Source organism: Carassius auratus, unplaced genomic scaffold (assembly GCF_003368295.1).
Source record: "Carassius auratus strain Wakin unplaced genomic scaffold, ASM336829v1 scaf_tig00032189, whole genome shotgun sequence".
Taxonomy (NCBI): Eukaryota; Metazoa; Chordata; class Actinopteri; order Cypriniformes; family Cyprinidae; genus Carassius; species Carassius auratus.
This window is the reverse complement of record NW_020525983.1, coordinates 1-220,641: the sequence shown is the minus strand read 5'-3', so window position 1 is coordinate 220,641 and position 220,641 is coordinate 1. Positions and strand designations below refer to the sequence as shown.

Genomic DNA, 220,641 nt, shown 5'->3' with positions numbered 1-220,641 from the left:
TATCTCATTTCCAGATGCAGACAGGCTCTAGACATTGACCGTCCACAAGAAGAAAACAATGCCTTCCAAATCCGCAGAGAGAGCCCAGGACGGGAGCTCACCGAAAGGTAACTTCCTTTGAACTTTGCTGCATCTCCACTCAGGCAAACTTGAAAGGAATGAGGTTTAGATGCAGCTGGATGATTTTTGGTGTTCGACAAGATGTCAGAAACAAGTGACTGTGATGGCTATTACCCTCGTGACAGTGACTGACTTGTGGGTTACTGCTAGATTTGGCCCCTGCTGTCTGGTCTTTAAAAAGTGTAGATGTTGTTCTGTCCTTTTCTATTCTGTTTTATTTCCTTTTTCGGGGCTTTGATCACATCAGAACCGTCTTTTTGAATAAACTATAAGTTTGTCCTTTTCTTGGTTACTTTTATGGCTGTGTTCAGAATGAGGATATATATATATATATATACACACACACACACACACACACACACACACACAGAGAGACACACACAGGTGCTGCTCATATAATTAGATTATCATCAAAAAGTATATTTCACTAATTCCATTCAAAAAGTGAAACTTGTATATTATATTCATTCATTACACACATACTGATATATTTCAAATGTTTATTTATTTAAATTTTGATGATTATAACTGACAACTAAGGAAAATCCCAAATTCAGTATCTCAGAAAAATTAGAATATTGTGAAAAAGTTCAATATTGAAGAAACCTGGTGCCACACTCTAATCAGCTAATTAACTCAAAACACCTGCAAAGCCTTTAAATGTTCTCTCAGTCTAGTTCTGTAGGCTACACAATCATGGGGAAGACCACTGACTTGACAGTTGTCCAAATAGGACCACTGACACCTTGCACAAGGAGGGCAAGACACAAAAGTTTATTGCAAAAGAGGCTGGCTGTTCACAGAGCTCTGTCCAAGCACATTAATAGAGAGGCGAAGGGAAGGAGAAGGTGTGGTAGAAAAAAAAATGTACAAGCAATAGGGATAACAGCAGCCTGGAGGGGACTGTGAAACAAAACCCATTCAAAAATGTGGGGGAGATTTACAAAGAGTGGACTGCAGCCGGAGTCAGTGCTTCAAGAACCAGTACACGCACAGACGTATGCAAGACATAGGTTTCAGCTGTCGCATTCCTGATGTCAAGCCACTCTTGAACAACAGACAGCATCAGAAGTGTCTCGCTTCAAAAAGTACTGGACTGCTGCTGAGTGGTCCAAAGTTATGTTCTCTGAGGAAAGTAAATTTTGCATTTCCTTTGGATATCAGGGTCCCAGAGTATGGAGGAAGAGAGGAGAGGCACACAATCCACGTTGCTTGAGGTCCAGTGTAGAGTTTCCACAGTCAGTGATGGTTTGCGGTGTCATGTCATCTGCTGGTGTTGGTCCACTATGTTTCCTGAGGTCAAAGGTCAATGCAGTCATATACCGGGAAGTTTTAGAGCACTTCATGCTTCCTGCTGACCAACTTTATGGAGATGCAGATTTCATTTTCCAACAGGACTTGTCACCTGCACACAGTGCCAAAGCTTTCAGTATCTGATTTAAGGACCATGGTATCCCTGTTCTTAATTGGCCAGCAAACTCGCCTGACCTTAACCCAATTGAAAATCTGTCGATCTACTCCATGCCACGCCGCATTGCTGCAGTAATTCAGGCAAAAGGAGCCCCAACTAAGTATTGAGTGCTGTACATGCTCATACTTTTCATGTTCATACTTTTCAGTTGGGTGACATTTCTAAAAATCCTTTCTTTGTATTGGCCTTAAGTAATATTCTAATTTTCTGAGATACTGAATTTGGGATTTTCCTTAGTTCAGTTATATCATCAAAATTAAAAGAAATAAACATTTGAAAAATATCAGTCTGTGTGTAATGAATGATATAATATACAAGTTTTACTTTTGAACTGGAATTAGTGAAATCAACTTTTGGATGATATTCAAATTTTATGACCAGCACCTGTGCATGTATGTATGTATATCATGTATGTGAAACTGTAAGCAACAACAACGTTTTACCATATTTGTATGCTGCTTTTGTTGTCATTTGATCTTATTACTTTGCATGTTTAGGATAGCAATAAAGTACCTATAAAGCTAACTTCAACAAGCCCTTTATTTTTGAAAACTGGATTTGATACTCAATTGACCTGAAAGCGAAAATCTGGTGAAATGGACTGAAAATGCAACATATCACTTTCAGTTCATTCGGCATGCTAGAAATGGCAGTCAGGTCAGTAGCATTGCATTGTGGGAAGAATATTCTGAAATTGTTTGCTAAGCTCCACAAGCTCATCTGTTAATATTTAACATCCAAGCTTTGAAACAGGTAGTTAGCTATATATTGTAGCTTAAGTCAAACCAAACCAATACACTTAAATTGATCAAATAATCTTCAAAATATCTTCTTCTGTGTTCAACAACAGTCCACTAGGATTGTAGGTTATAGGTCTACGAACATTTAAATATTCCATCCATACGTTCTTTCAAAATAATTAGTATCAGCATGTCATTTTAAAGGACACCAATGATGGCTTTTGTATAGTTAAGCCATAAAAATGAAACCGACTGTAGCTTCCCAACCACTCCAGCAGCAATAGGTAGTCATTTGCTGAGATTCAGACTAAACAGGCATCCATTACAGCAGATGAAAACCTTGGTTGAACAGGGCTGGATGGAACGAGAATAAAATACATCACCTCGTGAGTCCACACAGCTTTTATCAGAACCTGACACGGGACGCAGGGGCACAGAGCTTTAATGAGTACAAATCCACATTAATCGTGTCTCTTCAGACCCAGTGGTTCAAATACCAATTCCATACTGTAATCCTCATTTGCATGTATGCCATGACAGGATTTTTCAAGTCATTTGTGTGAGGTGACAACACGTGCAGCTGAATTTCATGCTCTGTTTCATAACCTTTCCATCCGGCAATAGACTGCAGCAGAACAGACGCCATCTGAATGGAGAACGACAGAAAAGCGAGACACATTCTCAGCCAGCTTTAAAGAGTTCTGCGAGAAACGCCAGGAATGTGATCCTTAATGAGGCAGAAACTCATCAGAGGAGGTCTGGAGGAAATGCCTTGTGCTGTTTCGCGTGTAAATAACATCCATCCATTATTAATTGCAGCCTGTGCCAAGACCTGCAACTCGGACACATACAGCGACGCCAGAGGTCGGACGGCTTCATCACCTGCCCTGTGCGCCAAGGATTCATAAATACCTTTTCACCCCATTTTTCAAAATCTTTGTGCTTAGCAAGCTAAGCAACTACATGATTTTTATTTGTCCTCCTTACACTAAACTTTGATACTTAATGGAGATGATGGTTGCTAGGCGACACTGGGGTAAAAGTTGCTTCACAAGGTGTTCGTCATAAAGCCATGTCTGTGTGTGCATGAATGAGATCTCAAGCATCAAATGCAGCTGTTGGTGGGCAGGTAAACCTTTATCTGTTGTCGAGCTCTGGGAGAGAATACTAATAAAACATAAAGCCCCCGCTCATCCGAGACGGAGATGAACAACAGAGTGAAATGGGAGGATGGGAGGCCAAATTGTTGTTGGTCTGTCGTGAATGAGTTTTATGATGGAGCTGTGAACATTTGTGGAGTACATTTGGATATAATTCAGGGCTATTATGATACACTTGCATCTTAAAGAGATAGCTAAGCCAACAATTTGAAATGTGTCTTTGTTAACTCCTAAACCTTCACAATCTGTATGACTGACTTTCTTCTGTGAAACAGTAAAAAAGTAAGAAATGTTTTTGACAATGCAATGGAACTCATTTCAATGGAACTAGTTTTTGTCCATACAGTTGGAAGTTAAATTGACTCCAGTGTTGTTCGATTCCCAAAATTTATCAAAATATCTTCTGTGTTCTGCAGAAGAAACATGTCTATGCCTTAAGATAACCATTTTGTGTGTTTGGTGTGTATCTATCTATCTATCTATCTATCTATCTATCTATCTATCTATCTATCTATCTATCTATCTATCTATCTATCTATATATATATATATATATATATATATATATATACACACACACTAACCTAAAGGATTATTAGGAACACCATACTAATACTGTGTTTTACCCCCTTTCGCCTTCAGAACTGCCTGAATTCTACGTGGCACTGATACAACAAGGTGCTGAAAGCATTCTTTAGAAATGTTGGCCCGTATTGATAGAATAGCATCTTGCAGTTGATGGAGATTTGTGGGATGCACATCCAGGGCACAAAGCTCCCCGTTCCATCACATACCAAAGATGCTCTATTGGGTTGAGATCTGGTGACTTTGGGGCCATTTTAGTACAGTGAAATCATTATCATGTTCAAGAAACCAATTTGAAATGATTCAAACTTTGTTACATGGTGCATTATCCTGCTGGAAGTAGCCATTAGAGGATGGGTACATGGTGGTCATAAATGGATGGACATGGTCAGAAACAATGCTCAGGTAGGCCGTGGCATTTGAACGATGCCCAATTGGCACTAAGGGGCCTAAAGTGTGCTAAGAAGACATCCCCCACACCATTACACCACCACCACCAGCCCAAGGCATGATGGATCCATGTTCTCGTTCTGTTTACGCCAAATTCTGACTCTACCATCTGAATGTCTCAACAGAAATCAAGACTCATCAGACCAGGCAACATTTTTCCAGTCTTCAACTATACAATTTTGGTGAGCTTGTCCAAATTGTAGCCTCTTTTTCCTATTTGTAGTGGAGATGAGTGGGACCCCGGTGGGGTCTTCTTCTGTTGTAGCCAATCTGCCTAAAGGTTGTGTGTGTTGTGGCTTCACAAATGCTTTGCTGCATACCTCGGTTGTAACGAGTGGTTATTTCAGTCAAAGTTGCTCTTATATCAGCTTGAATCAATTGGCCCATTCTCCTCGGACCTCTAGCATCAACAAGGCATTTACGCTCACAGGGATTGCCGCATACTGGATGTTTTTCCCTTTTCACACCATTCTTTGTAAACCCTAGAAATGGTTGTGCATGAAAATCCCAGTAACTGAGCAGATTGTGAAATACTCAGACCGGCCCGTCTGGCACCAACAACCATGCCATGATCAAAATTGCTTAGATCTTGCTTAGGGGTGAATGGGAAGCTTTCTTTCACATTCACCCCTAAATGCATTGAAGCAACTGCCATGTGATTGGTTGATAAGATAATTGCATTAGTGAGAATATTAACAGGTGTTCCTAATAATCCTTAAGGTGAGTATATATATATATATATATATATATATATATATATATATATATATATATATATATATATATATATATATATATATATATATAGGGTTTCTAGGGTTGTTTTCATTTTGGGGTTGTTTTCCATTTTTAGTTAATTTTCTTTAAAATGCATATAAAACACCATTTTGGGCATGTCATGTAAAATTCAAGATCTTACTAAGAAGCTAAACTACCTGTACATTTTATTTACACCAGAGACTTAAACATCTGAGTATTTGAAAACAGTCTTCATTTCTGTTTGGTGCTGCTGGACTGGGGGAGAGCTGTAGTCTTGCATTCAGAATAAAATATCTCTGATTCATGTTTATTATGGAAGTCAAGTCATCTCCTCTCTTCCTCCTGTGTGAGCTCTGTCACATGTCGCTGTAATATAATTAGTCCAAGCAGTTAATCAATATAAAATACATTCTGCTTTCATTGTGGCTTGACCTTCTGGTTGACTTGGCGCTGTCAAATCCAATGAGTGTGTGTCATGGAAGGACGGAGTATTGCTGCTGCTATTGAAAGTGTGAATTTGTTAATAACAAAGATAAACTGCACATCATTGCTCGAGATGAGACATGTTGAAAAACAAGGGAAACAAGATTAGGTCTTTAATTAGTAGTGTTTGCTATGTCAAGCATTACTACTGTATTATTATTGCTTTGGGTAAGTGATTTGAACAAACCCCTGACTAGGTTTGCAAAAGGGTGGAACATTTCCAAAGAAATTTTGGAAACTTTACAGGAATTCTTGGAAACATGGAATATTTCGGGAGATTAACCTCAAAACAATTTTCACTATTGCTAGTAAGCATAACAAATAATTACAAAAACACATTGAATTAACAAAAATCTTGAAGTAAAATTGGATTATTCTGAAAGAAGAAAGTCACATACATCTAGGATGCTTCGAGGGTGAGTAGAAGATGGACGAATTTTCATTTCAACCCTTTAAGTATTATGTTCTTGTAAAACATACTCCAATAATCTTTCTTTACAGTCTTGCAGTGTCCTTACAAAACCTTAGGATTATGCCAGAGTTTTGTTTTAGCCAACTGCATCCACATATCAGCTTGATCTTGCACTGCATTTCACACCCTAAAAATGTCTAAAACATCTGATGTGTTCTTGCCACCAGACACTGAAGCCTGTTCATTTAATTCTGCTTTTAATGCATGCTTCCAGTTTGTGTCCTGTTCCAGATGAGTGCGTGCTGCTCGTCCTGATTTTGAAGGGTGAGAGCACTGTTGTTAAGTTCTTTGGCACTTCTGTGTCTCCGGCTTCCTGTTTGTTTCTCCTGGGATTTCTTAGATCTGCCGGTGATGCCATGTGCCAGTGAGTGTCTGCGCTGGAGAACAGACAACACCCAGATCTGCTCTTGACAGAGGAGAAGTATACACTTTACGCAGAATCGTTCTGTTCAGTCTTTCCCATGCAATTATAATGAATGGGGACTGAAGTGTTTTAGCATAAAGAAGACATAAGCGGTATTCAGATAAAAATAGCCCATATGGCTTGTTGTAGACCATATGTTTTATGGTGCTTTGTGATGTTGTTGTGTCCATTTTAAAGCTTGAAAAGTCTCTGTTACATTTCATTGTAATTGCATCTGGAACTAAATGAGGTTGAGCTTGGGTGAACTAGTTCTGTAAGCTCTGTTTTGAGAATTGATAGGTGCTTTTATTATTATTAATCTGAATAACCGGTTTTTCTGCAAAGTAATGTAGTTCATTAGCTGTAGACTGTTTGAGGTTGTCAAATAATATAGCAACTTGGGTTTTGGCATCTTCTGAAGATGTATCATATTTAAATGCCTTTTGCTGATTTGTTTGGCCTTGGGTTGTATTTGTCAGTCTGACAGTCTTCAAGAGTTGATGATGTTTAATATGAACACAAAAGTTAGAATTTCTGAAACTACCAGTATGAGGCAGGTTAACTTGTTTTTTTATTTATTTTTTTAGACCAGCTGACAGACAAAGGTGGAAAAAGAAACTCTTTTCGAAGCCAAGGCTTGCTTACTACTAAGAAGCAGAAAGATATTTTTTGATATTGCTGACAACATGTCCAAAACCTTGAAGAGTACTCTATTCAACCCTGTTCTTAACTTTCAGCCTCTTGAAGCTTTACTCATATGGGATGGTGTTGGTACAGAAGCGAGTCAGGACAGGTTCAGGTAAGGGTGATTTATGTCCAGCATCTCAGTGGTCTTGTGCAAAAGGCTGTATATCAACATGAAATTGAATTCATAATCTTTCATCAAAATAACTTTTTCAAAGTACTTTGGCTGATATGACTTATAGGATAAATGCAGATGAGTTTTTCTTAATCAGAACAGATTTGGAGAAATGTAGTATTAAATATCTTGCTTATCAATGGATCCAATGCAGTGAATGGGTGCCGTCAGAATCAGTATCCAAAAGCATCACAATAATCCACAAGTAATCCACACGACTCCAGTACATCATTTAACATCTTGTGAAGTGAAATGCTGTGTCTGAAAAGAATAAATAAATGAATTCATCATTAAGATGTTTTTTTAACTTCAAACTACCTTGCTTCTGGCTAAATCTATAATATTGCTTTTCCGTTGAAAAAGTTGTCTCGTCTAAACCAGAAGAGAAATATGCACCGATCAAACCGTTTACAAGAGAAAAAATCTCAAAACGGCACTAAACAAATATGTTGGTGGGTTTTGACACGAGAGGACAAACGGGAATGGACTTTTTCACTGGATGAAGCATTACTATGATTTTATGACAAGAACTGATGGTTTGAAGTTAAAATGCCTTTATGGATTTGCTTCTGAAAAACATGCAGCTTTTCACTTCACAATATGTTTTTTTTATTATTCTGGTCAGCTGTTTGGACTCTCATTCTGACGGCACCCATACACTGCAGATGATCCACTGGTGAGCAAGTGATGTAATGCTCAATTTCTGTTTCAATGAAGAAATAAACTCATCTACATCTTCGATGGCTTGAGGGTGAATACATTTTCAATTTTCATTCACCCAAAAAGGCAAATTCTATCATCATTCATTCCCCTTCATGCTCTTCCAAACCTGTATGACTTCTGTTCTTCTGTGGGACACAAAAGAAGATGTTTTGAAAAACATCTGAAAGCCTTTCTAAGATATTGGCAAAAACTACTAATGCAATTTCAACAACATACTGCAAATTCACAGTCAATCTGGCATCATTCTGGTCTGGAACAGCACCTTTTCACAAGCCAGTCAATTCCTCATGGATATTCTCAGAAATGCATCATTCTACAGTAGTGAAGTGTAAGAAACATACAAAAATACCCAAAGTCTATGTTTCCAAAGCAGCTGCTATAAGAGCAGTGTTTTTTTTTAGCATAAAATACATCAACATGCAGCGTCTAGGGAATTGCACCGGGAGAATTTTCAAGATGCATCTTAGTCTTGAGTGTCGCGTTTTGTCTCGGCATGAGGTGCAGACACGAGACGCAAGCGAGACCACCTCTCAACCAGAACAGCATTTAATTGCAGTGATTACCAGCATTACGGAGATAATTGTTAGATTCTATGGTTCAGATTGGAGCTTTTGGGGATAATTTGCGCTGTTTTAATGTGTATGTATTGGCTTGATAAACTGGTTTCTCCAGGGAATCGAGAAACAGCCCTTCTCTCTGCAGGGGGCTTGAGGGAATCAGCCAGTCCTGAAATTGCCCGTCCTAATTTCACTTCTCGACTTCACGTCACTCCTTTTGAACTTTTAGCTCAGACTATTTCTCTTTACATATTCAAAAAGATTTCTGTGACTAAGAAAAACTAGCTTTTGCTACAGCATTGTCTTTTCTGGTTGACTGCAGTCTTTTACCAGTGCCAGCTTTGCAATTTTAGCAGCTTCCGCAAACCAATTATCTGTAAAATCCAAACTTTTTTTATACTGTATGTGTTCTTTTTATTTGGAAAGTTCTGAGGAGACAAAACATTGGCTGATAGTAGTTGTCTGCTCCATATGATATAAAAGCATAACATGACTTCATCAGCCAGCAGAGCAGAATGTGTTCATGTGGATTTGGTGCAACATGCTCATTTGTGAGACAAAGAGTCAATTTTCCGTCTGTGCCTCTGTCTCTGGGGTGTGTGCAGATGAAAATCCGCTACCATCAAACACCTTTCAGCATCACTTGCTGCGACACACAAGGCACTCCCAAAAATAGGATGCATTTAGTTGCGCATGCGGGACACGTCTGCTCTAAAGAGCCCGTAAAAGATGAATCATCTGCACATCAGACACTTTTTAAAGGTGACGCAGAGACTCGCTGTAGATCCACCCAACCATTCAAAAAGGTCTTGCTCTGAAAAATACAGCCTTTGTGACTTTTGTCAGGTGCATTATAGATACAGCTGAACCACTTGAACACACTGTCTGCAGCAGGAGTCTGGGTCTCACTGCATTTGAATTAGTTTGATAAGGAATACAAAGTTTATATTACATATATACACACACACACACCATGGTGGCCTAAATTATTAGAACACTATTTTCACCAGCTAAAAAAATTGAGACGGGTAGTTATATCTTAAGCTGTAGTGTGTCAGTAGGAAATATCAGTTTTATCAGCATTCATTTTGCCATTAATTGTAATAATTCAGTAAGATTTTTGTTTGCACGAGGAGCCTGACAACAGCCAGTGCTGCACACAGAGATCTGATCTGATCATTTTCCAGTCTGTCTGGAAAGACATGAAGAAACTGAGACCGACTAAATCCAGAAGATCTGTGACAACGTCTCCAAGATGCTTCAAGAGACCTTCCTGCAAGGCCAGTGTTTCATACTTCCTGTATGGAGCACTGGCAGCTGTCAGACTCCTTGTGCAAACAAAAATCTCATTGGATTATTGTAAGTAATGGCAAAATGTGTGTTCGGAAATTCAAACCGATATTTTCTAACACACTACGGCAAAAGATAAATAAAAAATAACTGACTTGAAACCATTTTTATATCATTTAAATATAAATTTAAATCATAAGTATGCAACTGGATGGTTAACATGCTTTTAGCCATTTGGCATGTAGGCATACTGCAGTGTAATGTGCTTCTCAAATTGTTTCCACTATTATTTTATCATCTTTGTGCATGCAGCTTTAATGAGCTTACATTATTTAGAAGACTGAAGTGATTAGTGTACTAATTCCATTGTAAAATTTGACCTGTCACATGCATTTTAAAATTGTGATGTTGGTTCGTGCATTAACTACTCATTTACTTCTACAACATGGACCAAAAATTTTCATTTGACATTTTTCAATTTGAGGCAAATACTGAATTGAAATAAATTAATGAATAAATAAATAACAGGCTTTTAGGAATGTATATAAACTAACTTTTCCCACCAGGTTTGCTTGGTATATATATATATATATTTTTTTTTTGTTGACCAAATTGGCAGCCAAAGGGTGGAAACTTCTGACAAAACCATGGCTTACTGACGCAGACAAGCAGGAAGATATATATAATTATTCAGCCTGATATGAAAATGCTGCTTCATGATTTACATTTAGATTTATCTAAAGCGACTTTTATTGCAATTAAGGTTGATATATATATATATATATATATATATATATATATATATATATATATATATATATATATAGATTGAAATTGAAATGGATATTGAAATAGAAAAAAAAATCTGATTTTCAGTGATGTCTCAGAGTGTTGGACCCCGTTGTATATAGAGCTCCAATCATATACTTTTCTGTAGCGCCTGATGATTTCACGCTGTTATCCTTGTTATTTTTAATCTGAGAGGATCATTCAAAAGCGTGACATCACGAAGAACACTCCGAGAGCCTCTATGACACATTCAGTAGTTGGTAAGTGAGACCAGTAGGGGGTAGGATCGTTTTCCCCTGATCTCCAGCCTCCAGCAGCCCAAGTTCGGTCTCAGTGCTGCATGAACGCACGGCGAGAGGGGGAGGACACTTCCCCTCTCCAGCATCAAACGCGAGGGATGCGCTTCATCGCCTTAGGGGACTGGATGGATGGAGCGACAGGGTCATGAAGGTGACCGCAACCTCTGGGTTGGATTTAGGGGGCCGTTTCCGCAGAAGGAGCCTATCCATAATTAATAAGAACGAGTCGGAGATCCTAGAACCGAAGCGCAACCACCGGCGAGTCATGTCACCAACTGACAGCGCTTCCAGAGGAGCTGACGAGGAGGACAAAGGAGGATGAAGGAGGCAGAGGAGGATTATAATGAAGCTGAGTGGCAAAGGACTGTGCACCATCGTCTCCAGCAGTCTGCTCTTCGTGTGCGCCGTGAGCGCCGTGGTCGTGGGATTCAAATGCATCGCGTTGGGCTCCAGTGTGCAAGCGCACTTCCACCTGGCCACCGCGGCCGGCGCGTTTTACTCGGGCATCCTGGTGACTCTCGGGCAGGTCCTGATTGGGGTGGCGCTGGTCTTTTGCCGGGGCAATCCCAGGTGTGCGAATTTCTTTCTCTTTGGGATCTTAGTGTTTCTTTTGGGGGTCCTGACGGCGTTCTCCGGTGCGGTGGTGGATGGCGACACGGTGTCGCTGGTGGAGAGGAAGTACGCGCACTATTGCCAGAACTCTGTGGATGTAAACCCTGCGTGCGACCGGCTCAAAGTGTACCAGCGGGGTCTGGTGGTCTCCACTATTCTTAACACTCTGGAGTGCCTCCTGGGGCTGATGAACCTTGTTATCATCAAGCGTTACCAAACGGCGCAGTTTCACCGGAGACGCCGGACGCAGAGGCAGAGCGCGCGGATCGTGCTGAACGAGGAGCGCGACTTCGCGGTCACGGAGTTCCAGCCGGTGTCCTACATCAATTTAGCGGTGTTTAGCGCGTTGGAGGGTGCAGACGGGGAGGTGCACAGCCGGGGCCACCCGTCCATGGAGCTGCCGGGCTATTCGCCCGCCAATCCGGAGCTTAATCACACGTACCCGTTTTCTTACCCGCTTCACAACGAGTTGCCACCTGCCTACGAGGACATATTCCCTGGAGAAGCGAGCAGCGAATAGCAAAGAAGAGGAACCGAGTTGCAGTTTTGCAGTGACAATCACGCATTCGGCACGCTGAACTTGGAATCGACACGATTATTTCTATATCACGGTGACCAGCTGTTGCCTAAATGTACTTTTGAATTCAGTGGAGGTTACAGCCAGCGCTCTGAACAAACCCTACACTTGTTCATAAACTACGAACCCATGAGAAGGTAAACGTACTGAAAGGATTGAATATACATGCAATTTTTTTTTTCTTTTGACTGACCGATTGTATTCTCTGTTCATCCCTTGTCTAAACCCCAAAGGTTTGTGTCCAGGATTCCCATTGGACTCTTTGGAATTTAAAAGGATCCTGATTTTCGTACAGTATTCCAGCAGGGCACAAAACATAAAGAAGTAACCAATTGGGCAAAAAGAACAAACGAAACGGTGAACGTAGCTACTGGAAGTGTACATGACATTTTTTTTTCTTCTTCTCCTTTATTTTTTTAATTATTTTATTTTATTTAATTTTTTTATTTTTTTTTTGACCTTCTTGATTGATTGTATTCCCAAACAATCCTTAGTCAAAATCCTAAAGGCATGTGTACAGGACATTTAAGATTTTTTTTTTCTTCTTAAATTTGACAACTCAACCATAGAGGATGTGTTTTATAGGATTTCAACAGGAGGCAAAACAAAAACAAATTCAGGATAAAAAAAGAGCCTATGATAAAAAGGTAAACGGAAAGAATTTTTTTTTTCTGACTATATAACTAATCATTTACAACCAGAATCATAACTGTAATCATAAACCCCAGAAAATTCCCAATAGAGCCATCAGGATTTGCAACTGGATGAAATGTCCCTCTAGATCATCAAAAGTATTCTGAAATTCCAAATAGCACTCAAAGAATCAAATAAGAATTCCTGTAGGATTTTTAGAAGTTTCATTGGGAATCCTGTACACTGTATTTTTTTGACTAGGGATGCACATGTATTTTCTCGATGTGGCTCTCTTGTTTTCCCTCATATTGCTTATGTTTAGCTTCTGAATAAAAGGTGTATGTACTCTCTCCTGATGTTGCTGTTGAGTTCAGGTTAACTAATGCATTTGTGCATGCAGTGCTTCTCAGAGGGTGACTGCATGTCTGCCTGCAGCAGGTGTTGCCATGGTTCCTTGACCCTTTTTCTACCTGCGTGTAATTAGATATGTAACAACCCAGTCTTTGAAATGCAGATTTGCTTGGTTTGTCAAGTTTGATCTGGTGTACAAAGCAAAGCAGGTTGTTTAATGTAACAAACACATTCATACGTTTCAGTTTAGCATTTTAGAAAGATCTCTTTGAGTCTATCTGAATGGATTTCACTGAATGCCTCCGGGGCATTTTCAAAGAGCTGCGCTTTTCCTCTGAGGTATTATATGCATTACAAACACAATGAGAATTTGCCTGAGTCCGGTAATTATTCTGAGTGGATATTATATGCTTTGGCACATGACCAAAACCTCTGATGAGGCTTTTTTCGATTAAAGAGATAAGCTTTTGTCTGAGACGTTACTGGAGCTGGACGTAGATTGGGGTCAAAAAGTCTGAGACCATGAGTGAAAGTGCTGCTATTTTCATAATGTTGTTTGCTTTAATGAGAGCAGCTCTGAAAACCTGATGATCATGTTCTCCAGAATGATTTGAGATGGTCCAAAAAGCATTTTGAGATTTGTAGAATATGTGCAAATAATCGTAGTCAGAATATACAAACCCGTGTGAAATATTTACAATTTAAAATAACACCTCTCTACTTGAATATATTTTCAGATGTGAGTTTATCCTGTGATGCAAAGATGAATTTTCAGCATCATTACTGAAGTGCCACGTGACGATCCTTCAGAAATCATTCTAATATGCTGATTGCTGCTCATTAAACATTATCAAAAAAAAAAAAAAAAACCTGTGCTTTTTTATGAAAGATCAGCATTTATTTGAAATACTTCATAACATGAATTTCTTTACTGCCACTATTGCTCAACTGAATGCATCCTTGCTGAATAAACATATTAATTTATTTTAAAAAAAATCATACTGACCCCAAACTTTTGAAAAATAGTCACCTAACAGTCAAATTTATGTAATTTTCTCTGTTTTCTTTCATTTGAAAAGTTGGAACTGTTTTCCAGTTTTGAAATATTTGATTGTTAACTTGATATCTCATTTTTAAACCCTACCCTATCTTGTGGACATTATCTGCATTTATCAAAATGTGTTTAAGATTATTTTCTTTAACAACCACTTCAGCCTGTTGGTGTGCAGTACTAGTGTACAGAACGTGTGTATTTTCATGAAAGTACTAAAATGAGACATCATATTCTCAGCCTTCTGATTTGTTTTCCTCTTTCCTGAAAAGTCAGAAAGAAAGCCATTGCTGTTGGCGTCATTAAAATAACAGGCGTTACCATTCAGACAGACAATTTCTGCTTTGCAGTGTTGTGACTGTAGGATATTATTAATATTTCTGCATCATGTTGTTCCAGAGTAATAGGAGAACATGCCCCTGAATGTTTAGCTGAATCGCACAAAAAGCAATGCTTCTCTCTCAGCATATCCAACTTGTCAGTCGCTGAAGTTGTTTAAGATTCTTAATCATGCAGTTACCACTTCTGCCAGCAGGGGCAAATGGAGCCATGTTAAATTAATAGTTCACCAAAAATTGAAAATTTCATGAGACTCATCCTCAGGCCAATCATCAGGTTGATGAGATTGTTTCTCCATCAGAACAGATTTGAAGAAATTTAGCATTACTTGCTCAGCAATGGATCCTCTGCAGTGAATGGGTGCCGTCAGAATTAGAGTCTAAACAGCATGATAATCCACAAGTAATGCACATTACTCCAGTCCATCAATTAACATCTTGTGAAGCCAAAAGCTGCATTTTCATAAAAATAAAAAATAAAATTATTAAGGCATTTTAACTTTAAAGCTTCAAAATCCACCCACATGGATTGGCATAAATGATTGACTGGAGTCGTGTGGATTATTGTGATATTTTTATTAGCTATTTAGACTCTCATTCTGATGGCACCCATTCACTGTAGAGGAACCATCATCCGTGAGCAAGAGACATAATGCTAAATTTCTCTAAATCTGTTCCAATTAACAGTTAACAAACTACATCTAAATCTTGAATGGCCCTAAGGGTGAGTACATTTCCAGCCAATTTTCATATTTAAGTCAACGGTTTCTTTTAACTAGCAAACTTGAATGTGACGGATCAGATATGAATGAACGGTGACACTCAGGTGATTCACTGAAATCTGTCTGACGCATGCTTGCCCTTTTATCTAATAGCGACTGTTGCATTTTGCAGGAGACGTTGTAAATATTTTAAGCAAATCTTTCTGAATCTTATTTATGTTGTGCTTTTCTTCACAATGTCACCCTTCTCAAGTTTGATATGCTATTGAGATCCAACAGTTCACATTTAGAGTGCATATACTTCCCAATTTCCCCAAGAGAATTTGCTCATCAATAGAGCTAAAGGAGCTCTGAATATGTATTAATAGCCTAGAAGGGAAATGATGCCCCTTTGAAAATGGCAGTCGTGCAGAATAACAACTGCATGATGGGAAACCGAATACCGTCATTGTGTGTCTGAGGTGTAAGAAGCTTCCAGCTGTGAAAAGTGCCTTTTGAACGAATCTTTTAAAGATATATTTTGATAAAAATTTCAAAAGGGTGATGTAAGGTTAGGAAGAATGGTAGAAAGTACATCTAAATTTAGGTTACATCCACTGGAAATGTTGTTGAAGGTCAGAGAAAGTTTTGAAACTGGTTGTACGGTTGCCTTTCCATTCTTTGATGGCAGATCTTCAGAAATGGTTTAATTTAGCTAATGGGGGTGAGCGATGTGTAATGCAATTTACTTGTTGCCTCGTTCTCAGCTCATTTTCTGTTATCTATTATTCAAATGGCCAGGACAAGAAATCACAATGTTCTGCCCTTTTAAATTTGTTATTATGCCTTCTCTGCACATATCTGCCTGTGGCCTTTAATTTTGATAATGAAATATACAGTCTTGTAGTTAATGCAAAATGTATCGCTTATTTGTCCGAAGAAAAAAAATCTGTTTCTGGCCTTTCCCCTAGAGTGTTTGAGTACATGAGTCAATTGTCTGAGATGTCGAGATTATCGTAGTTGTTATTCTTCAGATTCATTCCTTTAAAGAGACCAAAGAGGCGGGGCCTAAACACAGCATTCTCTCTCAGTCTGATCTTTTCATGTAAGCAAAATTTGTCAACTTTACGTTCATACGGATTACAATTACATCTATTCTCATTCAATCAGGACTGTATTTGTAAACTTCAATGGCACAAATGACTTGTTAAAAACAAGTGTTTAACACTCTTATAGTAGTCTTATAGTAGAAAAAAAAGTGCATGGCAGGACTTGATTTGATCCTTTTGGGAATTTATTGAATTGTGAAAAGTGGCTGTTATTTATCTTGCACAGAGATGTCAGCGGGAAACAGGAAGTGGTCATATTTTATGAAATATAGCTTAAGGTATTTTGTTCTTTGGAATAACACTATGTAGATATAAAAGAAAGGAAAAACCTCGCCATATCTTTGGTTGTTGATGTCAAAAATCATCATTCAGTCGAACTCTATTAGATTTTGGATACATTATTGAAGTACCATGTCAACATGGACCAACCAGAAATAAAAATATGCAAAATAAAAGAAAATACAACCCAAGCAACATTAAATATGAGTTTAGTGAGGATACACTTTTTTTGTGTGCCATACCATAATGTGTTTTGTGTGTTGATTTATTGCTTGCTGAAAGCATGAAACCATGGACATTTAGATATTAGATACACTGGAACTCATACATTTTCCAGTTTTCCTATTCAGGCCATGTCTTCTTAATAATTTTGATATTTTGGGGCATCTGGATGGTAAATTTAATACATTTTAATATTTGGCATTTTTGTAGCTAAATAATTCTTGTACTATGTTGGTTCACTTTTTCAGTGATCATACTCTACCATACTTTGGTTAAACTCTACCATATTTTTCTTCACTTCACAGAAGTTTATCAAATAACCTGCCAACATGAACAAACCAAGAATAAATTTATGAAAAAAAGAAAAAGAAAATACAACCCAGGCAACATTAAATATGGATTTAGTGAGGATAAACATTTTCTGATGAACTGTAATGTCTTTTTGAGGTGAATTTTTGCAAGCTGAAAGCATTAAACCATAGAAATGTAGAGTAATTACAAACAAGAGCCTAGGTCTTGATCAAATTTTTGCAAATTGTTTGGCCTCTGGACGACAGATAAAACATTTCAGTGTTTAATTTTGAGGGCATTTTTTGAGGCTATAATTTTGGTACTGTGTGTTGTGTTGTCTTTTAAATTACTTAAATCTTCCATATTTTGCTCACTTGATAAAAGTGAGTAAAATTACATGTCAACCTGAACGAACCATGAATAAAAATAGGCAAAATAAAAGAAAACACAACCCAAGCAACATTAAATATGGGTATAGTGACGATAAACGTTTTATGCCAAACTTTAATGTTTTATGTGGTAAATTCTTGCTTGCTGAAAGCATTAAACCATTGAAATTAAGATATTATAAACAAAAGAACTAAAAGACATTCATTTTCCAATTTTCCTGTTCAGCCTGTGTCTTGATGATAATTTTGCATATTGTTTGGGCATTTGGGTGGAAGGTTTAACATGTTTTTTGTATGCCGTTTAAATGACTTAATTCTACCATATTTTGGTCTTTTAATAGAACTATATAAAGACATACATTTTCCAATTTTTCTGTTTAGTCTATGTCTTGTTCATTTTGCATATTTGTATGCTTCTGTATGGTATCTTCAAACCATTTTAAAGTAAACTTTTTAGGACATTTTTGCTTATTTATTTTAATGACTTAAATCTACCACATTTTGGTCACATTCTACAATATTCTGGTCAGTTGATAAGTCAGTCAAATTGCATGTAAAATGGACAAATCATGAACAAAAATATGAAAAAGAAAAGAAAATACAACCCAGGCAGCATTAAACGTGTGTAGTGTGGTTTGTGCATTGAGTTATTACCAACTGAAAGCATGAAACCATTGACATTTAGAAACATTAGAGACACTGGAACTATAAATTCCAGTTTTCAGTCAGCTAGTGTTTTGATAATAATTTTGCATAATGTTGGACCTGTGAATGATAGATTTAAAACGCAGTGTTTGACTTCAAGGGCATTTTTATTTTTGTACGCTGAACGATTCTGGTACTGTGTTGGGTTGCATTTGATGGATTTTAATTTGGATGAAACAAAACTAGCCACTGGAATAACATACGCTGATGAATGGTGCAGTAAACAGGGTCTGTACATCACACCGGCTCTAAGGCGTCTCTTTAAGGCAGAAGAAGTGTGAGAATGGTTGAGATTCATAGTTGTGTGCTGCTGATTGAGCTCCAGCTCTGCAGTGAAATCTGTCTCCGCACAGGTGAACCGTTTCCAGCAAGGCAGATGATGAAAGAAGCACCATCAGGGCTTCAGAGCAAACAGTGCTTGTTATGCACGATCTGCCTCATGGACTTTGATGCTTCTATTTTTAGGAGCGATATATTTGCCTGTTATGTTTCACATGTGGCTGTGGGAATAAAGCGCTGCTGGAGTGGTGGAAGTTTATCCACTCTTGAATTAAGCTTTTTGTTTTAGACGTTAAAGCTCTACCCTCCCATCAGTGTGACAAAAGTGTTTAAGATCTCGTGTGTATCTTAAATATTTAGGCTTATGCCTTATTAGATGAATCTCATGAAAACAGTGGGAAGAAATACGATTATATTTTTGCATTAAATATAAAGCCTATTTAAGGCACATTTTTTCCAAAAAAATCGATATGTCTATTGATTGGATATCTTTATTTTAAAGGAATCATTAAATAAATATTATATTTATATTATATATATGCAAGCATTATGCATAATGGTAGTATAAATATTATATAAATTTGTCTAGGATCTTTTCTTAATGTTTGTGGGTTTTTATTGCGTTTCAGTATTATTTTCAAGACAGCTGATCTTATGTTCACATTTGAGTGGTGTTATTGGAGTAACAGTGAAATACTATAATAAAGAATCTTTTTTTATTTCTCATTTTCATTTCAGTTACAATGTTTTAGTCATTTTTGTCATATCTTTGTCATGCCATGTCTTTTATTTTGTAATGTAATTACATTTTTTTTTTAAATCTTTATTTTAGTACATCAACATCAGCTAAATGATAAATGTAGCCTTGGCAACTAGCTAAATTAAGTTTTTGTTTATGTTTTTATTTTATGGTTTTAGTTTCAATTTTAAATAACTATAATAAATGATTCATTTTTTTTCTTTTATTTTAACTTTATTTTTTTTTTTTTTTGACTTTTTGACTTTTTGTAATCTTTCAGTGAGAACTGCTGAAAATGTGAAAATGAGTGTGTCATGACAATAGTGTCTCAATGTACAATAAATAAATATGAAAGAAAAAATCAGTACTATAATGTTTCTTTATATATAGGACAAAATATGTCCTATTTCTTTTGCCTATTTTTGGAGGTGAAATGTGGCTTTCTCAAGACGTTTTTGGCAGGTTCCTTGAGATTCACCCAATTGTCTTCCAGTGTTTTGAGGTCATTGAGTGTAATGATGAGCCAGCAGTTGGCATAGAAACTTTACAGTGCAGTATTTTTCATTAATCATGCTGTTAATCATGCATTTAATGAGATCATTCCGCGTGGACATGGATTTATAGTTGTTGGTACTGACCTGCGCGTTCTTGTAGCCTGGAGTGAATGTGTGTGTGTGTGTGTGTGTGTGTGTACGGCAGATCTGCGCTCCCACGACTGCGTCACACTGATAAAGCTGGACACTGGCCAAGGTCCCGTCTCTTCTCGTGCGCTCGAAGAGAAGAGAAGAGAAGAGAAGAGAAGAGAAGAGAAGAGAAGAGAAGAGAAGAGAAGAGAAGAGAAGTTACCCTGCTCACTCTCTTGCTGTGAAGTCTTTTGCAAGCTTCAACATGTTAATTCAACATGAATTACAAACTTAACTTATTCAAATGAATATTGAATTTTAGAAATATTTTCAAGGTATAAAAGGATGATTTCATGTCTGCATAACTAGTTTACAAATTATCATCTATTTATTTAGGCCTATTTATAAATCAAAGGTCACTGTTTCCACAAAAATATGAAGCAGCAACATTTTTAACAATAATTAATAATAATGCTTGTTTTCTGAGCAGCAAATCAGCATATTAGAATGATTTCTGAAGGATCATCATTTTCCTTAAAATTTCCATTTTTTTTTTTCACATGATATTTTATTCTCTACTGATTGGCTCAAACAAACTGCCACTGAGATAAATGTGACACATAAAAAAAGCCTGGAATATCAGAACATATAGATTTTTATTCATTCGGCACAGTTCAATTAATGATCACTTGAAGCAATATTACTCTGAAAAATGATTGAAAAGTTTCCCTCTTCACAGAATAACTCTGAAAGGCAGGAGATTTTCAACATGAAAGCAAAAGCGCGAATTTCAGCTCTCATCAAGCAGTGTATTACTGCCGCCGTTTGTGAAGCTAGTGGTGGCGATCAAATCTTCACATTTATTCCTCTTTCTTTAAGCTTGATCGGATTCCCAATGAGAATATGGCATGTAGTTTCCATCCAGGGAACGTCTGTTAGTTCCCATCAGAGGTTTAATGAAACCTGTTTTTTCAGTTTAGCTTTATGGTGTTGGTTTTTGGAGCCGTTTGCCTTTGGGCAGCCACTTTAAAGTTCCTTATGAAGACAGAATAGACGCCTCCTCCATCAAAGCAAGCATAAATAAGGTTTCCCGCGCTTCATTTAGCCGCATTAGTGTGGCACTAATACTGTTTGGGCTCCCGCCAGCAGCACCAGTCTCTGCAGAAGAGCACACAATCTCTCTGAGGCGAGCAGTCATTCGCTGTTTGTCTCTCTTGTTTAAATGTGGGTGAGATTGGATGAACTCTGTCCTGGTTCAAAGTAAACAACAGCTGTGCTGGAAAATACAGGTGTCGCAAAGGAATGTTTTGGGTTCGGTACACGTTAAAGCTGTAGTTCACCCAAAAATCATTTACTTCCAAACCTTTATGGCTGACTAGAACACAAAAGAAGAACTTTTAGACTTTTTTTTAATGGACACAAACATATAAAAGTGGGCCGTATGACTTGTGCATGTAAAGAACAGACCAAATTGAATGATAATCTACATTTAAAATCTGTTGTTTTTCGTATATATCCCAGTGATGTGTCTTGACTTCTATTGTTTTTATGATGTGAGTGACAAATCCTATTGACTGTGATAACTGACAGCATTTCATAGATGTTGCTGACGAACTTGTTTTGGACCCTATATATATATGTTCTACGATTAATAGCAATTTTGACTGATACATGACGTTTCAGAAGGTTAAATACTAGAAAAATCAAAACAACAGGAGGTACTTTATTAGTGACTCTGCCACAGAAATCTCTGCCGAAAATTGACCCATCTATACACTTTTAGGTGAGGTAACTTAATATTTTGTAATCTTGTAAGGTCTGATGGATATTAATGTTGTGGGAGTAATGTTGTGTATAATGGCGTGAAAGGTGCATTTCTGATTAATGTTTATCAGATAGAAATCAAGTAACTTCTTCCCTCTGCAGTTCCATTAGAAACTGCTAATAGACTCAGGTAGAGTAACTGGCTCAATTTTTTGTGGTTTCCAATTCATCTTGGAAGAAAATTCAATATCATCGCTTTGAGACAGAATGACTTTCACTTTTTACCACTGTGGAAGATGGTGATAAACTGAGAAGAACTCGAAGCAGGAAGAATGCTTTGTGAAATGAAATAGAGGTCCAAGAGTTTGCTGACTTTTTAAAAAGTAATAGTTCACACACACAAAAAAAAGAAAATTTGAAGAAAAAAATAGTTTTCCTCAATTGTTAGATTTGGAGAAATTTAGCATTACATCAATTGCTCACCAATGGATCCAGTGCAGTGAATGGGTGCCGTCAGAATTAGAGTCCAAACAGCTGATAAAAACATCATAATAATCCACAAACTATTCACTGGACTCCAGTCCATCAATTAACGTGTTGTGAAGTGAAAAGCTACAAATTTGTGAGAAAACAAATCCATCAAGAATTGTTTTTATTCAAACTGTCACTTCTGGCCAAAATATGAGTCAATAACCCATAATAATGCTTCCTCCAGTAAAAAAAATAATAAATAATAATAAATAAACAAAATAAAGTCCATCCCCTGTTGTCCTTTCACATCAACATCCACATACAGCTTTAGGCTCTTTTTACTTAAAAACAGTGCTTGATCTGTGCATATTTCTCTCCTGATTCAGACTAGATGAGTTTGGAGAAAGCAGCATTATGGACAAATATTTTATGCAACTTCACTTCACTTCACAAGATGTTAAATGATAGACTGTAGTCCTGTGGGTTACTTGTGGATTATGTTTTAATCAGATGCTTGGTCTCTCATTCTGACGGCACCCATCCACAGCAGAAGATCCATTGCTAAACAACTGATGTTTCTCTAAATCTGTTCTGATGAAAAACAAAATCATCTACAGTAAAGCTTGGATGGCCTCAGGGTGAGGAAATTTACAGTGAGTTAAAATTTTTGGCTGAACTATTCCTTAAAAGACAATAATCTAATTGGTAAGTAGCCTATACTGAAGTGCATCTTTTTTTAAGATTAATGTCAGCTTTGTCAGTTTCCCCAAACTTTGCTTCCAAAACCTTGCCCAGCCCAAAACAGCAGCACTGTCTCAACCAATGGCCTGAGTTTGAGATGGGACTTTCTATTGCTTGCCCAATGTCAGATAGGGGGGGAGTGTTCAGGAAACAGCAGCTCTCTTTGAGGAAATGACACACTTTATCTTTAGGGTTTTGGCAGCAGGTATATTGCACAGTAAAAATACATGTAAAAACTGTGGCTGTAAAAATAAGGTCTTATGTATAAAGTGTTTAATGTTTTTAATTATGTCTGGCACTGTCAGCTTTAACAAGGGCCTCAGATCAGTGGTCTCTGCTCCAGCTTGTGTGTACTCGCTGCCTGATAAAAATTTCACAAGGAGTCTTTACACAACAAAGTTGAGTTGATTTATGCTGATTCAACCCTATAAATGCAAAACCAATCTTTGTTTTTTCTCAGCAAGGATGACGACTGAAGTAATGATGCTTTGCATCACAAATAAATGTTAAAATAGAAAATATCTATTTTAAACTGTAATAATACGTATGTCACAGTGTTACAATTTTTTTATTCCTGATAAATGCAGCCTGGGTGAGCATAAGAGACATAAACATTTATTTAAACCTTTGCATTTTAGTGAATAAGTGACATTTCATACTGTGCGTATTCTATTTTATTCTTTTCTTTTGTAAAAAGTCTAATGTTTCAGTAAGATGACTTGGTCTCAGAGCATTTCATGCTCAGATTGTAAATTCAGTTTATGTTTCATCTCTCTGTTATTTGGGAGAGATATTCAGTTTGAAATATTTCACTATGTATCCGCTCGCTCTGGGTCCCTTATGTTGAGATGACAGGCCCCTGGGTGAAGCCGACTTTGTTATTCTTTGTCTCGGAGTGTGTGCAGACTTTTGAGTGTGCACTCAGTAGTGTATGTAGTGTGTGAGACCATGAGAGATGTGTACCATGACACACACACACACACACACACATTAAAGCATGTGGGAGGCAGTGTAAGCTCAAGGATATTTGGCACTCACAATGCTAAATGTCACTCAAATACAGGCTGATAAATTAACTTTATTGGCCCACTAAAAACCTCTCAAGAACTTTGAATGTTTCAGTAATTAACGACTGTAAAACTCCTGACAGTTCTTCATTATGGCGTATAAGTGGATGTGGGGACAGCTGCCATTCAGCCAGAGGCCATTCTTGCTGCCCCCTGCAGTAATGATATTATGACAATTACATCATCAGCGTGAGACCACTTGTACACTGAAAGACAAAAAGTGTTGCAGAAATTATTTTCACTCAGAATTTGCTAGTGAATTTTCACATTAATTATGAAGAAATGGCAACTAGCACATTACATTAAACATTACATTTTAAAGAAAGAATGAAATAGTATTTATCTTGTAAAATGTATACTCCAGTAATCTTTATTTACACATTTGAAAAACTTTTTTTACAGGGTCTAGGAGAGAGACAGAATTGTAATGTTTTAAAACTGTAAAGTCAAATTTCGATTAAAAACTTTGACGTGTCTTTGCAATGTCTTTATGCAATATCCCAAAAGCACATAAATAGATTTATTAAATCCATAAAATCTAATAGAAATTAAGCCATAAATATTAGTATTATACTTTTACTGTTGTTTTGCCAAATTCAATTTTTATTATCTTTATCGTTAAATTTTTTATTTTATTTTGGTCCCACTTTATATTAAGTGGTCTTAACTACTATGTACTTACATTGAATATAAACACAATGTACTTATTATGTTCATATTGCATTGCAAAACACTTTTGCTGCTATTGAGGTGGGATACGAGTAAGGTTTGGGACAGGTTTGGTGATTTGAGTAGGAATAAAGGTGGGTAATAAGGTGTAAGGGATTGGATAACTGTGTAATTCTAAATGTAATTACAGAAATTAATTATAGATGTAGTTACATGCAAGTATTTTAAAAATATAAGTACAATGTAAAAGCATGTATGTACACAATAAGTGCATTGTACCAAATTATTAATTACGATGTAAGTAAATGATAGTGAAGGCCACTTAATATAAAGTGGGACCTTTATTTTAAATGACTATAACATTATTATATATTTTGACAAGGCAAAAATATAAATCTACAGATTCAGATGATTTTATTTCCAGCAAAATTAATAACATCAATATTTGTATAAACAAACTTTAACATAAAGTTCAAGTCACTGTACTTTTACAGTTCTGTAAAATAAAATGTAGTATTAATATTATACCTTATGCAGTATAATGTGGTATACAATAATATATGTATACATATTAGAACATTTTGATCAAGAAACAATTTCCCTTTAAACAGTCAAAGTTTTCTGAAAAAAAAGAAAAGTGGCTCTGTTTGAGAATCACATCTATATGAATATGAATGATATCATTTCTGATTTAACTAAACACAGAAACAGTGAGAGCGCTTAAGGACGAGGCTGAGTGAAAGAAAGACGTGCACTAAGTCTGTTTGAAGGAAATAAATGTTTGAAAGTTTCAAAGGATTCAAAGAACTGGAGACTGGAGGAGAAAATTGCTGCAATGGCAAACAGCCAGAGCCGTGCTGGGAGTCTGTACAAATGACCATTAATGAGAGAGAAATCAATGACAAGTCAAGAACCAATGTAGAAAATGCATAACATTTGACTCGTTCAAGGTCCCGTCGATGTTCTTAAATACATCTGAATGAGTCCTGCTGGTTTTCATTTATATTCTACAGGCCATTTAGAAGCCAAAAAAGTGCTGTTCAAAATGCAGGCATGATGACGCTGAAATAAAGTCCTTCAATGCCACATACATCCTAATAAGATTTATAAAGCTATCTAAGCAGATATCCCACACATATTAATGAATTGAAACTGCGTAGTAAAATATTTAGTATCAGTTAAAAGTCTGGGGTTGGTAAGAATATGTCTTTGAAAGAAATGCTTAATAAGGCTGCATTTATTTGATTAAAAATACAGTAAAATCTGTAATATTGTAAAATAATGTTTTTTTTTTCCATTGGAATACATTTGAAGGGGTCATATGATGCGAATTTTTCCTTTTTCTTTGGAGTGTAACTAGCTCTGAAAAGTTGCATAGACTAAAGTCTTCGATCCAAAGAGATATTCTTTATAAAAGTTAAGACTCGTCCACACCCCATTAAAACGACTCGTTCGAACACGCCCCCACATCTCTACATCACTATGTGGGAAGATTTGCATAGCGCCGCCCAGATGTTCACGCGAAGAAAGAAGGTGTATCTTTTATTCTCATTTATATAATAGTATTGTTGTTGCTGTTGCAAAGCTGAACTTCCAGCATCATTCCTCTAGTCTTCGGTGTCACGTGATGCTTCAGAAATCATTCTAATATGCTAATTGAGGCAACTTTTTCTTCATAAAAACAAGTTATGAATCCATCTCTCACAGGCTTTCATATGCCATTCTTTCTGGGGAATAATAAATCAAAATCCTGGTCCTTCTGAATCTTTGTGAAATCTAGATTGCGGTTTAAAAAGTCTGTTGTATCTGCACTCGACTAACTAACTAACTAGCGTTGACGGGAAGGCTTTTATTTGTCTTAGTCGTCTGAAATGAACGGAGCTCTCTATCAGCCTTTCTCTCTCTGCGATTCTTGTTTAAAGAGAATGTGAAAGTGGTCTTGGCAGAGTCTGGTCTCTTGGTAATGGTGGACCTCTAACACGAACGTCTGCCGCTTTAAACTGCCACGTCCGGTGTGCTGATCCCAGCACAAAGCTGAATGGATGAACTCCTTTTAATTCATAGCCGTCTCTCTATTTTGCCTTGTTCAATAATTCCTGAGGACTGAAGGCTGTCTGAGGTCAGAGATAGAGAGATGCTACTTCATGACCAGGTGAGGGTGGCTTCTTTGAAAAATGCGAGATTTATTTTATTTTGGTTTTTGAGAGAGAGAGAGAGAGAGAGAGAGAGAGTTTTTGTGCTCTGCATCAAAGTTCTGATCATTCCAAAGCATTTTGTTTTACTCTGAAATCTATGTTTTATGTTATTCAGTGATTTTAGGACATTTTCATAAGAACACCAGATCAATCTCACTTGTCCGAACCTGCTGTCAATCATTCATTAGGGTTTTATGTGTTTAATTTTACACAATCATTCTTTCAAAACAAAAAGATTGTCACATTTCATGGAAACATTTGGGTTAATCAGCTAATACTACAAAAAAAAAAAAAAAAAAAAAATGTTCAGTTGATTAAAAAAAATACAGAAAAGGCAGTGATAATGTGAAATATTATTACAGTATAAAATAACTTTTTTCTACTTAAATATATTTAAATATGATTTATTCCTGTGATCAAACATACATTTTCAGCATCATTACTCCAATCTTCAGTGTCACGTGATCCTTCAGAAATCATTCTAATTCAAGAAACGTTTCTGATCATTATCAGTCTTGAAAGCAGTTGTGCCGCTTCATATTTTTCTGGAAACTTTTTAAAACAATTCTTTGCTGAATAGACAATTCAGGTGAACAGTATTTATTTGAAATAGAAAACCTTAAATTATAAAAGTCTTTCATTTTCAACTTAACGTGGACTTGCCGAATAAACATATTTTAAAAAGACCTAAAATGTCCAAAATGTGATTAGTAAAGACTTGAAGGTCTCCTGTAAATTATTCTGTATGCAGGTATTCATGTGTACACAATAGTGTTTTCACAGTATGACTGAACTGAAAGTTAATCTTTTTTAGATTGGTGTGACCTTTGACCTCTGTTCACATGCTGGACAATGATTGCGATGCGATATATTTGCATACTTTACAGGCTTATAATTTCATCTGTTATATGTACTGTAAAACATATTTCATTCATTGATTAAAACGTTGAATTCAATTATATTAAAATGTATGAAGATAAATGACAACAAATGAAAATAAGTTCTGTGTTGTATAATAAAGAAAAATGTTTCTATATGAAATGTCTACATGCCTGTTGTAAAAAAAATGTCTTAATGATTTTGTGTTTTCTAAATTAATGTACTTATTTGTTATCAGTTTAACATATGCTGAAATAGATATATTTTTTTTTTCAAAATAAATTAATTTCTCTTATATGTTGTGAGTTGACATTGAGTTGCTGATGAATTATACATAAACAGCCAACATAAACAAGGTGAAAATTAAATAGAAAAAACAGCATTGGGAAACAGAAATGTTTGGTCAAGAGACCTCAGAGAAGGACAAGAAGAAAGCAGGCAGCTACAATGTGAGCTGCAGGACAAAAAAACAAGCCATTTCTTGGTTACCAGAGTTCACAATCACCACGGAGACAATTAGCGATTGTGACAGGTGAGGATCTATTTCTGCCGCGGCTGATGTCACATTTCATTTCACAAATGATCAGAGATTTTGATTGAGCAGAACAGCGAGAAATCAGTATGAATAAAACATGCCGCGCTACTCAATTCTAGCAATATCACATAACACTGATTCCCCAATGAATGATGCACTGCAGACAAGGTTACGGTTTCAAGATTCGAGGCGATACCCACCAGACTAAGCTACTGTTCATGATTAATGTTATTCATAGCAAGTCCATGATTCTAGACAAATGGGACAAACAAAAAAATAAATTAGATTAATTTGTTAAAGTCGTGGTGCCTTTTGTTCATTGAAGTTGCACTAATCAAAAGTGACAGCAAAGGCATTAATGATTTTTCAAAACATTTATATTTCAAATAAAAGCTGTGCTTTTGAAATTTCTATTCATCAAAAATCATGTATCATGGTTTCAAAAAAAAAAAAAAAAAAAAAATTATATATATATATATATATATATATATATATATATATATATATATATATATATATATATATATATATATATATATGCACATATTAGCGTAGTAGAATGGTTTCTGAAGGATCATGTGACACCGATGACTGGAGTAATGATGCAGGAAATTAAGCTTTGCATAACAGGAATAAATATATATAAATAAAATATATTCTCATAAAAGCAGTTTTTTAAAATTGTATATGATTGACTAAGACTTTTAAAAAAACTACAAAACCCACTAAATCCGGTGTGACTCTAAATTGAACTCTTAGCAGGTGAAAGATGAAAAGAAGACCTTTGATACTGATATTATCTGATTTTTCGATCTGAAGGGAGGAATAAAGAAGACGTTTTGCTAAAGAGAAAATCAAATGAAACGGTACCTTTGTGTGAAGGACATTAGTGAGCATCTCGGATGTACTTCAATGTGCAAATGCGGCTGTTTTTGGAGACTAATGGCAGGTATGATTGTGGGACATGCAGAGCAGATGTCCTCAGCCGTCTGTCTCTTTCTCTGGGCACAGATTCATCCTCTCAAGGCTTAAAACGCAACAATAATGGAAGTGGAAAGCAAGAATTGATCTGTGTTAAAAGCCACTCGTGAGGCGAGGGTCCATTTGTCTGTGTAGAACAGAGTAGCAGGTAAAAACGCTTCTGGAAAAGCTCCAGTGGACATTAACAGTGGACAGCAAGTCTGACCGTGACAGAAAATACATCATTAGCTCGTAGTGTTTCTCCGAGCCATTAGAAACAGTCCAGCGTACAGCTCCTGCTGTAACACTGAACAAAAGCCACTCAAAATAAAAACTGTAATTTACTCACCCTCATGTTTTTACACATTTGTATGATTTTCTACATGAATAAGGCTGTTTAGATGAATGTCCTGGCTATACAGTGGCGATGAAGGGGGTCTGGAGGACAAAAAGCATAAGAAAAGTAATCATTACTTGTGTGAGCAACAGATGCTTCTTACCCTTTAAAGCCTGGGAATAAAAAAAAAAAAATATATATATATATATATATATATATATATATATTATATATATATATATATATATATATATATATATATATATATATATATATATGGTTCATATAGTCAGAATATTAAGCTTGACAAGCAGAAAAAAAAGAAAAAAAAAAAAACTTACATTTTATACCCAAACTGAACAGAAATACACAGTTTAGTGCAGATGCTGATTTTTAACCTTTAACTGCCCCACCAAGAAAAAAGCATTTGAAAAATTTTTTGTTTGCATTTCTTATCTCCTTATGTCATTAGTTACCACACTCAATGTATTTTCTTTCAACACGTCCCATAATTTTTAAAATATCCGCCTCTACCAAATGGTTGATATGTCACTTTATGGCAAAAGTACCGGAATTCATACACATACTATGGAAGTCAGAAAATATGAACTATATAATGAATGATCAGAAAGTTATATTTCTCAGCAAATAGTACATTCTGACAGCAGAAAGGATTATCTGAAAACATTAGCTTAGCTTTTCTACGTTTACCATAAAGTGACAAATCAACCTTTTGGTTGAGCAGGCAGTTAAAGGGTTAATGGCCGAAAAGTAAGACGAAATTCTGATGCTTGTACTGTAAGTCAATGAGATCTTCATAACAATAAAGATTTCAAAGCAAATAGACATGTAAAGCACAAGCTGAAGGTGGATGGTTGTGCAGTTATACTAAAGGGTTTTTTACTTGCTAAAAAAAAAGTCTAAAAATCAGACAGAAGACATAGAGTAGATTATGTACAATAGCGAAGTTTTAATCATGTTGATCATTTAGAAATGTGCATATAGAATAAATAGGATTAAGGTGCCATGTTTGAAATAAGAGCAGCATTAATGTCCTACAAGAAAGTAGGTCTGTTTTGGCAAAGGATTGCTCTGAACACACCTGTGAAATGCTCGTCCTGTTGTAATGGTCCACTAGAGCAGGTTTCTGGCTGCTCAGGTCAGCTCCACACAGTCAAGCACACCAAGTGAACTCTGACCTTACGCTTTCCCTGTGGTCTTGTTAGACCACCCGCCATTAACAGTGCGAAAAATGCAGGAGTCAACGAGCTGAATCCAGCGAATCCAGATATTTCACACAAACCTCCGAGGAATGAACCTCCGGATCCTGCAAGAGGTGGACAGAGCTCGGCCGACGCTGGGGAAATAGCCTACTGTAAGTTATTAGAAAAATCCAAAAAGGTCCAGCAATTGTATTTTATATTTTCTGTCATTTTAATATGGAAAAGAGGTAAATATTTCTACTGCTTTTTCATCATAAACTTCATTTCATTTAAAAAGATACACATTTTCACAGAAATACACATATATATGCAAAAGAGGGAGAAGTGATATGAAAAAGAAAAATCCTCCCTCGTTTTTCCAATTCATTTGAAATTAAAAAATCCTTAGTAGCATTTATATTAACTCCATTATTTAATATTTGGCCAGTATTTACATACAGTAAATAGCAGTTGCTGTTTCATGCAACATATGAACATTATACAAGAAGTCTCTTGCGATATTTTAATAGTTATCTTTTGGGAATGTTTTAGATTACAATAACCATGTTACATATCATAAATATCATAATTTTTTAAAACAACATTAACAATAATCAGGTGTATATAAGTACAAGGAGCTCCACAAAAGTTATTATTTTGTATTGCTCATGTAATCATTTTAAATGACTTAATCAATATGGCAATCAGTCTAAATTACACACTGAGGTAATTACTCTGTATCATGAATGTAAAGTGGATTAGAGATACATCTAATCATAAAAGAGACGTTTTGGAAATAACAACCCAATATCTTGTATATATCACCATCACATTTTTTGGCAGGGTGATTTTTTACCTTCATTTATGTCTTGGGCGATATGCCCGGAAAACTGCGGCAGTGCCGTCCTGCTGTGCTTCGCTCGGATCTGTTCAGACAGAGAGTCCAAGTGTTCAGCGTTAAATCTCTGATAACTGCTGCTGTAAATCCATACATGCTTTAATGATGGATATTTATATGAGGATCGAGGGCTCTTGTTAATTGAACGTCTTGCAAGCGAACATCTAAGCGTATTTTGTTCACAAAATAAAAGTGTTTTTGGGGCACTTCCTGGTTTCACATATCAACTTTGGTTGCTTACAAGAAAGACATTTTCATTAAAAGTTTTGAGAATGCTGTGCAGAAACTCGGAAATTTAAACAGCACTTTTCTTTTTATAACAGTTTCAAGGACGAAAAGTGGATTTTAAGCAACAAAATACAGTTTTATTACAGCTTAATTATTTTTTTCTGTACATTAGAATGTGTTCTTTTTATTTATTTATTTTTACAGATTGTTTGTACAACGTTTTCCCAATTTCCTTCCCCATATTGCCTTTTTTGCATAACAGAGATGTAATGATACATTTATCTATGTGAAATTTACAGTAAAAAACTAACATAATAAAAAAATAAAAAAAACTGTGGCTGTCAGTAAAAAAAAAAAAGAAAAAAAGAAAAAAAATTGGGGATTTGTGGGTTTGAACGGTCATTTACTGTGCACTGTTAAAAATAAGTGTAATTTTGAATGAAAATATATGAAAACATGACAGGGAATTTCACATAATTTTACAGTAAAATCGTGTTAATTATACAGTTTTAGAATAAAAAAAGAACAAACCAAATAATTTAGTCAAAAACTGTAAACTGATGTTACACTCCACATCAAGTTTTGTTGGAAAAAAAAAGATAATATTTCTTAATAGTTTTTATTATCATTTGTACCATAAAACCCAAATGTACAGGTGATGAGAAAAATAAAAAATTAAGAATAAAGTTACATAAAAAGTTAGCTGTCATGCAGATGATTATAGGAATGTCAATTAACATTATTTGACTGTAATTTATAGCATGACCTGTTCTTTATCACATACAGTATAAAAACTGCACATTTAAAATACTGTATCTTGTTTTGGCTTTTATTGCGGTTTTTCATTGAATATAGTAAGGGTTTGCTTAACTCGTCAACTAAAAAAAGTAATAGAGATTTAATATCGTTTTTGACTGACTGACAGTAAAACAGGAAAATATCCCACAGACTCTTTTGAGAGCAAACAATCACCTAGCAACCACACAGAACACCCTAGCAACTTTATAGCAAAATGTTTTACTGACTTTTTCATCAACGTTATTAAACATTATTCCTGAATGTTCTCTTGACTCTAATGTTTTAGAAACGCTTTTCTTAGTCATGAAACGTTAAGGGAACGTTCCATTTGATCATTTTGCAAACATTATGGGAATGTTACTTTTGAATAACGTTAGTTTCTAACTTTGAGAGAACATTGCCGGAACGTTAGCCAAGGTTCTGAGAACGTTCCCTGTTAGATGGGAATGTACTGCCAACTACCAGCAACAACCTCAATCTTTAAAATTTTTAATACATATAAACGCAACAAAGATTTGATGAACAGCAATCTGCCTCGATCTGTTGAGTCGTTTTTCCTGAGTGAGTCCTCACTTTAGTTGAACAGCCTGAATTATTCTCTACACCTTGGGCATTTTCTGTTGTGCTTTATTAATTTATAACCTGTTTCACAGCATCAGAGCAAAGCTTTATTCAAGAAACCAAAGTTCACTTGAAACATTTAAAACAAACCCTAGCAGAAGAAAACGCTGTTGTCATGGAACCACAATGGAGGAAACCGGTAAGCGCTCTCCAGCATTGATCTAATGTTCTTTTGGCTGTGAATGTCAATCGATCTGATCTTCTGGAAGAATCTGATAAATGGGAGAAGGCTCGAATTCTTGCCCTTGTTTGGATGGTCTCAGAGCGGCATAAACACAGGCAGGGATGATGAAATTTATGTCAAACCATATTATGAATAAAATACGTTACTTAACAGACTCCAGAAGGAGAATGCATTCAATATTAAGGGATAAAACGTGTTGCTTGGGTGTTCACAAATGCTTTTTGGAGAACATCTGCCGTGCAACTATATATGTGTAACTCTTGAAGAAGATTTTTACATTGCATTCCCGTTCCACAAGCCAATCGTGGCATGCTTTTGTGACCTCCACAAAATGGGTGGAGTTTTTATTAATTCGGTCGATGTCTGTAAATTTTCCCATCACTAATCAGCAGTCTAGATCTTTTTGGCGAAGCCGCTAGGCATGGGACCAAATCTGCTGATTGGTTTGGCAGAGGTTCTTCAGTTTCTAGTGAGCTCAGTGAGGAAGGTGTGATCACAGTCAGCTCAAAAGAAAATCACATCTGTGATGTCATTTCCTCCTGACTTCTTACAACAAATCAAAGGGGAACGAAAACAATCACAGCAACTGCAACAACAGAAGTAAAATTCACTTCACAGTATATAGAGAAAGTGCTTTTCAAAAACACAAAGCTAAAAATACAATATAGTAGCAATAACAAAATATAAAAATTTTATATGTAACTGGTATGTATAGTTCACAGAGTTCCTCAGAAATACTAAATGATGTATTCCTTTTTTATTGCAGTGAACAGATAACAGATGAACAGAAATAAACCTGAAGATTTAAATAAGAAAATAACTGATACTTATGCATAATCGTTATTTCCATAATAACCCTCCACTCTCTCATGTCAGTCTTTGTGTTGATCATTTGTGACATGTTTGTGTCATTTTTAGAAAATGTTTAGCACAGACTCAATCGCATTGATCAGGGTGAGCTAACGCAGTCAGACAGCCCCGTGTGTGTCTGCCGAAAGCACGCCGATGCCGACACGGTCGCGCTGTGCTCAACTTTCCAGGAAATTGTTTGGTAACACTGTTTGATGGAGCCATGTCAAATCTGAACTTGGCAGCTCGAGCGGCATATGTGCGAGCTCATGGCACGTATTAACGCCAACACAGCCAGAACTCAAATAGGTGTCGGAGATTACAAACAATGCTGCTGGATAATGTTGACAAATGATAGCAAACATTTAGGCTCTAATGGAATTCTGCACCAAAAAATTTAAATTCTGTCACCTCCTCACCCTCACGACATTCCAAAACTGTATTTTTCCTTTTTCTTCTTTGGAAAACAGAGAATGAGAGATTTCCATGCAAGCATTTTTCATGCATCTAGCCCCTACAGGGACAGAAACGCTCTGCATAATGCATAAAAGTATCCTAGCTCATATGATTGAAATAAAACTAGTTTTGCGAGTGAATCTAGTGCAAAGAAAAGAACAATCCATTTTCCGTGAATAATGACTTTAATTTTAGTCTATTTCTTATAACAAAACTACTGTATGGCATCAAAAGTCTCAAAATATAGTGCATTAGTCATACGTACTACTTTATTTATGCTTTTATGGTGATTTTGAATTTATTCTGAGCTTTCCAGCTAACAGAGAACACTCTCCGAACATTCTGGCAAGGTTCTGTTGGAAAACGATTTAAACATTTTGTAAATGGTTAGTTGAATGTTCTTCTTGTTTTAGAACATCCAGGAAAGAAATGATCCCATAATGCTTGCAAAATGATGAAACAGAATATTCCTTTTACATTCACATAACCAAGAGAAAATGAAGAGAAGAACATTCAGAAGTAACATTTTCATGTCCTATAGGGAGAGGTAACACATTTTTGCTCAGATCTTTGGCTTACATCCTGGCAAGGTTCCCTCATGTGAGTTATGATGAAGCATTTTTCCAGGCTTCCACTGTTCCAGGATGTCTGTCCAAAGTTTGTTCAAAGTACAAAAACTATTTATGAATCATTCCTGTTTTTTTAATGTTTTAGGTGTTTGTCTAACATTCATTTGTTCATTCATGTTTCTTCTGGCTTCAGATGGTTCAGAGAACATTCAAAAGTAATATTCCCATAATGTTTGCACATTGAAAAAATGTATAACTTAATAGGAATGTTGGCAAATCGTTTTTAAAACATAATTTAGTTTGCTTGATTTTAATCATCAGTACCCTGTTTATCTCTGTCCCGTGGCTCCCCGTTTGAGCATCTCTGCTTTAAATTTTCATGTTATGTGGCCATCAAAGCCCTTCATCTGTTCGCAAATACCTGAGGAACAGTTTTACTGTAAGTTTAGCCAAAGATCTGCCAGTCAGACATACTGCACGTTCGACTCTGACAAAGATGCTCATCTAGAAAAAAACGCTGTGACGTTCAGCGGTGAAACCAGCCGGAGAAGCATTTGCTGTTACAGGGGATTTGCTCATGATTGATTCTTTGAGATGAGTGTGAGCTGTACGGCAGCGTGGATGGCAATTTCGCCTCTGCCGTGGCACCTGCCCCGAGGATTACCATCATCCAATGTTGTCAAAGACACTGAAGGGCTCTCACACGCCTTAAAATAAGAGTCACAGAACAAACTAAAACACAAGAGCCTTCTGAGAGTGTGTGCTTACAGTTGATGGCCCCAGTTAACTCTCTTTTTGCTTTTAGTCCACGTCTTTTAGCTTTGAGGCCATCTATATGTTAATGCTCTCCTAAAAGTTGACTAAATTAAATTTAAGAAGCCAAACCCCACATTTATGGAGGCTAAAGGTTTGTTTGTTTGTTGGCGTATGTGTGTGTGTGTGTGTGTGTGTGTGTGTGTCCTTGAAAAGATGCATTGGCAGGCCAAGATTGGTGTATATCTCAGCACTGGATAAATTGGAAATGATCCAAAGGAAATTGAATTTGCAGGCAGAATGAGGGGGCAGGTGAGGGGAATGGCCGAGTTCCCATAATGCATCACTTCTACTGCAGTAGGGATCTATGCCATGGCTAATGCGAAACATTTAAAATGCTTATAGGAGTGAATCCAGGCGATGTACATCAACTACACTTTGCTTCACCGACTGATTTTACCGTGACATTAAAGTATGACGGTGTACTTGGGTGGGCCATTAGAGGCCCATTTGATCATTCCAGCCATGTGATTTGACAGCAAAGTTGGTTTTGATTTAGTTACTTATGGATTTGTTCTTTTTTGAAAGATACACATCAAGGTCAAGACTCTAATTTTGTCAGAGCGCTCAAAGCGTTTCATTAACATGGTAACTCAGTTATGGGTCGATATGATCCGTCTTCTCACTGTCGGCTTTGGCTTCTTGCTGTTGATGGACGTCAGACTTGTGACATAATCATCACTCAACGCCTGACGTATCGCTGGCGACGAGCACAAAGCTGCCGTTCATCACCGCAACAACCTCAGCGGCTTTTCCTCAGCTACAGGTACGGTTGTGTCCCGGGACAGATTTGTATCAACACTAACAGATTTGGACTTTTTAGTATTAAAAACTACTCCTGGAAAAAAACTTTTTTTTTCTTTCTTTTTTTTTTATAATGCAGTCATGATTTTTGCTACTTTTCAAATGAAGCAGGTGATTCATTCTCTCATTCTACATATGAAGAGTTAATTTGCAAAAACAGATAACTGAAAGTCCTGTTTTTTTCATTGTTTATTCCAATTATTCTTAAACTGCAGTTGGGTAGCATAATACAAATCTGTTTTTGCAAATAAATTCTTCATATTGAGCAGTTTATTAAAGCTCAATTTAATGGTTTTAATGGAGTTTATTACATAAATAATACTTTAAGGTTAATAATGACGCCATTAAAATTGAGCTGCAATAACCATTATTTTATGTAGTTTACATCCGTATCATAGTTTGCATAACAAGGTCAATAGATTAATTAGAAATTTTAAATAACCATAATCAGGGGCTGTAAAGTAATTGTACTTTATTTGAAGATAGTGTATACACAAAATAAAGTAATTAAATAGAAAAAAGAAATCCTAGATTTTTGGACCAGAAGGTTAATGTTACATAATCAATACAATGTTTAAACTCATTGTATAGATAAAAATAAAATTTCAGCAATTGATTCTCTTAGTTTTTTTTTTAATCAAGGTCTACCAGCAGAGCAGGTTATAACATTAAATTACACAAAATATGACTATATTTTAAAATAATATTATAACATTGAATTAAATAGAATATTTTTAAAAAAAAGATAAAAATATTAATGGGGATTCATTTCTTGACACCAACAGTAATAGTATTATATATACACAATTACTATATACACAATTACTATATATATATATATATATATATATATATATATATATATATATATATATATATATATATATATATATATATATATATATATATATATATATATATATATATATATATATATATATATATATATATATATATATATATATATATATATAAAAAAAACACACACAATTCAAAAATTATATATATATATATATATATATTATGATGTATGTGTATATATATTTTTGTAAATATGGAGGAGTATTTTAAAAAGGGAAAAGCCTGAAATAAATAACAAGCAAATAATAAATAACACTCTTAAAAAAAATAAAGGGGTCACAATAAAAATGTAAAGCTATTATAATCTATCCTTTAAAACCAGAATGATGGATATTGTTCTTTCAAATCAATCAACTTGAAGAATCATATATAAATATAAAAAGACATCTTGAGGTTGACTGATTGGACATTTGGGCAAATGACATTCATCATTCTGTATATGGCAGACAAATGTATAACTGCCAAAAACAGGAGAGCAACTTTAATGATAATAAAGAGAGAAAACTCATTTGAGGCATTACCGCATCCTGAAGGGAGTCTTTGGGATGAAGCCAGTTTAGACCCATTCAAACACCAAAGGCTTTAGACAAAAGGGATATTCAGCCAAGTTTTTACAATTTCATCAGCAGCGGCGGCTTCATTTTCTTAAACTCATATTCATAACCTGAAATGGTGCCAGTGTTAAAGAGAAATAAAATAACAAAAAAAAAAATAATAATTAATAAATAAACAAATAATAAAATAAATAACTAAAAATAATAAAATAAAATACCTCTTTCAGCTAATGATTCACTCAAACTTTTCTAATTAACTTATAGAAGTTGTTTTTACAATTTCATCAGCGGTGGTTGCTTTATTTTCTTAATCATATTTACATCTTGACATTGTGCCAGTGTAAAAGAAAACTAAATAAAATTGATATATACATAAAAAAAACATAATTCAATTCTGCAAGTTTTGGCTGGACAGCCAGGATTTTACAATTTCATCAGAATGATTATTTTCTTAATATCTGTTTACATTTTAACATGGAGCTAGTGTAAAGGATAAAATAAAATAAAAATATTACATTTTGTTAATAAATTTAAAAGAAATATAGTTATATATTGATCAGAATGGTCTTTCTAATTAATAAGCTTTTAAAAAAAAAACTTGACATATCGCATGAAGATATTGGAAATTTACTGCAATGTGTTTAACTGTCAAAAAAAAAATATTGTTACACTTAGATGATTTTATTTTTTGTACATGCCCTATATGGCAAAACAAAGTAAGGCATCTTCAGTGTGAAGTCAGAAACATCAAGCTTCATGATCTGTGAGAGAAACATCTGAATCGTATCGATCGGTTGTGTTCTCTAACAAACCAAAATCAATCGATTCCTTCATCTTCTGGAGTTTCACACTTTATCAACCACGGCCTCTGCGATTCAAGATGTCAGACATGTCTCTACGCACTATTTTAAATCTATCTGCAGCTCATGCATACCAACACAGCATCAAATAGCGTAAATCTGCCAATTCTAGAAACACAAATAAGCTGAAATGTAGGTTGGCCTCAGTCAAAAAAGCAGAAGGACCCTTGTGTATATGAGGTTGATGGATTCAGGCCTTTGAGATGAGAAGCAATTCCTGTAATGATGGACAGCTGTGAGGAGACAATGGGTTGCTAGGCAACAGCATGTCGAACAGACAGGTATGTCATGGTGGCCAGAACGAACAGAGAAAGTGGCATTACCCTGGAGACGGAGAAGAGAAACAGAAAGATTGAGCGTTTAGACACCGCAGTTGTTGCTAGTGGTGGATGAGGGACAGAAGTGTGTGACGATTCATCATCTTTGTGTCTCAGACGGCTTCACCGGAGCTGCTGACAGGTGTGTTTTACAGGTAACTGTCCGGCGATGTGAAAGGTTTCATTCACTTAAACATGTCAGTATATCACAAACACCATATTTACAATCAAACCATGAACAGAAGAGCCTGATCTCTTCAAATATAAGACTGGAGATGCTAGAAACAATATAAATATATATTGTCAGAGAGTCTCCATCACCAGTACCAATGCACAGCAGATCCCAATCACCAGACTACTGATTACCAGCACCTGTCACAGCTCATCAAGCATACTCATACTATATCACTGCACTCTCCACGCTGCCTCATTGTCTGGTCTACAGTTTGCTTTGTCTAACTAAACCTGACTACATACCTGCATACTTTCCTGTGTTTACTTTGACTGTGCCGGTCCTCCACTACCAGAACCCATGCAAGTGGTTTCAACCCGCCTCTCAAGCACAGAGCGTGCTCACCGTCTCGTGCCCGGACTCTACCTGTATTGTGGATCTGCCGGTCATTTCATCAAGACCTGTCCCGCTCAACCCCAGCTCTCTGCAGGGAGGTCCCTTCAGTTGGACCCTGACATTTCCTCCTTGTCACTGCTGCCAGTTCAACTTCTCCCACCGCATGATTCTGTTGCAGAGTCCGTCCTCGTTGACTCGGAAACTTCAAACTTAATTTCCCAAGAGCTCTTGAATCATCTGAACTTGCCCCGCAGAGCTCTAAGTTGAAAACCAGGGAAAACCACTAGGGCACGGGCGGGAAAAATCTTCTTCATTGGTAAAAAGGACGGAGGCTTGAGTCCCTGCATCGACTACCGGACCCTGAACTCGCTGGCGGTAAAATTGACATACCCACTTCCCCTGGTCTTGGCTGCTCTGGAGGAACTCCGTGGAGCTTGCATTTTTACTAAGCTGGACCTGCGGAGCACATACAACCTAGCTCGCATACAAGTTCACAAACATACTTGGCCAAACATCGCTGCCACGTGACACAGGTCCTCAGGTCCTCCATCTGTATCTGAAGCTCGAAAAATGTGAGTTCCACCAGACCACTGTTCAATTCCTCGACTCATCATTAGCTCTAAAGGTATCCAGGTAGAACAGGGAAAGGTGCACACCACCTGGGAGTGACCATAGTCCCAGTCTGTGAAAGAGCTGCAAAGATTCCTTGGGTTCTCCAATTTTTAAAGACGTTGCATTAATAACTTCAGCCTCCTCACAGCAGCCCTCATCTCTTTGCCCTGCGGAAAGCCCAAGTCTCTGTCCTGGAACTCCGCAGCCCACACATCATTTACACAACTCAAAGAAGCCTTCAGCACAGTCCCTGTCCTCCATCACCCAAACCCTCAATTTCCGTTTGTGGTGGTAATGGATGCATCCATACCCCGGAGTAGGGGCCATGCTGTCCCAACACTGTGGAGAGTCTCCGCACCTCATTCCTTGCGCTTTCTTCTCCCAGAAGCTTACTCCAGCGGATCAAAACTACTGAAACACTATGAAACAGAGAACTGCTCGCCATCAAGTTGGCTCCTAAACCTAAACTTGACTAGCTGTGTTAACTTAACTTACATGCTCCTGCGCTCCACCGGTCCTGCTCTCCTCCAATCATTCGCTCGTCTAGATCACCTGCAAGAGGCAAATTAACCCTTTCTATCCCCATATAACTCACCATTGGACTTTTGCCTTACTTCGTGCTGCCCAACCTGTGAATAAATCCTGCTGTCTGATTACTTACCTCTGTCTCTCTGGTTTGTTTTCTGACATACATATATATATATATGTGTGTGTGTGTATAAAACCAAAGATGTCATTTGAAAGCAAAATTGCAAAACTGCGAGTTAACCTTTTTCGGCCATGTTATGTTAACAGATTCACTAGAACATGCAATGACACTTGGCATAGCTAGCGGAAAATAGAAAAGAAGCCACCAAAAACACATTGGCTTGATATCATTAGAAGTGACACAGACTTAGGCATTGAACAGCTGAAAAAGAAAGTAGAAGGTTGAAAATCATGGCAAGAGTTGTCCCATTGGATCCCCAAGAGCTGGATACGACTGAATGTCTAATCATCATATATATGTATACATAAAGAATGAATAAAACAGTCTAATTTAAAATAAACAAATATTGAAATAAAATATATAAAATAAAATGTGAAGTACTGAAGGAATATTTTTATAGCAAAGACTTTTTTATATATATATATATATATATATTGATATATATACACATACACACACAGACACATATGTGATAGATAGATAGATAGATAGATAGATAGATAGATAGATAGATAGATAGATAGATAGATAAACTAATTCTAAAATAAACAGTAATTGAAATAGTGTAAATGATTTATAAATAATGATCATTAACAATTATATATAAAGAATAAATTAATCAATCATAATACAATTTATTTGATCATTTATTTATATTAATTGTATTCTGTGTCAGTTATTAAAAACCCTTAGGAAATCTTCTGTGCTGATCAATACTGATGCAAACAGCAGCACTAACACGAAAATACCAAACGGGGCACCTGTTCATCAGTAAATAAATCTTTGTAGCTAATTTATCTATAAATCAAAACCAGCTGAGATGTGTAGGGAAATCAAGTCATATCCACGGTTTGGTGTAATTTAATTATCACAGAAGCTCAGCAAATTAAACATTACCTATATGTAAAAACACACAGATGTGTTAAATGGGAACACCTGCAGAAGACTGCCCCCCCCCCACCCCCCTGCCAAAAAAGTGACTGACATACTTAAGTGGCCAATTACATCCCAACTGGTCCTGATACATACTATGCCAAAATCTCTCTATTCAAATGTCAGGCTGACATACAAGACAACCGAAATAACCTACAAATGCACCTCATTCACTCTGGCAAGTTCTGAAAACTGTAGGATTTAAAGTAAAATCATAGTTCATAACATTATAAAAAGGGTCTCTGAGCATGCCGTTGTTCAAAGGGGTCAAATAATCTGGCCAACAAACGAATATCACTGGGATACAGGAATGCGGGATACCCGTGTATGTCTGCTTTGTTACTGGGAGACTGGGAGTGATATAGCTAAACTCTTTTAAGCAAAATCGCTGCCTGCTGGGATCAGAACAAACACAACAGAGAAACTCAAGCTTCTGCCGGGAAATGAGACAATCCGAGATATTTAAAGCTGAATTTGTAGCCTAGAGGGACATGTTTCTGGAATAGCCGGATTCACGCTGGCAGCGAGACACAAGAAGATCCGGCAGTGCGTAGGAGGAACCTCCACGGTCTTCTGGTGTTAATGCCAGTCGGAGTGTATATGCTAATGTGCACCTTTTGTAATTTGTCTTTTCATAAGAGGTTTTGAGTTACGGAAGAGTTTAACAGAGGGCTGGAGATCTGAGGTATTTCTAAAAGTGCAGGTAACCTGAATGGTTTGAGCACGTATGATTTCATTCGCTGTGAAACCTTCATTTATTAGATGCTTTTATTTGAAGTGAGTCACCAAGGAACCTTGGGTTAAAGGGTTAATTCACCCAAATATTTCAAGTCTGTCATCTCACTCATCCTCAGGACATTTCAAACTTGTATGACTCTCAAAAACAGACGTCCAGCAAAACATCCCAAATGCTTTTTTATGAAATGAAAAGGTGAATGTGGTGGAAACGAAACAATCAAAACAACACTTAAAATGTATAAATAAATAGTCTATTAGACTGGATTAGATATTAGTTAAAGTTAATATTCACTAAACTGCACTCTATAGAAATGCTGTAATTTAATAGTAAAAGACTGTAAAAATACAATGGTAAAAACCTGTTAATTAGTTAACTGTAAATCCCCTTTATATATATATGGTGAAAAATTGCAACAAAATATTTAATTTCGTTTTACAGTAAAATACAGGTAAATGTCTAGTTTCTGTCATCTTATATTTTACACTAAAAAAAATTGACATGTATATATGACAGCTCATATTTTTAATTGAAATAACTTTAACGTTTTAAATTTTGTTAAATATTTCAATTTTGTTATTTGTAAAATGTATATATATACACAAACACAAACACACATATACATACACAGACATATAATAATTAAACAAAATAAGATCTTACATAAAACCTTCATGCAGATAACTGATAAGAACAGGTTCAGATGAAACTTATTTCAATTAAAAAAAATTACATCATGTATTAATCATCAATAAAATCTATATATTTTTTGTTTATTTTTATTGTACATTTAAACTGTATGTATTATATTAAAGGTGGCTGTTTTTTTTGTTTTTTTTTGCTATACATTTCAGATATTTATTTATTTAGTTAATCACTTTGTTAGACATTTTTTATTTAATTTTTTACAGATATTTGAAAATATTCAAAGTGTAAATTTTAACTAGTTAGTCATCTGAGGCTAGTGATGGATTACTTGAAATATACAGCAGAATTTATATTCACTATACTTTTAAACTTCTGTGAAGTTTTTTTTTTCCGTCTTTGTTCTTTCTTTTCGAGCTATACAATGTCTAAACTTCAGCATCACAAAAAAAGAAAAGAAACTCGTACAGAATTGGAATTTAACTTAAGGGGGAAATATATAATAATAAAATAAAATGATTTTTAGTTGAACTATCCCTATAAGAGCCTCGCTCCTTATGGGGACTGAAGAAAACAACCTTCCAGCCACACCATCTGCAAACAACAACTTCATTAAACATGCGATCCATAAAACCTGCAACAGAGAGACTATTACCTATCGGCCAACATATGCTTTGGAACAACATCAACATGTTTTCTTCTTTACACAGTCTGTCTCTTGAGTGTTTCATCGACGTACACAAGCTTGCTTCACTCTCACAGCTGAAGTAGCTCCGTTTCATCAAGTACTGATTGCTTTTTTCCTGCTGTTGTTTCGGAAATTCATATCAAGCGAGACGCTGGACGAGGCAGAGTTATATATTAGCCACGTCGGTTTTATTATAACAGTATGAAGACCATCATGATTTTGATAAGCTGAGCCGCCCGTGAGCACATAAAATGGATGAGGGTATTTTGTTGATTTATGAAAAGACACACAGTCTCTTTGTTGTCTTGTTTCCTCATCGACCGAAGTTCATTTTGTATATGGAAAATCCATCATTTCCGCTCAAGGTTATGGGAGAGTCGAGTGAGGAATAATTCTGGGATATGAAGATAGATAGAGAGAGGGAGAGAGAGAAGCCACATACACACTGCAGCAAAATTCGGTTGTCAGTTAACATTAGTGCTCCATCTCTTTTGTACACACACAGTTCAGTAATTTCACAAGAATGACGACAACAGCATTCTACAACCTGAACTGACTCCAGAAAAATTCAGGCGGTGAGAAACGCATTTACAGAAATCCTTCACAGAGACTGAACTGTTCAACTAGTTGTTAATGATGTAATTGAATTACATATCAGCTTTGTGGTGAAGGAAATCACAGAGAAGGAAGTACCTCGGAAGTATCTTGACTTGGTGTTGCCTAAATCCAAACACTTTTTTTTAAATACTGTAAGCCACAAACCAAAGTAGAATGGATCGCTTCATATGTCATCAACACCCAAAGATGCATAAGTATCACTTACAGCAAGTAGACATGGCAACCCCTTCAAAACATTGTTATGGTTACAATGGTGTCAATGATTGCAAATTCAAGATCGAGTTCAGTCATGAACATACACAAAATGATAATTCAGGGAATTCACTCCTGTATTTAAAGGTTGAGTATGTCAAATCAACAGCTAGCAGTTAAAGGAGTACTGCAATCCTAATTTCTCCTGACCACTCCTCCTCAGACTATGCGCTCACACAGGTTGCCAGATTAAGGGCAAGTAGCAGGAATGAACGCAATTGACCCTTCGCAAACACCTTGATTTGGCAGGTGATCTGACCAGTCTTAATGCTGAATCTGCCATTTTGTCCAAAAAAAATTAAAATAATGATAATAAAAAATTCAGACAGGGGAGTAGATTAACATCAATAGGCTTGAACATTGTTTGTGTTGATGTCTTTACATGGTTTAAATAAAATACGTTTTTCAATTTGAAAAGACGATTGGTTCACGTGCCACTTGAACTGATGCGCTACAGATTTTGTTTTCATATCAGAAGTAACCTGTTTGCTCAACGAGAAAAAAGTCTCCACTTTCAAATTTTGTCATTTTGTAAGAAATTCAAACAATAAATACCAATGTGTCCAATGTGCCAAACTGCTGTAGTGCCTCAGTTCATGCCTCAGGCACATAAACCAATCATCTTTTCATATTACCTCATTAAAGCATGTAATAAACACGAATGAACATCAGAAGGTATTTTATTTTAACCACAGAAAGACACAGTTTTCCAAGTTCAAGCCCACAACGTTAATCTACTCTCTTTTCTGGTTTGTTTGCCAGAACAATGGCAGATTCAGACTTTTGATTGGTCAGCCTGTCAGTCAAGCTCCATGCGAATTGACGATGGAAAAAAATAAGCCAATCCATGTATATTGATGAGTTAATTTATAAGCATTTTAAAAATCAATGGATGCCGGGGCTTTTTAGGTCAGGAAGAACCTGCGATCACTGACCCAGGCTTCCAGGACTGCAGTAGATAGTGCTATTGGGTAAATCCTATTGGGTAAACGGGCGGAATCACACAAACCAAAACAAAAACAGATATTCTGACACGTAACACACATTGAAAAGCAATATAACTTGGTGTAGCACTGTTTTCGGATAAATATTTATGTTAACTTAGCATGTTTCCTAAATATCTGTAAACATATTATGATATTTTTATGCTTTAATACAAAAAAAAAATTAATATATAATACCTTTAAATGTCGTAGTCAATTCTGAAACTTTATAGTGTGTATGTGGCTAAAAAGAGAGTGTAACACTGTTTTATTGAGTAGAAGGACGATTTATGCTGCTATCTGTGATGGCTGAATCATCACAAACAAGCTTGAGGTAAATGGCTGTTCCTGCTGACAACTTTACAGGCCGGCTCACACAGTCTGGTAAACACCACACACACACACACACACACACACACACACACCTGATTGTGCATTCAGCAGCCCTCGAGTAGCTGGATAGCTGGTGAATACGAAATATCAACAAAGGTTACAGCTTGACCAGAAGAGTGCCTTCGAAAACACACAAAGATAATAAAACAAACTGTGACTCATGATGACATGAACCTGAAGTGGGTGGTTTTGGTGTTTGGTTTGCTCTTTTCGTTTCACTTTTACTATTGCTCATACAACTTCTTTGGCATAAAACTTGGTCCTGGTTTGTGGTACACACAGGAATGGTTCCTCAAATCATGTGCTTTCTACTGTAGAGGTGTGATATTACATTTCTAAGCAATTTAGACTTGTGATTTTCAACCGCTGGACAATAAAATGGGCAAAAATTAACTCATGGATGGACATTGGCAAGATACCGGAGTCATTGGGTATGTTAACATGTTAAAAACCACTTTATCGTCCACACAGCAGCTTGCTAAAAATGAATCAGAACAATCAGAAACCACACAGCAACACTTTTTGCACAGACAAAAATACATTTTCTTCAGAGAAGGCAAATCTAGTTACCGAAAATATGTGGTAGTTCTGAGCATTTTGAGGTACTGTGATACTTTCCTGAATCATAAATCACAAAATGATTCACTTTGATCATGTAGTCTTTAAAACCTTAGCAAATGCCTCACTGTCATCATAGACAGAGAGATTGCAACACAGCCGATTATCTTACAGTATAAAGACACATGACGGGCGAAAAAAGAGCTCTTCTGTACACTTGCAAACTCAGAGACGCTAGAAGAACACCATCATTCACATCTGCCACGTTCGGTTTGTTGTTTTCACACTTAGACAGACAAGGAGAACAACAGAGAGCTGAAGAAACACTCTGGAAAACCACTGCCATCAAAAAACATGTGAGGGGAAAAATCTGGACATGCATATATATATATATATATATATATATATATATATATATATATATATATATATATATATATATATATATATATATATGCAGGAAAATATGGAGCGTTATAGATAATATGGCACGGTTTACTTTATTAAATGAACACAGTTATGTACAAATGAAAAATTTAATTATTTTAAATACTTTAAATAAAACAAAAAATTGTGTATTTCCAAGTAAAACAGTGGGACATATTCATTTCACTCTTAATTATTTAATTTAATTTTACCATTAATTGATAAATAATTGTGGATTTAAGAAATAATAAATATAATAATATAACATGAAATAATAAATAAACTTGGTTTAAAAAAATGTTTAAAATGTTATCATCTTAGACCGTGATATTACTCTTAAAGGGTTCGTTCACACAAAAATTAAATTCATGTCATGAATGACTCACCCTCATGTCGTTCCAAACCCGTGAGACCTCTGGGAAATATTTTTTTCACCCTTATTTATTAAAATAATTCTACACTTAACACTTACACTTAAACAAAATAATAAAAGTTTCAAAGACGGAGAAGGTTTCGTACTACATTTTGCTGAAAATATTTTAAAGGCAAAGAATAACAAGAATCTTGCACTGCAAGTCCATTTACTGAAAAACTGTCAGGAGCATTGGACCTGTTTTTATTGTTGTTCCTTGTTTTCTGTTTGGTCTTGTTCCTGTCCTCATTTAGTTTAATTATCCCATTCACCTGTGTCTACCCAATTATCCTGTGTATTTAGCCCTAGTCTGTGCAGTCTGTGTTTGTGGTTTCTAAATGTGGTTGTGCTACTGTATGTGTGTCCTCCTGTGGATTATTAAAGTCAGTCCTGTATGAAATCCCTCGCTCCTAAAAAGACCGGTGTGACAAACTAAGAGTCTGATTTTAGTTCATGCTTTCTTTAAAGAGAAGTTATCTTTAAAATAATCTCTCCATGAGAAAAATGTAAATGGATCTCTGTATACGTCTCTGTTTCCTCTCACCTCACAGAAAAACCAACTGAAAGTGCATGAGAGAACAAACAGCATGAGTGAAGCGCTCCGAGGTACTGTATCTCTGCAGGAGAGTTCATTCCAGCGGCCCGCTGGCAGTTTGAAGGTCTTACTTTGAGGGGCTTCACCCTTCTAGAGAGGACCAGGATCAGAACAACAAACACACAGTCGTCAGAATGACGCATTAGAGTTAAACCATCAGCCACACAGCAGTCCCGTAGCAGAAAATACATGACTTACAGAAATAAACACATACATTACATATGCAACCTGTTTGAATGAATCCAGCAGTTTTATTTTTCTATTATTTACATGCTATTATAGTATGTTTTAAATGTATTTATTTTTTATTTTAATATTATTTTTATCTTTAACTTTTATCTCATATGGCAATTCAGCTGTTTAGCCGATGATTATTTATTTATTTATTTGGTGTTGTATTTCTGTACAGTTGTCATTTATTTTTATTTAAGTCCTAGTAATTTAGTAGCTTAGTAGCTTATTCAGCTTATTTCAGTTAGTAAAATTTCTAAATTTGTTTAAAGAATTATTTTTGTTTATTTCAGGTTGGATTAATTTAATGAAAACAAAATGTGTGTCTGTGTGTATTTCTAATTAAAATATTTTTATTATGTTTTACATTTTAATTAAAAAAACATTTTTAATAGTTTTAGTTTACAAAAACACAGCTGAATTACATTTTAAATCCATATATTTTGGCATTTTCATTATATTTTGCATTTCAGTTGCAAACATTTTTTATTAATCATTTAAGTTAACCACCACAATATTATTATTGATATATTTATTTGCGCTTCAATTAATAAAAACTATTTTCAATATATTTTATCCATTTCAGTTAATATTTTTCAATATATTTTTGCATTTCAAAAAAACAAAAACTATTTTTAACAGTTATAGTTCACAACAGCAATTCATTAAACTCATTGTATTGCAAATCTAATCGTTTTTTAAAACAAAAAAAGATATGTTAAATGTTAAACCATTTTTTAAAAAAGGATGAAAGCCAGTGGGGTCCAAAAGAACAACAAAATGGCACATAAAAACAAAACCAAGTTTGACTGGTCACTTTACATGATGCCCTGGTCTCTCCCTGGATAAATTGGTTGCAAGGCTGGAAAGACTTTATGCTGATAGTCAAAAGTCTTATCAGACAATCTTTGGCCAACACGAGTGACCCTTAATCCTTGGCAATAAAGTCAGCCGGAGTCATAATGACAGAACGCTCTTTCTGTTGGTTGCATGTAATTTAGGGGTGATGATAGAGACCTCGCTTCAGTAGGACTACTCAACTAAATCAGGGTCCGCAGGGACAGAGAGAGGTTATCATGATCCTCTGTGAGAAAGAGGACTCATTCAATTACTGCTGCACAATTCACACACACACACACACACACACACACACACTGTAACAGCAATATCTCGTCCTTTACAGAACAGAGCCACCAGCGAGCCTTTCATTAACAGCTAAGCTCATTTGATCATGTCCATGTCCATCCACAGTTTTTACACTAAAAGAGAAACACGTCTAGCTAAGTGAAACATGCTTACTAAGCCAATTATCACAATTTTTATTGCTCATAGTTTGGTAATGGATTTGAACAAACACTAAGTATTCAATTTTAGTGTTAACCTGATATTGCATGGACTGTTGTGGAGAGGCTCAATGTAAAAAGCAGTAACGTGCATGTGAGCCATTTTTACCTGATTTAATATTTAGTATTTGTATAATCAATTTATTTAGGTTGATTCAGTGATGCTAAATAATATTTTTATTTGAATAAAACAAGTTAATTTAGATTACATTTATTTTATTTTATTTTTTTCCCAAATAAATTAACTAAATTATTGTTTAGCATTATGGCAGCAACTTCTGCATGTTAGAAAAATGCAATACTACAATTATTATAATTATTATTTAATTTTTTTTTTATTAATTATTCATCTTAAACATTTAATACGCCACTGTTCACAAGTCTGGGATTGGTATAATTAATAGAAAATGTTTTTTGGGAAAAAAGTTTTGTAATGCTCACACAAATACAGCATTCATTTGATCAGAAATACAGTAAAACAATAATAATGTTAAATAGTATTTACATTGAAACTACATGTTTTCTACTGTAACATATTTTAAAATATAAATAATTCATGTGATTCAAAGCAGAATTTTCAGCATCATTACTCCAGTCTTCAGTGTCAAATGATCTTTCAGAAATCCCACTAATATGCTCATTTGCAGCTCAAAAAATATGTTTTATGATTATCAGTGTTGTGCTGCTTCAGATTTTTGGGAAAACGTGATATATCCAATTTTTTCAGGATTCTTTGATTAAAAGAAAGGTCAAAAGAACAGCTTTTATTCATAACAGAATTTTTGGGCTAACATTTCACTGCCTATTTTTATTAATTTAATGCATCTTTACTGAATAAACAAATTCATTTATTCCACCTTGCTGTAAAGGAAGGCAGAACGGGTTGATAGACAGAAAGGCACAAACAGCAGAAGAAAGCGACTGCTGCTATCACTGTGTTGCCGTTTGCTGAAAGCTAATCCTAAATTTACCTCTGATATAAATCAGGATCAGCCCACACAGCTGTAGTCATGGAGACTGACCCGCGGCTCCACGGCGAAATAGAATATTCTCTCCAGATATAGAACTCTGTCACTCCAGAACAAACACACCTGAATAGAGGATGAACACACTTAGCATGAGCGATCAATCTGCAGGCAACAGACGAACACACAACACATGATTCATAATGTCTAATAGGTAATGAAAGTTACTAATAGCAAACAAATAGAGTTGCTGTCTGGCTTGGAATAACATGCACAATAAGACTAGGAATTTGTATTATTTTTATTAAAGTAAAAAGGGTTAAATTAAAGAGTGGCATGCCATATTTTCACACCTCTAGGCTCTTTGGTGGAATCTCTCTCAACGGATCAGATCAGTATATCAGATGATTTATGTGCTGTGGGTAACCCGTCATTTAAACTGCATTTTATCATCTGTCTGTAACTAAAGCATCTCATACATCTTCACCTCAGTGTTTTGTTCCGGCCCCCTGATTTAAATGATTGGTAGTCTAAGATACTATAGCTGTCAGTCACTTTTATTGGCACATCAGTATTGGTTAGCCTATTTCTTTGAGCATCTTGGTTACACAATATATTCAAAAAGCCTACAAACAGTGTACAGTTACTCCAGAATCTTTATTCATCTGGTGACTATGTTTGAGATTTCATAGCTTATTGTGAATTTGACTTTACTATAGTAAGGGTACGTGAACAGTCAAAGGCCAAATACTGTCAAATCTATAATAAGCTTGTACAAATGTCTCATCCAAAACATAGCTACCTTGCTGTACACATAAAGGCAGATACCATAGAAACATTTAGGAAGCCTGTGACTAAACACACATTAGTTTTTTCTGATCTTAGCACATAATAATGTGATACTCTAAACATATATAAAAGAGTATAAATCTAAAATATAGATAGGATAAAACATTATAGAAATATATATAGAAAATATTCAAAAATGTAAATATGTTTTGTTAGTTTTAATCAAGGAATCTGATGTGCTTACACACATATACCATACACACACACACTCTGTATTATTATTATTTTATTTATTTCTTTGCTTTTTGTCACACTTGAAAGATTCAGATCAAACTAATTTTAATATTACACAAAGATAACCCGAATAAATACAATATGCAGTTTTGAAATTATGATTTTATTTATTAAGGGAAAAAAGCTGTCCAAACCTGCCTGGCTATGTAAAAAAGTAATTGTCCACAAAATCTAATAATTGCTTGTGCCACACTTTGCAGCAACAGCAGCAAACAAGCATTTGCGATAACTATCAATGAGTCTTTTACGTCACTGTGGAGGAATTTTGGCCTCTTCTGCTCTTCTTTGCAGAAGTTTTAATTCAATCACACTGGAGGGTTTTCGAGAATGAATGGACTGTTTAAGGTCATGCCAGAGTATCTCAAGATGATTTAAGTCCCGACTTTGACTTGGCCACTTCAAAATCTTAATTTTATTTTTCTTAAACCATTCAGAGGTGGACTTGCTGGTGTGTTTGGGATCATTGTCCTGCTGCAGAACCCAAGTGCACTTGAGCTTGAGATCACAAGACCTTACCCATTCATTTGACCTTGTAAGTAGAGGAGACCTGTTCCAGCTGCTGAAGAAGGTTGGCTGCCCCGGCATCTTCTTCTCGCTGCTGCTGAACTTCGCCTTCAGGGACTCAAAAGAAGGTGTTCACCAGAAACGATGGGAAGCTGTTTAACCTGTCCCGCCTGAAGGCCAAAACCAAGGTCCGCACAGTGCTCATCAGGGAGATGCTGTTCACAGATGATGCCGCTCTGACCTCGCACACCGTAAAGGATCTTCAAAGGTTGATGGACCGGTTCGCTCATGCCTGCAGGGAGTTCAGTCGATTAGCATCAAAAAGACCAGCGTCATGGGCCAGGATGTCCCGCACCACCATCTGCAAAGACAACAAGAAGCTTGATATTACTGACCAGTTCACCTACCTGGGCTCAACAGTTCCCATCGACCTTTCACTCAATGCTGAGATCTCCAAATGGATTGCTAAAGCCGCCACTGTCATGGCAAAACTGTACAATAGAGTGTGGGGCAACAACCAGCTGATGGTGAACACTAAGCTCAAGGTGTACCAGGCATGTGTCCTCTGTACCTTACTGTACGACAGTGAGTCCTGGTCCACATACACCAGACAGGAGAACCACCTGGAGAGCTTCCCCCTTCGCTGTCTTCGTCGGATCCTCAGCATCACATGGCGGGACAAGGTCACCAACACTGAAGTGCTGGAAAGAGCAGGCTCCCTCAATATGCATCTTATGCTCTGTCTGTCACGACCGGTGATACAAGGAAGCATGGAAAGATCCAAGTGCAGCTATGATATTTATTAAAGGGCAAATCCAAAGGGGTAAACAGTCCAGGGAGGGTCAAAACCAGAGTATCCAAACAACATGAAAATGGACAAGAACACACTACAAGAGCAAGACTATGGATTAGCATTAACATAAGATAAGGACTCCATGACACATACTCAGACAGACCAGGTATAAATACACAGAAGGTAATGAGTGAACTGGAGACAGGTGGGGAATAATCAATTAACTCAAACAAGGAGGAAGGTGACCAAATAAGGGAACAGACAGTTAATAAAGTGACAGACACCGTGGGAAAGGAGGACACCTAGTGGAAACCCAGGGAACACAACCCAGACACTGTGACACTGTCAGCGTTGACTGCGATGGCTTGGGCACATGCACCATATGGATGATGGACGCATCTCTAAAGACCTCCTGTACGGTGAGTTGACCATGGGATACCGCCCAACGGGACACCCAATGCTGCGCTTCAAGGATGTCTGCAAACGTGACATGAAGCTGACTGACATTGACCCAAACAACAGCTGGGAACTGGTAGCCATCGACCGCGGACAAGACTGAACAAACCGTACAGGGTGCTACCATTGTCTCACGAGACAGGCAGATGCCTACTATAAATAAATCAGAAATATATATATATATATATATATATATATATATATATATATATATATATATATATATATATATATATATATATATATATATATATATATATATATGGAAAATCAAAAAATGCACTCTAAAAAGTTTCCTGTGAGGGGTTTATAAATATGGTTTGTTTGGTTTAAAAACAATTACGCCTATGGAGAGTCCCCATAAACCATAAAACCAACAAGTGTGTGTGTGTGTGTGTGTGTGTGTACAATTTAGCCAAAAGATGACATCTTAAAAGGCTGCTTAATTGTTACAAGTACTCCTGTGATCCTTTTAAATGCAGCCTACAGGTACAGAGAGCAGAAATAGCCTATAATTACTTCAAAATGTGATGTCCTTCACTGACGCCTTTAATCAGTGAGTTATGCAGGATAAAATTAAGATATTACAGAAAGATATGACATGTTGACATGACCTTCCTTTTCAAAAAATAAGAGCAATAATCACAGTCAAAATAAAATGATTTCTATAGAAAAACTCCCAGTCACCAAGTTCCCAGCTTCAGTACGATCAAAAAAGCATCTGTTCTCAAGAAAATCTCAAAGATGACAGCAGTGTTTATCAGTCCTGTGAAAAGTGGCCCCTCTCAAAAAGAAGGGGACATCTTTGACGTTGGGGCTTCTGGGAAACGGTCCGCACCTCAGTGTAATGAAGGACTCGCACTATGAATGCCTTGGTTTTGCATGTGAATGATCAACTGTCAGGTTGCAATTGGCAAAAAGGTTAGCACTGCCCGTGCTTGTCAAAAATCCTGAGACAGCCGTCTGACAGAATGAGCCGAGAACCGCTGCACTTTTCCGTTCCAATATCCGAACACACACCCGGACCCGACATGACTCTTGTCGTACAACAGACTGCTATCTACCGGTATTCACCATAGCTCTCTGTAAAGCTATTGTCTCTCAGAACCTCTGATATATCAGTGAATTACCGCTAACTCCTCTAAATATGCCTGCGCCCATGACTTATGCATGCCAACTGAAGGCTCTAATGCTCATAAATCTGAATGTTGTCAGGCTCGAGACGCGCCATGCATTTGATGTGCGCAATGGCGGTGGCGGCGAAGCTAATTTGTTTGGCACTGAAGGTCTGCGGATGTATTCTGAAAGTTCATTCGCATGGTGTCCATCCCAAAGTTTGCTTTGAGAGTGAATATCCGGTGACACAGCTAGAATATGAAGTTTCAAATGTCTTAATAGAGACTGCTTTTAAAAGAAACAGCGTTTAACATGCAAAGCGTCAAACTCAAATACCATCAGTGGAAAGGAAAAGTCAGACGTAGCCTTCAGCCCCTGCTAATCAGAGAGAGAGAGATGAAGACGGAGGAACAGAAGGGAGAGAGAGACATCTGTGTCTTTGTTGCATTAATTTAAAAGGCAAACCGCATGTCTTCCTGCGTCCTGGTGAATTGATAGCGTTTGCGCAGATGCAGCACTTTTAATAAACAGACAATAAATGAATGCAGAGAAAGTTCAGTCTTGTAGGGTGTTTTCACACACGGGACCTCATTCATTAAACACCAACAGAATTAGTGTGTAAATCATTTGTAAAGCAATGATTTGCATAAAGTAATTTATGTGCAATTGGACTGCTGCTTGAGCTTCATGAACGAGGCCCTTAGAAGGTTTGTTCGAGGGATCTCAGAGCAATTATCACGGATTCAGTAGTTATTATGAATCAAATAAGCCATCTTGTGATACAGTACAGAGCGATTTTTGTTTGTAACATGCATTGTGAATGTAAAGCTTAAACGTTTTTGCTTTATCATCACTGCAGAAAGTGATGTTATGGACAGAATACTCATAATTTAGCCTGAAGCAGCAGTTTGAGCTTAAAAAATATGTAGATGATGGATTTGTTTCTTACATGCAGCTTTTGACTTAACTGATGGAGTGGAGTGGTGTGGGTTCAACCCGTTATTGTGATGTTTTTATCAGCGGTTTGGCTCTCATTCTGACGGCACCCATTCACTGCAGAGGATGCATTGTTGAGCAAATGATTAAATGCTAAATTTATCTAAATAAATCAGTTCAAATGAGGAAACATCTTGGATGTAAATTTTCAGCAAATTTTTAGAGGAAGTACTCCATAAAACACTCTGGAAGTTAATAATTTGTTTACCTCCATGTCATGTGACCACAAGATAAGAGAACTGTGATCATGCAAATGTATTAGTATTGTGTGAAGCAGCACTTACTTGTGCTTACTTGATCTAATTATTATTTTTTATTTTTATGTAGATTAAAGTAACAAATGAGAATCACAAAAACAATATTGAATATATATTTTTTATATAGACAAAGATCTTAATGATTTTCAGTTTTGTTTAAGATAATTAAAACAACAGTTTTTAAATAAAATAAATAAAAGAACATATACAAATATGGTATTTTGGGGTAAAAAAAAATAACATCCCTGCTGTTGGGGCTAAATGCACAAAAATGAACTTGATAATTAATAACTTTTCCATTTGTTGACATGACATGGTCAGATTCAGTGTCCATCTTATAGATAATCACCATGTTTAGAATAAAACCGTTATATTAAAAACATGATATAAATCATATAACAAAACATAATGTAATATACTGTAAATCTATATTAAGCTATTATGGATCTCCTTCAGTGCTCAGGGCCCACTTACCGCCTCATACATTTCTAAGATTTTTAAACAAACTAAACAACTTGTATGATTTATTTTCACACAAAGTCTGTTGCTCCATAAATGTTCAGTACAAACATATATATGTTTTATGCAATCATACACTTTTTGAACTTTTTTTAAGGTTTACCTTTATACCCATTGTACCCTGACTTTTCTCTAACACAGAATTGTGAGGGGGAAAAATTTACCTTTATTATATTTTATGTATTTTACCTGCAGGAGAACCATTCTTCCATATTTAGCTACAGCCATACACATCATAGGATAGTAGCATGCTAATCTAATGTAACCTGAGCCAATCACTTCCACAAACTAAATAAAAATGTAACTTAGATTTGGACTCATTTATGATTGAAAACCAGTGTATACAACTTTTACAACACAACCAACTGTCAACTTCAAAAGCACAATTATTTAGCTAATATCAAACATGGTCCAACAGCAGCAGCTCATAGCGTCTGTCTTGCAGCATTTAATTTTAAGTAACTCTTAGCAAAGAGTGATCGCTCAAACTTCACCGATCCAGTTTCTTTTTAGATTCCTCTGTCTATATAAGGTTCTGTAGTTCTTTGCTGGTGTGACATAAAGTGATTCGCCCTTTTCGTGGAATTTTACTGCTCACATATAGAAACAGAAACCATTCTTCTCATTATAAATCAGTGTACCATCAGATTGATCTGAAACTGATCTTACCAGGTTTAAAAAAAACTGAAAACATCAACTCAGGGGTACTTCAAACAGTGTTATGTCTACAATTTCTCAACATTAACCATGTTTTCCATCTTTCAGTAGGAAAAAAAAATGGACCAAAACACCTGCTAGCAACTAACAATACCTGTCAGCTTCTAGCAATTCAATCACAGTAAGTGATGAAGTCAGTGTGGACGTCCCTTTAGAGGAGGATTTTCAATCAAACCCTTTATTTCTGGAGCTCTGAATGAAATGAGTAATCTTTTTCACATTTCCATTTGTCCCATTTGGAAAGTTATCAAGGTTTTAATCCCTATAACGGGAGCTCTGTCCAGCCTCCTATCGACAGCGAACAGAAGAGCTGGATTCTCATAACGAATCAACACTTCACCATTGACTTGCTCTCATAAGTGACTGCTTCTAACTACCAGAGCGGTTTTCCACGGTAAGCTGAAAATTACATCAGCATCTGCTGAAAATCTCATTGTATCAGTTCACACTCACCAATAACTTTCATTGTTATTAACCCGTCTGGACAACGAATCTAAACCAGGTCGACACATTCTCACCCCTGCGGTCTCGGCCCCGGCAGCTGAGCGATTCCCTCACATCTCGCTCCAGCGGCGAGGTGCTTTGACAGGTAATCAACTGTAATTTCATGCACTGCATTATTGCAGCCAGGATATAACAACTGTGGCCACTTCCTGTTGAGTGCGAGCGAGCGGCGAGCCGAGGATTAGCCCACTGCCGATGGAGAGAGAGAGAGATGTGGAAGGGCGAACAAAGGCATGTGAATTAGGAAAAGGAAACATGAGGTGAAATGGAAGGAGAAGCAGCACTAGAGATGGTGTCAGACTAATCTCAGCCTCAGATGGCATGTCCGTGGACCATTCATAGACCTCCTGACATGTGCTGCTCTCAAAAATGCCAAGAGCTGACTAAAATGACCTGTTCCAATCAGGCCGGAAATATCCAAGATACTGGGTTTTGCAGGAATATCGAGCCTGTGCCTATTCAGAAATTGCATTCTGAATATGATATAACCTACTGAGCTGTGCCATTAGCCGAGAAAAATAGCACCGAGCAGATACTTGCATGCCACAATAAATAGTAGTGTACAGAAGAAAATTATAAATATTCAGGGGAAATTTCATTATTTCAGTGTTCTTAGTTGAACTGCTTTACCTGTTTTGCAGTGTGACGGGGGTATTGACCTGCATGAAAATTTTGGGCTGACTGGGAGATGATTCCAGGGAAAGTACTGCATGTTGCTGAATGAGGTTCTGATAAACATTTGCATCCATCCTACCATGAAGCTGTATATTCCTGCAGCAGAAAACATCCATCAAAATCCATGACACGTCCTCCTCCACACTTCTTTATGCACTTTGGGCTCAGTCTTTTCCCAGTCTGATGCTGAATGAAATGTTTCCCATCAGACCCAAATCAATGAAACTTGCTATCATCACTGAAATGAACTTTGGAAAAGTGCTCCTCTGTCTACACACCATACTTCTCAGCAAAGGTTTGTCTAGCCTTCTGATTATATCTGCTGATGAGAGGTTTGGTCAGTGCAGAGTGGGTTTTTAGTCCTAATTCTCTTAAACATCGAGACACTGTATGCTGAGACAGATCCTTACCCTGTTCAGCACTGAACTGGGGAGCAATTCCGGCTGCAGTGTTGAACCGATTCCCCATTGAGAGTCTTCACATTATACTGTCCTCTCATGAGTTTGTCTTTCGTAGATGACCAACCTTTTTGGGGTGACTTGAAAATAGTGACATTGTAAAGATGCAATATTCAAGAAATCACAGACTTGAATAGATTTACTTCTCTTGCTAGGACTGCTATTGGCCTTCACCTGGACAACCTGCTGTCGGAGGGTTTCAGTCACTTTAGAACTCACCATTTTGCAAAGTCAGTGAAAACTGGAAAGCTAGGCTCCCAGTTAAATAGTGTTTGTCAACTAATTAAGGAAATTAGTAAGAGGTTCCAGATTAACACCAATTACTGGAAGGTAACTGAAAATGTTCTCAAATTTTGTTCAGTGAACTCATCTCATTTAAGTTTTTACTGTGCTTAAGAATGTATTTAACTTCTGAACTGCGCTTATAAATAGGACTTAGCAGTGACCTCAACATTTAGGAAATTGTAGGTTGCTCTAAAAATTCGATCTGCACTATGTGAGTGTGTGTGTTTTGTTTGACAAAAAAAAGAAAACAAAAAAAAAAGAAAAAAAAAATGCTTTGGTAAATCATTAGTATTATTAGGACGTTTTATCACATAATTTTAACATTTAATGTCATAATTATGAGTTTTCCACAACATAAGAAAAAAAATCATGGTTTGCTAAATTTTATGACCTACAGTAAAAGTCAAAATTTAAATGTTTTAGATTATAATTTAGATTTTTTTTTTTTTCTAATGTGGCACAAATAGGCTTCCATACCCTCATATCCGTCCTCATTACTGACTTTCTTCTGCAAGACACAAAAGAAGTTACAAAAGAAAACACGTTTTCTGAGAGGTTTGAACTTGCTTATAGTCAGCTTACTCAGTCAAAAGTATAGTTAAGCAAGACTACTATCAAAGACTAAAGAGCAAACACAGGGAACGGGCAGATCCTAGCAAGAGTTCAAGATTCAAGGAAAATCCAGCCGGTTGTGAGCTCTGAGGTCAGCCCCAGCAGGTGAGTTCTGATTGGACGAGAGAGACGGCAGACTTCATTTAGAGCTGACCTCTGACACACACACACACACACACACACAAGACAGTCAAGACACATCAGAGAACACACTGATTTTAAGAGAACCTTTCTCTTGCTACACCGCAAACTTTTTTATACAGGGTTAGGGTTAGACATGACATGTTTCTTGATCATCAGATCAGCATGATTTCTGATCATGTGACATGATGCTTAAAATTCCGCTTTACATCACAGAAATCAATTACATTTTATAATATACAACAATAGAAAACAGCAGTTTATAAACTGAAATAATGTTTCACAATATTACTGTTTTTACTGTATTTTATATCAACTAAATGCAATCTTTATGAGCATAAGAGACTTCTTTCAAAACCCCAAAAATCCTTAAAAGATCTTTTGAACAGTAATTTGCCATATAATGTCTGCATTTATCATTGTTTTCATCAAAACATAACTGTGACCTGTTTTATGGGTTATGACCCACTAGTTGAGAAGTGCTAATTTTGAACATAAACAGGATTTGGTGTGGAGGGAGAGCGAATGTGTCTTTGCCATTTAGAGATGGAGTTTATTGTCAGAACTTCTGAAAGGATTGCCTGCAAAACAAGACAAGTGGTAGCCAATAAAGAGCCAGGTTTTAAGAGCATCTCATCTCATCTCTCTTTCACTCTTACACACTTTTCATTTCAGATAGTGGTGTGCAATTCTTTTTTTCTCCGGGGTATTCATGGTATGTCTTATTTGTGAGTCTATGGCCACTGCGAGAGGATGGAGGGTCTTTAATAGACAGAAGCAGGCGGTGACTCGTGGATGAACCCCTGAATGAATGTCTGTCTGTATTACAGGAGAAGAATCCAAGATGGTGAAACACGACACAGTGAATTTCATCTCAGGTCGGGGAACAAAGGGTGAATTAAAGAGTGAATATAGTCTCTCTCAGCCTTAAAAGTAAAGGATTTTTGGTTCCGCGGAGAAGCAGTTTCAGTTGTTCGAACTGAAATTAATACTTTTTGTATTAATAATATGTTGGTTATACATTTATTCAGCAAGGATGCATTCAATTAATCAAAAGTGACAGTGAAGACATTTATAATGTGTATAAAGACAGAGTGAATAAGTGAACATTTTTCTTATCAATAACAGGTTCTTTAGATCATATATAGTTTAAAAAAAGAATTTGAAAGAAAAATGAAAATCATTTCTATAGAAAGAAATTGTATAAAATACTATAATACTGCATTGTATCCTGCGATGGTGATTTCTGAGTAAATACATTATGCTGGATCAAAAAGTCAGGAAACCCATCATTTTGTAGCATATCCTACACTATATGTAATTTCATGCAAATTATAGCAATAGACACTTGTCCATGGCGAAAAATTGCACTTAGAATGTAAAAAACGGCATGCAACCCGAGTCTGGAGGAGAGAGAGTGTCAGTTTTCTGATTGCAAGGAAATAAACTATAACTCGTATTCTCATATAAACCTCATCACCCTCACTCTCTTGGTACACTACTGTTCAAAAGTTTCGGTCAGTAAGATTTTTTAGACAGCTATGAACACTTCTGAGAATGCATTAAAGTGATCAAAAGCCTTTTTATAATGTTACAAAAGACTTTACAAATGCTGTTCGTTACAATTTTAATTTACAGTTTGACTACTTCTGCTGTAGTTTTTGGTGAGCATGAGAGACTTCTTTCAAAAATAAGAAAATCTGACCAATCCCGAACATTTAACTGGTAGTGTATGGTATGTTTTGTGCAATATGCATCTGAACGGTCCATGCTGTGTCAGCTGAGGCAAAAGTGACAGCAGGAGATATTTGCAATGTCAAACTGTAAGTTCATAATCACGTTTACTGTTTTACAATAACCTAAGAAGCAGTTCAGACGCTCTCATCTTCTGCAGGCCACACACATCTGCTTATCAGTTCACAGGCAGGTTTTTGTTTCCCCTGCCTATTGATTGAGTTTCCCTCCATTTGAAGATTAACACGACTTCAAGTGAGCGTTTCGGATGTCAGGGTGCAGAGGCATCTCACTCTCTCTCTGTGTGTGTGTGTGTGTCTGAGCTTCAGACAGACATTGTTGTGCCCTTTCTAACAGAGTCAAACATCACACTCAACACAAGAGAACATCACAGTTCTGAACATACACGGCCAAAATGAAGCAAATAATACATGTAAACAACATAATTTCTGCAACATTATGAGGAATTATCAAAACTAAACAAAACCAGTCTGAAGAGTATCAAATGTGTGTTGTTATACTAAACAAATCTGTGTTATTGTATTACACAGTATTATCATGGTTGTATATATGTGGTTTCCTACAGTTTTGGATATGGTCCAATGGTAATATTGTATTATTTTGAACATTGTGCAACATATGAAAATTCTATAAAGATAAAGATGATTTATAAACACACACATATATATATATATATATATATATATATATATATATATATATATATATATATATATATATATATATATATAAAATTGAATGCATTACTTGAAATTTCTGTGTAGTTATTTCAATTTTTTTCAAGTGCATATACAATGTTTAAAAGACTTTTGGACATGTATTTTGATAATGCCATTTTTCCCCCATATTGTTTTGCTTGTGATGGATGTCGAGGACATTTACATCAAAAATGCATTGTTCTTCAGTCTTTCCAGTTAATAGCATCTGCCAAATGTATAATTATAAATGTAATACTATAATAAGGACCAATTAGTACCATGGCATACTGTATTTTAAAGTACCATAGTATTATCATCTCATATGGTTACTGAAGTATGCCACCGCCACTGTATTTTTTCTAAAAGTCATTCTAAACATCTAATCTTTAAGAAGAATAGTATTCCAGAAGTATCATTTCTTCTTCCTGTCACACCATGGTATTACCATCTGGTATCATTATGTAAGCGAACACAAACAACAAGAACAACAACACTAAAAACTCTTTCTTTGTCAGTACTGTGTTCAAATCACACATAACATATGAGCATTAGTGATGTTTAGCACTAATAAACAGTGTTATTTCACTTATACTATTGTAGTTTTTTTGTTTTGAATTAGATGTTATTTTTGTATTTTCTCCTGCTCCCTCGGATCAGCTGACTGGATTCAGTGTGCTGTTGTTTTGACATTTAACTGGTGGGAATCAGCTCTTTGCTGTTTTTTTTTTTTGAATAAGAGTAAGAGAACAAGACGTCTGCAGGTGCGTGTGTGTGTTAAATGCGCCACAGGAGAGTGAACACTGTGTGAAGGGAGAGGAAAGCAATGGAAGACAGCATGAAAACATACAGGAGACACTCCATCTCACAGTCTGCTGTATGCAGTATTTAGACAGTCACTCTCTCTGGACTCAAGAAACATTACTCTATTCTGAGAGAGAGAGAAAGAAAGAGAGAGAGATGCTTGTGATGTATCGAGCATTTCATATGTAAAACACTACAGGTGTGTGACAGTATCAAAGACATGAACATATGCTCAGGTGAAGAGAAAATAAAAACACTCATTCATTTAACAGTCATTAAAAATGTACTGAACCATTAATGCAGTCAATTATTAAATAGCTCAAAAATAACACCACCTTCTTACTCTAATGCCATTTTGATTACAATTACCATTCCATTACTTCATTCTCATTCTGATTTTGAATCCATATCTCTATTCTGATTCTAAACACTTAATTATGCTTGCAATTTGAACTCTAAACCCCTGAAACTAGATATTTAGCCATCTCACAACTATATTGCTCTATTAGACCAAAACATTCAGACAGTAAAAAGGTCATTAAGACTGTAATGATAATTATGATAACAACATAAACAGCATTAACTAACATTATTGATTAGCATTTAGAGGGGGAAATCAAATGCTACAAAAGTGCAAAACATGGCACCTTTAAATGAGAAGAGTTTTGTTGTTGTTGTTGTTTTCTATATGGATCCAATTAGCTGAAAGTCTGTGCAATCAGCTAGTCTTCCTGGGGTCCATTCTAAACTGTTACATTATAACAACAACAACAACATTTCAATCATCACAGTTGATAAATATACACATATATACATTACACAGCGGTGGTATTGCAGGTGGGCCGCCAATTACTATTCAAGATTCAAGACTTTTATTCGTCACATACACAATTATATAGAGCATATATAACCAGCAGTAAAATGTGAGTCAGGTCCGCTCCATGGACAGGTCGATTATTAAAGAATACAACACAGATGAAAATATACATAAATATAGCTATGAAAGAATGAAATAAAACAAAACAAATATAAGAATAAAATGTAAAAAAGATGTATACTGTATTTAAATATAGAATGGAAAATAATGTGCATGAAAGTACACTGTAGTCTTAAATATTAAAATACCCAGGGATGTACAAGAGGCAATGTGCATGTGCATTATACTGTAGTCTTTAATATTAAGATTCACAGGAATGTACAAGAGGCAAATGTGCAAACAGGTAGACACTGTCAGTATGAGGTAGTGAATGATGGATATCTTACGGATAAGTGAACATTAAGTGGAGACATGAAACATTAAGAGGCTTGGTTTGAGTTTAGGAGCTATTCCAATCAATGTTCATATCTCCAAACAAATAAAGTTCACAATTAACATCAGAGACATTATCAAGCATTTCACCTCAGCATGTCAGATAGTCCACGTGTGCATCAGGAGGTCTATAACAGCATCCAACAAGCACTGGTTTCATATAAGGCACACAGATTTCTACCCATATAGCTTCAATGTGATTGCGTATTAAATTTTGTTTTAACTTACAAGGAATGTTGCTTTGCTCAAAGATGGCCACACCACCACCAAATGTATTTCTCTCCTTTCTAAAAACATTAAAACATTTAACTGGTAATTCAGAGTTTAGAATAGACCCATCCTCTGGACACGCTCTGTTTCAATCTTCCCATCCAGTCCAAGATTAGTGGAGAACATGTTGTACCTTCTGCTCCAAACCACTCCAACTTTCTTCCATCTCATCCATTATACCGTCAATGACTACATTTTTCCCTTTATGTTGATTTTCAGTGTAGTCAATCTTAGTGAACATTTCATCAATGTCATGTGTTGTATTCATTTTCAAAAGATTTTATTTTGGCTTCAGTTTCTTTATGTCTTGATTTCATCTCCTCCATCACATGTTATGTGAATTACAGTCTTTAACTCCTGTATATCCCGTATAACACCATCCAGTCTCTTGTTTGTTCCCTCCAGAATCACTTCAAGTTTTCTTGTTGCTGAGTAACATGTCTTTCTAAAACTTTCTCAGCTGCTCCAGCATTTGGGAGACTACACTCATGGTGACAACAGACTCATCCTCACACACTGCGGCTTTAGTTTGCTTAGGAGGAATGATCTTACCAAGATGTACCAAAGGTGATTATTGTAGTTGAATTTTGGCAAAAATGCTGATGTCCAGGCCCTCCTCCAGCAGAGATGCTAATGTCTGTGGCTGTTGAACTAAACAAAGAGCGCCTGTGCTGAGATTATGTATTAGTCATCCTTCCGTCTTCTTGAAATTATCACTAATTTGCATGTCCTGCCCTTCAGATGTTGTCTGTAGATTTATCAGTTATCTCTCCAGTATATGCACACATATTTCTTTGCCTTGGTTGATTCTGTTTATCATGTGGAGGACCTTCAGAGCTGCAGACAGGTTCTCCTCCGGAGGATTTCATATGCTTCAAAGACGGACTCTCCCACGCACTGGACTAAACAGATTCATGCAAGAGATTCATTACAATAAATCTCTCTACTGGTGCCAATGAAAAACCTGCAACTGTAAGGATTGTGCTGACTCAGGATCTAAAGTGTCATTTAAAAAAATATAATAATTCTTGATCATTTCTAAAAGAAGGACTATGTAAAATATACTGTACTAAAGTTTTTTTTTTTTTCATCTTTAAAGGAATCATTACTTTTATTCAGCAAAAATGCATTAATTCAACTACAAGTGAGGGTAAAGACATTTTATTGTTTCAAATAAATGCTGTTCTTTTCAACTTTTTTAATCTTACAAAACTTTCTCATTAGTCCAAAAAATCATTTTGCAATGTGGTTACTAACTGCATGTCTAAAGGATTAATGTAAAATAAAATGCTAAAACAATGTTTCTGCCACATAATAATAAAAAAAACTTTTTTTATCACACAATTCTCACCTTTCCTTGCAATTATGAGATTATTCCTCACAATTCTGTTTATATCCTACAAATTCTGACTTTTTTCTTTGTTATTATTTATATCTTATTGTCTTTTTCCTCTCAAAATTCTGAAATTTTTTATATCTTATAATTTTTCCTCAATTATGACATTTTACAGTTCTGACTTTTTTTTTTTTTTTTTTTTTTGCATTTCTGAGTTTGTGTTATAAATCTGACTTTCCCCTTACAATTCTGTTCATATCTCACTATTCTGAAATTCTTTTCACACGATTCTTAATTTTTGTCAAGAAAAAGTCAAAATTCTGTTTTTATCTTGCAATTTTAACTTTTTTTTCTCAGAACTGTGTGAAACAAAGTCTGAATTGTGACCTTTTTTATGTTTTTTTATGTATTATTATTATAACTATTGATCTAAGATGGAAATAGGTTTCCATACACACCAACCTTTAAGTATGGTCAAAAAAAAAAGAAAACAAAGAAAACAAATGAATCTCACAGAACAAAAACCATGAGGAAATACAGAACTGTTCTGGAGGTCACCCTGCAACCCCCTACAGCCAGAGGACAGACACTCTCTCTCTCTCTGTCTCTCTCTCAGCTACTGTTTCACTCTTCCCACGTGCTTGTTTGTGAAACACTCAGAAGTCATTTGAATGCCAAGTATTACATTAAAAACGGCACAAACTTTGTCTTTTTCACTCATCTTTCAGTGCTTCTCTCTGAATAACAATGTAGACCGGAGCAAGCCTGAGAGACGTGTTGTGCTACCAAAAGCCCTTTGGATTTGACCGCCTGGGATGAATATTCATGCTCACTGCTTTCCTCCTACACGCTTTCTCTTCTCCGTCGCTTTCTCTTTTCTTTATTTTTAGGTCAGAATCTTGTGGGAGGAGCTCGGAACAAAAACAGCCTCCATTAAGTCTAACGATCCTCCACCAACATACAAGGAGGCGCATTACTTTGCCGTGTCAGGCCGTTTCTGTCCGGCGGGATGCCTGTCCGCTCTGAGCTATTGTCTGGCGCTTGATGAAAGTCCACCAGTGGGCCTGGAAGAGGTTTTTGTTGGTTTGTTGGAGTGGACAGACGGCTGAGAGGTTTTGTGATCTCAGGTGTGCCTCAGCTTTGCAACGGTTGCAGTCTCTTTACCCCTCTGTTATAATTTAGCTCTATTCACAGGAAAGCGGCGGTCCGCTGGGTATAGAGCAGGTTTATTCTCAGTGTTTTCTTCACTGAGTTTTAATGTAATAGTTTCATGAGCGCCTCCGGTCGTGATGTAAACAGTTTCTGAATACACTCTTAAAAATAAAGGATCCAAAAGGGGGTCACAGAAATGCCATACACTTTTATAAACAAAGGTACCTTTTTGGCATTGACAGTATGAAGAAACTTTCACATCTGTGGAAACTTTCCATTTCACAAAAGGTTTGTTATTGTGGAACAAAGTTCTTTAGAAATATTCTTCACACTAAAGAAAAAACATGGTTCTTTTAAGAACAGTTCACTGTGAAAGGTTCCTTTGGGGAACCAAACATGGTATGGTTCTTAGAGTTCTTAAAAGAAACATGATTTGTTATCCACCAAAGCAGCTTTTTAACATTTTTTTTAAGTTTGTGTTTCATTTATACATATTCTTTAATTTCAGGTTTATTTCAATTAATAAAAATTATTTTTAATCGTTTTAGTTAACAATAACAGCACTAATTATTTGTCCACTTTATTGGGCATTAGCATAAACTATCTTCTATCAGGTCATCTCTAAATAGCCATTGCAACTACCTACTTTGATAGACAGCCGCTTGAATAATAGAAACAAGAAACTATTGCATCCTTGAACAATGAGTTTGTGACTGCAACAGTAATGCAAGATTTCTTGTTAGGCATGTAGTTAGTCCAGTATATACAATGCAGTGTTTATGTTTGTGTGTATCATATGCTTCTGACCTTATTTTGACCCAGATATCCACGTCCACCTGCAAAACCAGCTTCAAACCAGCCAAAACTAGCCAGACCCAATGAAGAGATGGAATCCTGCTGGTCTAAACTGCTCGATTCAGCAGGACTGTCTGAGCAAAAACAGTATTGATCTAAGATCCTAGACTCCTTCATCAAGACGAAAACTGATTCTAAATCAATACTCACCTCAGTCCAGCTTGAGACCTGATACAGCGAAGCGTTTGCATTTTCATTGCATTTAGCTCTGCATTACCGCTGAAGCAGTGACCTTTGACCTGTAATCTTACAGCAAGAAGTAAAGTTTGATTGAAATCGAAGTCATTATTCCCTGAAAAATGCCAAGTCATGTCAGGGTTGAATATTCCATTGTAAGACTGGAAATATAGTGCTGAATAAGTATAGGCTGATTTTATAGTGTTTTTCATGAACTATTCCTTCAATATATTCAGTTCAAACCAATCATCTTACATGGTTAACTACTGAAATATACTTACAGGAAAGAATCAAGGAAACTGGCTCTTATGAAGCAGTCTAGGACGTTTCATAAGCTACTATTAAACTGTAGCTCTAAACAAAAAGCCTAAAGAGACCTAATCCATCTTCTGCTTTAAATGACTTCAGCAGGCAAATTGCTCCTATTAGATGCCTGTGGTAGCAGGCAGACTCCAGCTTTCTCTCATTCTTTCTTGGTTTTTCTATCACATCAATCTCCCATCGACCTGCATCCACCAGTAATTACAGAGGAAAGCAACGCTTGGGGAATGCAGGGGCTTTATTTGGGAGAAAGGTTCAAAGATGCTCGGCTTTACAACACAATGGAGATGAAAGTATCACGAAACAGGAGCAGAATAAATATTGATCTCTGACAGAATAGTATAATGATGCATGCTTTTCAATCACAACGTTCATCCCATTAGAGAAAAACTAAAGATTGAACTGTCTTTAGGGAAAGTAAATAAACAAAAGGGAAAGAACCGACAAATAAAATCTGCCAACAATCTTACTAATAAAAGAAAGACTGTTAAAATCAACATGGAACTGAATTCACAATCTGTTTTACTTCTATAATGCGATGTTTGGGGTTGGAACAATTTGTAATGTTTTCGGAAGAAGTCTCTTATGCTAATAAAGATGTATTTCTAAGACCAAAAATAAACGCTAATTTTCGGCATCTTCAGTGTCACATGATCCTTCAGAAATCATTTGAATTCATTTGTATAACGATCAGCTGTTCAAAGGTTAAAAATATAAGCGGCACTTAATTTTATCAGCTGATAATTGATTTGATTCACGAAAAATGGTTTGCAATTATTGCAGTAACTTATGACAATAATGTTTACCTGAAATGAATTACTTTAAGTTTAATAAGATTGTAGACGTTGCATATAACAAGAAGACAACTGAAATGTAAAGTAGTTTAAAAAACTTTTGCTGATGTTGATTTTAAAGTGTACACAGGCTAGTTTATGCTTCCCATACATCCAGTGCCAGTAAACAGATAAACTAACAAACAAACATATAACGTGTCTGTAAACAGATTAAAATCTCACGCAGGTGCAAAACCCAGTTAGATATCTAAACTGATTATGGATGAGAATATGATCCAATCACAGGAAGTAAAACAAGAGGGTTGCCTATGTTCAGCTATTTCCAGCTGCGGTCCGACACGCACAAACAACAACAAAACAAATCAAATCAAACGGATGGAAATCGTCCAGAGCTCCTGAGTTCTATAACGCCGTGAGTTTACAGTTGCACTTCTTGCAGATTTTAAATGAAGTCATGGGTGGCTGCCGAGAGATGTTCGCCCGCGTCCCGGCCAGCCCGCTTAAATAAGGGATTAAATGAGGGGAAATCACTATCTCTTCCTGCCATCCACCGCAGGTGAGCCGCGACACTTCTATAAGCTTCATTCTCCTCATAAACACAAACCTTTGGCTCCTTGACAGCCCCATTATTACACTCACAACACACACACTACACAAACATATCCCACAAATCCTGCTGAGGCTGAGAAAGCTGAAAGCTTTTCCAGGTGCTTAAACCTACAAACACACACAGAGTTCAAAAGCGAGAATTTAAATAGAGAAACTTTATCCAGAGAGAGAGAGAGAAAGCAGTGCTGCGGCTCACAGCACGTCACATGACGCTTCAACTCCTGCAAGAAAATATCTCTCGGTGGGAGAGTGAAGTAAACATCCACGAAAGCCAGAGAGAGAAGCACTGCATTAAATCGTTTTCTTAAATAACTTTTTTTGTTTTGTTTATCAGTAAAAACCTCATTACAGCAATATTTCTACCCGAGAAGCAAAATTGCATAGGATATTAAGACTTGTTTCCAGAGAATATATATATATAGATAGTCTCTGAAAACAAATATTATTTCTTGCTTTAAGAATAAAATTAAGTGTTCTTTTAGCTCAAACAGTACATGGCACTAATAATGGAAAGGTCATGGGTTCAATCCCCAGAAAATCTAATACAAAGTAAGTCACTTTGGAGAAAAGCATCTAGTAAACTAAGGTTATGCTTAAAACATGTAAGTTAAATATGCTTCTCAAACACATTTTTATTGTTGTACAAACATCCAGATATATCTACGTAAAACAACACTAAAATGCAGATTAGGAATATTTTAATGAGCTCTATTATAAACCCTAGGAAATACCATAGTAAGCAAGTCAGAGATAGCAAAGCTGGGGGAAAAAATGTGGGTCTTTTTTTATGTTTTAAGGTCACTAAGGCTGCATTTATTTGATCTAAAATACAGTAAAAACTTTAATTTTGTGAAATATTATTGCAATTTAAAAGAACTGCATTCCAATATATATTTAAATACAATTATTCCTGCAGTGCAAAGCTGAATATTCAGCATCACTGCAGCGTCACATGATCCTTCAGAAATCATTCTAATATGCTGATTTGGTGCAAATCAAAACAAAAAAAAACAAGTCTAAACAAAACGAGATAAAATAAGATTAAATCTATATTTATCTATTTATTAGAACATGACATTGGTATCACTATTTGTGCATTAACTCTCATGTAAATTTGCTGATGCAAATGCACGGAACACTTGAGATTAATCCGATCAATCCATTGTTTTAAACCTGACACCGATCCGCTTCACTCAATGTTAAAATCTGTACTACTTTTGCTGTCATGAGCTGATCTAAATCGGAATGCTAACAGATTCCTCCTCCAGTTATTATAGACCTGTCTTAATTAAAAGTAATCATAAAAAACACATCTGCCTGTGTAGGCAGAAAGACAGCTCAGTGCGAGAGGAACCGAGAGAAGAAGAAAATAAGGTGGAAAAAGTGGGACAGAAAAACATACAGAATGAAGACAGTATGAGGAAAAAGAGGCAGTGACAATCCAGACGGGAGCGTGTGTCCGAATGTCGTGGAGCAGCTGTGCTCTGCTCAATGACTGATAAGAGCTCAGAGAGCAGGACAGCAGCTCTGGCGGGGGACACAGTCTTTAAGGACACCAGCAGGAGACGGATGGACAGTAAACCACATTAAATACACACCAACTCTCCTGTTCACTGACAGAGAGAGATGATGATGGATGGGTAACAGAGAATCAGTCTTGGGGCTTTAATTTGAGAGGCTTTCTCATACTTTCTCACATCTGCTGCTCGTCCTTGATCGTTTTTCACCCACTGAGCAGGATGAACTGACCCACAACTGCTTCAAAGCAAGTACTGAGAGAGTTAGGGAATGCTGGTTAGTCTGAGATGAACACTTGTTATCACACACCACGGTCAACGCTGAAAATTGATTTTCAAAAAAGAACAAAATGCATTAAAAATAAAAGACATAAAAAAAACTACTCCCCCTCAGGCCATCCAAGATGTAGATGAGCTTGTTTCTTAATCAGATTTGGAGAAATGCAGCATTAAATCACTTGCTTACCAGTGGATCTCCTGCAGTGAATGGGTGCCGTCAGAATGAGTCCCAACATCTGATAAACATCACTATTTTTTACAAGTTTGATTACTTACACCATGCAATGTTTCAGATCACAAGACATTAATTGATGGACTGGAGTCATGTGGATTTCTTCTTGAGTATAGTGATGTTTTTATCAGCTGTTTTGGCTCTCATTCTAACGGCACCCATTCACTACAGAGGATCCATTGCTGAGCAAGGGATGTAATGCTAAAGTTCTTCAAATCTGTTCTGATGAAGAAACAAACTCATCTACATCTCGGATGGCCTGGAGGTGAGTAAATAATAATAAAAAATTTGGTGAGCCATTTCTTTAAATTAAATAAGCAAAACATCTAATAACTTACCGCATAACATCTCACATCAGTAATAAATTAATGCTTTTCATACAGCTCTCTGGAATACTTGATTCTGATTAGTCAATCATTGTATTACATGGTCTTTTTTTATGACTCTAATCACTCCACACTCTTTCTTCTCACATGAACAAAGTAATTTGAACTCAAAAGAATATTGAATGTGCATTCATTTATTTATTTGGTAAGCTGCTGTGCAATAAGCCGAATAATGTCGTTGAGTCATGATTGCAAAATAAACACCCTTAGGATGTGAAGCTGGGATTGAATTAGATAGAATGACCAGCTGACTGAACACTATCCCTTATATAAAATGAAGGGTAATAGTTCACATGTCAAATATTGAGTATTTTTATCCTTGGAAAGATACAATTAGTGTGCTCTGTGGGTCTCTAAATCAGGCTCTCGGAACACAGTGCAAGCAGAACTGAATCCCAGAGGTCAAACTAAACCTCCAGACTATATTTGCTCCATTGGGAGAGACTCTGCTCTCTACTCTTTCCCATGAGGATGTTTGCAGTTCAAAAAGGCATTAGGTTACAGAATCAACTTCTCCAGCCAATAAAAAGGTCAAAGCAGAGCATGATTCACTGGGAGGAAGCAGACATCTCAAACGCCCACTTCCTTTACGGTATCTGCTAGAGTTAGGGATAGGAATCATAGAGAGTTTAACCATTCAAATGATTCCAGAATCCTCACCAACTCCTTTATCCGTTCTCATTTTGAACTGCACAAGCATCCTGATGTTAAGTAGCATTACAGACTTCAACATAACAGAAAAATAATAAGAAGAAACATTAAACATTTATGATCCCTTCACAATTATTCAATATACAAAAAACAAAAATGTCATCCATCCATACATCACATAGTAAAAAAAGAAAGAAAAAAAGTGAAAATTTGTTTTCAATGTTGATCATAATAAAAATGTTTCTTGAGCAGCAAATCAGCATATTTAAATTATTCCTGAAGGATCATGTGACACTGACATCATGAGACTGGAGTGTCGTTCCTTTGCATCTAGGGAGTAAGTTACATTTTATATATGCAAACAGTTATTTAAAATTGTAAAATATTTCAAAATATTACTGCTTCATACTATATTTTAGCCTTAGTGAAAATAAGCCACTTCTTTCAAAAACATTTAAAAAATCTTGATCTTAAACTTTAGAATGGTAATGTATGCCAATATCATCAACAACAGTAATAAAACAGTCCATAACCATTAATGGAAGCAAAACTTAAAACATAAAACTTACAATATAAATTTGCCATTCAGAGAATGATTGTTTAATATACAGTCACATGGAGCAGATTTTTTGACCAATAAGATTTCACTGAGGGCAGAGCTACTAAGCACAATGTAATGAAGACAGAAACAAAGCAAAAAGACAAAGTCTTGTGATGGTCAATGTGTTATTGCATCACGTTTGGTTAAGTCCCACTGTTAGTGTCACTGATTAATAAGTGACTTTGACATAACTTTTAAACTTGTACACAGCGACTGTATCAGAACAAATCAGAGAGGCAAAACTGTGAATCACACATTAAAAAGCATGCAGAAATGAATTACTCTCAATCAGAAAAGGATTTGTTTTATTAATATTAACCATATCTAAGAACTGAGATAAAGAAAAACACTTCCCAACATAAATCAGCTTACAATTCAGATTTCCAACAGACGGATTAAACTAAAATGTCACGCGTAGTTGTGTTTAGATATGATTTAAAAGATATTTAAGATCTCTTAAAGCTTTCAAGTGTGTGAGGAGTTTACATCTGCTGTGATCTCAGCAAGGGGAGAGCTATAAATGATGTATCTTATCTCGTATTATTCTAAGGTGAAGCAGGTCAGGAATGGAAATTGCAAGATACAGAAGGAATTACTCTCCATTATCTGTAAAGCTTTAGGAAGAAAACTGCATAGAGAATGAGAGGGATTATCACATGTACACCCATAAGTCTTCCTATACATTATCTGCACTATCGAAGACCCCTCAAAAAATATAAAAAATAATTTAATCACACACACAAATGAGCAGAGGTCAGTAGAGCAAGCCAAATCTCCACGTAAGCTCTGAATTCTTAACGTTGACCTCAATTCACAGTAGTAGAATTATCGAAAACCTTCTCCCATCGCTTTTTCTCTCATTTCTCCTTTTGGTGCACAAAACTCAACTGCACCGTTTGTTCTGTACCTGAGTTTGGCTTTGGTTCTGCGTTTGTATTCATGGTCTGGCCGAGCGTTCCTGATCCATAAAGGTGAAAAACAGACACACTGCGGTGTTGATGAGGGTGTGCATGGCCTCGTACAAGAGTTTTGGAGAAAACACGCTCCAGATGAAAAGGTGGTATCGGAGACCAGTGACCATAACCACATAAAACACAGCTGGGATGGACCGCAGGAGCGCGAAGCAGTAGCTGCCATGACCAAGACCCATTACAGCCCTGAAAGAGAGAGAAAAAGACCAGAATAAAGATGTGCTGTCCAGTTATGGTCTGGACTGAGTCTTTGATATGTGTCATTATAAAAAACTATAGTCATAAAACCATCAGGTTTCATCGACTGTGGTTCATTCCTCGTTTAATGCTAATGGAAAAGCTATTACTTCATTTACTAACCTTTGATTATGTGTTATGTTTCACGACAAATGTCTACGGTACATTCATTAAGATAATGGTCTGATAGGGCAGCCATCAGCAGGTCTAGACGCAATAATCGGGCATACTAAAAGATAATGGGACCTTGATGGATTTGAATAGGCTGGATCAGGCTAGACTAGACTGTGTTAGACTGTCATGCATTTGACTGGACAAGATTGGATGTCCTCAACCTATAAACTAGATTTAATCTAATAGACTAAAATTGGGTAGATTACATTGGAATGAACTGAATGGACTGGACTAAAAGGGATTGAACTGGACTAATAACAGGACTGGACTATCATGAACTGAAGTTGGCTAGGCTAGATTAAATTACCTCAACCTATAAACTGGACTGGCTTTAATAAACTAGACTGGGCTAGATTACTTTGGATTTAATTGGTTTGGACTAGAAGAGACTGAATTGGACTAGAAAGGGCAGGGTTGGATTAGCATGAACTGAAGTCGGGGGTTTAAATGACCTCAACTTATGAACTGGACTGAACTGCGTTGCACTGAATTGGACCGAGCTGATAATAGACCTCAACCTATAAATTGAAGTTGATAACAGACTGGACTGGATTATACAATTTACAACTGAATTGTATGGACTGAAGTGGGTTAGGCTAGATTAGATGGCCTCAAACTATAACCGAACTGACTACACTGCAGTGAACTGGACTGGATATGGTTTTACTGGACTAGACTGACCTACATTGAACTGATTAACACTGAACTAGAATGGACTGAACCATACTGAATTTGGCAAGACAGGGTGACTAAAACCAGACTAGTATGGAATGAAGTGGGTTAGGCTAGATAAGATGGCCTCAATCTATAAACTGGACTGGACTACATTTCACTGAACTGGACTGGAGTTGATTATACTGGATAGATTGACAGGGCTAGACTACACTGAACTGAATTAGACTTGACTAGAATGGACAGAACCGGACTAAATTAGACTATAATTGGCAGGAATGGATAGGACTGGACTAGTATTGACCGAAGTGGGTTAGGCTATATATGAAGGCCTCATCCTTTAAACTAGACTGGAGCTGTGACAGACTGGATTTGTTTAGATTACACTGGACTGAAATGGATTGAACCAGACTAGAATGGATTTAAGTGGGTTTATACATTTAGCTAGATTAAATGGCCTCATTCTCTAAACTGGACTGGAGTTGATTTTATTGGACTAGACAGGACTAGATTACACTGAACTGAATTAGAATGGACTGTACTGGACAATAATGGGTGGGAATGGACTAGTACAGACTGAAGTGGATTAGGCTAGATATGATGTCTTCAACCTATAAACTGGGCAGGAGCTGATGATAGAATGGATTGATTTAAATTACTTTGGACTGAAATGTATTGGACTGGACTAGAATGGACTGAAGTGGGTTAGGCTAGATTAAATGGCCTCAATCTATAAACTGGACTATATTGAATGGGCAAGACTATATTGGACTGAATTATGATTCAGCTATATTAGATGGTCTCAACCTATAAACTGGACTGGTTTACACTACTTTGGACTGAACTGGTCTAGAACAGTCAGGACTGGACTATTATGGGCCAGACAAGATGGCCTCAACCTATAAACTGGACTGGAGCTGATGTCAGACTGAACTACATTGGACTGAAATGGACTAGACTGGACTATTATAGACTGACGTGTGTTAGGCTAGATTAAATGGCCTCAGTCTAAAAACTGTACTGGACTACATTTCACTGAACTAAACTTTGATTTTACTGGACTTACTGAAATTATACATTTTACTGAAATACTGGATTTAACTTTGGTTATGGTTGGGTTGGGCTAGATGGTCTCAGCCTATAAACAGCCTATAAACTGGAGTGATTTACAGTACTTTGGACTGAACTGGTCTAGACTGGGCAGGACTAGACTAGATTTCCCCAACCTACAATAAAACAGCGTTCTGTCATTTTAACTCATTTTGAACAAATATTCAGTGTTTCAGCCTGAAGAACAAGTGTTACTCATATGGTAGACACCAGAATCTAGTTCCTGGATTGCAGGCTGTTGTATCAGAAATCTTTTCTCTAGCCCCGGGCGAATCAATGTGCGAGCAGTCCGGTCAACCTTTGACTCACACTGTGAGAGTTTGGCTTCTCCAAGGAGCAAATGCCCTTATTCCTCTTTCACACGAATTTGAATGTAGGGCAGGTTCTACAGCGCCAAACAGAAAAAGCTCCACAATCTGCGGACATGAGTCAAAGACACTCCGGCACCAGCCTTGCATAAAAAATGGAAATTTATTGTTGTGGCGACATAAATATTGATAGCCCAATTCCCTGAAGTGGTAAACACAGTGCTTTCTGTCAATACTGATATGGCAAGTGAAACATTAGGAGAAAATAATCAAGCATGCAGCTCCCATCTTTCACAAACATCGAGCTGGATCAAGCCAGCTGAAGATGCTCCCGGATGAGCACAATGGCCTGGCGTGTTTTGTTGTGAGTTTAAACTCCCTCATTCCTCTACCAAAAGGGACTGCCGCAGGCTGGCCTATAAAACCCCTCTCACAGGGAGAAAGCGAGAGGCTCATTCTGGGAGATTTCCTATCCGGTGTAATTATGCTCACACATTTTATATGACTAGACAACTAGGCAAGGATAAGTGAGAGCAGTGCAGGGTTCAACCTGGAAACTAAACAGTGAATTTAAATTACATTACGAGACAAACAAGCAAAAGCCAAAGACTGACAGGAGAAATCACTACCAAAACACATTTAAGGGGACAGTGATTTACTCACCCTCACGTGCTGCCAAACCTTTGATGGGACACAAAGCTTGACTAGATTTATGGTAATTTAATAGAGTTTCTTCTTTTATGTTCTGGAGGAGAAAGAAAGTCATACAGGTTTGGAACGACATGAGAGCGAATAAATGATAAAAAATTTCATTTCTGGGGTGAGCTGTTCCTTTAAACTTGTTTGTTTTTGCTGTTGTAATATGCAAAAATCTGGAGCAATCTTGGTTAGTTTCTACTACTTCCCCAAGTTTTACAAAATAGGAATGTGACAGAAAGGCCAATATAGTTTACCAAGAGTAGACAGACTGAAAACACGATGCTCTCTGCTCTGTTGGACATAACATCAATCAACACAACAGCAAACAGCAAACCACATTTAATACTGAATCATCTGAGGAACAACATATCGTTCAGTCCAGTTTTGACTGCTCCATCATTTTGACTGACAGTTCACTTGTATAAACAGACCGGCTGATTTCCAGACCTGTGGAGCTGCTCATACTCACAGTGAATCTTCTGTAAACTGTACAACAACATCACAGTCTCCGCTGCTGATTCCCGACAGCACTGCCTAAAATCATTTTCCCGCGTCTGTCACAAATTTCTCTGCGAACAGAACGGTGGTCCTTCTCCGCCTTGCGAGGAGTTTGCCGGCGGATGAAGGCATTTGCAATTCAAATCCACACCTCAGACACCCAGGTAGTAGATTGTTTGCAGGATTCAATATCCCTGAACACAAAGCACCTGTTGCCTCGGAGGAAATGAAATATCTCTTAACAAGCCTCCGTATTTCTCTCTATCAAATGGATTGTGTAAATGCTCGGCTCAGATGGGGGATGGGTCAGCCGGGCCTGCAGGGATTCCAGAAAGCGGAGTATTGATCAAAGAGCATTTCCTGGATCTCTTGTGTGTATGAGTTTGTGCGCTGTAGTGACACTGCTGACTGAGCATGCTGAATTATGTAAGTCAGACTGAACGTCTCACCACTTAAGACGGTCATTTATCAGGCTCTAGTCGGACAGCACTTTAGGGGAAATCTTTCGAGGCTCACAGGGACAGACTTTATAATGAGATAAATAAAGAGTGGGTGGTTCACAGAGGCAGAGTTTGAAGCTCTGCATTTATGTGGGGTTATGGGATATACAGAGTGCATCTACCAGGGTCACAAATGAATTGCAAATGCCTTTTAAAGTCAAATTTAATTCTTTAATTCGAATTGAGGAAGTAAAATGGAATGCAGAAGTTTGAATGTGAAGGAAAGCAAAATTAACTGTAATTCAAAGAAAATCATATAACTAATTTTTAACTAGAAAAGCAAAGTTTGAATAGCTTTGAAGTTTGAAAGTTTAGAACTCCTGTAGATAGAATGACTAATCAATATATACTGTAGATTAATTAACATACAGTATGTGGATCAGGGTGGAAAAAACTTTTTCTCAATCCAATTTCTCAGAATAAAATTCCTTAAATTAAAATTTTTTTCATTCCAACTAAAATTTCAACTTCCGTTAAAATTTCAGCTGATTAATTTGAACCAATTTGTTCCATATTCCATCCTTCATTTAGAATTTTGCCCTATCCTGACATGACTGACACAAATGCAGCTGTGTTCATATTGATTCCATGGTCTAAAGAGTGCAATTCAAACACTCCCAAACCATGCAAATAGTAAACAATGTATCATTCTCAGGCATAACTGGAAAACTGGCATTAAACCGCAAAGTGAAAAAATGTGGAGCAATACTAAAGCGTTGGTGTAAAAGCAAATAAATTATGCATGCATCCTGTGTTTTATGGTAATCAGATCAATTTCATCACAACTACACCAGCTCTAGAATGATTTAAAAATCATGAATATTAATATTTTCACATGATGAAAACAACAACTCTCAAACCCCACCTAAGACTGACGTGCCTTTAAAACTTTTTTACAGTATGTAAATGCCCTCTGTGTTTGCATGCAAAATGAGAAGCAACTCTAATAAAATGCAGCGGCATGCTTTAAAGTTGGGATATTTCTGAAGAATCTGCAGCTGCTACGCAAAGGCCACATACACTCCAGCTCAATTTGGTTGTAAATTCACCTTTTAGTGCTTAATCCTGTTCAGTACACACGGTCATGATTTTGCCAAGACATGTTCCTGGATCAACATCTTCTGATGATCCTGGATCAACATTATTGTCCAAAAATATAGACTTAACCCAATCCCTACCCCTAAACCTAAACGTACCCATAATTTATTCCTAAAATCAGTGGGAAATGATAACTGATTAACAAGGGTGTAGAAGCACCTAACTCTGGTTGTAAGCGTTTTTTTTCAGGGGAAATCCATTGAAGTTTAGTTTACTTCGAACATTCATTCACAGATTTGTGCTGTGCTGCGTCTTTACACACATACCAAATTTACTAGAGAAGTGTGAAACGTGACACAATATACCTCTGTAGGTTAAATAAATACTATTTAAATTTACGTCTCACACACTTTAATGCCCTTTGCATGGAACATATACGCTCGTGGGGCGTTTGCTTTCAGTGCTATCAGGCTCAAGTTAGAATTTTCCAAGATCTCCTACTGCACCTTTAACTCCTGAAAATTTCAGGTAGTGACAACAGCATCCACAGAAACTCTATACAGTGTGTACAGAACCTGAACTAACTAGTTAACTAGTTATTAACTTAACTTAAATTAACTTAATCTGCGTTGAGTATTTTCTGCATGTGGTAAAATAAAAATCACAGAGTATACTTTGATTTAGCATTGCCAGATCTTGCTAGAAAAAAAAAAAAACTCCAATTAAGAACATGTCCATAATAAACTCAAAACCAAATGGTATTTCTTAGAAATAAGCCACATGGCTTACTTTATTAACTCCTTAAACTGGATCGCTTTGCGAGTTATGCCCAAACTACAAGCCCAAAGATGGTTGATAAGCATCGGTTATCTGAGAGCTCTATGCAATGCAACTAAAATGTTCCCAGGTCCAGAAACATAGGATAAGGACATCGTAAAAATAGTCCATGTGACATCAGTTGTTCATAATTTTATGAAGCTTAGGAATACTTTTTGTGTGCAAAGAAAACAATAGTAACTTAATTTATTCAACAATGCTTCTCTATGAGTTACCGTTGTTTATGTTCAGTATGCTCGCACTTTCGCCAAATTTAATCAGTATTTTTTACGTTCAGTAGACAGCGTGGGCATACTGGGTACTGCCCAAAATGTCCGAAAAGATGTTAACTCGGGGAGAAGAATTGGTGAATAAATCATGTTATTATTGTTTTCTTTGTGCCAAAAGAGTATACTCGTAGCTTTGTTAAATTACAGTTGAACTCTTGATATCACATGAACTATTTTACCAATGTCCTTGCAATGTTTCTGGACCTGGGAATATTGCAGTTGCGTTGCTGTCTACAGAGGGCCAGAGAGCTCTCAGATTTCATCAAAAATATCTTAATTTGTGTTGCAAAAGGTGAATAAAAGTCTTGGGTTTGGAACGACATGAGGGTGAGTAATGACAGAATTTTGGGTGAACTAACCCTTTAAGTTCTTCAGCTGTTTAGTGATACCAGTATCTATCCTACAGTACTTGCGTCTTATTGCCTCATCATGGTTGGATGGAACAAGTTTCTGAACACCTCAGTGTGTATGTGGGTGGTCTTACATGATGTCAGAACGCTTTTGTAGAGTGCGGAGGAACTCTTGAGTGCTGAATGTTACAGTAAGTAACTCTTTTAGCTCAAATGACCAAGTAAAAATTTGATTCCTTCTGGAATGACCTCTTAAAGAATAATTTCTGTAAAAATCGAGAGGCCAGTAAAATCTGTGTAAGCGTGTGTGTGTGTCTTGGGTGAAGTCTGATTGTCTCGGCATGATTTCCATTATTCATTGTTCTGTGAGTGGCTCTAATTGTACCATCATTACCAGCTCGAGCTCTAATAACTGGCTCCGATTCCTCATTCGCTCTGACAGATCACTTCAAGCGCCATTAAAACAATTATCTTAAAAAACTAGCACTGATTAATATTCCCATAATGCTCTGTAATTATGTATCACTGATATGTGGATTAGGCCTGAATATTTGAAAACAGTCTTTTTTGTCTGTTTTCTATTTTAAAGTTATACAAATGTTGAGAATTTATTTTTTTTTGGCTAAAGAAAATGAAAGAAGAGGTTTGCTATGAGAAAAAAAAAAAACTGCAGACGTCCCCGGTACAGTGAACTACAGAAGCACTGTTATTGCCCTATAACTCATGAGTCATTTCAAGCTTTTTTTTTACTGCACTGCAGTATTTTTAATAAAAAAGTGTCACATCGAAAGGTTGTTGCAGTATCATTGCATAAAACTCAGTTTAATGAGGCCAATGTTGAGTAAAACACAATGTTCTTTGCCAAACTTTGTAGAAAAACTCTAACTATGGTAATACAAAACGTTCCCAAAAAAGCTGAAAAAATATACAGATATTTTAGTATAATTAATATGCTATTAGATTTTTTTTCATATTTAGATTTGTATAAATTCTATTATTTTTTCATTTTAAAGATTTTTTGTATTCATTTATTTTGAATGTCTATTACAGGTTTTAATTTCAGTTTTAGCTATTTTAGTACATCAAATTAAATGACGAAAATGAGAGAGTAAATAAGATCAATATATAATTTTTTTTTTTTAAATTTATATTGTATTTCAGATCAGCTTTTTTAATAATGTTAGATGTAATCAACAATAATAAGCCTGGTATGATGTCAGAAACATGAAAAATGCTGTATATGATAACGCACAAGGACTCAAAACTATAAGTTTACATTCATATACAGTACATATAGGAGTCTTAAAGGTACAACAGGAAAGGACTGTTTCATTAAAATTGGTGTAGGTTTTACTAATTAATACAAATAATTACAAAGAAAGAACAGGAAGTAACACATCAGTAAAAAGAGTGAAATTATTATTTTATTTATTATTTTATTCAACAGTTTTTTCATGTCTTTGAATCTGATTGGCTGAGAGGAGTGCAATATTCTTGTGATAACAGAACTCCAACCGTTTCACTGTTTGTATCACTCTGCTTTGATTTTATAAATAATAGTACTGTTTTTACACAGAATGTTGTTTTAAGTGTTTTTACCCGAGAATTAGGCTGGGTGATAAGGCCAAAACATTATGCACAAAACGACGACAACAGAGCACAAACATTTTTATTAGTAAAATAGCTTAGATGGGCTACTGACTAGCAACGTTATATTTCTCTGCAATGAGGGGGTAAAACTGTTGTTTTTATGCCTCATTGCTTGTAGAGAGAGATGCGCAGACACATGCGGTTCACACACCTGGAACTTTCATCCCTCTTTCTCTCTCTCTCTCTGTTTTTCTCTCTCTGACTAATTCATATAAATGATATAATTAATTAATTCAAATAAATGTGATCTTACCGCATTACATCTCTGTGTCTGATTTAAATCAGGCCGAATGCTAACGAGCCTTAACTGACGAAAATGACCATAATTTGCAGGATGGAAGAATTATAGTCTTGTTGTATACAACCATTCAAAAATTTGGCAACATTTATGTGACCGCTGCACCTGATGTTCATAAACTTTCATAACTGGTAAGTGTTTTTTCTTGTGCCTTGTGAACTGGCCAAGCCTTAATGAATCTGTTCCTTTACATGTGCTTGTTTACTGACCATCTATTGCAAGAGTGAAATACAGCATCTTTTTAAATTGGCTATTCGTTGTGCAAAATAAAAAAAAATAAAAAAAATAAAATAGGGTAGTATATTGCTGACAAAAAAAAACACGTTTGTGAATGTGCGTTTGATTTATATTTGAGAGAAACTAAGAAGCTTGTAACCAAGGATACAAACTAGCCACCTTTCACTGAAAATTGCGATTTTAATTCAAAACAGGCATCTATGTGATTCAAGTAGATCTGAAGAGTTGAAAACTCTTGCTACTTCATTCTTTAATACAAAACAATGCTGAAATCTGACAAAAATAGATTTTTAAATGCTATAATAGTTATTTTATAATGTCTAAATATAAATCCATTAGCAAAACATGTGAAAAGAACTATATTCCAGAGTGGAAATGGTAAATTAGAGAATAAATTATCTTCTAGTTCCAACTAGTGGCCATAGTGGGAATCATGATATTCATTTTAAAGGGGGGGTGAAATGCTCGTTTTCACTCAATATCCTGTTAATCTTGAGTACCTATAGAGTAGTACTGCATCCTTCATAACTCCAAAAAGTGTTTAGTTTTATTATATTCATAAGAGAAAGATAGTCTGTACCAATTTTTCCTGGAAAAACACGACCAGCTGGAGGCGTGGCGTGTGGGCGGAGCTAAAGAATCACGAGCTCTGCTATACGGGAGCGCGCGCTCTTCCGGCAGAAGTGCCCTCAGGACCCATATAAGGAAATTCCGCTCCATATAACGTCACACAGAGCCATACTCGAAAAAAACTTTCCGAAACTTGTGACAAACCGGAAGGAGTATTTTTGGAACAGAAATACTCCTTCAAACGTACAAATTAATTTTTGAAACTTTGTCCATGTTTAGCATGGGAATCCAACTCTTTAACAGTGTAAAAAACTCAGTATGCATGAAATAGCATTTCACCCCCCCTTTAATTATTGTCTCCTAATTTGAATCAGCACATTATAATGAAAACAATACCTTAAAAATTAAAAGAAGCAAGTTTTTGCATTCAGATCTTTTTTATTTATTAATTTTTTTTTTTTAACCCAACTGATTCATTAGAGATTGCTTAGAGTCACATCCAGAATTGTTATTTTCAGTGAGTATTTGGCTTGAAAGCATGAGTGTTTTACAGTGGAGGCTGGTGAAGCCTGAATGTGTTTTTTAGATTCTGAATGGATCTGTGTAGTAGAGTCCTGCAACAGGTCGGGTACCCATGGATACCCACGGATACCCGCATAAAAGTGGCTGAAACGGGTGGATTTTGACATTTCTAAAATTCACGGGCGGGGATGCGGGCGGATAATTAATATATGCAATATTTGTATGTCTAAATTACCATTACACATACTGTCGTGATGTTGAGAGAGGTGCGAGATAAAAAAGCACTTTAATTGGAATATTTTAGTGTGTGTGATTTATCGCGGGCGCGGATCGGGTAACGGGCCAAATATTAACAGGTCTGGGTGGGTGCGGATTTAATTTGTATATTATTACGGGTGATGGGTCAGATCTGGTGCTGAACTCTGCGGGTACGGGTGGGCGCGGGTGTCCAAAAATTGACCCGTGCAGGACTCTACCATATAGTATATTTATTACTAAATATGCCAGACTAGTCTTACGTCACTGTTTACATGACAGACTGTTCATCCTTTGCTAGGCATCAAAATGGGGCCATAAATGAAAAGTATACCCACTTCTCCAGGCACCACAACACCACTGCCTGTAGTCACCAATACATGTGGATTTTGATAAGATAGATAGAAATAACAGGTTGTTTGTGTTTCTTCAGGACTAGTTTTTGCCGGAAGTTCAAATGACACATTTAATTAGAGACTTCTCAAGAGCTCACAAGGCCTGTTTGGAAGTCGACCATGTTCAGCATGATTACTGTGTTTGTAAGGCAGCATTCAGCTGGAAACACTTAATGTACATGCTCCATTCAGACCGTCCTCTAGCGTTTTCTGCATTGGTACTGTTCCTGTAGCTGCGGTAAAGTACTAACCTTGACACTAGCAATGCCGAGGTCACGGCTTTCGATTCCTAATAAAACACACTGAACGCTTTAAACACAAGCATCTGCTAAACAACACGTAATACACTGCAGTTCAAACATTAGAATTTTGTATGTTTTTTGAAAGAAGCCTCACCAAGAGTGCATTTATTTGATAAAAAAATACGGAAATATTGTGAAATGAAATAAATTGATAACAGTTTTCTTGGTGAATATATTACAAATGTTAAATGTTCCTGGTATATACTTGAGTCCTAACTCAGTCCTTCAACACGAGCTTGTATGTGTGTGTGTGTGTGTTACCTGTCTCTCTGTGAACTGAGGAAGCACAGCAGGTGACAGGCCCAGAGCAGCGGTCCTGCGTAGGTGCTCAGCGCCGTCAGGAAAATGGCAGGTGCTTCCACATAACTCTCCAGACCCACAAAACCAACAGAGATGTCCACGGTCCCAATGTTATTAGAGTTGCCCTGAATAGACCATAAAACATCAACACACATAGGTTAATATACATTTTGACATTTTATAAAGACCCCAAAAATGAATGTGCCGTGGCTGTCTGGAATAACATGAGAGCAAAGGGAATTCATATTTTGGATTTAACTCCTTTAATTCTTTGTGCTAGGGGGCTTGAAAACCCCTTAAATGTGAATTTATGCTAAATATGGGTTCCTGAGTTGATGAAAAGATAATAATCGAATGTTCAGTTAAAATAAATAAATGTGGATGCACATCTCCATAAAAATAACATTTCTATAGCATAGTGGGATTATAAAATCACATGCAGATTTTATTCAATAAGCATATAGCTTTTGGGCAGTGTTTTATTTTAGGAAAGCAATATGCACCGTTTACATTTGCATAATTTCCAAAACTTCTGTGAATAGAAGTTAACAGCATTTCAACAGTATTCCACCAAAATAAAAGCTTGAGGATTTGATCATTTGAAAGGGAAGAACTTAAGGTGTAAATATCTTAAATATTAGTATTGTACATTCCAGTTTAAAATAAATTATTATAATTATCAAATACTCCTTTTTAATTTCACTGGATAATTTACAACAGTAGTATATTTATATCTTAAATTTTAAAGGGTTAAAATACTGCTACTATTACTACTATTATTATTATGATTAAGCCCTACATACATGCACTCCTGTATAGGGATGTTAATTTTAACTGATTAACCGTTAAATGACCGTTAAGAATTTTGAACGATTAATACAATCAGTTAAATGATTTAAAAAGTTATTTTACTTATTTATTTATTTTCAGTAATTGATCAAAATATTTAAAAAGGTTTGCTGCATTGTAAATATAGGCTACACTACGCGTATTAAAAAAATTGTGTATGTAAAAAAACATACATTGCGTAGCCTATTGATAAGTCGCATTTTATTATTTCATTCAGAAATAGGCCTAATGCCGATGCAAAAATGTTTACAAACATAATAATAAACACTGTAAACATAGCTATGCTATTTTAGTTCCCCTCACTCAACAACAAATCCTGTTAATTAACAGTAGCCTATTCAAAAAGTAACAAGAATAAAAAATAGCCTATAAGAAGTTATAGCAACATAAACAACAAGCCAAAATTCATTTAGGCTAAAAGGAAACTGAAAAGGTTTTGTCTCTCATTCGACACAATATCAAATGTTTCCGTATTCACAATGTTTTATTATTTATTACAGCCTACTTCACTCGCATTCCAATATCTACGTAAAACAAAATGTTCTGCATAACATCACGGTGTACGGTGATAACCTTAAAACGGCACAGATTTTCTACATATTTAAACTGAGCAGTGTGGGGTTTTTTCATATGTTTGACTGACTGTATTTTATTATGATAATGAACAGGCTGCATTGTCAAAGGTAAAACTAGTAAACTAGTGTACCTTCTGTACATTGTGCACATTCACAATAAAAACTAATCTGTGTGCTTTTGTAAAATAAGCCAAAAGAAAAATAAGATGCGCTTTCTGCCGTCTGGTTTCCTTTCACGCAGCACAAAAATGAACAGAAACTCGATTTTCGTTATTTATTATTCAAGTAAAAATATATTTCTCATTTAGGCCTTTTTATTCACTATACATAGCCTAGCTTCATTATGTGTTTTTCCGCTTGCCGAAGCGCTACAGATGCGTGATGTGCTGCATGTGAATCCTCATGTTCTGTTGTTTGCTGCTTTTTGAACATGTAAAATTAATCCTCGGGAAACAAATTTTAGTATTTGGGTCATAGACACTTATCCTTTCTAATTTAATTCAATTTTAATTTAAAATAATCTTGTCAGTTAACAGTTTACTTATAATCGGTTAACAAGCATCGGTTTTTGGTTAGGAAAAATAACTGAAATGAACATCCCTAGTCCTATATAAAAGTCCTATATAACCTTTTTAATGCAGCCCCATATATACATAAAAACAAATTAAAATAAAATACTTACTAAAAAACAAATTTCATGTTGTTTGACCAATAACCAACCAACCTCAGTGAACCATGGACATTAATTATAGTTATTTAAAATATTAATAAAAAATTTCAGGTGGGACTTCAGGTAAATATTTGACATCTATAGGGTTAAGCTGACAGAAAGTTTGGAATCGGCTGATATAAACAGTAGTAGAGTGATGCAGCAGAGGCTCCCTGCAGTTATTCAGGTGAGGTGAGAGAAGTGTTGTGTTTTCTAGTCTCCACTGACAGACTCGAGTCTGAGGGTCCCTCGACTGATGGATGGATGGATGAGGAAGAGGGGAAACAAACGAACAGATCCTGCTCTTTCCTGTCAGCCGCTCACAGGAGGCTGTGTCTGTCACTCCGGCTGCTCCTGTCAGGACAGGCAGATTGGAAAATCCTCCTCCTCAATCGCTCTCTTCTTGCCTCTCTTACTTCCATTATTTCATGCTAGTTTGCAGTTTCAGTGTGGGCGGAAAAAGGGCCTGGCCTAACAAAATTAGCTAAATCAATTTGACAATTTACAATTAACAATCACCTCCACCCTGTTTAATGACTAGAGAGAGAAAAGAATATATCCGTCCTTTAACAGTTCAGTTGCATTGACCCTCAATGATGATGTCATTGTCAAGCCCATAATTCCATGCTCGGGTGCTTTAAATGATAATTGGCCAGTAAAGCATCATTTATGACCCTCACACACACACACACACACTCAGCTCTGATTTGATTTACTCTTGATGTCTCATAAAACCGATTCTTTTGATCAGGTTTATAAACAGTCCATCCGTCCTTCATCAGCTGGGAAAAAAAGTTTTGCAACTTTTATTCCACATCTGTCAGTTTTTAGGTTATTTATACTCAAGTTCAAAAGTTTGGAATGATTCAAAATATGTAATGTTTTTAAAAGAAGTCTCTTGTGCTCATCAGATGGAAAAAATGAAGTAAAAACAGTAAAACTATGAAATCTTAAACATTTTAAATAAATTATTTTTTAGATTTTAAATTGTATTCATTCCTGTGATAATCATATTATTAATTCCAGTTAAAAAATGTTTTTGGTGCATAATATTTATGTGGAAACGGTGACAGACTGTCATTCAGATGTTTTGGGTAAGTAAAACAAAGAAAAATAAATGAAAAAATAAATGCAGTTCTTTTGAGCTTTCTATTACTAAAATAATCCTGACAAAATGCATAATGGTATTTAAACACTGACAAACATTCAACACTGATTATGAATAATTCATCAATAATAATAATAATGATAACAATAAATGAGTTGCAAATCAGATTAATTTCTGAAGGTGACACTGAAGACTGGAGTAATGATGCTGAAAATACAGCTTTGCATCACGGGAATAAATTACACTTTAAAAATATTTATAAACTGTAGCCTACCACTGAAAAGATAGAGCACCCTCTCGCGGCTGTAGACTGTAATTTCTCTTGGTTCATGTCAAATTAATTTTGATTAATAAGTCACAGCTGACTATAAGTCGCAGGACCAGCCAAACTATGAAAAAAAGTGTGACCTATAGTCCGGAAAATACGGTGAATCATTCATAAATTCAATGTGAAAAGTGTTTTAACTCTTGATGAAATCAAACCCTGGTTTTCGCCGAGCGATCGACCCCAATGTGTGAAAACATCCTCAGAACAATGAAACTGCAATTATTTAATCGATATGCATTAATGATAAAGATGTTCTCTTATCATTACCTGAAAGTAGAAGAAAGCCTGGCCGAACCAGTAGTGCATGATGGTAGTCTGGGCGGCATCGTAGTGCAGCTTCTTCCAGATGAACTGAGCCATGACGGTCTGGATGAGCAGACAGCAGGCCAGCGTGGGCAAATTATGAGCTCTGAACAGCAGAGCCACCAGTAACACCACCCCGGAGTACACTTCCCACAGTCCTCTGCTCTTCAGCCGCCCACTGTCCCCCGCTGATGACATCACCTGCGAGCGCAACAGGTCCTTCACGCCGGTGAACAAAATACCAAGGACGAAAACATAGACGAATCGCGCCTCGACGGTTCCTCTGAAAGAAAACATGAGAAAAACAGAAGGAAATATTCTTGTTTAGGCTCATCAAAGACACACATTTTACCCTGCTCTCTTTCTTACACAAGGAAGAATCGATATCGACTGCAAGCACCCTTTTGTTTGAAGGCTCATCTTCATCTGGGGCAAAGCAATAACAGTGAGGTTTGGTGCTTCGCAGCAGAGAGGAGAAGTTACTGATTATAGCCCACAGGGGGTCAGCGGGTTCACCTGGAGAAACTGCCTCAAAGACCACTTTCTCACTTTTGACAATGTAGCAAACACCAGCTAAACTGCTGCTGGGACAATATCAGGTCAACATGTTAAGCTAGATCTGATATTAATATTAGCATTACAGTATATAATATAATTCAATCGGAGCAGTTATTTCTAGTTCAACAACAAAGGATTTAACCCTTTGGTGAATCCATATCGGTGGTGGTCAGTAATGACTTTTCCATTTAAAAAAATGTACTGTAACTTAGTTCAAATTTGTTTTTATTTAATATTTTGTACTTTTAGGGGTTTTTACGGTATTAAATTAGTACATGTATGCATAGGCACAAAAAAACTTGAGATATTCTCTATTGGCAATCATATTAGCAAAACAGATCTGACAAAATATCCAATGCATATCTGTGTTTGTGCTCTGGAAGGTGTCAAAAGATTTGTACTTCTAATTAGGGACCATTTTGTTGTTTTGATCTCACCCCTACACTTCCAAATTCGTCACTTCTGAGCATCATCTGCTTCCATGTACAACTGTTGGCACAATCCATTAAAGTGATTATTGAGTTTTGAATGTGGTCATTTTTGCCCTCGTCACACTCCAAACAAACATATTTTTTGTAATCAAGGAGGAGGGTTCATAACTACTCATGCCTGTTCATCAATTAAAACAGCGAAGACCTTTACTGGTGCAAAAAAGTTTGCAAACTTTATTCACTAACCTTAAGAAATAATAGAAAAATCTGAAACTGGATTTCAGTATCATCATTAGTTGTGATAGGTGTAATATGGAAGGGCTCATCCATGTAATAATATGTAATAATGTATTTAGATACACGTTTATTATATTTAGCTAAATATTGCTATTTATCATCAAATTAATGTCAATTTCATTACTGTAAATGTTAATTCATTCATTTTTGCCATCTATAGGCAAAGCGCATTTAAGGCTGGATAAGACTTAGCCTTCCCCTGGGCGCAGGTCTGAAATTAACGGGGGGTTGGGGAAAAAACAGCACCAAATTGGACAAATATGCCCCTGTACAATTAAACTAAACCTATTAAAGATGTCACCAATAAAGTGATGCATCAAATTATGAATTTTTAAAGCATTCTGCATTATCTTATTATATTAATGCAATGGCCAATCAGAGGCGTTCAGATGAGTTAACGCTGAAAGGCCAAGTTGTGTTGAGCACATGCTTGCTGACTGATCTCACGAAATCAAAATGGAAATATACATACGACATAGTAGGTAAGAGATTCATTTGACATTGATAATTGGGGATTTTTTGAGCATGCTTAAATTCACGCTAGACTCATGTCAGTCATTATGTTCTTTGATCATTTAAACGTTCTTTGCTTGCTGTTTGTTAATAATTTATGTTCTGTTAGAATAACTGTTGAAATAAAAACATGATAAATAGCAACTTACGTTTTTTATTAAATTATGATCACTTTATACACAAATTCAGTCATATAAAAAATACCCATATCTGGTACTTATGCAAGCTTTTTTCCCCCATTGATTTAAAAAAACAGGTAATTGGACAGAATTAGCTACGAGATATAAACTCACAATAGCTAGAGAGAAAAAATGTGAGATAAAACTTCACAATTACCTTGTTTTATTTTTATTCAGTGGGTGCTTGCCTAAAAGATAGGGTTATGATGTGCGTTAATAGCCTTACCCTGAAGTAGGTTCACCCTCCGCCTATGTGTCGAACAAATTATGATCACTGTTTTTGTACCACAACAACAATTTTTATTTACTAAAATTATCAATTATTACAGTTGACTAATGTTTTTTTAAATGGTATAGCTTTTCCAATACCATACACTTTTTCTACCAATTATCAATGTAGCGTGACAAAACTACAATATAAATGGTTGTTTAAAAGTCATATTGCAGAGACTCGCATGACATAGAAAAACTAGGAATTTGTTCCCTTCCCACAACTTATTAACTGATTAATTTGTTCTCTCATTTAGTTAAGTGATGCCTGAAATAAATCTAAATTAATTATTTTGATTTTTAAAATCATGGCCATGATATCTTGATTTTTTAATTGCATTTAAAAGTCCAAATCATATTAGTGAATTGGTATATTCTAATGATTCATTAATCAGTTCATACTGAATCAATTCAATAATTCATCTTTGCACAAAAAATTGTTTAATATTAAAATAATTTGTTCAACACTGCAATCCATCACTGTTTTTTAACTCTATATTCCAGTTTTTTTGTGTACATTTATCTTTTCTAGTGTAATGCTGTCACTCTAATCAAGATCCATTCATTTAAAATCCTTGTTCTTCAACCAAAAATACTCCTCTGATTAAAAGTATATTATATAATCCAATTATGATGATCTGATCTAGTTTATCATACAGTACATTGCCCCCTTGAACAGCTTCACTTTGTGTAAGTTGCTTGTATAGTGCACTTTTTTCCAAATGGCAGCGTGACTGTATGTACTTTAACTATGTTAAATCAGGAGTCTCTTGTCACTTGAGACTCTACAGTTTCACACAACACTGGATCAGTCACAATAAATGTAATTAGAGCAAAACAGGCTGGAGATTTCAGCAATTTCCCTGGAGAAGAAGGTAAATCTCATCATTTGTATTGCCAGTGTGTCTGTGTTCCTCTTCACTGTAAATAAGCTCCATCAGAGAACAAACTACATCTGCACAAAACACTTTAATCCAACATGTGTTACCATGCCAACCAGAACTTGGCAACGGCACGTTGTTCCTCGGCATGGACGTATATGCCGAGAGAGTGACGCAGCAGGAAAAGTGACGGCCAGAGAAAATCACCAGATACACACAAACACACACACACTCAAACGAGAGTCCAGACTCTGCATTTGCTTTGATCAAATGTGGAACAATTAGTTATGTGTTTTATTACAAAAATGCCACCTGCAAAGCTAAAGCTTTAAGGTCAATAAACTTTGTGAACTATAATCTACTATAAAATATAATTCCCATAGTTCAAGGATTTGAACTTAAAAATAAAAATTCTTACTTATAATTAAATATTTATAAAGGTTCAAAAATGAGTGTTTAATGCAAAAATGAAAATGTTGACATCATTTACTCACACTCATTAATCACATTACCTCTGTGACTTTCTTTCTTCTGTAGAAAGAAAGAAAGAATTTCAATGAATGAATGAATAAATATTGAACAATAACAGGAATGAACAAACAAATTAAAAAGAAAGATCAAATAAACAAATAAAGGAATGAACAAAAATGAAAAAACATTTAACATTAACATTAAAGAACATTTAAAATAAATAAAGTGAGCAAAAAAAAGGCAAAGATTAAATAAAAATAAAGAACAGGGAAAAACTAAAGGGAATTGTCAAAGAATTGGAAAAAAAAGAACTGCATAAATGAAAAACTGAGCAAAATAAAAGGACGGATCAGATGCACAACAAAAGAAACAATCTGAATAAAATAATGAACATTTAAACAACTGGAGGAATTAATAAATAAATAAATGAATCAATCAATCAATAAGTAAACAAACAAAAATAAAAGAATATGATTGAACTAATAAACAAAAAGAAAAACAAAATGAAAGATCAAACTAATGGAGAAAAAGAAAGAAAGAAAGAAAGAAAGAAAGAAAGAAAGAAAGAAAGAAAGAAAGAAAGAAAGAAAGAAAGAAAGAAAGAAAGAAAGAAAGAAAGATGGAAGACTGAGCTCCAGTCAAAAGGTGTTCCTCGCAGACCCCGCCTCCTCAGTAACAGGGTGCTGCTAAACTAGTTCCACTAAACTGCTGTGGATGAACAGACTGCACAGTCAAATCCCACTAGACTACAGCTGCTTCTCAATAAATTAGAATACCGTGGAAAAGTTCATTTCAGTAATTCAACTCAAATTGTGAAACGTGTGTATTAAATTCAATGCACACAGACTGAAGTAGTTTAAGTCCTTGGTTCTTTTAATTGTGATGATTTTGACTCACATTTAACAAAAACCCACCAATTCACTATCTCCACAAATTAGAATATGGTGACATGCCAATCAACTAATCAACACAAAACACCTGCAAAGATTTCCTGAAACTTCAAAATGGTCTCTCAGTTTGATTCATTAGGCTAAACAATCATGGGGAAGACTGCTGATCTGACAGTTGTCCAGAAGACAATCATTGAAATCCTTCACAAGGAGGGTAAGCCACAAACATTCGTTGCCAAAGAAGCTGGCTGTTCACAGAGTGCTGTATCCAAGCATGTTAACAGAAAGTTGAGTGGAAGGAAAACGTGTGGAAGAAAAAGATGCACAACCAACCGAGAGAACCTTATGAGGAATGTCAAGCAAAATCAATACAAGAATTTGAGTGAACTTCACAAGGAATGAACTGAGGCTGGGGTCAAGGCATCAAGAGCCACCACACACAGACGTGATAAGGAATTTGGCTACAGTTGTCGTATTCCTCTTGTTAAGCAACTTCTGAAGCGTCTTACCTGGGCTAAGGAGAAGAAGAACTGGACTGTTGCCATTCGTCCAAAGTCCTCTTTTCAAATGAGAACATGATTTGTATTTCATTTGGAAACCAAGGTCCTAGAGTCTGAAGGAAGTGTGGAGAAGCTCATAGCCCAAGTTGCTTGAAGTCCAGTGTTAAGTTTCCACAGTCTGTGATGATTTGGGGTTCAGTGTCATCTGCTGGTGTTGGTCCATTATGTTTTTTGAAAACCAAAGTCCCTGCAACCATTTACCAAGTTTTGCTCCAAATTTTGGAGCACTTTTGGGCTTCCAGACCACCTCAGCAGTGCCACAAACTGATCACCTCCATGCCAAGTCGAATTGAGTCAGTAATTAAAACAAAAGGAGCCCCTACCAAGTATTGAGTACATGTACAGTAAATGAACATACTTTCCAGTAGGGCTGCCCCCAAATAGTCGACTAAACGTTAGTCGATATGAAGAGGGCTTGGTCGAATACATTTTCATTAGGTGGTTAGTCAAAAAAAAAAAAAAAAAAAATCACGTGAAAAAATTACGCAATCAGGGGCTGCGCAGACATCAAAGCAACGAGAGATCAACGTGCCTCGTGCCTCTCGGTATACCAAAGCACACTTGAAGAGGAGGAGCATGCAAGAGAAGGATGAACTAAAAATGTACTTGGCAGATAAAACAAAGGTCGATTCGGGACCATAAGCATGGTGGCAAAAAAAAAATAACATCGTTATCCAAAGCCTGCTAAAGCAGCTAAGCGCCTCCACTGTATCCCTTCCACATCCACTCCATCAGAGCGCATCTTTTCAGAGGCCGGCTTCATTGTGAACAAGCCAACAAGCTCCACTGTGGAAACCCTGCGCTATTCTGGCCTCGGTGCTACTGGCTCGGGGCTATGAGCCCCGCCTGGCCCGCTTTAAGCCCTGGCTCGCACTGGCCCGACAGTGGAAATGCGGCTATGTAGACAAGCTGGTGTTCCTCTCACATAATATGAAAAAAATTTAATCGAATTGAAAGCTTAGGTAAAAATGCTTAGTTTCCTTTTTGTAGCGTTTCTGTTTGCTATCTGTTAGGCTATATATTTAAAAAAAACTGGTATTTTTATAACGGTTAGGCTATACAAATGAATAAATACATATTATTTGTATTTATTCGTTTTCATATAATGCAGAAGTTGTTTTTTATTCTGTAAGAAAAATTAGTCTGAGGTTTGCAATTTGCTGTTTCAGTTCAAGACTCGTCGTCTTAATGGCAGTTTGCGGCTTTGCTCTGATATTTTTGATTATTAGTGTTCTTTAAATTATTTGTTCCACATTTTGTCTTAAATATAGTTGTTCTAAACAATTTAATCAAATACTTAGGCTGTTGATTTGTTTGCCGCCTTCTTTTTATTCTAAGTTTTGGCCTTGTGCGATGTGCCATGTGCATTTATTAAATTGTTCGTTTTTATTAATTTTCCTTTTGAACAATATACAAATTATATTCATTTTCCACTGTGATTTTATACCAAACAGTGTTTTTGCTACAATATTTATTTGTTTTGTTTTTGTTTTCGCCTTGTTTTGTACTAGGCCTAAGTTACTAATACGTTTATTTAATTTATTTTAAATAACAAATTTTATTTTATTTTATTCAAAACTGTTTTTTTTTTTTTTTTTGGACATGTTACTGTTACAGTTTGTATTTTTGATAATAAATTATTTAAATGCACAGGCGCTGTGATTGCTGTTTTTATTTTAATTAGCCTATAACGTTCCAGCCACTGATTTTTGTGTCTGTAAGCGCTGTGCTTTACTATTCTGTTTTAAGCGCTTAATTTTCATTTTGAACGCGCTAACATCATGCTTAGCACATTCTGTCATATGGAAGTGTTAAACTTCAACTTGGACTATACCTTTCCTTGTATATAAGCAAGTTTTTATATTAATATCATAAATGAACGATTATTCGACTAATTGCTAAAATGCAGGTGTGTTAGTCGACTAGGAATATCTTTAGTCGGGGGCAGCCCTACTTTCCAGAAGGCCAACAATTCACTAAAAAGTTTTTTTTGTTGGTCTAATGAAGTATTCTAATTTGTTGAGATGTTGGTGGTTTTTTGTGAGCCAAATGTGAGCCAAAATCATCACAATTAAAAGAACCAAAGCTTGTGCACTGAATTAATTTAATACACAAGTTTCACAATTTGAGTGGAACTACTGAAATAAACTAATTTATTGAGATGCACCTGTATATATAATCATTTTTAAAGCTCTGTTGTGTCACAGAATGAGCAAAAGTAACAGCAGTGCACTTGAGTTCGCTGGTGTCAGCAAAAGCTTCTTAATAAAAAAACAATAACTGCCCTGGAATCATGTACTAAACTCATGTTCATGCTGGCAGTGTGTCTTGAAGTTCAAGACACAAGACTTGAATGGTTTAGAAGCCAATAACCTAAAGTTTCCAGTGACAAATAACAGTGAAAGTGAAGATGATAAGATGATGCATTAATCTGAACATATTTGATCTTCAACATTACAGCATTCAACAAAACCAGCTGCGTATGCACTTTTACAGTGCTGCCACATGCATATTTAAATGAGGTCAATCTTCATTAGGCAAAACCATGCAAGTGGGGCTCTTTCTACAACGTGCTGGATTCAAACATTATACACCTTGAAAACTATGTCAAATCCAGTGAAAACCATCCCTACTCTTAGAAACTGTGCTGATCTAGCCAACCAGACTGAAGTTTGTCCATTTTGTGTGTAGCACTCATCTAAATAATATTATAATTTTTGTGTTCTGCCAGCGATTCACTCGATCTGACTGGTTTCAGTCTGGTACTGAAGGTGTGTGAAATGCACACAAAAAAATAACAATAATATCAGCATGTGTGTGTGAAAGAGAGGTGGTTTGGGTTGCCAGATATTGCGTCAGATATAAAAATGTCCGCTCTAATAAAGGAAAACTTTGTGCAAGAACGTGTTCAGCGGTCTCCAGACAACAGACCCCACGCACCGCCTCACATAAACTCAATAAATATGCTGAAGACACGAAATGTCTGTTTATTTATTCATTCACCCCGTGTCTCTGTTTTATTCAATTCCAGTGTTGCTGATCTGTGTGCCCACAGCTGTCCGTCTGGTTTTGGAGGAAATGAAAGAACAATGACATTTCACCCTAGAGCACAGCACTTCAACTTAGAGTCACGCAGGTTATTATGAGCAACATAAACATAAGCAATCATGCCCTGACTCCTAGGGTATTCTAGATGGTTGCTAGGGTGTTTGGGGCAGTTGCTAGGGGTGCACCGATCGAGATCGGCCGTTCGTTAATGCGCATCTCGTCAGTAAAGCCGGTTCTCTAATCAGCGTAAAATTCCATCAGGTGCGTGATTTCACATAGAGCAGCAGTTACTACACAGAGCCGTTGTTAACTGACTAGTTGCGCAAATAAACGCTGATGATGAACATGGATTTTCGCAGCTTCTAAGTTAACAACGGCTCTGTGTAGGAACCGCTGCTCTATGTGAAATCACTCACCTGATGGAATTTGCCGCTGATTAGAGAACCGGCTTTACTGACGAGATCAAACATTCTAAATTGAATAAACAATAAATAAAAATGCATTAATAAAACGAAACAAAAACAAATGTTGCTAGTGTGATGAATTTTATAAAGAAAAGTGAATGAATGAATGAACAAACTAGTAAAAATCAATAAAAGAAGAAACAAAAACATGAAAAATATAAAAGGTTGGATAAATGAATAAATAAATAAAAAATGTATATTGAATAAAAATAAGTTTAATCAGATAAACAAAATAAATAAATGCATTAAAAACTAAAATACATTTTAGCTGTACATTAGAGCACTTTGACACAGTGTCATTCGGGTTATTATGATTAATATAAACACATGCAAAACTTGTGCCATCATTGCTAGGGTTTTGCCATGATGTTCAGGTTAATCGCAAAGTGGCCACAATAGCCCATATCCATCTCTCTGATGATATTCTGGTCCACTGATACAGCTCAAGACCATCCCTATGGGATTATTTCACTGTCTGCGGGACAGAAATCGCACATCTGATTGCTCAGAAAAGCACTAGCACACCTCTCCTCAAAGCCGATTTGAGATATCACTTATGTTCATAGCAAAAACTGTGCGAGACGTGCCACACGCCACACTTTATATACAAAATATCTCGAATTGCTTTAGAAGAGAATTATGTGAGTGCATGCGCACAGTAATGTGTCTATTTCTTGATCTGAAGCAGAATAAATTTCCATCTCTGTGTGGGATCCACATGCATAAACACTCTCAAATCAGGTGTCAGCACAACACATAGCCCTAGATTAATCAGGATAAAAATACAGAGCTTTCTATAGGCCTCGTCCTGACGCAGGTGTGCACGAGTGCTTTTAATTACTCTCTTCAGATGCATTTGGAACCAAAAAGCAGAGGAAAAAAGGGGCAAATTCCACTTGAAAGTGAGCATCAAGTACTGTGGCCAGCTCACTCTGGAGGGCAGAGCACTTGAGGCGAGTGCTCTCAAGGGTGCAGGGCAGTACTGTCTCATAAGTGGCCTTTGGAAGACCCTACATGCAGAGACACGTAACTGCTGCTTTAGTTGATTATGAATGTTACATTGGTAACCTAACAGAAAAAACATATATAAAAATATCAACAAATTTGCGACGGATGAATGCATTTTCTTTTTAAAACGTCCAATTCTGAGTAACACGACTTATGTCACAAAATAAGCAAACTTATTTGTAAACTAAGTATAATTCACTATGCAAAAGTCATTTCCGAATGCCTCCAGCATGTTTTATTATTTATCTTTAAATCAAACAGTTCACTACTTATGCATGTTATCGTGTCCGTCAAAAACAGGCTGGCTGTTGGACGGAATAATATAAATATTATTAAAACATCCACACAATGCAATATATGGGCATCAATCACTTCAAAAGTACTGGACGGCTAAAAAAAAAATAATGATTACAGTGCATTCATCAACCAGTTATCAACGGTGGAATTACTACTTGGATATGTATTTATTTCAGCGAGTACATCTGCTCTGAATTTTTTCTTTATGTTTTTCCATATTATTTTCCTGCATGAACTGGCTACGCTTCAGCTCATTTCTCTGGCTTGTGCACATATCTGCAAGACAAAATATTAAGCTTTAATGCTCAAAGCGCTATGAATTCACCAGACCTGTACAATCTCACAATATTTCCTCTGTTCCTTGAGAAGTGCTTTTGTAAATCATGGTTTCCTCTCTGACGGTAAACACAGACATTGTTGAAGTCGTCTGACTGTGGGAATTCTTTATTCTGCATGTAAGATGCCTTTCAGACAACAGTTTATGAAGTTCACTTCAGCTCATACTTCTCATACTGTCACTACTAAACCCAGACGCTCCCACACTTCATTTTCCACACTCCATTCAAATACTCCTAATTTCTTTTGCGCTCAAGCTTTCTCTGACAACAATCATTTCCCCCGTAAACAGCTTTGAGCATAAACTCTGATTAAAAAAAGCATCTTGCTTGACATCTTTTCACTCCATCCTTTGTGTGTTTGTGTTTTTTGTTTTTTCCACTACATTTGAATGTGCTTTTGTTTAATTTATATTTTAATCAAAGGCGGAACAATATTTCAAAAAAGCAAAACCAAACAACGAGCTCAAAATCAAGCTTAGATTTGTATTATTTTTTCACTGACCTTGTTGCATTACATTCTGGGATTGGCTGGTATGCAAGATGTGATGCTGTCTAACAGAATTATGTGAACATGCTAAAAATATGCTTATGATATCAGAAAAGCTATTAATACTTCTTGTTTACATGAAGAAACCTATTTTGGATGGACTAAATACCGCACGCTGAGTTGTTTAGTAGCTTGTTTCATGCATGTGGTGCAATAATTCTTGTTTTGGTCTTTTAACACGAATAAATCAGATGCAAAACAGACTCAAGGTTGTTTACACCTCTAAAAGCAGCGTGAAGCATATCAGTGATTTACATATCTATTCAGAAAGGTATTAAATGTGCTACTGGCTAGATCACACAGCACAGAAGAAGAACTGAATCAGCAGTCGTGGACAGTTTTTACTTGTTTGTTGGCTCTTGTGTGATTATATATGTCGGCACAGTCAAACATTTATCACCAAAGACCTCACTTAAGCAAGTCACTTCTCTGGATGGCCATGTGTCACTTGACTTGCTTAAGTGAGGTCTTAAATTAATAAATTAAATTATTAACAAACAGAAACACAACAGAACCATATTCAACAACAAGCAAAATGTAATCAAATTTAGATAAATATTAAACAAAATAAAAAGTCATATAAATTTATATTACTTCGATAATAATTTTTTTTTTAATTTAAACAATTAAAAAAAACTGTGAAATAAAATAAACTTCTGAAATAAGATGAAATATAAAAGACCCTTAAACTGATTTCGACTAATTCCCAAGTCAACAGTAGCGTAACATGAAGTAATAAAATAACTAAATCCAAATAAACTAAAACTTATAAAAACTACATACTAAAAAATACAAAAAATACATAAACATTAAATTACTAAAATTACTAGAACTTAAAGGTGCAGTAGGGAACTTTTGTAAAAAAAATATTTTTTACATATTTATTAAACATGTCATTATGTTCTGACAGTAGAATATGAGACAGATAATCTGTGAAAAAAATCAAGCTCCTCTGGCTCCTCCCAGTGTCCTATTGCCATTTGCAGTTACGGACCGCTCCCGGTAAGAAATCAACCAATCAGAGCTGCGGTCCGTAACTTTGTTTGTGTTCAAAATGTAGAAAAATGTATATAATAAGCGAGTACACCATGAATCCATTTTCCAAACCGTGTTTTTGGCTTGTCCTGAATCACTAGGGTACACCTACAATAAGTGTTTATATTCGGACTATTTTAGATTGTTTCGGGGGTACCGCGGCGGAGTAACCCAGTACCTTTGTGATTCTTCATAGACATAAACAGAGAGAAGTAGTTCCGGCTACAATGTTCTTCTGCAAGACGCAAGCAGTTCTGTTTATTAACCGCTAGAGCGTCAAAAGTTACCTACCGCAGCTTTAAGGTAATGCTAAAAAAGAAAACCGATAATATAAAAATCTGAATATAAATATATATAAACGCATAATAAAATGTTATATTTTTTGTATGTAATATACATAAACAAACATTAAATACAAAAACATATTAATTGTATCCATATTAAATTTTGCATCTTTATATAAAATATGTCAAAAATGTTATTTCTCTGGTTGGTGCAGATAAAGTGCAAGTATATTCTGGGGAAAAACAATGAGATGATGCTTTCATCAGTAAGGTGATTGGCTCTTTTAACTCTTTTTGCCATATTCAGTGCTGTGATTTCACCACGTGGTCATTATACTTGAAAGGCAATTTAAATACATGGGAACTTTTTTGAAACCCTCAGTTCCCATTTATTTTTTTTGCATGAAAAAAAGAATAATAAAACAAACAAACAAATAAACAAACAAAAACATTTCCACAGAAAATAAATCATACTGGTTTGAAATGACAAATATAAATTATAATTTTTAGCTGAACAACTCCTGTAAATGGACTACAAACAACATTAATTTGGGTCAAAGGCAGAAAATGTGATTAAAAAGACAGAAAACGCGGGAGAGAGCGTGTCTAAATGATGGGGTGGAAGTCAGCGGACGTCTGCTTAACAGAAGAGCCAGAGGTTGCCGGGGCAACATAAACAATGTCCTGCAGTGATTAATGAGTGTAAGAGTGACTCTGGTGGCACAGGGTGGCACTGCCAATTACCTCAGCCTCGTGCTACTCTCTCATATGGAGAGCGTGTAATGGAACACAGCCTGTGGCGCTACACCAAGGGCAGGAGGTCAAAGATTTAATTAGGTGGGAGTAAATGTCAAGGGGAAGAGGCGAGCAGCGAGATTTTGTCACAAGAGTAAACTGGAACTGTGTGTGTGACTCAGAAAACTCAATGCATATACCAGTGAAGAACTGGAATAGTAATAGTGCTCTAAGACTCTTTTAGGTCAAACACACTCTACAGGAGTGCACAAATGCATATGAGAATGCTTGACCGACGGATGCACTGCAAGCGCACAGCTAACTTTTCTCAATCTTCACCATCACAGTAGTTGACCTGAAAGAGAAAACTTGCCATAAAAACAAGGCTTTGTTGGTTTACGTGAACGACCATTGTAGCACTTCTTGCATGTCATCAGATGCTGCTCAACATTCAAATACTTGGTTAGCGTTTGCTGTAGCAGCGCACTTCAGAAACCCTCCACCTTCCACAGCTCCATCTGTATATATCTGCTATGGGATGATTCATCTATGTTATATATGGGGTTTATTTCAAATATGATATATGTGCAGCAGCAGTATTTATTACATGCTCATAGCATGTTGTGGATGTATTGGCAGCAAGTTTATTTTCGTACACAAGCTCTGTCACAGAGGAGCTCAATGAGCCTCAAAACCAGCAACAATCCCAAAATATGATCTAATGTCCTCCATCTGGGTGTTTGTGAACACAAGACACAATACATGGTAAAAAGGGTTAGTCTGCTGTGTGCTGATTTGCTAACCATATTTGGACTCTGATTTCAGTCCTTTCTGGACCAAAGCATCAATGGTCTCATAAAAGCCAAAGACAGAAGTATTTGAGCTCTATTTCCTGTAATTTCTCTTAAATCGATAGTTCTCCCAAAAATGTTGTCATCGTTTACTCACTATCAGAGATTGTTCAAAACCTGATTTTCTTTCTTCTGTTGAACACAAAGGAGATGTTTTGAAGAATGTTCGTAACCAAACAGCTGTCGGTACCCATTGGCTTCCATAGTATTTTTTTTCCATACAATGGAAGTCAATGGCTACCATCAATTGTTTAAATCCTTTTTGGGTGAACTATTCCCTTTAATCATTTCTGAGTCTACACTAAACAAACCTCCACTCACTGCAGTCAGAATCGAAGCCTCTTAGGTCAAGCTCTCGCGTTTAAACACCTCGAAAAACACTTTATCCCTGCATTTAGCGAGAGCCAGGTTTCCAACGAGAGGAGCTCACGGACATAAAGTTAGCGAAAAAACTTCAGACAATTCAACAAACAATGATAATGAGAGGAGCTAATTTATTCACTACCTGACATTCAAGGAATGTCAATAAGATATTTAAATATCATCAAACTTACTTGGAGACGGCACGGCTGCTGTGTTGCCATGGGAACAGGACATTTCCGACGGCGGCGCGATAGCTGTAAACTCCGAGCAGGCCGAGAGCCAGAGCGATCTTAGACACCAGTGAGCAGTGACGCTGAACCAGGAGAAAGATCAGAACCAGAGACACCGCCGCCAACAAAGAGAGGAACGCCTTATGATCCCCACTGAAAACACACACACAGTGAATAAATAACAGGGCAGACATGTTCTTCTTACATATGCATGGAAACGCTGAATATAAAACAGCAGAAAGACAAACCCCTAATGATTTGAACTCAAAGCAAACACTGTATAATAGCATAAACAGACATGATGCAACAAATCCTCCACGTTATGCTGAGATTCTTTGCAGTAACACACTTTGTTGGTGTTTCCATTTGGATTGGATGTCGAAAATCGCACTGCTCCAAATACGTTGCATTCCATTTAGCTCAGAATTTCACATTTTTTACTTGGTAAAGTGCAATAGAACATCTAGCAGCAATACAACATGTGACCTGGGAACTTGGAAATCCACAACTACACTGTCTTGGCACTGAGATTAATGATAAACAATCACATTTAGGCAAATAAAATGCATCATAGAGTCAAAGTTCCTACGTAAGATGGCCCTGATCAGCTAAAGTCTGCAAGGACAAATGCAAAAATAAATAAATAAATAAACCCTGGTTAAAGATTGAACACTCAAAAAACAAACATACACCAGATTATAAAATGTTACTCAGTCAAAAGTCAGAAATATTATATTAATTATTACTTCACATTGATAATATTAATATTACTAAAACAAAATGAGAGAAAAAAGAAAGTTTCAAGACTGTGTACTTAACATATTTAATGATTTTTTTCATTATCATTATCAACCTAGTATAAACGTAATAAATAAATCTGTAATTCAAATATAAAAAAAGAGAATGTTATCAGACCTTTGGCTAAAGTTGAGTTAAAAGTCATGAACAATTTGGGACTGATACAAGAGGGAGGTAACAAAGTCTTATTACTGATATCAATGTTAAAAATCTCAAATAAAGTCAGATGTATCAGTCGATCAGAATTCAGGAGGCAGAGAAACTGAGGCGCAGCATGTGTGTGTGTGTGTGTGTTTGTGTGAGTGAGTGAGTGAGTGAGTGAGTGTTCAGAATGCAGCTAGAGTGCTCCTCTCATCTAATGTAATCAGATGTGGGCCACACAGGCCAGGCCAAAAGATGTGTGTGTGTGTGTGTGTGTGTGTGTGTGTGTGTGTGTGTCAGCAGTGTGGACATGATGAGGTGTTTGTCCTGGTGTGAAGAAGAGGTGAGTGAGTGTGTGTGTGTGTGTGTAGTAAAAGAAAGGAAAGGTGAGTACTAAAGGTGTGCAAGAATGTGGCACTGACATGTATCCACACAATATACTGCTCATTACCCACAGAACAGACAGACAGATCAGACAGACAGAACAGACAGAAAGACAGAACAGACAGACAAACAGAACAGACAGAACAGACAGAAAGACAGAACAGACAGACAAACAGAACAGACAGAACAGACAGAACAGACAGAGACAGACAGAACAGACAGAGACAGACAGACAGAACGGACAGACAAACAGACAGAACAGACAGACAGAACGGACAGACAGACAAACAGACAGACAGAACAGACAGACAGACAGACAGAACAGAACAGAACAGACAGAACAGACAGAAAGACAGAACAGACAGAACAGACAGAACAGACAGACAGACAGACAGACAGAGACAGACAGACAGAACGGACAGACAGACAGACAGAACAGACAGACAGACAGACAGACAGACAGAACAGAACAGACGAATAGACAGACAGACAGACAGACAGACAGAACGAACGAACAGACAGAACAGATAGACAGACAGACAGAACAGACAGACTGGACAGACAGACAGAACGGACAGACAGAACAGACAGAACAGACAGAACAGACAGAACAGACAGACAGACAGACAGACAGACAGACAGACAGACAGAACAGACGAATAGACAGACAGACAGAACAAACAGACAGACAGACCGAACGAACGAACGAACAGACAGAACAGATAGACAGACAGACAGACAGACCGAACGAACGAACAGACAGACAGACAGACAGACAGACCGAACGAACGAACGAACAGACAGACAGACAGACAGAACAGACAGACAGACAGACAGAACGGACAGAACAGACAGACAGACAGACAGAACGGACAGAACAGACAGACAGACAGACAGAACGGACAGAACGGAAAAACAGACAGACAGACAGAACAGACAGACAGACAGACAGACAGAACAGACAGAACAGAACAGACGAACAGACAGACAGACAGACAGACAGAACAAACAGACAGACAGACAGACATACAGACAGACAGAACAGACAGAACAGACAGACAGAACAGACAGACAGAACAGACAGACAGAACAGACAGACAGACAGACCGGACAGACAGACAGAACAGACAGACAGAACAGACAGACCGGACAGACAGACAGAGAGACAGACAGGACAGACAGACAAACAGAACAGAACAGAAAGACAAACAAGCAGAACAGACAGAAAAGACGAACAGACAGACAGACAGAATGAACGAACGAACAGACAGAACAGACAGAACGAACGAACAATTGAACAGACAGACAGAACAGACAAACAGACAGACAGACAGACAGACAAACAGAACAGAACAGAACAGAACAGAACAGACAGAACGAACGAATGAACAGACAGAACAGGCAGACAGAACAGACAGACAGACAAACAAACAGACAGACAGACAGACCGGACAGACAGACAGACAGACAGACAAACAGAACAGAACAGACAGACAGACAGACAGAACAGACAGACAGACAAACAAACAGAACAGAACAGACAGAAAAGACGAACAGACAGACAGATAGAATGAACGAATGAACAGACAGACAGAACAGACAGACAGACAGACAGACAGACAGACAGACAGACAGACAGACAGACAGAAAAGACGATCAGACAAACAGACAGAATGAACGAACGAACAGACAGAACGGACAAACGAACAAACAAACAGACAGAGCAGACAGAACAGACAAAATATATTTAAATGTGAAAGTTTTAGTTGATGTACTGTTTTTTGCCATTTTTTAATTATTTATTTTTATAATGTACTTAAATTTAATTTTATATTTATTTCCTTTTTAGTCATTTTAAAATTATTTCTAAATTACATATAGCATTTATAAAAAAATATTAGCTTTTGTCTTCATATTTTGTTTTGTATATTCAGAATATACTAAGGACCAATTATTTAGGTGAGAGGAGGGAGCAGACAGTGGGAGAGTGGGACTGAGAGAGATAGAAGCAAAGAATGAGGTAGAGAGGGCACTGACAGAGCACGCAAGAAAGGAAGTATAGGAAAAAAAGACTGATAACGCAGACGGAGAGAGAAATTTTCATCCCGATGCCAGTGACCCTGAGCGTCTCTCTGCTCCCCATCTATCTGCTCTGAGACAGCCTGAAGAATACTAATGCATTCCACACACACACACACATACACACCCACACCCACACCTGTGTGCATGTGTGGGCGCATAAGCGCACATTTCAGGGTCGGGTTTCAAAATAAGTGCAAGGTCATGTATGATAGTCTCAGATTGCTCCGGAAAGTATATATGAGTGAAAAATTCCTCAATATGAAGCCTAGATCCAAAACCCAGTGAGCTACAGGAAACACAGGTGCGTTCTTGATGCAAATGGATGCTTAAAAAAGTCACCAGAATGAGAAATACAGTAAGGCAGTACTGACAATATATTGCAACAAGTCAAAGAAAAAAAATTTAAATGTAGGACTAAGTAAAAGAAATTATGACATTCAACACCAAAAACAGATTTACATGAATAATGATTATTTTATTCAATAATTTTGTTTAGAAGATGCTTTTATCCAAAGCAACTTACATTGTATTCAGGCTAACAATTTTCTCCTAACATGTGTTCCCTGGGATTCGAACCCCCAACCTTGCGCTTGCTAATGCAATGCTCTACCTCTACCATTTTGTTACATGCTTTAATATTTCTTTATTATTGTAAAAAATATTTGAATATGTAAAACTTACAAATAATAAAAAAAAACAATAAACTGATGCAAGACTATGAAAACTATAAACTGAAACAAGACTATGAAAACAAACATGGAATGGCTTGGTATCGCAGCTATCATAAGGAGAGGGATATGTGCAGAACAATACTCAGCGGTATGTGAGAGGAAGTCCAATGGTTATAAAGCATGTCTGATGATTGTGCTGTGTTGTGTGTAATTGGTGGCAGCTGTGTGTGACAGTATTCAGGTGAATGTGATTGGTACAATGGAGCATGGGAAATGTGGTCCAGGGTGTACTGTGTAGTGTTAGAGTCTGTGTTGTGGATGATGACCTCTGGTGGTTAATTAATGGTTCAGTGACCGGATAATGACATAGGTTTTAAAACATTTTCATCCTAATTATTTTATTGCCTTAAAGGTGCCATATGCAGAAATTGAGGTAAAAATATCCATAACATGACCTACACGCATCAAAAGAATGAGAAGAAATAAGGGCGATGATGTCATTAAAAAAATGTCAAGTTATAGTGCTGCAGAGATATCAACCTTAATTAGCATTAGCATTACTAGCCCCGGCCCGACAGGTGTTGTAATACCAGTTTCGGCCGTGGGAGGCGGTATGCGGGCAACATAACCACCAGCCAACCTGCAATACACGTACCTGAACCTGATGTCAATCGTGTGGAAAGTACAGCCCACTACTTTCAGTTCAGTTCAGAGAGCGGAAGAATAGCTGAAGCCCTTGGCAAGAGACCAACACCCGCTACAGGGAAACAACCATGCTCGGAATCACAAATCAAATACGATAAGAATACCAGAGTAAACATCGGCACTGCTTTTAATCGCTGGAGACAACTGATGGACATGAAAGAAATGAGGTTCGACTCCGAACTTGCAAGTTAGATGCTGTTAGTATTTTCGCTAGAAGTTTGTTTTATATGTTTGTGTATTTGTTTTCGGGAAGTTATAACATAGAAATGTATCGAAGGCTGTTCGATAAACGTGCTAATGTTAGCGATGGCTAACCGTAGCTGCGTTTGATAATTAGCTAGCTAAAACTTAACGTTACCCATTTTATTATATAGGGTTGTGCATGTCTTTACTCATGTACATCTCATCAGTAAAGACGCTCCTGTAATTAGGAGTATATCTCCAGCACGTGTGTTCAGATCAGGATTGCCAGGTTTTCACAACAAATCCTGCCCAGTTGCTTCTCAAAACTAGCCCAATCTCGCTTCCGGAAGGTTCCCCGATAAAACATTGCTTCCCGGGGTTAAAATATAGTTTTTTTTTTAGCAGGGTTGCCTTGGTATAATTCGCATTTTAGGGGCTAAATATCATGTTATTTGTATTGGGGTCGCTGTGACCTGCGGTTGTTTTTCATGTCCACGGTTTGAAGCAATCCCAATACCAATAACGTGATATTTAGCCCCTAAAATGCTAATTTTACCAGGGAAACCCTTCCCAAAAATTTATATTTTAACCCCGGGAAGCAATTTTTATCGGGGAACCTCCCGGAAACGCGATTGGGCTAGTTTTGGACTAGTTTTAAGAAGCAACTGGGCAGGATTTGTTGTGAAAACCTGGCAACCCTGATCTGAATGCACATGCTGGAGATATACGTTACTTCTAATTACAGGAGCGTCTTTACTGATGAGAGGTGCATGAAAATCGCATTCGATTTTTTGCACAGCCCCATGTATCATAACTTGCTCTGTCTAGTCTGTTGGTCTCCGTGTCCTCTTTGCTTCGTGGTTTTTCTGTGCGTGAAAAAATTGATGTGTGGCGTGAAAACGTGTGAAAAGAGTCAATTGCGTGTGTCTCACGGAGAATGCTTGAGAGTTGGCACATTAGTTCTCAAGCAGAATAAAGGACAGGTTGATTATTGCTGTTTAGCGTTTGTATTAATCTATGATGTGTCCCTGTTTGCCTACAGGGACATAAAAAATAAATTAAAAGTGATACGTGGACCAAGGTGTCTGAGATTGTTCATTTTAAGTAAAGGATCCTAATATTTCGTCCACAACAATATTTAATGAGGTTATAACTCCTTGTGGTTAGTCTGCACAAGATCAACAAGCTTGTTTGCTTTGCGGCCGCTTTAAATACAAAATAAGCATTCGATCTACGTTAGAGCATCTGAGCACTCACAAATCTTTCTGCAGCGTCGTGAGCAGAGCGGCAAGAACGATTTTTGACGCTCTAGACGCCGGCGGTGTGAACGCACAGTTAGGCTTCGGCTATGGCTGCAGTGATGTTGTGTAAGTAGGGTCGGAGCATAGAGACTATGCCGTTTCTCGTTTGTTACTCTAGAGTTGACCAATTTTCTTTATTGAGGCATACTGCCCCCATCTGTTATGGAATGTGGAGTATGACTTGATTTTTTTTGCCAAACATTACAGATGGCACCTTTAATTATTTTGTGGTGAAATGTCGTGGTTTGCTTGCACAGTTTCCCTTAAATGTTTAGTTTGAATTTGCCGCTTGCTCGCAACTGCTGTCTTCACGGAAGCTTTGCATTCAAATGTCAACTCAAATCAATATATGACATCTAATTATTTACTTATGTTGCTAGTAGCTGTGTAGCTGTGCTTCGCATCGAGGTCCTGATCACCATGTCGGGGTTTATTCTGTGAGAACAACCAGCTGGATGTACATTATCCCTTACTTAATAGGGTCACTATTATGGATTTTTGGAGATGACCTTTCATGCATGTGTTACACAGCCCTCCTGCAAAGTTTTACACCCAAAACTGCACCATGTATAAAGTTATTGTCTCTCAAAAGAAAGAGTCGACTCTGAATCATTGAAACAAGGTGTTTATAAAACGATTTCAAAGCCGTTTCTTGATGACGTCAACATGAAACATTAGCATATTGCCCACCCACTTAAGACTTTTCACACTGGTCTGAATGAAAATGCAAACTCATTCTTTGCCACTAGGTGGCTTTTGGAGCTGTAAAAATAGGGGTTTCCCCGGCAACACTGTACACAAAGCAGCACTCACAAAAGCTGCTTTATCAGATTTAACAGTTGAATTTTGTTATGTTTGTTTGTCATTTTTATCATTTTAGTATATCTTTTTATTTACATGTTTATTTCCATTTTAGTATTTCAAAGTAATGCATTCCTTACAAGATCAAACGCATTTTTTAAAAATCATTTGATGATAGTGTAAACGTTTTACTTATTAGAGTATCATGGTGTTTAGCTTAGCTTTCTTTTCAGTCAGCATGTTACTCTTAAAAGGCAGCTGTCTATGTAGGCACTATAGGATGTTCGCTCTCAAGACCATCTGCTTTTCAACAGGATAATCGATTAGTCTCTCATTCCCACCCCAATCCATTTATTCTGCTCATTTCTCTCCTCCTTCAACCTTAGATGTGGGGTGTTCTCACCTACACAGCCATATAACACATATACATACACAAAACCCCACTGCAACATTCAGACTTTGTTGACCACAGCAGCATAGGAACCAGTGTCCAGACCTGTCGATTCATACACAAACCTAGTCTCATTTACGACAGCAAATGTTTACTAAGCAGAACTTTTGAATGAATACTGTACTACGCAAGGCCCATCCTATTTGACTCTTCAAACAATAACGCTGACATATTGCAGAAATGAGAAAGCTGTGTTCTGTCAGAGTAAAGCTGGATAGTACCAGAAAGGGGTCAGCACAGGACAATAACAGACCCGTCAATCTGAGCAAATTAACAGAGCTAGCGAAAGAGAGGATAATTACTTTATTTGTGCAACCGTTCTTAAGTCTAGAGTTCAGCTCAAGTGTCAACTGTGTCGTATGAGTTATGACGTATGATTATTAAAATCTTTCATAAGAAGCAAGTAAAAGTGTTTTTGTGCAAACCAGCCGCACTTAAAATATTCATCTTTTGCCATCAAATGATAAGAGTTCTCAAATCCGGTGCACTGATTGTATACTATTTCTGGCTTTCTATTTTCCAAGTGTGCATTCATGCATGCTTTTTGGGTGAATAATAAAACAGCCCTTTGCGCAACCAAAGAGGAGTTTGTGACCATTCACTACAGTTTTTCTGAATCAAAGTGCAGAGAAAAAAACTAGAATCAGGCTGCTGTTTTTAAATGCATGAATCTAAAATAAAGAAAAATGAGTTACTGTAATATCAAGTCAACGAAAATCTCATATATGTGAACCAAACTGCCATTTCAAATTCTCTTATGCTCACTAGTGCTGGATTTATTTAATCAAAACAAATTACAAACAGCAATAGTGTGAAATATCACTACAAATTTAAATAACAGTTTCAGATTTTAATATATTTAAAAATGTAAGTTATTTCTGTGATGCTAAAGCTGAATTTTCAGCATCATTACTCAGGTCTTCAGATGATCCTTCGGAAAACACTCTAATGTGATGTTTTGCAGCTTACATAATAATTATTATTATTATCAGTGCTGAAAAGAGTTGTGCTTCTTAAAATTCTTTTCAAAACACTGATTTTTTTATTTTATTTTTTGGATTCTTTAGTGAATAGAAAGCATTTATTTGAAATCTTTTGTAACATTATCTTTACTGTCACTTTTGATCAATTGAACATGTCCTTGCCGAATAAAAGCATTTTTACTGACAAACCTTTGAATAGCAGTGTAGATGGTATAAAATCCTTAGTAAAAACAAGGCAAATGATCATTTACAACCTTCAGATGAAGTGTTGAAGCTGTGCTCTATTTGCATTAGTAACAGATCTAAGCGGAAGGAAGAGGAGCGAGCGTTTCTCGCAGAGATAATGCAGATTCTTCCCCGTAGGGCCTGTTTCAGCCGGGTAATGAAATATTAATTAGTGCAAACTAAAACAATAATACAAGCCGCCAAATCCCAAACACAGAAACACACATCTAAAAAAAATCTAACTGGAATAAAAAGATCAAAGCGTTCAAAATTAAAAACACTTCTCAAAACTTTTCCCTCAATATTCCAAATTCCAAATCAATAACTTTTAAAAACAAAGTTAACTTACACAAACTGAATACTTATAGGAATAGTTTACCAAAAAAAGGTGTCATGTTCGATTTTGATATAAAAGGATATTGAATTGGATTCACTTTCATTAGTATAAAAAAGAGCAGCTTTATCCTTCAGCCAAATTTCTTCTTCAGCATTTCATTAAAGAAAGTAATTTATGAGGTTTGAGGGTGAGTAAAAGATGTCTTTTTTTTTATTTTATTTTGGATGGACTATTCTTTTAAACTCAATTCAATTATCTCAGACGGTTCCCGCATTCGTTCACTCGTTCTCATGCTGTGTGCTTTAAACATAATCATAATAAAAGCCATCTACGCTGAGATTCATTGCAGCACGTATAATTATAAGCTCCATATATGTAATGAGAAGTCCACCGATGGACGCTTCAAATCACAAGGACAGGAAATCACGCTCCGCTTCCTGTAACCTCAGCGAAGCGCTCCGGAGACTCTGGCACATGTCCATCTCTCCTGTATGAATGCAGAGATTTATTATGACCGCAATAATTATTCTTCATCAGAGCTGGCTTGTGGTCAAAAGAGAGAGAGAGAAATACGGAAGAAAGTCTTTATGTGTGGCATTGAAGTCTTTTTAGATGTGGATGGCAGGTAATGCACTTAAGAGACGGAGCTATTGATCCATGATCTCATCTGAGAAGACACATCAATGTAAAGATGTGTCGGCTTGAATGTATAGCTTGTGTGATCCACCTCTATGAACACTTCAGCTACAGACTGAAAGAGCACAGATTCTATTCTGTGGGTAGGAGTGCATTGTGTTTATATGTATGAAACTAATATTGACTTCTTTGCTGCTGTTAAAGGAATATTTCAGATAAAAATGAACATCTTTTAGGCACCCTCATGGACTACTGTTGTTACAGCCTGTTATGAATAACACAGTTATTTCAAATTGTAATTATATTTTACAATTTTACCTATTTTTACTGTTTTTTTATCAAATAAATGCTGTCTTGGTGAGAAAATGAGAAAAAAAAGAACAAAAGAGCAAAAAGATAGAATAACCTAAATGGCCAAACTAAGAAAAAAGAGCAAATGAAAAGAACAAAATAATATAAAATAAAAACAGCATCAAACTAAACATAATGTCATGAAAGAAAAAATAAGAATAAACAAAAATGAAAGAAGTTAATGATTAACTTGATTAAAAAATATTGTTGCTAGAGTATATTTAATTTTATTTAATATTTTCTATACTATTTATATGCACTTCAACTGTATTAGACATTCATTGTTCACATAATGAGCATTTCACAATTTTATTGCTAGTAAAAAAAGTTTGCTTCCTGTATAAAAAAAAGAAAAAGTAAATAAAAGAAAATACAAAGTATTTCATTTACCAAATATAACTCTAAAAATACACAGATTAGCCTGAGCAAAAATCACATTTACTCTCTACTAGGAGAGAATGATTTGCTAATCAGAGCACAAGAAGAAAGCGCTTGCAATTTTTTGTTGCATTATTTATCAGATGGACATGACATGTGATGCTGAGACTATAGAGAAAGTGTGGAAAGTGGTCATGTAAAACTAATTTACAAATCAAGAAACCTGATTACAAGGTCACTTGTAACATATTAAAACATATTACATACATTACATTAACTGCAGCATATAGGCCCTTGCAACTGCTCTATGAAAAAACTAAAACAAAAAAAACCCCTAAACAGAGGTATAATTTTATTTAATTTAAGCTGAATGTTAAATGGGGGGGGGGGGGTGAGGGGAATTAAACCTCTCAGGATTGTTGGCAGATTCTGTCTGTTGATTTCCTCTTGAGACTCTTTGTGTAAGACCAAGCTGGGTTTTGATTGGCTGACTGGTTGGATACTGGCTAATGGGGTAGAATAACGCTGGCACAGACCAGCGCTGTACCATCTGTCTGGAAGTGTGTGTGCCGCTTTCAGAAACACGCGGATCACAACACACAGGAGAGAACAAAGTTAATCGCCCGAGGTCAAGTGTGTTTAGATGCTGAAAGTTTGGGGGATATTTATCAAACAAACTGCAAGAGCGTGTTTGGTTAGCTGACAAATAACATGTTTCCCAACAGAACTGTTATATATGCAAAATAGTTTTGTCATCATTATGATTTAATAATTTTTTTATCAGTTTTCCAGGTTCTTTAACAGTCTTTCTGTGTGACTAAAGAATCCTGAAAAGAGCCTGAATAATTATTAAAATGCCAACTAATTAAAATGCTTAACAAAAGGGATGAATACATTAAAACTTATTTTAAGTGTAGCAATTAGTCCTCTTTTCATAAAATGATCTTTTCATTAGTCAAATAAAGTCTGCAGGAAGTCCGAATATGAGCCCAGGAGAGTCCAGAGTCCTTCTCTCAGATATAAAACCAAAGAGACCGTGAGATTCAGAGGTTGTGGACATTAATTGCTTGCTGTCTGACTGTAGTCCGAGTCTTCAGAAGTCATATCATAGTCTTGTTTGAGGAACAGACCAGAGCACTCAATATTCACTGATTATCGTCCAACGCAGCTCTCAAACAAAATATGGTGCTTATTTTACAGATCTGACATTGTGACTTGGTTATTGTCAACAAACCTGTGGCATGGGCTCCAAATCTGGCTTTGGAGAAGAAGCAGATATGGGAAATATTGGTCTAAAGACAGGACGAGCATGAATGAATGAGCAAATGAATACACATGCACTTTTATATACAAGATTTGTGTGTGTGTGTGTGTATATATATCAGAGGTGGAAGGAGTACAAAAATATTATACTCAAGTAAAAGTACCATTACATTAATGAAATTTTACTCAAGTACAAGTAAAAGTACCAGCCTAAAAATCTACTCAAGTAAAATTAAAAGTAGCTCATTTAAAATTTACATTTTAACAGTTGGAGGGAGTCAAAAATGGGACAGGCCAAGGGTGTCAAACTCAGTTCCTGGAGGGCCACAGTCCTGCACAGTTTAGATATAACCCTAATTAAACACACCTGAACCAGCTAATCTAATCATTTAGGTTTATTTGAAAACTACATGGTATGTGTGCTGGAACAGGGTTAGAACTAAACTCTGCAGGGCTACGGCCCTTCAGGAACTGAGTTTGACACCCCTGGGATAGGCCTATTAATCTCAAACTAGTTGTTTTTAATTAAAGGAATCAGTTATTTAGAATAATAAAACATTTGGGCTGTAACCAGGCAAATCAGTATCAACAAACTCATCTTTTAATGCAGAGGAAATGCAGAAGATTCATTGGAAGTGGCATTTAGATGTATTACACTGTTTAGTGCAGGACAAGAATGCATTTAACCTGCCGTTACAAATGCATGAATAATGTTTTGATATACAAGGCATAAAATGTTGAATACTCATTTGAAATGCTAAGAAATTAATTATTTAAAAAAAAATCAAAAGATACTTTAAATGTGAAATTAAAATGGCCAGTATGTGTCAGCAAGTCCCTGTTAATAAGTGAGTCACTGCGATTGAACCGAATCATTTAAACGGTTGATTCATTCAGGAACGAAACACTGTCATGTTGCTCAGAGACGCAAAACTGTGCTTTGGTGGCTGTGTTTGGAATTATTTTTTGTTGTAACAATAGAGCAAAAACAGGCAATATGGTTTCTAAAACGCAAGTCTCTTAATTAACTTGTTTACTGACCTGTTGTATAATATATATATATATATATATATATATATATATATATATATATATATATATATATATATATATATATATATATATATATATTAGGGGTGTAACGATATCACAAATCGAACCGAAAGATCGCGATACACCACCCACGATACGAATCGCGGAACTCTCGTGGTGTACCGCGGTACTTTCACGCCTCCTGCTGCCCATTGTTGATGTTAATGTCACTTATCTCTTACTAACTAATCTATTAATTTATTCAATTTTATTTCCATACATTTGATTAAATTGCATTGGTAACAACTAATACGAGCTTTTTAAACGCTGTTCTAAATATTATATTCCAAAGTTACTGTTTTCCAAGTGCATGTCATGTCACGTGACTTGGGAGTGAGCGTCACACTCGGTTACTACTGCATACGCAGGATGGCTGCTCCGCCTGAGATTGCAGATCCCACAGACACATTTAAGTTTTTTTGTGTGGGAACATTTTGGTTTTCCAGTGGAGTACAGGAATGGAATTTGTGTCGTAGACAAAGCACACACAATCTGTCGTAACTGTCTCTCAAAACTTACTTATACGACAGGAAACACGTCTAATATGCAAGCGCATCGGAGACATCACCCCAACATTAATATTAGCGACACACGTAAGAAGCCTCAAAAACAGGAAACTTTTCCCACTGCCTTCAGAATGAAGCTACAAGCTAACTCGGACCGTGCTCAAACAATTACATAGGTAATAGGTGTTTTCATGGCACTAGATATGCAGCCGTTTTCCGCTGTTTAGAATGACGGATTTTATTCATAACTCATACAAAAATGAGCCGATACTCAGTGAAAACGTAACATGCCTCACAGACATAATAAATATATCTATAGAAAGCTGTAAATGACTACTTAACGAAATAAAACAAATCTAAAACAAAAACTCATTGTAATCATAATCTGTGAAGATCTCGGCGCATCTAATGAGGAAATCGCGAGACTTCATCCTTGCAACACAGACTTAGAAAACACTAGTTTATTAGTAAATAATTCATAATATCTCCCTAATATTTACCAGTCACATTTATGGTAATTACTTTTGCCGGTGCTTTTGCGGCAAGCTTGAGCCTATTGCGTGTATTTGAACGCAGAACTGTTCAGCTGCGCTGCTGCTGCGGAACACTAAACTCCGTCGAGTCGCTCTTCACAGTCGCAGTAGCGCGGTCTCGCGTTGTTTCCACCAGCGCGGCAATTTTGTTTTATCACTTATTAATGGATGTCTAAAATATAAAAGTAAGGAGAAGTATAAAACAGGCGGTAGGCCTGGCCCGCGTCTGAACTTTAACGTGAAAATTGGTCTCAGAGGAGCAGTTAGATGTGGCATCCAGCAGTGATGATCCTCCAGCAAAACAGGCACCAATCTCTGAACTGTTTGGAAAGTTAGTTCCAGTGGAGCCAGGCACTCCTGCACCTTGTAATGTTTGTCATATCAAATGTCTCCATATCAATGGTGAAAGATATACATTTTATTTATAATATATTTATTTCAGTTTACTCGGATAAGCTGACTGCACTACATAGATAAATGTTTTATTCTGACTAGTCTACATTGGAAGTATTTATTTAAATTTTGTTTACTCAGGTATGCTGACTGCACTAAAAATGTGAAGCCAAAGTTAATAAAGAAAAAGACAAGTTATTTTGTTGCTATAATTAAGTTAAGTGAATCTATTGTCCTTTTACCAGCAATGCTAAAGAACATGAACCCTGCCACCACAGCAAACCGAACCGAACCGGACCGAACCGTGGCTCCAAAATCGTAAACCGAACCGAACCGTGCCATTGGTGTATCGTTACACCCCTAATATATATATATATATATATATATATATATATATATATATATATATATATATATATATATATAATCATGATTTTTGGAGGAAAAGACGGCATTCTTTGTGTGATTTTGATTTACTATATGAAATGATATAAATATGTACATTTTCTGCCCCTATATCTTCAATTTTGTGATCATTCTAAATGCGCTTTACAAGACTGATCACACAGTGAAAGAACGCACGGTAAATGCGCGCGCACATTGTTAAAACAACAATGAAATTATTGCAGACGATATATATTGCACACTCCGCACCAGTCTTTTTGGCTAATTTGTGCAAAACCTCTTGCTAAAATGTCAAAGCTTCATTTTAACCACCAATGCAACGATGCAATTATTTAGCTTACCTCTACATTCTTGCAAAGGGTTGATGTCTTGTCGAGATTTTATAAGCTGCTAGTTTGCCCTCCTGCCCATTATTTACTGCCATAGTTTCCAGGGAGCGATTTATTTGTATTAATTTTTTTACTCCGTAATTTATGTGTTTTAAAATGTAGCGAAGTACAATACTTCAAACAAAATATACTTAAGTAAAAGTAAAATTACAGATTTAATATTTTAGTATTAGTACACAAAAAAGCTACTCAATTACAGTAACGTGAGTAAATGTAATTCGTTACTTTTCACCTCTGATATATAAGTGAAGTGACATTCAGCCAAGTATGGTGACCCATACTCAGAATTTGTGCTCTGCATTTAACCCATCCGAAATGCACACACACAGAGCAGTGAACACACACACACACACACACTGTGAGCACACACCCGGAGCAGTGGGCAGCCATTTATGCTGCGGCGCCCGGGGAGCAGTTGGGGGTTCGATGCCTTGCTCAAGGGCACCTAAGTCGTGGTATTGAAGGTGGAGAGAGAGCTGTACATGTATATGTACAGCTGTATATATATATATATATATATATATATATATATGTTTGCATAATATATGTGTGTGTTCTTTATATATTTATTATGTACATATAAAAACACACACACACAGAATATATTTAACAAATATTTACATGTCTATATTTATATTCATATACTTTATATTCTAAATAAATATATTTAATATATAAACATAAATTTTTCTGAAATATATACATGCATGTATGTGTATTTACATATACATAATAAATATACACAGCACACATACATATGTAAACTAAAACTTTTATTTTGGATGCGATTAACCGTGATTAATCATTTGACAGCGCTTATATATATTATATATAAGTATATACAGTATATATATATTTTTATTTATTATAAATAATTTAGATACTATATAGTGTTCACAGTATATTACATAATATTACATAATTACAATAATATGTGTAAAATATATTTTAACAATATTCACAATGGCATCGATTCGCAGCATTACCACAAACTGATGCGATTACTTTTCAATGAGAGTTGTCCACTACCGCAAGAGACTGTATGATATGAAAAAAATGTTGTGCAGAGATCTGCTGCCAGACACGGCTGAATACTGCAGTCGAGTTGAAACGCCTACAAGCAATCAACAGCGCAGCGACCCAACAACCTGCGGTGATTTAATCGCTGTCAGTGTGAATGCACCATTAACTCCCCATGCAGAGAGTCAGACGTCTCACTAAGGTTCAGAGCAGAGCAGCACATCCTCAGAATTGACTGAACAGTTCTAGTTAGTAGGACTGTGCGAGTCATTGAATTTTAGTTATGAAAGCACAATAATCAGGATAAAACTGTGCCGCATTCTGTTTCTTCTCCTTCATAGCGGTGAGCTTTTGCTTCTCCTTAAAAAGTCAAAACTTAACATAAAAATCAGTCAAATTAAACATGTTATTGTTCAATGTAGTCGACTGAAGGACGTGCTTGATATTTAAAAGAAGTTGTGAAAGAGAACTTGCGCTGCTCCCCAGGAGGCTTCTGTGTGATACAAAACTACAATTCTGATAAAAAGTCAGAATTGCAAAATATAAAAAAATAAACTTTTTTTTTTTTCACAATTCGGAGATTATATATCTCAAGATTATTTTATATCTTGCAATTCTGCCTTTCTTCCTAAGAATTCCGAGTTTGTATCTCGCAATTCTCTTTTTTGTTTCTTTAATGCAAAAAAAAAGAGTTTATATCAGACTTTTTCCCCGTATTTGTGAGAAAGAAACTCATAATGACGAGATTCACCTCTTAAGTGTGAGGAAAAAAAGTGAAACGTAAGATAAAAAGTTGCATTTACTATTTCATTTGTTTTTATCCCATGGTGGAAATGAGCTTCAATATAAATGTAAATCAAACAAAAAAACAAAAATATTATTTATATAAATTATTATATATTTTTCGGTCTCATTTATTTATTGTTTGCAATTAGCTTTTACTGTATTACTGACTGTTAGCTTGTCTTCAGTTATGGTTTGTGGACTTTTTTTTTTAACATATATCATTTAGCCTAAAATTAGTTTCTGTTGCAACTAGCATTAAGAATTGTAAACTTTCGCTGCTATCTAAAGTTCTGATTATCAGCAACCTTATTTCCATCAAAATATACTTGAAATACAATGCTATTGTGGAGGGGGAAAAAAAATCAAGTTTCAATCAAAAATAAATAAATAATTCGATTAAAGTTAATAAATAAAAATTTCCTAATATTAATGAATCGTCATGTATTTTGTCATAATAATAGTTCGTCAACAGGCTCCACATAAGGACCCAAAACCAAATGTGATATTTCTGGTGTTCTACCTGTTGAGCCAGTGTCCAAAGTCAGGCAAGTGAGCCCACTGCACTCCGGTCTGGTTCAGTGACCTCAGCAGGCGACAGCAGGTCAAGGTCAGCAGCGGGGTCGCCAGCGCCAGCCATTTCTCCGAGCCCGGACTCATTCCCAGCTCCACCGCCGGGAAGAACGACGGTCCTTCCTCAGCACCGGAGGGAAGCAAAGGCCCCTTGTCCTCTTCATCTCCATGCCTCTGCTCCTTGAAGTACTTCCTGCAGACGTCCTGGAAGATGGCCAGGCACAGCGTGTTGAGCAGGAAGTACCAAGTCTGGTGTTCCTCCTCTATGAAGCTGCTGGAAGCCAAACTGAGGGTGTGACCCACTGTACCAATCAGCAACAGAACGTCCAACTCCGACAGAGTCCAGTCAGAACCCTAGAATGAGAGAGAGAGGGGTTACATATTAGCCTTGTTTCAAAATGAGTCTGTTTACTATATAGGCAGCTACTGTACTTTCTAAGGCAGCATACTAACTGGAATAGAGCCTCACAAGTGACTGATCTGGAGCTTTTACACAGACAGCAACTCTGTACATCACACAAAATAGTCCATTTCTTCCTGTGATCAAAGCTGAATTCTCAGCACCATTACTCCAGTCTTCAGTGTAACATGATCCTTCAGAAATCATTTGAATATGTTTGATTTGCAGCTCAAGAATATGGAAGCATATGGGTAGCATTATTCAATTTGGGATGTAATATGCAAAATGACAATGCAATATGTAAAATGGCAATGCATTTCTGTATTTACATTTACATTTTCCAATACATTTGTGCAACGTTTGGTGCAAAATGAAAATGAAAATTAAATTACATAATTTTCATTTGCCATTTCCTACACCAGTTTTAATATGTAAAATTAATATTAATTTTAACGCTTTATAAGTTGCAAAATTAAAATTAAAATGTATTACAGAAATGATTAGATATGCCTAACATGTTCAAGCAAAAACTGTGGCAAAATGATCATTTAAATGCTATTTTTCTTAAATGCATTAACACTCACAGTCAAGACACTTACGATTGCATTTTCATTCAATGTCCCGCAATGAATGTAGCAAAATTCAATGTGCACATTGAAAATGCATTTCGAGCCGATCACATCTCCGCCCCCTCCCGCCCTGTCAATCACTGCGTGAACAAGGTGGGGCTTACAGAAGGTCAAGAAACTCAAGTGAGAGAAAATGGACAAGATAGTTGGCCCGTGTACATTTTGATGATTTCGGTTTATGGTTTCAATATTTCATTCGCACTTGTGGGCGTAGCTGAAACGCTGCTTTCATTTGATTGGTCGAATCTCTCCGCTTTCAGCTTGGTCTTTTTATTCTTTCAGGCAGAATAAGAGTCAGTGCGAGTGAAGCACTGTAATGTCTGAAACCACAACTCACTGTTAATTAGCATAATATTTGAATCAGATGTAGCTGGGCACATAATTTGTGCTGCTGAGACCTGCAAGAGACCCCATTAAATTATTGTATGAATATTAATTTGTCCCACTAATAAATACAGTGCAAATAATTCTGTCTCCTTGGATAACAGAATATAGTTAAATATGAATAAATATAGTTAAATTTATGAACTAAAATTAAATAGGATTTTTTGGGAAGGTAAGTCTGGCCAGTTATACAAGCAACACAATTTGGACGAGTCTAAAGATATGAGCTGAATTGGGTGAAACATTTAAGTTCTAGTCTGTGTCAATTACTCTCATAATAAATAATAATAATAATGTTAACTGTATTTTTCGGTATAAGTTGCATCAGTCCAAAAATACGTCATGACGAGGAAAAAAACATATATAAATTGCTCTGGACTATAAGTCGCATTTATTCAGGACCAAGAGAAAACGTTACCGACTACAGCCGCGAGAGGGCGCTCTGGGGTAGGCTACAGGAGCACTGAGCAGCATAGAGCCAATTTTACTATTTTTATTTAGAAATTTAACTATATTCATTTTTACAATTATTTATTAATTTCACACACACACTTATGACTTAAAAGATGAGAGTGGTAAATGTTACAGAAATGGAACTGTTCAGTCTATTATTGATTTTTATTTCCACTTCACTTTTATCCAAAGAGAGAGAACTATTTGCACTGTATTTATCAGTGGGACAATATTCATATACTACAACCTAGAAATAATTTGCAGGTCTCGACAGCACAAAGTATGTGCCCAGCTACAACTGATTCAAATATTATGCTAATTAACAGTGAGCGGTGGTTTCAGACATTACAGTGCTTCACTCGCACTGACTCTTATTTTGCCTGAAAGAATGACAAGACCGAGCTGAAGGCGGAGCAATTCGACCAATCAGATGAAAGCAGCGTTTCAGCTACGCCCACAAATGTGAATGAAATATTGAAGCCATAAACCGAAATGATCAAAACGTACACGGACCATCTGTCTTGTATATGTTTTCTCACTTGTATCCTCTTCTTGAGATTTGAGTCTCTGACCTTCTGTAAGCCCCGCCTTGTTCACGCAGTGATTGACAGGGCGGGAGGGGGCGGAGATGTGATCGGCTCGAAATGCATTTTTAATGTGCACATTGAATTTTGCTACATTCATTGCGGGACATTGAATGAAAATGCAATCGTAAGTGTCTTGACTGTGAGTGTTAATGCATTTAAGAAAAATAGCATTTAAATGATCATTTTGCCACAGTTTTTGCTTGAACATGTTAGGCATATCTAATCATTTCTGTAATACATTTTAATTTTAATTTTGCAACTTATAAAGCGTTAAAATTAATATTCATTTTACATATTAAAACTGGTGTAGGAAATGGCAAATGAAAATTATGTAATTTAATTTTCATTTTCATTTTGCACCAAACGTTGCACAAGTGTATTGGAAAATGTAAATGTAAAAACAGAAATGCATTGCCATTTTACATATTGCATTGTCATTTTGCATATTACATTCCAAATTGAATAATGCTACCCATATGCTTCCATACAAGAAAGCTTTCTTATCATAATCAATGTTGAGAACTGTTAGGCTGCTTTATATTTTTGAGAAAAACAACGCTGCATTTCTTTTTCTAGGATCCATTGATGAATAGAAAGCACAAATACAGCATTTATTTGAAACAGACATCTACAGAAAAACAAAAGACACACAATTATGATACATGGAGCAGTTTTATGCCATTGAAATACATTCACACCAAATATATCAATCTTTTCAGCAACACATCTCGTATGGCATCTTCCATACCGACAAAAGTTGCACTAAATAATCAATCCAAGCAGTCAGATCTGAAGCATAGAAAGAGAAATGGAGTGGAAAAGGTGAAGCGGTGAGAGTTGAAAAGGGCAAAAACCACAAATAACTGAAACATCAGACAGTGTGTGACAGTAAAACGCCGCTGACACCAAAGTCACCGGTGTCCAACACTGTAAAACAAGTCTACAGACAGCACTTTGATGTGTAGAGCCCTGAGCTAACAGACAAACACACACACACACACACACACACAAGAGAGAGCATGTTGTGACTGTTTGCCACCGTGTGTAAGTGCAGGGCTGCAGGGAGCAGAGCAGTGTTGACACAAAAGGAAAGTGCTAACAGCCATACACACACACCACACACTCATTACTCTAGGGATATCCTGTGCACTGGTCGATGTCTTCAGAATCACAATCACACACAACGACATCCCATCATATTCTTAATACATGTTTCCGGTCTCATTACAAATGATTCATCAGTGCCTGTTATTCTGAAGACACGAATGTTTGTTTTCATCATCTCTCATCAAAGTGTAATCACAATCCTTTGCATCTGAAACTCATTTTCTTTCCTTCTAATCGCAGCCACACGGGGTGAAAATATTATCAACCAACTATATTTCTGTGAACAATATATTACTGGTGTTTGCATGATGTAACAGTAGTGTGGGTGGATGATAGATCACTGCTATATGGTTGTTAGGGTGTGTTTAGATATACTGCAGTAGCAGAGTTTTTCACTCGGTGCAATCCAAATTAAATCAAGTAACAATATCTGCCAGTGCAATGAGACACACACCCACACAGCTAATAAATATGAAACAAAATAAAAACAGCTTCATAATATCTTATTCAGATTCGCTTCTTCAGTAAATGTATCATGCTTCAAGGATTTCTTTATTTTTTTTTTACTACAAGACAAGTTTAAAATGAATAATATAAATAAATAAATAATATAGCATTTTGACTAATATAAATGGTGCATATATGCAAAATATTACATATTAAATAAAAATATATATTACATATAAAAATAGAAATAATAGAATATATACTAAGAAATACTTAATAAAAAACTAAAAACTAAACACATTTTTATGTAAAAAAAACCATGAACATTTACATACGTAAGTAATAAAAATAATATATTATAAAACAAAGTAGAAATAAGAATACATATTTAATATTACATTTATAGATTTATAAATAAACATTAAAAATACAGTTCTGTTAGGTCAAATTATATTGTATTCATTATATTGTAGTCATTTTTTACAGTACACTAAATATCATATCATGTAACATCACAGGATCATATCAGGGCTATCATAAACTTAAATTACAACTTCTAAACATTTTTTTTGTTTTTTAATTTAAATATGCTGAAATAAATGAAAATATAAACCTGACAATTAAAATGGTGCCTTTGCAAAGAACTGAAATAAGTGTGCAGTTGAAGCACTAAAATGACTAACTGGAAATAATAATAATAATAGCAAAAAAACTAAATGAACTAAAACTGAAATAAAAACAAACTAATTAAATATAGAAATGTATAAAAGGAACAGAAAACTAAAATTTAAACTAAAATTATTACTGAGATTTTAAAAAGCTAACGTAAAATATTAATACATTTAATACAGTTATATTAATACTAAAATAACCCTTGCTCATATCATGTCCCGAGGATGAAAAAAGTCCAACCTAGGGCTGCAGGTGATATGGAAGAAATTATCAAGATTAATTATTTCTTATCAGTCAATATTGATAATTCACCACAAAGAATATAACATTTTTATTTCATTAAAGACTCATTTCTTCTCCTGAGTGAAAGTTGTAGAAATCAGATGGTTAATTATGGTTTTAAACAACTTTTTCTTTTTCTGTTTAGTCAGAACTTGTCAAACACTTGCCACACAGGTGAACAAACCTGAGGTACAATATTCAAAACACTTATTATTTTCTGTGTGATATTGTTTCAAATGTTAAAACAGATTTGTCTCCTGACTCTGATGGCACGATGCAGATGTAAATTTATGTTATTAACATAAACAGCAACATACTGTATATTTGAAAAATTCTGATTGTTTGAATTGGGACTCTACTTTTATTCAAATTAACCATTGGCAATCTATAGTATCACACAATCTGATCATGAAAACCAAAGATAAAACCACATAGCACCTCACTACCATGGTAAAATGGAACTATATATGGTTTCTATATGAAAAACAGTACCCTACACTCTTACAAATAAAGGTGCTTCACAAATGCCATAGAATAACTTTTTAACATCTGCAGAACCTTTCTGTTTCACAAAAAGTTATTTGTAGTGAAAGAAGGTTCTTCGGATTATAAAAAAGGTAAAGAATCTTTGATTGAATGGTTCTTTGTGGAACCAAAAATGGTTCTTCTATGGCATCGATGTGAAGAACCTTTTAAGCACCCCTATTTTTAAGAGTGTAAATACATTTAGTATAAATATATGCACAAATGTTATAGCTAAATAACAACCGTTACTTCTTTAAAACATTTAATATGTCCACATTAATAGTATAATATGTATATCCCACATTTCTGCCGCAATACCATGGTGAAGTTAGTGTTACTACAGTAAATCCATGGAAAAGCCTTCTAACAGGATTGTTCATGGCACAGTTTTTCTTGTGTTTTTTCTGCCGAACAAAATTAAACACTGGGCCGAATGTCAAATACCGAATACGTTTTATTCTTGCATTTTTGCATGGTCTTTTTGCTTGTTAGGCCAAACAATGAAAGAGCTTTTTTTGCTATTTTCGGCCGAATAATTTAGGCCACACATTTGGTGCATCCCTACCAACCAGCAAGTAAAGGCATCAGCTCACACCATGCTGATGTTTGAGCCGAGCTGGTAATTGGTCCGTGTGGCCAAAGACTATAGAAATACAAAGACGTTTCACTCTTACACTTATGAATGCGAGAAACTGCAACGCACAATGTGGAAAAAGCTCTGGTTCCCACAGAAACCTGAGGCTAGACCAGCAATTGCACAGGCACAGTCATAAGCGTGTTGACTGCACATTGGCTGGTCTACCCTGTAAAATAAGCTTTTAAAAGGATATTTAAGCATAGGAAAATATGTAATGAAATTGTGAGTTCAGCAAGCAGTTTTTAAGATTTCATGATTCCCCCATTCATTTAAATAGGACTTGTTTGAGCTGCCCGAAGGCGTTGCAAATATGGCCACTTGGTGAACAGACTTTTCTTGAAGTTTGGTGAGTTTGGTGTGGAACTGTTAACGGTCATTCCACTTTTGCCACATAAACATTACATTGGATCTACATATCATTTTATCAAGGGAAAAATATAAAGTGATAATTATCCTTCAGTGATAATTATGCAGCCCTAATCCCACCCTACTTACTTCAAGTGAAAATTCAGTTTCCCTCACATTACTGATGTCAAATGTGCTGCTCTTCCTTAATTCAAACAACAGACAATATTTCTATGCCATAAACAGCATCTCAGCTCTGCTGATAACGCAATACTAATTGGTCGCTCTGTGGCTGGTTGTGCGTCCCTGGTCATGATGGATATGACCATGTGCAGCCTTGATGTGTGTTACCAATGGGACCGGTCACATCTCACCAGTGTGACAAGGCCTCGCCACCGCAACCAATGCCACCCATTCATCACCCTGGGCAACACCTGGGCAGAAGTCAGCCGGCGGAGGAAATGGATTGTGTAAGCAACTTGTGTTTGTGTAAACACCGTCTGGGATGAACTCGTTCTCGCTTCTCATTTCTAAGTAAACCGTCTCTCTTTACTTTTCACTTTTTCATATTGTAGGTCCCATCGAAGGGAATATTTGGATCCACAAGAGTCTGGACCAAAAGCAGAACAAAAGCATCAGGAGTTAGTTTTCTAGGCTGCATGCTCAGGTCTCCAATGGTTTCATCATTGCAGGAGCAAGCGCTGAGCTAACGGGGCCACGCACGCTAATCTATATGCTAATGCAGAAACAGACAGAAATTCCCTCTGACGACAGGCTGTGTGTGGGCCGCACCATCAGCTTATGTGTAACTAAACAGCCTGTTTCTGTTTCTTTAAAGTGGACATATCATGCAGTATTTTATGTTTTCCCTTAGGTCCACTTATGATGTTACGCTTTATGCACTGTAAATTAGTTTTTTCAGGAGTATTGTCCACCCTCTCTCTGATCCGTACAATTAAACAGCCTGTTTTTGCTGCTGTACTTTTTTGCGGTAAAAAATTTAGCAAAATTAATAAAAATGCCCCCCAAAATACAAGATTCGACTGCAAAAAGTTATTGTATACCTGGTTTCATTTAAAATTAATATCACAAGAGCAAGAGAGCTGTTTTTAAGAATATGAGCATAATTCCAAAAGGTGATATTGATTTTACACAAATGTTTAACAAACAAGAATTTAATATGAATTTATTTATTCATGTATTGATTTGTTTATTTATTTTTGCTATTTTGGCAATTAAATATTGTGTCAATATTTTCAGCAAAAAAAAAAAAAAAACATTGCAAACAAATCCATAGCAGAACATTTTAGCTTTTCCGAGCAATTCACAGCACTGATTTGTAAAATAAATCAGCTGCTTTGAACAAATTGGCTGAATAAATGAATCTGTGATTTATATAATAGTCAAGTAATTGTTAGTCAACCAGAAGAGGCTTGATTTACCAAAATGTTATTAGTTGCAGAGAAAAATAAATAAATCCCCAAGCGAAATCATGCATTTCTCGATGGACAGATTGTTAACAGCTAGTCTTTGATAATACAGTACATCAGGCAGGACTTCCAAACATTCGCCTGTCATTTATCAACCTCAAATATGGCTTATTATATGAAATATGTAAGTATTAGCAACTTTACATGGCTGCTCAATCTAATGTTAACCTAGAGAAATGTGCGCTAATCACGTGGAGTGTGGAAACAAGTGCGCTCACTACGTGACAGATACAGGCGCCGGTGCACTCACTTTCTTCTAAAATATTCCCTAATTTTTGGTCATACAGTTAAGAATAATATAGCTTTCAAATCTGTAAAGACTCTACGTTTATTTGTGTGCACTCACAATAACAACAAAACATTGTGCTTTTGTAAAATAATGACAGGGAACAGTTTCTGCTTTATCATTGAATTATTAAAATATTAATGCAGGCTCCTTAATATTAGAATTCTTCCCTGACACATTCATAATCATTACTTCTGCATTGCGCTGTGTCAAGCTTATGTGTGCTTGAGCGCTTATTAGGCTATTTAGCCAATTAAATACTCATTATAATTCTTTAAATGTTTTATTAATACATCTGTGATTAGTCGACTAATGCTTATAATAAATGACTACTAGTCGACCAGAAAAATCCTCAGTCGAGGGCAGCCCTATTTCCAGCAGCATGTCATGGATGCACTGACAGTAGCTGGTCTCAGCTTGGTCTCAGTTTAGGTGGTCTTGACTACAAAACTAGTGTACAATATGTGTTTTATACATGTTTTGACATTTGGACAAGAAAATACCTGATTCTCTTTGAAACTGAATATTAAAGTCAATTTATTTAAACGAAACAAGGAAAATTAGCTTTCTTTTAATAATTTATTCAATAGAAATACCAATAGATGTCCGTTTCTTCTGATTTAAATTTTATGGATATGAAGGAGTGATAAATGCAATTTTTCAGAGTTGGTTGATTTTACTTAATATTGTTTCAAAGAGGATAAAATGTTTGCTTGTCCAAAAATGACCAAAAAAGCCAAATATTTCCATGCGATGTACTTATTTATTTTTCTCTTCTTGAATACCACACTTCCGAGGCTTTTTGATTCCATTAACAATACGATAACAATCGTTAAACAGCTATTTGGCGAAAACTGGTGAATATTAATTATACTCTTAAAAATAAAAGGTTTCAAAAGGACTGTTTAACTGATTGACAGATTGAGTGATTGATTGACATTATTTATTTCTCTCTTTCTTTCTTATGCCATAGAACAAGGGTCGGCAACCTATGGCACATTAAAGTGGTGCATGTGTGTGAGTGTGTGTGCACACACGCATCATTTAAAGCGCATTAACAGTGATTAAACTGAACTGTTTTAATGCATTGGCCTTGTCGCACACACACATATGGCACACTGTGTATCTATTATTCAAATTTTTTTTTTTAACTATAAAAAAATTATCAGAAACTGTTTGAATCAAATTGTTTTATATCGTATCAGTTATAAATGTATATGTACCGTTTAAATACAGAATACATTAAAACGGGGGTCGGGGTGGAGTTGGCAAAGTGGTACAGAAAAATTAAAAATGGCACGTCATGCCGAATAGGTTGCCGACCCCTACCATAGAACAACAATTTTTGTATCCCCAAAGAAACTTTCAGTGAGCAATATTTTTTGTGTGTGTGAAAAACACTCTAAAGAACCTTTTTCCACGACAAAGAACTTTTTGGGAAATAGAAAGATACCATGGAGGTTAAAGGTTCTCAATGGAATCAGCGATGCCAAAAAAAGATCCTTTATTTTCAAAAGTGTAAAAGGAAAGAGCCAAAAAATGAAAGGTTCTTTCAAGTATGTTTTTACATTTTGATGAAATGTTACAAAGACTTCAGGAATATGCAAATGAGCACATTTAAAAACAGATGCAGGACTGAGAGATGCGGTTTTATCAGAGTGAGGGTAACTTCTGAGTCTTGGATTATAATAAGAATCAAAACATCGTCTGAAGTGCCGAGTAAACATCTCTATTAACAAGGATGACAGCAGCACTAATTGATCAGGAGGCAATTAATGCAGACTAATTAAACCCTGCCTCGGAATTCCCGACAGCAAGGGACATGGAATACAGAAACAACCCACATCTGCTAGAAACAGCACTGGAATTACCAGTAAAACAAGATTATTTTTGTAACATACATTTTTATATATTACTACAATTATTCTTTTCAGCGCCATTATGATTTTTTTTTTGAAAACATTATAAAACTTATTTTGACATTAGTCTTAATATTAATCATCAACGCTTTTAGAATTATTATCATTCTCTAGTTTATACCGATCTCAGTAGTTCTGATAAGCCTTCAGAGAGGGAGGTTAATGTCAATCATGAGCCGCTCGCAGAAGCTTGACGTCAATCCCATGATTCCCTTCACCTCGGTCTCGCAGCTATGTGAGGGGTTACTGAAATAACTAAAATTTCTGTCAAACTGGCCTGGATCCTCAGCATTACCTGGAGAATGAATTGGAAACATAACCAATTGTCTCCTGGATCAGCACCTGCCAATTATACATTTGAGGATGTGGTGCATTTAAAAAAATAGAATAAAAATCCCATTCACTGGTTATCACGTTTGTCAAGAACCCTTCCACCAAACATAGTATCAGATTGTACACAATATATATATTACTGCTGGGCAACGATTCAATCCTCCAAAAGTTCATAAGTAAATTTTGATATTATTATAAAACATGACATTGCAAAAATATTGTGTTACTGTTGTCCACAAACTGTAATTGATTTTCTAAATGAGTAATAAAGTTTACAGGTCACAACCACAAAAAAATCAAAATGATCAGTTTCACAGCTTAGGTTTCACTAAATGTATTTTGTAGCCCATTTCCTGTCGAGCTGGATGCAAGGGAATGCATGAGCAGATAAAACCTCTGTCCTAACCCCGATATGCCATCATCAGCCATCACATTAATCATTAGTGTGTTTTCATGAATGATAATCGCTGTCATACTTGAGTACACGAGTGCGTGTCAGTCTCGAGCATACGCAGTACATCAAATGATTTCCATGATGCGGCCCCTTGAAGACGCCTCAGGCCGGACACTTTCTCTTTATTCAACCTGAATGCTCCTAAAAGCCAGCGTTTAATTTAGAGCCCAACATATTCCCTGTGCGTGAAACCGAGCTCTTGCCACCAGAGATGGAAACCGGAGCAGAAATCCTGCTCATTAAATATTGAGCATGAGTGATGCTTCACAATAACAGACAGCCGTCTGGAAGGTGGAAGGTGACAGGAACTCGACTGGGAATTGAGACGTGATGCTGCAAAACTTTCACTCAGCTCGTCTTATTTCTCTTCTCCTCTGCCGCTTGCTCTCTCTAATGATCATTCTGTTTGTTCTCACCTCTGACTGTCAGCAATTTTCTCCCGTGTGCCACAGAAAGGGAGAGAGGGAGATCTTTATTTCCTGTAAAGAGGTAATTAAAAGAGGTGTCCTCTTCTTATCTCATTAACTCTGGAGCAAATTCTTTTTTTTTTTTATCCCTGAAAACTCTCCCTGTGTTTCTGCTGTTTGAGGAGGCCAAAAGCAGATATGCATTATTAAGAGGAGTTTTTTATGAAGAGAGAAGACTCTGTGAGCCCAACACAACTTCTTCCTTTCTTATGATTTTGTGGATGAAATATGACCCAGAAAGTTTTTTGCGAGACTCTACTAGTGCTATAAACTTCACCAATATTTAATCCCATGATGCAAGAGTAGGCTGATGTGATATTTCTCATCTCACATTCATCATGGAGGCCAAAACAGCTGTTCAATCTCATACTAACAAAGAAATGTGTTATAGATTGCCTCTTACATGAGACTTTTTTTTACAGTTTCCTCCAAATTTCTTGGTGTAAATGCATTATTATTGAAAACTATCAATAAAAGGCTATAAATCATTTTCTCCTTAATGACATAAAATGGCAGTATATACAAGCCTAGGCATAGTTCGATTTAATGATCATTAAAACATTGCTGTCTCATGAGCAAAGCTTCAAGTTCATTTACAGGACTTATTTAACGCCGGTTTGCCTCCACAAGATCTTTCTTAATGCTTCCCAACTGTGTTTCAAATGTAAGTCTAATATTGGTACGGTCATGCTTGTGTTTTGGGACTGTGATATGATCAAGACATACTGGAAAGAGATACATAAAGCTGTTCAGAAGATTATTGGTAAATCTTTTGCTTTATCTTTTGCTTTATCCCCAAGTATCTATCTCTTGAACTGTAAAGCTGAATAACATCTCAACCATGATCAAGAATGTGTGTTACATTTACCTTTTTTTGACGAGAAAATGTATACTTTTGTTGTGGTCCACTCATCATGTCCCTTCCGTCAATATGTGGTTGAGTCAAGTTGCCACATACAGTATCCTTTAGAAAAACTAACCTGTGATTTACACCGGAAGTCTAAGGACTTTTGGTGTGTTTGGTCCCCTCTTTGGAATTTCCTTGAGAAAGTATGTTGTCTTTATTTCTTGATTTTTATGTTTGGACTGGTGCTATTTCCCTTCATTCAACCCTTGAACTATCATTGTACTGAATAACTGTATGATGGACTGTACGATGGATGACTGTGTATACTGCTATGGGACACCTGTACCATGGTTTTGTTACTGTACAACTATAAACACATAATAAAGGAAATATATAATTTTTTTTTTTTTTTTAAAGAACGTTACTGTCTAAACACCTGCTGACTGACTGACAGTTAAAGTAACCAACAAATAAAACAGTTTTAACATGCATTATGAATAGCTCTCCTGTTACTGTATTTGAATCCAAATTCATGGAAGCTTTGCACTTGGTTGGCTAAAAAAATATTGAATCTCAATATGTGTACAATTATTTAATTATGTCATCCTGGGTATCGCAGACTCGCTCTCTCCCGATTCGTATGTTTGATTCGTATGAACAGAACAATCTTCTGTTCATGTTAATGGATTATAAGATAACTAACAAACTGGTTACAATTTCATCTTAAATATCTTTTATTGCCATTCTTATTAATGTGGTGAAATTATGTGTAATAAGTACTATTTCTGCACCGTATCCCTTAAATGTCAGTCTAGTTTGCCGATTGCAAGCAACTGCTTTCTTAAAGGGGTCATATGATGCGATTTCAAGTTTTCCTTTCTCTTTGGAGTGTTACAAGCTGTTTGTGAATAAATAATAAATCCCTAAAGTTGCAAAGACTAAAGTCTCAAACCCATTTTATTCTTAATAAAAGTTTAGACTCGTCCACACCCTCCCAAAACGCCTCGTTTAACATCACGATGTGGGAAGATTTGCATAATGCCGCCCAAATGTTCACGCAAAGAAATAAGGAATAACACTGATTCTCGCTGTTGCCGCCGGCTCCATGTTGTGGAGACGTTGTTTCAATGTGAAAGCAAAAATAAGCAAAAATAATTACTTTGGTCTTCCAAAACAGGACACAACTAGAAATCAGTGGTTAAGTTGTATTTACAACACTGTTCCAGAACAGTTCAACCCAATTATTCAGATGTGTGCAGCTTATTTTATGGAGGACTGTTTCTTGATCCTGGGAGAGAAGACTACAATGCTCTGACTCACAATCTGTAAGTACATTTACATATTTATAGAATTTGTCACTGATGATTCAAACGTGAGTTTAAAGCAATGAAGAGCAGCGCTTGCTGATTGTCGTTTCTCCAATCACAAATGCAGATGTAGTTTTATGTTTGGGCGGCCTGATGCAACACAATTGTAAAAAGACAGTATAAGGGGCCGTTCACATATCGCGCCTAAAAACGCGTGGAAAACGCAAGGCGTGCCGCTTTTTCCTTCTTTCCAAAGCGCTCGGGCCTGCCTTTGCTAAGCAACCATGACATGCTCTCTCCATGAAGATGCGGAAATTTCAGCAAAGGATAAATGGACTTGCAGCACTAAAAATCGCTCGCAGTAGCTCTGCTACTAAATTTATTTCAAAAATTTCAAGTTATTACGTGATAAAATCTGGTAGGATGTAACTCTAACATTCTCTATTATAATTATATTCTTTAAAAAAAATGACCCTTTTAAACCGGCACTCTATTCATTTGCTGCTTGTTTTCTCAAAAGCAAAAAGACCCCTAACCCCTAACAGATTACTCTATTCTTTTTCTATTCTATCTGTTTTCTTTTTATTTATCATAATATTTAAAAGCCCTTTCTATGTGTACGGTTTTAAACTAACTGAGACTAGTTAGAGCACTTGTATATCATTGCTCTTTTGACGATTTTGATTGCTTCCATTGTTCTCATTTGTAAGATGCTTTGGATTTTTGGATCTTTCTATTAATCAAAATATCCTATAAATCATCACAAGACCGATAATACTAAGAAATGTTTCTTGAGCAGCAAATCAGCATATTAAAATATTTTCTGAAAGATCATGTGACACTGAAGATTGGAGTAATGATGCTAGCAATACAGCTTTGCATCACAAAAATAAACTACATTTTTTAAATTATTTCAATAGAAAACTGTTTTTTTAAATCGTAATAATATTTGGTCAAATAATTAAGCTCTAGTGAGCATAAAAGACTTTCAAAAACATTATCAAATCTTACCACCCTCAAACTTCTAATAGTGTATAGTATTAGTACTTTTTTTTTTTTTTTTTTTACTTCTTAAGCGAGTTTACTGTCAAAGCTGTCTTGTGACAACAGCTCCTGTTCATATGTGACCTTTAAACAAGGACATTGCATTTAAAGCAAGGCCTGTGTCTAAAGTAACCAGAGAGCTTCTCTACTTGTCCTTAAATAAACTGCCAAGGATAAAAGTTCAATCAGGGTTTGTTTTTGGTGTTTAGAGCAAAATAGAAAGTCTGAAACTCTACTTGGCCCTCCAGAGACATAAAGCTGCTGTGTGTGATGCTTCTGATGTTCAAAAACTTTCTCCCATCACAGCCTAATGTGCAGAGACGACTACAAGACACACATTCACAGGTTGACTTCCCCGAAAAGTGTAAACACAATGACAAAACATTGCTTTGTCTGCTTGTCCCACCAATGGAAGACAAGGGGCAACATTTTTTCAGAAATAATAGTTCACTAAATGGTCAAAAATGCAGTTTCTTTGGCTCATGATTATATACTGGACACTGCTGATTTCAACAGTGACACGAATCCATCACTAAGAGGTTTTAAATTTTTACTTTTGCCCATCCAGCTAAAATATGAGCCCATAATCCATAATATTGCTTTCACCAGTGAAAAGGTTGTTTCATCTGAATTTAGGAGAGAAATATTTAAAGATCACGCACTGTTTACAAGCAAAAACCCTCCAAAACAGCTCTGAATACAGATGTGGGTGGATTTTGATGTGAGAGGACAAACGGGGATGGACGTTTTCACTCGAGAAAGCTTTATTATGAGTTACGGACTCGTTTTTTACATTTGGTTTTGGAAACCTTTTCACTCACCTTAGTAGGGGTCTTATTGCTGGTTGGCATCCTCCTTGCCACCATACTAACCAGAGCACATGTGAAGGCGGAGGACAGGAGGATGACGGAGAACACTAGGACCCAAGGGAGAGAGCAGAGATAGCAGGGGCCCCCGGCGGAGGTGCAGAGCAGCACGTGAAGGGCCGAGCCGAACAGACACAGCAGGTAGAAGGGCAGAGAGAGCAGAGATGATGCCAGCGGGACGTCCACAACTGCCTCCCTGCTCAACGCCTCCGGCATGGCCAACAAGAGCAAAAACAGCACCTGGAGAATGAGAGGGAGCACTTCATTACACACACACACACACACACACTCACAAGGACTCTGTTTACTGCCTGTATTAACATCTGTCTCAGGTGATGCCTTCACAAATGGCCATTCGAGACCGATAGTAGTTTCTACACCTGGTATTGAAGTTGTTGTAAGTGATTTTCCAGGCATATCGCTCATAAAATGGCCCTGGCAGTTATCACAGAAATAGGCGTCCTGAGAAATCACACACATCTCTGTGTCAACACAAGGCCCTGTAATCAGCAAAAAAGAATCTGAAAGTTTTAAGCCAGTCAGAAGTGCTCTCTGCCTGTCAATCATTTTGCATGTCTGGGTTTGCAGACATTGGATTGGATAAGGTCTTTGGAGGGCAGGGTTTTGGAGAAATGGGGATCACTGACTAAGTCAGCACTTTACAGCTTCTCAGTAAACACTTTTGTTTGGGTGCCATTGGATAGTATACGTATAAAAGTACAAAAAGTTAAAAAAAAGAACAGCATTTATTCAAAATAGAAGTCTTTACTTTCTCTTTTTATCAACTCTTTTTATCAATTAACACGTTGTTAAATGAATGAAATGAAAGAATGGATTAAAGTGTTTATATAGAAAATAACAAACTGAACCCAAACTACTGAACAGTGGTGTATATTGTTTCAGAAGATTTCTATTTTAAATAAAGCCTTTTTCTTAAAAAAAAAAAAAATTTCATCAAAGTATGCTAGTGTCATAGATTCCAAAAATTCAAGCAGCACAAATGTTTTTAACATAGACAAAAAAATTCAGCATATTAGAATGATTTCTGAAAGATCATGTGACACTGAAGACTGTAGAGATGCCTGAATAAAATTCAGCTCTGCATCACAGGAATAAATTACACTTTAAAGTATATTAATATAGGAAGTTACTTTTGCAAATTGCAATAATATTTCACAATATTACAGTATTGTTGATCAAATAAATGTAACCTTGATGAGCATAAGAAACTTTGTATGTGTATGTAGTCAACAACAACAAATGGAGTTAACAAAACTTTATACACAAAGATGACAGGATCATTTATAGGATGCAAGCCACCTAAATGTTTAGATTAGTAACAAGCTCAGGATTTTCATTGGGTGATTTTTTATTTATTTATTACTTACAACATTTGTTCCAACCTGTTCCTGACTATGTATCTGCTGTACATCCCAGGATACATGTTAATACAATACACACCTCATCCTTCTCAAACACAACTGTATTGGACTAATGCAGATACATTACAGTGTGTTGCAACCATCAAAATCAACATGTGTTCCTAATTACAAAATGCATTTATGTTGGTCAGTGAAAACTCTTAATCTAAACTCTTAAAACTAAATCTTTTCTTTGTACTTTTGTAAATTAAATAAAAGTTAAAGAGAAGGAACAAATCACAGATGCTTGATTTTATTGCATTTTACAAAATGTCCCAACTTCTCTGGAATTGTGGTTATACATAAACAACTGTAATCTCACATAAACACACACACTTTTCATCAGAAGGGTGGTCAGCGTGGGTCGCACATCGACAAGGCTTATGGAAAATTAATAATGGGTTTGTCTGCAGCACGACACCAGGACACATATTCATAAACAACCCTAAAGAAAGACTCGCAATGAATTTAGAAGTTATTTACTGGAGAAAACCTGTCCACTGCTGTCAGGAAGCCTCTTGCTAATGCAAATTCAGCTTTTTTCATTGTAAAAAACTGTCGAAACTGACAGCCAAGAAGTGAATGCAGATATCTCACATTCTGAGAGATTTCTGATAAAAGCAGGAGAGCAGGGCTTTAAAAAAGGACACACGCTGACGTGTCCTTGCCTCCGACTTCCAACAATGCACCGACAGTCAAACGCTCGCTTTGAAACGCACTCGCTCTTTTCTTGTCCCCATCCGGTTCACTCGCTCACGACTGTCTTCGTTGACATCTCTACGTGATGTTACATTTGCACTGTGAGCGATGTTTGAAGAAGTCACATAAAAAACTAAAAACTTTTTTCTCAGAACTTGAAATCGGAGGGTCAGAAATGCCACGTTAATATTTAACAGAGAAAAGACACAAACTGCCGATCATCGGAGTTAAAAGCTTTTGGGGATCAGATTTAGCATAAAGGGCCAAAGGAATAAGTGAACAATGGGAGAGCGGAAAACAGGATGAAAAACTAATCTGATATTTTGCTGAGACAGAAAATGGAAAGCTGAAATATGATCAAAGTCAGCATGAAATCACAACTGACCATATTTTCTTTCATAATGCGTGTTTCTGATATTAAGTGCCATGAGCCAACAATGAACAGCAAAATCTTAACTTATAAGAATACTACTGATCATTTTTAGTTCATGTTCATTCTTATATCAATGTTATAACTTGAAATTATGAAATTGTATTACACCATCGTTTAAAAGTTTGAGATCGTAATGTTTTTGAGAGAAATCTCTTCTGCTCACCAAGGATGCATTTAATTGATTAAAAATACTGTAAAAAATAAAAATAAAAAGCAAAACTGAAATATTATTACAATTTAAAACATCTATTTTCTATTTGAATATATTTTTAAAATGTAATTTTGTCCTGTGATGCAAAGCTGAATTTTAATAAACGCTGTAAAGTATTTTTCAATGTTTGAACATGACAACGGCAAAGATGTTTGTTTTGATATTTAATAAAGGCTTTATTAGTGAACTTTTTTGTGAAATGACTTTAGTTTCAGATGATGACACCATGCTCATTTCCACCCCTCTCTGCTCTATTTGGACAGGACTAGTTCTCCCAGAAGAGGTCAGGTCAATTTGTTTCTCAGCTGCACTTTGTGATTTCAATCCTGTCCAAATTGAACACGCCTGTGTATTTCCTCACACAGCCTGTGTAAAAAATTACAGAGCAAATGACCTACTGTTTTTGGCAACCTCTGGAGTCCTCTAATGCTGTTCAGAGAGTAACAGCTATTGTGGTACTTTTTCACAACACTTCTCCTCGTTTATTTTGACCTTTTGTCCAACACCCTGACTAAAGCTAATTGGTGCACTTCATTATGGTGTAGACCTTCTGCCAGCTTGCTGAGTAAAGTTGGCAAATCGGCTGTTCGATTCATCAAGCATGTAAACTCACATCCTCGCAGTTAGCAACACTATAGTCTTGTTAGCAATTTGTGTTTTCGATTGCAAAAAAAAAAACCTATAATATATAAATAACTATATATTATAAAAATGGTATTATATTAAATATATTTCATATAATGCAATATAAAATAATTCTTTATAGGCATATATATATATATATATATATATATATATATATATATATATATATATATATATATATATATATATAAAGGCTTCATTTGTTGACTAGCTAAATTAACACAAACTATTTATATATATATAAAAAAAATCTAAAAGTTATTTTCTACATTCACCAATACATTATTAAAATTCAAATCTGTTAATGGACCTGAGGTAACATGAACTAACAATCAACAGTTATATATTTATCATCAATCAAGCTTCATAAAGATTAATTTACAACCAGAACTTATTTTTCAAAGCTTTATGGAGGAAACATTTTATAACACCGCTCATCTTCTGCAGTTGCAATATCTTTTTTTTCCCAGGCTTGCAGTATTGATGAAATCACCACATTTGATGCATGCTATATGTGCGTGTGAGCTAAAGACCTTTTTCCTGCCACAGTTCAACAGCTGTATTTGCTAAGTGCAATCCATTATTGAAGTACTACTACAGTCTCCAAACAGTCAATACCTCATCCGTTCAGTGAGATCTAAAGGACACAGTGTCCAGTGGGATGTGGGACTGGAGAATGTCAGAAGGTTTGGGGCATCCAATGGGTCATATGAGATGGAGAAACCCTGGTTCCTTTCCTCATAGAGGATTGGAAAAGATTTTTCTTTGTTGTAGTCTAGGGAATTATATTTTCTGTTGAATCAGATCCTAAGTTCTTAATCGAGACCATAACAGTCAATTTAATTTAGCCAAAATGCAATAAAAACAGTAATATTGCAAAATATTATCACAAGTTAAAATAACTGTTTTCTATTTGAATTTATTTTAAAATGCAGTTTATTCCTGATGCAAACCTGAAATTTTAGCAGCAATTACTCCAGTCTTGAATATATAATATTAATATTTTTGTGGAAAATGTGTTACTTTTTTCAGGATCCTTTAATTCTAGAAAGTTCAAAAGAACAGCATTTATTTGTAAAAGAAATCTTTTATAACATTATAAACATCTTTATTGTCACTTCAGTTCAATATGTCATTGTTGAATGAAAGCATTCATTTCTTAAAAAATTTTTTTTTAAATAAATACAAATCCTATAGAACCCAAACTTTTGAACAATAGTCAATGCCGTCAATTGCACATTAAATACGGTATCTGCCAGATACTAAACAAATAAACAGGCTAAATAACTATAACAAATAAATAACTATAATCTTATATTGCACAAAACTATCATAGTGTTTGCAAATAAACTGAGAGCTATGGATTGTGCATAATAACGGGAACATCGCCCACGACAGGTGATTTGAAGTTTGACAGTAATTGTGTGTATTCTTGAAGGTGGTGAAATTGTTTCAAAAGTGCTGCTTTGATGGCTGTAGCAGCGCAGCTTTAAAGGAATGAATTTAGAGATGCAGCTTCTCAGAGAGGGTTTTAGCATGCTGACACTCTAATACCGCATCTACACCGCAAGAGTAGCTGAATTGTGTGCTTGCAGTGTAGAGTTTGTAGCGCCACAGTCCTCTAAACATATACCAACCTAACTTTGAAAAGGCAAAGGTTGCAAAAAGAAAAACTTTCTCTCAAGGTCTAAGCAGTAAAATATTGATTATGATATCACAACTAGTGTTGCTATTGTCAACGAAAATTATGACTAACGAGACGATGACTATAATTAAATGTATAATGCAATATTAATAAAAACAAGAACAAAAAAAAGTGGTTTACAAAATACAAACTATGCTAAAATGTCTCTTTATTTTCATTGACCAAAACGAGACAAAACAAAATGTTATAACGTTATTTCATCTCATGTAGTCGCATTATTATTATTATTTAGCAATATTTCCTTTGTCTCACTTCAGGGGATGCATCAGGTCGCACTGCACAGACGCAGGCAACGTCACTTCCTCAGCCCCGCTCGCGACATTAGATGATGACAACAAACAAAGATAAGTCTGACACAGAAAAAGGTAATGATTTGTGGACTACTAACATGTTTGGTTGGTAAAATAAAATGTTGTAAATTCAAATCAGAGCATCTTCCGTGTCTGGAATGGATGTATTCTTGAGTCTATAAGGTAACAATAATATAAGCTTGTTTGAAATGGGTTTGGATAAAAGAAAATTTTGGTTTCGTCTATACTACTAGGTACTTTTACTACAGGTGCATCTCAATAAATTAGAATGTGGTGGAAGTGGTAATTATATTATTCAGTAATTCAACTCAAATTGTGAAACTTGTGTATTAAATAAATTCAATGAACAGACTGAAGTAGTCTTTGGTTCTTTTAATTGTGATGATTTTACTTCATACTTCATACTATACTTCACAAGACCAAAACAAAAAAACCTTTTTATTGAATTGTTGGCCTTCTGGAGAGTATGTACGTTTACTGTACATGTACTCAATATTTGGTAGGGGCTCCTTTTGCATTAATTACTGCCTCAATTCGGTGTGGCATGGAGGTGATCAGTTTGTGGCACTGCTGAGGTGGTATGGAAGCCCAGGTTTATTTGACAGTGGCTTTCAGCTCATCTGCATTGTTTGGTCTCTTGTTTCTCATCTTCCTCTTGACAATACTCCATAGATTCTCTCTGGGGTTCAGGTCTTGTGAGTTTGCTGACCAGTCAAGCACACCAACACCATGGTCATTTAACCAACTTTTGGTGCTTTTGGCAGTGTGGGCAGGTGCCAAATCCTGCTGGAAAATGAAATCAGCATCTTCAAAAAGCTGGTCAGCAAAAGGAAGCATGAAGTGCTCCAAAATTTCTTGGTAAACGGGTGCAGTGACACAATGGACCAACACCAGCAGATGACACTGAACCCCAAATCATCACAGACTGTGGAAACTTAACACTGGACTTCAAGCAACTTGGGCTATGAGCTTCTCCACCCTTCCTCCAGACTCTAGGACCTTGGTTTCCAAATGAAATGTAAAACTTGTTTCATCTGAAAAGAGGATTTTGGACCACTGGTCAAAATTACAGTATTTTAGCCCAGGTAAGATGCCTCTGATGTTGTCTGTGGTTCAGGAGTGGCTTAACAAGAAGAATACGACAACTGTATCCAAATTCCTTGACACCTGTGTGTGTGGTGGCTCTTGATGCCTTGACCCCAGCCTCGGTCCATTCCTTGTGAAGTTCTTGAATCAATTTTGCTTGACAAACCTTATAAGGTTCTCTTGGTTGGTTGCCCCATGATTGCATAGCCTAGTGAATCAAACTGAGAGACCATTTTGAAGTCTCAGGAAACCTTTGCATGTGTTTTGTGTTGATATATGTCACCATATTCTAATTTGTTGAGATAGTGAATTGGTGGGTTTTGTTAAATTTGAGCCAAAATCATCACATTAAAAAAACGAAAGACGTAAAATACTTCATTCTGATGCATTAAATTTATTTAATACACAAGTTTCACAATTTGAGTTGAATCAATCATGGACTATTTTAACAATGTATTTACTACATTTCTGGACTTTGAACGTGTCCATTATATTGCAGTCTATGCAGGGTCAAAAAGCTCTCACATTTCATTAAAAAATATCTTAATTTGTGTTCCAAAGATGAACGAAGGTCTGAGGGTTTTGGAACGCTATGAGGGCGAGTAATTAATGACAGAATCAAAATTTTTGGGTGAACTATCCCTTTAAAACAGTGCTTAATAGCTACTGGTTAACACTGTTTCCCAACAAAGGAATGCTGCTTATCACATATTAAAAAAAGATTATGAAAAACATAAAGCAAACATCTTTACAGGAATAATCTGTAATGATGAAATAGGCATGCACACATACACGCACACAAAACAGGAATTTGTGTAAGGAAAGCAAATAGGGTCAGTTTTGATTTCACGTTGACTTGAGGAAATAAGAAACAGTGAAAATCCAAATCCAAAACTGAAAACCTGGAGAAATTAACTCCCAAAGACTTCGAAGGGCTCCCCTGATTCTCCAACAACCCACACCAGGCTGGATCTGAACTCCGCCGTGAGGGCTGGCAAGCTCTTTATTGTTAATTACAGAGAAGAGAGGGACTAATTAAGCTCATAATGAGTTGGCAGGGTGAGGGATGTAAATGAGACGAGAGGCCGCAGTCCTTCACACCCAGACATTGATCCTCCTTCACACCACTGTAAGACCTCCGAACTCCACTCTCAACTCACGTCTCACCATCATTCACCTTATCATCGGCCAAAGGAAGAAAACGAATGAAATCTTTCCACAAATTTACAGTTTACCAGAAATACAGATATGTTTAATCCTTTTACAACTCATTTAAGTTACAACTCATCAGCTAAATTCCACATTTATCCGCAAATCTTTAGCTAATCTAAAACTAGCTGCACTCATATAGTTTCTATGGCAACAATGGGTTCAATTGTATAAGTAATGTATAATTAAATTTTTTTGTTAGTTTTTTTGTAGCTTAGAGTTGAAAAACTGTTTAGCTTTGGGTAAAACCAAAGACTGTAGACAAACATGGATGTAGTGTCCATGACATCACAACGTAGACTCCTGATGAGCGTTTTTGAAGCTCAAAGTGGGTGGAGCGGGTCATCGACACTCCTAGATAATCAAAACGGGCAAAAAGGCGGGAGCTGGTTCCTGAAACCACGCCTACTTAGCTAAACGGCGGTGACAGTGGCGGCAATCCACTTGTCACTCAAGTGGCCACGCCCTTAATTATGCAGACATTTAAGGATTAATAACATTTAGATGGATAAAAAAATCACCCCCTCACAGTTGTCATGAAGGGCAAAATTAGCTATATAGACCAAAACCACTTTTTGTATCAGGCTGTAAACATGTTTTTTTTTTCTGCTGCAAAGTTGGGCATTTTAACATGGGGAGTCTATGGGACTGACTCCCTTTTGGAGCCAGCCAATAGCACCCAGTCGATGAATTGTAGTTTTAGTCACGTCCGTGTAAGCTTCACTAGAGAGAGCGGGAGGTCACTTGTCACTGTCACTTTTTACCCAGCCATCCAATCAATGGAAGAGGGATGGAACAAATAGCCTACTACAGCGACCAATCATCCTACTACTTATACAACAAGTGAACAACAACAGAGAAGTTAATATTATTGTTTTCTGCATTTAATATTCAGTAATATTCTTCAAAATGAGATACTAGTAAAACATTACTGCCAAGGATATTCCAAATCATAGCAACCAAAGCGTTTTCAAGCGCCACCAGCTGGTCGTTTTAAGAAAAGTGCATGATATTTTTCAGCTGGCAAAATTTTTTTTTTTTGGGGGGGGGTTATTGAATACTTATTATTAGGCATATGGCCTATTAGTCTTTTTTGCATTTATGCAATATACTGGAGCCAAACCTGAAAAAGTAGACCAGAATTCTCCACTGCGTTCCTGGAAACACAATTTGCATAGCTGTAACATTCATTGATAGGCGGGATTATGCTAATTGTGAATGAGAGTGCACACGCGCCCTATTTACATATAACTGGAATTCATTAACATACGCATGTTAAAATATCGGTTTCACGCGCAAATTACTCAGAATTTTCTAATCTATTTACGAATGTTTCATGAATGAGGCCCATTGAGAGTATAGGTGACCAAGGATTGATATTATGCCAATATATTGTAAATAAATAATGTATGTTGACCACAAGTGACAATGTTACGATTTCTTTTTTTAAATAAATGCTGTTCTTTTCAATAAAGGTGCTGTATGTATGTTTTTGACTACTAAAGCATAAAAATACCATAATATGTTTGTAGATATTTAGTAAACATGCTAAGTTAATATTCTTGTTTATCTGAAAAACAATGCTACAGTCAGTTATTCTTCTTTAAAAAAATGTCAGAACGTCTGTATGAGCTTTGGTTTGTGAAATCCGCCCACTGCCAGTTTACCAAATTGTATTTTGGCACCCCGGGTTGCCAGTTGGTGGAAAACACAGCGTATTTCATTTCAGTCATGATGGAAGCTGTCAAGGAAGGTGCGCTTGTTCCTGTTGGTGTCATCAATCTGGTAACATGCGTATGTTTCAAGTCTGGGGGGGGGGGGGGGGGGGCTGGGGGGGGGGGGGAAATACCCGCTCCAATAATTGGAATTTGGACCGCAATGTCAATCCTACATACAGCAAAAAATGTATCACAGTTTCTCTTTGTCATAAAATCACAATTTCCAATATATGTTTTTAACATTGATAATAATACACATTTCTTGAGCAGCAAAACAGCATATTAGAATGATTTCTGAAGGATCATGTGACACTGAAGACTGGAGAGATGATGCTGAAAAATATAGCTTTGATCACAAGAATAAATTACATTTTAACATATTCAAACAGAAAACTTTTTTGTTTGTAAATATAATTTCACAATACCACTGTTATTACTGTATTTTTTAGTCTTGGTGAGCAGCAGATATTTCTTTAAAAAAAGCTGTATTTTTATATAATCTTTTATATTATATATGACACATTTATTTTAATCAAAATTTCCTTATAAATACTGGGGAAAAAAGGAACTATTGTCTCTGTATAAGGCTGCCAGAAGATTCTGAAAGAGATTTAACTTGCTAAATAATTAATTTTCTTATCACTAGTTAAAACTGCTTTCACGTGTAATTTAGTGACACATAACATACACCATACAAAGTCACTTTGCACCAGGAAATTAGTATTATGAAGTGATAAATGTTTTAGTTTCCACTATAACTGCAAGTGATAGACATGAAGGAGCAAATGTTCGAATCTGATGTGGAACTGCCAAAACCTGCCAGAATATAGATGTGAAATTACAATAGCTGAAATAAAACCTGCCTGTTAAAAATGTGAAATACTTTAAGAATGAATCAGACTGACCTTTATAGCCAGAACCTTGAATAAAGTTTAGTTTGAGTAGACGGCATACTTAGTGTGATGTGGACCAAACTAGACTGTGAGTGATGCAAATATCTTCAGGACTGCACGGATCTCACCTGCAGTGTGAAGATCATGCCCATGATCATGGAGTACATGTCGTATTTGCCCAGCTGTTTGCTCAGAGCTGAACTCATTGCCTTCAGGGCCTCCAGATACTGTTTGAGAACCTTCTTGCCCATGTTACTCAAAACCTCAGACGTGTTTCCATCCACATAGAGCTGCATCCAGCTTCCGTGAGACTTCTCTGCCACGCGAAACTGCTCGTAACCATCCTCTGTGACAGAGAGAGAGAAACACAAGAAAGAGAACGACTGTAACTTTGTTAACTGCCTCGCTGTCTACCTACATAGACAACTACCTTCAAATGCATTTTGCTAAACTTGAACCTTGTGAGTGACTGATTTGAAATGCTCTACATGACTGCTAATTAAATTATATTATAGAAACCTTATAAGAGTCAGTTTATCTGTTGTTGCATATCGTTTTATCAATGGTTTAGCAAGACTGTAAGCAAAAAATATGAGAAAATAACTGATTTGAAACTAAATTAAATGGAACAATAACAAAGTAAATACAGACAAAATAAATCATAAAAATAAAATAAAAATCCTAACCGATACAATAGGATTTCAGCACTGCGTGCTTGAACCCCTAATTAAAAACCCTAATAAAAATCCTTACAATCTACTATCAATTTATCAGTTATCTATCATTTGCTTTATTGTTTAGCAAGCCTGTTAATGGCAAAATCAGTGGGAAAAGTCATTTATTTTAATTAAATTATAATATTACACTGTACAATAAGATAAAATAAATTACAGTATTTAAAGTATTTAAAATTACATAGATACAAATAAAATAAAATATAAACATAAACTAATAAATATACATAAATAAATTCAAATGAATGTAAAAATCCTTAAAATTACAATTGATTTATCTCCTGCTAGCTATTGTTTTTTTCCCTACTATTTTGAGAGAAAAAATGTTTTTAAGCAGAAAACAGTCATTTTTTAATTAAATGACATGAAAAATATATATATAAAAAATAAAAAAACAAATAAATAACCCTTACAATTACAATCAGTTTATCTATTGTTTTCCATTATTTAACAAGCATGCAATCAGTAAAATCAGTGAGGAAAAAAAAAAGATAATTTTAATAATGAAAAAACAACAATATTAATCATCATCATCATCATCATCTTCATAACTTAAAATAAACAAATAAATAAAAAACTTACAATTATAATGTAAGCAGCAAAAACAGGGAGAAAAAAGATGATTTAAATTCAATTACATGAAATAAATTAATAAAACAAAACTATTATTATTATAAGCTATTATTTAGCAAGCCTGTCTAGGCAGCAAAATCACTGAGGAAAAAAAAAACCTAATAATAAAAAAAATCTAAAATGCATTATTTAACAAGCATGTAATCAGTAAAATCAGAAACGAAAAAAAAAAAAAAATTAGATGTTTTTTTTTTTTTTTAACTGAGCCCACTGCAATGCATTGCAAGATAGCCTTCTCATCCCAAAATAAATGTGATGCTGATCTCATAAGAAGGTGTTTAAAATAACATATTTATCTGTCAGAACAGCCTTCACATACAATGCCTTGTAATGCTCACTAGGTTTTGAAACAGAGCCACGGTATTATGAAGACACCACGAGGAAGCTGTTGCATAAGAATCAGGTGTCTGCTGGCTGTGTTTTAAAGCAGACAGACACTAAGGGCCTTCACAGCGGGATCTCAGAGGGAGCTAACAGACACGTCTGCCTCATACCACCCAGAAGCTTCACTACAGGACACCTCCGTTTCGCTCTGTGCCTCTCTCTTTCTAACGTGTCTCTCGCCATCTCTGAGCTCTGATTCTCCATGGAACCGATGCTGTGTAGAATGACACAGACACATTCTGTTTGTGTCGCATACTTGGATCAACTGTGTTTTCCATTGTTGGGAGTGCAATTTAAAATGCATTAGGCATGAACGGCTGACTTCTACAGTCTTGCAGCTCAACTACTGACACAGACAAACAGTTTGTACAGCAAGTCAGCTCATGTTAAAGAGTCAACATGTTAAAATCAGTTTTGGAATAACAATGACAAATTTTAAGGAAACTATCACCTCCTTGTTTGTCATTAAACACGTTAAGTATGCAAAACCAACAACACGCCAGCCAAGCATGTGTTGTCTGCATACTTAATTTACATCTCTGGCTTAACATATGCAAGCTCACACTCTCCAAAGCATGCAAAATCATAGAAACATGTTCATGAACACACACAGGCTGCATTTGTATATGTATAACACATGTATTGCATCTTTATGTAATTTGTCACTCTGTTGCAAACTGTTTGCATACACAAAATGAATAACCTTAAATATTCTTTATTAGTGATGTCGATTTAGGGCCAGATTTACTAAACAGTGCAAATTAGCGCAAGAGCATAATTCCAAAATTTCTGCGGGTGAATTACAAAAAATTTGCAAATTGTAGAACACAGTCGCAACATCTCATTTACATATCGACCAATGCAATATATATATTTTGCAAGTTGTCTGAACATTACAGCCAAACTAATTTCCCTATTATAAAGACAAAGCCTTTCAAGGTAACAAAAACATAAAAAAGAATGGTGGATATTTAGGCCAAAGTGGGCGAAAACAAAAATCTTTGTGTTTTATCTTTGTTATTAAAAAAATGAGAACAAAGATACACATAATATACAAACAGTGTTTTATTTTCATGTACAATAGGTTTATTTAGCAGGAGCATTCAAGAAACTGAATCAACAAATATAAAAATAAACCACTATATAGATTACTATTATTAACGTTTTTAAATCAAGAGTAGTGAGTGATTTTTCTCTTTGTGTTTCGTTTTTTTATTAGCATTAAAGGAATAATTCATTCAAAAATGAAAAGTGTTTTATTTTTATTCTGTACTATCATTTACTTACTAAAAAGTTGCTTTAAACCTTAATGAGTTCTTTCTTCTGCTGAAGATAAATGTTAGGTTGAAGAATGTGAATAACACTACTATAGCTACTTCCATAGTATTTTTTCATACTATCAAATTCAATATGGACCAGAAACAGTTCGGTTACCCACATTCTTCAAAATATCTTCTTTTGTGTTCGGCAGAAGAAAGAAATTAATACAGGATGATCTATCTCTTTAATGACAGTTGGCAGCATGTTTAGCTCTGGCCCTTTAAGAGCTGCATGCATCTAAAATACAGGCACGCATCCATTTCTCTCTTAACAGTTTACTTTTAATTTTAGACATTACTAACTATACATAGAGTCTAACAGTGTTAATTTTGACACGAAATTTTAATTTAGTTTTAGTCTTAGTCTTTTGACTATAATTCTTTTTAGTTTTAGTCAAGTTTTAGTCATCTGATTTGTTTTAATTTTAGTCTTATTTTAGTCGACTAAAATTGCTTGGTATTTTAGTCGACTAAAATTGCTTGGTATTTTAGTCGACTAAAATAAGACTAAAATCAATAACAGATTTACTAGACAATTTTTTACAGCTGGTATAGGAAACAAACTTAACCAAAATATATAAAACACAAATTCAACTTTATTTCAACACAACTGTGTCTTTATTTCGATTCAAAAGCTTTTATGCAGCAACAAACACTGTCATGATAATGTAAACAATAACTAGCTGCCAATTGACCATCAATAAAAGAAAAATAACGTTAGGTCCAGGACCTTAAAGCTTACAGCTGAGCTGAACAATAAGTGCATACATTTAAAGTAAATATTTAATAAGTTGGCAGCTAGGTGGATAAAAAAAGTAACAAGATTTTAGGTATTCATTTGTCTAGCAATATTGTATGTTTTAAATACTACAATATTGCTAGATTTGTATGTATAATGATAGGATGTGAACATTCATGTTTCACATGACTAATATAGAAATATTTGTGATATTGTCAACAAGTAGAACATTATAAAATATACTAAACATTAGTATTAATCAAATGTATTTATCATGATATTACGTATTAGTATTGTGCTCTCATCTAATTTGAAGAAGGGGCTATTTTACAGTACTTTTCAGTTCGTAATATTTAATGCTACAACATCTACGCACTGCACTGTTCCAATTTTGCTTAGCTCAATAAACAAAAGAACATCGTTGTGAAATTACATTTGAGAAAATGTCCGGGTGGCTCGTTTGTAAATGTCTTTTCAAATTGGTTGTGTTCTTGCCATGAATGAGCGCTCCGCGTGCTTTACGCTTTGTTTTGTTTTGTTCGTCGTCAAACGTGAAGTGAGCTGTAGACATTTTGTCGCCCTTTTAGACATCGCCTCTTCGAATGCCGACTTCCCGGGAGCTCATTTAAAAACTGAAAACCTTCGCTTCACGTCTCAATAAGTCAGGCTCGGATTGGTTCTCTTCTCTCATGCAGTCTGTTCTGATTTGCCGGTTCTTTTGCTCATTCCTCGCATCTCTCCCGTCTGCTGATTTGATTTTCGTCACAGTCTATTTTCGTCTCTTCCTTTATTCGTTGACGATAATGTCAATCAATTTAGTCATAGTTTTAGTCTCCATCAGTGCCTTCTATTTTAGTTTTCGTTTAGTTTTCGTCCGCAAAAATATATTCGTGATGAAAATAATGACGAAAATATTTAGTCAACGAAATTAACACTGGAGTCTAAACATAAACCTTGTGTGTTTTAATAGTATTAGCACAACAGATAACTTAGATCAGTAATCAGGCGCTGTTTGACAAGGTTTTTACTGTGCGGTTTATAATGTCCTTTTGTGACTGTGAATAAGTGCAGTGTCCCGTGAGAGTAACTCTGATCCAAATGTACTGTATGTCACGTATTACAGTATACTGATACAGCAGGGCCAGAACTGCAGCTGATAGACGGTGCGCTGTAGAACGATACAACAATATTTCTTTAAAAGCATATTGTGGAGACATTTTTTTTTAATATAAATTAATATGTGTGGACAAAATTCAGGGAAAAAATTATGCATTCTTTAACACACTTTTTCCTGGGCCAGATATGTACGTTGTCCATGTGCATCAGCTCACACTGTAAGCAGTTGCTAACGAACATAATGCATGATGACAATAAATTACAGTCTAATATAGCCTAATGTTTTCTCTCAATTATGAGTTTATATCTCACAATTCTAAGTTTTTTTATTCAGAATTGTGTTAGATAACTAGTATGCAAATTGGGATGCACCTCTCTTGCTATATTCTAGAATGAATCATCAGTTTGAAGGAATCGGTTGAATGAACGACTGAATGACTCACTTTTTTAGGACAGTGAGAAATCACCACCTACTGGCAATTTTAGTTTTTCAATAATATTTCAATATTATTTTATTGTAAACCCATGCAATTTAAATTCATGCAACTTTTTGTTTCATGTGTAAATTACATCTAAATGCCAATTCAGATGCAACTTCTCGAAAAAAAAAGTTATGGCCAAAGGCTTCAAGTTTATGTTTCTTTCTAAAACTACTTTATTCATTTATTTATTGTCCTTTGCATTCAATGCTTTGTTCATTTTACACAGTAATGACTTTAAAAAATCATTTTCTGGTCTAATTTATTGCCCCCTTTGCAATTTATTAATTGGCACATCATGCGATTAAACAAAATCACAAATTACAAAAGTTTTTCTAGCAAACTGTTTAAATGCACAAAATAAATGGCCTTAAATCCTATAGCTAAATTACTTTGAGATGTTAATGCAAAAACACATAAAACTGTCCATGAAGTCATATAGGCTGCAATCTCATTTGCATACTTGTATAACATACTAAAAGCATGCACTTAAAATTACATCTTTATAAAATGAGCCTCTTTGTCGCAAATTGTTTGGATGCAAACAATTAATTAAATTACAAGCAAAATTACCTTACGATACTAATGGACACTCAATAACTAACGGATGCTAAATTAATTACCTTAAAATTTAATATTAATTGGAACTGCTATGGCAACTAAAAAATTTAGAGCAATGGTGTTGTTCGTAATATTTAGTGTGAGCAGAAAATCTACCATATGAGCACTTTTGGCATACAGTACAATATATTTAACTTATTGTGATTTTGCAGGATGTGGCTTTATATACTATATGAGTAGTATGCATGATCAGTGCATCTTGCATATGAATTCTAATCATGCATGCTGCTTTGGACAGATAGTATGTGAAGCCACACATTCCTCCAGGCCATGTGAATGTTTTTGTTTTTCCTGAGCGTCCATGTAGCATCTTAATCTGCTGCATCTTGTCTGCTTAAACCCTTAAGACAGAAAGGTGATAAACCAAAACATGATTTGCTGACGGAGCTCATGTTAACCCAGTGAAAAAGTGATGAATGGGACAATTACTGAGTGTTAGCGGGTAAAAACAGAACATTAGAGGCGTTTTCACATCAATCTATTCTCTTATGAATGAATTCACTTTCCTGGAACGATCTATTGTCATAACACAAATAAGCGAGGCTGTGATTAATCAATTATATGATTATGCTGAATTAGCTCATGAATCCATGTCAACTGTTACACAGTGTTATGACAGTGAAACATAGCGTTATTTCCATAGTATCAGCTGAAAGTCATACATATTAGAGCTGAAAGATTCCTAATGGTGTTACGGCAATGAGAAACCTCTGCCTGTGAGGATGATTCTCAGAAAATGCTCTGTCCTCTCTTAGACAAAGTGGCGTCTGCTTAATAATGAAAGTTTAATTCACAGCATTGATCACAGAGCAGGAGAGTTAGAGAAAAGCCAAACAGAGTGTCTGCTGGGATGAGCTTGGAATAAAGGGGATTATTCATGAATATTTACAGCAGGAAATAAGAAAGAAAACAAGGAAAGAGAAGGGAGAAAGAAGCAGATAGATGGACAGACAGAGACCGACGGACAGACGGAGGGACAGACAGACAGACAGATGGAGGGACGGACAGACAGACAGACAGAGGGACAGACAGACGGACGGACAGACAGACATACAGACAGACAGACAGAGACAGACAGACAGACAGATGAAGGGATGGACAGACAGACAGACAGAGGGACAGACAGACGGACGGACAGACAGAGATACAGACAGACATACAGACAGATGGACAGGCAGACAGACAGACAGACGGAGGGACAGACAGATGGAGGGACGGACAGACAGACAGACAGACAGACAGATGGAGGGACAGAGGGACAGACAGACAGACAGATGAAGGGACAGACAGACAGACAGACAGATGAAGGGACAGACAGACAGACAGACAGACAGATGGAGGGACAGAGGGACAGACAGACAGATGAAGGGACAGAGGGACAGACAGACAGACAGATGAAGGGACAGAGGGACAGACAGACAGACAGACGGAGGGACAGACAGACAGACAGAGGGACAGACAGACAGACAGAGGAACGGACAGACAGACAGACAGATGGAGGGACAGACAGACAGACAGACAGACGGAGGGACAGACAGACAGACAGACAGATGGAGGGACAGACAGACGGAGGGACGGACAGACAGACAGACAGACAGAGGGACTGACAGATAGATAGATAGATAGATAGATAGATAGATAGATAGATAGATAGATAGATAGATAGATAGATAGATAGATAGATAGATAGATAGACAGATAGACAGATAGACAGATAGATAGATAGATAGATAGATAGATAGATAGATAAATCAAACTTAATAATGCATAATAATGCATAACGCATTCCAGATGAAAGTGCTGAAAAAGGCACAAAAAGAGACCCCTCTGGGTGTTTTGGAATGGCACACTATCATATCACTATCACTATTTTTACAGTATGCATTATGTATAGTGTGCATAGTAAATGAAATACACAGATGACATCCTTAATTTGCCAAATGTGCAGCTTACAGTAGTTATATATAAAGTAGTCACAAAAAGTAATTAGTAACTAACATCACTTTTTATTTATTTCCAAGATTTAAAAACAAATGTATGCACTATACAGTATTTACTATAGACTGCAGTATGCTAGTATGAAGATTTTTGAGCACTGCCTCTGCTTCATACACACAGTGGAAAGCAGGTCAAGATCTCTAGTGTGACGCAGGGTTCTGCTGCATGTTGCATTTTAATGGTGCGCCGTCATGAGCTTCAGCTCTCAGCGTGTTACCGTGGGAAAAGTGTTATCAGGAGAAAACTTCAGACGTCTCGCTTTCAGGTCAATGTGCTTAGAAAAACTCAGATGAATGATTCTCCCCTTAATCACAATAATTCATCTGCAATTTAATTAAGTGCTTCATTAGGCTGCAAAGCATGATGGAGAAGTTTCTATATCCCAAAGAGAGCAAGACAGACATGGGTGAAGTGAGGTGATATCTGCCTGTACGTCACACAGAAACTGAAGAGCTGACCTCTAACAATCTCATATTTTTACATTTCCATAGAAAGTGGAAGGACAAAAGTGGGCAGCGGCGGTATGTCATCCTCATCAATCAGATCTCAACCTCCACACGCCTCTCGAACCTTCACTCGAGCACAGGTGAAAGGGGGGAAATTCAATGTCTAATGCATATTGTACACAAAGGAATGTCAAGAGTGGGCTGAAATGATAAACTTTGATCTGATTGGCTGGTTTTACACAATTTCCTGGAGTTAGAGCGCACAGGTTAAGCCTACATCAGAACATAAGGAATCTCAAGAAGAATAGGAACTACTGGACTTAAAAAAAGAAACAGTTGTTGTCTTTACAGAAATGTTTGTACTTCCATTTAAAAATAATAATATAAATAATTAAATTAAATCTATTTTTGTTGCATCATTTGTTTCTGGCTTAACAGACACTAAACAATACATTTTAAATAGGCACAAACAAATGCAGATAACAAACATTGATTAAAAACAGATCTAATTTTAGCAAATAATAGATAAATCAGCTGTATATATTTCATTTCATTTTGTTCTCAAATATTTATAAAAACAGTAATATATAAAAGTAATTTATAATTTAAAAATGTAAATGCTAATAATTAAAACATTATTTAACAATAAATATGACATACATAGTAAAAACAAAAAACTAAACAAAACAAAAAAATCAAACCATATGCATGAATACAATTGCATATGAAAACCAGACTGCCACAATTTGTGCACATATATAAACAGTGTTTACATAAAGGCAAATCGCATCATCCTGTCATGATCTATCATGATCTCATTCAAACAGCACGGGCAAACAAAATACGCTCTGCCGGCTAAAGCATCTTCTTCCCACCATAAAAGCCGATCCATGGGATGCATCAGCATCTGTACAGCTGCTTGCGGATTGACTTTTCTGTGCACTAATTTGAATGCCAATCTGTTATTGTTCAACAAATTTAGATACATGCACACACAAACAAAAACACTCTTCTGGTTGCTTCCCATATCAGTCAAACAATCTCTTCCTGACAGTTTGTAGCAAGAATAAGCTGTGATTCAGATTTATAACGAGTCAAAATGTCTGGCTACACAAGACATACACTTCCAGAAAACAGCAACACGAGTCTATGAAAATGTCAGCAGACATCAGCATCAAACACTCTAACCCTGTACAAACACACACACACACCTCATAACCCAGCAAAACACTCAATGCTGCAAGAGGCGAAAAGTGAATGAGCCAGAGATGGATGTTTGTGGGAGGCCAGATATCCCACTGAGAGAAAATGCAACCAAACTGCAAAAGAGACAGCGGAGGACACACAAACACATATACAAACACATCTAGGCTTGGGCTAAAGGGTATAAATTCTCTATTTCTATGGATTTAAAGTGCTCTAAATGCACAGTCATGTCTGTGTACTCAAACCTGTGCTCTTATGTCAGGTTACTGACAGGGTTTCATGAGCAAAACTCAGGCTGCAAAACAGGAAAACAAAACTGAACTGGATTGAAAACTAAAGCAGACTACAAGACTGAAGCTTGTTGCTTTTATGAGACAAATGCCATAGTTAGTAGTCAAATGTAGTGTGAAAGTATAAGAGACACTCTGAGAGACCCTGACTCTGTAACTTTAGCATTATTTATATTATTTAATAACATTCAATTATTAAATGGCAGATTCAAACCTAAAACCAAACAAAACAAAACAAATATAAAACAAAACAAAACACTGTTTTAGACTTTCAAACTTTTCATCAAATATAATTTTTTTTCTCATATTTCTTAACATTTTCTTTCAGCTGTATTTAAATTACTGAAAGCCATTTTTAATAAGTTTCTGTTTCAGTTAGAAATGTTCATTTTAACTGGTTAACCGGTAACCGAATTTATATAATTTTGAGCGATTAACACAATCAGTTAAATGGTTTAAAAAGTCATTTATTTATTTATTTAAATATTTAAAAAGATTTGCGGCATTGTTAAAATAACGCTACGAGTATAATTTAAAAAAAAAAATTGTTTCTTTTTTAGAGAGAAAAAACATATAAGTCACATTTTATTACTTTATTCAGAAATAGGCCTAATGCCGACATGAAATGTTTACAAACATTATTATAAACACTGTAAACATAGCTAGGCTATTTTAGTTCACCTCACTCCACAACAAAACCTTTCAGCTAACAGTATTTAGAAAAGAACCAGAATTAAAAAATATAAGAACCTATAGCAATATAAATGACAAGCCAAAACAAATTAATTTAGGTTAAAACTAAACTGAAACCACGTTGGGTCCCTCATTCAACACAAAATCAAATGTTTCCATATTCGGGATGTATTTTAATGCCAAATTATTATTTATTATGTAACCTACTGCACTTGCTTTCTAATATCTACATAAACAAAATGTTTTGCATAACATCACGGCGGTACGGTGATAACACTTAACGGCACATATTTCATTACATATTTAAACTGAGCAGTGTTTTTTTTTCATGTTTAACTGACTGTATTTTATTATGATAATGAAAAGGCTACATTGTCAAGGTAGCAAATCTTAACTGTGTGCACAAATTCACTTGAATTTTTTCCTTTTAACAGTGGAAGCAACTTCTCCTTTTAGTCAAAGATAATCAGAATTGTAAAAGGTTTGTCTTTATTTGTGTACATTCACAAAAAAATGGGGAACTCCTTCAAGACTTGTTGGAAGACCATTTCAGGTGACTACCTCTTGAAGCTCATCAAGAGAATGCCAAGAGTGTGCAAAGCAGTAATCAAAGCAAAAGCTGGCTACTTTGAAGAACCTACAATATGACATATTTTCAGTTGTTTCACACTTTTTGTTATGTATATAATTCCATATATGATTCCATATTTGTTAATTCGTAGTTTTGATGCCTTCAGTGTGAATCTACAATTTTCATAGTCATGAAAATAAAGAAAACTCTTTGAATGAGAAGGTGTGTCCAAACTTTTGGTCTGTACTGTATATGAAATATAGCCTAACTTTATTATGTTTTTCTAAACTTGCAGAAGCGCTACAGATGTGTGATTTGATGCATGTGAATCCTCATGTTCTGTTGTTTGCTGCTATTTGCGCATGTAAAATAAATCCTCGGGAAACTAATGTTAGTATTTTTAACGGGTCGCAGACACTTATCCTTTCTAATTTAATTAAATTCTAATTTAAAATATTCTTGTCAGTTAACAGTTAATAATAGGTTAATGCGCATCGGTTGTCGGTTAGGAAAAATAAACATGAACATCCCAAGTTACATTTTTTTTTTTTTTTTTTACTGAATGTTTGTAACTAGTTAAGTTATGAATGTAAAGGGTAAATCATTAACACATCAACAAGACTTCATGGAGTACCTCCATTCATCCATCCATCCTTCCTTTTTATCCATCCATTATCCATCCATTTAGACATGCATCCCCTTCAACCAAATATACATCATCTATCCATCTTTTTGACACAATATTTAAGTATTTCAGTTCAGACAATAACTCTTGTGATCTTTTGGAGCTCTTGGGACTTTTTTTTTTACACTTCATGCATCTTGATTGATCAGTCTGATATCCGATTGGATGCACACTCCGTTTAAACTTGGACTCCACATAATGGAAACCTACAAATCCTGTGCTATATGCAAATATAGTGATATTTTCTTCACTAATACCAGTCAGCAAAATTTTCCGTTGAATGCTCTCTATTTATGCCAATTAGTGGCTAAAGGCACATCCATGTGCCTCATCAATCATTACTAATTAACATGTGGATTGTGAGGCTTCCAAACTTCCACTGCTGCTGCTGATGATCCATCTGTGAGAAGTGAAGTTTACATTTCTTTCCAAATAACCAAAATCTTTTACAGTTGGCAGAGTCAGACCTTACATCTCAAACCAGAGGTGACTGGACTTCAGTCCATCTCATCTTTGGACCTCCTGGCTTGGGACATGAAGTTATTATTATGGCCAATAAGTAGCCTCTTAGATCATGTGTTTGAAACTGCATCAGATGGTTTGTGGACTGATCACGGCTCTGTGGGAATGCTGCTCTATGCATTAGCTTTGTACTGCACATGTGAACTCACCCTTGTGGAAGGTGGGATTGCTGTCCTGTAGGAGGCGGCTGAGCTGGTGTCCGTTGATCTGGAGGAGGCGCAGCTGTTCTCTGAGTGATAACTCCTCAAACACAGCTGGAATCAAATGGCCCACGCTGTTCTTGGAGATGGGTAACCCCAGACCCAGTGCGAGGGTGGGGGTCAGATCCACCTGCTCCAGGACACCTGGCTCATCAAATCCCGCTGCAACAGCAAGATATGTGTCATTAACTGCTCATAGGCTTGAGATCATTGCACGCAGAGTCTGAAATTTTCACTTGAAATTTTTGCACGTTAAAAAAATAGATATGACCTCATGTTGTGTCAGACACGAATACACACACACTGCCTCCAAAACTTTTTTTGTCCTTAAACAAAAAATGTACAGTACGTAGATCAGGTTTGATTTTCTGCATTTTTTGCATCCGTAACAAGTATTTTGTGAGGGGTTTTGCTAATCCTGCAGCTTCTTGATAAAGAAGTTTGGATTTTCTCAGGATTGGATGAACCTAATATTTCCTTTCTTTTTCTCTTTTTAAGAAGAGAGAGAACAGTAAGATCATCCTCACTGCTTTAAGACTACTGTACTGTTTTACACAATGTATTAATTAATATGCGTCAGACTCAGTGTGTAAGGTTTCCGCACATGACAAATTATTAGGATGATGAATATAAAATTTTTAAAAGATGCGGTCCTTTACAGCACACTTCTGTCCATGAGATGCAGTTTCTGGAGTTTTACAATAAAGAAAATCAATCAATCAATCAATCAATCAATCAATCTCTATCTATCTATCTATCTATCTATCTATCTATCTATCTATCTATCTATCTATCTATCTATCTATCTATCTATCTATCTATCTATCTTTTTATACAGCTATCCATCCATTTATACATGCACATCTGTCCATCCTTATATACATTTATCCATCCATTAATCATCTATACATTTATACATCCATCTATTGATCTATTTATACATCTATCCATCTATTTATATATCCATTCTTTCATGTATACATGTACATCCATCCTTTTATTCATTTATCCATCCATCCATCCATCCATCCATCCATTTATCCATCCGTCCATCAATTTATATATTTATCTATCGATCCATTTATCCAATCCCTCCATCAATTTATATATATATATTTATTCATCCATCCATTTACCCAACCATCTATCTATCTATCTATCTATCTATCTATCTATCTATCTATCTATCTATACATGTATTCATCCATCTATTATCCATCCATCCAATTTATATACTTATACATCCATCCATTCATCCATCAATCAATTTAAAACTATCTATCCATCCATATATATATCCATCCATTTATACATCTATCATCCATCCATCCATCTATCCATCCGTCTATCATCCATCCATTTAAACATCCATCCATCTGACCATCGTTTAATCCATCAATCAATTAATTTATTCATCCATCTGTCCATTTATAAATCTATCCACCCTTCCATCTATTTATATATCCATCCATCCCTCCAAAAGTTTTCTGCTACTTTTGTTCTCATTCCAGCGCTGTTCTGCCATATTTACATATTAATTAATGAATGCAGATCACTTCATCTCTAGCAGGAAGTTGATGACACTAAGTAAAAATTATAATATATTCTTCACATCAACATCAGCGTTTGATTAAGTCAGTGTTCTCTGCACTGTGTTTTTGATGAATCTGTAGCGTTAACTCAAAAGTTTTATCTATAATTCAGCTGAATGGCATTGCATTGCTTTTGCACGGTCCTCGCTGGCTGTGCATAAAAATAAACACACATATCCTTAAAAGAATCAGTAAATCGATTGTTAAATCTGACTGAATTGAGTCTGTTCTGAATCTCTCTGAAGAATCACTTTGCAATGTAAAATGCCGATGGAGTTACAAAGACACAAATGAAGTCAATTCAGGTTAAGTTTATGCATATACAAAAAAAAATAAAAACAACATTTCAGCTGCTTATTAACAAGTCTGCCATGTCTCTCTCCAGACAGCACTGGTTTTACCTGCGGCTATAGCGGTGTGATGGACGATGAGGTCAGCATGAAAGCGCCACATGCAGCGGGTGAGAAAATGAGCTCATCTTTAAATAAAAACAGTGCTGCACGAGAAAGCTGGTGTGAATGCGTGTGTGTGCATGTGTATAAATGAGTAAGAGATCACAAAAATAGATCATACAGGAAAAGAAACAATTATCACATTCACCCTGACAGTCTGGTGTAGACAGATGCTTTGCCACTCCACACTTTCATGAAGGAGAGAGAAAGAGAGAGAATGTAGGGATGAGTGGAAGTGGATAATGAGCATCTCTCACAGATTTTCACACTCTAGGGCGTGAGTATAGCGTGTGTGTGTGTGTGTGTGTGTGTGTGTGTGTGTTTATTCACACGTGGTTATAAGAGTGTCATGTGCTCGCTTTGTGTACTGCATCACATGACCAGTGTGTGTGTGTGTGTGTGTGTGTGTGTGTGCCACAATCAATTACACACTAGACTCAATGCAAATTAATCCATTATAAAACAGTAGGGAAAAAATGAATTAATGCTTCATATTATTAGACAGAGATGAATCAGTGGGTAATTTAAAACCCTCGGGCCGTAAAATTATCCAGCAACTCACCGCAGAATTCCTCTAATGCAATCAGACTGTCACAGACATTTGTGATTTACTGTGCAGGGAACAACTACATGAGTCTATATAGGATATGTGAGAAGGAGCACATATAGAAAGCCTTACAGTAGAACTTTAACTTTCTACACAGTTGTTGAAAAGTTTGGGGTCAACATGATTTTTATTTTTTAAGAAATTAATAATTCTATTCAGAAAGATGCATTCATTTGATGAAAAGTTACGGTAAAGACATTTGTAATGATACAAATTCAAAGAAATGCTGTTCTTTTGTATTTTATATTCATCAAATAATCCTCATAATAAGAAGAAATTACAATGACGTCTGATGGACCATGTGACACTGAAGACTGGAATAATGGCTGCTGAAAATTTAGCTTTGCATCACTTGAATAAATGTAATGTTTTTACATATTTTTATATATAACAGTTATTTTATTGTTTACAGTTATTTAACTTTTCACTGTATTTTTGAGCATAAGAGACTTCTTTCAAAAACAAACAAAAAATCTTACCCATAAAATCTCACTAATAAAATATTAAATATTTTTAAACATGATTTGAATATTCAAAAGTCAAAGTGATCATATAATTTTAAGTAAAATAACATTTTACAAGAGAAAAAAAATTACTTGATTTTATCTGATGTGAACTGACTGGATTGAAAACTATATGTACTGTAATTTGTACTGAATTAATGCTAATCAGCATTAAATTGCTACATTAACTATAATTTTGAGAACCGGAGAGAATAGAAAAAAATTTTTTTGGCTGTCTGTGATGCAAGAACTAAAATAGTTGACGATTAAAATAGGGAGAAAAATATAAATGCAATAAAAGAATGCAAGCAAAGAAAGTGTGAAACACATAAAGCTCTTTTTAGTGGAACAACTTCCCTTCATCACTACTTTACAGATACTTTCTTGATTATTCAAAAAAAACAAAAAAAAATTGTCTACAGTTTAAGCTCTAACAAAAGCAGATCCTTTTTTTGTTCTTGCAAATGATATAAAATGCAAGAATGGTTGAAACAACTCCTAAACAGATGAACAGTAGCACACAGCTTTGCACATTCTAAGAATATCTTGCACAGTCATTAACACTGATCTGAAAAATGCAACTGTTTTTGATTTAAGCATTGTTCTGCGCTCACAAAGACATGCATTTTCTTAAATGAATGTGTGAATATGCTGGTAAAGTTTGATTTAAAGCAAGATAAAGATAAAAAATCATCAACCCAATCAGGCCGACTCTCAGTCTGAGGACTGTTTATTGTGAGTAAAGCTTCTTTGCTGGAGACCGAGGACTATTAGAGCCCTTGTTTCGCTGGATATCTGTCATTATTGGATACGGCTTAACAACTGTGGGAGGAATTTTGTGTATGGATTGCACTAAGTCTGGCCAATATACTTTATTGAAGAACCAAGACATCAAATATACAACCTATGCTTAAAAAAAACCTTCACTTTCAAACAGAGGAACTTTGGGAAATCGATAGAAGATCCTCCAAAATGTTTTTCTTGAACTTCAAAGAGTCGTATAACCTTTATGTCTGGAGGAGAAACTAAATGCGAGTAAACTTTCCTTCAAAACACCATGAGATAACATCATTTTTCTTTCCTAACATGGGATTTTCTGGCAAATCCAATAGACAAATGTCTCAATATAGAGTCTACTTTAGAGAACAGCCACCAGTGGCCTGTGCTACTCACCTTTCCTCCTGAAGGCGGGGCTGATGAGCACGAGGGGCGTGTTGATTTCTGGCTCCGACGATCCGCCGTGACTGCCGGTTTCAGACATGCCGTGGTCTCCACACAGAACCAGTAAGTTGGGCAACGTCCCTTCAGATTCCTGAAACAGACATTTTTTTTAAAAAGAAAAGAAAAATATTTACATATATTTATATTTATTAACAGTCTAAATGAATATGATTACTTATAAATTGCTTATATATATATATATATATATATATATATATATATATATATATATATATATATATATATATATATATATATATATATAATATTGTATAAAAATATAAATTAATAAATAAATAAAAAATAAATCAATCACTTTTTCAAGCACTTTTTTGCAATGTGACAAAAATATTTCTTGACATTATCAACAATGGCTAGAAAAAACATTAAGGTAAATCAAATTAAAAAAACAATTTCTGCAAGAATTCTGCAATGTAAATTTTCCCAATTTCCAGACAGTTTTCTGCAGCTCCTGCTGTATATTTGTGCATCATGCCTTCTGCAAAACTTCTGAAAAATAGATTTTGGTCTGCGAGTTCATCACAGATCCTGCTGTATGTTTGTGTGTATTTGTGCATCATGTGTGTTTGTGTAAGTGTGTGGGAGAGACGCTGGATACTCTTCTCTCCACTGGAGCAAATCACTGAGGTTTCAGCGCTAAGCCGCGGGGACCCGTCTCTCTCTCTGCCATCAGGGATGTGAGGAAGATCAGCTTGGTTTCACGTCAAAGAGTCTCTCAGTGCGTCAGAGCCACTTGAATCCCTCAGTGGCACTCTGAAGCTGTACACACACACTAAACAGCCGTCCTTCACACACTCTTGGGCCCTGTACCGCTGCGCTCACAGCTGGCCATCCAAACGCTCTTACTGCCACTAACACTGATGATGCTACGCTAACAACCAATCCTCTGCTCACAGCAGTTCAAATATTCATGAGCCCGCTAAACGTATGGTTAATGACTAGCCTCCCCTCCAGTCCGAGCTAATGCACAAAAGCACTGTGAATAAGCCATTTGAAAATGCCGCTTCACTGACTTGCACTTTCTTGTGGGAAATAAAAACTGTAAATTAGCTAAGGAAATTCCTAATATGCTGTGATTGCCCAACACATCACCGTCAAGTACAAGCTAAAGCCATTCCTTGTGTAAATTATTATACATTAAAGGGGTAGTGCACCCAAAAATGTCAATTCTATCAGCATTTACACAACCTCATGTTGTTCTAACTCTATTTCTTTCCTCAGTTGAACATAAAAGAAGATATTTTGAAGAATGTTGGTAATCAAACAGCTGCTGGTAGCCACTGACTTCCATAGTATGGAGAAAAAACTATTGAAGTCAATAGGGACCAAAAACTGTTTCCAAAAAACTATCCCTTCAAGGCACCTAAAGCAGATGCAAATACTGCAAACAATATACAATAATTAATAAAAAAATAAAATAAAATAATAATAATAATAATAATAATAATAATCAATCGATAAAAATAATACATATGAAACCTAAAAAATAAAATTATATGTAATTACTAAAAATAAATAAATAATATGTATACAGAAAAAAAAATATAGGACAAAAATAAAAAATACATGTATATTACATTAGCTATGCTTAAAATTTTACTTCGACATAAATAAAAACTATTTTAAATAAAATCATAAAAGAAAATAAATATTAAAAAGAATCATTAATTTATTTTGCCACATATGAGAGACTTGCCAGACGAAAATTGTATTAATTGTCATGAAAATAAATGTATCAAAACCTAAAACAAATAGGCTTCATATTCTAAATTAATTTTTATTCTAATTTATTTTATTTTCTTTTTTTTGACACAAACATGAATAACGCCATTAGAAAATTCCACTTCACTTAATTCAAAGGGAAAAAAGGGACCTCATTGATAGATATTTTTGAGAAACTTAATTCTAATAAAATTTTCTGAAATCCTTAGTCATTTTCTATCTCGTAATGAAAAAAGACAAAAATACAAAATCGTATTTACCTATCAGAACCAAGTATTTTTAAAACATGAAAAATATCTAATAATCAAAACTGTTTTGAATTTGAAAAATTAAGTCTTTAATTATTTTTTTACTGTATGAAGGATAAACTCAATTAATTTTGACTTTTTTGTAACTGACTTAATATCTTGCCTCATTATACTTCCCTTATATATATATATATATATATATATATATATATATATATATATATATATATATATATATATATATATATATATATATATATATTTCTACTGGAAAACAAGACAGAAATATTGTGCAAGAAATCCTGCCGTTTTTTTTTTTTTTTTTTTTCATTTAAAATCATCAAACCAGACCTGACTAACCAGCCTGTTGGTCAACTAAGACCAGAAAAACACCCTTGGGCTGGTTTAGGCTGTTTTATGGGCATGCAAACTTTTGAAAGACCTAAAAGGGACAATACAACAGATTCAACAGCTCTGCTCTGCTCTGAAATAACATTGTGTTACAGGAAAACACTGCAACTATTCCTACAGTAGATGGCCAATTTCACCTCAATAATGGCATGAGGATGGCCACCGTATAGGGCCGTGGGGGTGTCCCATCCGCGAATGCCTGTTAGCAGTGGCAGGTTTAGGGCACTTGTTTTCCAGCAGCGAGCCAGAAATAAACTGCTATCACACTGAGGTGCAGTAATGACTGTAACACAGTGCTCGTATCGCAGGGCTAAGGATAAAGAACAGCCAACAGAGCAAGGAAAATAAATAACTTGATATAAGAATATAAAGCGTTATTTTCTTTCCCTCCTTTATAATGTGATTCACTGTTATCCTCTGGGTGCCTGCGTCTTCCCATAAAAATGCATTGAAAATAGAGCATTTCCCATTACAACTTACTAGAAAGCTTAAAGCAGAACAAAACTAATAAAGAAAAGCGACATTAAAAGGAGCTTTGAAAAATAATTCAACATGAAGCAACCACTGGGAGTTCTTTTAAAAAAGTCAAGAGTTTCAGACTTCATTGCGGGAACGAGCGCAATAAACTAGAGGTGCGTGTGAATTTATCTCAGTGATTTGTTGAGCGCTTAGACGTGGCTGAATCAAACACGGTGTTAATGAATGAACTGACTGTTATTTGAAAGCACAAAAGTGATTTCTGACTTCAGGAAATAGTGATTTGGTTTGAGACAAGGAGTGGGAAAAGTGAATAAAAAATGAAAATGGAACAAGGTAAAAGAATGAAAGATGCCCCCTGCCATTTTAATAGCACTGCAGACGGCTCTTCCAAGAAACCTTGAGGAATCACAGACGGCTTAAATGAATAGTTCCTCTAAAGCGGGTCATTATTTACTCACCCTCATCTCATTCTGAACCGTATGACTCTCTTTCTTCTGTGGAACACACCAGGAGAAACTGTGAATTACAGTTTTAATCTTTCCTCATTAAATATCATGTACAAATGCATAGTTAAATGTAGTACCTAAAAATGCAATAAAGTACAACACATGACCAATTGATTAGATTTTTGTTTGGAGAATTTAGATGGAGGTGATTTTCAGTAAACTTTCAGTAAATAACGACTTCGACAAATGTCACATGACTTCAGAGAGGACTTCAGCTCATAAGGTGCAGGGTTAACTGAAACGATGAAATAAAATGCTTTTGAAATGTAACGTTTAGACCGAAAATGTTATGATTAAATTTAAAAACTAAAAATGACTAAAAACCAAAACTGAAATGAAAATAAAGCTACATAGAAATATTACAAACTAATAAAAATGTTAAAAGCACATGCTGTAATAAAATTACTAAAGCGTAAACTAAAAAATTAACAAAAGTTAATTCAGGATATTAATAAATACTATATTTGCATATTATTAATTCATTATTGGGTTGTCTGGACCACATTTATGTTTTTTTGTCCTCCTCATTATACATTTGTATGAGATCAGTACGATTTCAAAACTATACATGTCTTTCCACATCGTTATGAGTGTCTTCACTGTACACCCAAGAGCAGCATGAGCATGCTTTCAATTGTCTCCTTTTGAAGAAATCAGCTCATATGGATGTGGATAATGATATTTTTAATCCTGATGTTTTCATACAAAGGTAATGAATTTAAATCATGGAGAGTGGAAGGGGGAGTGAAGAAAGAGAAAGTAAGAAAGACTGAATAAGACCGAGCGTGAGGAATAACAGAGAGGGGACGCAGGGAATAGGTTCAGAAAAAAGCTGTAAATCTGTGAGGAGATTTCACAGGCACAGAAACCAAACCCAGACGCTTCTTTTGCCACTCCCAGCGATTCCCTGCACACACCAGTGAGAAACGTTCCAGAACCATCGTTTAAATATTCAGGAAGTCGTTTAGGCGGATTTCTCATGAGATTCTTTAATGCTGGCCCTTTTTTAATTGAAGAGGAGAACAGGGGAAGCCAGTGAAATTTCAGAGAAAAAGAAACTTGTGGAGTTTGTGGCAGCAGCCAAGCTATTAAAGGAGGGGGAAAATGTACTCATGCTCATGATGTTCCAAACCCAAACTTTCCTTCATCCATCAAACACAAAAGGAGAGCGTCGGAAGGATGTTCATGCTGCTCTTCTCAAGAGAATAGAAACTGTTTAATTACTGTTTAATAATATATTGTTTAATAATGATGAATTGTAAATTAATGCTGATGTACAAATATATAATTATTGTTCATTGTTAAATAATTCTGCAATAATAATAATAATAATAATAATAATAATAATAATAATAATAATAAATTATTGTTCTATATTAAGTTACATTATATATCTTATATGTAACTTGAAATGTATATGTAAAAAAACTTCTGATTAATTATATTATTATTGGCTATAATTATTGATATTAACTACTATAATTAAAATGTATTGTTATAATCACAATCATCATAAATTACTTCATGCAACTTAAAAATGCATTATATGTCATTTATTATTATTATTATTATTATTATTATTATTATTATTATTATTATTATTATTATATTGTAAGGTACATATATATAAAATCATCATAAATTAGTTCATGCAACTTGACATATTTAATATTTGTTGTTGTTGTTATTATTATTATTTTCAAACTTAGTGTAACAAATGTATTAGGCCATGTAAAATATAAAAACATTATTATTATTATTATTATTATTATTATTATTATTATTATTATCATTATTATTATCCTCAGATTAATTGATACAACTTAAAGTATTAAATTACAATTACAATGTTACATTATTAGCAGTATTACTTAAGTATTGAGATACTCTTATAGTTTTTGTTAATGCTTTAAGATTAGATTTTACTTTTATGTTTCTTGCTTTCATTTTAGTTTTAAATTAGTAGTTAGTAATTTTTTAGTTTTTGTTTTTATATACAATTGTTAATTAATTAATAATTAATTATGTATTGTGTTTTTTATTCAAGAAACAGAAACATATTTTATGGTTTTAGTTTTAGATAACCATAATAACCATGGTGGTAATAATGATAATTATTATTATTATTATAATCATCATCATCACCATCATTATTACAACTCATTTACACAACTTATAAATGTTAATCATCTATAAGTATATGTAGAAATTAATATGAACCAAAATTAACAAACACTGTGAATGACTGATCATTGTTAATGCGTCATATTAATGCACTAACTAATGTGCATTTTTATTGTAGACATCAATTCTAGCAAAAAGCAGAAGTCCTGTACTTGAGCTAGAAACTTTACCCATGATGCTGTAGGGCACAGTTATCAAGGTAAGACAAAACTGCATCTCAAAGAGACTGTACAGAGAGTATTTTGAGTCGCTCTGGACTAAAAGCATTTGAGAAAGAACAAGTAGCCAGACGAGGCAGTACAGGTCACAGTAAGTGCTCAATAATTTAAATAACAGACTTTCAATGGCATCAACTAATATGCAATTTCAATTTAAACAGAGCAGAATGTCCAAGGTCTCTGCAATGCAGCAGTATTCATTACAGTAAGACGAGCTTGCTCGGGAAATGAATAGCAAAATCAGCAAACATGACCACTTCCTCTACGGATACTTTGTCCCAAAACGAGGCAAATGAGAGATTTGCATGTAATTATACAAAGTAGACACAAGAAACCAGTGTGGGAGAATGTATAAAAGCATGGCCCAATTTACAGTCTCAAATCTTGTCTTCACAGGAGGGATATGGACTTGGAAAAGGAGGACAGGAAATTAAAGCGTACCATTATGTTCAGATTCTCCGAAGTGTTGTAATTTACACGACATGCATCGGTTTGAGTGGGAATAGCAGGATATTATCCAAACTCCCACTTCAGGCAAACAACCTCAGTACAAAGACACCGGATGCATCTCTGGGGTCCTGTGGCCCCGTACGGCCCCGAAGAGCAGGAGAGAATATAGCACAGGCCAGCGGCTGAAGACAAGATCTTCTATTGTGCCAAGCTGGGAAATCGACGGCTTCCTTTATGGGATTCTGCCGCACCACACAAAGGGAAGAAACGATTGTTCTGTTGGAGGAGAAATGAATTGATGTGTTCATCACAGAGGCTGTCCAGGGAACGTGAGAGTACATGAGGAGAGAGAAAAAAATGATGTAGGAAGACAGGAAGAACTGCACCAAACCCAATCTCTACAACATGAGCACTGGATGGCAAAAAGAAGGTGTTTTAGGAGAATCAGAGAGAAAGACTCAAAATGAAAAAAAATTATGTGGTATATGTTTATTTGTAAAATGCATATTTATTATTAGTAGTAGTAATAATACAATATTTCATATAGTATTTTATATTAAATACAATTATTAAATTTTTATTGAAATACATTATGAACGTTTTACTAAAATTTTATAAAAAAAACGTACACAATTTCTGATGTTATTATTATTGATGCAGTATAATAAAATATACATGTAATATAATAATTGACAATAAAACATTTATTATGTTATAATAATTAAAAAAAAAAATTGTAGTAGTATATAACGGTCACGGTGTGTATAAAGATCTATAATGACGACAATGAAGAAGGGTTCAATAATATTTACCGTATTTTTCGGACTATAAGTCGCACCTGAGTATAAGTTGCATCAGTCAAAAAATACGTCATGATGATGAAAAAACATATATAAGTTGCACCAGATTATAAGTCGCATTTATTTAGAACCAAGAACCAAGAGAAAACATTACCGTCTCCAACAGCGAAAGGGCGCTCTATGTTTCCAGTGTAGACTACAGGAGCACAGAGCGCCCTCTCGCGGCTGGAGATGGTAATGTTTTTCTCTTGGTTCATTTCTCTCGGTTCATGTCAAATTAATTTTGATAAATAAGTCGCACCTGACTATAAGTCGCAGGACCAGCCAAACTATGAAAAGAGGTGCGACTTAGAGTCGGGAAAATACGGTAGTGTGCAACAAGGGGTAATCCAGACGGGGCAGGTAAAACACACACGAGGTAAAGTATTCAATACCAGACCAGGGTAACACAGGACAGACTAGAACTTAAACACATAGGCAGACGAGGATAATTAACAAGACACAGGTGAACCAAATGACAATCAGACATGAGGGAAAACTGGGACAAAGAACACATGAAGGGTGAAAACAACAAAACAGTCCAAAGGTGTGACAATAACATTTTTAATGATTATTATTAATCTAATAGTCTTATTATTGCTATTATCATTATTATTATTATTATTATTATTATTATTATTATTATTATTGCATTATTACAAATATTTTTTTAAATATTATAACTGCAATATTATAATTGCAATAATCTGCCATTTAATAATACATATACATTTGCAATATTAGACTAATTAATGCTTTCATAATTTAAAATACAGTTTCATTCAAATACATAATAAAATCTATATTTTACATTATATATTTTAAATTATATTATACAATTATTAAGCAATCAATTTATTAATAACTACTAACACATTTACTAATGTTACCTATGTTTATTAGAATATGCTGAATTAAAAAATAATATGTAGTGGGTTAGAAACAAAAAGTATTGTTATAATATATACGTTTTTCAGAAAAACAGAATGCCAGGAAACACTTGCATGCTGTTATTAAAAATATGAATACAAAAAGATATGAAAAATAACAAACAGAGTAAGACAGAGGGAAATGTGTGAGAAATCTCATTAGTTTGGATGGATTCTATACGCGAGGGCCGTCAGCTCAGTCCACAAATGAAAAACACAAACATCTCATCACTACATAAGAGATACAAACAGGAAGGCACAGGATGAACATGTTAAGCCGAACAGCATCACAGCTCTGTGTAACTGAAGATGAGACTGTCAAACAGTAAGATTGCATACGATTCAACGGCTTTCAAACACCTCAGTGTGTCTAATGAGTAATGTCTGAATACTCCATGACTCTTGTGACAGCAGAGGGGCTTTTAGAGACCCTCAGAGCCTCTATACCATGACAGCAAGAACATATCAAAGTGAAGCTAACAGGTCATTTACCTCAGCGACAAATCACGCACATTTTAGTCATGTTTTCTGTCTTTTTTACAAAAAATGCATGTTGGGTGTCCATATGATGGGGCTTTGAGCAGAAACACAACATCTAAAACCCACTCTCTGCTGGCCTTCAAAGAGAAGAAACACAATGTCCAGTTTGACTGAATTTGCATGTACAAAAACGATTTTATTCTGCATATGTGCACTACCGTTCAAAGGTTTGGTGTCAATAAGGAAAAGAAAAATCATCAAGGATTCATAAAATTGGTCAAAAGTGACAGTAAACACATACCTGTATATACTTTTACAAAACATTTCTGCTTTAATAAATGCTGGGGGGGGGGGGTTCTATTCATCAAAGAATAATGGTTTCTACAACAATATGAAGCAGCACAACTGTTTTCAACAATGATAACAAAATAATAAAATGATTATTGAGCAGTGAAGCAGCATGTTAGAATGATTTCTACAAGATCATGTGACCCTGAAGACTGGAGTAATTATGCTAATATTCAGCTTTCATCACAGGAATAAAGTACATTTTAAAATAAATTCACATCTGTTATTTTAAATTCTAATATTATTTCACAATAGTACTGGGTCTGCATTTTTGATCAAATAATACAGCCTTGGTGTGAATAGTTTTTTTATGTCAAGGAGCCTTGACATTAAAATTCAATTTAACCTGTGAATCCATCAAAAAATAGAAAAAAGATTCTGTCATTATTTCCTCTCACGTCCCTCTAAAAACCATATGAATTTCATCTTTGTAATACAAAAGTAGTGATTTTGAAGAACTGCACTTTGCTATTCTCCACACAATTTCAATGAATGGGTACTACTATTGCAAAATCTGGTGTGGGGAGGGATATTTTCAGAAACAAGTATTGTACAATTTGCATTCAAGTCTTCTCATGCAATAGTTTGTGTGAGGAACAGACCAAGTCTCTGGAAATCATGAAATCTGCTTTAGTTACAAAGTAGAAATGTGCCATTTGTAAAAGACACATTATTTTGAGTCAGATCTAATCTAGTTTCACAAAACTGATCTGAATGATTTGTTCACAAACCGGAGTAATTTGGAGTCACTCTTGTAAGCTTTAATCCGTATTAATTGTACAGTAATTGCATGAAAAAGACGTTTCACCAGTACATCACTGAAACTCTCCAGTGTGTTATGGCAGGAGGACAGTTCAAAGGTGCAGATATGACTTCATTCAACACCGTGTGCTCTTCCTGGAAGCCTAAAAGTTCATCTAAAGACAAAAGTGCAGCTGTCCAAATCACTGCTGTAACTATTGGCGATGGCTCTAAAGGTCACACCTAATGTTATCAAGAACCTCTGCCATTCTGATATTAACCATGACTCTATCTAAGTTGTTATGGAGGCATCGGAAGAGCTAATATGTCTACAGAAACGGTGTTTGCATGTAACATACCCGCATTTTATACACTAAAAACTAAAATACACACTTTATATTGTATATTAACACACAATCAGTGAGTGTGATTCCTGCATGGAAGATAAATGACCACCCACTTATGTGGAGCAGATCGAAAGAAACACACTGGTTAAAAGAAGAGCAGAGGAGAAGAACTGACCCACTGATCTCAGGGGAGGGAGCCTTGCGCTGTGTTCCCAGGTAATGAGAGATAAAGGGACGCCAGAAAGAGAAGTGTGAGTAAGAGATCACAAGGATGTGTGTGCCAGTATATATATATATATGTTTGTGACTTTGGACCACAAAACCAGTCTTAAGTCGCTGGGGTAAAATAGCAATAAACAGAATAGCCAAAAAAATAACACTGTATGGGTAAAAATGATCTTTTTTTCTTTTATGCCAAAAATCATGGTTCCATTTGTAAACTTAATTTCTGATAGTAATATGCATTGCTAAGAACATAATTTGGACAACTGTAAAGGCGATTTTCTCAGTATTTAGATTTTTTTTGCACCCTCAGATTCCAGATATTCAAATAGTTGTATCTCGGCCAAATATTGATATCCTACCCTAACAAACCATACATCAATCAAAAGCTTATTTATTCAGTTTTTATGTAATGTATAAATCTCAATTTTAAAAAAAATTGTGGTCTGTGGTCTTGGGTGACGGGATGGGCGGCTTATGATATTAGACTTCATAGCCTATAATAAAAGATAATGAATTTCAAACCTTAACTAAACACATTTTTATTCAAAGATCGATCGTCTATCATTACTCTTTGGTCTGCCACAAGAAACAACAACATTAAAATCATGAATTGAAATGTCATTGTAAAAAAAAAAAACAATGACTGTTGTAACAGTGCGTAAATCAGTACTTTCTCTGCTTAAACATATTTTTTGTACACAGTGCCGCGAACTGTCAATCACTCCTGTACAGTTGCATCACTGTCCTTGCAGCTGGGACAAAAAGGTAATATTGTCTTTGTGCGTATAGATTAATTAGATAAATGAATATCTACATTCGTGCCTAGCCGCCTACGGTATTTTTTTTAGAACTTAGAAAAAAGATGCTGCAGCCAATGAGCAGCCGGCTGGGGCTGGTTGCAGGATGTCCCAACCTCCGCAGACAGTTTTTAATGTTTATCAGACACTACTCAAGATTTTGCTTTAGTATAATTTTCGGGACAATTAGGGCCAGATTCGGGACAACAGTCTAGATTTCGGGACTGTCCCGAATTTTTCCGGGACGTCTGCTCACCCTACCTGAAAGAGCTACTGCATTACTTCATTAGCTTGTGTTTGACCTGCAGCGATATCATTCAGGTTTGGTGGGGTGTCAACCAGCGAGTCATCTGATTCTAACCGTGATGTTTAAGTACTTAAGAGTCTGAATCCAGGAGAGCACATTTAGTGTTGTTTATTGTATTTGCATTTTAACCAAACCGAGTGTGGGTGTTTCACACATCTTCTCCGGCCACGTTGAGTTGTTGACACTAACAGCGGCAAAAGCAACGCATGCGCTTTTTATTTGTAAAACTCAAGGGTGTATGGGTAATGTAGTCTCTGCTATCGGTGGGACAAATTAGGAAGCATTGTGAAGGGCGCTCTGAAAAGCGGCAGCGCAGGCCAAGGATTAAACCTCTATTAAAACAGATGTCCAAATGAGCGTACCGGTACGCTAAAAGCACATTCTGGGTGCACGGAGAGGTGGCGGTACACTCAAGAGCTACTGAGTACCGGTGCGTACCAGCCCACTTAAAGCACTGATAGTTAAGCAATAGCACACAAGTGCAAATATGATACTGATCTTACACAACAGTTCAATAAATAAGAACTGAATATTGTTTTTCTTAGACACAATGTTGTCCGTTTTGATCAAATTTTATATATATATATATATATATATATATATATATATATATATATATATATATATATATATATTTTTTTTTTTTTTTTTTTTTACATTTTATGCATTTAGCAGACGCTTTTATCCAAAGCAACTTACATTGCATTCAGGCTAACAATTTTCTCCTGTCAAGTGTACCCCGGGATCCCCGGGGAACGCAGGTGCATCTATAAAAAATCTAAAATATCGTGAAAAAGTTTTTTTTTTTTTACTTATTTCAAAAAGTGAAACTTTCATATATTCTAGATTCAATACATGTTAAGTAAAACATTTTTTTATTTTTTTATTTTTGATTAGAGCTTACAGCTCATGAAAAAATTACATCATATAGTCAAATTTACATTTGCGTTTCATTAAATGACAATCCCTACAGTATAAATTCCGGGTATCTCTTGTTCTTTGAAATCAAAATAATGGGGAAGACCGCTGACTTGGCAATGGTCCAGAAGACATTCACACACTCTACAAAGAGAGTAGGTCACAGAGGGGTCATTACAGAAAAGGGTAACTGTTCACAGAGTGCTGTATCAAAGCATATTAAATTCAAAGCTGACTGGAAGGAAGAAATTGGGTAGGAGGTGTACAAGCAGCAGGGATGAACGCAAGCTTGAGAATACTGTCCAACAAAGCCGATTCAAACACTTGGGAGAGCTTCACAAGGAGTAAACTGAAACTCAGGTCAGTGCATCAAGAGGAAGACTGGAGAGGAACAAAAGTGTGAAGGTGCCGTGACGTCTGCTGGTGTTGATTCATTGTGTTTCATCAAGTCCAAAGTCAATGCAGCTTTCTACCAGGAGATTTTGGAGCACTTTATGCTTCCATCTGCTGAAAATTTTTAAGGAGATGCCTGATTTCCTTTTCCCACATGACTTTAGCACCTGCCCACAGTGCCAAAACCACTTCCATGTGTTTTGCTGACCATTATATTACTGTGCTTGCTTGGCCAGCCAATCTTTGGGATATTTTGAAGAGAAAAATGAGAAATGGTTGATCCAACACTACAGATGAGTTGAAGGCTCAATAATGCCTCAGCAGTGTCACAGGCTGGTTGCTTCCATGCCACACCTCACTGATGCTGGAATTTGTGCTTAATGAGCCCCGACCAAGTATTGAGTGCATAAATGTGCTCAAGCCTCAGAAAAGAAGCAGAAAGGCACAAAAGAAGCAGTCAAGCAGCAGAAGAAGATTGTTTTCTGTTCTCATTAGATTTTACCGTGGTTGTCGTTGCTAGGAAACATTGTTTTGATTACTGTGTTTACCATAGTAAACGTGCTCTGGTCGTGTTTGTTCTAGTGCATATCAGTGGCTTTCCAATTTCAGTTTGTTAAGAAGTAAGGCATGGCCAGCTTACTTCAATAACAAGAAATCAGGCGAGTATAAAATTGGTTAGTTCACCGCAGCAGCCCTTGTGTACAGACCAACTAGTGTAAAGATCATCGACTCTACCTGCAGGACTCCACCAAACAAGGACACAGACAAGGCACTTGAGTATTGCTTTTCTCTCCTTTCTTTACTTTTTGTACAGCTTGTTCTCATATACTTGTTTAGTCAATTGTACTCACTATGTGCTTTCAAATCTCTACTATTACTACTACTCGGAAAGCACTAGGGCTGTCAACGAATATTCTAAATTCGAATATGTATTCGAATAGTTTTAAAAAACGAATTTCGAAGGTGAAAATTAATATTTAAATAAATAAAAAAACTTTTTGAAAAAAAAAAACGTCCGCGGTAGTAGGGGCGTGGTTGTCTGCTTTGCGAGTGGCTGAGGGTTCAGGGACAGGTCACAGGAGTCGCACTGTCTGGCACAGCATCACTGCTGAAAGTTGACGCGTCTTCATGGAAGATGCCAGCAAGTGCAGAGACCGCAGCAGAGAAAGTGAGGTAACATTTTTGACCCACGAGATAAAGTTGTATGCAAGCTATTTAAGATACAGTTAGCATATCATTCGACCACTAGCAACATGAGGTCACATCTCAAAAATGTGCACCCAAATGAGCATGGCATAATGTGTGGAACTCCAGCTAAACAGTCACGTCTTGACACTTAACGTCACTTTGCATCGCCCGCCGCAAGCTCTTTGTCTGCAACACGACAAGAGGCCATAACGGATAAAATAATTTCGTTCATTTGAAAGGACATGAGACCGATGAGTGTCGTGGATGGGGCATGCTTCGGGGAGTTCTGTCAAGCAATGGATCCGAGGTTTGATTTTTTATCGTTTCATGTCAAGGAAAAGTTCCATGTTTACCACAGCACAGCTCGCTCGGAGCATTCAATGTCAGTTCTATATGTTGTAAAACTTCAATTAATATTAATAATATTTGTTTCAATCACTGAATGGAGCCACAGTCGCGACCTTAAATTGCTGGCACAAAAATGTGTTCGTTCATTTTAACCATTATGCGCAGAGAACGTGAGGGTGAGAGAACGTGAGGGTGAGAGAGCGTGAGGTCTGCAGTCTTGGCCATTAGTTGATTTCCTTGTTTTTGTGTAGGTAATACGTTGTCATATATGTTTCAACTTAAATAGACTACCTATACAAGTAGTTATGTCTCTTTGTATTATTTTGGCCTGTTATTGACGTAATGGGTGTCATTGACAACATGCGCAAACAGATGTTCGAATAGTTCGAATATTCGTGTGTTTTTTAGAGGTAATATTCGAACGTTATTTTTGAGCAATTTTGACAGCCCTAGAAAGCACACACTGTATATTGGAGGCAGGCCAATCCTAATAATCTATGGCCTGTCCCTATCTCCTCTACTACTTTACTCTCTATTCCAGATGGTCTCTGGAACTGCCAGTCTGCTGTAAACAAAGCAGAATGTATTTATTCAATTCCTTCTCATTCCGGTCTCAACCTCATAGCCCTAACTGAGACTTGGATCATAGCTGAAGACACTACCACTCCTGCAGCCCTCTCCACTAATTTCCCTTTTTCCCACACCCATCCCACGATTGGGAAGGGTGGAGGTACTGGTCTGCTTATCTCAAATGAATGAAAATTTGATCTTCTACCATCTATTACAGGCAACAGTTCATTTGAATCACATGCAATAAATATTACCCACCCAAAAATACACTTTGTAGTTGTTTATCATCCCACAGGTCAACTGGGTAACTTCTTGGAGGAGTTGGATGCGTTACTATAAAATGGTCCTGAGGACGGTACTCCTCTGGTACTGCTAAGTGAAAGTGAAGTGACATTCAGCCAAGTATGGTGACCCATACTCAGAATTTGTGCTCTGCATTTAACCCATCCGAAATGCACACACACAGAGCAGTGAACACACACACACACACACACACTGTGAGCACACACCCGGAGCAGTGGGCAGCCATTTATGCTGCGGCGCCCGGGGAGCAGTTGGGGGTTCGATGTCTTGCTCAAGGGCACCTAAGTCATGGTATTGAAGGTGGTTAGAGAACTGTACATGCACTACCCCCACCCACAATTCCGTCCGGCCCGAGACTAGAACCCACAACCCTTCGATTGGGAGTCCAACCCTCTAACCATTAGGCCACGACTTCCACAAGTGACTTCAACATCCACCTAGAAAAACCCCAGGCTGCTGACTTCAACACTCTGCTCACCTCATTTGATCTTAAGCAAGTGTCTACCACAGCTATTCACAAAAATCAGGTAACCAACTGGACCTCATCTACACACACTATAGCTCCACTGACAACACTTTAGTTACTCCATTACACACCTCAAACCACTTCCTTATCACTTCTAACCTCACACTAACTCCTGACATGGCACACACTCCTCCACAGGTCACCTTTCGGCGTAACCTATGCTCACTCTCTCCTTCTCACCTATCCTCTCTGGTTTCATGCTCACTGCCTTCACCCTCTCAGTTTTCAGCACTAGACACAAACAGTGCTATACTGAAGTGCTCTGCTCCACTCTAACATATTGCTTAGACAACTTTTGCCCCCTTTCATCCAGACCAGCACATACTACTCCCTCAGTCCACTGACTGTTAATGACTTTGCAATATTCTTCATAAAAAAAAAACAAGAAACCTCAATGAACAATTCTCCACAACACAAACTGATGATAACTTACTTCATAACGACAAATACACATTATCCCACTCTCCGAGATGGATGTTTCCAAACTTATCCTTGCCAATCATCCTACTACCTGTCCACTTGATCCTATCCCCACTCACATACTTCAGGCCATTTCTTCTTCAGTCATACCTGTGAGTTCACACTGGTACATTTCCCACAGCATTTAAGAAGGCTCAGGTAACTCCCACTACTTAAGAAACCCTCTCTAAATCCAGCACTTTTAGAGAACTACACACCGGTATCCCTTGCTCTGTTCATTGCAAAGACACTTGAGCATGTTGTGTTCAACCAAATCTCTACGTTCCTTGCACAGAAAAACTGCCCTGTTCTCGGTTAATGAAGCCCTGAGACTGGTAAGAGCAGCTTCCAAATCCTCAGTAATCATCTTGCTGGATCTGTCTGCTGCTTTTGGCACAGTCAACAGCCAGATCCCCCTGTCCACCCTCATAAAAATGAGTATCTCTGGAACCAAACTCCAATAGTTCAAGTTTACCTCTCAAGTAGGTATTTCAGGGTGTCTTGGAGGGGTGAGGTTTCTAAGTCACAACTTCTTACTACTGGGGTTCCTCAAGGCTCACTGCCTCCTCTCTTCTCCATCTACATGTCATCATTAGGATCTGTCATTTAGAAGCATGGCTTTTCTTATCACTACCATGCTGATGACACTCAACTCTTCTTCTCATTCCAACCAGATGATCCGACGGTAGCTGTTCACATTGCAGCCTGTCTGAAAGACATTTCTAGCTGGATAAAGGACCAACCCAGCACTTCATCACAACTTCTAAATACAGCTGGGTTCTTCAACCATAACTCCTTCCAGAACAGCCAGGAACCTTGGAGTTGCGATCAATGAACGGCCTGGTCCTGCAGATTTGTCTTATACAACTTTAGGAAGATTAGACCCTTCCTATAAGAGCAAGCTGCACAACTCCTTGCCTAAGCTCTTGTTTTCTCCAAACTGAACTATAGTAATGCTCTCTTGGCTGACCTTCCTGTATGTACTATCAAGCCTCTGCAACTGATCCAGAATGCAGCAGTGAGAGTGGTCTTTAACAAGCCGAAATAACACACGTTACACCTCTCTTCATCAGTTTACATTGGCTACCAGTAGCTTCTGGCATTAAATTCAAGGTACTGAGGTTTGCCTATAAGATAGCAACTGGCACTGTACCAATACATCTAAACTTGCTAGTTCAAACTTATGCACCCTCAAGAAGCTTGTGTTCTACAAGTGAACAATGCCTTGTGGTGCCATACCAAAGAGGCACAAAATCACTATCACTGACCTTTCCTGGACTGTACCCAGCTGGTGGAATGACCTCCCTATCTCAATTTGAACAGCTGAGTCTTAGGCATTTTCAAAAAAACATCTAAAGATGTATTTTTGCCAACAGTTGCTTTGGATAAAAGTGTCTGCTAAATGACTAAATGTAAATGAACATAATTTAAAGAGCTTGAGCAAATTTTTTTTTGGGGGGGGTGGATTGAACTTAGGAAATATTCTAATATTTTGAGATACTGGATTTTTGACTTTCATGAGCTGTAAGCTCTAATCATCAAAATTAAATAAAAAAAAACCTTTTGAAATGTTTACTTTATATAATTAATCTAGAATATATGAATGTTTCACTATTTGAAATAAGTTATATATATATATACATATATATATATATATACACTAAGATGAGATTTTTTATGATCAAAGCTCTGTAGTTTAAAAACATAATGCAATGCAATACAATGATGATTGAAAGATGAACAAATAAATGTCTGACGATTAGGGCTGGGAGATATGGCCAAAAAAATTATCGATATCGATAATTATCAAAATAAAATGTCACATTTTTATCTCTCCAAGTTTAGAGCCAGATTTGTTTCTCCAAAGTGAAAGTTGCAGAAACCAGACCATTAATTTTCCTTGACAAAATAAATATCTAAATCAAGAAACAGGTTTGGGTTGCCTGATAATATTAATAATATCACTTTTTGTCTCTTAGAAATGCACATTGGATTAAGTTAGGATGCAGAGGTAAATTTTTGTTCATTATCAAAATCAGTAACATCTGTAAAAAGTTTAGTTTTACAATGGTAAATTTATTCCAACCATCAGCAACATCTGTAAAAATTGTAGTTTTATAATGGTAAATTTATTCTGACCAAGTTTTTAATTATTTATTTTAAAGTAAGCATTGGTCTCCTATAGTAGCATACATTTAAATCATAATAAACATGATAAACCGTAAACATTTACATTAATCATTTAGCAAACGCTTTTATCCAAAGCGACTTACAAATGAGAACAACAGAAGCAATCAGACCAACGAGAACAATAACTGTACACAAGTGCCATGACAAGTCTCAGTTAGTCTAGCGAACTCTTCATATCGTTTTATCGAGGAAAATTCTATCATGATAATTATCGTTATCAAATTATCACCCACCTCTACTGATGATCATATTTGATACCAAAAAATGTTATATGGATAATAAAGTAAACCTAAATTGCTTGAGTCCAGAAAGTTTTCATCTTGAATAAAACAATATAAAAATAACTACCAAAAATTATTCTTGAAAATTCAACAAAACCTCATCTATCAGTCAGCAACAGTAAATGACTTGAAACATGGTAAACAACAATGTTCAGTACAACACAGAAGCCCAAATATTTAACTTTGCAAGGTATAAAAACTCAACAAACATTACACTCTCAGGCCTGAAACACTCTAATATTGGCCCTGAATCACCCAGACATCATCACTGTTGAGCCTTGCATTATTAACTATAAACCGAAATCTGAACAGTTTGGACTGGTTGGTCTGCAAACACAAAATCTTATTGAAAAAATCTGATTTTGTGCTTTATCATATAAATTATTTCTAGTATAACATTATCTGTCAGCAGTACAAAACATTCGACTCGATACGAGCCTCCAGGGAATCCCTCAAAATCTGACACCAAATTCATCTCACATGTTCATTTCCTCTCGCTGGAGCTCCTTCTCTTCCCTCCGTCACATGAAACCATCCCACGCGGAGCATAATTCAAATGGATATCAGGGAGGAATCAATTTTCTATTGAACTATGCTACAGAAACTCAGGTTTTAAGGCAAGAAAACCTGATAGCAGGAAACAGTAATCCCAGACATAATTTCACACTGTAGTCGACAACATTATTCAAAAGCACCTCTGAATGTTCCCGTTGATTTACAGAGGAACCTTAAAAATGTACATGCCGGCCTGATGTGCTCCATTGTTGGTGTGGTTGCAAACAGGAAGTGCAGTTCGAAACCATAGCAACAGACTTTTAATCATCCTCAGGTGTAAAGCAAAAGAACAGATCACTATCAGGTAACCTAGATAACAAGAATAAATAGCTGAGGCTTAAAAAGAACTTATTTTAAAGTTACTATGAGAAATGGACCATGGATAAGAAACCAATACCACTAATCTATGATCATATCTTAATTTGTATTAAATATTTTTTCTTTACTGTATGGTCCACTTATAAATATGATATTATTAGTAGTATTATTATTATTATTTTTATTATTGTTGTTGTTGTTGTTAGAATGAATTATATAATTATTATAATATTAAAAACAATTAAATTATTCTAATAATAATAAATGTACATAATATTAAAATCAGCCTTTGCTTCATTACACTCCTTTTCGGACATATTGTAATTATTGCTTACAATATCTTATACTTTTCATTTATTGTTGCAACTCAGTTATTGTATTTGTATATTTTGTTTGTTTGAAATAACATTTCGACCAAGAAAGAAAGAAAAAGTAAATGTTAGTTGTAAGGTTTTTATTCACTAATAAACAACGCTGAGAATTGGACATAAAAACATGCTTACTATTGTTAATTAATTAAAATAATATAAAAAGAAGAGAGAGAAAGAGAGAGAGAGTTTCCTTCATACTAATAAAAAATATGAAAACTTGAATACATATTTAAGTTAAAACTAAATATAAAACTAAAATATTATTCAAAATATTAACAAAAACTATAATAATATATGAATTATACACAAAAAACTGCTTGAAACTGAAGACACCAATATATATATATATGTGTGTGTGTGTGTGTGTGTGTGTGTATTTATTTATATATGCAGCTGCACCTAAATAAATTAGAATGTTGTGGAAAAGTTCATTTATTCCAGTAATTTAACTGAAATTGTGAAACTCATGCATTAAATGAATTCAATGCACACAGACTGAAGTAGTTTAAGTCCTTGGTTCTTTTAATTGTGATGATTTTGGCTCACATTTAACAAAAATCCACCAATTCACTATCTTAACAAATTAGAATATGATGACATGCCAATCAGCTAATCAACTCAAAACACTTGCAAAAGTTTCCTGAGCCTTCAAAATGGTCTCTCAGCTTGATTCACTAGGATAAACAATCATGGGGAAGACTGCTGATCTGACAGTTGTCCAGAAGACAATCATTGACACCCTTCACAAGGAGGGTAAGCCACAAACATTCATTGCCAAAGAAGCTGGCTGTTCACAGAGTGCTGTATCCAAGCATCAGGGTTTCCCATACATTGATTTATTTGTGGCAGGCTGCCACAATATCAAAACTGACCACCACAAATAGATTTTCCAGAAGGCTTTAACTTCGTTGAATAAACACGAGCTCTACAAGTTTCAAAATCAAAAACAGCCGCGGGTGTTTTTATGTCATTGTATTTCAGAAGGAAAACCAACAGTTTTCAGAAACGTTTCGACGTCATTTCCATTCCATCTTACGAGTAATGCCTGATAAATCAGCGTTTGTGAGCTCAGCACTGCTTTGTATACAGCCTTTACAAGAGAAACCTCTATCTCTCTTTTTCTAATAGCACCTACAGCTCGCAGAAAAATAATCTGCATATTTATGTAGGGGGGCAGGGGAGTTGTCGTATTACTCTTGTTAAGCCACTCCTGAATCACAGACTACATCAGAGGCATCTTACCTGGGCTAAGGAGAAGAAGAACTGGACTGTTGCCCAGTGATCCAAAGTCCTCTTTTCAGATGAGAGCAAGTTTTGTATTTCATTTGGAAACCAAGGCCCTAGAGTCTGGAGGAAGGGTGGAGAAGCTTTAGGGTTCAATGCCATCTGCTGGTGTTGGTCCATTGTATTTTTGGAAAACCAAAATACTGCACCTGTTTACTAAGAAATTCTAAAAGCACTTCATGCTTCCTTCTGCTGACCAGCTTTTTGAAGATGCTGATTTTTTCCCCCAGCAGGACTTGGCCCCTGCCCACACTGCCAAAAGCACCAAAAGTTTGTTAAATGACCATGATGTCGGTGTGCTTGACTGGCCAGCAAACTCACCAGACCTGAACCCCAGAGAGAATCTATGGAGTATTGTAGGAATCTGTGGAAGATGTGAAACAAGAGACCAAACAATGCAGATGAGCTGAAGGTCACTGTCAAAGAAACATGGGCTTCCATACTGCCTCAGCAGTGACAAAAATTTATGACCTCCATGCCAGGCCACACCATTACACCACCACCAGCAGCCTGCACAGTGGTAACAAGGCATGATGGATCCATGTTCTCTTTCTGTTTAAAACTAATTCTGACTCTACCATCTGATTGTCTCAACAGAAATCGAGACTCATCAGACCAGGCAACAACCAATTTTTGGTAAGCTTGTGCAAATTGTAGCCTCTTTTTCCTATTTGTAGTGGAGATGAGTGGTACCCGGTGGGGTCTTCTGCTGTTGTAGCCCATCCGCCCTAAAGGTTGTGCGTGTTGTGGCTTCACAAATGCTTTGCTGCATACCTCGGTTGTATCGAGTGGTTATTTCAGTCAAAGTTGCTCTTCTATCAGCTTGAATCAGTCGGCCCATTCTCCTCGGACCTCTAGCATCAACAAGGCATTTTCGGCCACAGCACTGCCGCATACTGGATGTTTTTCCCTTTTCACACCATTCTTTGTAAACCCTAGAAATGGTTGTGTGTGAAAATCCCAGTAACTGAGAAGATTGTGAAATACTCAGACCGGCCCATCTGGCACCAACAACCATGCCACACTCAAAATTGCTTAAAACACCTTTCTTTCTTTCTTTCTTTTTGGAGTTCAGGAGATTGTCTTGACCAGGACCCACCCCTAAATGCATTGAATCAACTGCCATGTGATTGGTTGATTAGATAACTGCATTAATGAGAAAATAATATACGTACTGTAATATATATGTATTACATATATGTTATATATAATATAAAGGCTACAATTTATTATGGCTGAACAATTATTTACCTCAAGCAGTAAACTGTAAAATAATAAAAAAGGGTGACATCGTTATTACTAAGGATCTATAAAATACTCTTTTTGATGAAAAGTTTTTTTATTTAACCATGTTATCATAGTACATTGAGCTCTTTTATCTCAGGGTTATGTGATTTTCTTCTTGATGCAACCCTTTTAAAACTCAGATTGTTCTTGTGCATTCTTGCTCTAGATGTTAACTGACGCACCATTTTATCATGTCCTAAAATTCATTGTTACTTCAGGCAACGTTCTGAATAACCTACATTAATGGCTCCTATAAGATCTCTCATAAAGGGCTGATGATTAATGAGTGTTGGATGTGTCATACTGCAGGGAGCTCCGGTGTTCCTCTGGTCCTGTAGGGAGTTAAACTCTCTCACCTGCAGAGGGAACAGATTTCGCATGCAGATATTATAACGGGTAGCAGGCCTGCGGGGTGCTAAAGTAGGACGCAGCTGGTTATACAGATGTCACCAATCAAGAGGCATGTTTAGGCCCCATGATGAAAAAAAGTGGGTGCATTTCTGTTAAAGACGTTATTGATAGAGTAGTGTTCTTCGATTTTATTGTAATTCCCATGCAGAAAAAGAAAATTTGTGTTTGTGGAAACATTTGCAGGTTGCATATTAAATGCACAAATCAGTGTTAAACACCGGTTATAGAAGGTTGCCCATTTTAGAAATGACTAAATTCATTTTCAGTATTATTTGGGAGATGGTAACAAAAATATTTATTTATTTATCAATTTACTTATTTTTCATTTATGCAAAAAAAATATTTTTCAAATTATATATGTATCAACTTTAATGTGCTTCTAAAATACAAACATATTTTTCAGTTTAAATTACAAAAAGGCCTAAAATTAAAATTTTGCCATACCTGCCAATGGCCAGTGAAATTGACCAACCTGTATGTGGATTATTTTATTAAAAACAGGCAGAATAAAAAGGGGAAACTAAAACAATAAAGAAACATCATGATAATAATATTGAACTGTAAAGTAGAGCCTTTATTGAGTTTATTATAGAGCTGGAGCTTTAGACTTTTTATAGAGCTTTTATTTGGGCGTAAAACTGCAGGGAAATTTTATGTGAGTGGTAATTTTACGCTCTTCAAAATGTGTAATTTAATAAAAAAATCTGCAAAGGATCTCACCTTTCAAGTCAACGAAAGGAAAAATTGCTATGAAATGCATCATTTTACAAGATGTGTGGCTTGCTCAAACCAAACAGACACTACTTTTGGAATAAGCATCACAAAATTTGTAAGAAACAAGAAATTAATTTCATTATGTAGCAGAGCAGTGTAATAACATTTAAAACATTTAAAAGTTTCAATTATTTGGATGCAGTGCAAAGTCAAAAACGACTTTAAGAGCAACAGAAAGCTCTGCCAAACGGATGCTGTGGGTTTCATGAGTAGACTAACACTAATTCTGCGAATCAGACAGCAAATCAGTCAGGGCAATGTCACATAGCGAAATAGCGCAATATGCATAATTACATAATTACGTAATTACCCAGAGCGGAGTCACCGACAGAAAGAAAACTTCCAGAAGAGAGATGCAGAAGATGTCTTGGACAAAATTATGCATTTTTATATTCACCGTTGCCACAATGATGCTTTACGCCTAATTATTGAACTTTTGAATGACAGAAATGAGAGAAACTAATGTGTCTGGAAAGTTTTTAAGCTCTCGTATAAATGCTTCCATGGCAACTACAGTGGGGAATATATTTATTTGATCCCCCGCTGATTTTGTAAGTTTGCCCACTTACAAAGAAATGAAGGGTCTGTAATTTTAATGGTAGGTTTATTTTAATGTATAAAGACAGAATATCAACCAAAAAATCCAGAAAAAAAAACATTATATAAAGGTTAGAAATTGATTTGCATTTCAGTGAGTGAAACAAGTATTTGATCCCCAAACAAAACACAAATTAGTTTTTCGTGCAGAAACCCTTGTTAGCAAACACAGAGGTAAGACGTTTTTTGTAGCTGGTCACCAGGTTTGCACACAACTCAGGAGGGATTTTGGTCCACTCCTCTTTACAGATCCTCTCTAAATCCTTAAGGTTTCTTGGCTGTCGTCTAGCAACTCGAAGTTTCAGCTCCCTCCACAGATTTTCTGTAGGATTGAGGTCTGGAGAGTGGCGAGGTCACTCCATAATCTTAATGTGCTTCTTCTTGAGCCAGTCCTTTGTTGGCTTGGTGGTATGTTTCGGGTCATTGTAATCCCTGAAGACTTATCCATGACCCATCTTCAGTGTTCTGTCTGAGGGAAGGAGGTTCTTATCCAAGATTTTACAGCCGTCTATTTGCCCCTCAATGCGGTGAAGCCGTCCTGAACAGCCCCAAAGCATAATGTTTCCACCTCCGTGCTTGACTCTAGATTGTAGTTGAAAGTGAAAGTGACGTAACATACAGTCAAGTATGGTGACCCACACTCGGAATTCGTGCTCTGCTTTTAACCCATCCAAAGTGCAAACACACAGCAGTGAACACACACACCGTGAACACACACCCGGAGCAGTGGGCAGCCATTTATGCTGCACCCGGGGAGCAGATGGGGGTTCAATGCCTTGCTCAAGGGCACCTAAGTCGCAGTATTGAGGGTGGATAGAGCACTGTACATGCACTCCCCCCACCTACAATTCCTGCCGGCCCGAGACTCAAACTCACAAGCCTTCGATTGCGAGTCCAACTCTCTAACCATTAGGCCACGACTTCTTGGGGTCATAGGCCAGTTGTATCATTATCACCAAGCTTCTTGCTGATGGTCTTGTAGCCCATTCAAGCCTTGTGCAAATCTACAATCTTGTCTCTGACATATGTTGACATAACCTTGGTCTTGCCCATGATGGAGGGAGAGATTGCAATGGAAAATACAGATTGTGTGGACAGGTGTCTTATTCACCTAACCTCAGTCTGCGGGAGCCAGAATTCTTACTGGTTAGTAGGGGATCAAATACTTATTACACTCACTGACATACAAATCAGTTTATAACCTTTATATATCCTTTATCTGGCACTATCTGTTAAAATAAACCTACTTTAAAAATTACAGACCCAAACTAACAAAATCAGCAGGGGATCAAATAAATATTTTCCCCAGTGTATAAGATTTATAATGTGTACACCCTACTGTTTGCCTCATTCCTGCAGTACAATCCAGTGTGAAACAATCTAATATATATATATATATATATATATATATATATATATATATATATATATATATATATATATATATATATATATATATATATATATATATATATATATACACACACACATACATATGTGGTTTTAAAAATAAAAAGCAAAAGAAAGACAGAGAGAGAGGCATTTCTGTAGATGTTGAAGCCACTGTTATTTTAGTATTATTGTAAAGACTATAATAGTTTTATTAATAGTTTTTATTAGAGCCCTGCAATTCAGCCCAAGCCCGACGGGCCCCGACTTATTTATGCCCCTACGGCCGGGCCTCGGGCCTTTTTTGGGTTATCCTTCTATTTATATTTTTAGACATTACATTAAAAAATGAGAAGTTGATGTTGACGCTAGAAAAACAAACATTGAAAGTTATGAGGTTTTGAAATGTCTTTCTTAATCTGATAATTCCACCCGTTATAATTAAACTGACATACTGACATGACAGTCTCACGCATGCACACGCGCTTTTCCGTCAGCGCTTCACTTATATCCACTTATTGTAGTAGTAGCTATTATAGGCCTCTAAAGTAATGTAAATGTAAACAGCACGAGACCCTGCTACCGCGACTTTCAAGACTGGCTCACTCTGTGTTTCGTGTTTCGTGTCCCGTCAGCAGAAGTAGCGAACGTGTCTTCAGCGCAGCGGGAAGAGTGATAGAAGAGAGGAGGACAGGGTTAAAACCTTCCTCTGGAGGCTATTCTTTTTCTCCACGATGCTCTGTAAGAGACTGTTCTAACTTTTCATTTGACTGGACTTTATTTTCGTTTAACTGTTGGAAACTAATTGAAAAAAGAATGGACATGTTCTGTGGTGCATTTTTGAGATAAGATAACCTGCAAATTTGTTTTTAATTAATATTTTTGTTTAGATTGTAGGCTATTTCTCATTTCGTTTGCGAACGCTGTTGCGAGCCTGCCTCAGTATTTCAATTTTTTTTATTTTATTTTACTCACTGTGGTTTAATAAATAAACATTTATTAACTGTCTGTGTGATATGCTTGAAGTGTTTTATATATGGATTTTTTGTGGGCCAAGTAAAGTATTAGCTTTAATTTGAGAGGCTTAATTGATTAAATATGTTTTAGGGCTACTCGCTGTCGGCTCGGCTGTTTAATGTTAATCGCCTTTTTTTTTTTTAAATGCTCCAAACATTTTTCTAAATTAACTTGATAAAGAAATGAAAAGAAACATAACACAAAACTGACACCTTTTTTAATTGTTGCAAATAGGGCAGGCTTCCGCTGTGTAATAAAATAAATACATAAATAAATAAAAACACAGGCTCGTGCTGATAATTCTGATGAGCTGTCGGACACGGGTCGGGCTAGGGCCTGAGCGTCTCGGGTCAGGGCCGGGCTTGGGCCTAGATTTGAGGCCCGTGTAGGGCTCTAGCTTTTATTTTGAAGATTTCAGTTTTAAATAGAATTTTTGTTATGTGCTTCTGTCTAGAGGTGCTCCGATCACGATCGGCCGATCGTTAATGCGCATCTCGTCAGTAAAGCCGGTTTTCTAATCAGCTGTTAATTCTATCAGGTGCGGGTTTTCACATAGAGCAGCTGTTACTACACAGAGTCGTTGTTAACGGAGAAGATGCGCCAAAAAACGCTGAAAATGAAGTGGATTTGCGCATCTTCTCTATTAACAACGGCTCTGTGTAGTAACATCTGCTCTATGTGAAATCACGCACCTGATGGAATTAACCGCTGATTAGAAAACCGGCTTTACTGAGGAGATACGCATAACGATCGGCCGATCGTGATCGGAGCACCCCTACTTCTGTCCTTTCTATTAGCTTTCTTTTTTTAACTATTAATATATGTTCAATACACTTTTTATTTCAGTTTAAGTTTTTATTAATTTACAGTGCAGTTAAAGTGCTTCAGATTTCAGTTAGTTGCCTTTTAATGTTCGTTTAGTTCATATTTTTTCTAATATCTATATTGTATTTCAGCTTTATGTGAATACGTATGTGAATGAACAAAAATGTTTTTTAGAACTTCAGTTTTCGTTCACTATAATAACTGTGGCTGAGACCAGGCAAACGTTCCTCTGGGAATAGATCTGTATTTGGGTCAGAATGCAGAAGAACTGCTTAGTGCTTAAAAATACAGTGAGAGGAGACTTTTCAGGAAAAAACTGAGAGAAAAATGAGCCTCACTCTGACAGGGTAAAAAAAAAAAAGTGTTGCTGCTCCTGCAGAAAACGTCATGAATCCAGGCTGTTCTGTGCAGTTGCTAGGGTGTTGCTATGTGGTTGCTAGGCTCAAGTAAAAAGAGTGCACCCAGAACCTGCAAAATTTTGGTCTCCTATGATATTCAATGCATGTCTTTGGGATATTATCACCTGTTTAATCATGCAGCAGGTGAAAACTCTGCATCTGATCACCTAGTAAGTAAAAGCACACGATTTAAGGGATCATTCATGTCTAGAGCAAAAACGCTTCAGTTGCACACTGAAGTTTAATACTTAGTGTCAAGGGCTTGTTCAAATCAATAACCCTCAGTATGAGCAATAGTAATAAAGATGGCAGGCTTGGGAAATAGCACTTAAAAGAGTAAACACTTCAAGACTGGCTACAGATAAAACTGTGGAGGGGAAGAACTTGATATATGATTCTACTTTCTAAAATAAAGATCAGGCAGGCAATTATCATAGGTTTCAAAAATGCCCTGAAGCTTCTCAGAGAAACATTCAAACATGCACTGTAATGAATCGCTTCATAAAGTGCTTCTTCAGGACAGGTCTGAGATGTTGAAGAGGTCAAGAGCAAAGGTTTAGTAAAACAACACCACACCTTTGATACGAGCGAGGCATGTATCTTCTTGATGATGTCGTCCATCTCCATCAGTTTGGGTCCTATCAGAGAGCTGTGGGGTCCGCTGATGTGTCCGATGTGGTCCAGACCCAGATAATGCAGAATCAGAATATCCCAGTCATCTCGCTTCAGAGTGCCATCCAGATGACGGGTCACGTTATGGTCCACCTGACCGAACGAGACAAAGGTATTAAAATCCAAGAGAGCATGCGAAGAAACAGACAAATGAAGACTCGAAGACTTCAAGGGGTCATGAGGAATCAAACTGTCCTTGTTTGTGATGTTATTGAACTAAGTAACCAGTGTAACTTTAACCGGGTCTTATATTTGATATGCAAATTTCTAAGGCCTCTAAATGATGATCAAAACCTGTTGAACACAATCTACTACATGCCTTCTGTCATCTGTGATAGTTCACATGGCTTTTTGTGAAATCTTTTCAGATTTTCATCAAGTAATGAATGACTTTTATTTTGTGTGTAATATTTCCAAATGAACACTTACTTGACTGACGCTGACTCAGATTTACTTGAATATCCAGACATCATTTTTTTTTTGTGAAAAAGCATGTTTAGATGTGAATATCAAACACTGTACTATTCTCAGTTTTTTGAGGAATGTTTATTTGATCATTTGTCATTCATGATATGTTTGAAATTTCAGAGCTTTGGATCATAAAACTAAGCATTTAAATATAATCTCACTAAGAAATATTATTGGAGATACAGAGTGAAAATGATATTGATAGGTATTTTATGTTAATAATCTGCTATACTCTTATAAAGATCACATTGGTTTATAAGCTGTGACAATTTCAACTAATTTTTTGGCTTTAGAAATAGCAGCATCTGCACTGAACTGCATATATTACTCAGTTTGGGCCTCTGAATAAAATCAAGGTATTTTTTTTCCTCATAGAAACTCTATATTCTTACATCTTACTATATGAGCCATAAAAGTCAGATGCATCAGCTATCATGCTGAAAAAACCAACACCACACAAATTCAATAGATTTAGGTTTCAATAGATTTATTGGGTTAAGAATTCAAAACTTTCCCCTCACTTCAGGAAGAGCATTAATAAAAAGCAAGCTACAAATATAACTTGTTCTGAACTCAAATAATGGTGTATTCCCAAATTTCCATTGTCTGTTTTCAAAGCGTAGAGAGACATGAAGCACAGCTCAAACTGAAGTCACTTTCAAACCATCTTGAACCTGTCACGAAATCTGTGTGGAAAATCTTTTGCCCTCACACGAGTTTCTACTGACATTATTTGATTTCACCTGGGAAGATTTACAGAACAATGGTAAGAGTCAGACAACTCTGAGTTCAAATCATCTCACCTCTGTGTAGTCAGACACAAAAAATGAGGTAGTGCCGTCATGCTCCATGAAGTGTTTGGGGAAGAGTCGAACCCAAGTGTCGTCGCCGTAGAAGATGATCCGTTTGCCAGCGCTCTTGGCCTGCCAGATGAGATTGTCCTCCAGCAGAGCTGGAGAGTTCAGGTTCATCACCACGTCTATGAAGCCCGGGATGCTGCCGGTGGTCAGAGCCTGAAGACGGACAAATGAGAGAACACAAATATTACTGTTTAAGAAACCATAAAATCTCTTTACTGCCCAACAAGGCCTAAAAAGGAAGGTTCACCCAAAAATGAGTCTTCTATACATGATAATGCTTTCTCCAGTGTCATCTCATCAAAATCAGGAGAGCGAAAACAGGCCAAAACAGTAGAGAAATATAAATATGTTGGTGGATTCTAATGTGAGAGGACAACAGGAGATGGACTTTTCTTCAGAGGAAGAGTTATTATGGATTATGGACTGGTATTTTGGCCAGAAGTGTTAGTTTAAAGTTATGTCCAGTTTGTCTTGATGGACCTGCTTCTTGCTTGGTGTGGATAACTTATGGATCATTGTGATGTTTGATTTGTTGGACTTTCATTCTGACGGCACCCATTCACTGCAGAGGACCCATTGGTGAGCAGGTGATGTAATGCGAAATTCCTCCAAATCTGTTCTGATTAAGAAATCTGTATCTTTCATGGGCTGAGGGTGTGTAAATCTTCAGCAAATTTTCTTTTTTTAGTGAACTATTCCTTTAAAACATTCGGGGAAGGAACAAGCAGAGTATAGCACCTATAAAATGTCAACTGCTCCATTTATGTCTTGTAAACAATACAATTTGATATTACTACAGTTTTTACAGCTGATATAAAAGAAGGCAGAGTACACATGAAATACAGCTTTATGGGGGAAACAAATGGACATTTTTGACAAGAAAGGGCCTGTTGTTTTTGGTGTGCCTAAAAGATTTCTCGGCTCATAAACTCTCATATTTACACAGTCTGGTTATAAAAAAAAAGTGTGAATCTGAATGTAAATGACCAGAGATTCTAAAATAGGCCAGATAAATCATTAGCTATTCCGGGAACAGAACCACGAACTTACAAACTCTTTGTAGTCTCACGCAGAGAAAAACAACACAAAACCTTTTCCTTATCCTCATGGAAAACCCAAACATAATTCCCTCACCCAGATCCTCATCTCTCAGGAACGGCATCATCTAATGATGAAAACAACACACACACACACACACACTACGAGACCACCCCTCCTATTTGTGGTGTAGATTATAATGAGGGTATTGATTGCGTGTCTGTTAGTATACACAACACAATTACTGTCATCTAGCGAAACGTGGTTCCCCCAGACAATTAACACAGAGCAGAGATGAGAGGAAAAAAAACGCAGGTGTCATCAGAAACATCACTAGATCTCGGTCTTATTAGCCAATTGCTAAAACAGGTGTTTTACGTGTTTCCATCACGCCGCCTGTCTGTATCATATTGCTTTTTTAAATGTACAGTATTATATCGACAAGGTTTTGAAAGAAGTCTCGTCAAGGCTCAATTTATTTCATTAAAAATACAGTAAAAATGTGTAATTATCTGAAATATTATTACAATTTAAAGTGACCTTTTTCTATTTTTGAATATAATTTTAAAAAGCTATTTATTTCTGTGATCAAAGCTGAATTTTCAGCATTCAGACACCAGTGTCACATGATCCTTCAGAAATCATTCTAATACGCTGATTTGCTGCTCAAGAAACATTTATTATTATTAATGCTGAAAAATATTTTTGTGGAAACCATGCGATAGTTTTTTTCAGGATTTTTTAACAAATAAAACTTTCAAAAAAACTGATTTTATTTGAAATAGCAATCTTTTGTAACATCATAAATGTATTTACTTTTAATTTAATAGGTCCTGAATTTAATTTCAGTCAAAATGATAATCTTACAGTCACTGCAGCAGTGAACAGTATAAAAAATGCTATGAATGTTTTTTGAATGATGCGGCAAAAAATGCATTAAATGCCAGTCACCTTTATTTTTATATAGATTGTTTCAAAGCCACTTGCTTTAAATTTCCATGAATCAAACTCAGGTTCAAACATTTGAATTCAAAGTCACACTATAGTGCGATTCAAAGACACTGTTAAAACATCAGTCTTAACCTTGAAACTAGAAAAATATTACCTCAATAAAATAACTGAGATTTTTACATCTGAAACATTGCATACCCACCTTAATGATTATATTAATATATAAATATAAATAGAATATGGCTCAATATTAATTCAACACATGGATTCTCGCAGCTGTTCGGTCCTTCCTCTCGTTGCTCCATCAGCAGATCTCACAGAACCTCCTTCACTTACCAGACTCCAAGCTTTTCAGAAATCACAGGCTAATTGCTTTACTCTTGTCACATTTGTAGTGAAACATGAGCAATTAGAGGATTCTGGCTCCCCTCTGCAGTAGTTTTATGCTGCATTACAGCTTCTGGCACAAGGAAAGGCTTAAATTTGTATGCTTGCTAACTGCTGCTCCTAGAAGCATTCACAGCCAGAGAGGATGCCAGTGGCTCTACTGAACGGAAAGAGCATTTCTGCCAGAAAAAAAGCCCTTAAGTTTCTCCATACAGTTACATCAGCAGCAGCAGCACATCTGCTAAATAGAGACTCACAAAACAGGAAACTGCTGGGCGCTTTTTGAAACTCGATATTCATTTGTGAGCCTTTAAACATACTAAGCGATTCAACTAATAAACTCAGCTGAACTGTGTGCCTAAAGAGGTTGTCAAACTTATACACAAGTTTATACTATCACAAAAACTTCTAGCAACCACCCAGAATACCACAACAATCATATACCATTTATATTACATTTATAAAAATGTAAAACGCTAATCTAAATCGAATGTTCTCTCCACCTTTCATATCCCAGAGTTCAGCAAACAATCAAACACATCTGTAATCTGATGTTTTGATGACGCAGACTGATTTGAATGCCTGAGACATTCACTAAACTCATAACAACATAATATAAATGCAGAATATTATCAGTCATATTATCAGAAGAGAAACACTGAAGCTTAAATGCCAATAATAAACTTTCTCACATATTTTGTCAAATATATTACACACTGATCTCAAACAACAAGGTCCTGCATTCATTCAGACTGCAGACTCAGCCCACCAGGTTCAAACATTTGCATTTTTGACATGTGCATGCAAAGAAAACACCAAAGAAAAACATATGAGACTCTTTCTTTCTTTTCTTATTTGGATGCACAAAGATAAAAATAGTTCAAATCAACAGAAAAGCTACAAATGGTTCTTAAAGACAAATCAGCACAAAAAATAACAGTACATCACTTTAACACCATGGGCAACAGGAAGTAGTCAGCAGAACTGATTAAATCTGACGTTAACAACACGCCCTGGGTGCGTTATCTCAGCATCTTCCGACAACTGTAAGAGAGCAGCTTAAAAACACTCGCTGAACACCCTGAGGCCATCCGTGCTTCACATGACAACAGACACAAGATTTCTCTTCTGCATTTTTCTTTTCTAACTTTCAGACTTGGTTTCTTTCATTTAACACTCTCTCTGTGACGGTGATTGGCAAATTCCGCTTCCAGACAGGCCGATTTGCAGTTTGGAAATACATCCCACCTTTTAATGTGTCAATCCGTATGATTGGAGACATGAAAAGTAGGACAGAGGAAGCATTTTTCTTTGCAGCATTAAAACCCTGCAAGCCGAAAGTTTATCTGTGAAGGAAAATAAGAAAAGTTTCTCTATTTACAGAAACAAAACCTTTCAAAATCTTCAGTCAAACTGCAAAAACAGGACCTAAAGGTGCCTGAGTATGAGAAGAAAACCTACATCTTTAAGAAAACGACAAACAGGAACAAACTCAAGATTCCAGAAGGGTTTTGTAATGTTTTATAAAGGTTGCTGGTCTGGTGTAAGGCATATGGTTTACACAATGCAGCAAACACAGACAGGATCGCAGAATTGAAAATTAAATTTACAGTATATTGCGGAATGTCATGGAATTTAGTCAATTTTGGATGGCCAGTGTTAGAGGCTACGCAGTTAGTTTTCATTTTCACAGTGGAATGTTGTATTTTCATTCAGGAGTTCCTGAGGTTTGTAAATCTGGTGAGTTGGAGTGAGCACATGGTTAATGCCTGCTTTCAAAAGGGACTCAATGATGATTATTTGTTTCGATTACTGTCTCATGATGATTGTTATAAAACCATAGCCGATTTTATTAATTATGTCATCTACCAGCAGCCTCCACATACCATTCCAAAGAGCCTGCACTCCCTCCGTTTCACCCACGCTTCCCCGAGTTCGCATTCTGTCCTCAGCCTAGATACAGCGGTCGCTCCACTCTCAAGCCCACTGACCGCTCCACTCCAAAGCCCAGAGGGGGCTTCTGTTCCTAAGTCCAGCCCAGAGAGGGCTTCTGTTCCTAAGTCCAGCACAAAGTCCAGCCCAGAGAGGGCTTCTGTTCCTAAGTCCAGCCCAGAGAGGGCTTCTGTTCCTAAGTCCAGCCCAAAGTCCAGCCCAGAGAGGGCTTCTGTTCCTAAGTCCAGCCAAAAGTCCAGCCCAGAGAGGGCTTCTGTTCCTAAGTCCAGCCCAGAGAGGGCTTCTGTTCCTAAAGTCCAGCCCAGAGAGGGCTTCTGTTCCTAAGTCCAGCCCAAAGTCCAGCCCAGAGAGGGCTTCTGTTCCTAAGTCCAGCCCAAAGTCCAGCCCAGAGAGGGCTTCTGTTCCTAAGTCCAGCCCAGTGAGGGCTTCTGTTCCTAAGTCCAGCTCAAAGTCCAGCCCAGAGAGGGCTTCTGTTCCTAAGTCCAGCCCAAAGTCCAGACTAAAGAGGGTTTCTGTTCCTAAGTCCAGCCAAGAGAGGGCTTCTGTTCCTAAGTCCAGCCCAAAGTCCAGACTAGAGAGGGCTTCTGTTCCTAAGTCCAGCCCAGAGAGGGCTTCAGTTCCTAAGTCCAGCCCAGAGAGGGCTTCTGTTCCTAAGTCCAGCCCAAAGTCCAGCCCAGAGAGGGCTTCTGTTCCTAAGTCCAGCCCAGAGAGGGCTTCTGTTCCTAAGTCCAGCCCAGTGAGGGCTTCTGTTCCTAAGTCCAGCTCAAAGTCCAGCCCAGAGAGGGCTTCTGTTCCTAAGTCCAGCCCAAAGTCCAGACTAGAGAGGGCTTCTGTTCCTAAGTCCAGCCAAGAGAGAGCTTCTGTTCCTAAGTCCAGCCCAAAGTCCAGACTAGAGAGGGCTTCTGTTCCTAAGTCCAGCCCAGAGAGGGCTTCAGTTCCTAAGTCCAGCCCAGAGAGGGCTGTTGTTCTCGAGTCTGGACTAAGGAGGGCCTCAGATCCCAAGTCAAGAACAGGAGAGTCTCCTGTTCCCACGTCAAGCCCAGAGAGGGTTGCTGCTTCCGCATCCAGCCTCAGATCCCGAGTCTAGCCCAGAGAGTTCTCCTGCTATGAAATTCAAGCCCAGAGATGGCTCCTGTTCCCATGTCTAGCCCAGAGAGGGCTGTTCTTCTCACATCCGGCCCAGGGAGGGTCTCAGATCCCGAGTCTAGCCCAGAGAGTTCTCCCGTTCCTGAGTTTTGCCCAGAGAGGGCTCCTGTTCCTGAGTTTAGCCCAGAGAAATCTCCTGTTTCTGAGTTTAGCCCAGAGAGGGCTCCTGTTCTTGAGTTTAACCCAGAGAGGGCTCCTGTTTCTGAGTTTAAACCAGAGAGGGCTCCTGTTCCTGAGTTTAGCCCAGAGAGGGCTCCTGTTTCTGAGTTTAGCCCAGAGAGGGCTCCTGTTCTTGAGTTTAACCCAGATAGGGCTCCTGTTCCTGAGTTTAACCCAGAGAGGGCTCCTCTTTCTGAGTTTAGCCCAGAGAGGGCTCCTGTTGTTGAGTTTAACCCAGAGAGGGCTCCTGTTTCTGAGTTTAGCCCAAAGTAGGCTTCTGTTGCCGAGTGTAGACCAGAGTCTGCTACTGCTCCCGAGGGCAGCACAGGGAGGTCTTCTGTTTCTAAATGCAGCCCGGAGTGAATTCCTGAGCCCAGCCCAGTGCCCGTGCCAGCCAGGGCACAGGGCAGATCTCCAGCTGTAGTGGCCGGTCCAAGTGCTGAAGCCAAAGGCCACAGAAACCGCCCAGCCATGGCCCCCTGAGGTGCCTGCTCCACCATGGTTCCTGGAACCACCCAGGAGGTAATGCCAGACTGGTGGTTCCTGTTTTGTTGTGTGTTTTTTTTTACCTCATGTGCTTCTCGTGACCCAGTTTCTCTCTCTCGTTTTGATTCATCATTTAATTAGCTCAGGTGTGTCCCGTTAATTTCCCTCATTTAGTTCAGTTTTTAAAGTGTTGTCTGTTCCTTCTTTCCTTTTTTTCCATTGTCGTCTACACTAAGGTCTTTTTTCCAGTTTTTAAAATGAGTTGTTAATTTGTTCATAGACTTGTCAACAGTCAACTACATTAAAAAAATAACCTTTAAAAAAAACTTAACCCTCTGGAGTCTAAGGGTATTTTTGGGGCCTTGAGAAGTTTTGTCATGCCCTGACATTTGTGCTTTTTTCAGTTTCTTATAAATATCTAAATGGGTAAAGTCTAATATTACTGTAATCAGCACAAACTGGGCTATAATAATATGTGAAATGCATGCATGTACATGATTGTATTTTTGAGAAAAAAAATGTTATGCATGGTTAGTGAAAAACAAAAAATGTTAAATCACTTGAATAAGGCAATAAAACACATACATAAAATTGGTTGCCGGAAAAGTTGAGAACTGGAGCTTGTAGCCTAGAATTTTTCTTTCTGAATGATGTGAAAATCATCTTGTTTACTCATTCACAGAAAACAATATATTGATTTAAATTTTCTAAAACACTTTTTGTTGGTAAAAGTCATATGCGAGTAGGCGTCAACTATCATGAATATCATTGTGATTTACACCTGAGAAGACAAAGGCCTGCATAATGAGCTGCATAATGAGCCTCTCATTCAACTGTGCCACTGTGAGGGAGGACTTACAAGAAAGAATGTGAGAACAAAATAAAAGTATATAATTTTATGTTTGTAGTTCATTAAGAATATATTTAATTATCCCACAACATAATTTAATATCCACTTGGGGGAGCAGTTAAACAGTTTATTAGGAACAATCAAAGCTGACTTTCAAACAAATTTTTTGGCATCCTTCAGTCACACAATCCTTCAGAAATCCTTTTAACAATCTTATTTTCTACCAAATAAACCCCATTTATTATCATCATCATTATTATTATTATTATTAATGTTGAAAAGAGCTGATAATATTTTTCAGGTTTTTTTAGGGGGAATAAATCGAAAGAACTGCATTGTTTTTACATTTGCTAGAGTTATCTCTATTTGTCACATTTATATTATTTACATCAAGCTTTTGAATGGTATAGTATTGTATATTGTTATTGAAACTTCATAATGTTTCACTTGATTATACATTTAGTCAGGAATTATAGTTTGGAAAAAGTATTTGTAAAAAGTCTAACTAGTAAAATGTTTACACTTTATGTGAAAACTAGTACAAATAAATAAAAAGAGACTTACTCATGTTTATGATCTCTGCTGAATAAAGTGTTTCATTCTTTTTTCTGAGGAAATCCATTTCTCAAATCCTCAACCACATCACATCTTTTTGGGGTGAATTATGTCTTAGTCCTCTCATCGCGAAGCAAACAGTAAAATAAAATAAAAACTTGAAGAACAGTCTCGCTGCCTTTTCTTCTGTGTGGGCGTATTCAAGCCGCGCGCTTCAGTTTGAATCTGAATAGCGCGTTAAGCGCGGGGGCGTGGTCACATTAGATATAATGAGCATAGATATGAAAAATAGACATCGCGTTGTTTTCATATGGATTACTTCATCTCAGAATATTTGTTTTCGGCAGCACTTGTTTAGTTTAAAAGTAGACATTCCAGGCTTTCTATAGATATCTCTCTCATGTCTCTTCTTTGAGTATTCACGGAGTTACAGTTCATTTTAATGAAATGTTTGTACATGACGATCAGCGGAGACAAAGACTGTAGACAGCGCACCTTGTTTGTTATCTTTATTTTATAAGTGCACAAAGGTGTTTTGTTATTATGTCTGTATCCAAAAAAAACTAGACCCTTTACGGATTCGATTGATGTATTGCTCTAATCTGTACGATTAAAACTGAGAGTGTAATTTAAGTTCTTTTCGGGGTTATCAGGAGAAAATGACTCAAAACGCATATATGCGTTAATCGACTCGAAAGGGTTAACCTTAAGTGAAAATTGGGAATGTTGAACTTAATTAAACTAAGTTTTAAGCAATCAAAATACTAATAAAAAGCTAAATAAAAATATATATAAATAAAAACAACAAAAACACATAATAAAATTACTAAAAATAAAAATTAAATAAAAATGTAAAAAATAAAATTGAGAGAAAACTAAAAGAAAAACAGGTCTGTCTTTCGGTAAATTGGCTCATTTGCTACTTGAACTGGTAAGACACAAAAGCTCCATATGGAATTATGGGTATTCAACATTACACTACTTTCCAGAAACACTTCAACGCAACAGCTGGTGAAGACATCAAAGAAAAAGTGAGGCAATATCTCAGCAAAAAAATCTGCGTATTTACATGAAACTGCCTAAAATCAGCACAGCAGCAACACAGCCTCATTTTTCACAGCTACATTTCCTTAACATGCTTAAAATGAACCAAGCTCTGTCAATACAACAGATTTTAACATGAAGCATCTATATTTCAAAGACGAAGAGGAATTCAGGGAGAATTCTGGGACAAAATGGTCTTGTGTCCTCATTAAATATCTTCTAAGTACATTTTGGCCCTATGTCACATTTGATTTCAGTATAAAATCATTGAAACTCATCGCAGAAGAGATGACAGAACTGCTCACTGTGACCCAGACGTTTGATTGACAGCTCCATTCACCAGGATGTCACACCCTCTGTTATGACATCAGAAGCAGCGACAATGACTGAAAATCAATGGCAAGAGCGTCTCTACGGCAACCAGCGGTCTGGCTCATGTTCTTACAGAGGCAAAGATGATGCTGGGCCATGCTCTCTCCCTCTCTCTCTCTCTCTCTCTCTCTCTCTCTCTCTCTCTCACACACACACTCCACAAAGCATACAGCTTTGATCCTATTGAGCATTTTAACAGAGCTTCAATGCAATCATATTTGTTTGATTCAGGGCAGAAAAACATGACTTTGATAACAGAAACAAACATACTGTCTGGTTGAAATTCATTTAAAAGATGTCTACTGAACACTCAGAAAACAAAAGTACAAATGTGAAGTACAAAATCTGTCAATGTGGCAAAACACATTTGCACCTTATACAGTGTTATTTTAATATCATTAACATAATACTGTTATACAGTAATTTTTATTAATAATGTGAATTTGTTTTTACATTTTGTTGTGTTTATTATTTTTATTACAAATAATTAGCTTTTATGTCTATATAGTTTTACAAATTTATATATATATATATATATATATATATATATATAATGTTTCTATTAAAATAAATTTTTATTTCCGTTCAGATTTATTTTTTCAGATTTATTAATGACAATATTTTTAGTGCTTTTAATTGTTGTTCATGATAACAACCCTGAATATAACAGGGTCATGGCACTTTCATCACAGGCTGTGATGTCTTTGTATTTTCCCCTTTACACCTTACAATATCACAGTACTGACACGGTAACATCATGATGACTAAACAGAAGCAAAAACGGTAATCCAGGTAAAAGGGATCAGAAGTACAAGAATAGACAAAAAAAACGGACTGATCTCTGACTACACACATCCCCTGTTCCAATAAACCAGTCTAAAACAAAGAAAACAACAAAAGCAGAGCAAGACTGTTCTGAGCAACAAGCTGCAACCGGGACTGAAAAAGGCTTGTTAGCGAGACAACACCTTGAGTCCCGAGTGAATTGTGCTCTGTGAAGAGGTCAGCCAACACAGAGAGGCAACTAAATGACTCCTTGAAGGATGAAGGTGTTGCTGAAAACATCAGGCTTTCTGGAGACCACACATGCTTTCTAAATAAAGTCCCTCCCTGGCACTTTCCACAAATAGGGTAAAAAACGAAGTCCCACGACGTTCTTAAAATTCTTTAGAGAGAAATTTAGTGGATATGTTACATTAACTGTTATCTAACATTACATTAATATAGAATTATATGAATATACAACTTGACTGGCTTACACACGCACACACACACACATAAAAGCTAAGCCACTGAAACAAAAATCTCAGTTTGAGCATTGTTTATAACAAATTGCATTTCTGAATTACTGTTGAAATTGTGTATTGTAAAAAAAAAACACAAAAGAGCACAAGACAACTATACATATCAAATTGATCAGGCTTCCAACAATTATACTCAACAATTAGTTATTATTTTGACAATTTCATAATTTCATGTTTCACAAACTATAAATATTGCCTAACACTAAATGTATTGTTCTACCTTATAAAATATTTTATTGTTATTATTAAGCCAATCAGAATTAGACATATTTAACAGTTTCCAACATTTGCATTCAACAGTTACCGCTCTGGAATATTCCATAAAATTGAGACACCCAATAAGTAATATAATAATATTAAGTAAATAATCTTTACATTTTCAAATTGTAGTGTTGAAACCATTAAAAACATTTTTGTTCATCAAAACGAAGCATAAAATTAATAAAATTTAAAACTAAAAACATTAGTAATGACAACTAACTAATGAATTAGTTAACGTAGGAGTACTAAATTTACTTTTTTTTTTTTTTTAAATAAAAGCTAAATAGAATCATTTAAGATGTAATAATGACATAAACACATACAATTATTTTTAAATAAAATTCAAATCAACTTAAAATAAAAAAAAACGATATAATAATAAAATAATATAATAGTATACTAAAATACCTGTGACTCATTCTGTCTTTCTTGATGTTTAAGTGATTGCTTTAACTCCAGTATTGCTGAAAAGTACCCTATTCATGGAAAGTGTGTCCTGCTCTTCTGCAGTGAGTTATTACACAAGAGAGCCATAAGAAACAAACAGCTGCATGTGTAATGTGATACAGGGTCATGAAAGCCCTTATTTCAGAGAGGGTTGTTCCGCCTCAGTATTGAAAACCTGAAGAAATGGAGGTGGAGAGGTGGGATGGTAGAGAGAGAGTAACAAGCCTCTGTAGTCCACTTTAGAGAAAGAGATGAGAAGAGAAGGCAGAGCAGCACTGCCAGCAGAATTCAGACAGAAATATTTCTAAATATCTTAGCACTGTCTCTTATTCACACTATAAACATGATGTCTTGAGCAGCATTAAATCACCATCATTCCTCACTCTTTCTTCTAGGCCTTCCAGCAGCGGTCAAACCCGTTAACCAGCAGAAATAGATGCCTGATTGATGTCCAGACGACTGTAATTTGGGTTAGTTGGCCATGTCACACCGGTTTACAGCTGAGAGGCCTGCAGTGATTGGACAGAAGAGAGTCTGACAGAGCAGGACTGCCATCTGCTGGAGATTTGAGTCAGGACACAACTCATTTAATGCAGGTCATATGAGAAAACTTGAGCAGGAAGGCCTGAAACTTGTTTACAGGATTTATTTTCTCTTAGCAGATGCAGAACTATGGATTCTGCCTTTTTGTCATGATGTGCTTGTACAAATATCACTGAGAACCTCTAACATCTCACACATGAATCAATGGTTCTGATTGACATATGGCTCGACCTACATCATGAATTCATAAACACTATAGAAGCCATCAACAAACGGTCGAGTCATTTCCGTTCATAGCATCCTCATCCAAATACTTACGGTTCACTGAGAGATGGCAGTCAATAACAAACATCAGTGTTTTCTTCCTGCACAAATTCTTTCAAAAAGTCACAAAGCTTAATAACGTAACATATTTAATGAAATAAAGAATTAGCTACATGCAGCAGCAGTGTCCCGTTTTTTTGCATGCAACACTAATTTTGGTTCATTTTTTTCACGTCATTTCATATTAATTTAAGATACATTCCAATAATCTATAGCATAAAATCTAATATTAAATTAAATATTTAATTAAAAAAAATGAATAACTGTTATTATTATTATTAAATATTTATTATTATTATGATTATTATTGTGGTTAAATATTTATCAGAAATCATTAGAATCAGTTATTTAAATTTATATTATCATATATGCATATTATTAAATATTTGTACATATTTAGCAGTGTCCCACATTTTGTATAGAACATTTGGTTTTTGCTCTATTTAAAATAACGCCATTATTTTAACATAAATTGTTTAAAATACACTGAATTATTTTGCAGCATAAAAATCTATATCAATTAAAACTTTAGAAAATAATATATATTTTTTTAATAATTAATTTGAAAACATTTTGTATGCAACATTTTTTTTTTAATAACGCCGTTATTTTTTATATCAATTGTTAAACATACATGTAATTATTTTGCAGCATAAAAATACATATAAAATTAAATATTAGAAAATATTTTGACTTAATAATAATTGTAATAATTAAATTTACATTTAAATTAAATGTATGCATTCAGCAGATGCTTTTATCCAAAGCGACCTACAGTGCATTCAGGCTAACATTTTTTTTTACCTAACAATATATTTAGCAAAAACAAATATCAAATTAAACATTATAATATAGTATTATAATAAGTATTATTATTGTTATACTTATCATTAAATATTTAACTTAATTAGAATAATTAGAATTAGTAATATAATAGCATACTGACAGAAAATAGGCAAAAAGCATCCTATAGATTCATAGTGAAGGGGGAACCACAGGCAAAAACAAACTAGGTTAAGAAAGGATTTGATTTGGGAGTAATTCACCTTAATTCTGGGCATGGTGACGGTGGGCGGTCTGGCTTTGGCGATGAAGCTGTGAGAAGAGCCTCTCTCCACCACATGTCTGGTGTAGGGCATGAACCTCCGGCCATCAGAGCCGAACACAAAGTCCTCTCTGAGAGCGTCGATCAGGACGATCACCACCCGCTTGAACAACGGCACGGGAGCCTTGCTGGAGTTAGGACCACTTCCTGCAGAACACACAACAACTAATGAAGTCTCTGCTGCATGCGTGATCACGATGTATGTTATGAATTCTGATTTCAGAAATAGAATTAGAAACACTGAAAAAAGGGGATTTAGTAGTGAGGCTGAAATTAAAACACACTAAACATCGGAATTAAACCCACAATCTTGATCCCCAGGGGACAATGCATTCAGATTTGGACATCCAGAATAAAACAGACTGAGGCACAGATTATAGTTAAATAAAAAATATATAACATGAAATACAGCCTACATGTATATATGGTTCAAGTAGTAGTAGTAATACTAGTAGTAGTAGTAGTATATTTTTTTTAATCTTAGGCTATTTTCAAGGCAAAAAATAAAAAATAAAAAAATACAAGTATAACAAATATAAATATAGCTGCAAGCAGCGATACCGGGGCCAAGCCCTGAAGGGCTGTAGCCAGAGCAACGAGCGGGACGAAGCAAAACGGCCAAAACGGAACTTCCATCGGATCGACGTTACCCACCCCGGATTCGATCCCACGACCTCTGGGGCTCGGGACCGGTGCCTTAGCTAAGTGCGCCACATTAGTTGACACACCGTTTGCATGGCACAGAAGAGAGGTTAAGGTGTGAGGATGAGTTCACTAAAGAAAGTTGCCTAGCATTTTAAGGTAGTTTAGTCAATCCTGGCAAAATTTACATCCATAGATTCGGCATTACCCGAGGAATAGAAAGAAACCAAGATCATGTTTTTGCAACTAATTGTTCAAAAGCTATAAGCAGACATGTGAATTTTTGGTATCTCACGACCCATAGGTGGCGCTGTTTCCAACTTTGGGATATATTCTCAGTTCATAGTGTTGATGAAGTGTAGCAAGTTTTGTGGCGATTGATCAAAGTACGGCCGAGATACAGCTTCTCGAACAATTTCGATTCAATAGTGTTAACTTCAGAGCATCATAACTCTTTTTTTGACCAGTAGGTCGAAAAATTCTATTCAGTCATTTCCGTGCGGCTCGGTCCAAAGATCGTCTGAGGAAATTTTGAGAAGAATTGGGCCACATTTGAAGGAGGAGTAGCGAAAAAAGGGAATACTGTACTTTTCTAAATGGCCATCACTGTAATGGCAGGAATTTTAATGTAAACTATTAAATGTGATCAGCGTGAAGAGAGGAATGAGATGTACTAAGTTTTATGTTGATAGAAGAAGGTGTTCAAAAGTTATAAGGAGAAATGTGCATTTATGCTATCTCATGACCCATAGGTGGCGCTGTCCCCGAATTCGGCATGTACCCTCAGATCATGGTGTTTATGCAGTGTATCAAGTTTAATTTCGATTGATCAATGTTTGGCCGAGATACAGCCTCTTTAACCAATTTTGGGTGGACCTCGTTATGTTCACAATTTAATAACTTTTGAACAAAAACGAATATCAAAAATCTGTTCAGTCATTTCTGTGCGGCTCGGTCCGAAGATCGTCTGTGGCAAATTTCAGAAAAATCAAACCACTTTTGAAGGAGGAGTAGTGTTTAAACAGAAACATTTAATTAGCTTAATAGCAATTACTGTAATGGGTGGAGACTTAATGTAAGGTATAGAGTGTAATCTCCATGAAGAGAGTAATCATGTGTACTAAGTCCTATCTGGATAGACCAAAGGGTTCATGAGTTATTAAAGTTTCAAAACTGAATTTTTGAACTGGTGGTGGCGCTGTAGAGTTGGTCTTAGAGACTCCAAAGTTGGTCAGATCACTATTGGTGACCATCTCTAGAAGTGTGCCAAATTTCATCATTTTCCCATGTTCCCTTCATAGGGCTAGCATAGTGATCGATTGTTTTTGCTCGAAAATTCTACCAAAAACAATCGCTAATATAGCTGCAAGCAGCGATACCGGGGCCAAGCCCTGAAGGGCTGTAGCCAGAGCAACGAGCGGGACGAAGCAAAACGGCCAAAACGGAACTTCCATCGGACCGACGTTACCCACCCCGGATTCGATCCCACGACCTCTCGGGTTTGGGACGAGTGCCTTAGCTAAGTGCGCCACATTAGTTGACACACAATTTACACGGCACAGAAGAGAGGTTAAGGTGTGAGAATGAGATCACTAAAGAAAGTTTCTGAGCAATTTAAGCAAGCGTAATGTGGAAAGTTAAGTAAATTGTAATTCAGATATCTGAGGTACATCTGAAACATGGTTTTAATAATCCCTACCGATTATAGTAGAAATCTTTCCATGGGTTGAAAAGATATAGAAACTTAGGACACAATTCTTAATGTCAGGCAGTTAGTTTAGTTAATCCTGGCAAAATTTACATCCATGGATTTGGCATGTTTCGAGGAATAGACAGACAACAAGATCATGATTTTCCAACTAATTGTTCAAAAGTTACAAGCAGAAATGTGAGTTTTTGGTATCTCACGACCCATAGGTGGCGCTGTTCCCAACTTTGGGATATATTCTCAGTTCATAGTGTTGATGAACTGTAGCGAGTTTTGTGGCGATTGATCAAAGTACGGCCGAGATACAGCTTCTGGAACAATTTCGATTGAACACTGTTGACTTCAGAGCATCATAACTCTTTTTTTGACCAGTAGGTCGAAAAATTCTGTTCAGTCATTTCTGTGCGGCTCGGTCCAAAGATCGTCTGAGGAAATTTTGAGAAGAATTGGGCCACATTTGAAGGAGGAGTAGCGAAAAAACGGAATACTGTACTTTTCTTAATGGCCTTCACTGTAATGGCAGGAATTTTAATGTAAACTATTCAATGTGATCGGCGTGAAGAGAGGAATCAGGTGTACTAAGTTTTATCTTGATAGATGAAGGTGTTCAAAAGTTATAAGCAAAAATGTGCATTTATATTATCTCATGACCCATAGGTGGCGCTGTGACCGAATTCGGCATGAACCCTCAGATCATGGTTTTGATGAAGTGTATCAAGTTTAGTTTCGATTGATCAATGTTTGGCCGAGGTACAGCCTCTTAACCAATTTTGGGTGGACCTCGTTATGTTCACAATTGAATAACTTTTGAACAAAGACGAATATCAAAAATCTGTTCAGTCATTTCTGTGCGGCTCGGTCCGAAGATCGTCTGTGGCAAATTTCAGAAAAATCAAACCACTTTTGAAGGAGGAGTAGCGTTTAAACAGAAACACTTAATTAGCTTAATAGCAATTACTGTAATGGGTGGAGACTTAATGTAAGGTATAGAGTGTAATCTCCATGAAGAGACTAATCATGTGTACTAAGTCTTATCTAGATAGAACAAAGGGTTCAGGAGTTATTAAAGTTTAAAAACTGAATATTTGAACTGGTGGTGGCGCTGTAGAGTTGGTCCTAGAGACCCCAAAGTTGGTCAGATCACTATTGGTGACCATCTCTAGAAGTGTGCCAAATTTCATCATTTTCCCATGTTCCCTTCATAGGGCAGGCATAGTGATCGATTGTTTTTGCTCGAAAATTCTACCAAAAACAATCGCTAATATAGCTGCAAGCAGCGATACCGGGGCCAAGCCCTGAAGGGCTGTAGCCAGAGCAACGAGCGGGACGAAGCAAAACGGCCGAAACGGAGCGTACGTCAGGACAACCGATCAGTTCAGAAGTAGAGAAGTTTGAAATTGAACAGAACTTTAGATGAGAAAGACCAAAACATATTTTTGATTCAAGGCAAACACATTCAGGAAATTCAAAGGCTTGAACAGAATCAACATTAACTGCCTTTGATCCGAACCCATGAACTCAGAAACAACATTAACTGTCCTGGATTCGAACCCATGACCTCAGAAGCTCAGAACCAGCGGCTTAACATACTGCACCACTGAGTCTTTACACATCCAGTGGGCTACAGAAAAAAGGTTAAGGTGTGAGGATGAGGTCACTAAAGAATGTTGCCTAGCATTTTAAGGTAGTTTAGTCAATCCTGGCAAAATTTAAATCCATAGATTCGGCATGACCCGAGGAATAGAAAGAAACCAAGATCATGTTTTTGCAACTAATTGTTCAAAAGCTATAAGCAGACATGTGAATTTTTGGTATCTCACGACCCATAGGTGGCGCTGTTTCCAACTTTGGGATATATTCTCAGTTCATAGTGTTGATGAAGTGTAGCAAGTTTTGTGGCAATTGATCAAAATACGGCCAAAATACAGCTTCTCAAAAAATTTCAGTACAAAAGTGTTAACTTCAGAGCATCATAACTCTTTTTTTGACCAGTAGGTTGGAAAATTCCGTTCAGTCATTTCTGTGCGGCTCGGTCCAAAGATCGTCTGAGGAAATTTTGAGAAGAATTGGGCCACATTTGAAGGAGGAGTAGCGAAATAACGGAATACTGTACTTTTCTTAATGGCCTTCACTGTAATGGCAGGAATCTTAATATAAACTATTCAATGTGAACAGTGTGAAGAGAGGAATCAGGTGTACTAAATTTTATCTTGATAGAAGAAGGTGTTCAAAAGTTATAAGGAAAAATGTGCATTTATGGTATATCATGACCCATAGGCGGCGCTGTCCCCGAATTTGGCATGAAACCTCAGATCATGGTGTTGGTGAATTGTATCAAGTTTAGTTACGTTTGATCAATGTTTGGCCGAGATACAGCCTCTTAACCGATTTTGGGTGGACCTCGTTATGTTCACAATTGAATAACTTTTGAACAAAGATGAATATCAAAAATCTGTTCAGTCATTTCTGTGCGGCTCGGTCCGAAGATCGTCTGTGGCAAATTTCAGAAAAATCAAACCACTTTTGAAGGAGGAGTAGCGTTTAAACGGAAACACTTAATTAGATTAATAGCAATTACTGTAATGGGTGGAAACTTAATGTAAGGTATAGAATGTAATCTCCAAGAAGAGAGTAATCATGTGTACTAAGTTTTATCTGTCTAGAACAAAGGGTTCAGGAGTTATTAAAGTTTCAAAACTGAATTTTTGAACTGGTGGTGGCGCTGTAGAGTTGGTCTTAGAGACCCCAAAGTTGGTCAGATCACTATTGGTGACCATCTCTAGAAGTGTGCCAAATTTCATCATTTTCCCATGTTCCCTTCATAGGGCTAGCATAGTGATCGATTGTTTTTGCTCGAAAATTCTACCAAAAACAATCGCTAATATAGCTGCAAGCAGCGATACCGGGGCCAAGCCCTGAAGGGCTGTAGCCAGAGCAACGAGCGGGACGAAGCAAAACGGCCAAAATGGAACTTCCATCGGACCGACGTGACCCACCCCGGATTCGATCCCACGACCTCTCGGGTTTGGGACGAGTGCCTTAGCGAAGTGCGCCACATTAGTTGACACACTGTTTGCATGGCACAGAAGAGAGGTTAAGGTGTGAGAATTAACTCTCAAAAGCCCGAAGCAGCATTTTAGCCAGATTAGCATGCTACGCTAAAAAATGCTAACGTTGCTCAAAGTTAACCAGATAGCTCAGGAGACCCATTAGAGTCAATAGAAACGTGTTAGCATTTTAGCTAATTAGCATGCTAAGCTAATTAGCATGAATTAACAAGCACAGGCACGGTCAACTTCAGAGCTGTACATGTCAGGAACGGGAGTGAATATCAAAAATCTGTTCAGTCATTTCTGTCAGGCCCGGTCTGAAGTTCATCTGATAAAATTTTGGACAAAATTGAACAAGATTTCAGGGAGGAGTAGCGAAAAAACTGTATTTCATTCCATTCAATATGGTGGACAGACGCCATATTGGAAAATGAAAATTGAGACATATTCAGATTCAGCATAACCCACGGAATAAAATGACATAAAAATAACAAAAATCGATCAACATTTACAGTAGTTATAAGGGGTTTTGCAAGAATCGTTATATCTCTTGAACACTAGGTGGCGCTGTCTTCTAACTTCCGGGGTACCTCAGGCACATGGTGTTGATGATGCCTATCGATTTTTGTGAAGATATGTACAGTAGATCAAAAGATATAGCAATTTATGACAAAATTCAAAATGGCGGACGGGTGGTCCAGGTGGTCTAGACAAAATTGACATCCACAGATCCGGAATGATCTAAAGAATCCATAGACATCAAGATCATAATTTTCTGATGAATTGTTCAGAAGTTATAAGCAAAAAGTGCATTTTTGGTATCTCAACACCCATAGGTGGCGCTGTTCCCAAATTTGGCGTGGACCCCCAGATCATGGTGTAGATGAAGTGTACCAAGTTTGGTATCGATTGATCAAAGTTTGGCCGAGATACAGCATCTCAACCGATTTGAGGTCAGCCTCAGTAAGTTCACAGCATCATAACTTTTTTTTTCACTAGTGTTCAAAAAATTCTGTTCAGTCATTTCTGTGCGGCTCAGTCCAAAGAACATCTGAGACAAATTTCAGAAGAATTGGACCAATTTTGAAGGAGGAGTAGTGTTTAGACTGAATACTGTACGTTTCAAAATGGCCGCTACTGTAATGGGCGGAGTCTTAATGTAAGATATGGAATGGAATCTCCTTGAAGAGACAAAATAGATGTACTAAGTTTGATTTTCATAGAATAAGTGGTTCAAGAGTTATTAACGTTTGAATGTTGAATTTTTGAACTGGTGGTGGCGCTGTAGAGTTGGTCATAGAGACCCCAAAGTTGGTCAGATCACTAATAATGGTCATCTCTACAAGTGTGCCAAATTTCATCATTTTCCCATGTTTCCTTCATAGGGCTGCCATAGACCCCCATTGGCCAAGAAGAAGAAGAAGAAGAATAATAATAATAATAATAAAACATACAGATACAATAGGGGCTACAGCCCTCTGGGCTTGGCCCCTAATAAAGAAAACGTACAGATACAATAGGGGCTACAGCCCTCTGGGCTTGGCCCCTAAATATAGCTGCAAGCAGCGATACCGGGGCCAAGCCCTGAAGGGCTGTAGCCAGAGCAATGAGCGGGACGAAGCAAAACGGCCGAAACGGAACTTAGATCGGATCGACGTTACCCACCCCGGATTCGATCCCACGACGTCTCGGGTTCGGGACCGGTGCCTTAGCTAAGTGCGCCACATTAGTTGACACACTGTTTGCATGGCACAGAAGAGAGGTTAAGGTGTGAGGATGAGTTCACTAAAGAAAGTTGCCTAGCATTTTAAGGTAGTTTAGTCAATCCTGGCAAAATTTACATCCATAGATTCGGCATGACCCGAGGAATAGAAAGACACCAAGATCATGATTTTGCAACTAATTGTTCAAAAGTTATAAGCAGAAAAGTGAATTTTTGGTATCTCATGACCCATAGGTGGCACTGTTTCCAACTTTGGGATATAATCTCAGTTCATAGTGTTGATGAAGTGTAGCGAGTTTTGTGGCGATTGATCAAAGTACGGCCGAGATATAGCCTTTCAAACAATTTCAGTTTAACACTGTTAACTTCAGGGCATCATAACTCTTTTTTTGACCAGTAGGTCGAAAAATTCTGTTCAGTCATTTCCGTGCGGCTCGGTCCAAAGATGGCCTGAGGAAATTTTGAGAAGAATTGGGCCACATTTGAAGGAGGAGTAGCGAAAAAACGAAATACTGTACTTTTCTTAATGGCCTTCACTGTAATGGCAGGAATTTTAATGTAAACTATTCAATGTGATCAGCGTGAAGAGAGGAATCGGGTGTACTAAGTTTTATCTTGATAGAAGAAGGTGTTCAAAAGTTATAAGGAAAAATGTGCATTTATGCTATCTCATGACCCATAGGTGGCGCTGTGCCCGAATTCGGCATGACCCCTCAGATCATGGTGTTGGTGAAGTGTATCAAGTTTAGTTTCGATTGATCAATGTTTGGCCGAGATACAGCCTCTTAACCGATTTTGGGTCGACCTCGTTATGTTCACAATTTAATAACTTTTGAACAAAGACCAATATCAAAAATCTGTTCAGTCATTTCTGTGCGGCTCGGTCCGAAGATCGTCTGTGGTCAATTTCAGAAAAATCAAACCACTTTTGAAGGAGGAGTAGCGTTTAAACGGAAACACTTAATTAGCTTAATAGCAATTATTGTAATGGGTGGAAACTTAATGTAACGTATAGAATGTAATCTCCATGAAGAGAGTAATCATGTGTACTAAGTTTTATCTGTCTAGACCAAAGGGTTCAGGAGTTATTAAAGTTTAAAAACTGAATTTTTGAACTGGTGGTGGCGCTGTAGAGTTGGTCTTAGAGACCCCAAAGTTGGTCAGATCACTATTGGTGACCATCTCTAGAAGTGTGCCAAATTTCATCATTTTCCCATGTTCCCTTCATAGGGCTGCATAGTGATCGATTGTTTTTGCTCGAAAATTCTACCAAAAACAATCGCTAATATAGCTGCAAGCAGCGATACCGGGGCCAAGCCCTGAAGGGCTGTAGCCAGAGCAACGAGCGGGACGAAGCAAAACGGCCGAAACGGTACGCACATCAGGACAACCGATCGGTTCAGAAGTAGAGAAGTTTGAAATCGAACAGAACTTTAGATGAGAAAGACCAAAAACTTATTTTTGATTCAAGGCAAACACACTCAGGAAATGCAAAGGCTTGGACAGAAGCAACATTAACTGCCCTTGATCCGAACCCATGAACTCAGAAACAACATTAACTGTCCTGGATTCGAACCCACGACCTCAGAAGCTCAGAACCAGCGGCTTAACACACTGCACCACTGAGTCTTTACACATCCAGTGAGCTACAGAAGAAAGGTTAAGGTGTGAGGATGAGGTCACTAAAGAAATTTGCCTAGCAATTTAAGGTAGTTTAGTCAATCCTGGCAAAATTTACATCCATAGATTCGGCATGACCCGAGGAATAGAAAGACACCAAGATCATGATTTTCCAACTAATTGTTCAAAAGCTATAAGCAGAAATGTGAAATTTTGGTATCTCACGACCCATAGGTGGCGCTGTTTCCAACTTTGGGATATATTCTCAGTCCATAGTGTTGATGAAGTGTAGCGAGTTTTGTGGCGATTGATCAAAGTACGGCCGAGATACAGCTTCTCGAACAATTTCGATTCAATAGTGTTAACTTCAGAGCATCATAACTCTTTTTTTGACCAGTAGGTCGAAAAATTCTATTCAGTCATTTCCGTGCGGCTCGGTCCAAAGATCGTCTGAGGAAATTTTGAGAAGAATTGGGCCACATTTGAAGGAGGAGTAGCGAAAAAAGGGAATACTGTACTTTTCTAAATGGCCATCACTGTAATGGCAGGAATTTTAATGTAAACTATTAAATGTGATCAGCGTGAAGAGAGGAATGAGATGTACTAAGTTTTATGTTGATAGAAGAAGGTGTTCAAAAGTTATAAGGAAAAATGTGCATTTATGCTATCTCATGACCCATAGGTGGCGCTGTCCCCGAATTCGGCATGTACCCTCAGATCATGGTGTTTATGCAGTGTATCAAGTTTAATTTCGATTGATCAATGTTTGGCCGAGATACAGCCTCTTAACCAATTTTGGGTGGACCTCGTTATGTTCACAATTTAATAACTTTTGAACAAAAACGAATATCAAAAATCTGTTCAGTCATTTCTGTGCGGCTCGGTCCGAAGATCGTCTGTGGCAAATTTCAGAAAAATCAAACCACTTTTGAAGGAGGAGTAGTGTTTAAACAGAAACATTTAATTAGCTTAATAGCAATTACTGTAATGGGTGGAGACTTAATGTAAGGTATAGAGTGTAATCTCCATGAAGAGAGTAATCATGTGTACTAAGTCCTATCTGGATAGACCAAAGGGTTCATGAGTTATTAAAGTTTAAAAACTGAATTTTTGAACTGGTGGTGGCGCTGTAGAGTTGGTCTTAGAGACCCCAAAGTTGGTCAGATCACTATTGGTGACCATCTCTAGAAGTGTGCCAAATTTCATCATTTTCCCATGTTCCCTTCATAGGGCTAGCATAGTGATCGATTGTTTTTGCTCGAAAATTCTACCAAAAACAATCGCTAATATAGCTGCAAGCAGCGATACCGGGGCCAAGCCCTGAAGGGCTGTAGCCAGAGCAACGAGCGGGACGAAGCAAAACGGCCAAAACGGAACTTCCATCGGATCTACGTGACCCACCCCGGATTCGATCCCACGACCTCTCGGGTTTGGGACGAGTGCCTTAGCTAAGTGCGCCACATTAGTTGACACACAGTTTGCATGGCACAGAAGAGAGGTTAAGGTGTGAGAATGAACTCTCAAAAGCCCGAAGCAGCATTTTAGCCAGATTAGCATGCTACGCTAAAAAATGCTAACGTTGCTCAAAGTTAACCAGATAGCTCAGGAGACCCATTAGAGTCAATAGAAACGTGTTAGCATTTTAGCTAATTAGCATGCTAAGCTAACTAGCATAAATCAACAAGCACAGGCACGGTCAAGTTCAGAGCTGTACACGTCGGGAACGGGAGTGAATATCAAAAATCTGTTCAGTCATTTCTGTCAGGCCCGGTCTGAAGTTCATCTGATAAAATTTTGAACAAAATTGAACAAGATTTCAGGGAGGAGTAGCGAAAAAACTGTATTTCAATCCATTCAATATGGCGGACAGACGCCATATTGGAAAATGAAAATTGAGACATCATCAGATTCGGCATAACCAAAGGAATCAAATGACATAAAAATAACAAAAATCGATCAACATTTACAGTAGTTATAAGGGGTTTTGCAAGAATCGTTATATCTCTTGAACACTAGGTGGCGCTGTCTTCTAACTTCCGGGGTACCTCCGGCAACATGTTGTTGATGATGCCTATCGATTTTTGTGAAGATATGTACAGTAGATCAAAAGATATAGCAATTTTTGACAAAATTCAAAATGGCGGACGGGTGGTCCAGGTGGTCTTGACAAAATTGACATCCACAGATTCGGAATGATCTAAAGAATCCATAGACATCAAGAAAATAATTTTCTGATGAATTGTTCAGAAGTTATAAGCAAAAAAGTGAATTTTTGGTATCTCAACACCCATAGGTGGCGCTGTTCCCAAATTTGGCGTGGACCCCCAGATCATGGTGTAGATGAAGTGTACCAAGTTTGGTATCGATTGATCAAAGTTTGGCCGAGATACAGCATCTCAACCGATTTTAGGTCAGCCTCATTAAGTTCACAATTGAATAACTTTTGAACAAAGACGAAAATCAAAAATCTGTTCAGTCATTTCTGTGCGGCTCAGTCCAAAGAACATCTGAGACAAATTTCAGAAGAATTGGACCAATTTTGAAGGAGGAGTAGTGTTTAGACTGAATACTGTACTTTTCAAAATGGCCGCTACTGTAATGGGTGGAGTCTTAATGTAAGGTATGGAATGGAATGTCCATGAAGAGACAAAATAGATGTACTAAGTTTGATTTTCATAGAATAAGTGGTTCAAGAGTTATTAACGTTTGAATGTTTGAATTTTTGAAACTGGTGGTGGCGCTGTAGAGTTGGTCCTAGAGACCCCAAAGTTGGTCAGATCACTAATAATGACCATCACTACAAGTGTGCCAAATTTCATCATTTATCCCATGTTTCCTTCATAGGGCTGCCATAGACCCCCATTGGCCAAGAAGAAGAAGAAGAAGAATAATAATAATAATAATAAAACGTACAGATACCAATAGGGGCTACAGCCCTCTGGGCTTGGCCCCTAAATATAGCTGCAAGCAGCGATACCGGGGCCAAGCCCTGAAGGGCTGTAGCCAGAGCAACGAGCGGGGCACGAAGCAAAACGGCCAAAATGGAACTTCCATCGGATCGACGTTACCCACCCCCGGATTCGATCCCACGACCTCTTCGGGTTCGGGACGAGTGCCTTAGCTAAGTGTGCCACATTAGTTGACACGCTGTTTGCATGGCACAGAAGAGAGGTTAAGGTGTGAGAATGAACTCTCAAAAGCCCGAAGCAGCATTTTAGCCAGATTAGCATGCTATGCTAAAAAATGCTAACGTTGCTCAAAGTTAACCAGATAGCTCAGGAGACCCATTAGAGTCATAGAAAACGTGTTTAGCATTTTAGCTAATTAGCATGCTAAGCTAACTATCATAAATCACCAAGCACAGGCACGGTCAACTTCGGAGCTGTACACGTCGGGAACGGAGTGAATATCAAAAATCTGTTCAGTCATTTCTGTCGGGCCTGGTCTGAAGTTCTTCTGAGAACATTTTGAACAAAATTGAACAAGATTTCAGGGAGGAGTAGCGAAAAAACTGTATTTCATTCCATTCAATATGGCGGACAGACGCCATGTTGGAAAATGACAAATGAGACATCATCAGATTCGGCATAACCCACGGAATAAAATGACATAAAAATATCAAAAAATCGATCAACATTTACAGTAGTTATAAGGGTTTTGCAAGAATCGTTATATCTCTTGAACACTAGGTGGCGCTGTCTTCCAACTTCCGGGGTACTTCCGGCACATGTTGTTGATTATGCCTATCGATTTTTGTGAAGATATGTACAATAGATCAAAAGATATAGCAATTTATGACAAAATTCAAAATGGCGGACGGGTGGTCCTGGTGGTCTCGACAAAATTGACATCCACAGATCCGGAATGATCTAAAGAATCCATAGACATCAAGAAAATAATTTTCTGATGAACTGTTCAGAAGTTATAAGCAAAAAGTGCATTTTTGGTATCTCAACACCCATAGGTGGCGCTGTTCCCAAATTTGCGTGGACCCCCAGATCATGGTGTAGATGAAGTGTACCAAGTTTGGTATCGATTGATCAAAGTTTGGCCGAGATACAGCATCTCAAACCGATTTTAGGTCAGCCTCATTAAGTTCACAATTGAATAACTTTTTGAACAAAAACGAAAAAAAATCTGTTCAGTCATTTCTGTGCGGCTCAGTCCAAGAACATCTGAGCCAAATTTCAGAAGAATTGGACCAATTTTGAAGGAGGAGTAGTGTTTAGACTGAATACTGTACTTTTCAAAATGGCCGCTACTGTAATGGGCGGAGTCTTAATGTAAGGTGTGGAATGGAATCTCCATGAAGAGACAAAATAGATGTACTAAGTTTTATTTTCATAGAATTAGTGGTTCAAGAGTTATTAACGTTTGAATGTTGAATTTTTGAACTGGTGGTGGCGCTGTAGAGTTGGTCCTAGAGACCCCAAAGTTGGTCAGATCACTAATAATGGTCATCTCTACAAGTGTGCCAAATTTTCATCATTTTCCCATGTTTCCTTCATAGGGCTGCCATAAGACCCCAATTGGCCAAGAAGAAGAATAATAATAATAAATATAGCTGCAAGCAGCGATACC

General features: G+C 36.4%; 2 protein-coding genes across 2 annotated transcripts; one reads left to right on the top strand and one right to left on the bottom strand.

Moving 5' to 3' along the window:
- Window positions 1-11,103: 11,103 nt before the first annotated feature.
- On the top strand, window positions 11,104-12,520 carry LOC113080840 (transmembrane protein 271-like). The gene has a single exon (XM_026252897.1). The coding sequence runs from the start codon at window positions 11,503-11,505 to the stop codon at window positions 12,289-12,291; it is 789 nt and encodes a 262-aa protein (XP_026108682.1). The 5' UTR covers window positions 11,104-11,502; the 3' UTR covers window positions 12,292-12,520.
- Window positions 12,521-73,082: 60,562 nt separating this feature from the next.
- LOC113080839 (GPI ethanolamine phosphate transferase 2-like) lies at window positions 73,083-207,462 on the bottom strand. Its single transcript, XM_026252895.1, has 12 exons — window positions 207,259-207,462; window positions 194,336-194,545; window positions 192,969-193,157; window positions 164,690-164,828; window positions 160,312-160,524; window positions 147,855-148,072; window positions 137,351-137,635; window positions 121,865-122,268; window positions 104,492-104,683; window positions 90,245-90,563; window positions 86,370-86,533; window positions 73,083-75,373 (listed from the first exon to the last, which is right to left on the bottom strand). Exons 1-12 carry the CDS (start codon window positions 207,349-207,351, stop codon window positions 75,154-75,156), a joined length of 2,646 nt encoding a protein of 881 aa, XP_026108680.1. The 5' UTR covers window positions 207,352-207,462; the 3' UTR covers window positions 73,083-75,153.
- Between the last annotated feature and the right edge of the window lie 13,179 nt (window positions 207,463-220,641).

Coding starts and splice junctions, on each gene's coding strand:
- LOC113080839 (XM_026252895.1), bottom strand. CDS start 207,351: ATGCCCTACACCAGACATGTGGTGGAGAGAGGCTCTTCTCACAGCTTC. Junction 194,546..207,258: donor TCACCATGCCCAGAATTAAG/GTGAATTACTCC, acceptor GTCCGTCTTCAG/GCTCTGACCACCGGCAGCAT. Junction 148,073..160,311: donor CAATCCCACCTTCCACAAGG/GTGAGTTCACAT, acceptor TCTCTGTCACAG/AGGATGGTTACGAGCAGTTT.
- LOC113080840 (XM_026252897.1), top strand. CDS start 11,503: ATGAAGCTGAGTGGCAAAGGACTGTGCACCATCGTCTCCAGCAGTCTG.